Here is a 288358-nt window from a genome sequence, read left to right as displayed (position 1 = left end):
ATTATTGTTGTTATTATTGTTGACATTATTACTATTATCAAAGATAAAGCACAATCCAACACATCCATATCAGATTAAAAGCGTTATTTTTTTTTTCCTCCCTGTTCCCCCTCAGACTGGAATTTGAAGTCACTCAGGAAGTTGATGGGGAGGAAATTTAGGAAGAAAAAAAGAAGTCCTTTGCACTATGCAAAGTTCTGGTTTGCTTGCGGAACTCCCTGCCACAAAATCTAATGGTGGCTGCTGGTGTAAAATGAAGATTAAACAGATGCATGCAAAAGTAAGAGTGGTCTGTTGTTGGCAGAGGAGATTCTTGAGAGAGAATAAAGTTCTGGAATTCCATAGTGGAACCTTGGAATACCATAGGGACCCCTTCTCCAGGGGATGGGCCCGTATCCGAGCGCACTCGGGATACTCCTCGGCGGGAGGGGGGTCGGGGGCTTCTTGTAGTGGGGGATTCGATTATTAGAAACATAGAGAGGGGGGTTTGCGACGGATGTGAGGACCGCATGGTGACTTGCCTGCCTGGTGCGAAGGTTGCGGACATCACTTCTCGTCTAGACAGGCTGGTAGACAGTGCTGGGGGAGAGGTAGCGGCTGTGGTGCATGTCGGCACCAACGACGTGGGCAAGTGTAGCTGGGAGGTCCTGGAGGCCAAATTTAGGCTTTTAGGCAGGAAGCTGAAAGCCAGGACCTCAAAGGTAGCGTTCTCTGAAGTGCTACCTGTTCCACGCGCAGGGCCAGCTAGGCAGGCGGAGATCAGGGGTCTCAATGCGTGGATGAGACGGTGGTGTAGGGAGGAGGGGTTTCGATTCGTTAGGCACTGGGGAACGTTTTGGGACAAGCGGGGCCTGTACAAGAGGGACGGGCTCCATTTGAACCAGAATGGAACCAGACTGCTGGCGCATAACATTAAAAAGGTGGCAGAGCAGCTTTTAAACTGATCCCTGGGGGAAGGCCGACAGGAGCCGAGGGGCATCCGGTTCGGGACTCCTCATCCCTATGGGATGAGGATGGGGAGGTTAGAGAACAACAAGACAAAGGCAGGGTAGGAGAAGAAATTGGGAAAGGTAGGGAGATGGGATGTGATAGACAGTTTGGCACAATGAGAGGATGCGGGGACAAAGGAGCGAATAAGCAGCCCATCCTGGGGCATTCCGTGTATAAATGCTTTTATGCGAATGCCCGAAGTCTACGAGCAAAGGTGGGAGAACTGGAATGTCTGGTGACAAGGGAAAATATTGACATAGTGGGCATAACGGAAACCTGGTGGAATGCGGAGAATCAGTGGGATACCGCAATCCCGGGCTATAAACTCTACAGGAGGGACAGGCAGGGGCGTGTTGGAGGTGGGGTGGCCCTTTATGTTAAGGAAGGGATAGAATCCAGCAAAGTAGAGATTGAAGGTGGGTCCGACTCCACCGTAGAATCTCTGTGGGTTAAATTACCAGGCTTGAGCAGCGATGTAATACTGGGGGTGTGCTATCGTCCTCCAGACCAGAAATCTGATGGGGACCTTGAAATGAGGAAACAGATCAGGGAGGTGACAAGGAAGGACAGGGTTGTAATCATGGGGGACTTCAATTATCCTCATATTGACTGGGTCAATTTGTGTTCTGGTCACGATAAGGAAACTGGATTTCTTGACGTGCTAAATGACTGTGGCTTAGATCAGCTAGTCACGGAGCCCACCAGAGGACAGGTGACTCTGGATTTAATTTTGTGCGGTACGCAGGACCTGGTTAGAGATGTAAACGTTACTGAGCCATTGGGGAACAGTGATCATGCTGCGATCCGTTTTGACGTGCACGTTGGGGGAAGAATACCAGGCAAATCTCTAACAAAAACCCTTGACTTCCGACGGGCGGACTTCCCTCAAATGAGGAGGCTGGTTAGAAGGAGGTTGAAAGGGAGGGTAAAAAGAGTCCAGTCTCTCCAGAGTGCATGGAGGCTGCTTAAAACAACAGTAATAGAGGCCCAGCAGAGGTGTATACCGCAAAGAAAGAAGGGTTCCACTAAATCCAGGAGAGTGCCCGCATGGCTAACCAGCCAAGTTAGAGAGGCTGTGAAGGGCAAGGAAGCTTCCTTCCGTAAATGGAAGTCTTGCCCTAATGAAGAGAATAAAAAGGAACATAAACTGTGGCAAAAGAAATGTAAGAAGGTGATAGGGGAGGCCAAGCGAGACTATGAGGAACGCATGGCCAGCAACATTAAGGGGAATAATAAAAGCTTCTTCAAATATGTTAGAAGCAGGAAACCCGCCAGAGAAGCGGTTGGCCCTCTGGATGGTGAGGGAGGGAAAGGGGAGATAAAAGGAGACTTAGAGATGGCAGAGAAATTAAATGAGTTCTTTGCATCTGTCTTCACGGCAGAAGACCTCGGGCAGATACCGCTGCCCGAACAGCCCCTCCTAACCGAGGAGTTAAGTCAGATAGAGGTTAAAAGAGAAGATGTTTCAGACCTCATTGATAAATTAAAGATCAATAAGTCACCGGGCCCTGATGGCATACACCCAAGGGTTATTAAGGAATTGAAGAATGAAGTTGCAGATCTCTTGACTAAGGTATGCAACTTGTCCCTCAAAATGGCCACGGTGCCAGAAGATTGGAGGATAGCAAATGTCACGCCTATTTTTAAAAAGGGAAAGAGGGGGGACCCGGGAAACTATAGGCCGGTCAGCCTAACATCCATACCGGGTAAGATGGTGGAATGCCTCATCAAAGATAGGATCTCAAAACACATAGATGAACAGGCCTTGCTGAGGGAGAGTCAGCATGGCTTCTGTAAGGGTAAGTCTTGCCTCACAAACCTTATAGAATTCTTTGAAAAGGTCAACAGGCATGTGGATGCGGGAGAACCTGTGGACATTATATATCTGGACTTTCAGAAGGCGTTTGACACGGTCCCTCACCAAAGGCTACTGAAAAAACTCCACAGTCAGGGAATTAGAGGACAGGTCCTCTCGTGGATTGAGAACTGGTTGGAGGCCAGGAAGCAGAGAGTGGGTGTCAATGGGCAATTTTCACAGTGGAGAGAGGTGAAAAGCGGTGTGCCCCAAGGATCTGTCCTGGGACCGGTGCTTTTCAACCTCTTCATAAATGACCTGGAGACAGGGTTGAGCAGTGAAGTGGCTAAGTTTGCAGATGACACCAAACTTTTCCGAGTGGTAAAGATCAGAAGTGATTGTGAGGAGCTCCAGAAGGATCTCTCCAGACTGGCAGAATGGGCAGCAAAATGGCAGATGCGCTTCAATGTCAGTAAGTGTAAAGTCATGCACATTGGGGCAAAAAATCAAAACTTTAGATATAGGCTGATGGGTTCTGAGCTGTCTGTGACAGATCAGGAGAGAGATCTTGGGGTGGTGGTGGACAGGTCGATGAAAGTGTCGACCCAATGTGCGGCGGCAGTGAAGAAGGCCAATTCTATGCTTGGGATCATTAGGAAGGGTATTGAGAACAAAACGGTTAGTATTATAATGCCGTTGTACAAATCTATGGTAAGGCCACACCTGGAGTATTGTGTCCAGTTCTGGTCGCCGCATCTCAAAAAAGACATAGTGGAAATGGAAAAGGTGCAAAAGAGAGCGACTAAGATGATTACGGGGCTGGGGCACCTTCCTTATGAGGAAAGGCTACGGCGTTTGGGCCTCTTCAGCCTAGAAAAGAGACGCTTGAGGGGGGACATGATTGAGACATACAAAATTATGCAGGGGATGGACAGAGTGGATAGGGAGATGCTCTTTACACTCTCACATAATACCAGAACCAGGGGACATCCACTAAAATTGAGTGTTGGGCGGGTTAGGACAGACAAAAGAAAATATTTCTTTACTCAGCGCGTGGTCGGTCTGTGGAACTCCTTGCCACAGGATGTGGTGCTGGCGTCTAGCCTAGACGCCTTTAAAAGGGGATTGGACGAGTTTCTGGAGGAAAAATCCATTATGGGGTACAAGCCATGATGTGTATGCGCAACCTCCTGATTTTAGGAATGGGTTAAGTCAGAATGCCAGATGTAGGGGAGAGCACCAGGATGAGGTCTCTTGTTATCTGGTGTGCTCCCTGGGGCATTTGGTGGGCCGCTGTGAGATACAGGAAGCTGGACTAGATGGGCCTATGGCCTGATCCAGTGGGGCTGTTCTTATGTTCTTATGTTCTTATGTTCTTAACCTCCATATTCTGGGGCTACAATCCTAAACACACTTTCCTGGGAGTAAGTTCCATTGCACACAATGGGACTTCCTTTTGAGTAGACAAGCATAGGATTGTGCTCTGGGGCAGTGTACTCTTGGATACAGGGGGCAAGGAACAAGGGAGGCGCTGTTGCCTTGATGCCCTGTTTGTGGGTTCCCTAGAAGCATTCTGTTGGCCACAGTGGAAAGGATGCTAGGCTGGAAGGTCTTTGGTCTGATCTAGCAAGCCTCTTCTTATATTCCTATTAAAAGATTAGACAGGTTTCTGGAGGAAAATAAAAAGATCTTTCACTGGTTATTAGCCATTACACTTAAACAGAACCTCCATTTTCAGAAGCAGTCTACCTCTAAATACTTGTTGCCTAGGGGTGAAGCAACAGGGGACAGGCTCTTGCCTTCCTGCCCTGTTTGTGAGTTTGCCTTCATGTCCTGCTTGTGAACTTTCCCGCAGTTGTCAGTTGTGGCTGACAACTGTGGAAAACAGGATGTTGCAGTAGATGGAGGCTCAGTTTGATGGACCGGAGCTCAAACATTCACACACCCACAAGGGCCACCATCCAGTCTCAATGCAGTAGGAAAAACCCCTTCCTGACCTCATACACGGAGGAAAAGTCAGTCAGCAAGTACAGTTTGACTGGGGTGTAATTTCACCCCACCTACACCCAGGATCCTGTCATTGTGTGTGTGGCAGGAATGAATTTGCTTGCCAGGCATCTCATTTGATTTGGAATTACAAAGTTGTCTTTGTTCTCTCATCTGCGGCTGGGGTTCCCAATCGGAGGCCTTCCAGCTGCATAGAACACGGCACCCGTTCCCGAACACCGAAGGGTGCTGTGCAACTCCAACACTTGCTACCCAACCAAGACCAAAATAACAACTGTGATGGTTGGTGTTGTCATCATTGTTACTCTGGGCTATTATACATCTCTAAAGAGGAGTTCTGTGTGACCCAAAGGCTTGCTGCCTAACCCACCCCACATGAGCCAGTGGCATAGCTAGAGGGGGTGCAAAGCACAAGTTTTGCAGGGACCCCTTCGGAATGGCTTCTGGGCAGTGGGGGCAAACGGAGGTGTACACCTGGAATGACTCCGAAGGGGAGGGGCCATTGTATGCCATGCTGAGGCTCCCTGCAAAACTTTGCACCCCCTGTAGGTACTCCACTGGGTTCAACTAAGGCTGCAATCCTATATGCACTTGGCAGTAATTTCCATTCCTAGGTCTGACTTCTGAGTAAACATGCTCAGGATTGTGCTGCCAGGTTGCCATTTGTTTTTCTTCCAGATACGTTGGACCCTTCTGGGGTGTGTGTGTGGGGGGGAGTAACCCCTGCATGTAGGTGAGTGGGGCTCCATTTGTTTAAATCAATATATTAACCAGAGACAGAGAGGCACAGTCAGGGAGGAAATCATGTCAGTGGAGCATCACCTGTTGGATCTCTGACTGCTGAACTGCCTAAGTAAAAGCACTGCCAGGCCAGGGGTAGAGTGCTGCATGCACTTGGGGCTGGATCTGTTAGACTTCCGAGTGTGGTGCTGTCTATAGAAAGAAGTGGATAGCTTCACATAATGGGAACTGCCCCTGTTGGATTTCTGTCTGCCGTTCTGCTGTTTAAAGCCCTGCCATGGGGATGGGGGGGGGAGAGGGAGGATAGGGAAGCTGCAGCAGCCAAGGAAAGACTTTCCCACCTCCGAGGCTTTGTCATCACTCAGGAATGACTCAGAGCCAGTCTCCGGATGCCTGTCGAGCTCCTTAAAAGGAGAAGGAGGCGGCATTTGCACTGGCACTGCTTCCCTTTTTGCTGCCCTTTTGGGTCCTTTTCATTCCCAGGGCTGCGGAAGGAAGTGGTGTCGCTGAGTGGCAGCCCTTTCCCCCCTCCAATCTCTAACCACTAGTCCACCCACCCTGGTCGCTTTTCCCAGCTAAAAATGTGTGGTGGGTGGGGAGGCAGGGGAGGCAGAACCTCCCCACCGGAGTCCTCTGACAAGCACCACCACCGTTTGAGGTGTGCAAGCACTCACAACCCCATGCACTGCACACCTCGAAGAACTTGCACACACGGGTGTCCGTGCTTTTTGAAGGACTCCCGTGGGGAGGCTCTGCCTCACCTGCCTTCCCACCCACCACACATCCCTGCTCAAAAGAGTCCCCAAGACTCCTGACAGTGGCTTAGAGGTGGGCACTACAGAAGATCAACCTGCCCCAGGGCTCGGTGCTGGCCAGGTGCCTCATGGTGGCGGCGGTGGTGGTGGGGGCTTTGGTCTGATCAAGAACATCCGGTATCCTTGGAGGGCGTCATCAGCAGCACTTTGTTAGTCAGGAGAGCAAAATGGTATCCCCATAGACAGGAGCAGTCTGAGTCCCAGATGATGCTGGTGGCAAACAGTGTTTCCGGGGCTGTTGCTTGCCCTGTTTGTGGACATCCAAGCAGGAAACACAATGTTAACTTGTTGAGCCCTCCTCCCAGCCAAGGCAATTCTTTTATCAATGGCTAGCAACTATGGAAGCTGAAACAGGACCCATTATATTGATGTCAGGCTACCCTTGAATACCAGCTGGAAAACCAGTTTTTCCCCCCCAATTAATTTCATTTTGCCAGCTAATTGGTGCGCATGTAAGCCTTCTCTTGATATCTTACAATAGAGCCCCACGAGTCCAAACAAGATCACACCAACCAATCAGTGGGAAAGGTTTGAAGGTTTCCCAATCTGAAGCAATATGCAATTATGTGGCTCTTTGTAGATGATCTCTCCGCCTAACCTACCTCACAAGGTTGTTGTAAGGATAAAAGGAGGTGGAAGGGAGAGCCATACATATCACCTTGAGCTTCTTGGAAGGAAAGGCAATATATAAATGTGCAAAATAAATAAACAAGGACCAGATTTAGAATCATCATCTGGGATAAAGAATTACACTTTTCTAAAAGAAATTTGCACCATCCTTCCAACTCAGAATACCCAAACCTTCATTGGCATCCTTCAGTCTCGGGAGACTATGGTACCGCGCTCTGAAAAGTGGTTCTAGAACAGTGTCTAGTGTGGCTGAAGAGGCCAATTCGGGAGTGACAATCCCTTCCACACTGGGAGCAAGTGCAGTCTGTCCCTGGTGTGTCTCCCTGGCTGTGGGCCTTCCTTCTTTGCCTCTTTGCCTCAGTCTGTTGGGCAAGTGCCTCTTCAAACTGGGAGAGGCCATGCTGCACAGCCTGCCTCCAAGCGGGATGCTCAGAGGCCAAGATTTCCCATCTGTTGAGGTCCATTCCTAAGGCCTTCAGATCCCTCTTGCAGATATCTTTGTATCACAGCTGTGGTCTACCTGTAGGGCGCTTTCCCTGCACGAGTTCTCCATAGAGGAGATCCTTTGGGATCCGGCCATCACCCATTCTCACGACATGACCAAGCCAACGGAGGCGTCTCTGTTTCAGCAGTGTATACATGCTGGGGATTCCAGCTTGTTCCAGGACTGCGTTTGTGTTGTTTGGAACTTTGTCCTGCCAGGTGATGCCGAGGATGCATCGCAGGCAGTGCATGTGGAAAGTGTTCGGTTTCCTCTCCTGTTGTGAGCGAAGAGTCCATGACTCGCTGCAGTACAGAGGTGTACTCAAGACGCAAGCTCTGTAGACCTGGATCTTGGTATGTTCCATCAGCTTCTTGTTGGACCATATATGTTGGAGTCCTCTCTGGTCCTGGTTGTGGGGGAGGGGGTTGAGGGGAGGGCCCTGTGTCCCTGGATTGGCTGCCTCTGGCTCCCCTCTGTTTCGGAGGTAGCTCTGGACCCAAACCAGTGCAGTCCTAAGCAGGTTTACTCTAAGTACTCTAAGCAGGTGAGTACTATTGAGTTCAATGGGAGTTACTCTCTAAGCAGTGTACTTGCAGTGAAAGCCTTGGTAACAAATCACAGGTTGTATGGCGTTAATAAGGCTCTTCCTTTGGCGAGAAGCAATTGTATAAACAAGTCCTTCTCTGGTGAAAGGGGGCGGAGAAAGTGGGATCAGGGCCAAGGCAGCATTTATCCCCTTAGCTGGCAAGCGGCCATTGTCTTCCCCTGTGCAGCCGGTTCTGTGGCCTGGTTGCTTTGTGGCAGCAGTGCCGGGGGCTACGGCACGCTACCGGATTTCCGGTTGGGTGGGGGTAGGGTGACTAGGGAACGTGTGAGGCTCAGGGCGGGGGCCCCAGAAAAACAAGATATGTTTGGTAGCCAAAGGCAACTGGCCAACCTTCGTCTGGGCCCCAGCGCTTGTTATTCACCAGGGCATTATGACTGGCACTAGATCCATATTCACCAAGCCAGATGGGTGATTTGCTCTGAGTCAGCAGCGCCAAAACGAGATCAACACTGCTGGAGCAATTTTGCATTGGCTGTGGTATACGCCAGATGAATAAACGGCAAATCCAGGATGATCAATGAACATACACTGGCCCAAAACCCCCTTTTTAAAATAAAGGGCTCTTCTTTCCACCTCCATTCACGTTGGTGTGTGACTCTCTCTCTCTCTCTCTCTCTCTGAGTTTAAAAGGATATTCAAGTTCATTCATAAGGAGAGCCCAACTGGCTCATGCCAGAGATGGATTTAGCACGTGATCCTGTTTCCAGCAGCAGCCATCCAGATGCCCCAACAGGAAGCCCCAGAATGGGGCACATGGTCAAATTCTCCCCGCTTGCTGTTGTTCCGGTGCACCCACAGCTGCTGAGAGGGGGTTCAGGTTTAGGTCTATCAACCAGAGACATTCAGGTTTAATGTCCACAAGTAGCAACTCAGTTGTTTTGAATGTGATTATTAGAATCATAGTATTGGAAGGGACCTACAAGTTCATCTAGTCCAACCCTCTGCCTGTAGCAGGAAATCTTTTTAGAGGATCTCCAGCAGATTCCTGCACATTATTGATTTTGGTTCTTGGGATCTGAAGATTGCACACCCTTCTGGGTGGTGTTCTGGGAACAGAATGCTGGTCTGGAAGTGCTTACACCCCCTCCCCCCAAATAAAATAGCATTATTTTAACAAGATATTCCCTAAGGGCAAAATACAATCAAATAAATAAAAAAGGATATGCCAGGGTCAGGGAATCAGAAAATAGGGTCAATGAGCAAATAGTTGGTTCATAGGGATAGTTGAATGTTGTGGTTTAGGTTGCACTCTTAAATTCAGTCTTGAGTTTAAAAGCAAGGGCCTAATCCTATCCAATTTTCTAGTACTGATGCAGCTGCAATGCAGCTCTGAAATAAAGGAACAAATGTTCCCTTGAGCAGGACTCTGTGAGTATTCCCCCTACACAGGATGCCATTGGCATAGCTGCATCAGCACTGGGAAGTCAGATAGGATTGAGCCCTGTATGAATTAATACATACAGCAAGAGCTGTTTCCAATTTAATATGCAGAGGATTGGCCTGCTGGCTTACTGTAGCTTGCAGGGGGCGGAAATATTTGGAGAGAGTGGGGGGTGCCTGATTCTCCTATACCACTTCCCAGGAATCATCCCCATAAATGCAGAGGGTCTGTCAAATCATCAGTGGTAGTAATGCTCACTCAGAACTTCCTGGACAAAATGCTGAGTAATGTTCCTTAAGGATTCCAGGAAGGCCGTTTTTTCAGGGCAAGCCTTGACAGGTTCCCGCATGAGAGAGTTGCTGGTTGGCTGCCAAGCAGTGCTGTTCTGACATGCTGGGGGCTTTCGCAGCCCTGACTCGCTCCCTTCCTTTCCAATTTGGTACATGTTTCCTCAGTGGGATGACTTCTCAGTGAATATGCAGCATAGTGCTAGACTGTTTGATATTTAAGATCATTAGAGCCCTGCTGGATCAAACCCAGTGCGTCCACCTAGGCTAGCATTCTGTTTCCAAGGGGAACAGCTTGATGTCCCAATGAGAAGCCCACAAGCAAGGGCACAAGGAGGAGATTGTCTAGCCCAGGGGTGCTCACACTTTTTTGGCTCGAGAGCTACTTTGAAACCCAGCAAGGCCCGGAGATCTACCAGAGTTTTTTTTTACAATGTTCGCGCCATCATAACATATAACATTTATGTGTACAATGTATGTTGGTGTACCTTGAGCCCCACTGAGTATAACAGGACTTACTCCTGAGTAGACATGCCTAGGATTAGGCTGTGAGGCTGCAATCCTAGCCACACTTACCTGGGAGTAAGCCCCATTGAGTGCAATGGGCCTTACTCCCGGCGTTTCCTCCCAGCGGCACCTGAAGGGGGGGTCGGCACTCCGCGATCTACTCATTTTGCCTCGCAATCTACCGGTAGATCGCGATCCACCTATTGAGCACCCCTGGTCTAGCCCCTCCCCTCCCCAGCAGTTGATACTCAGGTAGACTGTCTCTGAGCCTGGAGGTGTGTTTAGAGATTTTGTCTCCCTGAATTTAATCAAAACATCAGACAAGCCTGCTGGATCAAACCAAAACCAGAGTCCTTTTTTCCACACACTGGCCAGCCAGATGTTCCCTGGAAGCCCATTAGCAAGCAAGGCATCAGCCCCCCCTCCCCGTTGTCTGCCCCCTTCCCCAGCAACAGGTGTTTAGAGGCATACTGCCCCTGAATATGCAGGATCCATTTAGCACGAATGGCTGTTAAACTTCTCTTCCAAAGGGGAAAAAAAACAATCTGACTTTCTCCAGTGAATGTGGCAAGACTGGCTTGTTTTTGATGTTATTAAAATTTGCTTGTGAAGTTAATCCAAGGAGACTGGGAGGCCCTGAGCCAGCCCCAGGGAAGAACAACTTGGTGTGGGAGAGGCAGCAAAAGCTGGAGCCACAGACCTGCTGACTGCTCTTCTTTGGTCAACAGACTGCCGAGATGAGGTCTGAAACCATTTCCATGCCCCCTTTGAAGATTAAAAGGCAAGCAGCCTCATCTACAATGCTAAACCTGTTTATTTCATCCTTAGAAAGGTCCTAAATGTTGTTAATGGAGATTCAAGGCAGCATGGCAATCTAGAGGCTGCCACATAAACCATGGCTCTGTGGCAACTTAAAATGAGCCAGAGAAACTTTGCAAGAATCCAAGTGCTGTAACAAAATATGCTACATGTAGGTCTGTGCTGTGGTCACCTTTAAGTTTTGCCCACTCCAGTTCCATGTGGAAGAAAGAAAGGGACTTAAGAATTTTTATGCAAATAAAGGAAATGTTTACAAATGTACTTGATGTGCATATTTAATGTACTGGATGTGCGCGTTACTTGATGTGATGTGCAATGCACCAGAGAAACATCCCTTTGGGACCTTTCCTGAAAAGTAACTTTTCCTTCTTGGTAAAGAAGAATGGGATCTTTAGGCTACTTGGGTGTTAACCCTACTTAATTCAGTGGGACTTGCTTTGAGTAAACGTGGCTAGGGTGGGAGTACGAAAGACGACATCAAGAAGTGCATTTTGCAAAGCTGCTCTCCTGCAAGCAGGAGCCTCACCAACATTTCATCCTACCCTGACTGCCTGTTTGGGCACATTTGCTAAACAGTCTGCAGATAAAATGGTTCATTGCCTGCAATGACTTAGATCAGGGTTCTCCAAACCTTTTGGTCAGGGGGCCACATGAAATATCTGGCATCATGCTGAGAGCTGGAAAAAAATTTAAATATCAGATTTAAATAAATAAATTAGAGATGGAACTTAGATGAATAAATGAATGAGTGGGCTCATTCACTCAAACTCTCTGGCCCTCAGAACACCCTCCAGATGCAATCAGAGCATAGCTCTGGTCATGTTCAGTCAAGTGGGCCAGAGGCTTTTAGGGGACAAGAGGCTGGTCATGGGCCAGATAGAGGCTCGCTGCGGGCCGCATCTGGCCCCCTGGGCCGGGGTTTGGAGACCCCTGACTTAGATGAATGCAGAGATGAATGCAGAGGCTCCCAGAGCACTCTCTTGTCAGGTTTTAATGGATACTTTCCTGCTCCTCAACTGAGGGGGGACATGTTTGAGACATATATAACACTATGCAGGGGATGGATAGAGTAGACAGAGGAATGTTCTTTTCCTTCCCACACACCAGAATCAGGAGACATCCACTAAAATTGAGTGTCAGAAGAAATTAGAAGAGTTAGAACAGAACAGACCAAACTCAAACCTAACTCAGAAGAGTTAGAACAGACAAAAAAATTTCTTTACTATGCATTGATGGCAGACCCAAGAGGGCGTTCACAGTCACACTGCCTCTGCAAGGGGGAATGTGTCCCTATTGATTCTTGTAGGCTTATCAGGGACCTTCAAAACTATTGATCGTGGTAGCTTTCAGGGATCCTTGAGGGGAATGGAGATGGGTGGGAGACAGCATCTGTAGAGGGCTCTGCTCCTTCCTGGAAGGAAGATCCAAGAGATCAGTGCTCGCCACTGTGTGGCCTTTAGCAGATCAGGTGCTGCAAGGCTCTGTCCTTTGCCCCTGCTTTTTGGCATCTATATGAAGCAAGTGAGTGAAGTCATTCAGAGTTTGGGCTGACATATTATCAGTACCCTGATAACCTGTCATTCTCAACAGCTCCTAAGGAGGCAGTGAACCCCTTTAACCATTGTCAGCTGGTAAGGCTCAGCTAGAGAAGGTTAAGCTAGAATTCTTCTCTCTGACATGCCAGTTTTCTAGAGGCGAAGAATTTGGATCCCCCTCTAGGTGAAACAGTTCCCTGCACCTAGAAAGCAAGCAGGTCAAGGAGAGGGCTAGGCTAACATTCCTCTCCTTGCTTGCTGGTTTTCTATGTTCAAGGCAATGATACCCAGAATCTCCCAACTGCAGATATAATTCTGTGGGGAAATTTGGACCAGCGGGATCTCCTTGCTTCCATGTGTTCAAAATGAAGCAAGAGCAGCTGCCTGGGGGTGCTATTGTTTGCCTGTTCTAATCTGGCACCCAGCCTGCCTGGAGGTGCCGTCCTGACTAGGCCCAGCTGGAGCGCCTGTGTGCCCAACATGCCAGGTGACTGAGCATAGTGGAATTTTATCAGTGGCTACAAAGTTTCTTTTGAGCCCCTTCCCTTTTCCATTAGATCATAATTTCATACAATCTTTGGATAATCATTTCGATGAATTACAGTATATAAAACTACGTAGACTTACACAAAATATGCATGCTAATCTTCACACAATATATGCAAACATTTTCTGAGATTCCAGGAAATTTCCACCTCTCTTCCTTTGGCTCTTGTGCCCCCTTTTCACCCTGTGCCCAGGTACAGTATACCCTCTGCATCCTGCTCTCATGGGCCCTGGTGAGATCAGAAAATGGAAATTTCTGGGGACCCTCCTTTGGCTCCCCTTTTTGACCCCAGTCCCAGGTACAATTTACTCCCTGCACCCGCTTCACATGAGCAAGTGAGGCAAGGGTGACTCAGGCAGCCAGGAAATGCTCTTATCATAGGGACATGGCAGAAGTGAGAGGCACCATGGAGCAGGTGCTCTGGACACAGTTTACAGCCACTCCCCGGAGGAGCTGTGCAAATACCTTTTAGAGTTCAAAAGAGCAAGTTCTGCTCTTCTCTCCCAGGCACATGTGCAGCCCACAAGCACAAACATGGTGCTTGCAGCTGTAGCAGAGCCCTGCAGCTTCACACGCACGTGGGTAGGTCTCTGTTGAAGGGTAAACATGGGGCTGAAGTGATGCCAACTCTCCCCTTGGCAGGGCTCTTCTGTACTTCACAGCTGCGAGCTGAACAGAAAACCCAGGCACAGTTTCCCTCTCCCCCGCTAAGAATGGAGCGGTAATGGTAGATAAGGCATTACCTGTTGGATTGTTGCCTGTTGCACACTGTTCAAGGACAGGTAGACATCCAAGGAAAGGAATGGAGTTTTGGCAGCTGAGCTGGGAGGGGCCAGAATTCAGTGACAGAGCACCAGCTTTGTACAACAGCCGATCCCAGTTTCAATCCCTGGAATATCTGCAGATCGCCAGACTGGGAAAGTTTCTTCTGTATCTGAGACAGCACAGAGTCATTGGCAATGTTGAGCTAGGTACACCAAGGGCCTGACACTTGTTCATGCCATGTTTTGTTGGCATGGTAGAACATATGCTTTGCATGTACAAAGTTTCTGGTCCAAATCCTGACATTGCTAGGTGTGCCCTTCTGCTTTTAGCCAGGAAGGACATTGCTCAATGTAAAAAAAAACTGTACCCGCTTTTGCATGCAGAAGCATCCAGGTTTCATCTAGCATCTCCAGCTAGAAAGATCTCGGGTGAGTAGGCGATATGGAAAAGACCTGTAACTAGGGTGTGGGACTCAGAATGGGAAGGCCAGAATGAAGTCCACTCAATGACCTCAGGCCAGCCACTCTCTCTCTCTCACTAAACCAACCTACCTCACAAGTACGTATTCATATTGGATTATGATATTAATTTTTGTGAGGATTTTATATGCTAGATATTGGAAAGATCCCAATGAAAGATGAATTAATAGAGAAAATAATGGATGAGGTGGAAATGGACAGATTTTTAGAGAGATTTTTAGATCAACAGTGAAACCGATATAGACTGAGTGATGAAAATTATTTTGTTTGGTTGAAAATAAAGTTGTAGAAGTATAAGATAGAGCATTTAGATGAATGTATTATATCTATGATATATTGTATATTATATGGTATGATAGATAAATGATAAATGATATTAAGAGGCTAACGTAGAAGAGGAACTGGGTTAGGAAATATGTAATGATTTATTAGTTATCCCCTGGGGGCTGGGGATAAGAATAGGCCCTCAGTTTGGCTGTACTTGTCGTAAGAGGCGACTAAACAGCCACCGGGTAGATGGGACTCGTCAGCCTGGGAAGGCAGCTCATCTGAGAGAAGGAAAACTCTGATCCCAAACCTCCACTGCCTTGTGGCTACATCCAGTTATGGAAAAGGCTTCAGGAGTCAACCTCGAGGCAAAATCTGGAGCCGGAGTCCCTGAGGCAGTTCGTGGCTGAACATAGTCACGTTCTGGCAACTCCTGCAACGCCGCTGGAACCAACCGTATTGGCCTCTGCCTTTCCATTGGACCATTTCAGCGACGTGGAGAGGGGGGATTTGCTGCATGGGTAACAGCCTATCCTCCATACCTACTTTACCCAGGCTTCACGCACTAGAGAGGACACTCTGTTCCAGAGCCACCATTCAGAGCATGACACCATAGTCTTCCGAGACTGAAGGATGCCAACAAGATTAGTTATCGTGATGTATGATATCTTGCACCCTCTAATATTGTGTCTTGCATTATGTGTTATGTGTGTTTGTTATTTTGTTTTTGGAAAAATTAAAAAAAAATTAATCAAAAAAAAAAAAAGATGAGGGAGCCTGGCTTTGTATTCATCATTACGCGGGGACGTGTTGCATAATGAACCAGCCCCAGCCTGAGGTCTGGAATGAGCTTCCGCAAACAGTTGGCTGCTTTCGCTCACTGCCTGTTTGTGATTCAGCTCTGCTGCCGTAAGACAAAAACAACTCTCAGGGAAGAGAGGCTGAGAAGCTGGCAGCAGGCCCACAGTTCACCAGGGCTCTCGCAGCAGGAAGACCCCCCAGTGTTTCTTGCTCCCATTTGCCTGACTAGTATTGGGGTCCGTTTTAAGACCTTGCTGGAGGGTGCAGGGCCCAGCTGGATTGGGCCCATCTAGACTCCCTGCTTTCCACTCTCACATTTCAGTCCTAGTGTTGACACTTTGATCCCTCCAAGCTTTTGTCACCATCAATCTGTTTGTCTTTAAGGAGCCACAGGACTCCTTTTTGTACAGGACATTGGGTGCATGTCTCACCACACTTCCTAGGGACGTACATACCCAAGGGAAACAAGGCACTGGTGCAAACCCACCAACAGATCCATGCCCTTTGCACAAGACATCTCTGCAGCTTCCCATAGAGGGGGGCTTGTCCAGCCTTCACAGTGAAAGGAATGACGCAGTCAGAGCTGGCCACCCTCCAATCTTTCCCAGCCTCCTGCTCTGGGACCATCCGTCTCCCTCTGAACCCCATTCTCCTGCACTAACATTGCAGCCATGGCTGCTTGTTAGCTGACGTCAGCTGAGAGGGAGCCAGAGCTGTCCATCTCCCCAAGAACAGCTTGGACGTCACTGCCAGGCAGGCCAGCCTCTCCTTCTCATGTTACAGGTGGCCACGGGGGTCAGATCAACACAGTCCTCCTTGACCAGCCTCATGAAAAAAGCAACCATTATTTCCTCTGTTCCTCAAACCCATAATATTAGGGTGAGAATTTGCTGTCAGCACATGTAGCAAAGTTTGTTTCCTTTCTCATGGAAACAGAGAGCTCCCCCTGGGACCCTTCAAATCCCTCTTGCGCTTGCTGACTTGGCTGGTGGGGCTTCCCCTGGTCAAGCTGATTTGGAACATAAACAGTGATTCAGACACTTTCCCAGCGGGCCAAGAGGACACGCTCTGTGGGTCACTGTGGGAAACTGGCTGGCTCCCGTCTTGACCTTCCTTGCAGAGCCAAACAGTGGTAGACTCATTCTGCGCTGTGTGCTGGTTGCAGAGCAGGGTGTCATTCAAGAGGACTTTCAAGGAAAGGGGAAAGCTCAGGGGGGCGGGTAGAGGGAAGACCACAAAAAATGGAAGCTAGTAGACCAGGGATGTGCAGGCAGGGTGACAGAGCTGGACCCAACAAGTAAAAAGAAAAAGTACGTTGCCTTTCCTCACCACTCCTTTCTTCTCCAGCATAGTCAAAACACACACACACACACACACACACACACACACACACACACACACAGAGAGAGAGAGAGAGAGAGAGAGAGAGAGAGAGAGATACAACAGGAATGGGCAACTTGACTTACAAGACTCAGACTCAAGTCACCAAACACATGTTTTCCTAGACTCTTGAGGACTTGAGTCACGTATTTTTTGAAACCTAAAGTGATCTGGGACTTGGAAGTTTTTCTTGGGAATCAGTGGCTGCTGGGGTGTGTAAGGAACCAATCAGGACTTTCTGCTCTGCTGCACTAATTCAAAGAACAGCAGAGCAGAGCTTTTGTTTACAGATGGGATAGGAACATCAGGGCAGTGTCAAATGTGATGGGCACACACGCAAAAGCACAAGCACACACCACCAGTAGCTCCGTTTTCTTCTGCAGAGCTGCACCGGACTCGTTTGTCAAAAAGACTCTGACTCAAGTCAAACAGAATCCCAAAAAGGTTCTGGCCGAGTCCAAAGGCCAGACCATTAAGACTCGTGCATGAGTTAACTCAAAGGGAGGGACTCGGAACATGACTCAAGTCTCACCGTGGTGAATTGGCACATCTCTGCAATACAGTACAATATGATTCATTGCAATCATGGCTGACCTCCAGTGAAAAATAGGCAGGGTGCCTGTGTCAGCAGTTGCTGGGGAGGCAGCAGGCAGAACTGCCTCAGAGCCCAATCCTATGTGTGTCTACTCAAAAGTAAGTCCCATTATAGTCAATGGGGCTTACTCCCAGGTCAATGTGGATAGGATTGCACCCTCAGCCAGTTAGGCTGCAATCATGACTGGCTTCCAATGAAAAAAAAAGGCGGGACAGGTAGCTTCCAGTGAAAAACAGGCAGGGTGCCTGCATCAGCAGTTGCTGGGGAGAGAGCTGGTAGAGTTGCTTCAGTTCTCTGATGTGCATGCATGCACCTATTTCTTTTTCACATTTTTATACTGCCCTTCCTCCAAGAAGCTCAGGGTGGTGTCCTTCCCTCCTTTTGTCCTCACTACAAGGTGAGGCTGAGAGATGGTGACTGGCCCAAGGTCACCCAGGAAGCTTCATGGTTGAGCAGGGATTTTATTTTATCACACTTTCTTTTTCAAAGTCAACCTGATTGCCAGCTTAATATACAGCCTGCAGCAATGTGGCGAAGGGAGAGATGATTCCCTGTGGAATGAGAAAAGCAGTGCTGCAAGGGCAACTGTGTGCCTCTCTTTATATTTTGATTCATTTATGTTTCTATCTCTATCCCACTGTTTGATCCAGTACCCTAAAAGTGGTTTACAATTCTAAATTGTTAAAATACTATTTTGTATGTATTTTCATCTGTTTGTGAATGTCGGAGGGTATGCCAATGGGTTGGTTAGGACGTCTGGAACCTACGGTAGTTGTGTCCATGGCCGGCCCATCCATGAGGCCAACTGCAGCACTTGCTTCAGGCAGCAAATTGGTTGGGGGGGGGTACCCATCCCTGTTGGCCTATTTGGCTCCTCTTTCTACTCCCTGGCTTGGAAAAGGTAGAGGGAGAAGGAAAAGGTAGAGAGGAGGGAATGGGGAGGGAGTGGGAAGCTAAACACTGTAGGGTGGAAGAAAACAGAGGCTGGCAGATCATCAGGTAAGGGGGGGTAGTATTTATTTATTTTCTATATTTTTATACCACCCTTCCTCCAAGGAGCTCGGGGTTGGGTACATGGTTCCTTCCCACTTTTTGTCCTCACAACAACCCTGTGAGGTAGGTGCGGTTAAGAAAGAGAGGAGCTTCATGGCTGAGCACGGATTGGTTTAAGCCCAACTCCAGAACCATCACACCATTTGGCACGCTGCTTCAGGTTTTAGTCTTGAACCGGCTCTGGTTGTGTCTGTAAGATCACTAGAGTCTCCAGCAATTGTCTGCGGTCTGGGATCTCACACACCCAACAGCCCCCTTTGTAATGAAGATATCACAATGTGCCACAAGCACAGGATCTAGATCTGAACTCCGACCAAAGCACTCACCATCCAAGTAACTTTGGAGGGCCTCTAGCAAATGGCATGCAAGGCAGAAAACTGACAAGACTACCTAGTTTGACACATGCAACCCAGTAAGATTTCCCAGGCAACATCCCTCCTCCTTTCTCAATACAGTATCCACTTGATCTGTAAGCTGAAAGGAAAATAATTAGTCCACAGAGTCTTTTGGGGGAACAAGATTCACCTACTACACAGGTGAAACACATTCCACCTGTTCTGAGTGTGGTTGGCAGCATTTTCGAGGCCATGGTCATTAACAATAAAGCACACCCCACAACCACTTATTTGCGCACAGACATACTGTATTTACAGCGCAACCCAAACAGTAACATGCCTATTGCCATACCTTTTAAAAACAATTATTATGAGAATATTCAATCACACAAGCAGTTCACATAGCAGCAGAACATGTTTTGATGGCTGGTCCGCGTCAGCCGCTAGTCCCAATTGGCTCTAAAGTGCATTTGGGGACACAAAGGGCAGTGTGGCAATTACGAGACTGAGCTGTGAACCTGGAAGGCCTGGTTTCACACCTCGACTCCGCAGTGAACACACTTGGCAGCAGACTGAGGCAAGCCACTCTCTCTGGTTTTCAATTATGATGGTGGTGCTAATGACCAGCATTGCAGGGCTGTTGTAAGGATTAAGGGCATAAGGAAAGCCCTGATGGGGCACACCCAAGATCTGTGAAGTCCAGCATCCTGTTTCCCGCAGTGGCCAGAACCAGATGCCTCTCGATTTGAAGGTGACATTCTTGGTTATTGTGGTTGGCGATTGTCCCATCCACCACAAATATTGGGCAAGTGTGCAAAGTACAGTAGAGTTTTTGAAAGTGGCTCTTCTCTCGTTGCTTTGCAGACTGTTTTTGGTTGAAAAGTAGTACATAAAGATTATAATTTAATAATAACAACAACAATGACAACAATGGAAGAGAAATAATTAAAAATAATAATGAGAGAATGAATAATGAGATGATAATAAAAAATAAAAAATAAATTCCTAGGCAACAATATTCAGAGGCTGGTCAGGATTACTCACTGATGAAGGGAAGGTGCTTTGAGTGTGCTTAGCAGCTAAGGTTGCCAACTGACCAGGGAAAAGAAAATCAAAGCTGGTCTACCCTTGGGGATCTGCAAGAACCTGCTGGCAGAGCTTCTCAGGGCATGGAGATCAATCTTAGGTTCACTGCTGCCTATCAAATGGCTGTTAAAGTCACATGAGCAGGGGCTGATTTAAAAGTTGGCAACCTCTTTAGAGTGCTTGTATTACTGCCTTGGCAGAGTTCCGGATGGAGAATGTTTAATGCCATGTGCTTCTTGTGCAAGTAGGGGAAGTTTAGGGCAGCCTGTATAGAGCTGCATTGCTTTTTGGACAGTACTGGCTTTAAGCCAATTGGGCCCCACCTCTAAGGGGAACCCGCACTCGGGTAATCTAGTCTTGTCAAATACACACGACACCATATTGCAACAGACACCTAACACCACACTGCAGGCTTTATAAAGAACAGCAACCATTTTAGTTTTCTTCTTAAAATTCTTAAAAAGTCAACTTTTTATGCTGTTTAGATTTTGATTTCTTTTTAACTGTACTTTTCCCTAGTACTGGGGCTCCACAAAAAAATGTTTCCAACTGGATCCCGCAGCTCTGTGGGGTTGACCCTGCCTTTGGAGGTTTGAGGACATGTGTTAGTAGGGCAGCCAAGTCTCCAGGACAGTCCTGGGGGTCTCTAGAAATTGGCATCTGTCTCCACACAACTACTGAATGCAATCCTGGAGATTTTAACAGGGTCACCCTAGCTGAATGGCATGGCATTGTGATGGGAACAAAAATCTCTGGGAATAGCTTCAGTCAGAGTTGGCAACCCTAAATAGTGGAGACTTCTTGGCTCTTTGGAGTCAGCTCCAGGAAATATTTTGAAGGAAGAGGCATCATTTGGCTCTATCTCAGCAAGCCTGGTCCTGTAAGGTGCTGAGTTGGGCATTGAACTTCTGGGAGTGGTTCAGAGAAGCCAAGCTGAGCACCTTGGAGAGCTTAAGTCATCGGTACCTGGGCACGCTGCACAGTCCTTACCAAGCAAGCACGCAGGTAGACAGCCAGCCAGTGTGCATGAACAGAGAGGCACCAGCACTGCACATTGGGGCATTTCACATACTTCAGTATATCAGTAGGCTGATATATAACAGGGGAGGGAGGACTCGCAAAGTGATGTTTGGCTCAAGAACAGGGCAGAAGTTACAAGCATGTCCAGCTTTTTGTTTGTGAAATGTTGAGAGGGTGTCTTGGGGTCATCAGATCAAACAACCATCTAAAAGTGTTAATATGGACATAAAGGGGAATAAGGAATAGTCATGCATAACGAGAGACAGAAGAGATTACTGAGAGTATTGCAGCCCCTTACTGTAAATGGTCTTGAGGCCATTTTGCAGCAAAAGATGGGACTGAAATGTTATACTAAAAAACAGGGTGGAAGACAAATCTAATGGGTTATTTCCTTGCCATAAAGCAGCATGGGGAGATGCAGCCCCAATCCACCTGCAAGAGTTTGTTTATATAAAGCAGGGGTGCCCAAACCCTGGGGCTGCATGCGGCCCTCGAGGCCTCTCAATGTGGCCCTTAGGGAGCCCCCAGTCTCCAATGAGCCTTTGGCCCTCCGGAGATTTGTTGGAGCCTGCACTGGCCCGACGCAACTGCTGTCAGCGTGAGGGTGACTGTTTGACCTCTCTCGTGAGCTGTGGGACGAGGGCTTCCTCCACTGCTTGCTGTTTCACATCTGTGATGCAGTAGCAGCAGCAAAGGAAAGGCCAGCCTTGCTTTGTGCAAGGCCTTTTATAGGCCTTGAGCTATTGCAAGACCTTCATTCATTCATATAAGTTCATCTTTAATATATTCATTTATGTAAACTTATGTAAATTTATTCAAATTTTAAATGTAAATTAATTCTTTTTTCCCCCGGCCCCCAACACAGTGTCAGAGAGATGATGTGGCCCTCCCGCCAAAAACTTTGGACACCCCTGATATAAAGAAATGTGTAAGCTCAAAAGGGAACCTGAATGGGATAGTGGTTCTGGTGTTGCTTAAACCTGAAAGATTCAGGTTCAAATCCCCACTCAGCCATTAAGCTTCTTGGGTGACTTTGGGCCAGTCACTCTCTCTCAGACAGGGTTGTTGTGAGGACAGAAGGAGGGAAAGAACCATGTACACACTGAGCTCCTTGAAGGAAGGGAGGTACAAAAATGTGGGGAAAAAAAGAATAAATAACATAAATTAGACTGCTTGTGTTTGGGAAGCTAAAATATGCAACTACAGGTGGGGCCTCAGTAACCATGGGGGATCTGTTCTTGGACACCCCACCCCCACTGTTTATACAGAAAACCATAGATAGGAAATCTGCAGTTTCTGCCCCTTTAAACCCTCTATAGGTTACCAGATCTGCACTCCAGTCGCCTCTGGAGGACATCGCAAAGGCCACACGCATTGAGGCTGGGGGACTCATTGAGCCAGATCTGCGGATATAAAATCCGCGGATAAACACGCTCCACCTATATCTGTGTTTGCCAGTGAGGCAAACAGGAGGGTGAATCAGACAATGGCTTCACCCTCTTTTCCAACAGGCTTAAAGGGTAGAGCCTATGAAGAGAATGTGGGGCATCTTTCCTTCTCAGTAGGGACCAGAAGTAACCCATCCAGGTTGACTTGATTAACTTCCTTGCCTCAGGCATTCCTTCTGCCTTGGTCACTCCAAGTGGGCAGAATGTCCTGAGACAACCAAATTGTGTGTTTCCCTCGTGCAAGGAATTCTCAGTGGGCATGTCTGTGAGTCACAGTTGCTGCCAAGCCAGATCTCCTGGCTCTCAGTCTCGAGACCCAATTTTATAAATAGTAACAGTGAATTCCTTCGCGGCAATCATGGGTTTAATTGGTGTGAGGCAGGTGCTTATCTCAAGTTTGTGAGAAAGCAATGCGTATGGAATCTGACAAAGTGTTCTCACCGGATGAGAAGCTGCTGACCACAGCCCTTGATCTGGGTGGTCAACTTCTAATAGCTGAGTGCCTGTGAGAACTTTGCCATCACCTACGTCTCAGCTCTAGGAAGCACAGTAGAACTTACTGCCACAAGATGGCTTGAAAGCAGAACTGGGCTTTGTTTTCTCTTTGATAATTAGGGCCAAATCATATCCAACTTTCCAGCGCTGGTGCAGTTGTGCCAATGGGTTATATGCTGCATCCTGTGGGGGTGGGGGGGGAGGTAGCCACAGAGGGCTCCTCCAGGTAAGGGAATGTTTGTTCCCTTTCCTCACAGCTGCACTGCGGCTGCACCAGCACTGGAAAGTTGAATAGGATTGGGCCCTTAGACAAGTTTGCAGAGAAGGAGGACAGGTCTATTATGATAGCTAAATAGAACCTCCATAGTCAGAGGCAGTTTACCAGTCACCAGGGGAAAGGTTGTTGCCATCATGGCCTGCTTTTGGGCTTCCCAAAACATCTGGCTGTCCACTTTTGGAAACTGTGAGATCTGATCCAGCAGGGCTCTCATTCTCCTATTGAAAGGGGGTTAGGAAAATGTGCAGAGAAGGAGTGGTTTATCAACATTAACAGCCATGATGGCTAAGAGGAACCTCCATGGCAAAGGCAGTCTACCTTTGAGTACAAATTAGTTGGATGTGTGTTCTGATCCAGCGAATTCTTAAGAAGCATTATGTGTGTTGATGCCCCCCTGGGCTGCATGTTTTTAAGGGCAGGAGTTGCAAAGAACCAGGCCAGGCTCACTTTGTCCTGAATTCCAGAACTAGGAGGGGGGAGGGCTAAAGTGAGCCACTTTGCAAATGTTTAAACATGCCAGCCTCCCCAGCCAGCCTTCAGGTTTAGAGGCATTCAGTCCCACTTAATACAGCAGAAATATCCTCAGAAGCAGCACCCATTCATTGTAGGGTTGGGTTAACTCCATGAAGGGTTAGTGTGATGTAATCAAAGTGTCAACAGAATCATCCTGCAAGTGAGTTACAACAACAATATCCACCATGGCCGGCCTGTCCATTAGGTGGACACTGAGGTGGACACCAACATTAGGTGTTGCCTCAGGCAACAGTGGTGGGTGGTGCCCACTTGTCCACTCCTCTTCCTCCTGCTCCCTAAATTGGAAAAGGAAGAAGGGAACAGAGTAGAAGCATGTGGATGGGGAGGAGTGTGGTGGGCTCAAAATGTTCTAACCCACCACTCTCCTTGCATGAGACCTCCTGTTCTGTCTCCCCTCTCCCTTTTCCACTTTAGAGGAGAAGCAGAGACTGACACATCATCAGGTAAGTGGAGAACAGAGCCCATGAGAGAAGGGTGCAGTGAGGAATTTGTACCTGGGCTCAGGGTCAAGAAGAGAGCTCTGGAGCCCAAGCAGGGGGTTCCAAAACTTCCTGGGATCTTACATTTTCCTATCTCACCGAAATTTGCTGTCCACATGGGATGCTGAGGGCGTATGCCACAAGGCATATGTGCTGGGTCAAAGAATGCATACGTAACACTCCTTAACACAGTCTCAAATCTGGGAGGAAACTGGCCTGCTAGAGGATCTCTTTGGCTTTTGGACCTGCTTACCATGAAGGAGTGTATCAGAGCTCAGGGACACAGCTTCAGGACTAGAGCAGCTGCAGAAGTAAGTTTTGGTGCACACAGGACACTTTCCATTCCAGAATGAGCCTAAATATGATGTTGCTAATTTTCTGCTATAATTTTCTATATTTAAAATATTTCAGAGAGACTTAGGAGTGTTTTGGTTTTCGATATTACAGTATCTTTTTGCCATTGTGCTCAGTAGGTAGACCTGGGCTCCACATGGGGATACCCACTAGACCTGGGCTCCAAAGACTTTTCCAACAGTTACCACTCTCCTTCTGTTCTGTTTTGCCCCTCCTCTCTCCCTGTGGGAAGGGGCCTAGAATAAACTTTGTACACCCTGATAAAATTCCTCTTGGAGGCGCTGGTGGGGAACAATCAGCACCTCAGAGTTGTATCGTGGTCTCCATCTGAAACATCACAAAGGGTCTTGGAGCTCAAGGCTCAGAAAGTGTGAAGCGGCCTCTGCTAAGGGTAAAATGTCTTGCACCTTAATTCTTCATCCCTTGGAGCATCCAATTAACACTAACTGCATGTGTAAAACAACAATCAAAGATCAAACGCCACAGTCAAAAGTGTTGTCATTTCAGCCATTGTCACAAACATCCATTCTTTCTCAAGGCACCAGTTCCCACACTGAGCCAAACTCTTGACTGCACAAGTGGCAGCAGCATTTGAGTTGGCCCGAGGAGAGATGTACCTGCATGCTGGAGTCAGCACTCAGTTCCCCAGTCTGTAAAATGGTTATAATAATGCCATGGCATACAGGGCAATTGTTGGGAACACCGAATAGGATCAGAGCACAGTGCACCTTACCATGGCGTTTAGTAGAGCAAAATGGGCTATAAATTGCTGCCACGTAACATTGATTTCATGCTATAGAACATGGAATTGCCAAGGTCTCTGCCCTCAAGCACTTACAATGAATCAGAATCTAAGGATTTTTTTCACTTGCGAAAAGGGATGTGGGAGCCAGGCTCTCTCTCTCGCTCTCTCTCTCTCTCTCTCTCACATGAGATTAGCTAAGACACAACATGATGAGATGACCTGCTTCTTCACAACTCTCCTTCCATAGATTAGGCTGCTGATTTGCTGCGAACAAACAACCAAAAAAGCCCTGGGGAGAGGATGGGCAAAAGAGATACAGAGCGATGACAGGGCAAAATAAAAGGCTGATCTAGAATGCTTATGTCAGGGCTTGATAAAATCCAGAGATGATGCCTTGGATGGCCGCCAGCATTCTGGAACTCCCTAGAGGGGCCACGTCACCCACACAGGGATGAAGAAGGCCTCTCAAGATGGACGCACTGTGCCCTCCGCCTCCATCTCCTGCCTCCAGTACGCGCCATGCTGATGACACATGTGTGTGTAGGGCTGGCTTTAAGCCAGTTGTACTAATTTCTCCCATTTTGGTCCCATGACTAAGGAGGCTCAACGCTAGGGCAAAAAAAAAAAATTAATATTTTTACAAAATCATTTCACAGTCATTAAAACAGGTGATGCTCTAACTATTTACTTTTCAAAGGCAATCTACACATTTTGTTCTCTTACTTGTGGGCTTACCTGTATGCAATTTGATATGAAAATGTGCTTAGATCCATTAATTCACGTGCATTTTTAAGTGCATATTATAAATATTATATTTATTTATTATAAAATAAATGTGCATATTATACATTTAATTTATATCTCTAAGAATTCTATAGACATTGGCTGTTAACCTGGGACCTCGCAAAAAATGTTTCCAGTGGGACCCTGCAGCTCCTAAGGCAGGCGCTGTGTGTGTGTGTGTGTGTGTGTGTGGGTGGGTGGGTGGGTGTGGGAGAGAGAGAGAGAGAGAAATGAGTGAGCAGAAACCTGTCAATTTTCAGGCAATATCAAAAGGGGCAGTAGGAACTTGTGCCCCCCAAGTAGATACAGGAAGGACAAATAGCTGGTGCACTTTCCTTCAAATGGTGACAGGGGAAACTTCATCAGTTGAATTTTTGCCCAGCACATCCCACTGAGGAAAAAAAATAGTACCCCAAATAGCAGTAGACACTATGGAGTCAGCATGGACGCCAAACATCCTAGCTGCCCTCTTTCCCCCTTAGAGGTGCAGCTTTAAATCATCAAGGGGGACATGGATCTCTGTCACATCTCCCCAAAGGAGTCAGACCCCAGCCTCAAGGAGCCAGAATATTATCAGGCCCATTGTCTGCACTCTCATTGTCTCAGCAGCAGAGACAATGCTAAGGCAGCCCCGACCTTGACACGGGGTGGCTGGGGACGGGGTGGGGGAGATATACACACTGCTCTTAGTTTTCTTTCCTGCAGCTCTCCCTAGCAGGATGTACAGGCTCGCCAAAATTTCACTGCGGGAAAATAGGGGGATTTTTGCATACAGAACTCTCTCTTATCCCAGACAGAGGTTCACCACCTGCCCTCTCCCCGTCTGTTACACATTGTTGCAATCTCAACTCCGCCTGCCCTGCATTGAACAATTTCCTTTTTTCAAACCCTTGTTTTTACGGAGAGTTTAATCTCATGGCACATCTGGTTGTAGTACGGCTGCAGCTGTTTATAGAGGTGGTTTGGGGAGGGGGGCAAATTGCAAGGAAGCTTAGCTGTGGCCTGATATTCTACATCTAGGAGTCCTGGGCAAGATTCGTGCGTCGTGTGTGAGGCGTCATTGGTTCAAGTCCCGCACAAGCCTAATCCCCCTGGGTCAGCAGGACTGCACAGTTTCATAGAGGATATCAATACAGGTATGCTCCACTTAATGATGGGGATACAGCCTCCAATTCCTGTTGTTATGTGATCAGGTCATTAAGTGAACATTCAGTCCAATATATTGCTTTTGTTGTGTAAACAGACACTCTCTGCCAGGCACTTGCTGGCTGCACAGGCCACTGGAGATTAAGAGCCTCTCTGTTGTGTAAACAGACACTCTGCTGCAGGCTATGGGAAACGCAATTGCCTCATTAAGAGCATCTTTATTGTGCTTTGACCACCGTCATATATGCAGTCAGTCATTAAGCAAAGCATTGTTAAACCTGTATCCTCTTTAAGTGCAGTTGCCAAGGACAGCCTGGGACCTTTTGCATGTGCTTCACCATTTAGCTGTAGATGTTCCCATACAGGGTAAATGCTTCCCTGCCAGCGGAGGTCTCACAGATGAAAGCATCCATGCTTTAGAATCAAACCCTCTCACCTTTGGCTATTCCGAGTCCTTTTTTTGTTCAGTCCTGGAAATAGGAACTGAGTGATTTTTGCCTGCTTCTGAGTATGGCTGGGGGGGGGGGGAGAGAGAGAGAGACAAGCCACCCTGCACTTCTACACCCAAGCAGTTTCCAGTGCTAAGTATAACCATGTGTTTTTGTCTCCTTTCCTTCTAACAGTCGCATTTGGGAACCGTCTGGACCTCTCATCTTGTGACCAGCTGTGATACATGGTTTGGGAGGCCCATCAATGCATCAGCCAAGAGAAAGTGCATGACCCACGCAGGGCTCTCCCGACCCACCACCCACATCTACCGTCTCGCCAGTCAATCCCCAGCACCGGCTGAGTCAGTGTGTCTCGCCAATGTTGAATTTTATTTCTGAGCCAGGTCTGGAGTGGTCTTGGAACGGCGCTCCAACACTGCACACAGAGCTTGGTTTTATTGGGAAGAGGAGTGGCTTTGGGGCTCCCAATCCCTCCTGTTGCTTCCTGCTAGCTCTTCTGTAACCAGAGCATGGCAGAGGGAGAAAGAGCAGAGCTTATCTGCACATAAGATGAGCTCCAGAGCCAGCCTTAGGAGCTGCAGGGCCCAATTGGAAACAGGTTTTGCAGAGCACCAGGTGCACAGCCAAGGTCTGTAGAAGCTTAAGAGATATAAGTAAAATTTATTATAGACTTTATATCTCTAGTAGAATGGAAAACTATCAAATTGTGCTCTGGAACAGTTCATGTGAGTTAATGGAAAAAATGGATCTAAGCCAGTGTTTCTCAATGAGTGGTATGGCTACCATCAGTGGTACTTGTGGTAGTATTTGTGAGACCCCCAGACTTCTGCTGACCAGCAGTGAGATGATCAACGTGATGCTACAAACGAGAACTTGGCTCGGTGGGCAGAGCTCCAAAGCACATTTTCACTTTTCACACACTCTAAAAAGCCCTCCTCCTGTCTACCCTGAGCACCTTACTGGTTTGTCATGTCGCATGTCGCATCTGTCATGTCGCATCTGGCCTCTCAAGCCAGAAGTAACTGGCAATGACATCATCACCAGTTACTTCCAGTGGTACTTCCAATAGGTGGATCATGCAAAGTGGTATGTCAGGGGACAGATGTCAAGAAATGCCAGTCTAAGCACAATTTAATATAAAATTGCATACCAGACTAAATTACCCAAGTGTGGGGCCCCCTTAGGTGTGGGGCCCAATTGGAGGCAACTGGTCCAATGGATTTAAAGCCAGCCTTGATGAGCTGTACTGATTCAAGCCAAAAATTCATCCTGTCTGGCATCCTGTGTTTCACCAGGTACCCAGTGGAAAACCTACAAGCAAGGCATGAAGTCTTCACTGTATGTTTCCAGCAACTGGAATTCAAAGGTAGACTGCCTCTAAACCTGGAGGTTCCATTTAATTATCATGACTCATAGCTGTCAAGAGCTCTCTCCTTCTGTATACATTTGTCTTGTAAAGACATCTAAGCCTGTGATCCTTATGCCATCGTGACAGCAGGTTCCATTAATGTGTTGTGCAAACACATTTATCTGTTCTGCACTTGCTGGGCCCCTCACTTTCATTGGGCGATCCAGACTTTATGAAAGTACTAGAGAAACTTTCCTTTCTCACTCCTTTTTATTCCACACGATGCATAACTGTGTAGCCGCCTGTCACGTGTACCCTGCTTTGTTGCTCTTTTTTTGTACCTTTTCCAGCTCTGCAAATCAATGTCCTTTTTTTGAGATGGGACAAACAGAACCGCCATGTTCCATAGGCAAAAATAAACCCCGAACCTTTGAACTTATGGAGCCGAAAGCAATAACATGCAGGCAGAATTCAGCGCACAAAAAACAGATCCGGACACCTACATGTTCATGCAGGCCACATCCTGATTACTAAAGCACCCAGTAATGACTGGTATGTGTGAATGAGAACAGCACAAATCTCTGCCACCACGGATCAAATGTCATAGGCGTCCCCCTCCCTTTCAGTGGAACCACTTTACATGTTTGCTATCCATGATAAAGAAGAACACAGAGATCTAGTAGGGAGCAAACAAGCATTAATATAGGAATGGCTAAACCTGTCAATCTCCTCCTGTGACAAACCAGAAACTGACATGTTGATTTCAGCATAAACATGCACGGACTCCAGGCCACTTCAGTTTCATCCAAAGGTGTCATAGTATTCTGTTGTTTTTGCTGCTACAAGCAAACATGGCAACCCCCTCTGGAACTTGTGTCGATCCAGTGTTCTGATGGCACGACTCATGCAGTCTTGGAAGGAGGTTGAGCTGTTTGCATAATCTGATCAGCGGACAAGTTGTCCAAACATTCCTAAGAAGGCATACATGACAGTTTAAAGGACTAATTACCTCTGTTAATTAAATGAATAACAAGGAAATAATTTGTCAAAGCCCCATAAAAGCAAACACACTGCACTTATATTCCAATTGCATTTATATTTCATATTATTGGCATTATTTAATAATAATTAAATTTTTGTACTGGATGAGACTTACTTCTGGGCACACCTATGTAGGAGCTGGTTGTGACAGCCCAATCCTATGTATGTTTACTAAGAAGTAAACCCCATTGGGTTTACTCATTACCCCATTACCCCATTGGGGTCAATGGGGTTTACTCCCAGGTAAATGAGTACAGGATTGCAGCCAGAGTGACTTAACATGAGAAGTTTGTATCGTACCTTTTGTTGCTCTGCACAAATTTATGATCATTATTTAGAGACCATTGGTACGCCTCCAAAGAATGGCTAATATGGGCCCTCCCATATTTTAGCCTCTCAACAACCCTGTGAAGTAGGTTAGGTCGAGAGAGAATAATTGCCCCCCAACGTTACCTGCAGAGCTTCCCACCTTACAGCATTTCTGGCTAAAGGCTGGAGTGGCAGGGTCCTGCAACAAACAGTAGCATGTTAATAGTATGTTGAGGAGGGGGTGTCTTTCTGGTGAATGTGGGTGTGCAGACTACATGCTCCACTCTGTCCAAAATGCATGTCTAACATGGAGGGGTTGAGGGGTGCTCAGCCTACAAAGAGGCTGAGTATCGTGGCCAAGTCTGGAGGAAAGTCCTGCCAGGCACTCATGTTCAAGTGGGCACACGTTCCACACCCCCACTGTCTGCATCTGACCAGGGGCTTCTCCACCCTTTGCCCCAGGCTGACTTGCTTCCAGTTCCCTTATGTGTCTCCTCTTTGGGTCTGAGCTGTCAGGCTCTGCTGTGGCTACCAGCTGCCTCACCCCTTGCGCCTGATGAGTCCTCGGTTAACCCCCACCCTGTCTGATTGCAGTGCGGCCTTCAGACATTCGAAGCTGAAAAAGCCTTGGAACAACACAAGCAAAACTCCCTTAATTGCAGCCCTCCGTCTGCCAGAAAGGGTGTCTCTCCTTGCAGACTTGCCGGGCCCTCTGGAAAGCAGCGACTAGAGCCCCCTTGATGGGCTCCCACCACACACCACCCCTCCCCACTCCTGGCTCTCCTCCAGACTTGGCACCAGTGCAGAAGGGAGGGATTGCGACGGCTGGCTATAAACAGAACAGCTCACACAGTCTCAGCTTGTCTAAACTCTTTGCCCCGGGCGCTGAGCCAGCAGGCCCACAGACAGACAGAGAGGTGGTTAGGAGGGAGACTGACATCATGTGTGCTTGTGCGGCAGGCAGACAGGCTTGTGGGAACCTTCCATGCTGCTGCATCCAAAACAATGGCTCACACTTTGCAGATTCACAATGGAAGAACTTGGTCTCCTGAAGCAGAGAGCTTGATCCTCCGGAGGAATGTCTAATTCTGGAAAGTAAAGTGAGCCACACTTTGTTCTGTCTTCCACATGCTCACATGGACTTCTTGGTTCTTTATTACATTTAGGACTTTCCCTTAATCCAAGAAATCCAAATCAATTAACTGCGTGAGTTTTCATTGGTGGCTTGGAGCACAATCCTATGCATGTCTCCTTCGAAGTAGTGTGAATAGGACTGCAGCCTTATACCACAATCCTAAGCATGTTTCCTTGAAAGTAAATCCCATTATTTCCCAAAGGGCTTACGCCCATTGCATAGAATTTCACCCTTACTCAATTACATCTGAAAAATGTTGGCTAAGAATAAAGCAATATTCAAGAAAAAGAAGCATGACTTGTTTTTTGATGATTTGCTCACGTGTCACAGCAGGCACCATCTTAGAAGAGGCATTCTCTCCTTGGTCAGAGAAAAGAGGGACTATCTCATAAGTGGTGGCATCTGCCACGCATTGGTGCTGCAGAATAACGCATGCATATATCACAGCAAGAAGTATTCCTTCCCATATGTGAAATAAGAGGGAATGCCTCTTCTAAGATGAAACTGCCCTCTGTTCATGGGCTATGGCTGTGTTTCTGGGTTGCACCAGACTAAAATGGTTGTGATTAGGACACTGATTAGGACAATTCCCTAGGAATTGTGATTTTCTAAGGCAATTAGAACATTCCTGGAGGACAAAACTATTGAGGCCACTAGTCATGATGCCTGTTATGCAACCTGCAGGTTGCTTCTGATTATGAGTTGCAGGGAAGCAACGGTGGTATCCCTTCCTCTCTTGCTTGAGGTCTTCCTAGGGATATCTGGTTGACAACTGTAGGAAACAGGATGCTGAGCTAGATAGAGCCTTGGTCTGATTGACCTGGGCAGTCTTATATCATGCATGTAATTGTCACAGCAGCTGCCATCTGAAAAGAGGCATTCCCTCTTGCGTGACAGACACTGTGAAGGTGGAATGGAAGGTGAAAGTGAGGTGAAATGGACAGTATCAGCAGTGGATTGCAAGGTGTTTGGGTGGGAGGGGAAGATTTGTGGTGCACTTCCCCCCAAATCTGTGGCCACCTCCCTCCAGCCTGCTGCTGTCACACAGTGCAATGATCCACTTCATACTCACCCAAGCGAGATACAGTTCATCTTTGTTCCCTAGTGCAGGACTTCCAGCTGTATTTACAGAGGCAGCATATGCAAAGCAGCCCTGTACATAAAACCAGAAGTCTTGCGCTTCTGGGCTTGCCAGAACTGCACAAGAAGCAGGGTAAGGGGCTTTTCATTCTCAGAGAAGGAGAAATGCCTCTTCCAAGGTGGCCTTAGCTCAGCGTTTTTCAACCGCTGTGCCTCAGGTGTGCCACGAGATCAGAGCAGACAGGCAGCAGCCACGCACATGGGGGAAGCGGCTGCTTTGAGCCTTACAGAAGAAGGAAAGCGCAGCAGAAGGAAAGGAGCAGGCAGCCAGGCAGTGAACGGGCTGGTCACGCTGCTTTGCACCTCCTGCTGTCGCTTGCTCCTGCTCCTGAGCCAGACTAAGGCTTCGACCTGATCCTGATTTACCTGGGAGTAAGCCCCATTGACTATTATGGGGCTTACTTCTGAGTAGACACGCCTAGGATTGGGTATTAAGTCCTTGCCTCCTCTGCGTGCTGATTGGGTGACCAGAGAAGCTTGGAGGGTGGAGTGAGTGAGAAGGAGGGAGTCAGGAGCAGGCAAGCAGGTACGAAGCGAGTGAGTCTCCTGAGCCCAGCAGCCTAAGAACTGGCTGGCTCAAAGGGTCCTGAATGGTCCCCTTTCCTTGCCACAGTTTGCCTGCAACTCCCCAAAACGACCCTCCCTGCATTGCCTTTTAGGGGAGGGGCATTGGGCCCCAATCCTCTCCATACTTACCTGGGAGTAAGCCCCATTGACTATAATGGGGCTTACTTCTGAGTAGACATGCCTAGGATTAGGCTTTTGGTCACACTTTTTTCCCCTGAAATACAGGAGCAGGCAATTGGCACTTCTCCCCACCCCACCCCCTCCCACAGGCACATCCCCCCCCCAAATCTCATAATTGCAGTCAGCACCTCTCTTACTGTCCCTCCCTTCACTCCACCGCACCTTCCAAAGGTTCAGAATCACTTGCTTCAAGTTCTCTCTTCCCCCCACTCCAGCTGAATCCTGTAGTTGTTTCACTCATGTCTCTTCATTGCCCCTCACCCCACAGCTCTCCTATGTGCTCCGTCTGACCTCTCTTTGCCAGCACTTTCTCGCGTAACACTGTAATAACATTTTTCATCCTTTTCACAATCACATATCCTTTCCTCTCCAAGCTTCTTGTGAGTTTCTTTGTCATGTAACAATATAATTGTATGAATTATATTAACAATTAATTGTAATGTTGTGATTTAATGTAAGTAAAAAACTGGTAGTGTGCCTAGACAATTTTAGTGCCTTGTTGGTGTGCCCTGAGCTGCAAAAGGTTGAAAATGGCTGCCTTAGCTGTCCACTTCAGAGAAGACATCTTCCAAGCTAGTAATTGAGCACCCACAATTTATGCAAATTCTTTCACCAAAATAATTTTTTTTTTAAAGAAACTGTTGTTAGATTAATCAGGGCATCATTCTAGCTTAATTGATTGATAAATGAAGCATGTGTTTTATTTATGTAACAGATTTCTATCCCACCTTTTCTGTACACGCAGCGCACTGCAGAAGCACACTTTTTAAGAACATTAGTCACAATAACAGGATACAATGTATAGTGTTTGTTATGTGGAATATACACTGTACACACACAGCAGTAGCAACGTTTGTGACCCCCTACAGGCTAACACAACAGTGAAAGAAATTCTTTCTGCCCCAAGGATCTTACAATCTAAAGCAAGAAGAAGCTGCAAGAGAAGGGGGGCATTACCTAAGAGCCCCCCAAATCCTTAAGCCATGACTACTGGGCACATGACTACTGGGCACAACTAGGCCACATCAAACATTCTGATTTCAGTTATGATAGCTTCTTCTGATGCTCCAGAGGGATGGTGGGGGGAGCCCTTCTCACCCCAAAGGGAAACAGCTCATAGGTCCTTCACCAACAGAGCTGCTGAAATCACCTGTCTGTCAGGTGCTGTGAGGTATGTGCAATTACCTGTCCCCTAGGGACATGATGTCAACCCAGGACAGATGTCCCTCCTGAGAATAGCACTGTGGCATGAGCAAGGCTTCAAGGAATGTGTCCCGGGACATTGTGTTAGAGCAACACAAACTTCAGGAAGACACCAAGGGAGGCGGCCCCACTTGCATGACAGAGACTTGGCACTCTTTCTGAAGCGCAGGTGGGGCACACCTGCAAGGAATTGTGGCCGATGGATGGATCTCTCAAGAGGTGTCAAGGCCTGGCTGAGTTACGAAAGAGGAAGTGGATGGGTATGTGGATGGAAAACAATAACAAATAAGAACATGAGAACATAAGAAGAGCCCCACTGGATCAGGCCATAGGCCCATCTAGTCCAGCTTCCTGTATCTCATAGCAGCCCACCAAATGCCCCAGGGAACACACCAGATAACAAGATACCTGCATCCTGATGCCCTCCCTTGCATTGTGGCCTGATTTAAAATCAGGAGGTTGCACATACACATCATGGCTTGTAACCCATAATGGATTTTTCCTCCAGAAACTTGTCCAATCCCCTTTTAAAGGCATCCAGGCCAGATGCCGTCACCACATCCTGAGGCAAGGAGTTCCACAGACCGACCACACGCTGAGTAAAGAAATATTTTCTTTTATCTGTCCTAACCCTCCCAACACTCAATTTTAGTGGATGTCCCCTGGTTCTGGTGTTATGTGAGAGTGTAAAGAGCATCTCTCTATCCACTTTATCCTTCCCATGCATAATCATGTCCTGCCTCAGGCGTCTCTTTTCTAGGCTGAGGAGGCCCAAATGCCGTAGCCTTTCCTCATAAGGAAGCGCCCCAGCCCAGTAATCATCCTAGTCACTCTCTTTTACACCTTTTCCATTTCCACTATGTCCTTTTTGAGATGTGGTGACCAGAACTGGACACAATACTCTAAGGCCACACCTGGAGTATTGTGTCCAGTTCTGGTGGCCACATCTCCAAAAGGACATAGTGGAAATGGAAAAGGTGCAAAAGAGAGCGACTAGGATGATTACTGGGCTGGGGCACCTTCCTTATGAGGAAAGGCTACGGCGTTTGGGCCTCTTCAGCCTAGAAAAGAGACACCCAAGGGGGGACATGATTCTCAATCTCAATTCTCAAAAGGTTCTCAGTACCTTTTCTAATGATCCCAAGCATAGAATTGGCCTTCTTTACTGCTGCTGCACATTGGGTCGACACTTTCATCGACCTGTCCACCACCACCCCAAGATCTCTTTCCTGATCTGTCACAGACAGCTCAGAACCCATCAGCCTATATGTGAAGTTTTGATTTTTTGACAAATGGTGAGCGTGAACTGGCAGGCAGAGAAGGGAGAGGAAAACAGGGATGGCAGCATTGGAGAAAAATACTCCCCATGCAAAATGCAGCAAACTAGCACACTCAATCAAATATACCATTCTGGCCAGCATGCTCAGGAGCAAAGTTTTGAATTACAAATGGCCAAAGGAAGCTGAGTCCAGTTCAGGGCTGATTTCAGAAAATAGGCATACCTGGGCAAGTGCCTGGGACCCATGACCCTCAGAGAGCCCTGGGACCCATGGCCAAACTCATGGCCACCTCCTCATTGGCTGCCATGGGAGTCACAATTGTCATACACCTCCTCCTTACCATCACCAAGTCTACCTGTTGACCCTCCTGGTGAGGGGGCTGCAAACTTGGAAGGAGAAAAGCAAGGAAGAGGCAAGTAGGGCAGGGGATCAGAGGGGCAGGGGCACATTCACTTCCTGCCCACATGCACAGGGCTCTCCTCTTGCTGGCACCAGCCCTGGTTCCATTTGACTGGAGCTGTACGGTTCTCGTGAGAATGAAGCAGAGCTGGGTGCTGGAGCAGACCAAAGTCCAGTACTCTTGTTTCCCCACACCCTGTTTCCCAGGGTGCTTCTGGAAAAGACTGGAATCCCAGACTCTGCAACTGCCTCTGCTTGTTCACTCACTTTTCACAGGGCAGCTACATGATGTTGTCAGCAAATTATCTTTCCCCAGTGATTTCCCGGAGCTTTATCAATTTCTCCTTAGATTATAAAAACATTTGACAATTTTGGCAGGGGAGGGGACAGTGCACTGTCCTCAGCAGTGGCCCCCTGTGCCCCCCCACATGGCCTGACTACCTTGCTTGCACATGTGCCCCCATGGATTGGGGGGGACAGGTGGGTGGGCAAGCGAGCAAGCAGGTGGGGGGCCAGTAAGCACTGTGGATGCAGAGGGGGAGAGAGGCACCCTCTTCTCCTTTACCTACCAGATCTCAGCGCACAGCCTCTCTCCTCTATGTGGCTTCTGTCTGAAATGAACCGGAGCAGCATGTGCTTCCCAGCAGGGGCTACACCTGTTCCTTTCAAACAGAAGCCATGCAAAGGAGAAAGGCTGCAAGCAGCGCCCCCGTAAGTAGGTGAACCACAGGTGAGCAGGTGGCAGGCAAGTGGGTGTCCCTGTGCCTAGGAAGGGGGAGAAGGGAGCCCCCATCCCCTTAACCCTTTGCTTACCAGGACAAAGTGCTCAGCCTCTCCTCCTCCCTGCTTCTGCTTGAAATGAACAGGAGCAGCACCTGCTGGGAAGCAAGAGCTGCTCCTGATCATTTCAAACAGAAGCCATAGGGAGGGAGAAGCTGCGTGCCAAAGGCAGCTTTGTAAGCACCAAGTGGGGGGGGGGAGGAAGAAGTGGTCTATTTATCTTATTTTTCACCTTTTCTACCACCCTTCCTCCAAGGAGCTCAGGGTGGTCTACATAATTCCTCTCTTTCTTTTGTCCTCACAACAACCCTGTGAGGTAGGTGAGAGAGTGACTGACTTAAGGTCACCCAGGAAGCTTCCTGACTGAGCAGGGATTTGAACCTGGATCTTCCAGGTCTGCGTCCAAAACCATTACGCCATCTTGGCTCCTTTGTTTTGGAGTCTGCTTTTACTCCCCCTTCTCCTGCCTCTCTCCAGCAGCACTGGAGTGCAGGGGAGGGGGACTGCCACTGCTGTTGTCTTCTTCTAAGTTGCTTTCAGCAAATTGGAAGAGGAGTGGCACCCCCAGTGGAGTAGCAGGCTGGAGAAGATGGCAGACAGGCAGGTGAAGGGATTTGTCCTTTCAAGGCCCCCTGCACCTCCAGAAGTGTCTTCTGAACTCATAGACCTCACTGGGCAGGATGCTCTAAGCAAGTCCCAGGCTTTTCAGGCCTTTACAGGCCGAACGGAGCAACAATGGTTTAAAGTGGAAAGCAATGCAGAGAGCTTCCAGGAAAGTGAATCTACGGCTATAGGAGACTCCCAGTCTTTGCCGCAGCTCACTCCTCCTCACTCAGGAGGAGAGAACTGTGGAGGGCCCCAGGCCCAGGCTCGGGAGGCTTTGCTAGGCCCCGACACAGAAAGCAACGGTGAAGAGGCTTCTGCGGTTCTGCAAGGTTGCACGGCAGGGGAGCAACTTCTGAACCAACGGGGGGGACCCCCCGAATTGCAGAAAAAAGACTGTGTGGGCCGGCAGGCTCCGTCCAAGCGCGGCAGGAGGCTTCCATGTCCCGCCAAACAGACGGTCGGCTAGAAAGGAGGAAGGGAACCAGACCAAAATTGTCCTACGGCAAGCATGAGGGCTATAGCGATTCCAAGATGGCCGTGAGGAACAGGAGGCACAAGGCCCTGGTGGTAATACCGGTAAAGAACAGGGATCGCTCCCCTTTGAAAGAGGCAGGCTTAGAAATGAGCTCTCCTGAACTGGAATGGCAAGGGAGGAAAAACCTCTACCAGGGGCACAAGATGTACCAAGGGAAGAAAGAGGGGGAAAGGGAAACTGAGGAAAGGAATACTGTGGGACTGGCCGAGTTTCCACAGCCGCCGGAACCCCCACGCGCACCGCAAGATACCCCTGAGCCGGCAGTGACTATCGACAGACCTCCCGCGAGCGAACTGGAACACACTGAACTGACAACGGGGAGTCAGAAGACTTCGAGACAACGGATCAGGCGGACAGACCCGTACCTAATCCCAGGGACAAGGAGAGACAGGCCTCATAAATGACCTGGAGACAGGGGTGAGCAGTGAGGTTGCAAAGTTTGCAGACGACACCAAACTTTTCCGAGTGGTGAAGATCAGAAGTGACTGTGAGGAGCTCCAGAAGGATCTCTCCAGACTGGCAGAATGGGCAGCAAAATGGCAGATGCGCTTCAATGTCAGTAAGTGTAAAGTCATGCACATTGGGGCAAAAAATCAAAACTTTAGATATAGGCTGATGGGTTCTGAGCTGTCTGTGACAGATCAGGAGAGAGATCTTGGGGTGGTGGTGGACAGGTCGATGAAAGTGTCGACCCAATGTGCGGCGGCAGTGAAGAAGGCCAATTCTATGCTTGGGATCATTAGGAAGGGTATTGAGAACAAAACGGTTAGTATTATAATGCCGTTGAACAAATCGATGGTAAGGCCACACCTGGAGTATTGTGTCCAGTTCTGGTCGCCGCATCTCAAAAAAGACATAGTGGAAATGGAAAAGGTGCAAAAGAGAGCGACTAAGATGAATACGGGGCTGGGGCACCTTCCTTATGAGGAATGGCTACGGTGTTTGGGCCTCTTCAACCTAGAAAAGAGACGCCTGAGGGGGGCATGATTGAGACATACAAAATTATGCAGGGGATGGACAATCTGGCCTGGACGTCTTTAAAAGGGGATTGGACAAGTTTCTGGAGGAAAAATCCATTACGGGTTACAAGCCATGATGTGTATGTGTAACCTCCTGATTTTAGAAATGGGCTATGTCAGAAGGCCAGATGCAAGGGAGGGCACCAGGATGAGGTCTCTTGTTATCTGGTGTGCTCCCTGGGGCATTTGGTGGGCGGCTGTGAGATACAGGAAGCTGGACTAGATGGGCCTATGGCCTGATCCAGTGGGGCTGTTCTTATGTTCTTATAAGAGACTGATCGGATGGAGGCATCAGCTCAAAGGGCCGCTTGAAGAGATACACGTGTAGCTGCTGACCGTTTGACGATAATGGCCTAGTGAGGATCTGGGCCTACGTGGTAGCTCATTTGAGCTGCCCAACCGGTCCTGTGACTAAGGACTTCAACAAATATGGACAACAAAAGTCTTTCCAGTTTCTCACAAAAGCAGAGGATCTCCTGGTGGGGGTTCTGAGAGAATCGCCACCTGTCTTGCCGGCCGATGCTAGCTGGATGAAGGCCATGACTCTGGCCATGATGGGGAAGATTTTGTTGATGCGTAGACTTACGAAGACAAAAACCCTGTACCTGGAGTGGATGAAGGAAGATGGACTCATCAAACTGTTCCAAGGTGTTTTGAGACACTGGGAGGACAGACAAAAGGCACAAGCCTCATTGGGGGATGCTGCTAACTTACCAGCACCGCCCTTCTGGAAGGATGCCACGGATGAGAGCTCTCTCATGCCGATGAATGACTTTGTGGACTGGTTGGCTAAGCTCATCACATACCTGAAACAAAGGAGGAAACTGAGACAAGAGGAGGAACAACAGGACTGGGAGACCAGGTCCAGATCGATAGGCAGTAAGAAGAAACCTGGAGGCGCGACCAGACGCAAGGCCGACAACGAGAACGTTAACGACAGCGACGGAGATGACGGCGACGGAGATGAGCGGAGGAGCCCTTTCAGCACCCAGGGGACCGCCTCCACAGAGGTGTCACTGCAAATGGGTGAGGAAGGTCGTAAGGAAAGCGATTGACCCCAGCAAAGGGAAAGGGGGCCAAAAGCGGCCCTCACACGATATTGCACTGGGAGATGGGACAGAGAATCTAGAATGAGTAGTGTCAGTGCAACTTCAGATCTGGAGTCCCTGCCCCCTCTTCCCCTCGACTGGGTGTCAGAGGCCGAGATGAGGGAAGAAGAGGAGATGGAACAGGGAAAGGAATTGGAACTGGGAAAGGAGAAAGGAGGAGAAGGGGAAGAGATGGAACTGGAAAGGGTGGAGGAAGGGAAGAAGGTGGTGGAAAGGGTGGAGGAGGCAGAGAGGGAGAGGGTGGAGGAGGTGGAAAAGGGGCTGAACCAAACATCCAAAGGGCAGCATACTTTGGTCATCTCTGTTTTACCTTTGACCTCCGAGGAAGCAGGAAGTAAACCCGAGGAATTTAGTCGCATTCCAGAGACAGAGAAAGATGTTTCAGAGACACTGAAGGACAGAGATCCGTTGGTGAGGCCAACACATGCGTCTGAGAGCAGACAACCCGCTATGGACAAGGACAATGTCAGAGCTGAGACCGCAGGGAAGTCAGCTTAGACTACGGACTTGGGAGCCAGGAGAAAGCAACCTTGCCCTGAAGGCTCTGCTAACAGACTGAGTGATGCCGTGAGTAACTCTGATGCACCACATGTTAGGAATCATTCTTTTCCTGGCCCCAGCGACAGAGAGGGAAGAGAAGCCCTCGAAAAGACAACAGACCAGCACAAGAGACCTGAAGGCTCGGGAGGTATCTCCTATGCAAAGGCCACATCCGGAGATATTTCTTATGCGAGGGTTGCATCTGGAGGGGCAGGCATGGGTATGGGACGTGGGAACGCCTCAAACAGAGGGGCCCACTGGGTCCCTGAGATGGAATTGTTTGAGGATGATACGTTTTGGGGAAGTTTTTACGAATCCATGCCCGAGGAAAAAGATCCACAGCAGCGTTTTGTAGTCCAAACGCAATATAAAGGGCAGGAGGCGGAGCAGAAACTGTCTAGGGATTATGTAGAAATAGAGTTCTTGGAAAGATATTTGAATTTCCCAAAAGAAGAAATCCTGGTGATTATCATCCCACCAGGAATGAAGGAGACAGACCTTTGTTTCGTCTCCAAAAGGGCCTATCAGCACTTCTGGGAGCTCTGTAGAGCTGCTTCGAAGTTTAACGCACACTTTCTGCAAGAGTACAACGTCATCCCACTCTTCAGAGGAGAAACAAAGGTCTTAACGGTGTTCTTTAGAACCACTGTTATCCTGGTGGAGGATCTCAACTGCTGGCTAAACAGGTGCAGAGTGTTAATGTCACCAGAAAAGGAAAATAGATAACTGAGGGTATTGGATGGGGGAGTTTAGGGTGATTATTTTGCTGGAGAGGGATCCGTGTATGGGCCAAATCAGGCACCTCCCAGATATTTCTTCTTGGGAGCAGACAGAGGCACCACCAGGTATAGCGGCCAGCCCCCGGCATACTTTCAATGCGGAGCCTTTGACCACATTAAGAAAAATTGCTTATCGCAGCTGTGCTCTAAATGTGGGGTCAGGGGACATAGGACCAGCATGTGTTGTAAAGAGGTGACCTGCAGTCTGTTCCTCGAGTCTGGACACGTTTACAGATACTGCCCGGAATCCAAGTTCAACAAACGATACCCGGAGGTTTTACGAAGGGACATGGAGAGAGTGGCAGCGGTGAGGATAAAGGATGACCTGATGCGACAGGGATGGGAGGAGGGGGAGGAAGACAGAGAGCCCTTGGGAAGGGAGGAAAGGAGGGAGTCAGCAGCTGAGGGCTTGGGAGGAGCGAACGAAAGAGAGTTGGATGCCCAGAGACAAAAACGGTGGGAAACCGCAAATAGGAAGAAGAGAGGGGGTATGAGATCTAGAACGCAGCACCAAGAAACTCTGTCCCAGGCTCCCACGGGGACCAACAGGTTCCGGGTACTCCAGGTGCAAAGAGGAGGAAGAGACAGAGGCGATGGAGGGAGAAGAGGGTCGACACGAAGGATCCGAGGAATGGAGGAACAGGTGGACAAAAGAAGACCAGGAAAAGGCAGAATGAGAAAGACCATTGCCAATCCCCCAGGGAGACGGGGACCCGGGAGGAAGACCCTAAGCCTCAAAGACCAAGAAATCAGGAAAGAAAGAAGGTGAGAAGGTGACTCCCCACCTCCAGAGGATGCGAAACAGAAGATTCTCACAGACCTGTGGAAGGAGCGGGAGAGTAAATATAAGCATCTGATTGAAACCAATAAATTCCTAAAGGTGTGGCAGGAGAAACCGAGAAAGAAACCCTCCACCGAAAATTTGTTTGAGATCAAGAAGCTGGAAGTGGAAATAACGATCACCAATGCACAGCTGGCATGGCTGGAAGAGGAGACCACAAGGCTGGAGGAGGAGATAGAGAGGGGAACGGCATCCAAAAGACAGGTAGCCCGAAGGGAATCGCAGGGAGGAGAAGTGGCACCGGGAAAGGAAACCAATGCGATTGTGCAGAAAGAGAAGAGCCCCCCGCCCCGTCCTCCTGATCCGCAGACAAAGGGGGTGGACCAAACTGACTTTCCAGACCAGGAAGCAGAAGGCCGCGCTTCAGCTGAAGGTAGGGCTATGCCTCAGGACCTGAACCCTGAGGAGGTAGAATTAATGGAGGTTCAAAGATCCGACCCGTCTGACGCACACCACATGGTTCGACAGATGGAAACGGCACAGAGATAAGCAAACTGGACACATCAGACATCGCCAAAACCATAACAGTCAAATATTTGATTTGAGTAGGATTTTTAGTAGTAATTTTTCATTGGAATTCTGTTATTTTATTATATTTTATATCAATGGCTCAGTTAAAATTTAAAATATTAACATGGAACGTGAGGGGTCTGAGAAAACAAAAGAGGAGAGAGGAAATTCTTGACGCCGTGAATCATCTGAACCACGACCCCGTGATCCTGCAGGAGCTACATTTTAAGGGTGAAGAGAACAGGAGCAATGCTCAGAGGTTCTGGACGTGGGGTCCATCCATTTGGTCCTATAAGACCAAGGGGACGGGAGGAGTGGCTATTCTAGTGCGAAACCAAGATGACCTGCAAATTCAGAGGTCAGTGGAAGTAGTCCCAGGCCACCTGGTCGTCCTCGATTTTAACATCATCGGGATACAGAGGGACGGGAAGGAATATCAGAAGCGCTATAGACTTGGTGCAATCTACGCCCCAATCCAGGCTGGACCTAGGAAAGAACTGTGGGCCAAACTCAAGGATTACACAATCACCAACAGGTCCCTCATAGTCGCCAGAGACTTCAATAACAGGTCGAGAATAGAAGACAGGCATAATCTGAGAGATATGACGGGACACCCAGCTAAAGATTATCCTCTGACCCCGGAAGAAAGGAAACTAAACGCCTTTTTGCTTAATTTAGATTTAGAAGATAAAACGCTTTTAATTGATAATGGGTTAGATTTTTTTCCTTTAAGTTGCAGGAAGGTTTACATGAGTAATTTTCCACAGATGGCAGGCAGACATTTTACTTACTATCACCCGATGGTGGCCAGCAGAATAGACAGAGTGTGGGCGGAGAAGGACTGGACGGTGCAATCTTGCAGGATAGGACTGACCCCTTGGTCAGATCATGGGTACCTTTCCATACAGTTGTACGGCGATCGCCTGACCCTTCGTGGCAAACCAAGGTGGAGACTGCACCCCTCTATGCTGCGTGAGCAGGAATATAAAGAATTAATAGAGATGTGTATTATCACTTGGAGAGAATTAACTGAGGTCAGAAGGAATGACCTGATCAGATGGTAGGAGGAGCTAAAGAGGAAAATTAAGCAGAAGTGCATCGCGATGTCATCGCACGTGTACAGGAAAGAACTTGCCCAGTACCACAGAGGCCTTTTTGGCTTTCTGAAGGCCCATCAGAGGATCAACAAAGGACTGGCATGGAATAAGGAGAAATTAGAGAGGGATGGGAAGATTATCCAAGAATATCACCAGAGGAGGAGAGAGGCCAGAATACAAAAGCAGAAATACAGATCAGAGGGGCCAATTGTGGAGCAGGAAGACTGGGAGAAGAAATGAAGGGGGGGGGGAAGGATGATCAGGAACTTTGAAGGGCTTCAAAAGTTGGGAGGAGAGGAGATAAAATGCTCAGCCGATGAGATGTTGAGCATCATGAATAATCACTACCAGGAAATGTACGCTGAGAAAAAGATAGAAGAGCAAACCATGACTGACTTTTTGATGAAAATGCCTAGGGATGCCTATGACTCACCCAGTAAGGAAGAAGCCGAGGAGTTGACTAAACCCATAACAGAAGATGAAGTGCTGGAGGTGATAAGAAAGGTAAGAGATGGCACTGCTCCGGGTCCCGATGGACTAAATTACATCTTTTATACGTTGTTTCAGAAAGAACTGGCGAACCCCTAGCCCTGGCTTTTAATAGAGCCTTACGGGAGGAGGACACATTTAGAGATAGTTTTTATGGAGGAATCTAACCTTCCTCCTAATAACCTAACCTAACCTAATAAAGAGGGGGACCCTACTCTGCCTAAAAACTGGAGGCCCATTACTCTGACAAACATCGACGATAGGATTTTAGCAAAGATTTTGAATGACAGACTTTCCAAAATAGCCCCTAAGTTGATTATGAGGACCCAGACTAGTGCTGCCCCGGGGAGGAAGATGACCGATTCCTTAGTTCTGGTTAGAGAGATCTTTCAGATGATGGAGAAAGGAGAGTGGAAAGGGATACTTCTACAAATGGACCAATCTAAGGCCTTTGACAGAATAAATCTAAGGCCTTTGACAGAAAGTATCTCTGGCAAATGCTGATGGCAAAGGGTATCCCAGAGGTTTTCATAAACTATATATAAACTCTGCATGAGCAGGCATCAGTTATGCCACAGGTAAACGGATGAAAAGGAAAAATCATACCCATAGAATCAGGGATACGCCAAGGATGTCCATTGAGCCCGCTCCTCTATGTTTTGGCGTTAGATCCGTTGCTGGCCATACTCCAGGCAGAGCCCAGAATAAAGGGAATCGGCATGGGTGGGGAAGGAAATAGTGCAGAGACTGGGAATGCCATAAAAACGGTAGCCCACGCAGTTGATGTGTATGTTATGGTTAGAGACGTGGGTGAGATGGAGACATTGAAGGGAATAATAGATGAATACAGCAGGGCCTTGGGAGCGGTGATAAACGAGGATAAAACCAAATGCTATTCTCTTGGGTTGAGGGGGAAAAACATAGAGGTGAGGGGCATGGGGGCTGTTTTTGAAACGGATGAAAGGAAACAAGAGGTTCAAAAGGTAGAATCTGTAAAAATTTTAGGTATAATTTTTGGACTGAAACAAAGTGGGTGGGAAGAGAACTGGAAACTGTGGGCCTCTAAGGTGGAGGAAAAACTGAAGAGGTGGAAAAAATGGAACTTGAACCTATACCAGAGGGCACGTTACGTCAACATGTATTGTATTCCAATGGCGTCCAATTTGGCAGTGATCTGTCCCCTGCCGAAACAGGTGGTGGACAAGGCTAACCATCAGGTTTTTGTTTTCTTGTGGGGCACTGCCTTCTTCCCTCTTGCCCGAGCGATGGCATACAAGAAAGTGAAAGAAGGAGGACTCGGGGTTTGGGCCCTGGGACCTTTGTTCTTGGTGACTTTTGTCTCCTATAACTTTGGCAACTGGGCGAAATGGAGGCAGAGGCCGCAGGAAGGGGGAGCCTTTGCATCTGTGTGGGCCCAATTCAGAGACACTTGGGAAAAGACGACCTGGGGACAGAAATGGTGGGCGAAAGAAGAGACGGGATATGTACTCACTCAGGTGATAAAACGATCTTTGCCAGAGTACATGAGGGAGGTGGTGACTCTGATGAAGGAGATGGGGCTCTCGGCTAAGCCGTATAAAACCAGCAGGCTGGAAAAGAAACAGCTCAAGCGTTACGTGTACGAAATGACGGTACAGGAGTTTATCATGAGACCTCACGAAGAGAAACAGCAAAGTAAGACGCACCTTTCCGCGTACCTCTTGCAGGAGAAGGTGGCGCACACTGCCTTTAGCAAGAAGAGAATCCCCTTTAGTTTATAGGAAAAGGTGGAGGGCTTTCCATCAGGTCCTCAGGGTGGGAGCGACAAACCCATGGTTGCAAGAAGATCAGAAGAGGTGCAAGAGGCCAACCTGTTCAGGGTCGGGACCCTCTAGATCGGTAGGCGCCCTGCCGCTGAAAGAAACGGTAGCCCATTTTGTCCAAGAGTGTATGCCGGCGAAGGAGTTGTGGAGGGGTGTAGCGAGGGCCTTTAAGTGGCCTGAACTGGCCCAACAGGTCTGGGACATTATCGTCTCTGGGAAGGAGCCGGTGGGAGGTATGAGGGGACCCAAGATGACGAGTAATGCTGGACAACGGAGGGGAGGAGACGATAGGTGGGAGGTGCCGTGGTCTACGGTAAGATTGATAAATCTGTATGTCCTTTTTGCGCTGGGCATCCAAAGGGGCAAAGAAATAAAGGAGAAAAAGTCCACCAACATGCAGGAATGGGTCCGCTTTGTGGTCTTCAGAGTATACGGCGTCGTGGGTTACAAAAGAGTGAGAACCGGTAGAGACAGGTGGAAAAAATAGTGGGAGTGGTTAGATGGGGTGAATCCACCTATAACGTGATGTATCTGTGTTCTGGTTAAACAGTTGATGTAATGTGACTGTAGTTGAAAATGTAAAATGTGATTTCTTTCCTTTGTATTATTTATTGTAGTATGAAACTTTTAGAATAAAAATCTATATCCCCCCCCCCCCAAATCTATATTTTCCTCCAAGGACTGTTCCAGGTTGCTTTATGGCAAGGCTGGCCCTGATCAGGCTTCACTTTTCACATGCATGATTTATTTGGTGCAGTGACACTGTGGGCAAGTGAGCCTTATTGACTCTTCTCTGTCTTCCATATCTGGACCCATCTTAACAGTTACCATTAGGTGCGGTTTCAGTGGAATGTTTATTTTTTCCATTGATTTTTAAAATCAGTGTTATAATGGTTTTTCACCAACACGGAACAAAAATTAGTGCAGTATTTTTATACTCTGGTAAGTGCAAAGGTGATATTGAGCTAATTAAACATTTGGCGTCTTTTGAAGTAAGAGGAAATGATAGGATTAGGAAAACAAGTAGTTAAAAGGGTGGAAGGGGTAGGAGAAAAGTATTCCAGGAAATGATTAATAGAGAGCATTCTTTTTTATAATTGTTTCTGGGCTGGGAGAAGCAGGAACCATATTAACAAAGGGCAGGACTCACTGATTGAAGGCTGCAATTCTGAAAATGTGAGCACACTTTCTGTGCATGTGCAGGGACAAAACTACTGCTTGGGGGGGAGAGTGTGGGGAGCAGAGAGGTCTATAATGCTGTCACACCCAGGTTGACAAACTTAGCACTTTGCACCCTCTCTAGCTACGCCACTGCTTCTGGGAGCCGCAGTTTTGGGGCAATTGGGTGCAGGGACAAGGGGGAGGATCCACTGAAACTCTACTGTACTGTACTGTGCAGTACTGCTTACTGTACTGGCCTCACAAATGTCTCAGCATGGACGATTCCATGCTGCGGTGTCAGTAGGAAAGCGAGGTGCCGGCTACAGCTGCAGGCGATCCACTCACCACCCTTGCACAGGGTCTCAGAAAGACATCTTAACCAGACCCACCTTGCTCTCATCCAGCCAGGATGTGCTTATGTTGTTATAAAAGGACAAGTCATGCCCCTTGCCACAGCCCTGGCTTAATGCAGTCTCTGCACACGGTGTTGACATTTCTAAAATTCTTGCTGCACACCTACTCAGGATTTGTGGGATTTGCTACTTTGCACCTCCTTTACTAGAGGGGGAGAGAACGTGGGTGATCCAGTGAAAGTCCCATCCATTGTGGCGAAAGAAGGAAAACGTTGTTTTTGTTGTTGCTGTGGATGATGATTTTGGGTTGGTTGATCAGTATCTGGGCAAACCCGGTTCTGTCGTGCCCCAGGCACAAAATCTGCCCTGTCACCTGGGAGGGGCCGAGGCCTCCCTGCTTGCTAATCCAGCTCGGCCGAAACCAGGCAGCCACTGGCTGACTCAGCAGTGTTGGCAGAAGAAGCAGGCAGGGCAAGGAGTGCTGGAAATGGACTTCCGCTGCACTTGCATTTGCGAGGCTGGCCTGCGTGGAAAGGCTGGTTGGATCGGGAAGGGTGGCAGGCACGTGCCTGAGCATCTGTCAGAGCAAAAACGCGTGCATGCAGATGCTCCCACTGACCTGGTAAACACCAGGAACTGTCCCTGTTTTCTGCTGCTTGTGCCTGATAAATCACTGACTCTGATTTTGCCCTGGGCAGGGTGCCTTGTTGACATTTTTGGTGCCAGCTTCTGGGATTCTTAGTGTCCTCCTCAACCTCTAGATCAGCAATTTGCAACTGGTAGGCCATGGCACATTGGTGTGCCACAAAAGGTCCACAGGTGTGCCGCAGGAGTTTGGATCACAGTGCTTTGAAAATGACTGAAAAGCTCTTTGGGGTTCTGTGGCTCTGTAGTAACATATTGTCCTTCTTCCTTTGCTGGCAGAGCTACAGAAACAGAGTCACAGAACCCAGAAGAGTCTCCAGGAAGTTGGCACTGCCATCACAAGAGGCAAAGACCATAGAGAAAACCATAGAGGTCAGTGTGCCGTGAGAAGGAAAACATTGAAAATCACTGCCCTAGATGTCAGATCTCCAAGTGGAGAAAGGAAATGTTTTCTATCTAGAGGGCAGACACAAAAATGTATTTGCTTGTCCATTAAGATCATCATTAGACATTAATGGCACATTAAGACAGGTGCATATGCCAACCTCAGTTGAGGTTTGGTTGACAAGCACATGGGACGGGCCTTCTTGATGGCAGACCTCAGGCTCTGCAACTTCCTCTCCTGGAAGGTTTGTACAGCCCCATCTCTTCTAGCCTTCAGGTGCTCACTACATACCCATTTGTTCTGCAGGGCCTTTGGGATACGCTGAGATGAGCCTCTCTGCTATGATGGTTTTTCTGATTTCTTTGCTCAGTGTGTAATTAATCTGTGGAACTCCTTGCCACAGGATATGGCGATGCCACCTGGTCTAGATGTCTTTAAAAGGGATTAGACCAATTTATGGAAGAAAAGTCCAGCACAGTTTACAAGCCGTGATAAATAAATGCAGCCTCCTGGTTCTAGAAGTAGGCTATATCTGACTGCCAGACATAAGGGAGTGGCAACAGGATGCAGGCATTTTGTTGTCTTGTGTGGCTCCCTGAGGCATCTGATGGGCCAACTTGAAGCACAGGAAGTTGGCCAAGATTTGGCGGGGCTCTTTTATGCTGTCTCAGATGCTTTTCCCTGGCCTTGCTGATTTTATTGTTTTTCTGATTGTCGCAGCTCTGTTCTTTCATCACAATTACTTTGAACAAGTAGAGAAATGGCATACAGCTCCGCAATGTACCTGCATGAGTACTGAGACACCAGAAGGCGGGCACCTCCTGCCATTCCACATAATGCAACTGTGAAGACAGATTTGGAACCAGGGATGATATCTTAGTTTAGGACAAGCAAAAGAAAGGGACCCTCTTGGCTTTTAAATTAATGGAGGGTGCAAGTAGTGGTTGCAAAGTGAACAGGTGCAGCCCAGCAAAGGTGACAGTAAGCCAGCCTGTGACAATGTAAAGCAGGGGACGGGGTGGCTCAGGCAGTGATCCCTGGTGTGGAATAGGAGCACTGCAAAACATCTCCCTGTTTTCATGTGTGAACTGATAAAGGACACAGTGTGTTATGTGCCCACCCAGGAATGGAACGTTCCGACCGACCTCTGGTCCTCCACGCTGCTCTTATCATGTATGCCTACCCTGATCAGCAAAACCACAATTTTTTTTTCCCCAAGGAGTGATCTGGCTGTTAGCCACAGGGCACTGCTCCCGAGCATGAGGCTTGCACACCGGCTGCAGGACAGCTGCGCGCAAAGAGAAAGGCAGAATCAAGAGTGCCACCTGCGGTGATCATCTCATGTCATAATTCTCAAGGCCTGTTTGTTTTGGAGGTTACCATCTTAAAGGACCGCGATATCTTTCTTATGCAGGAGGTGCCTGTATTTTAATTGCTTCACTTACATCAAGCCCCTGGATATGTGCAGGTGGTTATATCCACCACAGATGCAACCGTGTTGGAGCCTGGTTGGAGCTGGCCCCCTCATCTGGCGTTGATTTTTCTCATCCGCCCCCCCCCCCGGTCATCACTTCGCAACTGGTGCTCAGTCAAGGGTCCAGGAAATGGGAGAGGGAGAGGAAGGTCACCCACATGACACCTCTGAAAAGTAGACAGAGCTGCCTGTGGAATCACATGCCCCGACCATCAAGGGCAATGCAGACACAACCATTCCTGGCCCAAAGCAACAACCTGTGGGTCCTTTCAGACTGCAGGCTGCACTCAGAGTGATTATGGTTCCTTTTTGTTGCCATTCTTGTCACCTCTAGGCATAACTTCTGCCCTGTGTTCTACCTGAAGGCTGCCTTGGAAGAGAATTTAGAAGCTACAATTGGTGCAAAACACAGCTGCTGCTGCTTTGCTGGCTGCAGCTTTGCTGGCTGCAGCAGTGCTCCCCTGACCAGGGCCAGCCCATCCATGCAGCTGATGGGGGAAGTAGATTGGCAGGGGGTGCCCACCTCTGCTTGCCAGCTTGCTTCCTCCTCCTTCCTGTTTTGGAAAAGGGGGACCCTCTAGCCACCACTCTCCTCTCCTCACATTCCACCCTGTCCCACTCTTCCTTTTCCAGGATTCCAAGCCCACCAATGCTTTTCTCCTCCACATGTTCTCTTTCGCTTTATCCCCTTTTCTTTTCCAAAGCAGGGAGTGAGAGGAGCGGAAGCTGGCACATCACCAGGGGAAGCAGCATTCAGCACATCGCTTCAGGGGTTGACTGGCAGGTCTTGGGCCCTGCACGCAGCGTCAATTTGACGTCAGCCACGTTGGTTGCCAGTTAGCTGCCAGGCTCCGTTTAAAGTGCTGTGGTTTTTGGTGTTTTTATTTATTTATTTATTTTTTAAGCCTTAAGGCAGCCATTTTCAACCATTGTGCCATGGCACACTGGTGTGCTGTGAATGGTCTGCAGGTGTGCCGTGGAAGTTTGGGGAAGGGTCATGTATTAGTAGGGCCATTGGGGAATGTGAGCCCCCCACCAACAGCATGGTGTGCCTTGTCTACTGTCAATAAACTGATGGTGCGCCTTGACAATTTTAGAACCTTATTGTTGCAAGGTGCAAAAACCAAGATGTTACAAGGGATCCTAGATGTTACAAGAGATCTCAGATGTTGCACTGTAATCCCAGGTACCAAAGCAAACTCAGTAGATAAAAGTGATCAAATCCAGGCCTTTATTGTAAATCCATCAGCAAAAGATTGTAAATCCATCCACGTCTCCAGACTGTGTGCATCAGGAATGGGGAGAAGAGAAACCCCAAAGGAAACTGCTTGCACCAGAAGTGGGGAGAAGAGAAGCCCCAAAGGAGACTGTGAGCATAGGAAGTGTGAAGAAGAGAAGCATGTAACGCCTCCTTTAGCTGACTTTTATTACAATCTGGGGTTCCCTCCTTGAAACACATTTGGAGACAATTCATTGATGGGTTCAAAACATCCGTTGTTTTATAATAGGCCATCTTATACATCCATCATATACAATATACTCCCAGCAGTTAGCCAATGGCACTGCACACAAACCTGACCTCATCCATAACCATCGGATGATGTACTGTGGCCTTCGTAAGGCAACATACTTGCTATTGACGTCACGGTGTGTGTGTTCATCTGAAAACCACTGCGAAATGATTTTCTGTGGGAATCTGACCTTTGCAATGTGTTAATCTGGAAGTGCTTTGATGTCATGTCTCTTTAAACTCTAGAATGCAGTTAGTCCACTAAAACTCAGTTAAAATATTACTATTTGTTAGTCGCACTTATGTGTACCCCAAAACTGATTTCAAAATGAAAAACAAGAAAATATAAAAAAGCTAAGCTTACTAGTGTTCTTCTATGAGAGCTGGTGTAAATATTTGCTTTCTAGCATGTGTGTGCACAGCTTAGTGCTCTAAAAGTCTTCAAACTGGACGTTAAAGCAATGTTAAAACTTCAAGCCGAATTCAAACTGCTAGATTTTTTTTTCTGTGCTCTGAAGACAAAGACTTCATTCAAATGTATCAACATTGTTCTAAGAGAACATCTTGTGGCAGGCTGCCCAATCCCAGCCAAATGCTTGTGAGACTCAAGTTGAACTTGCTTGGACATTCAGAGAGAGAGATCAAAAACCATGCTGTTTACATTTCAGGTAAGCATACTATACCATAACTAACAGTCCTTGATACCTTCCAACATTATCAGTGTGCCATAAGACAAAAAAAGGTTGAAAATCACTGCCTTAAGGGATCGAGGATCAGGTTCCCTTAGGGGCTGCCTGCTGTCATATGAACCTGCCCAAATGTTGAGATCTGCATTTGAGCTTTTGCTCCCTGAACTTCCTCTAGCTGGAAGGAACCCATTGGGCAGATTGCAGAGGCAAGACCTTGTTAGGGGTGCCACCCGACTTGTGGAACTCCATTTTCAGGGAGATCCTTTGTCCAGCTTTAAACAGCTGCTGAAGATGTTTTTATAGCATCAGTTTTTCTTCTTCAGCTAAGATTGTGAGTTTTATTCTACTGTTTTAAAACTGTGTTTTTTTTGTGTATCGTTGCTTTATTCTCTCTGTTTTTAATATTTGGTTAACCACCTTGTATTATTTGAAGAAAGAGGGGATATAAATGCTTAATGTAGACAAATAGTAGCTTCTCATGCAGACCCAGATCCTTTGTGAGCTGAGAAGGAGAACTTTGCACAATCACTGCCCTGGTGCCCTTCTGTGCCTCCTCACCAGTTTGCTTGGACAGGACAAGCTCAGACCTTTGGACAATCAGCTTTAGGGTTTAACCTGCCCTGACCTGTGCAACAAGACCTCTTCAGAGCTGGGCACAAGTCCCGAAGATAAAGGCCCACCTCCTGCCTGAGCCCCGGAACAGATCCAATCTGGTTTCAGTGCCTCTGCACTTTTTATTACACAATGTCATTGTTTCGTTTTTGCATAAGCTGCTTTCATTTTGCATAACCCGCTTCTCTGAAAACCGGGAAATGGCATAAGCAGGCTTTGATAGAAATAAGACAATTCCTGAATTTTCTGCAGGAGAACATTCCAGGGCGTCACGCCTGCACTTTCAGAGATCAGCACCCCTGGCCCCAAAACTTGGATTTGAGCCCTGTAGCAGCTCAAAGGGCCAAACAACACAAAACATGGAATGTGTCATTGTGTAATTACAGGCTATTGTTTAGCCATGTGTAAGGGCTGCAGGAGTGCACAATCTGGATCAGGGCTGCAGAGCGCAGGTATAAACTTTTGATCCCTGTGCTGCTTTCCTCCAGAAATCGCCACTAGGCAACAGGCTTTTAACCCTGAAATTGCTGCTTGCTTTTGCTTCCCATGTTTGCTTTCTGTGTGCATTTCAGAAAAGGAGAGTTACAACAAAGTTACAAAAGCTGCTACTCTCGGTCTCTTGGTGAGGCTTTCACTCACCAAGCAATGGGATGGAGGATGGGAAACTCCGGCACAGAGGCAGGAATGGGCAAAGTTGCTGATAAATGACATCAATCCAGGGCTTTAGCCTAAGAGATGTTGTCGTGCCCTGGAAACAGTGGGGAAATGCATGAAATAAAAAAGAGAGATTCTGCAGAGCATGTACTGAGTGCTTTCTCCTTGTCACTGACTAAGCACAACCAGCCTCAAACATCAAGGATTTTGGGGTGATTCAGTAGTTCCTTTCTGAAAGGAGCAGGGTGACTAACTAGGAAATAAATGAAACAGAATACATCATTGATAAAAAGTTATAGCTGGGCTATAAAAGCCCCTCCCCTTCGCTGGGGCAGTTGAATGCCAGCATGGCGAATAAATCTTACAATGTCAGGAGTTTGTCAGTCTTGGATTTGGACAAAGGGAATGATCCAGCCCCCAGTATCTCTCTGTTGAGCTCAGGGGGCTTGTCTCCTGGGTTCTGGCTCGATCCAGGGAGATGAGGGGGGCATCTATGGGGTTTACGAAGGGATCAAGTGACCTTGAAAGGTTGTAAGAGCCAGTCGGGGTTTCTGATATGGGCAAAGTTCCAAGATGATAAGATGAAAGAAGATATGAAAGGCAGGCATTTAGTGGGCCGAAGCCCCAGAGAGACTCCAGGCTGGACTGAGCTCCTTCCCTAGGAAGAAAGGATGTTTTATAGAATCACACAATGTTAGAGTTGGGAGATGGCCTTGGAGGTCATCCAGTCAACCCCCCTCCCCCACACTCAGTGCAGAATCCCTAACAGATGACTGTCTGGCCTCTGCTTGAGAGCCACCAGCAAGGGAGACCCCCACAACTTCAAGACTGACTCAGCAGTGGCGCAATCCAGAACGCCACCCAAGGGTCCACGCCCTCTGCAAGGTTATAGCCCCCCTCCCACCAAAATAAAAAAAAAACGCAGCTGCTTCTTCAGGTGCAGAACTTCTGGTTTGATTTAAAGGGACCTTGGGAAGGAAGGGGCTCCTATGTGGTGCCTGTAAATCAAACCAAAGTCCTACGTGTTTGAAGAAGGCCCTTGCCTGGAGCAAGGTCAGGAGACGGATTGATCCACTTTCTCCTTGCTTTTAGCTGATCAGGGCCAGTGTTCCCCCTAAGCTACGTGGCCTCGTAGCTAGAACTGAACTTCCTTCAGGTGGTCTGGAGCTTAGGGACTGAATGCTCCGGAGCTGCTCCCATGCAGCCGTGTTAGGGCTTGGTGCACCCACTGTGATTAAAAAAAAATTTTTTTTAAACAAATTTTACTGTTTGCATCTCCAAGAGACTGGAGGGAGGTGGTAGCAGTGGCAGACTTGGGCTGAAGGGCAGGCCTAATCTGCTGCTCTCTCCCCCTCTCCCCATTTTTAAGAAAGTAAGAACACAAGAAGAACCTTGCTAGATCAGGCCAAAGTCCCGACTAGTTCAGCTTCCTGTATCTCACAGTGGCCCCACCAGATGCCTCGAGGAGCACACAAGACAACAAGATACCTGCATCCTGTTGCCACTCCCTTGCATCTGGCATTCTGGGATGACCTACTTCTCATGGCTAATAATACGCGATACAATTTCCCTCCATAAATCTGCCCCATCCCCTCTTAAAGACATCTTGGTCAGATGCCATCACCACATCCTGTGGCAAGGAGTTCCACAGGTTAATTACACAATGGGTAAAGAAATATTTTCTGTTCTAATTCTCCCAATACTTATAAATATTTACAAATATAGAAATAAATTCTATAAATAAATGAAATAATACTCAGTTTTGGTGGCTGTCCTCTGGTTCTGGTGTTGTGCGAGAGGCGAAAGGCACAAGCTCAATGGAGGAGTCCTGCTCAAAGCCTTGGCTGTTGGTCTGTGGTGTCCCACTCACTGCTTCTCCCATGCTTTTTAACATCTACGCGTGAAGCTACTATGGGAGATCATCTGTAGATTTGGGGAATCAACACTCTGTTGGGCCTTTTGGGGCGTGGCTCCCTGATTGTGGCTCTTACGTTGCCCACATTTAAATGGACAGTGAAAACTTTTCTGATTTGTTTAGTCTATCCTTAAACTGCATTTTTTACCTGTTATGGTTTTTTTGTTATCCCAATTACTGTATTTTATTTGCCGATTGCATTGAAATGGTAAGCCACCTTGATTATCTCTTAAATGGCATAGAAAGGCGGCCCATAACTGTTTTAATAAAAATAGAGGGCCTTAAAATTATTGTGCTTTTATGGCTGCTGTATACTTACACTGTTTTAAATCTTGCACTCGTCATCTCGAGCGTACGCCTCCACTGAAACTCAAGAAATGAATTTCAAAATAAATCCTGACAAGGGCCTCTCTCCCTGAGGCTGATTTGTTTTGCTTTCGCTTGGAGCATGTGGCTGGGCTCACTTTCTCGAGACATCCTGCCCTAATAACTCTTCAGGTTGCTTCACTCTGCGTGCAACCTGCAGTGTGAAGGGACCCACAGGCAGTGGGGCCAGGGATGTGGGTGTGTCTGTGTTGTCCTTGATAGTTTGGGAATGTGATTCCACAGGCAGCTCTGTCTGCTTTACAAAGGTGTCATGTGGGTGACTTTCCTCTCCCTCTCCCATTTCCTGAACCCATGACTGGGCACCAGTTGCTGAGTGTTGATGGGGCTGCAAATGAGAAAAATTGCTGCCAAATGCAGGGGCCAGCTCCAAGCCTTCATCTGCAGTGCTTGGCTGCCGGTAAATTTCCAGAAGAGAAATAGCTCCATCAGAAAGGAAAAGGTGGAGGGAGCAATCAGGGAAATATGTGGCTTGGCCTCCCTGCCCAACAAGGGGAAGGGCTGCACTCAAAAGAGGTGGGCGTCCATCAGCTGCCCCAGGATACCTCCTGGGGCCATCTACACCCAAAGAGGAGTGGAACACAATATGTGGGTCTCTGGCCACTTTCCATCTTTGGCTGCCAAAAGTGTGGGTGTGGAGCTGGGGGGGGGAGGTTTCCAGGGAAATGGACAATGTGCTGTGGTGGTGGCACATGATGGGCTTAACACCCAGCCCCAAATCAAAGTATAAAAGAGCAGGGCATCCTTGGACAGGAGGGAGAAGAACACATGAAGATTATGCCCTTGCTTTGCTCTCTTTTAGGCAGAAATCAAAATGGTATTTCTTTTCCAGCAATCTTATGATGTATATATTAAATTGTTTTAGCGGGTTGAGAGTTGGACTTAGATCTGGAAGATCCAGGTTCAAACCCCACTCAGTAATGAAGCTTCCTGGGTGACCTTGGGCCAGTCACTATCTCTCAGCTTCACCTACCTCACAGGGCTGTTGTGAGGACACAAGCAGGGAAGGAGCATCCACCACTGAGCGCCTTGGTGGATGCACAGTGTAAACATGTGAAAAATAAACGAAGCATACCATACCCACTGTTATTGTGCAGCTTTAGTCTGTGCGCTGTCACTCTTCCAACACAGAGCATGTGCCAGCAACCTGTGCCCACCAGGTCAAAATGGGGATGGGTCCCTGTACAGATTCCGCTGGGAGGCACAAAACTTCACTGGAGAAGAAATTCTGCGCTCAGCCTCCTCTCTTCCGTGGGCTCTCCATAGACCTGTGCTGGGTCGATCCTGCAGCGCTCCAGCTAATTGTCCCCTTGTTTCCCTTCTGGCTGCAGAGCACACATGTGCAGAGCAAGTGTGCCAAGGTGGAAAGGCTAGTTGCAAATCCTCTGTGGTTACACTGACCATGGCAGCCATGTCATTAGCAATGGATGGGGAAGAAGCGTCATTCTCACTTCCTTCCCTAAGATGGATCTGCACCCGGCAGTTTCCATGCTGTACCTGCAGGGTGGTTCTTTTATCCAGTACACATCTGATTGGGTAGGCCGCACCTACTTCTGGGGGTCCTCCCATGTGTCGCAAGAGGCACTTCCAGTGTGCTGGTTGCCCTCCAGATAAAAGTTGGCGCTTCACTAAGCTTGATTCCAGGCTGAATTTGATCATCCTTTTGCCTGTGAATGAGTCACTGGGGTCAGGCTTTTCAGCACCAAGTATTGTGTGTGTGTGTGATTTCTAAATTCTTCCTATTGGACATCATCCTTCCTCGTTATGTCATGTTGAACATGTATTTGGTAAAGATTATTTCGATTGGGTTTTGTGCTCCTGCAATGAGCAACCCCCTCTTTCTCTCCTTTTCACTCTTTGCTTTTTCTTGCAAGCTTCCATCCCTCTGTAAAGGGGGACCACATGCTGTTCACAGGGCACACTTGTGTCAGCACAATAAGAAAAAGAAAATGCTTTACAGGGAAGACAGCCGTATGAACCACGAGTGGTGATCCACGTGGGGTGGGAAGCCTGTCTCCATGTGCTCTGACTGAGGTCTATCCACACACCCCCAGCATGCAGCTTGTGGATTCTGTGCTCCAATATAACATTTTACATTTAACGTGTTCAGACTGTCCTATGGTAGGAAGGAGATTTAGAAGTACCTTTCAATATTTTTATCCGGCTCTTTTACTTCATAGTCACTCAGAGTGGCTTATGAGAAGAAATGGCAATACATTAAAACAGTGGTTCCCAAACTTCATAGTACCAGGACCCACTTTTTAAACATGACACACTGTTGCAGGGGTGGCGAAACGTGCTTAATGTAAGAGCCACATACAAAGAACTTCAGGTGTTTGAGAGCCACAGTATTTAGGAAGCATTTAAAGCCTAAAAATATTTACTCACCATCAACCAGTGGACCCCTGGTTTATACCCGGTAACTAATTATAAAGCTTGAAAATTTCTTATTTACCTTTTATATTCATTGTGTTGCAAAAAGTTGCTCAGCCAACATGTTTCCGAGAGCCACGCATTATATGTCAAAGAGCTGCAAGTGGCTCACAAGCCACAGTTTGACCACCCCTGCTCAATGTAGGACTCACCTATGTTTACAAGACTAAAAAAAAAGCTGCACTTAACAAGCCACTCAAGCCTCAGTTTTTATTCTTTTACTGTTGGGGGGGGGGGGGAACACACACCAGGGACTGTCTTCTGGAGCATTTGTTGAGCTCCATGTATATCAAATCATGATCGTTCTTGTGCTCCCCTTCACCTGGCCTTGCATTCCCCTTAGCCTGACTGTCAATAAGAGCCAAGGTATGCCTGCCTACTCATGAGTAAACACCCACGTGTGGCTCAGTTTCACTTTCCATAGGGCTCAATACATTTTTCCTTGTCCACTTGGAGAGGGGGACATTTTTCTCAAGTGTTCTTTGAGGCCTGCGTTCATCGGATCAGGACCATTCTGGTGCTGTTGCATTCGTCTCAGCCTCCCCTGCGAAGTGGACTGAGGTCCATTTGCCTACTCATGAGTGCAGCTCAGTTTCACTTTCCATAGGACTCCATACATTTTCCTTGTCAACTATTGGCTTTCAGTTTCCTCATCCACCATCAATCAGGCCCTGATCCACTGGTGGGTCCTGATCCACCAGTTTGGGAACCATTGCTATATAGGATTGCAGCCTTTGTGTATGTCTTTGTTTTCATTTATACTGCAGTGTTGTTTGTACAGTTTTTATACTTTTGCAGCAACTGTTACCCTGCACGTGCCTGATCTCGGAAGCTAAGCAGGGTCAGGCCTGGTTAGTACTTGGATGGGAGACTGCCTGGGAATACTGGGTGCTGTAGGCTTATACCATAGTCTTTCGAGACTGAAGGTTGCCAACCTATGTTATACTTTTGTCTTACTTTCAGTATTAGTATTATTAGTCACTCTAGGCCATTTTCTAGGAAAGGCAGGCTATTAATGCCAAACTAAAATAAGCATTAGTAGACTCCTGCCTGCTTCAAGCCATGGGGATGGTGAGGCAGACTACCAGGGCATACTGGTGATTCAATCCCATGCAGAAGCCAACACAGCTGGGCCAAGCCAAGGGACTCTGCTCAGCCAGCTGGGTGCTCCACGCCTGCAGTGGTGGTGGCACTGACTGCCTTTTCCATAACCCACCTCTTGCCCCATGCATGAGGGCCCAGTGTGGCCGCCTGCTCAGACAGCTACCTGGCTAGCAACCTCCCAGGCCCCTTTCCCCTGGCTGGCTGTGCTACCCGGCTGCACTTCCCAGCCTCTGACAACAGCAGCACAGCAGGAGGCGGCAGGGCGGGGATAAGTATAGCTCCAGAGGAGCTAAAAATAACTCCTCCAGGAACAAGACAGAGGGCTATTTATAGGCGCTGCCCTGAACTTTGTTCCGCCTGCAATCACTTTCCAATATGCTGGCAGGGATTGTGGAGCTCTGGTGCCCATAAGCAGGGGGCAAAGGCAGGATTCCCACTTCTCCCCCACCCCAACCTGGCATAGGGCAGAGGTGGGAGAGAAAAAAGGACAGGCCTTCCATTTCTTTTGAGATCTTTTCTGTGCAGCGCATTTGGCATGTGGTGGGCATGTGGAAGTAGGTCAAGGTCTCTCTCTTCCGTCCTGAACTGATCTTTTGATGGCCTCAAGGTCTGCTGCGCAGGAGGCAGCTGTCAAAAACAGGAGGAGGAAAGGTCAGTGTCCTGCAAAGGGGTGACTGAGTAGTATGGGGGAACTCAGCACATGCTCAGAGTTGCTCTCTTGACCTGGAGAACATTCATGGTTGCTGTTGGCTGTTCTGGCAAGGCAGCTCATATTTAAAATAAAAAAAGCAAATAATAAACGTAGGTTGGAAAGCAATGTATGAATTTTAAAAATTAAAAAATGAACAAGAAGAGAGGAAAGAAGCCCAGACTAATACACAAGAGAATGCCTGCTGCTGATCCCAAGATTGGGCTGTTTCTCCTTTTCTCACCAGGTGTATATGATTACCATGAAGGCCATGTTTTGCTCCCAGCCGTCTGCATGGACCAATAGAATTGGAAGGATTGTCACCATTTTTTGAAATGGCTTCTCTGCCTCTCACAGCTGCACAGCAAGGCAGCAATTCAGCCTGGAACTTGGGATGGAGAATGAATATAGGTATCTATTTATGATGCTGATGACAGAGGCAAGGCAGGGAAAAAGATGGCAGCCCAAGAGGAGGGCAAGTCTGATCAATGGTATAGCTAAGGGGAGCAGGGGGATACATTGCCCCGGGTATCATGAGGGGGTGTCTTAGAGGCCTCTGAACGGCACTTCTGGTTTTCGCTAAGTGTCTTTTGGAGGCCTCTTAAGATGTCATATGGGGAGGTGTTAACATTTGGGGGGATATTGGGTATGGGGGGGTGTTAAAATTTTTATGCCCCTGGGTGCCAGATGTGCTCAGCTGGATGTTCTAGGGGGGTATGGGGGGGTTAAAAAATTTTTATGTCCCTGGTGCCTTAGCCTCTATCCATTTCTGCAAAACCAGTGCAGGAGAGAGCTGCTCAGGGTTTGGGGGGGGGGGCTGGCATTAGTTGCAAACACAGATGCAAAGGCAGCCCTATTGCAAGGAGCATGTGTTGTAAATTGGCTTGTAAATTGGTTCCAGAACAGAGCACTGGTCCCAACAGAGCCTTGTTGTGAAGTCAGGATGAGAATGGCCTGTCCATGGACACAGGAGAAAGAATGTTCTAGGCTGGAACAGCTTCTGCCATCCCAGCGCTGCAGGGATGGAAGAAGTTGTATTGGATGGAATATTACCTTTTTGTTTTGCTTTTGATGTTCTGGCACCCTTTCAGCAATTAGGACTATAGAAATATTTCTTTACCCAGCATATATTTAATCTGTGGGACTCCTTGCCACAGGGTGTGGTGATGGCACCTGGCCTAGATTCCTTTAAAAGGGGAGTGGAGAGATTTATGGAGGAAAAGTCCATCACAGGTTACGAACCATGATGGCTAAATGCAACCTCCGGTTCTAGTTGCTGGTGATCTCTGACATGCTAGATGCAATGGAGTGGCAACAGGGTGCAGGTATATTGTTGTCTTTAGTGGTCCCTGAGGCATCCGGTGAACCACTAAGAGATACAATAAGCTGGAGTAGATCGGCCTTTGGCCTGATCTGGTAGGGCTCTTCTGATGTTCTTATGACTGAAATAGGCAAATCATCTCATTGAAACATGCAGCTGTTTGGGGGAAGAGGAGGGCCACCTTGTCTTGCAGAGCCTACATTTTTGCATATGTCACAAGACATTGGGACCACATTTATGACTACAAATGTCTTGATTTTTTTTTTTAAACCTAGAATGATCAGAAACCTCTTTGTATCCATCTCTCTGGTTCCTTTCCAGCCTTGCTGACACATCTAAGCTGTTTTCAATAAGGGCACCGACGTGCAGAAACACAGTAGCATAGCTAGAGGGGGGAACAGTAAATATGGCAGGTTGCTGTCACTGCCGGGATTGGCTCCGACAGCAAGTGGGAGGGGCCGCTTACATGGCACTTCCCGTTTTGCCCCCTCCCAGCTATGCCACTGCATAAACAGCAGCACCCACTCACCCGAATCAGCCTCAAAGTGCTGGAACAACAAATCACCCTGGTTTAGGAATGCAGTCACGAGCATTTGCTTACGTCTGTGCAAAATTTCCAGCTCAAAGACTACAGACAGACAGACCAAAAATAAAAAATAAAAAAAATAATCAGAATTATTCCAGGAATGTCAAGGAAACTCCCATTCCCCAGGCTCTCTGGCCATAACATGGGTTCTGATCCAGCTGCTTCAATCTTTTCCCCAAATTTCTTATGACTCGTCTGTGTTCCAGGAAACGGCGCAGTGTTTTGCTGGCTTCTGGCTTCCAGCCCAGCTCTGACACGTGCCACGAGGGACGACAGGCCATGAACAGCTCAGACCTGTGCCTCCAAAGTGGTATTTTTGAGATTTATTTCCTCCAGTGGAACCGAGAGGCTGCCAAGATGGGATTCAAAATGAGACTCCAAGACCGTTTTTGTCTCCAAGACGAGACAGCCTCTCTTAGCAAGTCCAGGATGGCTGTCAGGATTAAATGTGGGTTGGAAGAATTTGTCTGAGGCTGCAATCCTGTACACGCTTACCTGGGAGTAGGACCGCTGACCTCAATTGGACTTACTTCTGAGTAGATATGCATAGGATTGAGCTACTTCTGCATAGGATCGAGCTAGTTATTTTTCACATTTTTATCCTGCCCTTCCTCCAGGGCCTTCTCAACATGGCTCCTTCCTAACAACATCCCTGTAAGGCAGGTGAAGATGAGAGAAAGTGACTGGCCTAAGGTCACCCAGGAAGCTTCCTGGCTGAACAGGGATTTGAACCTGGATCTTCCAGGTCTAACTCCCAAACCACTACACTATTCAGGCTCTGAAGGAGTTCGCTATGTTCTATAAAAGGAAATCAGACACTGCCCTGATTCCACCTGATGCTCTTTTTATGGTCCCCATAAATGCTGCTTCTCTCACTGTGGCACTAATCAATTTAAAGAATCTCCCTGACAGCAGCCCTAGTGAGATGGTCACACTGTCATGGATAGTGGAAGTGTGGAGATTCCCAAGGGTGCAATTTTGTGCTCTGCCCCCTCCACCCCCTGCAAAGGATATACAGTACTGCCCTTGGTTGTCTGCCTGTTCAAGTGTTTGTCTGCAGTGACAATCCCTGACGCTTGGGAGAGCTTCTCCCTATGACTGCAGTCCTGGACCATTATAGGGCTGCAATCACAGAGAGAAGCATTCAGTGCTACTGACTGCAGACAAACACCTGAACGTGCAGAGTTGAGGGGCGGGGTAAGTGTGCACATCATCACTGGGGCAGGGCTAAGCTGGCATGCTCCTGGGAAGCCCTCACATACCCAAATGGGACTCATCTGTTTACCTGTCCATGGTTGCAGAGCACAAGGGGGGGGGAATCTCACTGGTACAAATAAAGCTACAAGTAGGAGAGTCAAAATATTAAAAAACAATTCTAACAGTAATGTCTAGGTAAACCTTTAGGTGGCCTCAGGCAAGTCGCTCTCTTTCAGCCTCAGTTTTTCCATCTTCAATATGGGGATAACAATATTGTAATTACTGATCTCACAGGGTTGTTGTAAAGAAAACATTAAGATTACACGTGTGAAGTCCTTTGCACACTTGGACAGCTATTTAGCTGGCATAAGGAGCCTCAAGGGGCATGTCAGGCTGTGAAAAGGGGGATAAGATCTTGGTGTGCTGCCGAGATCTTCCCCTGGCCACCCTGATTTGGCGCATTCCTTTTCCCCAATCCTTCCCAGAAGGTACCTGTGATAATCCTTCCCCAACTCTCAGGTCCCTGTAAGAATAGAAGCCCCTTCTACTAAGACTCTGGTGGCTTACCTGGCAGGCAAATGGCTTCCACTCAAGTCGGTTCTCCACCAGGGTGAGTGGAATCCTAGTAACGTCTCAAATCCAACGATTGAGTCCAAAAAAGTACACGTCAACAAACACAGCTTTGTCCCTCTTTCCATCCCAGTTCAGAGAATAACAAAAGCTCCAGCAAAAGTGAGTTTTTATTCATCATGTTATTAATTCACTTTTTTTTTTCCTTAAACAGCAATTCCACAAAATATTAAACACTGTGCAAGAACTTGGTCTATGGCACACTGGAAAAAAACTGGAGAAATTACAAAATAATAATAAAAAAAAGTAGTGAGAGAAAATATGATCAAGCCTACATTACAGACATGGATTTTACTTTCCTAAAATACAATCTTTACAAACCTTGATTTTGCTTTTGGCAACAATATCAGAATTTGGCAAGTAAGAACATAAACCAGAGAGAGAGAGAGAGAGAGAGAGAGAGAGAGAGAGAGAGAGAGAGAGAGAGAGGAAAATAGCAAATTATCCTGATGTTTCTTTTAGTGGTTTTTTTTAAAATGAAATACCTGCATTTTCAACCTGGTTAAATTTAAAAAAAAATCAGCTTTTAAAATTAACTCTTTTAAAGAGAGCTTGGCAGAGAGAGAGAGAGAGAGAGAGAGAGAGAGAGAGAGAGAGAGAGAGAGAGAGAGAGAGGTGGCACCTGTGATGGGTCAGATCCTGTATAAGGCCTGGATCTTCTTGGAACACCCTGCAAGTATGAATAATGGGGTACTTGGGCAAGGAAGGAGCCTGGCACAGCTTGCTGGGGAAGGGAAACACCTGTCTTGCTTGTGGCTGCCCGGAAGAGGGGCACTGGCCCTTCTCCCTTTACAAAAGAACAGAGCAATAGAGAACTTTGAAGGATGGACAGAGCTCAGCCAGTCAAGTGGCTGGATCCCAAAGAGGAAAGGGGGCAGGCAGGACTCCTGTCCATTCACACTGACGTAGGTGAGTGTATCCTTGCAGGTGAGACTTCTCTCACCCTTGTGTGACAAGCTGCCCCTCTGCTCAAATCCTCCCTTAACTTCAGCGACTCCACAAGCCAGGTGAGTTGTTTTGAGGCTGAGACCAGAAAGGGGTCAATGGGGAGCCGTCGTGACCAGTGGCAGCCTGAGTGGTTTCTCAAGCCAAGTGAAGGTGAAAGTGCCAAAGTGAGAAGACCCCAATCAGAGGTGGAGCAAACAAGTGTGGGGATTCTCTTGTTTGGAGGTGCGGTCTGTGGTTTGGAGGTGCGGCTTGTTTGGGGGTGCGGTCTGAGGACATTTAGAGAGGATGAGTGGGAGGGAGGAAGGGAGGCAGACTGACTCATTCCTCTCTCCCTTCAGCCTTCCAAACAAGCATTTGGAAAACAAGTGAAGCTCCTACAAGCTGGGGGAACTCCAGGCCATAACAGGAGCATGCTGACATCCACGCAGACCCATGGCTAGAGGCCCAGAAGGCCTGTTAGGGAAGCCCCTTTCTCTTGGGATGCAAGCAGACCAGCCCCTCTGTACCTTTCCCCCCTTGCAAAGCACTTTACAAAAGTCCAGGAAGGGACAGCTCTCCGTTCTTTGCTCTTTTCCAGACAAATGCACAAAGTACAAGCGGTTAGTGTTAAAATCTGCACTTACTGTATATTTAGGCTATACAAAAACATCTACAAGTTACAGTCACTCAATTCATATAAGGAGAATTAAAAAACATATATTGAGACAGAAAGGTGAGGACTTGGGGGAGGGCCTTCTGCTCCCCCATCATCCCTCCTGACAGGGCCAGCCCAAAACCTCCAGCTGCCTGAAGCCGTGTCTCAAATGCTCCACCCCTTGGCTGTAGAGAAGCCACCCCTCCTCCCAGTAGAGAAGCTACAGGGCGGGAGGTGGTAAGTTTTGCAAGTGCTGCAAGGTGTCATATAACCAATGGTGAGTGTGTTGCAGCACCTGCAATACTCACAGTGCTGCCACCCCCCTGTAGCTACACTACTGCACTCCTCCCACTCCCTGGATTCAGAGAGGGGAACAGAGTAGAGGAGAAGGTGGCTGAAGCATCCCCCCTCTGCCTTCCTTTCTTGAAGTGCCTGCTTCTGCTGAAGTGCAGCCTCCCCTAGCCCATCAGAGGGGCTGGGGCCAATTCACACAGCCCATCAGGGGTCTGTCACAAGGACAGGCAGAGTGCAGGCTGCCAGAGCCTCCTGAAGAAGTGGCGACTCTGCAAGTTTGGCAAAGCGGTTGGGGGGGCGGGGCAGGCTTTTGCCAGGGTGTCAAGAAGCACCTTTAGGCTGTGTCGTGCTACATTAGTAAGAACTGGCCTCTCTTGCCTCTTTCTCTTCCAGTGTCCATTTGCACAGCTTTGCCAAGGAAGGGCAACACAAAACAGCCTTGCTGAATTATTTGGCACGTATTCCTGTCCATCTCTCCTTCCCCCTGATCCTGCCCACATCCTCAGGGCCCTCACCCACCTCCACTGCCCCCTCCAAAGACCACTACTGTCCCCTCCTGCTCTGGCTGCCCTCAAAAGGGCAGGCATCCTGATCTAGAGGCAGGGCAGCAGCTTTCTGAGCCTCCTCACACAGGCCAAACACAGCCCTGATCTACTGCAGCTCTCCAAGCAAAGTAGGGTGGCAGGCAGTGCCTGGGCCTGTACTGCTACAAGGGCTCAGCCAGGGGTGAGGAATGCCATGTAACATACCACTGTAGAGAGTCGGAGATGGGGGTGGGGAGAGCAATCTGCAAAGCAGCCATTGGGGGGGCTCAGCTTCCACATCCTTCCCTTGGGTCCAGAACTGAGCCGACGTGACCCCAGAGCAAGAAGCCTCCCCGCTTGGCAGCCTGGAGTTCATGGACTGTCCAGTTCTCATGTGGTAGCACCATGCATGGCAGAGGAGGGGTTAAGGCTGGAAGAAGAGAAAGTGCCAAGCTTTGGAGGAAAGAAGACCAACACCCAGGGAGCCCCTTTCCTCCCCTCCAACGGGAGCAAGAACAGGTTGTGTTTACTGGTTTCAAGGGGAGAGTCTTGCCCTGGAGAATGCTCAGCAGGCCCATAGAGGCCTTTGCTAGATCAATGTGGGTTGGTAACTGTCCGTCCTGGTTCTTCAAATCACATGTGTTTTAAAGGCTGATGGCAAGAGACAGAAAAGCGAATGGACACTGATGAATGAAAAGCAGTGCTTGCTGATCCCCCTGCATGAGAAGTCAAGGGAGGCTAATGGGGCAGGACGTAGGAAAGGGAAGGCTCGGGTGGGCTGATTCAGTCCCATGCAAACCTCCCGATGGGGGACAAGGAGCCACAGCTGCCAAGGGGGGTGCGAGAAAAAAAGCCCCCCCTATCAAACTGAGCCAATAGAGAAGACCTGAGTGGCAGCTCATAGAGGGTGATTTTGCCGATCCGACTAGATCGCAATTTGTTTGGCACTTCCAACCAAGGTTGACCTTGCTGGGGAGGCAGGCGGGGATTGCCTCTCTCACTGAGCAGCCTTTGCCTGCTGGAACAGGACACAGGGACCCCACCCCGACTTAGACCTAATGGATGGATTTGTCAGTTCTCCTTTCTGGGACCTCCCCCCAAAATCCCCAGGCAAAGACTGTGGCACATGGGCCAAGGGATCTGTCTGTCAGCTGTCCCTTGCAAAGCCAGAATTAGACTGCAAACTATACCTCAATATGCCCTTCTATGGAGAATGATGCAGAGAGTGACCCAGGGCCTCCCCTGTCCCCTTACTTGGAGTGCAAATCAGACCAAATATCCCATTTATGTCTAGGGTCATGCTTCACCAGCGATGAAGAGAGGGACAATCTTAGGCACAGTCCCACTCCCAGTTTGGGAACACTTTCAGAAATCAGTGGCACTCTTAACAAGAAGCACCTGGAGCTTTCAAATGGTTAGTGACCATTGGACATCTTTCGGCCTGCCAACTGGAAGGTTCTGCCCAAACCCACCCCCTTTTGGGGGCTTCTTGGGACAGAATGGGACCTCCAGTGCTTGGGCCAATGCAACACTCACTTGGAATCCTTCCCTCGTGTAAGAAAGGGATGGGACGGTTCGTTCTAGTGAAGGCGGGTGAACCTTCAGCGTGAGTGAGTTGACACCCGTCCACAGAGTGGAAGAACTGTGCTTCCAGCTGCTCCGCAAGGGAAGTGGGAATGCAACTTCCTGGCCAGCTTCACACACTTCTTGCCAGTCACAGAAGGGACCTTTCACTATGGTGAAGGGCTCTTGCAGTGGGCTAGTAGATTGGGCGGCCCATCAGGCCCAGGAAGGTAAGTTGAAATGGGAGTTGGTTGGAAGAGAATGAATGGCACTGGCAACCAGTTACAGGGGGGAGTGGAAGCTGCAGGTTGGTTTGGAAAGCAAGAAGATTGAAACACCAGAAAATGGAGAGGAATGGTCTTAAAATATATGATGACGGAAAAGAAAGGGAAGGAAGGTCTTTCTTGAGCCTTTGTCTCCCAAAAGAGACTCCTCTCTCCCATGGTCCTACAGAACAGGTAGCTGGGCACCCCCCTCCCGCTTCTGCCCCCACCTCAGCAATGGCACAACTACTTTTGCTTCTGCTGTTCACAGATCCTGCATGGTTACATGATGCCTCCAAAGTATGGGACATGTTTGGGGATGGACGGGCACGTCATGGTTTTCTTCTTAGACCTCAGAATACGGATATTCTAAGCACATTGTCCCTCTTTCCCACCGGGCTGCCACCCTGGCATTAATTTTGAATTCACTCATTTGCAAACATTAATTTTATGCAATAAAACATACCCGCTGCCCCAGTTTTGTATCTCTGGATAAAGACGGGTCAATGTGAAATCAGTTGCTCTGAGTTCAGGGCAACTTCAGCTGTTGTGCCTCACACACACACACACACACACACCCTATTCTGACTGCTCACTTTGTTTTTAAAATGTGACTGCCTCTTAGGAGCAGAGCCAACCTTGGATTGATAAATGCTATAGATTTTGGAAGATAACTTTTGCTGGAATCCGACTAGGCCTCGGTGCTGAGCTTTTGCCCGCTGGGTGGTTTGAAAGTTTGGCGTGGCTTGGCTTTCAATTAAATGCAGGCCAGTTCCTTGCCTGAGAGAGTGCAGACAAACATTCAAGGGGGGCAGGCTATAGGATGGTGCACGGCTTCTTGTCCTTGAAGGGGTTCTCGGAGGCTGGGACACCAACCAGCAGTGGGTCGTTCCTGGCTTGCTGCTCGCAGTAATTCATGAGCTCGGATGACGCTTTGGAGACCTGAATTTGGAAGGAGAACATGGGGAAGGAGTTAGCAAGCTGCATGTGCGTGCACGCGCAGACAGGGGGGAAAGGAATGATGCACTTTTATGCTGTAATGCAATGCAGAGTTTACTTGTGGAACTCACTGCTACAAGATGTGGTGATGAGCATAAACTATGACGGCTTTAAAGGGGGATGAGAAAAACTCAAGGAAAAGGAGAGATTTATCAATTGCTATCAAACACAATAGATGAAGACCTTCCACCTTCAGAGACAGCATGCCTTTGAATACTAGTTGCTGGAGAGCCAACAACAGGCGAGAGCTTTTGCCACCTTCCTTGTGGTCTTCTGGAACATCTGCCTGGCCACCACTGGAAAGAAGATACTGGTGTAGTTGACTTTCCTTGGTGATATCCAGCAGGGCTCTTCTGAGGTCGCCTTGTAAATTGCTTTCAACTTTTTTATTCCAAAATGAGCATTTTGAAAAGTTCTGTTTATTTAAGGCTCAAACCAACTCTAGCCTGATCACAGGCAAAAGGAGAACCACAAGAGGAGAGCGGAAGTGCTGAAGGATTTGTACAAAGAGAAAAGCCACGTTTAAATGCCGGGACTCGGTGATTAATAAGGATCCCTCTGTGCCAGCCGTCTCTCCTCTTTGAGAGCGCTGTGAAAAAGAAAGCGGGCCCCAAAGTGCAGCAGTCCTCAGTGGCTAAAAACGGAGCCCCAGAAGCCACAGTAAAGGGTTTGGTGGAAGAAACAGCTCTGGACTCTGCATTTATCTTAGCTCAAAGATCTATTCTGGGAAGAAACCCCCTCCTCCCCAGACAGCCTGAAACCAAGATGTGGGGGCGGACAGGAAGATCCAGGCACACATTTTGACAAATTACAAGATGATGGGTGTGCCAGGCTAGACTGGTGGGGAACAGCCTTGGAGATGGTGCTGCTCCTGCTGAAATACGCTTGGTTGTTCACTTCAGAGAAGGGCCGATAGATGTTGGGCCCTGAGTGCCCTTCCCAGTGTGCTCCCTGCCACTGTTGGAGGCATAGCAGTGTCACCACATGTCTGCAGCAGATAAGATCATCCTGAGGGTACAACATCGCTATTTACTTCTTGGTATGTGTACAAGAGGAAGGATCAGACTTTCAAAGCGGGTCCATCTAGTTGAGCAACCTCATTCACATAATGGCCAACCAGGTGTTCTGTGAAGCTCACCAGCGTGATCTGAACCCCATCCTGTTGTTTTTCCCCTAGCAACTGGTATTCAGAGGTTGCATTTCAGTATGGATGCCAAAGCTGGAGGGCCTCAGAAGGCCTCCCAGATGCTACCGGAAGTGTCTTCTGGTTCACCCGGTGACTTCTGGTTGCATCCAGGAGGTCCTCTGAGGCCTTCCAGCCACATATTTCATTATCCGCGAATTTGGTATCCACAGGGATCCTGGATCAGATCCCTTGTGGGTACCAAGGACTCACTGTTGTAGAATATGGACGTTCCATTGACTTATGGTGTCTCCTTGCTTCTGATGGACTTTGCCTCCTCCCCCACGAATTTGAACCATGCCTTCTAAAGCCATCCAAACCTTTTTGAAAATGAAAAAAGCCTCAAGCACTGTAACCTCCCTCATAAGAAAGGTGCCCTGTGGAACTTCCCACTCATTCTGGTTGCCTGCTTCTGTGGTTTTTTTTCCGTTCTCATACATCCCTTTTGATATATTGTGACCAGAATTGTGCACAGTATCCCAAATGAAAAAGCTGCTTCTGTGGCTTTTTCAGCTCTTACGTCTCTTTTGAAATGTTGTGACCAGAATTGCGCACAGTATCCCAAATGTGGCTTCAACACAGGCAGATGTGATCGTGCAGTTCCTTGGCCTAAGCTGAGGAAGAGCACAGAGAAACCCAAGTTACAATGTCAGTCATTTTTCAGCAAACTGATTGTAGCTGATGAAAGACTTCATTTCCAGTGCGGCAGGCAAATATCCGTTTCCGCACTGCTGCCTTTGCCCACACGGGTTTCCGAAACAAACACAAAAACCTGCCAAACCAATTTGAGCAAAGGCAGAATTGGGATGCACATAGATGCCACTGTACTTCAATCCTCTGGGGGGGAAAAGTCCCATTTCTCTGTCCTTGGTCCAAACTTCTCCAATCTACTTGGAAGAAGAGGGTGGACTGTCCATGCGAAAAATAAGAAGAATAACTTTCTTCACCCATGCTGGACCCTATGCAACCCATGAGCCCCACAACTTCCTTGCAAGTGCTCACCTTTATCCTCTCAATCCCGGCCTCAATGCGCAGCTGCTCAACCAGCTTCCGGGCCTGAGCTATGTTGTTAGTGGTCGACATTGTCTGCCATCGGTTCTAGACCCAGCTGGCACCTAGAATGCTGAGGCAAAAAAGGAGGAGAAAACTTCAGTCGGTTTCTTTCTTCCACAAAGCGGCTACACTGAGTTCAGGGCAACGCACTCTGTGTGCGACCAGAGTCATGCCCTTCTTTATTATGCACCAGTGACGATATGGGGCAGGATACTGTCAGTGGCAGCTCCCACCACACACCTTCTTGCTTACTGTCATCCTGGTAGCTGGTAAAGGTGTTCCCCTCTGGCTAATAACATTATTGCTTAGCAGGAGTATTAAGCACTGTGAGTGCATTTCACATGAATAATCTTGAAATTGTCCTAAGGTGTGGATTATTCTCTCTGCTGCAGCTGAGACTGAGAGGGAGTGGCCCACCTAAGGCCACCCAGCAAATTCATGGCAGAGCTGAGATTGATCTCTGGGAGGGGAGAAGTGGGTAGGCATATTTTAAAGGCACTAAATAGATTTGTGTTTAATTAGATGTACCTCAGTGCAAATTTATTCAACAGATTCATTCACTGACTTAAACTCATACTACTAATTAGCTAATATTTCTTTTAATAAGTCTTAATTTCAACAGGATCACGAACGCGAAGCACACTCTAAAGGCACCAACCAGATGAATGCTCCTGTGTTGAACAGCAACCCTTCCCCCATTGAGAAAAGCCTTTGCCTGCTTCCAAGTGCAGCTGGCCTGCCTCAGTTCTGCCTGGTTCAGCCACCATTTTCACTTCATGACCCCCACACCTTCATACTCCATAGCACCACTAGGTTGCCCAATAGGAAAATGGGCAACACAATAAGCTAAGTCAGTGTTTCTCAAACTGTGGGTTGGGACCCATTAGGTGGGTCACGGCCAGTTTCAGGTGGGTTCCCATTCATTTCAATATTTTATTTTTAATATATTACAAGTTGATGCTACCATGGTATGTGACTGCATTTGGGGAAATGTTACAGACTTGTACTTTGAACAAGCTACTATGTATATGCTTTTAACAATGATACTAAATGGGTCTTACTTGTGGGTAAATGAGGGTAGGATTTCAGTCTAATATTGTTAAAAAATGTCCTGCTTGATGATGTCACTTCCAGTCATGACATCACTTCCGGTGGGTCCTGACAGATTCTCGTTCTAAATGTGTGAGAACCACTGACCTAAGTAATACACCAAAGCTCTTTAGAACAGTGGTGTCAAACATAAGGCCCGTGGAAGCTCTTCATCCAGCCTACATGTGCTGCCTTTGCTGAGGCTTTGGGAAGTACAGATGGAAGAAGGCCTCGGAAGACAAGAAATGCTATGGAAGAAGATGCAGACCAAGTGGAGAGAGAGAGAGAGAGAGAGAGAGAGAGAGAGAGAGAGATGCTGCTGATGTGCTGGGAGAGCCCAATTGTCATGCAAGTCGCCCTTTCAACAGCACACGTCTGCCAAGGTGTCACTTTGCACTTTGAATAGGTGGCCAATGTCATTTGTGCTATCTCATATCTTGAATTTATGATCTAACTTGCATATTTTCTCTTCTGTCGTTTGCAGCCAATGAGTTCCTATGTGAGCACATAGTGCTAATTTCTGGCCATCATCTGGTTAATGACATCACATCCTGCTTAATTATGACACTTCTGGCCTCCAGCAGGCGACATTAATGCTATTCAGCCCACTGTATAAAATGAGTTTGGAACCCCTACTTTAGAATATGGGCTAGAATGACCTAATGGACACTCCACTGGGATGTGGTCACATTTGCTCACTGGTGACATCCTCCCACCACGGCCAGAAGACCCAGGCTGGATCTGTCCTCCTCAGGACTAGCCAATGAGGAAGCATGAGGCTCAACTGCCCAACAGCTCTTAAAGAGGAGGAATGAGTTGCAGTTTGCATGCTTTTGACCTTGAGGAGCAGGGTGATCAGGCTCAAAGGGGTAAATGGAGGTGAGAGGCTGCAGCTGCAATCCTAGGCACAGCTTCCTGGAAGTCAGGCCTATTGAACACAATGGGATTTACTTCTATGAGCAGACACGCATAGGATTGCACTGTGCATCTTCCATTGACCTAAGGATATGTTTTAGAAGAGCAGGGACACCATGGTTAGAAACTGTTTTCATTTCTTTTGTACCTGCCTTTGACCACAACTCTGTTTTCCCTATTTTGTGCTTTCCCCCCCTTCAATAAACCTTTGTGATATTTGAAAACCACATTGCCTGTCTGGCAGAAGACATGAGTTGAGCTATTCTTCTGTGCTCTCTGATTGACTGCTTGGGACAAATACTAAAAGGGGCTTGGAATCCATGGAGGGGGCAGGAGAGCAAGGGGCAAGCAAGTCAGTTGGCACCCCTTTCTTGTCTCCAGCAACAAGCTTTGGTACTGAGGCATGCCTAGGGTGATGGGAAACCTGCAGGCTGGAGGTAAGGCTTAAAGTGGAGCCGCAATCCCATCTCGACCTTCAGGGTCAGGCTAGAATACATTGATGGTAGCCAGGTCAGGTTGCTGCGTCATGCCCATGTCTCTCCTTGAAGAACTTCAGAGCATATGGGAAGCGTGATGCATGGGGCATGTGCCTGTCTCCCCACTGTCACAATACTGTAGCTACCAACACGACTATTATTAGTATTATTATTATTATAACCATTTATTATGACAAGGAGTCTTGTGGCACCTTAAAGACTAACAAATGCATTGTAGCAGAAGCATTAACACCTGTAATTGTGACTTTCCTATAGATCACGCAGCTTCTGGTATAATAAATATGTGTTGCTTTTGAAACTGCCAACCTGGAAGTTGTTGTTATAATAAATGCTAAGGATTTTTGCAGTAGAAAAGACAGCTCAAATATGCCCAAAATAAAGAGATAGATAAAATAAATCTGTTGGCCTGAAGATTTTATTGTTCACATTTTTATACTGCCTTTCGTCCAGGGAGCTCAGGGTGGTGTATAATTGGGACCTCGGTATGCACAGAGGATCCATTCCCAGACCTTCCGTGGATACCAAAACCTGCAAATAAGCAAATACACAGGTCTGAGCCACAGGACCTCCAGATACAACAGGAGATGTTCTCCAGTTGCCATCCAGAGGTGTTCTGAGACCCTCAGAGGCTATGTGCAGCCTCTGCAGGCCTCAGAAAAGCTCCTGCACATGACCAGAGAACACCTCTGATTGCATCTGGAAGCTCAGGTCCACCTATCCACTGTGGGTTTGGAACCTGCAGTGAGTTGAATCTGCAGGTCCTGAATCTGAGTATATACAAGCTGAATCTGTACATGATTTCTCTCCTCTTTTTGTCCTCACAACAACCCTATGAGGTAGGTGAGACTGAGAAGTAGTGCCTGGCCCAAGGTCATTCAGGAAACTTCATGGCTGGGTAGGGTTTTGAACCTGGATCTTCCCAACTCTTGAACCTCACCATCCTGTCTCTCCTTAACTGGAGTGGCTGACGACAGAGCCTTCCACATGCAAAGCAGATGCTCTAGCACCAAGCCGTGGGCCTTTAGGGTAATGGTAGAAGCGCAAAGTAGGAGATATTTAGCTGCTTTCTACAAAGCCAGATGATTGGACCACCTATTCCCTCCCCCCACCCCTTGCTGAGGTTTACTCAGACTGGTGGCAGTTCTCCAGCGCCCTTCCCAAGCTGACATCCTTTTCACTGGGAGGGGCTGAGCCTGGGGCCTTCTGCATGCAAAGCAGGTGTTCTACCCAAAAGTCAGGGCCCTGCTCTTACGCAGATGCCCTTGAAAAGGGCTGGGGGGGGAGGGAACTCTGCCAACCAAAGGGCAAGGACTTTGATGCAAAATTTGCTGGAAAATTTGCTGGAAGCCCTGCAATAAATCTTGCACAAGGAACCAGGGCACCATGGAATGCAAAATTTGCTGGAAGCCCTGCAATAAATCTTGCACAAGGAACCAGGGCACCATGGAATGGGTGAGAAGAGCACACAAGGGCAGGGAAGTGACACTCTTTTGCAAGAAGACCAAGGGATGGGGGAAAAAAGGAAAAAAAAGGCAGCAACCACCCTTGGAGAGAGGCATCGCTTGTGTGTGCCCATGTGCATTTGGTGGGCGGTTGCAACTTGCACTCAGCTGCCCAGAATGGCTCCAATGGCGAGTAGGAGGGGCAGATTACACGGCATGCTGCAGCACCTGCAGTACTTACCGCACTGGCGCCCCCTGTGGCTATACCACTGCACTGCATAAATACCGTTTTTGACTGAGAGGAACACTATAGCTGGGAAGGAACAGCAGCTGCAGGGACAATGGGACAGAATACGCCCTATCCCATTGCAATTTAAGTCTCAGCTTTCTCTAGGCATTGCTGGTATGGTTCCAAGCTGTTCGTAAAACATCAGGAGAGCCAGAAACTTGCTGTGCGGTTTCAAAATGCAATCCTCCCCGTCCCCCCGCCCACTGTGTTAAAACAGTGGAACAAAGAGAAAAATCCCTTGTTTTTCCACTTTCCAACGGCCGAGTCCAAGTGCACGCCTGTTTTGTCATGTAAGATGAAAGACTGCCAGTTCTTTAGTCTCTTCCATGTCCCTGAAAATGACATGGAAAACAGGCCTTGAAATTTGAGATACGGCACGTGCACAGAGATGCAGCCTGGGATCCTGGAAGCATGTGTGTGGATTGGGCTGCAGAAGTGATGATTCGGTTTCATGCCAAGAAGCAAAGACCAGCCCTTTGTCCCCAATTTGCAATGCTCTGGATCAACTGGCCACCTACACTTTGCAGCAAGTTGTTGCTCCCACGGGTCATGCAGCTTCCCTACTTTCTGCCCTGAAATGGCAACCAGAGCTGTTGCCCAATGAGGAAAAGTGACTCAACCCTGGCCTGAAGGAAAATGGCTGGTGAGAGAGAGAGAGAGAGAGAGAGAGAGAGAGAGAGAGAGAGAGAGAGCGAGAGCTGGGTTTTGTGTTCTGCAATAACAGGTTATTGGCATAGACCAGGGGTGTCCAAACATTTTGGCAGGAGGGGCACATCATCTCTCTGACACTGTGTCGGGGGCCAGGAAAAAAAAAGAATTAATCTACCTTTCAAATCTGAATAAATTTACATAAGTTTACATAAATGAATATATTAGGGATGGAACTCATATGAATGAATGATGGTCTTGCATTAGCCTATGGCCTATAGAAGGCCTTGCACAAAGCAAGACCAGCCTTTCCTTCACTGCCGTTGCTGCATCACAGATGTGAAACAACAAGCAGTGGAGGGAACCCTAGTCCCACAGCTCACGCAAGAGGTCAAACAGTCACCCTCATGCTGAGAGCAGTTGCATCGGGCCAGTGTGGGCTCTAGCAAGTCTTTGGAGGGCCAGAGGCTCATTGGAGACCGGGGGCTCCCCGCGGGCCAGATTGGGAGTCCCCGAGGGCCACAAGTGGGCCCTGGGTAGGGCACACCTGGCATAGACCAAAAAGAGAGAGCAGTTGAAAGTGGGGATGTAAAGCTGCAATTAATGCATGCAGTCACAGAATGTGGCTCAGAAATTCCAGAAATACATTCCAAAGAGGAACCTCTGCTGAGGACAGGGAGGATAGCAGACAAGGCATCACATACTGCCAGTATTCAGATGCTACCTCTATCTCCCCCCGCCTTCTCTGAGACTGTCAGCACCAAGGAACCAAAGAAGAGCCCTGCTAAACTGGACCAAAGGCTCACCTAGTTCAGAATCCTTATTCCCAAAGTGGCCAACCAGGTATCTCTTCTGGAAGTTCATAACCTCAGGCATGGAGGCTGCTCTTTCCCAGTAGCAGGTACTCTGAGGTATCCTGTCCCTGAACCCATGTTCAGGGACATAAATGGAGGGATGCTCCATTTAGAGGTCAAAGCTAATGACCAGTGACAAACTTTTTCTCCTCCATGAGCATGTTTCATCCCCTTTTGATGCCGTCTAGTGGTTAGCAACACATACACTGAAAGCCCAGGCAGATGTGTGTGCTGATCAAGATCAGACAGGAAGCAGAAAGTCCCCTGCTCCACAGTGCCCTTACAGCTGAAGGGGTGTGCATGTGTTCTGCACTCCAATCCTCCATGTGACCTACAAACCCCAGCCAATGTCCTCTGAGCAAATGAAAGAAACTGTTTTCCCTCTGCCAATCTCTAGGTGCAGGTTGTGTACCAACAGGCTGGAAGCTGGACTGGCAAAGATCGACAGACATTTCAACACTAGCCTTTACAGGCTGTTCAGGAATGGACAGGCTATACCAAGTGCTCCAAAGTACTGCCACTGCAATCTTTAATAAGCCCTGGCACCCTCTCTTTGGTCTTGGCTCCTAGACTGGGGTCTCCATACCTCCCCTTTCTAGGAAAAGGCCTTTTAAGTCCTTTTAAGGTAGTGAACATTGGGTGAAGCCAAGTCAGAACAGTCTCCTGGAACACCAAGTACCTGGAGAGTTAGCAGGGAAGGCTACATTTTAAAGCCACGAAAACACATGCATGCCACAGTGCTGGAAAGGTTGGCTGCTGTTTTGGAGTATTTTGTCCAGGATCCCCAGCTGCACATGGCTGGTGACTGACACGCAGTGTGACTCTGGTCAATGTGACTGTTGCAGTTAGTTTATTGTACTGTTTATTGCAGTGATTCCTAAACTGTGCACCTTGGGCATCGTGGTGAACCACACACTTATCGAGTTCACCCTTGGGCACCATGGTGAACTCACAGGAGTGTGCTGTGGGATGTCCCTGGAGACCTCTTCATACCAGCTCTCCTGGGCATCACCATGTTGAATTGAGCAAAATCTCCAGCAATTCAAGATGGCGGTGCCTGAGAGAGCCTAGCACGGCCGCAACAGGGCACTGTGACTACAGGGTGCCATGAGGCTCCTTCAGAGCGTAGGAGAGAACAAGGGAAAGGATTGTGCAGAAAAGCCCATGCCCACCTCACTGGATGCCCCGGGCACAGCCCCTCACTAGCCTGTCATTTCCGATGGTCCCCCATTTCCAAGTTGCTTTTGGAAACTACTTCTGGCTTCCTAATTAGGCATCTGGCTTGCCAATGGTGGAAATGGATGCTGGACAAGATGGACCCATCTTGGTCTCATCCAGCAGGGCTCTTTTTAATAAAGGTGGATACATTTTAATAAAATTGGTATGAATGAGCTCATTTTAAAAAATTTAGAGGAGAAGTCTATCAATGGATATTAGCCATCGTGGCGCAATGGAACCTCCAAATTCAGGGGCAGTGTATCAGCTGCTGTGGGGCAGGGATACTGCCTTCACAACTGGTTTGTGGGGTCCATAGTTGCAACTGGTTTGCTGCTGTGTGAAGATGATGCTGGACCAGATGCTGTTGCAGTAGATGCTGCCCCTGCACATGGAGGGTCCAGGTGGCAAACATGATCAACAGATGTCGACGGGTCTTCTCCCTCTTGAATGTGTTGAATTCCCACCAGGTCTTGTGGTGACAGTTTACTGCGGAAGAGGGAGGATCTGTTGAAGTGCAAGTACACAGCTTTCTGCCAGCTGTCCTCGTGAGAACCACATGAAGCTCCAGTCGGGCAACCTCCTTTCCTTTGGGTTCCAGCCGCTTCCTTCCTGTGTCATGCGAGGCTGCACCTGACCCAACATGTTTTCCCTTTTGTGACTCAGCACTTTCAGGGAGCTGAAAGTGAAAACCGGCCCACTTTGCATCAGAAGAGGAGGAAGCAGAACAAAATGCATCTCAGAACCACACACTCATCTGAGAATTAAGTTCCAGAAACCCTGAGGAAGGGGCTGAACCCTGAAAAATGACGCTAGCAAATCCCTGATTTGGCTGCTGTTTATCAAGGAAAATCAAAGCGTGCCAAGGCCAGTGACACACTTAATGTCACGTGTCTTTTGGCCTTAATTCACCTCCATCAGGCAGGGACCAGGAAATCAGTCTTTAGTAAACAGGATCAGCTGAAGTACAGTACACGAAACTCCTGTATCTTTAAGGGTTGGGTAGCTGCAGGAATTTCAGCTGGGAGACACACTGCTGCAACTGCCTCTTGGACACAATCTTGGAGGTGCAGGAGATGTCCCTGTTGTTCTCCTTCACGAATCCCTCCCCCCCACCACACTCCTGTTTGCAAAGCAATCCGCTGCAATTAATGCTATTTGCATCCAGAATTGGGATTTGAAGCACATTTCCCTGGCAGCAAGCCTCACTGCAGTCAGTGGTGATAATTTGGCACTACACAGGGTGAGCTGCAGCCCTTGCAGTGGGAAGTCCCTGCAGGACAGCCAAGGAAGCCTCTGGGAGGGAGAAAAGTGGGCTCCACTGCAGCCTGCCTCGGTTCTTCTTTCCAGTGGGTAGGTGGAGGGCAATTTGTGGTTGGACAAAGGGTCCTTTGAACCTTCCCAGCTTCCTGTTTGTGGAATGGGGCTGGTGAGTCAGCCAGAGCCAGTTTGGCGAGTTGAGCTGGGCAGCTGCGCTTGAGCTGACTTGAAGGCATTTGTGCCAAAGGGCCAGAAAATGCACCCGGCTGAACAGAAACCGGTAGGAGGTTAGGAATGTAGAAAAGACAAGCAAGAACGTGGTCTGCTGCATGGACTGTGGAGCAGAGAGTCCAACTAGTCCACGAGGCCGGGGTTAGGGTGGCCACACAATGCACCGTGTAAGTGGCCCCTCTCACCATCACAGCCATTCGGTGAGCGCCTGTGCATTGCTGTCACCGCCCCAATGGCTCTGATGGCAAGTGGAAGGGACTGCTGACACAGTGTGCTGTGGTGCCTACAATACTTACTGTACCCCCTCTGACTATGCTACTGTTCTCTTCCTCCCTCTTGTGACACTGTCTGAGCAAGTGGGACCTCAAGGCAAGGAGAGGTTCTGGAGGCAAGGAAAAGATCCCCCAGGCTGTATATTGTTGAGCAAATCCTTCCAGGTGGAGCTCTCTTTGCTGCTTTTCATGGCTTTTGGTCAAAAGTTGGGTGCTGCACTTGTCACTTCACGTTGTCCCAACGGGCAAGGTTGCTGCGGCTCTCACTTCTGGATAAGGAAGCACCTGATGGAAAAGTGGACCGGCAAGATCCTTGTGCTGCTCACAACCTTCTTCCCCAAACAGTTCCCTGGGGCAGCATAACCTGGGTTTGGTTTCCCCCAAACAAGAGTACATTTACAATGTTGTATTTGATTAATAAATATATAATGCTTAGCGCAAGACTTAACATCTGTGTAAGGGATGTGGGGAGGCCTTGCTGAAAAACCCTTCCAGACACCTCTGGGAGGCCTTCTAAGGCCCAGGGAGCGCAGCCTACCCACGCCTCAGAACACCACCCAGATGCAATTGGAAGATGCTTCCAGTCACATCCTGGAGGTCCTTGTTACCCTTCAGATGCGGGGTCGGCACCCACGCTGAGTCAAATCTGTGGGTGCTGAACCCATGGATGAGAAGGGGCCCCTGTAGCAGAAAGATGCCCCCATTCTCAGCAGCACCTGTGGATACCGCCCACCCAACTCTTTGAGAGATCCAGCATCTTGAATTCCTATAAATCAGATTTGGATGGGATGAGAGTTCAAGGGGGCTACATTGTCTTCCCTGTGAGGAAACGCATTTGGGGTTTTTTAGTTTAGAAAAAGACAGCACGGGGAGGGGTAAGTATGAGATGCTGATAAAATTATGCATTCCGAGAAGAGAGTTACAGATCTAATGCTGTGGATTAGAAAATCATTTGCTCTTCTATGGAAGGGAGATAAAAATAGGTGAAGAGCCTTTTAAGACCCAATTAAGGACTTTATTGTCGAAGGCTTGGCATCTGGGACACTTCCTCACTAGGCAAGCTGTGCTGACTCATGCTTTCTCACAGCTGAGCAAGCTTGGCTGCTGCTCTTGTGTCCCTGAATTGTATGTGACTCACCCAACAACTGAAGTAATCCATTTATAAAAAAAGCTGAGACTGTACACTCTGTAAGCTACTACCTTGGCAAGGGGAGGAGATGCCCATTATTGGCAAGAAAATAGTGTTACGAGCAGAACACTCTCGGATCTCCTACCATACAGGAAGCAATAAGCAGGGATGCCAAAATAGGAGTGGTCTGTTCTATACGAAGAGCCCTGGTGGATCGGACCAAGCAAGGTCCATGACCAGCACTGTGCTTCTCACAGTAGCTGGCCGGTCCACAATGGGAAGCCCACAAACTGGGCATGAAGACAATGAAAGCCAGAATGGTGTAGCGCTTTGGGGGCTGAACTTAGACCTGGAAGATTCAGGTTCAAAACCCCACTCAGCTTCCTGGGTGACCTTGAGCCAGTCACTGTCTCTCAGCCTCACCTATCTCACAGGTCTGTTGTGAGGACAAAAGGAAGGAAGGAACTATGTATGCCATCCTGAGCTCTGTGGAGGAAGGGTGGTATAACAATGTGAAATGTCAAGAGCAGCTTGGGGAAGGCTGAAAATTTGATTGGAAGACGGCGCTTTGCTGGAGTTCTTGACCATTTTCTTGCTGAAAAGCAATGTGGAGAGGGCAATTTGGAACAGAAAAATGACTTATGAGGAAAGGGTAGGAGCCCTCACTCCTGCTTTTCTTCCACTCCCAGTGGCAAACCCTCGAGGCGGCTTTTCATGTAAAAGTCACAAATACACCCATCTGAGCAAGGCTCCTCTCATTTGACCTTATGAACACGATGTGGGAGAAAAGGGTTAGATTTGCTTCCAGGAGGGTCTGCATCAGGATTGCCTCATCATTTGTCCAAACTTTCCTGGGGATGACACAGCTGTTTTTCCACAAGAAAACAGATGCAGGAGAAAATGGATGCAGTTTTCATTTCAATGCCACATGGAAAAGGGGACTCTGGTTTGGTGGAAGTCCTTTGATTCTAAATAAATGATGAAACCAGGGGACCTGTGGGCCCTCTGACTGGCCCCAGCTCTGGATTCCTAGAGATGGAAAATAAGCAATATAGCCTTGTGTCTCTCTGGAGTTATCACCACATTCTCGGACTTGGCCAATAGTAAGAATTCTACAGTCCACAAAGCATTGCAAATAGTGTGAGATGTGCCCCCAAAACAGTATGAGCTTACCTTCCTTTGTGCTGCCAAACAACATCTGCTGCTTTGGCAATGGAGATTGATCTGTGACCACATGTATGTTGAATTGTAGTGTCTCACTGATGTCAACTCAATAGCCAGGCCATTTGGTCTTGCAAAAAGGTCTTGCATTTATTGATATGTGATGGCACTTATTAAATGCATAGAGATGTTTAGATTAACTTTTGCTTTGGTTTTTAATGTACGAGGTGCTCAGAAAACATTGGCCACTACCAAAAACAGGAATGCTGTTGGTTACAGAAGCAAATGCACACCCTTCACTATCTGAGCTCTTAATTTGGATGTTCTGAGTTAGACAATAAGGATTACCATGGAGAATGAGATTGGTGTAGTCCCCATTCCCCTGCCAGCACAGTTGCCAAATTCCTGTTACTGGCATGTTTGGGAATACGGCTGAAAACGTGGTGATAGCGAAAGCCAAGAGATATGCAAAGCTATTGCCTAGTAACTACCACTACAGGCCTGGACCTTGTAAAAAATCATAGTGAACCTTTGCATACAGTGGTATAGTTGCAGGAGGGATGGAGTGGCAAGTATTGCAGATGCTGCAACGCACCATGTCAGCAGCCCCTCCCATTCGCCATCAGAGCCATTCCAGGCTACACTACTGGAAGGGAAAGAGGGTCAGGATCTGCTGGAGGCTTCTACATTCCAGGCTTGCTTCTTGCTAAGTGGGGGCTACCATTCCTTTCTGCTGGCTTTATAAGGAAGTTTACATCTGAGCAACTAAAGGGGGGGGGAATGACCCGTGGGTTTCTTGTTTGCTATACTTTAATTTTTTTTAATCCTTCTTTTTGGCTGATGCTTTTAAAACGCACGCGGAGTGACAAAAGAGTCAAAGACTAAACACGTGTGAGAAAGTGTGATTATCCAGCCAGTTTCCAAATTCCCAGGGCACATCAAATGTGCAACAGTTCTTCGGGCAAAGCTATGCACATTCAGTAAACAATATTTTTGAATCAGCTTAGTCTCCTTCAGCCTTCTCATGAACAACTGGATTTGTTCAACAAGCTCAGCTCAGCTTGGAGACAGCAGCTTTTCACAATCAGCAAACTTATATAGATTTAGTCAGTGGTGTCGCTGGGGGGCAGAGGCAGGTACCATACCAGGAGGGGGTGCCATATGAGGCCCAGCTATGGTCTCCCTTCGCAGCTTTGCAATCTGCCTGCCGCTCCTGTCCTCCTCATGCCTTTGTGACATGGAGAAGACACTTGGCCCAGCTAGAAGCTGTTTTTCACTTCAATCTTTCTGAGTGCCTTCTTCATGTTCTTGTGAGCACAGAGAAAGGGAAAGGGAGGATGGGGTATGGCCATACTTGAGTGCTGCCAATCTTGCCCCTCTCTCCCCATTCCGCCCCTCTACCCACCCAGAAACATGCCTATTCTTCCCCCTCCCTCCCTTATCTCTTCCACTGCTCACCTCCACTGCTGAATGATCTGGTGCAGACAAATGGTGGCTTTGCAGCTGGCCTGAGTGCGCGGCTGCCATTGGCAGCCTTGTTGTGCTTGTAGGTGGCTTTGGTGAGTGCAACATCACACAATGCTCACCGGGATCCAGGCACGTACGCCAGGATCCTGGTACTTCCTCCGGGGCAATGCACCTTCTTCTGCTGGTGGACACCTTTAGTTAGGGTTGGGCTGCTGATTTGGCCTCAAGTGCCATCCTTGCAATAATTGGGAGTCACTACTAACATTACATTTTCACATGTACATGAGACAGACAATGATCTACAAAGGCATGCACCCAGGGCATGAAGCTGTTTATGCTGAAGCAGGATGAATGCAACAGCAAGGATTGCCAGCTCTGACTGAAGCTCTTCCTGGATAATTTATTTTTTTCATCATAATGTCATGTTGCAAATCCTTGGAGGCCCTGTTAAAATCTCCAGGATTGCTTTCAGCAGTCAACTGGAGACGGTTGCTGTGCAAGCAAGCAAACCTAGCTGTACAATTGCTCTCACCACCCCAACAAACATGAAATTTAGGCTGCAATCCTGGTCATGCTTTCATGGGATTAAGCAACACTGAACACGACAGGACTTACTGAGTGGACATGAACTGGATTGTGCTGTTAGTGCACATGTGTGTGTGGGTCTAGGGCTGCTTAGTACTGCTCCTTTAACCTTGCTTGGGGATGGGGGTGGTTCTGCCTGTGGTCTTGCGTTAACACCCCCCCCCCCATTGTTTCTGCAGCAGACACACTGGTGATTTTATTTTATTTATTTATTTCTGGGGTGGGAAAAGAAAGGATTCAATAGCTCATTGAGCTCATTGAGCTGTTAAGCTCCAGTTGCAGGAAATGTAAAAGGCAAAATGGTGCCGGCTTTGTTCTTCCCAGACAAGCCAAAAACTCCATCACACACACACACACACACACACACACACACACCCCAACGCACACAGTCTCTCTCTCTGTTCCTAAAGCATGAGGTCATCTTTGAAAGGAAAAACAAAAAGGCCCAGAAAAGCACTGGATGCTTGGGGAGCTGGGCCTGCTGGCTCCGGAGTCCTTCCTGAGGCTCCAGCAAATGTTTCTGTTTCTGGTCTATGAGTCTTTTTTGTGCTGCTTTGGTGGCACCAGGTGTAGTCACCAGAGATTTAATGAGGTGGTGGTGGGGAGATATGGGAAATTCTGCTTGCAAGCCATAGTTCCTATCCCTAATCAAAATGCACTGCAGAAAGGAAGGTCCAGGTAGGAGCTCCCAGACAAATTCCAACATATTTCCCGCTTGGCTCACAAAAAAAATTCAAATAATTTAACATTTCCGTGTCTCCTACATCTGGTCTTTGCTTTTATGACTAACCGGTAAATGACCACCAAAAAGAGAATAGGTTGGTGGTGTAAGCTGGGTTGGCTGTGTTGCCCCACATTCACAACTCATGATGTTTTGCACCCACTGTGGTGATTTTTACTCCTTTCCTTAGCTTGATGAGTGTAGGTTGCTAAATATGCAAATAGATGTGAGGTGAATGGTGGTTAGTGCAACTGGCCACTGCTGTCACAAATGCCCTGCTGCCACAAATGCCACTGCAGTGTCCCGTCATAGACTGAGTCCCTAAGGAGAGACACACGCAGGACAAGGAGGGATACAGAAGGGCTGAAAGGGAGGAAGGGAAGGAAACAGAAGAGAGCAAGGTGGGGGGGGAGAAAGAACAGGAAGAGAATGAAACCGAAGAGAGAAAGAGGAGAGCCAGACAGAGGCTGAAAGGAGAGAAAGAAGCCAGAGAGAGATGGAGGAAAGTGAGATGGAAGGTGATAGTAGACAAAAGAGTAAGAAACAGACGGGAGAGCAAGACAGAGGGAGAGAGGTGATGATGGAGCAAAAGAGAGATGGAAGAGAGTGAGAGAAGTGGCATAGCTACAAGGGGTAATGGCGTAGTAAGTACTGTATTGCAGATGCCACAACGCGCCATGTAAGCTGCCCCTCCCACTTGCCGTCGAAGCCAATCTGGGCAGTGACGGCAACACAGCAACAAGCTATATCTATATCCATTTAAGCAACCTGGGAAGGGAGCCCAGGCTGTCAAGGCACGACAAAGCTCCGTAGGGAAGAGAGCCTCACCAGGGCAACCAGAGTGTGAATCCCAGAATAAAAAACAAACAAGCAGTGGCCTCTCTCTGCCAATGTGGGATGGCAGCCTTTTGTTCACCCTCCTTATACCTATATTCTTGCTTGTTATTTTATCAGTGCTCTTTTAATTATTTGGACGGTTTTTTAAAAATTTGTTTTTTGTCATAAGCCTGCCTTGAGTCTCAGGAAAAGGGTGGGATATACATATTTGAACTATACAAGGAGATGATGAATAATGCATTGTTTGTGGTGTCTGGAAAAGCTCCTAAGGGGAGACTGTGATGAGGCCTTCAGGAATGCTTTGCCCCTTTAACACCTGAACATCACAGCACTTGTGAAGCCACAGGAAGGTCATCTTTAAATGCTACACCCTTTCAAGCATTTTTGAGCTCTGCAGAGCTATACAGAGTTGACTTGAGTAGGCATATCACAATGGCTACCATCCCTACCGTTAAAAAAGCACCCCCACTGCCAACACCACTTAGGGGTCCATGGCTGTAATGTTCCAGGCTCCTGTAAAAAATGCAGGTGGCTTGCAACAGTGTAACACACAGACATTACAAATGCAATCTTGACACAACAGACCTTGTGTCTGGAGAAGGGAAGCTGCAGTGGATGTACAATGACAGGAAGGAGCTAAGCTGGAAGGGGGAGGGAATGACATCATGCCTGGGCAGCAAACAATGCAGTGCAACGGGCAAGGAGCTGGGGAGGGGTGCAGTGATAGTGGCTGCCTGCTGATGTCAGCTGGTGAGTGGTGGCAACATTCTTCCCCTGAAGATTTTGATCAGCTGCCCAGCAGGTGAGATCACACAAGTGTGTCATCAGTTTGAGTGGATTGCCTCATGTGCCCCAGCTTGTGGGAAGCCCCTAAATTCCTGGCAGGGCAAGAGAAGGATCAGCAGATGGGGAGGCGACTCTGTGGGGAGGGCAAGGGGCACACAAAAGAGATCAATGTTGGATAATTTTGATTTCCTAAATTCTGCCTGGGGGCTGATCAGCAGGCTCTGCTCACCCTCAGGACAGGAAGAGAGTGACAGGGAGTCTTTCTTCCTCCATGGCCTCTGCCATCCATTTAGAAAGCAGCAGTGGCTGATGTCATCATTCTTAAAAGAAATGCTCCAAAAGTGAGCTGGCAGAGGTTGGGTCTCCCCCCCCCTTTCTGAAGCCTCTAATATTCTGACTACTACCAAAACTACACAAACTAGGCAGCCCCGGGGGAAGCCCTTTCTTTCAGGAATTGGCCAGTGGGATAACTAGAGGGGGTGCAAAGCACTAAGTTTGCAAGGAACCTCAGTGAGGTGTGCAAGTGGCCCTTCCCCTCCCCTTAGGAGCTATTCCTGGAGGTGGGAGCAAAACGGAAGCATTTGCCTTCTGCCCATGCACTCCATCCTGCATTCACCTCTGTTTTGCTCTCACTGCCCAGAATGGTTTTGAAAGGACAGGCCACTTGTATGCCATGGTGAGGCTCCTTGCAAAACTTAGTGCTTTGCAACCCCTCTAGCTATGCCACTGCCATTGGCACCCTCCCAGCCAGCAGCAGTGGCTGGCTCTATGAACCCCAGCCTCAGAGCACAGGCCACCTCCAATACCCATGGCGAGGTGTGGGGTGCTATTTTGTATTATTTATGGTTTATGTTTACACTGCCTTTCCTCCAAGGAGCTCAGGGTGGTGTACCTGGTTCCTCCCCTGCTTTTGTCCTCACAATAAATCTGCGAGGTAGGTGAGGCTGAGAAATAGTGACTGACCGAAGGTCACCCAGGAAGCTTTGTTGCTGAGAGGGGTTTGAACCTGTATCTTCCAGATCTCAGTCCAACTCCCAAACCACAGTACACAATCCATTTGAACCTCACAGAGAGAAAGTGCCCAGACCTCCAACCAGAAGGGAGGGAAAGTTCTCTGCTCCAGCAGGAGTTAAGCTCTATGGGACTTTGTTCTGCACTGTTCATCTTCACGTGTCTCTGTTAGCACAAGGAGTCATCTCCACTTGGCTGAATGGAGTGGATGGATGCAACTACACAGGTACTCTTGGAACCAGTTCCAGGATGGGAAAGGCTGAGAGTGTCAACTGAAACACTGCATCAGTAGCTCAGACGCAGCAGTGGAGGCCCTGGTGGCTGCTGAGCAACCGCCAAGCCTTGTCTTCCCTGGAACAATAGAGGGTGAAGGACCAATATATGGACCAGAATGGCAATGGGTCTTGCTTCCCCTTGCATCAGTGGTGGTGAGTGTAGGAGGCTACCTGGATTAATGGGACGCTAGAACTGATCTTGCACATCCAATTATAGCTGGAAACTTCAAAGACACTGTGGGGGGGGGGGCTGCCAGATGCCCTGACCCCTGACCTACCATAAAGCAGGGACCCAATGTCCAAGGCAGGGAGGCTTCCCTGCCCTTGAGGAGGGCAAGGAAGGTTGACTCACCCCAACCAGGCAGGGGAAGCTGGCAAGGCAAACAGGTAACACTGAAGGAAACAAGCCAGGAACAGGAAAAGCCTTTTTTGCCCCACCAGGAGGAAGGGGAGGGGCCAAAGGGGCAGGCTTGCTCCATAAAAACAGGGAAGCCAGGGATGAGAGGCAGGCAGTGTGAAGCAGGGAGCTATGAGGTGAATAGCTCCTGCTCCTAAGCTAGGTTTGGCAGCTCTGCTAGGGAGGAGGACAAGGGTGCTGGAACCCCCTCTCCCTCAAGCCAATCTGAGGCCTCCCTGGGGCTGAAACAAGCCTGCCCTAGGCCCCTTCAGGGGAGGAACCGTATGGAGGGCCCTCAGTATCTGTGGGGATCTGTTCCAGGACCCCCTGAAGATACTAAATTCCACGGATAATTAAACCTGTGGTTGGAGGGCTTCAGAGGATCTCCTGGATGCAAGTAGAAGTTGCCAGTGTGAACCAGAAGTGACTTTTGGTCACATACAGGAGGCTTTCTGAGACCTTCCAGCACTGGGCTTGGTGTCCGCGGATACTGAAATCTCCAAATGCCAAGCCTGTGGATAAAGGGGCCCACCGTATACAAAAGGGACACCAGAACTCATCAGAAGCCAAACCATTCTGCGTGTACATGGCAGAGCCTAGCTTTGGAGCTCAAGGGTCCCAGGCAGTTAGGTAGCAGCAGTATAGAACGCAATGAGCAGCAACACCTTCTTAGTCCTAGTATGGCTGTGACCTGATTTGTAACCCTCTGAATCTCTTGCCTCTCACGGGTGCTGATGCTCAGGTGCACTGGAAAAGTAGGCCAGAGAGTTACACAAAACTCCTGCTGCTTCATTTTAATCCCTTGGGACAGTTACAAAATGGAGAGACTTGAGACAACCTGTGAATTCCCCTTCTTGGTGGTCTCCATGGCAGGGTCAGTCCTTGGCATATGGGAAGCACCCCCTTCTCAGGCAGGCAGGTCAGGTTACAAAGTCTTCCTGAGGGTAGGGATTCCCTTGATTTCCCAGACTGAACTTGCCTCTAAGCACAGTAAATTGGATTTTTTCTTGGTCAGCTTACCTGACCCCCAAAACTATCCTGTCTGCCCATCCCCTGGGTTTCAGACCCTTCTTTTAAACAAGCTGTGAGGGAAAGGATTGAGGTCTGAGCTCCCCTGACTGCCGTCCATATTGGGGCAGAAAATGGGATTATTTCTCGCCCCCCTCAGCAGCCAGACAGCACATACTCCCCTCCAGTGTGTAGGAGCCTGGCTGCAGGGCAATTCTAGGCCATTCTGCCTGAGCTCCCTTGACTGCCATCCTGTTTGGGGCAGCAAATGGGGTTGCTTCTCACCCCCCAAGCAACCGGACAGCTATAGGATCATGTGCCTCTCCAAAGTGGGGGAGAGCATAGGAGCATGGCTTTTGGTGATTCTTGGCAGTAGCTGACAGCTTGAGCCCTTTTCTGCCAAAACTGCAGACTGCACCACAGCGGTAGGCTACTGCCCAGAAGTTGTGTGGGGAAAAAGTAGAATTAATCTCCTGATTCCTGCTCAGATGGCAGTGCTGACAAACACCATACAGCAGGCAAGGTGCTGCCGAGGACGCTATGAGGGCACGGCGGAGCAACGATGCAGTCCTGCAGAAGCCCTGGTCTCTGGATAAGGCGCTTTTTGATTCAGGCAATGTGTGCAAGATTGCAAGCCCCTCTAGCGAGGCATCTAAGGTTGTCAGGTAGCAGGCAGCAAAGAAGGCAATCAACAACACCTTCTTATTCCTAGTACAGCTGTGACCTGATTTGTAACATCCCAACCCTCTGGAACCTCTTGCCTCTCACGGGGGCTGATGCTCAGGTGCACTGGAAAAATAGGCCAGAGAGTTACACAAAACTCCTGCCACTTCATTTAATCCCTCGGGACAGTTACAAAACCAGGCAAGCTAGTGCTGCGCTGAAGCAACTGCAGGAGCAGCTGGACACCTGAACTGGTGTCAGCACCACTCCCTAGGCTGTGTGTCCCAACACTGTTGCCACAGTGGCAGTTGCCATTCTTTGCAGTGTAGTTCAGGCAGGGCAGATGCCTGTTCGCTGCAAATCCAACAGGTGAACTCCTGGAACAGTACAAAAAATGTCTTCTCCGACAACTAATAAAAAGGTTTTGCTGGAATGCGCCCCCAATTAATGGCTCAGGTTTTAAAGTACAATTGTTTATTATATATTTATAAAAACTGCAGGTGGAATGTGCCGGCTTAGAAGAGACACTTCCCCTCATTTCACACCCAGGAGGGAGTGACTGTTCTAAGGTGATAGTTGTCACATATGGAAGAGGCTTTCCTTCATCACTCTCATACAGCACAGAATGCCTCTGACAGCCTAAGCCCAGGCAGGTCTACTCAGAAGTAGGTCCCATTGTGTTTATATAGAATTGCAGCCGGACAGCCTAATCCTGAGCTGCCTGGAGTGCGGGGCTGCTGTGGCGCCAAAAAATGGCTGCCGTGGCATCCTCAGCACAACTGGGCAGTCACCAGTGACTCCTCAGGAGAAGGGGACTTTCATCCCCTTCCCTTGGGTAAGGCAAGTAAACCTTTGGGTTGCTGCAGAATCAAGAGACATCTACCTCTCTGCCGCCCCGTGGTTTGGGTGACCGCCAAGCAGTGGAGCACTAGCCCAGCGCTGAGGTAGCACTGGTGTTGGACTGGCGCTGTGGGCCATGAACGTGCTTTACGGCACATTTGCAACACAGGATTGGGCTCTGTAAAATGTATACATCTTCTAAAAAAAAAAGAAGTATGCTTGAAAAAAAAATTCAAATATGCAAGTGTTTGCAGATTTAATGGACTGGTAACACAAGCCAAATGTACTCAGTGTTAAGTCCCACTGATTTCTGTTGGACTTACTTCTTAGTGATTAGGATTGCAACCTAAACCTTTAGTGATTAATCTACTAACTGCAGCCCAACCCTATGCAGATCTAATTAATTTGTACTTACTTCCAGGTAAGTGTGCATAGAATTGCAGTCACAGATTCCTGGAATTGGAACCCTGTAAGAAGTGTTGAAAAATACTAGGCATAACCTTCATCTTCTTTGCTCAGCTTCAGAGTATTTGTGCTTTGATCTTGAACATTTCCTAAGCACAGATGGTCTTGATTTCAAAAGCACTTGATTTCAGAAACAAAGTTCACTGCCCTGAGTTATGGAAATGAGGTTTCAATGAAGAACCTGGATATGCTGCTCGCAGAACTTCTGCCTTGTGGCAGCCCATCTGTTAATGAGTGGGTGGTGTTCTCAGGGCCAAAAGGCGCCTAGCCCAGCAGAAGCCCTCCAGTGTCCACTCATCCCAACGCCTGCAGAATTCAGATCTGGAAGGAATCTGAGGTTCTGGGATGGGGCCTCCTTGCATTTAAACAAGGGACCTGCATCCCTGGTGATCTCTCAAGGGCAAAGAGAAGAAGCAAACACACGTGCACACGTGTGCGTGCTACTAAAACTTTTCCTAATCATACAATTGCCTCTATTTACTAAACAATGACTCTGGAGTTAATCCTTTCCCTTTTTAAACTGTTACTGCAACTGCTGTTTTAGCCTGTCGTGCTCCACACTTGATCTGCTACTTCCTGCTGGTTATGGTTTTTCACACTATTTCCAGCACATTTCCAGCATGTTTACAATACCTAGCACCAGTGCTGGAGCTCACTGCTGAGGCGATGGTCCTTTAGGACTGGGCCCTTGAGTTCCCTAGAGTCTCAGCTTCAGTCACCACCTGTGAGCCAATTTGCTAGCCTCTACAACAGGGGTGTCCAAAGTTTTTGGCAGGAGGGCCACATCGTCTCTCTGACACTGAGTCGGGGGCCGGGGAAAAAAAGAATTAATTTACATTTAAAATTTGAATTTTACATAAGTTTGCATAAATGAATATATTAAACTTGCCTGAATATTAAACTTGCCTGAATGAATGAAGGTCTTGAAATAGCTCAACGCCTATAAAAGGCCTTGCACAAAGCAAGGCTGGCCCTTCCTTTGCTGCCGCTACTGCATCACAGATGTGAAACAACAAGCATTGGAGGGAGCCCTCATCCCACAGCTCACGGAGGAGGTCAAACAGTCGCCCTCATGCTGAGAGCAGTTGCGTCGGGCCAGTGTGGGCTCCAACAAATCTCCGGAGGGCCAGAGGCTCATTGGAGACTGGGGACTCCCTGAGGGCCGCATTGAGAGGCCTTAAGGGCTGCAAGTGGCCCCAGGGCCGGGGTTTGGGCACCCCTGCTCTACAACACAAAGACCCAGCTCTTGCTGCTCATGCTTTAGTTCATGCTTTTGAAGCTTCTAGACTGGATCGTCATATGCTGTGTGTGGGGTTGCCCTTGAAGACAGTTCAGAAACTTCAGCTATTGCCTGACTGCTAACAGCCATGAGCTGGCCTTATTATACCTACCTACATTGGCCGGCAGGTCATTTCATACAAGCTTCTGGTTTTGACCCACCAATACAGGAAACATCTCTTTCGCATTACAACTCCCACCCCCAATTAAGATCTACCAATGAGGCCTTGCTGAAAATGCCAATTGATATGGAGACCAGCTTGATAGGGCCTTTTCATGTTGCAGCTCCAGAATGCTAGAATTCTCCTTCCTCAGGAGACTTGAATGGCTCCCTCCCTGTTAGCTTCCTGGAAGCAGCTGAAGACCTTCCTTGGCTGCAGTGCTTTTTTGAAACTGACAGCACAATCCTATGCATGTCTAAGTCTCACTGAGCTCAATGGACTTATTCCCAGGTAAGTGTGCATAGGACTGCCTAGGTCTGCTAGCACCTTGCGGATCCGCCCTGCCATTTGCCAGTTTTGATGCTATTGTACTTTTTTGCACTTTGATTTGCAATGATCAAAACCCAAAAGTATAATTCAAGTAAAACTGGAAAACAAGAACGTGTTTTATATGGGATATGACTTTGAAAATTTATCCTGAAAAGCAGCATGAAAATGTCATCAACCGAATAAAATCTGAGTTTTCCTGTATCATTTCACTGCCGCAGTTGCAGAGGGGACTCCTTCTCATGGAAACCCTGCTCCTTGCCATAAAATGAGTCTTCCACATGACATCAGAACAAGGCTCAAGGGCTTAGTCAGCAGGCAGATTCCTACCTGTTTGCTTGACTGTGTACGGCAGGCCATCACTTTTCAGAATCGGGTTTTATGTTGCTGAGAAGCCCTGCGGGTGATGCGCTTACAAGAAATTGCCATTAAAATGCTCTTGACTGCGTCTTGTACCAACATTTTGTCTGCTTCCTTGCAAGCTGAAAAGGATGCCAAGTCTTTGAAGCAGTTGCGCACAGCAGACCTGAACCTACTTCCAAATACAGAAGGGGTGGGCTGCAGCTCCAAACTGCACAGTGTATTTCCCAAACATGAAAAGGACAACTAAAATGGGGACAAGCACGGAATTTGCTTCTGTGAAAAGCCCTCAAACTTTGCGCCCCCCCCCCCAAACCAGTGCAGTGCCACTGCACTTAATATTTCATAACTCTGGGCTTTGTACAGAAATGTATCAGATCGATGCTCCTGAGTTCTTCCAAGGCCTTTTGAGCCCACAGTTCATCATTATTTTTAATTCTGTGTGTGTGCAATCCTCAGTTAGCAAAGTGAGGCCCAGTCTACAAAGATGTCAGTCATAATAAATCTGTTTGGTTTCTAAGGCACCTCTACAGCAACTCTGTTACAACAGCCTAACAACAAACCCCCCTCCACCTCCCAAAATGTGGTACCTGAGATACTACAGAACTCACTGGGGCACAGCTTAGAGCAGTCTGCTGCCCACAAGGGCTGAGTAGCACACAAAAACAAACCTTGTCACCTCTAAAGTGCCATGGTCCCTTTTGCCATGATGGAATGAAGAATTTTATGCATCCTGGTCCCTTGGCCCACATACAATGCAGAAAGTGATCCAAAGTTCTCCTGAGAGTGCTCACCTTAGTTCACAGCCACCATTGCTGCCCCTTCTATATAATTTTTGTTCCCCCCGCCTAGCCCATCAATTTGGGCAGGGCAACCCTTACCGTTACCCTGTTTTAGGGCACAGCTCAGAACCTGGCAAATTTCAAAAATCTGGAAGGCACTGATTTACTTACGGAAAAACTTAGAAGCTTTTGCTACTGCAGATAATGTTATGGGGTTGAAAGTGTGATGACAACAACGCTAAAACTAGTCCAGGAGGGGCAGGGAAGAGCCATATCAGAAGGCAGCCAAATCCATAGTCTTTTTTGAAGTGGGGAATGAAGGGATTTATAAACAGGAATTTCACTTTTAGGAATAAGTATTTCCAAATTATTTTAATGCTTCAGATTACAGGTATAACCTAATTATGCACGGATTTTTCACCTGTGGTTTTATCCCAATGCGATGAGAAGGGCCCTTTAAATGAATGGAAAAAAGTGTTTAACAATACCCTCATTAATGCCAGAGAGGATAGCCAGCTGACAATCCATCAATCATTCTCTCTCCAGGCACTTAGAATAGCTTCACTCCAAGCAAGCGACCCCTCCCTTCCCCCTGAGCACATAAAAGAAAAATAATCACTTTGCATTCTTTCCCAGGGCTGTGTTCTGGGTAAAGGGAGGGGTTGCTTGCTAGGAGTAAAACCTTTCTAAACTCCTGGAGAGAGACTGATGGATTATCTGCCTAATGCCTCTGCCTAATGATTACGGGGCTGGGGCACCTTCCTTATGAGGAAAGGCTACGGCGTTTGGGCCTCTTCAGCCTAGAAAAGAGACGCTTGAGGGGGGACATGATTGAGACATACAAAATTATGCAGGGGATGGACAGAGTGGATAGGGAGATGCTCTTTACACTCTCACATAATACCAGAACCAGGGGACATCCACTAAAATTGAGTGTTGGGCGGGTTAGGACAGACAAAAGAAAATATTTCTTTACTCAGCGCGTGGTCGGTCTGTGGAACTCCTTGCCACAGGATGTGGTGCTGGTGTCTAGCCTAGACGCCTTTAAAAGGGGATTGGACGAGTTTCTGGAGGAAAAATCCATTATGGGGTACAAGCCATGATGTGTATGCGCAACCTCCTGATTTTAGGAATGGGTTAAGTCAGAATGCCAGATGTAGGGGAGAGCACCAGGATGACGTCTCTTGTTATCTGGTGTGCTCCCTGGGGCATTTGGTGGGCCGCTGTGAGATACAGGAAGCTGTTCTTATGTTCTTATGTCTTACATCACAAAGGTCAGCAAGGCAGTTTGTACATCGCCTAGCAAAGGGACATTGTTTTTTTTAAATGGATTTGCTTTAATGCAATTTTTGCCATCCATGTGAGTTCAAGAACAAGAACCCTTGCAAATAAGGAACTCAACCTGTATAGTTTTGCATCTTTTACATTCATGAAAATGACATGTACACAGAGCGGGGATGACAAATGATTGAAACATGCAGATGAAGTGCCTTAAGCTCAAGCACATATGAGCTTCCTTTTCTCTGTGCAAACCATACTGGGAGCTAATTAATGGTAAATATCTCTAGGAAACGGCTAGTAACCCTGAATGTTTTAAATGGAACCTCCATGACCAGCAACAGCTTACCTCTGGATACCATATTCTATAAGGTAAGATCAAGGAAACATGATTGTTTCCATGCTCTGCCAGTGGGCTCCCCATTGGGGTGCCCAGACAGCCACTGTGGAAAACAAGATGCCAGACAAGACAAACCTTTAGGGTCTGATCTGGCAGGGCTCCACTCATACCCTTATGAAGCTGCCTGAAGCACATGATCTCTGTTCAGGGCAAATGCTAAAGAATGGCTGAGCTGCTAGAAGACAACCCAGCAAGAAGTCTTGAACTCTTGCCCACTTAGCTCGCTTGGCTAAGAAGAGTCTCTCTTTTCCGGCAAGTCTGCAGAGTTCATCCCCCCTGCTTCTGAGCCAGACTCTTCCCAGTCAGCTCCTTTGCAGGCAGAGAAAGCTACTGGCATTGCTGCTTACAGGATAGCTCCTCCTTTTACGCACGTCCAGATCTCAGTTGTGATGTTGGAAGCCCAGCAAAATGGCTAATCCTTGCCAGCAATGCAGGCAGTTTAATGTGCCCACAAAGGTTGGCTTTTCTCCAAGTTTGGCTGGAGTACCTTCTCAGCTGGGTTTTCTGGGAGAAGCATTTCCGCATTATCCACGTGGGCTTCTTGAGGCAGTTTCTTGACCCAGATCTTACAGGCTGGTGCAGGGCTGCTAAAGAATCAGTCTATGTTTGCTGACTGCCCTCAAAAAATAGGTGGCCTCAACACACACTAGACACAGAGTGTCTGAGCTGAGCCGAGAGTGTTACAATAGCATTCAGCCCCTTCCCCCCACATCCTTGGAATGGACAATTTGGGATCTCAGAAAAGGCAACACGCCTGCACTTATCACTCCTGTCCTTGTCAGTGCTGGCCTCTGCCCACATCCAAAGTTGATCACACACACCTCTTGGGAGTTATTCAACAGAAAAAAATAGAGGTCCCTCTGCCTACACACACCACACTTCATGGGGTCTCTTTACCTAACTTTCTAAGGTGGGCAGCCAAGGCAGAGTTCAAGTGAGTATGGATGTGTCCCTGAAGAGTTATAGGTGCCTGGCCTGTGTGGTGATGGAATCTGGCCTAGATGCCTTTAAAAGGAGATTGGACAAGTTTCTGGAGGAAAAATCCATTATGGGTTACAAGCCATGATGTGTATGTGCAACCTCCTGATTTTAGAAATGGGCTATGTCAGAATGCCAATGCAAGGGAGGGCACCAGGATGAGGTCTCTTGTTATCTGGTGTGCTCCCTGGGGCATTTGGTGGGCCGCTGTGAGATCCAGGAAGCTGGACTAGATGGGCCTATGGCCTGATCCAGTGGGGCTGTTCTTATGTTAACAAGTCCAGTTCCTAGGGGTGGTATGGTCTGGGGCTGTGAGGCATATTCTGGAAAGGGTGTTAAATCTTCTTTGAAGCAGGAGGCTCAGAAGATAATAGTGTTGATGGGTTTCTGGAGACAACACATCCCACACCTTGCCCAGATACTGCGACCTATCTATAATATAACTAGGAAAAAGGCGCAGTTTGAATGGGGAGAACAGCAGCAAGTTGCTTTGACTGCTGCTAAGGCTGCAGTGGCAGCTGCAATGTCACTGGGCCCATTTGTGAAGGGACTTCCCTTTGAGCAGCAGGTGTCTGCTATCAGGAAGTGGCCATATGGAGCTTGTGGCAGAAGGGACAAACAGGGAAGAAGGTGCAGTTGGGTTTCTGGTTAAAGAAACTACCCATGGCAGCAAAGAGATACAGGTGCTGGGAGATGTTGTAGACCCAGATTACCAAGGAGAACTGAAAGTTATCCTCTACAATGGGAGCAAGGACAATTTCACACGTCAGGCTGGGCAGCGGATTGCACAGTTGATCTGTGAGAAGTGCAGTATGGCAGTCATCCAGGGAGTGGATTGCCCAGGGAAGCCCACTGTTAGAGGAGATCAGGGGTTTGGCTCTACAGATCAGGAGATGTGTAGTGGCCAGAAGGTTTGGGTAGTGTATCCCCATCAGCCAGATCGAACTGGGGAGATCATCAGTCAGGGACCAGGAGCTACATACTGGGTAGCAGTAACAGGCAAGGACTCTCCTGTGTGCCTTGACAAAGGGAAATTAAAGTGAAGGGAATGAAATTATGCAGGTGATGCTCCACTTGTGAGTTTGTTTGCAGGACTGAAAGGAAATCATCTGTGGAAGAACAGTGACGGACCAAATCAAGAGGAATCACTGGAACACCAAGGGGTGGATTGTAATGGAAGATCAGAAGATCATCAAGTGGATGATGTGGTGTTGACAGCTATTCCATGTTTTGACAGCTGTTGACAGCTCTGGGAAGGGCAGGGCTGACTCCACAGCTGTAATCAATCAAGGCCAATGGAGACTCTGATGGACACCTCAGCTTCATTTGACCTTGCTGGGACTTTGAATGGACAAAGACTGAAGAGATGGCTCACCTGAGCCTAATTTGGACTAACAAGGGGCTAACAAGGTAGCTCACAGGTGAGCTGCATTTTGGATTATGAGACATCCAAGGATAAAAGGCAGCTTCAGAATGAGACAGAGCTACCCTGACGCAGAGGGAAATGCTACCTGACCCATACCTATGGGAGAAGGGGACTGCCAGGACTCTGCTGGAGGACACAGAAGAGATGACTGCTAAGACTCTGCTGGAGAGGACACTGCTGGAGAGGAGGGACTCTGCTTCAGAAGACTGGACTGTGCTTTGGAGACTGGAGTGGACTTGGACTGGAGGCTTTGCACCTTTACCCACTGAGTTAAGTGGAGTTTTGGGGAGGGAAAGCCTCTGGACAAGAGGACTTGCAGGAGTGTATGTGTTTGTAGCAATAAATTCTTGTTAATTGCTCAACTGATAAGGAGTTCTGGTCATTTCTTTGCACACCACAGCTGTTCTTGGAAAAGGAGGGTGTTAATTAGCTGAAAGGATCCTACCCATCCCCTGGTCCCACCCATCTCCCTGGGCTGGTCCACCCACCTAGGTCCTGGGTAGGTCAGCATGAACTTACCTGGCTGTGTCAGTGTCCTTGCACAGGCCCAGCCGACTCATAAGGAGGCACAAGCATGCCTTGCAGCACATTTGCAACACACCTGGGATGGTGCAAGGGACTTGCACCAGTCCAACAAGCACCAGGTATTGTGCTCTCAAAGTGTTTCCAACAGTCTATCATTACTACCATTGTAATACAAAAAACATAAAGCAGAAGAATAACACCACCTCAGTAAGAACCACCAGTTCAGGTTAAAAGCAGTTTAAAAAGATGTATTTTTAAAAAGCAGTGAAGGCACTACTGCAAGGAAGCCAAATGTGCTTCCCATTTGACTAACAGCAATAAAATGCAACAGAAGCCAGATCTTCACTAGGCAGCTGAATGGCATAGAACAGGTACCCAGGAGCAGCGCAGGGGGGGGGGGGAGGATGGACTTAGCCAGTGACATGCAGTGAGGTCCAAGGCTGGGGAGGCAAAGCATGTGAAGTTCCTGGGTGACATCACTCTGCAAGGCATTCTGCAGGCTACCCAGAAGCCCCAGCACCTGTGCAATCACAGAAGAGGCTGAACTCTCTCTGCCATAGCTCAGTCTTTTGGAGAGCCTCTGAGATACTAGAGCTCGAGGCGGTGACAGCTCAGCCCCCCCCCCTGATCCTGCAACCACTCAAAAACTGGGTGGAGCACATGTGCAATCACAGGGGAGGCTGAGCTGAAAGGCTCTGCTCCCCTGACCCATGTCCCTGACTTCAGGCAGCATGCCACTGCAGAACAGGCCCATGAGAGGTATACACAATCTCCTGGTCTTAGAAGTTGGCTACCACTGAATGCCAGATGCAAGAGAGTGGCAACAGGATGCAGGTATCTTGTCTTGTATGCTCCCAACAGCATTTGGTGGGCCACTATGAAATACTGAAAACTGGACAAGATGGGCCTTTGGCCTGATTCAGCAGGGCTCTTCTTATGCATCTTCCTATGTCCTATGCCTGATCTCTGTGGTTGTGAACCACCACAACCTGAAGTTGTGGTGTCTAGAAGCAACTGTTACCCTGCACATGCCCGATCTCATCTGATCTTGGAAGCTAAGCAGGGTCAGGCCTGGTTACTACTTGGATGGGCGACTGCCTGGGAATACTGGGTGCTGTAGACTTATACCATAGTCTTTCGAGACTGAAGGTTGCCAACCATTATTTGGTATCTAGAACAGGGCCTTGGTGAGAGCTTCCTTGCTCAGCTTTGGCCCAATCCTATGGTCTCTTCCACTGTCATAACTGCAGCAGCAATACCACAGAAGGTGTGCGCACTGTGGTGGCTGTTAGGCTTTGGAACTCCCTCCTACAGGAGTTTCAGAATGCCCCCTCACTTCCTGCCTTCAAGAAGGTTTTAAAAACCAACCTGTTGCAGAGTGCTGAGGGTGAAAGTGAGTAGGAGTATTTTTCTGTTGTTTTGCGAAAATGTTTGTTTTTATATTGATTTTGTTTTATTGGTTGTAGGTTGGCTTGCACTTTAGTTGCATCTACATATTGTGACTTCATCTTGTTTAATATGTTTTTAAATTTTGAAAGCTGTCTTATGGTTATATGAAAGCCAGAACTGACATGCAATGCATAAACAAACCTTGGAAGATGGAACAGGCAGGTTTACACGGGAGGCTCTGATGAGTTGATGCATTCCTGTTCGCCACCCAGTAGCTGTGTTTTGAACCAGGTGGTCTTCAAAAGCAACGTACAGCGTATGGCAGTCTAACCTGGGCCAGACCAGACCACTTGTACCTGCAATAGCTGTTTACCCAGGGATACCCACAAGGGATGGGATTTCCATCAAGTCTTCTGGGGTGGGACACAGCATCCCAGCACTATATGCAACCAGCGCTATGTGCAAGCAGTACTATGCTTAGGAAAGCCAGCATGCCTCCCCTCCCACTCGCTGCATTAGCTGCCACGGCTGCTGCAGTTTCACTATTAAGTCAGGAGAACCAAACAGGTTGCCTTTTGGCTTACAACAGAGACAAGCCAGCCAATTCTAATATCTCAGCCTTGGAATTTGCTCCAGAGAGTCTGAGGGAGAAGGCATCACACTGAGAGCAAAGTCTCTGAAGAACAATTTGTGCTGCCTACTGTCTCATCCACCAGTCAGGCTGTCTTGAGAGGGAGATAAAAGGTACAGTGTATAGCTCGCAGGCTCCCAGAAACCTCCCTTGACTCAGCAGAGGAACAGAAAGTGCTGAGTAGTGAGTCATGTCCAAACAGGGACTATGGAAGGCTGGAAGACAGTCAGCCCACAAGCCTAGATCCCCTCTAGAGTTCCATTGCTGTACTGCAGCGGAAAAGAGAAGAGACAAGAGTTGGTTCTCCCCTCCCCTCCCGTGTTGGTCTGTCCTCCCCTATCTCAAAGATCAAACCAAGTTACCTATTTACGAAAGCAAGTTCTAAATTATGCAGGGAGGCCCGGTGGCAGCAGTTTACCTGTTGACAAAGCCCCTGCTCAGCATAGCCACTGAATATTTTTTTTAAAATTGCTATACCCATCAGAAAACATTGTCAGTATCATTTTGTGGTAACGGAGAGGAGGGCATACTCCCAACTTTTGCGCACTTCTAGAGGAAAAGGCCTTCAGGAGCAGGCACTGTCTGTGACAGGTAAACTGCACAAAATAGCCATCTGCATGGGTGCAACAGGAGGGGGGCTTCTCCACTTTGGGAAAGAGGGACTGACAGCTTTGTCTCGCTTTAAGCATGCTTCCCCCTCCCTTTGTAGTTTGAAGCCTGTGGGAGCAAAGTCACAGTGGTGCGCACTTCGGAGCAGGGATGCTGCAGGGAAATGCCACTTCCTCTGTGGCTCTGAATTGGCCCCTGCAAAAGAGCTCTGCCTGTACAAGAGTCATCAGGGCACTGTTCACAAGCACTTGGCCCCCAAGTTGTCATTCTTTGTGCAATCAAGGCACAAAAGGCCCGAGACCTTTTCGGAATGCTCAAGATTGCTCAGTGAACAGTGCTTGGTGCCCTCAGTCTGTGATGGAGGGACTGAGGCATTCCACCATGGAATGCCTAGGGGACGGCTTGCAACAAAGCGCAGCCCAGCCATTCTCCAAACTAGGCAACAGCCGGAGCTTTTTAAAGCTGGGCCCACCAAATTGAAATTCACTCCTATGCGCTTAGAGAAAACTAACCCCCTTAAACAGATACACTCCATATACTGCCCCATTGCTTTCTGCACTCTCCTTCCTGGCTGGGAGGAGGTCTAGCCAAACTTGAGGAAAGTGGTATCAGGCAGCCTCTCTGACACAAAGTACTTTGGATTCCCAAGAGTTTTCTTTCTATCCTTGATTTTCTTTTAGTGGTGCCTGGCTAGGAAATGTCTGATTTAGAAGAATCCTGAGAAGAATGAAAAGGTACTGAAGAGAGAGACGGAAGAGATGCCTGTTGAGGAGTGAGCTAGTAACAAAACCTGCTAGCTAAATCTTCCTGCTTTAAGATCCTCTGTTTCACGTGAGGGCATCCAGACGCCAATGCCCAGAGACTCTTCATAAGTGCCCTTTTGAAAAATGAATCCATGTCTGCTTGGAGGAGAACAGAAGGGTGCTATGTAAGGAGATATCCATGGGTGGGAAGAAAAAGATCAGGAGAAAGCCTTCAGTCATTAAGAAACCTGCCTTTGGGGAGAAGGATCTAAGGATGCCCACAGTCTCCGACAACTGCCACACCCAACAGGTCCTGGATGAACCAAGAGTAATAAGGGGGCATGATGTGGGAAGCCACAAACAATGTTCTGGAAACCACAAACATAAGGGGAAAGATTCCCAGACAAAAAAGCTGCTTGGCTGGGGAGGCCTTGTGCAGACTTTACAGACTGAAAGGAAGCTCAGCCTTCCGGACAAGCAAAGGCACCAGACGTGATTGCAAAGCCACGGATAAGACGGCCAGACACACCAGCTCAAGTGGGAGGCAAAAGGCAGGCAGACTTCCCCATCTTTGCTGCCTGTGCAGGATCCCTTGGGTAACCCTGTTTCAGGACATGGTGCATTTCACAGCATGGGCCCATGTCTCCCAGAGTGGCACACTGTGTGCTGCTGAAAGGCTGTTAAGGAAGGCAAGCCAAGCCATCTGAGACAGGCATGAAGCAAGCTCTCCTGGCTTTGGGGATCATTAAGCAACTGGGAGAACAATGCCATGATTGCTCAACAGTTCTGCCCTCTGCACGCGCTTTACTGAACAGGGACTTCCCCTCACACAGGGGTCAACAGGAGCCGGTCCCTCCCCAGCCAACTTGGAAAGAAGCACTTTCGCTGATGGGGGGGGGGGGCTTCCAGGATGGTTCCAGAGCAAGACAGTTGGTCACAGCAGTTTTGCAGAACGCCTCCAAGAGGGCTGTGGAATGCTGATTCCCTCATTCATGACTGCTGCAAAACCCCAAAGCGCATTTAGGCCACTACTGCTAACCGGGGGAGGGGGGGAGGCAGAGCAAGGTTCAGATTCAGTTTCTAGCACTCTGGAGTTAGAGCCTGGCACTCAAAATCCTGCTCTTGCTCATTTAGGCCATAATCCTACATGCCTTTATAGAGGAGTTAGGTCTCTCATAAGTTCAGTGGGGCTTACTTCTGAGTAGACAAGCTTAGGACTGCACTGTAAGAAGAATATAGGTGAAAGCATATAAGAAACCACATGCACTCCAGTACAGCGATATTACCACAAAGGAGGGAATGAGACAAAGCAGAGGTGTAACAAGGGCAGAGCCTGAGGGGCAGCTGCCACAGGAGCGATATCAAGGAAGGCACAATCTTTTTCCTCTCCCAGCACCGCCTCATCAACTTCTGGGTTCACCATGGCTGCTTGGCTATCTGGCTACCGCCCCAGTTCCTTCTGTGAAAGCTCCCCCTTGAAAGAAGAACAGAAGAACAGGGGGCAGCATCCAGATCACACCATGTGATGTTACTGCCCCAGGCAGTTCTGGTCATGTTCAGTTGAGAGGGCCAGAGGCTTTCAGGGGACCAGAAGGCTGCGGGCTGGAAAAAGGCTTGCTGCGGGCCACATCTGGACCCTGGGCCGGGGTTTGGAGACCCCTGCACTAAGGCACAAAGGATGCACAAGCAGGATGTAGCAGGAATGCTCTCTGGGGCTGCTACCTGCAAGGAAGGGAGATCTGTGTAATGGCCAGGACTAAGACTTTGCTTCTGGGTGCAAAAACAGAAGGTGGGTTTTCCAAGACAAAAGGTGGGTTTCTAACCACAACTTAGGACCATGTGCAATGTGATCTTTGCTTAACAGTGCCAATCTTACTTGCTGGCTGCGACTGCTACTATAATAAAGTTCAGAAAAAAAACAGTAACTGGACAGGGATGCAATCCCCTTCCTTTAGCCATGTTCTTCTTCCTTGGCTCTTAACCAGAAGAATGTAGCTAACCTGAGCAGTCCCAAGTTGTTCAAATCACCAAGTAGCAAAGGGGCAGAATAGACCAAAATAACTTTGAGGCACTTTAATTAGTATTCTCCTTAAATCAACACACCTTACCACTGTTGACTAGTGATATGGGTTACAAATGATGCTTCTCCTCCCACAGCTCTTGACGCAGCTGGTGCAAGAGAAGACAAGCATTCCAACTGCCCACCGCAGCTGCTGGGCCTGTAGCCAGTTCTCACAGGTGTCTCTCACTCACACACAAAGAAAAAGGGACACAGATCAAGCTGCAGGGAAACTGACAAGCCTGAGGAAAGCCTCAGCAATTTAACTCTGGGCTGAAAGTGACTAGAACAGCAGTTGTAAACCTTTTTCATCTCATGGCACAATGACAAGGCCACTAAAATTGTCAAGGCACACCATCAGGTTTTTTACAGTTAACAAGGCTCACCATGCTGCCAGTGGGGGACTCACATCCCCATTGGACCTACTAATAAATGACCTTCCCCCAAATTCCAGTGGCACACCTCTGGACAACTCTGGCACACTGGTGTGCCACAGCACAGTGGTTGAAAATGGTTGGGCTAGATCAGGGGTGTCCAAAGTTTTTGGCAGGAGGGCCACATCAGTTCTCTGACACTGTGTCGGGGGCCGGGGGAAAAAAGAATTAATTTACATTTAAAATTTGAATAAATTTACATAAGTTTACATAAATGAATATATTAAAGATGAACTTATATGAATGAATGAAGTTCTTGCAATAGCTCAAGGCCTATAAAAGGCCTTGCACAAAGCAAGGCTGGCCTTTCCTTTGCTGCTGCTACTGCATCACAGATGTGAAACAGCAAGCAGTGGAGGAAGCCCTCTTCCCACAGCTCACGAGAGAGGTCAAACAGTCACCCTCACGCTGACAGCAGTTGCATCGGGCCAGTGCAGGCTCCAACAAATCTCCGGAGGGCCAAAGGCTCATTGGAGACTGGGGGCTCCCTAAGGGCCGCATTGAGAGGCCTCGAGGGCCGCATGCGGCCCCAGGGCCGGGGTTTGGGCACCCCTGGGCTAGACAAAGAACTCTGCAGTGGTGAAACTGACTAGAATTCCCACCTACATTTCTAAGTAGGAACTGATGTCCCAATGCAAAAAGAGCCATTTCTAAGAGCATGCAACTCTTTGGGAAATATATTTACCTCTCTGCATGGCTATGAACTAACTTTGGCTCAAACTTGAGGCAACCTCTAGTTTGCGATTAAATGGCTGATCTAACTGCATAAGCGCCAGGCAGATGATGCAGGGAGATATTAGACAGGATGCCACACTGAGAAGCTCCAGTTCCCAAATTGCCTCCTTGATAAGGAAGAGCTAAGTGAATGAGCAGCAGTCCTCCAGAGGTGGTCCAGCCAGGCCAAGAGTTGAAATGGAACAATTACTCTGGTACTAGGCATTTCCTTTGTTGTTTAAGGATAGCATCTTGCTTTGAGGAGGCTTCCGTGAGTGCCACCCAACTGCAGGATGCATCACAAGTCCCACTGGCATCGCTATGCTGGTGCGGGAAAGCACTGACATAAGGGGTTAGGATTGCACCCTGAGTTAAATGAAGAAAATTTTATTATCCTGTGCTTTGGGATTTTAATTTTTTAAAAGGGGGTAGACATTTTTTTCCTTTGTATTTTTAGCTGGTGAGGCTTTCTTATCAGCTGGTGATGGTTTCTTATCAAATCGTTTTTAATCATAGTACTATTGCATTTACCTATTTTTTGTTTGCTTAACATGGCTTTGTTTTTAATTTTATTTATTACAAAGGTGCTCAAGGCCTTTTAAAAAATATTGTTCTTAGTCTAGCAAGCCACTTTAAATGCAGGCTGTGAAAAGGCAGAAGGGAAATGTTTTAAAATAAACAAACCAGGTTCGTGGAGTTCAACGATTCAACCGGATCTGTTTTAGCCAGAGCAAAAGAAGAAAAAAGAAGGGCAAATGAAGATGAGGATCTCTTCACCCAAGTTCATGGAAATTCACAGAGATAAGAGAACACCAAAATGACTCTCTCAGGCAACCGTAGCACAGTAGCATGTGCATGAATGAATTATCACAATTCAGCACTTTGAGGAATGCATAAGGGGTCCCTGAGCCCAAAGGCCAGGAAGGAGGCAAGCTCCATTCTGAGAGCATAACTAGGTGGCTATGGACAACATTCTATTGCATGTCCTTTGGTCACAGTCCGCATGTGACCACACAGGAAGTTAGGTGCCTGCAATATCCTGACTTTTGGTGAGAAAAGTGTGCATGATGCTTCGGTTTCCGGTCTGGATACACAACGGCAGCAAAATATCACCTCACTGCATGCTCCAGGTATGCAGATGGTGGGGTTCCTTGCCCACTGCAGTCAAGTGATTGTGGAAAGCTATTTTAACTCTGTCTATTAAACACAATCTACAGCAAAGGAAAGCGGTAAACAAATATTTTACACAAAAATAAAGAAGCGATCTGGTGCAAACTGCTTTAAAGAATTCTCCAAGCCTCTGTAATAACAGCTCATCAGTTCTAGCCCTTTTACAGAACGGGGCATTTAAAGAAAAGGCACTTATGAAAAAGACAGTATGAGGGCTGGATGGACAAAGAGGCCTGGTTTCAAGCTAAGCACTGAAGAGTTAAAAAATCATAGGGCTATTGTGATAGAAGCTTATGTGAGCTCCAGTCCATAAAAGCTTCTACCACAGTAGATGTGGTGACCAATGTGGTGTCACAAGACACTTTGCTGTTCTTGTTGCAACAGACAGACACCACAGCCCCTCTGGAAGATACCAAATAAGACTGGTTTTTCCCTAACCAAACAGGATATGATTCTGTCTCTGAGCATATGCAGAGAGCATTTCCTTTGTTATTGCATACGTACAGCAAGCCCCAATGAGCTGGAATGGGAGGGCAGAGGACCACAGATACTATACAAGACAGAGTCCCAAAACGTGGCTTACAAATTAAGCATTGTTAGAGTGCCACTGATGTACAGCAGCAAGGGGCAAAGCACGTCTGCAAGGCTGAAAGTTCAAGACTGAAAGGCAGGGCTCAAGTATCCCACTGACCGCTGAACAGAGGGGGCCACGGAACCCATGATGGGAATCTAGCTTCTCTTCTTGTCCTCAAGCACAGACACTGCCTGCCAGTTTCTCAGTACTTGCTTTGAACTGTGCTAAAAAGGTCATCCATCACGAGGTCCTCAAAATGACGATTCAACCAGTTTCTAAAAAACGGGTGCATCACATCACACAAAATCTGCTGGCACATGGAAAGCAGCCTTGTGACAGTTCTCTCACTCCCTTATGTGTGACACTCTTGTTTGCTCTGCAGCAATCAGGCCAGGAGAGAAGAGGGTGTCCACAAACAGCTCAAAATAGACTGGCCACCGAGTCCAGGAGCAGAGCCCCCTCATTCTATTCAGCCGCCCACCAGACTTGGAGCACAATCCGGAGGAAGCAAAAATACCCTCAACAGCTAATGACTGTTCTGCAATCGCCTTGCCCATCAAAAGTAATTACTGTCTGCAAAAGAGCCGGCTCTTTATTCCCACATGGGTCACAGGGTACTGTGCCAGGTTGTTTTCTTGCTAGACTTTTTCGGACTTCTCGGTAAAGGCCGATGACTGAAGCATCATGTGAGGATTTGCCAAGCCAGAAGCGCTGCCTACACTGGAGCTGGGGGCGGGAGGGGAAGAGAAAGAGAAAGGCCCGACTTGGCAAGGACAGGAAGCTGTCCTTTGTGTTGCCTTCACAGGAAGTGCAGCAAGCGGCAGTCACGCTGCCTTGGCTGGGGTTCAGGAGTTTAGCTCACTGCTTACATGGGAAGCAGCAGCTTCAAAACCAGGTCCAGATGGAAATAATAAGCAGCAGTCCAATCAAGAAAGAAGTCCTGTGCAAGGGGGATGAGAAACTGTGAGCAATTCATTTTCAAATGAACTGGTTGACCTCTCTAGAGAGGTGCTGAAGTCACCCGTGGAGGAGATGGTGGTAGTGATGCGGATTTTTCTCCTGAGCTGTGTGATCCAAAGATAAGACATCTTGTCACTCTCTCTCAGGTCTTTGTCTGGGGACAATTACAATACTAGTTTTCCCCAAGGGCAGGGTTGACTTTAAGCCAATGAGACCAATTGCTGGGCTCTGCACAATCAGCAGATCAACAATTAGTAGAAATTCTTTTCCTACAGTAAATTCTGTCACCCAGCTATCTGTTATCAATAAATTCACAGGAGTAGAGGCAGTTAAGGTTTGTTTGTAGACTTTATACCCTGCCTTTCCCTTGCAAAGCAAATCCCCAAGACTGCTTACAAAGTGTCCACAAAACACAACAAAACTCTCAGGCCAGTGCTGTGGAACTCCTTGGCACAGGATGTGGTGATGGCGTCTTGCCTAGATGCCTTTAAAAAGGGACTGGACAGATTTACAGAGGAAATGTCCATTGCAGGTTACAAGCCTTGATGGGTATGTGCCACCTCCTGGTTTTAGAGATAGGCTACCTCCGCTAGGTGCAAGGGAATGCTATGTGCAAGGAAGTGGCACCAGAATGCAGGTTTATTGTTGTCTTGTGTGCTCCCTGAGAATCTGGTGCACCACTGTGAAAAACAGGAAGCTGGACTAGATGGGCCTTTGGTCGGATCCAGTTGTGCTCTTCTTATGTTCTTATGGGAGTTAGTGCTAGAGGTTCCATCTGGCCCTGGGCATCTTTTCTTCTTTCCTCTTTCAGGAAATAAAATACTACAGAAAACTTTCAAAATAAAATACACATCAAAATAAAATACACATAAAATCACATGCATCTTCTGAGGTCTCAGAAGCTATACAACTTAGGGAACTGAGAAAGTTGAATGCTCTTCTTTTTGTGGGAAAGTAAGGGGATGTTCTTCATCACTGGCTACTTGACATTTTGGGACAGAGTTCAGGAGAGTGGATGCTGCAGCTTTGATTATCAGGATGAGAGTAGGAGAAGGGAGGGAGGAAGTTATGTAAAGGACACATTTCCTACAGGTACAACAGATGACAGTTTTCTAAAAGTTGCAAGCAGGAGCCCATGAGTTCCATTTGGCCTTGTGGACCCTCAAAACAATCTCTAGCTAAAGTCTGGGTCAGAATGTCTTCTGTTGGACAGCAGTCCACCTTGATGAGCCCTTGCTCAAGCAGGTCACACACAAAGTGATTCAGTATATTCTTGCTATCCACTGATTCCAATCCTGCAGATTCACTTATCTGCTTCTATAACAGTGTAACCCACTTTGCCACGCACATGGGCTCTTGATGCCCATTCGCAGTAGCAAAAAAATTCTAAGTGGCCTATCACACAGCTTGACACAAGCTCCACCAAAGGAAGCTGCAATATTTGTAAATCTGTGTGTGACTCTGCTCCGTAAAGTATGCTCCTATATGCACTGCTCCTATATGCACTGTAGTATGGGAAATGTTCTTTACAAGAATGGTACATGAAAAGGTGTGTTTATGGTGATGGGTAGAGAAACCATATAGTGAAGAGGGTTGCAGGAACCTAACCCCATTTTTCCCATAACATCAATGCTTCAGTAACTGCGGTTTCCATTACCACAGGATCTTTCAGGAATGTAACACCTGCAGTTAACGAGAATTGATTGTATTCCACATCAATGTGATTGCCCTTTTCCAACTGTGACAATCGCATACAGTGTTGGTTGTCTTCTCTAATCTGAACTGTACTTGGTTCATCTATATACTCATGTCCTTCAATACCTGATGAAGCCAAAACACCTCTCTGCATGCTTCTGCCACCAAGATGTACTTTCAGGAGACAGCCACAGCACTCTGCTCATCCAACTAGTTGGCCCACTGCCATGTAGAAACAAATGTCCACTGGTTGATTTGTGGTTAGAGTGGTCTCCAGCCCAATCTGCATCAGGGTGGCCCACTAATCTTGGGTTGTCACTAACTAGCAGCCTCAGTATAAAGTCCAGAGTACATTTCAGGTTATCTGCCTACTCCCTTAATTGCAGTCCAGTCTCTCTTTGTGGATGAACTGGTTTTTCTGCCTATAGCAGCGGCAATGTCTGGTCAGGTGCAGCAGCTTTCCTATCACTGCTCTACACTAGCTATTTTTTTTGGCAATAGTCCACTTTATTTTGTTTTGGAAAGTCAGTTTCCATTAGGGTGGCTACTAGGTTGGCATCTTTTGAGTCCTAGAGACTCCACTTTTGCCTTTGGATGAGAAGGTAACTTCCATCTTCTCCTTCTTTTAATTTGGGTGCCTAAGCAGTAGCTGACATTTTCCAGTTCTTTCACTCCCACTTCCAGATTCAGGTGGTGCACAATGCCGTTACAGTCCTGATCTCTTTCATAGCATATGATCAAACCATCAACATATCCTAAAGGTAAGTCCATTTTCCACCAAGGTGTCTTATGTACAGTGGACCTTCAGTATCCGCAGGGATCTCCTTCCAGGACCCCCCACGTATACTACATTCCAAATATACCAAACACTGCAGTGTGACACTACAATTACTTACCTGGGGACCATGTGCAGCCTCCAGGCCTCCTCAGAAGGCGCTGCCCCCTGCACCTCAGAACACCTCCCGGGCACAACTGGAAGTTGCCAGCATGAGCTGGAGGTGCCTTCCAGTCACATCTGGGAGGCCTTCTGAGGCCCTCCAGCCATGGGCTCAGCATCCACAGATACTGAGTTCACGGATAAGAAGGGCCTATTGTACAAACATTCGTCTGGCTCACTTGAGTGAATCCTTGATGGGTCAGCATCTGGTCAACCTTCTTTTTCCAGGCTCTGGTTACCAGGTTTAGGCCATGCAGCCCCTTCTAAAGTTTACACACAAGATGCATCTTTTTGCTGTTTCTGAAGGCTGTTCCAGGCAGAGCTCTTCTGCTAACTTGCTGTGAAGAAAAGCGGTTTTGATGTCTAGGTGCTTGTCAGTTACACTGAAAAGCATTCACATGCTGATGTATTTCACCACTGGGGCAAAGGTTTCATCATCATCCTCCACAAATTTCTGTGTGCAGCCTTGTACTGCAGCATTCCACTTTCCCTTCTGCACTTTGCTTAACTTTGAACACCCATGTGTAGGCTAATGTCATCTGGGTGGCTGGCAATTTAGTTCGAGTCCATGTTTTGTCCTTGTGCAAAGCACCTGTTACTTCTTGAGCTGCACTTTCTCCACTTGCTTGCCTCAGCTGTGGGCAAGGCTTCAACTTCTTCCGTGATTCTGGTTCATGGTGTAGCGACAATCTTGCAAGGCGTGTGGTGGGTACATCTCTGTTTGGTCGGGATGAACATCTAGGGACTGGAACCGGAGCCTGGTCTGCTTTCTCCACTATGTCCAGCTCTTCTGACTCAGTTTCTCCTTCTTCTCCTGCACTGCTCTCTGGTGATGAGGCTCTGGGCACGTAGTCACTGTAGGCTGGCATGTACACAAACATCTTGTCTGCGCATGTTGTCACTGTAGACCTGCATGTAAACACACACCTCATCTGCCTCTGGAAAGTCATCAATGATGGTGCTTGTCAGCATTCTTGGGATCACTAAAATACAATCCACTGCTAATTGCTACCTTTCCAGTATGCCATTTTGTTCTGGTGTTTATGGAACAGTATGCTTGTGTGTTATGCCCTGCTCTTCTAAGAATGATTTTATGTTGTGTGAGACATACTCACCTGCGCTATTGGTTGAGGCTTCCTCCCAAATTTGTTGCTGACAGCTGCACATTTATTTCTTACTCATTTCATGAGTCTCGCTCTTTCCCTTTAATAGGAAGATCAGGCAGAACTTGCAGTGGTGTCACTAAGGTGCAGGAGGCCAGCGCGTCACCCCCATGATGGACCTCCTTGCATGCAGTGGGCGAGGCAACACCCTGGGCAGCGGATGTGGTGATGTACCACTGCCCTGCCTCACTGGTTTTTAGGGTATAACTTTTGATAGAAAAGAGATATTTCAATGAGGTTTGTTGAATTGCATTCTGCATGGAATTACGCATCGAATGATATATAACGTGATGGTATTATTCAATACTAAGATTTTAAACATTTTGGCCAGTAGTGGTGTCACCCCCCTGTGTGCGTCACTTTGTGGGGCCCACACACTCCTAGTGACCCCACTGAGTACTTGGAATAGTAATTTATGGAAATCATTTTTGAAGTATTTATTCTCTACTTGGATTGTCCCACACAGGTCACTGTGCTCTAGCTCTAGCAGTTGGCTAGTTGTTGTTTGCAGTCTCGGAAGACTATGGTATTGCGCTCTGAATGGTGGTTCTGGAACAGTGTCCTCTCCAGTGCGCGAAGCCTGGGTAAAGTAGATATGAAGGATAGACTGTTTCCCATGCAGCAAATCCCCCCTCTCCACGTCGCTGAAATGGTCCAATGGAAAGGCAGAGGCCAATACGGTTGGTTCCAGCGGCGTCGCAGGAGTTGCCAGAACGTGATTGTGTTCAGCCATGAACTGCCTCAGGGACTCCTGCTCCGGATTTTGCCTCGAGGTTGACTCCTGAAGCCTTTTCCATAAGTGGATGTAGCCAGAAGGCAGTGGAGGTTTGGGATCAGAGTTTTCCTTCTCTCAGATGAACTGCCTTCCCAGGCTAAGGAGTCCCATCTACCCGGTGGCTGTTTAGTCGCCTCTTACGACAAGTATAGCCAAACAGAGGGCCTATTCTTATCCCCAGCCCCCAGGGGAAGTTGGCTAGTACACCTGTCATTTCATTATAGGAAGGAGAATCTGACATTCTTTGCTTAGATGCAGCTTACTCACCTGTTCGTGTATTTTTTGCAGGGCTTTAGACTTCAGACCCCCAAGATTCCAACATGGTGCTGGTATCTCTGTGGCCAAATTTTCTGGGCCATCGGTCAAGTCACTCATTGTTGCTGCCCCCTCACCGGAACCTGGTGAGTTTGGCTTGTTTACCTGCTAAATCTAATTTCATCTAAACACTTTTGATGCTCAAATGCTTGTGCAATTAATCCATTGTCTTTAGTTATGGTGCATTTCCCACTGTGGCAACTAATTGTGTGTCTTTCTTTGTCTAATGCAGACATACTAATCATATTGCCATCAAGACCTGGTGTATGCAGCCCATTATTTGCTGTGACATCAAAACGTTGTCCATTCGTGATGCATGTTAACTTTCCACAACCTTTGCCATATATTTCCACACTGGCACCATTTGCTGCAAGAACATTTCTAATTGCATTTTTGTCTGATTCTGGAAAAAAAAAAAAAAGACTTTTACCTCAACAGCCATGGCTTGTACAACCAGAATCAATGATTCACTTTCCATTTTTTGAATTTGGCTCACTCATCTCCCACACTCTTGGTTCTTTTAGCTTAAAAGTACACACTCTGCCTTCATGAGTCGTTCCTGTAAAATCCTGTAGGCCTTGGCCTTCTCTGGTTCCTTTATTTGGTTTGCTGAGAGTTGCCTGTGGCTGATCTGCGTTCCTTTCTCAAGTGGCCTCTGGCTCCACATGTACAGCAGGTCAGTTCCTGTCTTTTGTGATATAGTAATTACTGGCTGCTTTCTGGCTGTGAAACTGAACTGGAGCTCTGTGACTTTCCTTTTCCTGTCCATTCTGTTTGTAAACTAGACATCACTTCTCTATAAGTATTTCTCTGAATTGAATGTTGATTCGCACAACAAGCCAAGCAGAAAGCCAATCTTTAGATCAGGGTTGTCAAACTCATTTCATATAGAGAGCCAAACAGCATTCATGATGCCAGCTGAAGGCTGAAAGTGATGTCGTTAGGCAGGATGTTATGTCATCGAACAGGTCATGACCAAAAATAAGCACTTTTTCTCACTTGGGAACTCATTAGCTGCAAATGACAGAAGAGAAAATATACACATCTTGATCATATTCAAGGTATGGAAGAGTTCAATTTTCAAGTGTGCTGCCCTTTCAGCAGTAACACCTCAGCATGGCTCAGCAGCTGAGGGCCTGAGGGTCGGATAAAAAGCTTCCACGGGCCACATCCGGCCCCCGGGCCTTACGTTTGACACCCCTGCTTTAGATTGTCATCAACTGCAAAGCCAGTTAATTTTATCAAAAATCGAAGTCAGTTTTGTTAAAATGTTAAAAAGTGATCTTTTGTCCTCAGCTTCAAATTGCAGAGATCCCTAAATCAAACTGAAGCTTCCTTGATGTTGACTAGCTGTTCATCAGTAAAGGTCTTAATTATGATATTTTAAGCTTTGGCATCTGATTTATCCCATTTAGAAATCTGGTCATTCCTTGTGGCTGGCTGACTTTCAGTCAATGTGTTAATACTCCACTGTTCTGCAAAATCAGCCCTTTTCCTGTACTTCCAATCAGTGTTCACTTTAAGCTGTGCGGCTGCATGGCTGCATAGCTCAAAGATCTGTGCAGCCTAGAGTTCCTGGAAGTCACGTGATGATATATGACATCATCGCTGTGAGTGTGGAAATGCCACAGGGTAAGCCATACCCTGTGGCATATATGCCACTGCCATAAATGGCTCCATGTGCTGGCCTGAACCTAGTTAGGATTGGGCCACTAGCATTACGAAAGTGTGGGGAGTGAAGAACAAAAGACAAAAAGCAGAAGTTCCTCCAAGTAAACCAGGGTTCCTTACTGTGGTGCAATCAGCAGACAAGTCTTTTTCTGTAGTAATATTGCCTGCTATCAATACATACAAGAATAGCCTTGGGATTGGAGCAAGGGCTGTTCTAGTTTGGAATCAACACAGCAGCCAGCCACCAGATGCCTCTGGGCCCATAAGCAGGGCTTGAATACAGCAGTCTTCCCCTGTCTGCCACGCAGCAACAGGTCTTTGAGGGCTTACAGAGAACTTAAGAGGAGGCCTGCTGTATCAGGCCAAGGATCATCTAGTCCAGCTTCCTGTATCTCACAGTGGTCCACCAGATGAGGAGTACACAAGACAAGAAGATACCTGCATCCTGTTGCCACTTCCTTGCACCTGGCCTTCTGAGGTAGCCCACAACTATGCACTGTGTGAGGAAGGGCTTTCTTTTGTCCATCCTGAACCCTCCTCCCCATCAGTTTCACTGGATGACCTCTGAGATCTGGTATTAACAAAGATAGAGTCTCACACCGTGTATCATTTTATAAACCTTCCTGATGTCACCCTTCCCTCTGGTTTCCTTAAATTAAGAAGTCTCAGAGGCTGTAGCATTTCTTCTAGAGAAGGAGCTCTAGGCCCATGAACATTTTGATGGCCCTTTCTGCACCTTTCCCAGTACAATTAATACCCTTTCTGCAACACTCACATTGTCTAGCTCCAGTTGAGCCTGACTTTAAAAAATGCCCAAGATCAGCGTCATCTCCCCCAAAGAATCTTAAACTCTGTTTCAAGGAAGCAAAGTTCCATGTTCTGGAACTCAGCCTGTGTTTCATTGCCACCAGTGCAAATTGTTGCAAATGATAAAGTGCTGCAGGTGGATGGTTAAGGGATGGGGGCTGCTTGTCTCACCTGTGCTCCTCCTCCCTCCTTCCACATCCCCTTTCATCTTGTCATTACACTTTGCCCCCACTTCTTCCTTCTTCCAGCCATGGAAGCCTTAAAGAACTCACAACGCAAGTGGAAATAAGCCTAGCGTGCAGGTTGCTTTAGAGCTGATCTGGGTTTAATCCAGGCAGTGCTGAGCCACAGTAATGTGCTGCTGTGCTCCCTTCAGGTCTTCTTCTAGCCTTAAAGCTGCTTGTCTTGAAGGCAAGAAGTAAGAGTGCTAGCCACACAAGCACAAGCCCCCAGGGTGGAACCACAACACAATTCCATGGGGTTAGCCTGTGGCTGCTCTCCTCCATCACTTGGGTACCTTTCCAGGGGAGCAGCCAATGGCAAGAGTGAGACTTCTGAGAGCTGAGATACAGTGAAGCTGCAGAGCACCATGAGAAATGCAAACTCAACAAGGGAAAGGACTCCTGCCCATAGGAGACCAGAGACACAGGGGGATGAGACAGACACACACACACACACCATCACAGACCTTACTGGCACTCTCAGCCTGAAACGGAACTGGTTTTCTGCTCTAACATCCAGAGCAAAGTCAATGCATGGATGAGGCTTCCACCACAGAGATGCTAAGAGATAAGTCAATGCCACTTTGCACCTAAGAAGATTCATGGCCAGAGCCATAACCAGGTGCAGAGACTAAGGGGTAACTGCCCCGCCAAGGGGAGAGTATGACTGCCTGTCAGGTTCCAGCCTAGTTATGGAGAAAGTGCTGGAGGCTTTGCACCTCTCTTCTCCTGTGGAGGCTCCCCTTCAAGGGAGCAAAGCTGCTACACTGAGTGCCCCTCTTCCGTGTTGAACTCGGAAGTGACTGCCTTGCATTGCACTGCATGGCAGTCACATTGGGTTCAACCCAGAGGAGGAGGCTGTGCTGATTCTGCGCCCCCCATTTCTTCTCCTGTGGAGAATCCCCCAAGGGAAGGAACAGGGGGTGTGAAGCTGCTGCAGTGAGTGCCCCTCCTCCAGCAATAACCCAGAACTGACATCATGTGACACTATATCATGCAACATCACTGTCCTGGTGCCAGGGCAGTGCGCTACGCCTCTGATCATGGCCTTTCAATTTTAAGCTGGAAGTCCAGGTTGTGTAGTGACATTCCAGAGCTTACCTCTCCCTAGTGCAGACTTTTTGGACACAGAACACAGTGAATGCTTTAATTTCTGGCAGGGACCCCAAGAGCTCTGTCTCTGAAATATTTTTTCCAGAGGAGCTCTTGATCACACATATGAAGGAGAAAGCACAGAAGCAACAACAGCGATAGGTGAAAAAAATATAGTAATATTAAGGTATAGCCAAATATAATACATACCTTTTCTTCTGCTGTTCTGGGACAGTTATCTGAAAGAAAAAGAAAAGAAAGACTATTTTTGTGAATGGAATAACCTCTCACAGAATCCATTGTTTTGACTATACACACAGCCTCAACCATCAGAGATGACAAATACTGACACAATCAATGCCGGCGTTTGGGATGACAGAAGTAGACTGCTCCTGAACATGGAGGGAGCTTCAATTCTCCCCTCTTACAGAAGCAGAATTTAGATCAAGGAGCAGGATAGAAGTGGAGTCTCAAACATTCTCATCCACAGCCACTGCCTGCCATCTCAGCTTAGCCCCAAACTAAGCACTGGTGCAATGGAGGTCCCAAGAAGTCAAATTCATGGCAAAGAGCCTGGGACTACTGAATATTAAAATAATTAGCACTGATTCCATTGTTCTCAAAGTGATTCATGTACACAGTCTTGCTGTCCAAACAGCAACTATGAAAACAGGTGTGCAAAACAAGAGTCCATAACTATGCGCTGGGATAGTGAGGGCCTAGTACTGCCATTGCTGCCCACCATCACCTGATAAACCAGCCAGGGCCTATTGAGGAGGCTTACCAGGAGACAGTGGAGAACAGATGGCAGCAGCAGGTGTAACTCCTCCTTGGCACCACCACCACTTGAACTATAATAGCTGCCACTCATTCATTGCCCGGTTAGCATTGCCAGTCAGGCATCATTTCCCAGATGGATACTAAAGAGGAACAGGCAGAGAACAGTTAAAAGTCCTCTGCTGGTGCCCCTGACATTGAGGATGGTGGTATGGTGGAAGAGGCGTAATTAGGGTGGAGCCTGAGGGCCACCTGTCCTGGACGATAAGCCAAGGGGGGCACATGACTGCACCTCTGGCTCTGCTCTAGTTATGCAAGGCAGTCACTTCCGGATTCTCCCTGGAGGAGGTGGCAATGGCGGCTTCGCATTCCCTCTTCCTTCTCCTGTGGAGGCTCCCCTTAAAGGCACAAAGTTGCCACAGCGAGTGCCCCCTCCAACGGAGAGAATCCAGAAGTGACATCTGTGTCCCAGGCGCTGGGGCAGTACATTACGCCTCTGCATAGAGAGGCACACCTGTCTGCTGCATGGTGCCTGGGCACCCGGGGGGGGGGTAGCTGGCATGGGTATTCTTCAAAGCATGGGGGACATATCATTTGGGGAGGGGGCTCCTTGCAGGTCTTTTGTCATGGGGTTCCCAAAGATCAAAGATCCCCCCTCAATAATATGCTAGGCAATTCACTTCCTGCAGCATCAACAGGGGTGGCTCAAGTCCCTGGTCTCGCTCCTAGCCAAGAATCATCATAGATGCTGCACATCATGTGCCTAGGGCAGGGTTTCTCAAACTGTGGGTCGGGACCCACTTGGTGGGTCGCGACCTGAGGTCAGGTGGGTCGCGGAAAGATGCGGGTGGCCACCTTGGAAACTGGCAAATTAGGCAGTCCGGCGCCATCTTGGAAGCTGGAACTGCCTTTGCCTCAGCTTGCCTGTGTGTACTCAAAGCTCCTCCCAGGAGCAAAAGGGCGGCTTGCACAGGTGCACAGAAGTGAGTGTGGTTGCTGAGTGTCTCAGGGAGCCTTGCTGGATTATCCTGAGGTGGGCTGCAGCCTCTCCCTGCAAAAGGGGCGCTTGTTTCTTTTTTGTTTTGCTTTCTCTTTCACCCCACTTGCATCCAGCCCAGTTCTGCCCTTCCCACCCCCCTCCAGGCACTTAAACCTCAGCAGATCCCTGAAATGCGGGAGGTTTAAATAGGTTTAAATATGTGTCAAGGTTTAAATGGGTTTTTTTTCCTTATACTTTGCTATTGGAAAATGTCTGAGAAATAACCCAATAAAAGCTAATAAAACACCATGAGATACTCTCCCTTTAATACAGTGAGCAAGTGGGATGCTTGGTAGCAATGGGGGGCGTGCGGTGAAAATTGAAACAAGCTTCGGAGCTGGACTATTTTCTCTTGTCATTTGCAGTTTATGAACTACTGGGTGAGAACAGTGATGTCACTTTCTGCTTGATGATGTCACTTCTGGCCATGACATCACTTCCAGGTTGATGACATCACTTCCAGTGGGTCCCAGACAGATTGTCATTCTGCAAAGTGGGTCCTGGTCTAAAAGTTGTGAGAACCACCGGCCTAGGGTGCTCTGCATACAGACTGTCATGCTGCGTTCCTTACAATGACCCTTTTAGGTTGACCAGAATAGTCATCCTTAAATTGCATTGGGGAGGGTGCTGGGAACAAGGGACTTGCTGAGGCCAGCTACCACTGAGTTGCAACACAATCCTATATATGCTTACTCAGAAGTAAGTTTCACCATGTTCAATTGGGCTTACTCCCAGGTAATTGTGTATAGGATTGCAGCCTTAATAGCTGAGATGCTGTTTGAGCTGGGAAATGCCCAATTCGGAACAGAATCTTTCTGGCAGTCTGATTTTTTTTTGGGGGGGTGCAATTGGCCAATACACCCAATGAGAACAAAGAAATTATGACCCAAAAAGGCTTGCAATAGCTGAGCCAAGGCTGAGATAAGATGATCCGGGGCAGGAAGGCACATGACAGGAGAGAGCCAGAGAGCCAGACGCCACTCCAACCCCAGTGGCGCTTCTGGAGAAGCCGACTTTGTGTTCCGCATGCTTCTCATTCCTCTGCATGGCTGTCATTGGCCCGCTCACATTCCTGAGGCTCCAAAGCTTCACAACGAAAGGAGAAAGAATGTATTTATGTATCCACTGAGGGGAGGAGGGAGAGGAGAGCAAGGAAATGAGCTCAGCCAGCCTTGTAAGGCAGTGGCTTGGAGGTGGGTGGGTTCTGACCTCACATGGCCCCCCCCCCCACAAATCAAAGGACCACACTCTTGGAGTATAGCACACCTGACCAGCTGATGTTCTTGCAGGCACAACAGCAGCTGCTGCCCTGAACCCTGCTGATGTTTTCAAAGTGCTGTTGAAAAATCTTGCCCTAACAATTTGAATTACTTTGGGGGGGGGGGAGGAAAAGGTGGTCAAGGCCAGCATTAGGAGCTGCAGGGTCCACTGGAGACCATTTTTGTGGGGCCCCAGGTTCATAACCAAGGTCTGTAAAATCTTAGGGTTATAAATAAAATGTATTATTGACTTTGTATCTCTATGGCAAAATGGAACGTTATCAAAATGTGTGCTTAAAAAGCACATGTGAGTTAATGGATCTAACCACATATAAAATTGCATACTAGAGTAGATTGCACTAGCACAGGGTCCCCTTAGGCATGGAGCCCAACTGGGAGAAACTGGACCAATAAAGAGAGGTGGCGAACTTGGCAGGCATTTTTTATCAGCCCTTCCTGGAGATGCTTCTAGGGACAGAACTCGAATCCTGAGTTATGGGCCCTCCCCCATGTCTTTTACCGTTTAATACCTCAAAACACATTTCTCTGGAATTTCCAATTTTCTGGTGCATTTTCTGGTGATTCTTATTACAGCTTGAAATAGACTGGGAAGGTGTTTGTAAAACACCTCTGTAAAAACAGAGGGGTGGAGAACTTGAAAGAGAGCTGTCATTGTTGAAAGACCAGGAGGGACTGCCTGATGACATCAGAGCCGCCAAGGTAACTATGGTCTCCACAGTGACACCAAGCATTATTATTATTATTATTAACAGCATTTATATACCGCTTTTCAACAAAAAGTTCACAAAGCGGTTTGCACTGTCTGACTGTGCAAAACTTTTCACAGATCTTATCTTGATGTCGTCCTCACATAACCCTGTAAGTATCATTCTTCCCACAATGCAGCAGGCAGGACTGAGAGGGAGCAACCTGTCTCTGGATACCTAGTGAGTTCATGGCAGCCAGGGAAGCCCTAATTTGCAGCTCAATCTCTTAACCACTATGTGACACCAACTATGCTCTATTCTGAGATTGCCACTCAGTGGTCTTTCCTGGACCTGCTACAGGATGTTCCAACGGGTCTCCTTGGATCTGCAAGACATTTTGGGCCACAGAGATCCACCCTTTCCTCCCCCGTTCCTCCTCCTGCCTGCCCCCCACACCAGGTTACAGGGAGTTGGCGGTGGCAGCAGGCCTCCTACACAGATGCAGTTTTCAGACTGGCTGCCAGAGGCACACTGTACACACTGCCATGCACCCATTTATAGATGTTCCACCATCGTAAAGCCCAACAGGGAGTGGGCTGCTAGACACTATTCCACCCCAGTTTTTTGGAGCATGATTAGAGACATACCTTCCCTTTGCACTTGCCACATTTATTACAACCAAATGCCCATCAGTTTCTTTCTTATTCAGAAAGAAAAGCAGGTTATAAATAGAAAAAAAAACAACAGCCATTTTCAACCACTGTGCCGTGGCACACTGGTGTGCTGCGAGTGGTCCACAGGTGTGCCACAGGAATTTGGGGGAAGGTCATTTATTAATAGGGCCAATGGGAGATGTGAGCCCCCGCTGCCAGCATGGTGTGTCTTGTCAATTGTCCAAAACCTGGTGGTGCGCATTGACAATTTTAGTGCCTTGTCAGTGTACCATGAGATGAAAAAATTGAAAATCACTGGTATAGAAGTACAAAGTCACTTTACCTCCTGCTCCTGTGCTGCTCAATCAACACAGTGAGAGCAGTTATTTTAACTCTGCACATGATTGAAGTTTTTCTTCCTTGTTTCACCTCTTCCTCAGATGAGATACGGGATGGGGCTGGATATAAATCTGAGTAATTAATACACATTTCAATGGCTTGTAAAAGTACTGGAAAAACACAGAAATGTGTAGAGGACAAATATGCAGCCCTGGAAAATCACAACCCCTCAATTCACCTGGGACAGAGCAAATGGTAGCAGCATGGAATGTTGGAACAGAACCACAGGAATTCCAGACCTTGTGATAGTCAATGAGCTAGGAAAAGGGGGATTTCTCAGGGTAGAACTTGTGAATGTAACCATCTGGCACGCAAAACCACCTTGTACAAATTGTGCCCTAGAGGCATTCCAACATTATCACACTGCTCTGACACAAGGATAACAAATCCATGTATTGCTATTTCCATTCTTGCTAAGAGCAACAACCACCAGAAAAGAATCCAACCAGCATGGAGACTTTTCCTTTTAAAAAGGGCACTTGAAATTTTTTTTCTCTCTCATTTGTTTGCCTTTCCTTTTATCTCCTGCATCTGTCCTCCTTCAGACTCACCACATGCTGGTGAGATAAGAGCATAAGACACCTCCTCTTAGAGGAGCCACAGTGGGTCCATCTAGTTGAGCATTTTGTTTCCAGCAAGGGACACCCAAATGCCCCAAGGTGAAGCTTACAAGCAGGGCGTCAAGGCAGCAGCCCTCCCCTGTTGTCTGTCCCTATTAGCATTTGGTATTCAGAGGTAGACTGCCTCTGAACCTGAAGGTTCTATTTAGCTCTCATTCCTAATGGTGACTGGTGCACCTTTTCTCTGTGAACATGCAAAATCCCCATTAAAGAGGTCATCATTACATCTTACAACAGTTCAAATCAGTTTGCAGTGTTCATCTCTTTTCCTCCTCCTCCTGCCTCCTTAGAATTTCCTAGGCTAGACATGGGGGGAGGTGAGCATGTTTGCACATGTGCATGCTGGTGTCATGGAGCCGAACAGAAAGGAAAGACCCATGGGTGACTTTTCTAACCACAGTACGGTCATGATGGGAGAATCCTAGCAAGGTTTTCCTTTAAAGGCCAGAGCCCACCTTTTATCTCTGCCCTGCAATCTTCCAACTTCCAAAGCTCCCATGTCTGTGTGTATGTGTGTGGGGTGTTTTTTTTTTTCACCTGTGGTAGGTGAACATTTTCTCAGTGACCATGTCTCTCAACTGGGAAAAGCTGCCACTGTTGGATTTCTAAGCTTAAAGGGACACAAAACAGAATCTTCCCTGTTTATTGTATTATACATTTATCTCACTTGACCTGAAAGGAGATTAGAGAAGCAAACTTGGCTACTCCCCTCAATTTTATTTTCACAACAACCCTGTGAGATAAAGCAGGTTGGGGGGGGGGGGAGAGAGAGAAGCATCCAACCCTGGGCACACCCAGGTGATACTGGTTGCTAAGAGAACTTTTTACAAGTTTCACTTTTTACGTTGGTTGCAGCCTTAACTAGATTGACACCTTTAACCTAGATTGATCCATTTTAAAATTACCTGGCCTGATCTCAGCCACACATGCACTGGTCACATTCAGACTGGAGTGCTGTGATTTGCTTTATATGGGGCAACCCTGGAAAACTGTTCAGAAACTTCAAATGCTGCCACTTGGATATGCTGGAGGGCGCCCAGCCATAGCAGAACATAACACCAATTCTGGATCAATGGCATGATTCCCAGTTTTCCATGCCCAATTCAAGGTATTGGCTTGAACCTTTATTTTTATTTATGTATTTATTTATATTACACATTCCCACACTTCTCTTTTAAAAACTTTACAAGAGCAGTAATTATATTTAATATATAGCAATTAGACTGCTTCTTGAAATTAAAATCTACACAGAGCGGTTCACAATAAAATCATGATAAGATTGGCAAGATTTTATACGAGATAAAAGCTAGACTACAATGGCCCTTGAGGTAACCTGGTCCTAAGCTACACCAGCACCTTGAATTCAGCCCCCAAACAAAATGGATCCTGGTATGATTTACTATAAGTGTTTCATAGCCACAAGCAATAGAGTGGCTGCATTTTACATCTGAGCCATTTTCAAGAGCAGCCAAGCTCTACAATAGTCAAGCTTGAATTTCAACACAGCATAACTGAAGTTAGGTGTGCCTTTTTTCCAGAAAGGGTCATAAATAGCCAATCGTTCAAAGCTGATAAAAAGATATGGTGGCCACTGTCACCATCCAGGCAATACTGGAGGCAGTGGTGGGTCCAGTGTTACTCCCAAGCTGCACATTCATGTTTTTGGATGACATGTGGTCTGGGCCCAGGTTACCTTAAGGCAGGGGTGCTCAATAGGTGGATCGCGATCTACCGGTAGATCGCGATCTACCGGTAGATCGCGAGGCAAAATGAGTAGATCGCGGAGTGCCGACCCCCCCCCTTCAGGTGCCTCTGGGAGGAAACGCCGGGAGTAAGGCCCATTGTACTCAATGGAGCTTACTCCCAGGTAAGTGTGGCTAGGACTGCAGCCTCACAGCCTAATCCTAGGCATGTCTACTCAGGAGTAAGTCCTGTTATACTCAGTGGGGCTCAAGGTACATCAACATACATTGTACACATAAATGTTATATGTTATGATGGCGCAAACATTGTAAAAAAAGCTCTGGTAGATCTCCGGGCCTTGCTGGGTTTCAAAGTAGCTCTCGAGCCAAAAAAGTGTGAGCACCCCTGCCTTAAGGTAAAGTCTGCCTGAGCTTTGTGATCAACCTCACAGACCCTGTTTTCTGACCTGCCACTGAGACAAGTTTGGCTGGAGAGAACTAGAGGCAGAGCCTTCTCTGTGGTGGCACCATATGTTTAGAACCCTCCATGAGGGTGTTCACAGGGGGTTCCTTTTTTTTTAGAATGGATGGCAAACAGTAGTGTAGCCAGAAGGGGGCAAAATAGTAAGTACCGCAGGTGCTGCAACATGCTGTGTAAGCAACCTCCCACTCACTTTAGAGCCACTCTGGGCAGCAATGGCAGGAGACACCATTTGCTTTGGCAAGTACCTGCACTGCCCAGAATAGCTCCAATGGCAAGTGGGAGGAGCTGCTTACATGCTTAGTACTGCGGTGCCCGCAGTAGTTACCATTCCTCCCCAGCTACACTACTGGTGGCAAAGATTTTTAAAATTTTTACCAGATTTCTACTGAACTGTATTTTTTTTCCAATTAATTGCTACTTTTAATTTTAATTGCTGTTGTTTTACAGTAATTTTAGGGTTTTTTCCTCCTATCCCGGCTACTTTAACTTGCTATTTTATGCTGCTTTGGCAGATTGTTAAACTTGAAAGGCAGGATATAAATTTTGTGAATAAACAAACTGGCTCAAGGATGTCCAGGAAGTATAATGGCTGAGCAGAAACCTGAATCCAGGTGTCCTTCATACAAACCCAATGCACTGTTCAGTGTTGGTACCGGTTGCTAGGACCCTGGTGCAAAGCCCGAGCACTGAGCCTCTGATGGTGTCCTCTGCCTGCCCCCTGATGATGCAGTGAGAACTGCAGTGAGAACTGTCATAGGTATGAGGGTTCAGGGCCTGACCTGCCCAACCCTTGGTCTATTATATCATGCTGACTCTCAGCTCACCCATCTTCAAACATCAGGGAGACATAAGAGAACACATGCCACTCACACAACTGGTAGCTCTGCTCCAGTGTCCAGTGTTCTGCTCCAGCGTCCCCACCCTCCAGAGGCCCCATGGACCCAATCTGCAGATGAGTGAATCCATCCACATATACAGGGGCCACCTGTACCCTTGTTAGCTTTCCCAGGGCTGAAGGCATGGCTGTGCACTCTTTTAGATAACTCAAACTATTAACACGTTGCACAAAGATAACCGGAGTCCTGTATGTGCCAATAAAAAGCCCGATACTATCATCTGTATGAATTATGCACCCTCATTTGGGCTTCTGTATGGGATGAGGCACAGCAAAGAAAGGTTATGGAGATTTCTGTTTAGATACTATGGGCCTCCTTGATCAGTACACCTTTGCCCTCAGGCATCGCTCACAATCTGAGCAGGATTAAGGGCTCCTAACTGCTTTTTTAAAAGCCAGGTAATGCCACACGGTTGTGCCACATGCGGCATCCACTTTTCCACTTGTACAGGGCCCTTGCAGGACCATGCTCTGTGCTTCCACAGCCACTGGTCTTCTGGTGCATTCAGCAATGCTAAATGCATGGGCACCAGGTTTCAAAATCCCAAACAGGATCCTCCATCAATGGCAGAACGTTTTGCAGCTAAGGCTGCAATCCTATGTGCGCTTTAATGGGAGTAAGCCCCACTGAACACTATTTGACTTACTCCCAAGTAGACGTGCCTAGGATTGCACTGTAAGAGAAAAAGTCAAAATGGAGAAATTGTGAGAATTAAATACATGACTGTGGTGCCAGGTAAACTTAATACTGACAGTGGATCCAATTTCTTGTTTACAGCTGTTGGAATACATATCATTGGCACCTACTGATTAAAAAGTATATGTATATAAATAAATTTTTAAAAGACAACGACAAGATATAGACAGTCCGGCTTTTTCTCATGAACTTTATATTGCTTTGAAGGCATAATTACAGCGTTCTTTCAAAATGTGCTGAACAAACAGTGGAGGGAGAGAGAGAGAAAAGAGAGAGACAACCCCCAAACAGCTCGTGGAGCCAGAAACGAAGGTGCCGTCTCCAGCAGCTCTATCAAACAGCAGTCTCAGTTTTGTTTTGTTTGTTTAAACTCTCAAAAACAAGAAGGAAGAGTCTCTTCTCTGAAAGCAGATTCCTGCCATCAGCTGGCACAAAGCAAAGACGACTCACTGCACCTTGAGAACCGTTTCCAAGTTTAGAGTTAACCTGGAAATCAGTTTCCTATAGATGGGGCCGGCTTCAAGCCAAGTGGACAAATTGCTCCCAATTGGGTCCTGTGCTAGGATAAAAATAAAAAATAAAATTAATATTTTTATTAAATCATTTTGCAGTCACTAAAAAAGTGGTGCTGTACCTATTTACTTTTCAAAGGTCATCTACCCATTCTGTCTGTTTATTTGTAGGCTTCCATGTTTGCAGTTTTATATCAAAAAGTGCTTAGATCCATTTGCACCACTAACTCACCTGCACTTTATTAGTGCACATTATGATTGCTTTCCATTTTACCACAGAGAGATTGAAAAGTCTGTAATAAATTTGATTTATAGCGCTAAGATTCTACAGATTTTGGCTGTGAACCTGGGGCCCAACAAAAAAAAAATGTTTCTTGTTGGGCCCTGCAGCTCCTAAGGGCAGTCATGCCTATAGTTAGTGATGTGATGGACAAGAATGTTGGCTGCCTTGCAACCCCACAGAAATTTGCAGAACAAATGCAAGACAGAAGACGGCAGGTAGGGGATCTGACGGACAGGAGGGCACACGGGGGGGGGGGGAGAGCTGGATTCCAAGCCACCAAGGGAGAAAAGGGGCTCATCCTCAGAGACTGGCTTAGCAATCACAGGTGTGAATTCTTAGAAAACAAGGGGCAAAACTACATGATGGGGAGGAATGATTTAAAGCCTCCCCCATGATCCTGATTCATGGGGACCTGATCAACAGCTATTTAACATTGTTTTTAAAAGTGCTTGCTTAAAGTAAATATAGTTTGGCCCTTAGGACACAATTCCTCTATGTGCAAGCCAAAATTCCGTGGACAAATTACTATACTGGACACTGACCTGACTTCAACCTTATTATTACACAGCATCATACATAGGTCTTATTAATACACAGCGCTGTAGATGGGCTTTACCAAGCAACAAGATGCACCTTGCCCCCCAGGAGCAACACTGCGAAGTGCAAAACAGAGAGGGGAAGGGAGAGGGAAGGTAGAAAGGGAAAAAATCTATGTTGGGATATACAGAGGAAAACTTCATTTTGGTAAGAGATGAGGACTATGGGACTGTATCAACAACTTCACAGGGGGATCTGAAGGAAGTTAAGACAGGAGGCATCACACAGGTGTTCTAGCATGTAGTTCCAGGAATAAGGGGCAGTAGGGAGAAAGGGTGGTGGAGCTGGAAGAGTGAAAGTCACAGGCAGGAGTGTAGCAGGATACCGGATCGAAAAGGAAGGGAGGAGCAAGGATAAGGAGGGCGCTGAAACAGGGCCAGCCTTAGGTGCTGTAGGGCCCAATTTCGAAACATTTTTTTTTTTTGCAGAGCCCCAAGTGCACAGCCAAGGTCTGTAGAATCATAGAAATATAAATAAAATTTATTACAGACTTAATATCTCTCTGGGAGAATTGAAAGCAATCAAAACGGACACTTAAAAAGTGCATGTGTGTTAATAGACCAAATGGATCCAAGTACATTTTAATATAAAATTGCATACAAGACTAGTACCCTAGCATGGGCCCCCTTAGGAATGGGGCCCAACAGAGGGCAACTGGTTCTCTGGGCTTAAAGCCAGCCCTGCTTTGAAGGTAAAGACAATGAGCTTGTGCTGGATCTGGGAGCAGACAGGACGCCAGTGAAGGAACCCAAGCGTGGAGGCAGGATCATGCGGCTGATGCAATGAAAGTGGATGATTTTGGCAACAAGGTGCTGGACAAAACTAATTCAGAGTCATATGGTGTTGCCTTGGGGAAAGCAGGACTCCTACATCTCCATTTCAGACCATGGGAATAATGATGATCTGTCTTGTGGAAACACAAGACAACGAGGAGGATGTGTGCGTGCTACAAACAGCTTCGTAAATGCTTAGAAAGTACACCCTCCCTCCTTTTTTGTTTTGCGTCTTGGCCTTTCCGCGAGAAAGCAAGAAGTGGCCTTTGAGGAGGTCTTACAGCAGGGTCCCTCCTTCAAAGAAGGATTCCTTTCAAGCCTTTTTCCCCCTGGTTTTGTACTCGAATGTTCAAGAAGCAAAAATATGAACGAGCGAGCGAGAGAGACCGCCTAGGCAACAGTTACTGTGATGCAGGCGGAAACCACGTCAGCAGGCTTCATCAGATGCTGCTGGGGGAACCCTCCAACGTGCAGCTGCCCACACAGTGAACTCAGCTCTGTGAAGCAGAGGAGGGGGCAGGAGCAAGAGCAGAACTCTCTCTTGCATGAAAAGGACAGAAGTGAATCACACACATGCTCCGACACGCAGACACACATTCGTACACTTGCTGCCACGCTATTTCTGAAGCTAGAAAACACAAGATGGGCTGTCATACTCAAGAACTTATTCGAGTCCACCCTCCTTTTAGGGGAGAGCAGAATACGAACACTCTATGCGTCCTGAAAGAATGACAGTGCAACACACAACACATCAATATCACCCAGTAAAATTCTGGCTTTTTGTAGTATTTGGTCAAGAAGATGAAGTGACAACATCCTGGCATGATTCAACTGCTCAGCCATCATTTCTCGATATGAACAATTGCAAAAAAGCCTTTGGAAAGAATAGGGAACCTGTTCCCCTTGCTGTGGCTACTGGCGCCACTTGAGCATTACTGCACCCAGAGCAGCATGGTGTACAGACAAGAAGGGGGCAATCAAAGGCATAAGACAACAACACTTCTGAAGCCTTAGGGAGACGAGCAGGAATCCTGGCTGCCTGTTTTGCCTGCACTTGAGGAAGAGTCAGTCTACCTCTACTGGATTTGGAGAGATGGCTGTTGAGTTGCACTGAAGGGGTGAGGACAAACTCTTTCTGTACCACGGCTTGAACAGACTGGAGGTCCCTTTGCTGCACAAAAAGGGGGGAAAGTGTCTGGCAGTCCAGCTCCTGTCCAGCCTGCAAAGAACCTGACAGGCAGGACTGCAACTCCTGCAGAGTAACAGTCAAAGGGCATTCCTCCCCAGGCTCTTCAGAAACCGTTCGCCAAGCAGCATTCTGTGCAGATCCACAATTTTCCTACAAAAAACCTATTCCTGCAGTTGCAAGGTTTCAAATCTATTCCCATAAGCTGTAGGGATTCAGCTCTGCCACCAACTTACTTGGGCATTATGATCTCAGACCCCTTGATCACTTCCAACTCAGAAACACCCCACTTTTGCAGAAGAATAAGGAAGAGACAGTGTGTCAGAAGGTGTTTGGAAATAAATACAATATTGCACACAGAGCTTATTCAAAGTTCTCTGCTTCCGACAATTGGCTTCCTGAGCCAATACTGACTTTAAAAGGAGGAGCTACACCCATGTCAAGTTTTGATACCTGGGAGAGAAGAACAGAACAGGCCTTGTTTGAAGTATCACTTCCTACACTTGCACAGTTAGCTAGGAGAAAAGATACAGGATAAGAACAGAGAACAAGTGGATTAGTCACTGAAAAATGAAAGAACGATGAGGAGAAGTTGACAAAGCTGTTAAATGTGAGCATCAAATAAAACAAAAACCCCGTCACAATTGTTCTGGGAACCTTTCCTCCCCTACCTAACCCATGCTGTGAAAGGGTTCTGGTGTTGGTACTCACACTTCTGCAAGATGAGTGAAAAATAGGGGAGAATCAGGAATGTTGACCACAGCATGACAATATCTTGACAGTAGCACAAGCAGTCATCTCTCTCTCTCTCTCTCTCACACACACACACACACACACAGGTCCCCACATTTACACGTGTGGGATCCAGGCATGTGGAACAGCATGCAAAGACACAATACCAGCTACTGAACTATGGCCCCTCTCCAGAAATACCGATAATTAATGTCATACATGGGTGATGGCTGTCAAGATAAAAGAAAGAAAGCAGGAAGTAAACAGTTATGCTCTGCTCTGGAAGCCCTTCCTAATTGACCTCTGCGGTTGGTCAATGGGAAGAGAAATGTGCTTAAATGCTGAGAAAATATTCAACTCTACCGCCATATTGGGACAAGCTCCAGTTTCCTTGTGGATAAAGTCATGGGAAGAAAAGGTTTCCCTTCTGCCCTGTGCACCCCTTTCACAGGCAGGATTTTCCCTGCCTGATTCTGGAAGCACATTTATAGGTCTCTGGCATGTCATAAGTACAGTGTGGCAATCCAGGAAGACAACCTGACCTGGGAATTGAATGGGGCATTTCTGCAAACTTCAGGCCTGAAAGGACATCTTTGAAAGGAGCCTGATGTAGTTTCTTGTGCATTTCACATTTTAAAAATAGGAAATAAAATCTGTGGTACGTAACATTCTATTTTTTCTGTGCCTTCAGAAGTTGCAGAAATGTTATCTCCACTTCAAACCAGAGAATCTGAGAGCCCTCAGGAAAGCCATACTCCAGGAAACCCTCAAGTTGACACTATCCTGAGACAGACACCAAAGCAGAGCAAGCAGCATCTCTTGGTTTCTGAGATTAGCATCTCAGGCAAAAACTCCAAGTGCATCATCCAAGGAAACAGGCCTCAAGGAAAGCAAAAACAGGAGTGTCGTTCCAGTAGCCCCAGGAACCACTGGCTGTGGCAGACTCACCAGGGGCAGGGAGGGCGTGAGAAGGAGAGTGAAAGGATTCTGCCTGGACTGTGATTGCACTCCTGGCGCCCTCCTATTAACACCCAGAAGCCGGTGGTAGATGTACCACCAGCAGTACACAAGGTCAATAAGGGCAGAGGATATGCTGAAGCCCCTCCAATAGGGCCAAAATCTCAGGCGTTTGCCTTGATTCCACCTGCGAAAATACCTAGTTTGTTCCTTTGAAATGGAAAGTGACTGAGCCATGAGAAGCAGCTCTTCAACCCTGTCTTATCCCACCCCAAAAGAGCAATGCAATGCACAAGAGAAGGTCAGCGGCTGCCAGCTTCAAAGTGGCTGCCAGGCCAGGAGCATGATCCGACTCATCTGGCCCCAGAGAAGTGCCAGCTCCAGCCTGTTCCCAGCAGACAGAGAGCGGCTGAAAGGCAAGGTGTGTTGCAAGAGAGGAGACAGCTTTCTTAGACAGCCAGGTCTTCTCAGCACCTGAGCCAAGAGTTCCTAAATAAAGGGGGGGGGGCATGCCTGCCTGCTGAAGATCTGACTGGCCCCGCTGGCTCCCAGAAAATGCAAGATGGAGCACACCCTTTCCCTCGCCGGCCCCCTTTCTTCCCTGGGCTATCATGCAACTGGCACTGGGGCCAAGTGAAGCAAAGTTCACCCCCCCAACTGAAAGGAAAAAAGATTCCCTTCAGCATGCCCAGCATTCCTCTGCAAGCTGCAGCTGTTCTAAAGCAAACAGGAATCTTCCTACCACCAAGAGCCAGCCAGGAAAACAGGAAAAATCAGCTGAACCTGTCAGATGCTTGGAGAGGGGGGAGAGGAGCCTGGAAAGAAATAACATGGCATTCCTTTCGTTTTGGAAACACTTCCGGTTCAATCGATCCTACAGATTGCTGCAGGTTGTCCAGCCCACCGAGTCCAAGGGCTAAAGGCTGCCCCGGGACATTGGTGCCATGAGATTGTTCTGAGAATTAAGCTTTGGTTTAATCAACTACCTGCATGCCGAGAATACAGTACGACTGACCTTGCCAGATGCCCGGATGAGCAAGGCATGAAGGCAGCAGACCTCCCGCTCTGCTGTTGCAAGCCGGCAAGGGGTAGAGGTTGCATTCAGTGCTTGTGACGAAGAGGCATCAATAAGCCTCTCCTCCTGTGAATATACCTACCCCTCCTCTTAAATGAAAGGAGGCCAGAATATCATTTTCTAACCTGCAGAAACCACCAGGGCCTTCCCTGATGTTCCACGGCTGCCTTTTCTCCTCTGTACGAGTGACAAAGAACAGGCTTCAGAAGCCACAATTGCCAACTCGTGGATGGCTGTAGATCAAACCAAAACCAGTAGAAAATAACAGAAATTAATCACTTTGCCCTGCCTTTTGCCCCCCCCAGCTAAATTGCCATGGTGTGAACATACATGAAACTGAATAATTGAATCAGAGTTGGAAGGTACCTAAAAGGTCATCTAGTCCAACCCCCTGCCTGTAGCAGGAAATTCTCTTGGAGCATCTTCAGCACGTGGCTGTCAAGCTTCTGCCTGAAGATTTCCAGAGAGGGAGAGGCAACCACTTCCCTTGATAATCTGCTCCCACTGCCAAACCACCCTTACTGTTAAACTCCTGGCCCCCCTATTGCACTACAGACTCCTCCAACGATGAGCAATTGCTCTCTAGGATTTGAGGCAGAGAGCAACCCTTATGCAGCCCTGCTACTACCCAAGACTGTTTGAACTGGAGAGACTGCAAGAGATTCAATGTGGGACCTTCAAAATGCAAAACACAAGTTTTACCATAAGGACACTTTGGAAGCTTCCACACCATCTTCTGCTTTTATCACAGCTGGTAAAGAGAGATTCATCTTCCTGCTGTCTATGCAGCACTAGCGAGGTCAAGCCCTTCCTAAGAGCTCCAAATAATAAGAGACCTCAGCATGGTGGGATGCCAAAAGCAGGCTCCCTCACTCAGGAGCCTGTAATTACAGGTAGCAAACAGCCTGACTTGAGGAACCTCTCCCAGCAAGCCATATTTTCTGTCTCCTGCCCTGGCAGTGGGTCATGATGCAGCTTGTTAGGAAGCAGACACTCCACTCTACCCAAGTGTGAACATAAAATATGGGGTGAGCCAGGTTCGAAGCCTGAGCCTCAGAGTCTTGCATCAACTCACAGAAGTTCGCAGAGTGATCCTGCAAATGGGCATGGTCAATCCTGCAGCCCCAGCCAATCTTCAATGTGGTGATATTAAAATGATGTGGTGATGGTGGTACAGATCAATGAGGAACTGGCTGCATGCAGTGCTTGCAGAATCTGAGTCTTACTGCAAAGAATTACTGTACATGTATTAGAGAGGGTCCCAGAACAAAGGATCTTGGCCACCATAGCAAGTTAGGCCTTTCCCTCTGCCCGCGACTTTGGAGAGGCCTTTCCCTTTGCCTAAGGCTTTGGAGAGCCATTGTCAGAGGAGACAATACTGAGTTGAAGCCATTTCACAAACTGTGGGTTGTGACCCATTGCTCATTGTTCCACCACAAAGCACTTTTGGGAACCTCAGGAGGCCGTTTCTGGGTTGTGTCAGGCCCATGACCCACTCCATTGGCCTCTGTGGGCCCCAGAACGCTTCACGGATGCATTGGTGGCTGTCTGGGGGGGGGCAGGTTTGGCAGTGGCGGAACATGCTGAATCCAAACCCCCCTTCCCTGGTCAGAATTGTGTGCACAGATTCCCTGGGGCTTCCGGCACCTATAGAGCTGGCACAGATTTGGGTAGACCCATACTTACTGCTAGTGTTGCTAATGTCCCCCTACCCCAAGGAGACCTCCAGCAGGCAAAACTCCCCAGTGGGATACATCGGAGGCTGAGTCACTGCTGCTGCATCACCGCACAGGGACTTAGGTTGGATCAGGCCATAAGAAAAACCTTGGTGTTTGTGACTTCCTATCCAAGCTGAGCTTTACTGTTTATTTAAAAAGCCAGGATGAATTTCACCCATTCTGCCCCCCACTTACAAGGTCCTTTCGAGGGTGCTGCGTGATCCAAGGGGGTTTGTTTGCCTTTGGCTGCCTGGTTTTCTCCAAGAGCATATGAGTCAGAACTTGTGGGCCACAAGTGGAAGCTGACAGAAGCATCCTCTCTCCTGTTTGTGTAAGGGGCGGGGGGGGGGGGAGGAATTAGCAAGCCTGTGGAACAAAGACAGCTGGAGGGGGGGGGAGATCTCCATCTTATCAGGTTCTTCATCAGTTCTGCCAATAAACTGCCTGGTAAATGTCACTGGTTTTTAAAAGGGGGAAGAGATTGGCTGCAGTAAGCAGTTTCAGGCCAGTTCCTTAACTCTTGTGCCATCAAGCAAATGGCAATATACAGAAAGGTTATCGGTCAGGGAAGTTGCAAGGTGATCTGTTTGAGGAAGCATGGTCTTCTTTTTGCTCCCATTATCCATTCTAAAATTAGCCCTAAACTTTTCAGTCTCTTGTGGCCTTCACACTCTTAAAAGGAATCTCACGGTTCCATTCTTTTGGTGCTCTGCACTGGCGGAGTGAGCACTCCACTGGCACAGAGTGTCACAAACATGCCGAAAAGCAAGTTGCAACAGCATGTCTTTAGGAAGTGCTAGTGGGAAGGCCTGCACTGTCCCACTGGCGCCAGTGCAGGAACCAGTGCATGCTGGGGGGGCAGGTAATGGCTTCTCCGAGCAGCGCAGAGTTGGGGGAAGGGTGGCAGGAGGGTGGGGAGGGGGCAGAATGGGGCGGGGGGCAGGAACAGTGGCAGCGATGCACGCCGCATCGTATCCCCCTTCAAGGCCGGGATCTGCCAACACAGATCCACTCAGAACTGCGCCAGTGATTTAGCACCAGAAAGTGACTGATGCAGTCTTAGAAGCACATGTCTTGCTGTGACACATGGGCATTGGTTCAATACAAAGTATGCTTTTTCCTCTAGAATCACTTTGTCCTCATCTGCGAGTGCATGTATATTTACAGGATAAAACTCAACCAACCACAATTTCCTTAATTAGATGCCAGTTCTACTTACATAACCTGTAAAAGAAACAGAATCTACATAAATCTGTGAACAGTCTAGGGTTCCCCCCTCCATCCATGGCACTACACACTGCCCTTTGTGGTTGAAAAGATGAGAGGGCGGGGTGCAGAGAGAGCAAGATGACAGCCTGTATCCCCCTAGGAAAGATACGTACTTCCCTCATGGGTGCTTGCATCAGAAGACCTACTGCTCTGGAACATATATGGACCAAATGTGGCAGGGATTGGATTCCCTCCGTCCTTTAGAAAAACAAAGCTTTCTGACCTTGTTTGAGGGAGAGGAAGTGTACAGCTTGTCTATTTCTGGCACAACACACGTTCTGAGTGCTGGAGGAGACAGCACAGTGACGAAGAATGGAAGTCACTGCTTTTTGCTGCCCGAGGAGATTGGGGACCCATCTGGAACACAGAGCAAAACACAATGGCAGGCTACTACCACATGCTGCGGTTTCCCCAGCGTCACATTTTGTGTGACGAACCAAAGTTCAGAGGATGAAAGGAGGCATGCGGGAGAAGCTGCTGTCAGCGTCTTTGAGGAGCCCTCTTAGAACATCCTTCTCTGTGGGGAAAATGCTCAGTGCTTGAGCAGGATACAAACTGCTGGTTCTTGGCCCACAGGAACAATTAAAAAAAAAAAAAAAAGACGCGCAGCATGAAGGTTGAAAGGGCTGGAGAGACAAGAGAAGACTGAAAGTGCAGAGTTGGAGACATCAACCCATCAAGTACCCAGGGCCTGCTCTAAGCCAATTGTACCAATTGCTGCCAATCGGGCCTCACGCCTAAGGCTGTGCTTGCCCTGCTAGGGCCATCTGCTCTAGTGTCATCACATACACACAACAACACATTGCAACCTATGCAATTGAATATTAAAATGCGCTTTGATCCACTTTACATCCATTAACTTACATGCACAATCTAAGTGCACATTTTGATTGCTTTCCACTCCGCCACAGAGATATAGTCTATAATAAATTGTATTGCTATCTCTTAAGATTCTACAGATCTTGGCTGTGAACCTGGGAACCTGCAAAAATGTTTCCAACTGGGCCCTGTGGCTCCTAAGGCACCATCAAAGAACATCCATGCTGCTCACACAATCTTTCAAAACCTGCTGGTTATAGCAGAATGGTCTTGCAGCCCGGACACTGCCAAGTTTTCAAAGAGTCCTGTAGAGGCACAGCCCAGTGAGAGATCAGACACTAGTTTCACTCACTAAGGCAGGCTTTTATGCTGCATGCCAGCCTTCCACCAATTAGCCACTACTAGCTGTTCCATTATCCTATGCCAGGGGTGCCCAAACCCCGGCCCGGGGGCCACTTGCAGCCCTCAAGGCCTCTCAATGCGGCCCTCAGGGAGCCTCCAGTCTCCAATGAGCCTCTGGCCCTCCTAAGATTTGTTGAAGCCCACACTGGCCCAATGCAACTTCTCTCAGCATGAGGGAGACTGTTTGCCCTCTCGTGTGAGCTGTGGGATGAGGGCTCCTTCCACTGCTTGCTGTTTCGCATCTGTGATGCAGCAGTAGCAGTGAAGGCTGTTCTTGCTTTGTGCCAGGTCTTTTATAGGCCTTGAGCTATTGCAAGACCTTCATTCATTCATATAAGTTCATCTTTAATATATTCATTTATGTAAACTTATGTAAATTTATTCAAATTTTAAATGTAAAGTGATTCTTTTTTTGCCCCGGCCCACGACACAGTGTCAGAGAACTGATGTGGCCCTCCTGCCAAAAACTTTGGACACCCCTGTCCTATGCCATAGGGGAACCCCCTCCAGCTCAATTCAGCATTGGCTCAGTGCGAATGAGCTTTCCTAGAGAACTCTTGAAAAGAACTTATCTGTTATTCAAGAGCACTCTTCCAAGCAGTAATAGTGGAGAAGCATTGTTAAGTTTGTGCTTCGGTAGCTTTAGTTAAGTTTTATTACTGTCAAAAAGCACTTCTGATTCATCAAACACCCAACTGCTATGAACAGAACATGTTTGTATCCCTATAAGAACTTCCACAGTCCATCTCCCTCTGTTACCTCCTCCCCACATGAAACACAGCTGTCTTGCTTCTCCTAGATATTCCAAGCTTGTCTGGCCAAGAGCGGCCAACTCCTTCTCTCCCTCCGGCCCACACTCAGTTCTCCAACTAACACAAAGGTTCCCAAAGTGTGTGTCAAGGTACCCAGGGGTGTCAAAAGGAACTCAGTGGGGTGCTGCAGGACCCCAAGACCCAGCAGTGAGACCAAACAGCGGCAAGAGGCTCAGTGCGCTAGGCAAAGCTGCAGCATGCAAAAACCATGCACTGGGAAAAGCCCACCCACCTGCCCTGACCCTCCTACTGTTTTTTGAGGTTAGATTTTGGCCTCTGAACCTGGAAGTGAGTGGCGGTGACATCACCCTCCTGCCACAGGAGCAGCACGTGAACTGATGAAAATGCCTAATACCAAGTCAGACTCTCACAGCACAATCCTATGCATGTCTATTTAGATGTACCTGTAAATCCTATTGCATTCGGTTGGGCTTAGGATCCAATCTTATCCAACTTTCCAGTGCCAACACTGACACAATGCAGGCCCAAGGTAAGGGAACAAATGTTTGCTTACCTTGGGGAGGCCTCTGTGACTGCCCCCCCAACTCAGGATACAGTGCACACCTCATTGGCACGGCTGCATCAGTACTGAAATGTTGAATAGGACTGGGCCCTTACGCTCAGGATAGTGCATAGGATTACAGCCTCAGTCTATTATACTAATCTCTGTTTTAGGAATGCTAACATACTTGGTCTTCCATAGGTTTAGGGACAGAGCAAGGCTGTAAAAGGACAGAGGACCAAAGAAAGGGAAGAAGCAGGCATTTCTCACTTGCTGCTATTTTCAAATCTTTGCACTTCTGCCAGGGATCTAATTTCTGCCCATTTGATGCTGATGAAGGGAAGAGAACGGCACCAGCCAGGCGAGGAGATGAAAAGATCAAACAGTTTCTTTCGGCAGTCTCTCTCTCTCACATACACACACGATCCTCTGGCAATCCAGCATTACTGGGTGTGCTCAGCACGGACAGTACAGACATACTGTATGTGTGTGTGTAAGGTTTGTTTGCACTGGAAAAAATCAGATAAGTGCTGGGTGAATGCAGAGTTCTCAGGGCAGGCAAGGAGGAACAAAACAGGCCTTCCAAAACCAGCACTAGAGGGTCAAAAAAGGGTCTGCTAGAGTCTTCCAGCCTCTGCCCTGCAGACAGCACCAGGCTCTCCACCCCTCCACACACCCTGTACCCCCTCCCCAGCAGAAAAGAGCAAGGGCTGGAAGTGGAGCAGGGTCTAGTTCAACTCCACCTCCTGCTGAGTTGATACAGCCAAATGCTGCTTGAGACTGAATGAGCAAAGTTCCCCTGATGGGGGAGAAGCAGGTTCTGTTCAGCCCTTAGCAAAACCCCTTGCCTGGCACTGGAGACAAAGTAGAGAAGGGGGATAAATCTGGAGACACAATGCACCCATAGCTCTGCTAGGTGATATCCAAATCTCAGATGCTGCATCAATACAGCAGTCCTACTGGATTAGATGCAGATGGGCCAAGCTAGTCCAGCACCCCTGCTTTCCAGTGTGGCCTACAAGGGGCCTCTGGAAAACCCTCAAACATGGCATGAAAACAACAGCCACCCTCTCTTATGCCTTCCCTAACACAACTGGTATTCAGAGAGTACTGCCACTAAGGCTACAATCCTATACGCATTTTCCTAGGAGTAAACCCTATTGGACATAGGGAGACTTACTTCTGAATAGTCACACATAGGATTGTGCTGCAAATCTAATAGTTCCATTTAATTATTCTACCAGTCATTTACAGGCCCATCCACCCCCAGGAGTTTATGCAGACCCCTTTTACAACTGTCTAGGCAAGTGCTTATTACCATCATACATTGTGGTAGCTGATTTCAGATATTGCACTGTGTGAAAAAGCTCTGTCTCTTAAGAACATAAGAAAAGAAGAGCCCCGCTGGATCAGTCAAAGGCCCATCTAGTCCAGCTTCCTGCATCTCACAGTGGCCCACCAAATGCCCAAGGGAGCACACAAGACAACAGACACAACCCGTGTCCCGGTGCCCTCCCCTGCATCTGGCAATCAGAGGCAGCCTGCCTCTAAAACCAAGAGCTTGCACATATCTACTATGACTTGTAACCCTTGTTCGTCCTCAGTCTCCTGACAATCAGTTTGACTGGGCAACTCTGAATTCTGATACTGTATTATGAGAGAGGTCTAAACTATGCATCATTTCATGAGCCACTGGTCACAGAAACCCCCTTAAGTTGCCTTTTCTCTAATCAAAAACTTTCCAAATGCTTTGGCCTTTCCTTGCAGCAAAGGTGCTCCAGTCCCGTCCCCCCACCCAATCATTTTGGTTGCCCTTTTCTAGCTTATCACATTCGTGGCCCCCACCCACGAGCACCTGTTTTCTTCCCATTTTGAGTCAAAAGATGTGCGATTCCGGTGTGCAGATTTGTAGGCGGCTGATTGTGTAGAGATAGAGAAGCAAAAGGGCAGCTGAAAGGTTGCAGCAAAGCACCTTTTCACACATTCAGGAAGAAAACAAAACTGTGCAGCAGCAGGAGATACAAACAGCCCTTTCCTCCGAGCAAGCAAGAGCTGTTCAGCAACTCTGCTCTGTCTGCCTGAGCCAGAGGTCAGGGCCCACTGTGTGATCAGGAAGGGTGTCAGAGTGCTTGGGTCATCAAGAAATGCTTTGGTACTTTTGCACACAAAACCACACAGAGAAAGCATCTAACCCCAAAAAATCATACCAGGCAACTGGTGCTGTCTCCTCATTCTGTACAGATTTCTCCTCTTTGTGGCTTCTGTGGTGGTGTGATGAACATATAAAGCTGCCTTTAAGCCATTTCTGCCCATGGCATATACGCAACAGGTGTGTACACCTGTGGGCTGGGCAAAAATGGGTTAACCAAGTCAGACCCACGGCTTTGGATGCAATTCACAAGGCCAGAGTGCTCTGTGGTAAGATGACTGCTTGGGCTTTATGGAGCAGCAGGAGTGAGGAACAGGGAGGCGCAAGCAAGGAGGTGAAGCCTGGAGATGCATTCCCAGTGTTCGCAAATCCAGCATCTGTCGATTTGACTCACCACGGATGCTGTGGATACCGGGAGGAAAGCCTGGTTTGCTCACAAAGGGCTGCATGTGAATCAACACATGCTGCTTCCCACAGCAATGTCAGGGGGTCAGGACCCCTTACAAGGCCAGAACAGAAGAACCTGAGTGCATCACTAAAGAAGCAGTATTGGCATGAGACCTTCACCTAAAACTTTGTTGATACACCTGGAGACTTTTCACTTGTTATGTGCTGCAACAGTTTTACTGGAAAGCTGTTCTGAGCATGATTTGCCACAGAAAAGCCTAAATGCACACATATGACTGAAGTGGGTATGGGGAATCTGGAGGCCCACCTTCTCCTATGTGAATTTGGATCCTCTGCAGAGGTCCTACTATGAAAGCCTGCCCCTTTCACAGATGAAGCAGGTGGCAATGGGAGACTGAGCCTTTGATGTGGTAGTGCCCCCAGCTGTGGAACACCCTCCCTGGAAGGACCCACTTGGCGCCTCTCCTTCTGTCTGCCAGGCAGCAGCTGAAGGCGAGCTTAATTTTCCATTATTAGGGCTGGATTTTTACCATTGCCAGTTTCTAAGTGGCTTTGATTGGAGCAGTTTGCCTTTTTGTTTGTTGCTATTGGTTCAATTTAAATGTGTGAGCAGCCTTGAGCGCATTGGGTGAGAAGGCAGGAGAAAAAGGTTTTACACGATGATTAAAAAAAAAAAAATAGGGATAATCAGCTGCCCAGACACTGTGGGAGGAGATCAAACTGCTTGCAGAACCACACAATTCTAGACATTGCTAGCCCTAGAAATTAAGTCTGTGCAGCATTAAAAAATAAAATAAAAAGGAACTAGCCTCTGCTGATGGTTTTTGACTTTAATGTTTCTAAGAAATGCTTTCTTCCACTGCACTGACCACAAACCAGGGGGAGGGGGGGATGCGAGAAGGTGGCTGTTAGGGAAACCTTCAAGGAAGCTGGAAGGAACGCAATGTCCTGAAATAGCTCTATGCTGGAAAAGGAGCTGCTCCCGATGAACTTAATTGAACTCAGAGCACTGCAAAGCCACTTGCAGCCTGCCAGGGAGAGATTCAGTTGGGGACAATGAAGGCTCTACTTAGCAGTGGTGTTGCTAGAGGGGGTGCAAAGCACTAAGGTTTGTAGGTGCCTGAATGTGCCATGCAAGCGGCAAATGCAAGCAGCGGTGAGGCTCCCTGCAAAACTCAGTGCTTTGCACCCCCTCTAGCTAAGCCCCTGCTACCTGGGCAGGAGTGCTGAAGGGGTCATCCTACCTCCATGCCCAGAACATATGGAATCCAAACTGCAGTTCCAGGCATTTCCCCTGATTCTTGTCAGGTACCCATCCACTTGGCCCTTGCCCCCCCAGCAGCCCCTCCCTGCAGCTGGCAAAGCACCCCTCTGAATCAGAACTGGCCAAATCGTGTCATCCTCCTCCTCCAAGAAGGGAACGCTCCCTGCAGAAGGGCAAGGCCAAAAAAAAAGGGTGATTCCTCCAGCCAAAAGTAGCCAGCAAAACAAAAATATAATAAAATCACTGGGGCTCTTCCCACCCCCACCCCACCCACCCGCCCCATCGTGTCGCCCCTCCAGACCTTGAGAGAATGAAATAGCACTTTTGTGTAATGAGCAAACTCCAACACCAACCGCCGCCGCTCTGAATCAGATGGTATTTTGGGCTTCCAAGTTAAACCCACACCCAAAACGCTATGGCAACCACCCCTTCTGGCAGTGCCAAGCTCCATTTTTAGCAAGGAGCCATGAGACATAAGTGCCAAGGGGTGGGGGGGGGGGGAAAGAGCTGGGATGGAACATAACACAACACGCCTGGGGGGGGAGTGGAGAAATGGATTTTCAACCATTTCTGGAAGTTAAAAAACATCAGAAGCACAAACAGATTCCTCTGGCGAGGGCGGAGAAAAAAAGGACAGAATTCCACCTCCTTACGAACCGAGTCAGGCGCCCACTCTGTATGAGGGGGAACTTGTAAATGGCAGAGAAACCCCATCTCAGACATGGGGATGAAGGCTAAACATAGCAGATAAAAAGGGCACACCTTGCTCCTCATCAATACACTGGGCTAGAGATGGGGTACCTTTGCCACCCTGCCAGTGCAATCCTCGGAATGTCTACTCAGAAGTCCCTTTGACTTCAAGGGGAATGACTCCAAAGTAGCTGCGAATTGGATTGCAGCCCAAGCCCTTCCCCAAACGGGCACAGAAGAGCAAACAGCTGGGACATTCCCTGTCACATCTGGCTACCTGAAAACTTTCAGTAACTTTGAACAGAATAGGGGCCCCTAATGGTTTCCCTCTTCTGTTGGGCAGCTTGCAGCACAGACACAGACCCAGGCAACCACCCTCCCTGATGCCAATAATTTCATAAGAGGGATGGCTGAAATGCATCTACGTTTAACTACGAGAGGTGAAAGGCAGTATACAAGTAGCTAATCCTGATGTAACAACCACCACAGGAAGAACAGTGATAAAAAAAAATCAACCAGGACAAACTGTGTGCAGCCCACACAGCGCAAGCTTTCCCAAGATGCCTTGTCACTTGCATAGCCTGGAGAAAAGGCATTTGAAGGGGGATTCCATATGACAAAACAAACATCTTAACCTATGGAATCAATTGAGAATGGAGAATTACAGCACCGAAGGAACTGGCGAGCCAGACAAATTGCACCTTCCCGCCCACTCATCTCTGGACATGGTCATGACTCCTGCACTGAGCTCAGAGTTCAACCCAGAGGAAGCAGGGGGCAGTCAGGGCAGAAGAACCAAGCCCTGGACCAGGCCTCACCCTCAACATGGGCTTGAGACCACAGGGCAAGTGACTTCCAAGTCATTTCTTGCAATGGTCCACTTTAGATTCTTTTCACCATGTGGACTCTGAGGATAAGATCCTACGGAGTAGATCTACCAGCACTCCTGATCCTTGCCCTTCTTAGCTAATTAATGGACCAATCCTATGCTTCCCCTCCCAATGCAGCTGGGCCCAAACAGCTACATTGCATCCAGTGTGTATGTGTGTGTGTGTGTGTGTGTGTGTGTGTTAGCAATTTTGCCAGAGTAAGCAGATGAGAGAAAAGAGGTAGAGAGGCCGCAGAAGAGAGGGATAGGATCTGGCGCATTCCATTGCCACTGGATCCACTCTCCCTCAGCCTCTCCACTCCCTGTTATGTCCCCCTTCCTGCCCAGTTCCCCCTCCTCCCTGCCCCTGTTTTGCCCTCTCCCCAACCACTCCGTCATCCACTTGCCCACTCCACTCCACTTGCCTGCCATCTTATCTCGATTGTCAGGTGGCTGGTGATCCATTGGCGAGGTGGGAAGACTCTGGCCTTCCCAGCCTGCTACCCTGAGTGCCTTTTACGGCCAGAGCTGATTGCAAGCAGAATTCCCGCTTCCACCTAGCCCCAATAAGTTTGGGTCATAAAGCTGCCGGCATGAGTAAGGTGAGTGGAGATGGTAATTAATGCCTCTCTGTGGGAGAGCAAAATGTCATCAGGCTGAAGGAAGTGGTGATGATGTTGCTCCTCCAGACCCCTGGAGCCCCCTAGACCCCCATGTAAGATGACTACCAGCCAGTCTCTAATCTCTTTTTGGGAAGGTGACTGAGCTCATGGTGGTGATTCAGCTCCAAAGAGTCTTGGATGAAGCGAATTATTCCAGACCCATCTCAATCTGGCTTCTGCTATGGGTTTGGGACTGAAAACTGCCTTGAGTAAGATGATTGATGATGAGCACCAGTAACTAGAATGGGGGTTCTGTTGGATCTCGCAGGAGGTTTCAATGCTGTTGACCACTGGACAGATACCTCAGTATCCTTCTGACTGCCTCACAAGACAGGGACTGGTCTTATCTTGTGGGGAAGATCCAGAAGGTGCTGCTAAGAGACTGTTACTTGGCCCTCTGACCAGTGACTTCTGAGGTCACTCAGGATTCAGTCTTGTCCCCTATGTTGTTTAACAGCTACATGAAATCAATGGGGGAGGTTGTCCAGAGGTTTGGACTCAGGAGTCACCAGTATGCTGCCTCCTCTCTGTCATCTGAACTCAGGGAGTTGTGAACTGGGATCTGAAGGCAGCAATTGGCTGGATGCAGACAACCAAGCTGAAGTTCAGTGCAGACAAAAGAAAAGTGCTGTAGGTCAGTAAGGGAGCTGATCCTCAGGGGATTAAACCTGTTCTTGATGGGGTGGGCATTCCCTCTGTAAGGGTGGATGCACAGTTTGGAGGTGCTCCTGGATCTGTCCCTGCTATTGAGAGGCAAGTGGTGAAGGCAGTTAGGAGTCCAGGAGTCTCCAGTCCCTGGAGAAAGCAGCTGTGATCACTGATCACAGTGATTCATGCCTTGGCTACCTCTTGTTTAGACCAGGGGTCTCCAAACCCCGGCCCAGGGGCCAGACGCAGCCCGTGGCGAGCCTCAATCCGGCCCATGGCCAGCCTCTTGTCTGCTGAAAGCCCCTGGCCCACCTGGCCAAACATGACTGGAACTGTGCTCTGGTTGCATCTGGAGGGTGCTCTAAGGGCCAGAGAGGTTGAATGGATGAGCCCATTCATTTTTTTATTCACTCATCTAAGTTCCATCTCTAATTTATTTATATAAAAAAAATTTTCGGCCCTCAAAACCGTGCCAGACATTTGATGTGGCCCTCTAGCCAAAAAGTTTGGAGACCCCTGGTTTAGACTATTTAATGGATGCAATGATGACAAAAGTGACAAAAACTAGGGCTTTGCAGAACCACTGCTCTCACTTTTGGTGCAAAGGCAACAGCTTGATTACAAAACATTTCCTGATGAAGAAAAGAGCAGGAGCATAAAAGGGTCTTTGAAGGGTGGGCAGGCAAGTGAGAGTTTTCATGAGTGCTGTGGCCTGACGGACTGGAGAAAGCCACAGCAAGGCCTCCATTGCTGCCAAAGGTCAAGCCAGCCAGCATGTGGGAGGAACAGAGCAGAGCAAGGAAAGGCCAGGCTCAGTCACGCGCCTTCACCACTTCATGGCAGCTGGAGATCTGGTGGTGATGCTAAAGAGGAGACACTTGCAAAGGAAACCGGGTGGGACTGGGGGCTATTTAATAACTGCTCTGGAAGAGGAGGACCAGCCTGCTTCCTTTACATAAGGATGCCTAAGAATGAAGATTCTTAGGTATGAAGGTACCTTAGGAATGAAGGTACAAGCAGACACCCATGGGCACACATGATGTATGGGCGGAATGGAATTTTGCTGCTACCCTTAGGTTTGTAAGGCTGCCTAGAAGCCAGGCATTCAAGGTAAGGAGTCCAACCTTGTGCCGAAAGATGGCCCAGTGGCGCTCTCTTTTCCTCTCTAGCCAAGACAGGGGCTAGAAGTAAGGTGGGGGAAGTAACAGGCAAATACTTGTATAAACTGTAGATGAGAAACACTCATAGGAGAGAATGCCTCTTCTTGGAAAGCTGTCCTTTCACAAATATACATGTCACCATGCAATGACAGAGGACAACTGGTGCCATCTTAAAAGAGGCATTCCCCCTTCTCTCTTCTAAAATGACACCAACTGTGACATATACATGCATAGACAAAAAGTATGATTTTATTTAGCACATTTTTAAAAGTAAAGGCATGCCCTGGTATCCATGTGGGTTCTGTTGCAGAACCCTCCATGAAACTGATACTGGGGATGCCCCCCACCCACTGAAGGAAAGGGGGAATCCATGGATATTGGGCACCCCTGTATATAGATTTAAGTAACTATAACTGAATAACTTATATACTACCATATATTCCGCCCCCCCCCCCCCGATCACTGGAAGGGGCCCTGCTCTGTATGCTGCTGTTAGTCGAAGTTGAAGGGGTGGCAGTATGAAGCAAGGCCTTTTCCGTGGTGGTACCACAGCTATGGGAACCCCCCCCCCCCCTTAAGAGCTAAGCTCAGGAGCATTCCAGTGGGGCTGAAGACATTTTTATTTCAGTGAGCATTTTAGGGTGGGGGACATGAGCTGAGTTATCTTTATTGTATTACAGTTTTAATGCTGCTTTTTGCTGTCTTATCTTGGACTTATCCTGTCTTATCTTGCTCTTAGTGGTTTATATTGTTAATCTACATGCTGCCCTATGCTGCTATGATGATTGATGGACTGGGCACTGATGTTTTTGAAATTTTACTGGTTAATTGTTATTTATTGCTTATTAAGAAGTGCTTGGTGGTATTTTAAGATTATTGGTGTTTTCTTGATTGAGAATTTTGTTAGCTGCTTTCAGCTCTGGAAATCTGGGACATAAATCTTTTAAATAAATAAACAAGCTAGACTTAAAGTCATATAATCAACTCACATTTGTTGACAAGATGTCGGCTCTAGAAATTAGAAATTTGTAATCCCACATACAAGAAAATTGAAATATCCAGTGAAAAAAGAAGCAACTTTGCAATCATGTAGATCAGGGGTTCCCAAACCAAGGCCCGGGGGCCACTTGCGGCCCTCGGGGACTCCCAATCTGGCCCCTGGGAGCCCCCAGTCTCCGATGAGTCTCTGGCCCTCTGGAGACTTGCTGGAGCCCATGCTGGCCCAATGCAACTGATCTCAGCATGATGGTGACCGTTTGCCCTCTCGTGTGAGCTGTGGGATGAGGGCTCCCTCCACTGCTTGCAGTTTCACGTCTGTGATGCAACAGCAAAGGAAAGGCTGGCCTTGCTTTGTGCAAGGCCTTTTATAGGCCTTGAGCTATTGCAAGACCTTCATTCATTTATATAAGTTCCATCTCTTATATTCATTTTTGTAAATGTATGTAAAGTTATTCAAATTTGAAATGCAAATTAATTCTTTTTTTCCTGGCCCCCAACACAGTGTCAAGGGAGATAATATGCCCTCCTGCCAAAATGTTTGCCAAATGACACCCCTGATGTAGATAAACAGAAGCCTAGAGGGGAGATGTAAAAAAAAAAACCCAACATCAGCAAGTGGTTAGCTGTGCCATGAGGCTTGAACACAGGATTTGGCCCGCAATTTACTGGATGAACATATTAAACAGCCTTCTATTGACTCAGACTACTGGTCCATTTAATTCAGCATTACCTACAGGGATTAGTCTTTCCCAGCCCTTACCGAAAGTTGCTGCCAAGAATTGAATCTGGGGCCTTCTGCATGCCAAACAGGTGCTCTACCAGTGAACTACCGCCCTTTCCTGAGGTACCCTTAGGCAGATCAGTGCCTCTCTGCCTCAGCTCACTTACTGTCTAATAGGGGCAACAGTGACCAGCACTGCAAGGCTGTTGAGGAGCGCACTGAACAACAATGTGCAAAGTACTTCACAACAGAAGCTCTGGGTAGAAATCCATTCAGTGCAAAAACACAAACCCACCCACGCCCCAGGATGAACTCTGGTTTATGTTTAGCTAGGCAACTCCATGCACAAAGCAAGACACATTTCATTCCCCCCCCCCCCAAGGAGAAGTGCAAGGCACGGGAGAGGTCACAGCTGAAAAGAGGTGTGCACTGGTAAAGTCCTGTCAGCGATTATCCTGGCAAAGATCTCGTCTTGTTTATTCGCCTTTCACATCCTGCAGGGCAACTGGGCTGGTTCCCATTCCTGAAGAAGCCACATGCCTAATAAGCAAAGCAAATCTTGTTTACAGGAAGTTTCCCAGCTGTGAAATGCCAGGAGAAATTAGGCTCTGCACCTTGCAAAGCCATGGGTTGGGCTGACTTGGTGGAGGAAGGGTGTGACCCACTGAATTGCACGGGGCCCACCGCAGCAAGAGAGAACTGCAGCAGCCAAAGCTATGGGCCCAGGAGCACTGTCCCTCCCTCCCAGAAACACACTTGAGCAGTATTCAGTTATCATGGGTGGCAAACAGGCAGCTCTTGGGAGCAGAGCAAAAGAGACTCTTTGACAGCCTGCAAAAGTCAGCGACAATGCAATGCGCAGGGCCTGCTTCACCCATCCCACTGCAACATCATCGGAGGGCTGAGGTGACTTGGGAATGGGTGCAAGAAGACCTGTGCTGCTTTGCTTGCTGACTTCTAGTTTGGTAAGCACACTTCAGCATCCTGAGAAGCCAGGCAGTGCTAAGCAGGGAGTAAGCAGCCTGTTCTGGGTCAAGGTCCATGGTGAGAATTCATTCAGCCAGAGTCCGCATGGCAAATGTGCAGGGGCATTCACTGCCAGGCAGTGAGACTGTGGTGTGACACAACAAACAGTGGCAGAAGGCTCCTGCATGGTTTCCACACACATGAAAAAGCTCGCCTGCTCACCTTGAGCCTCTTACCGCTATTTGAAGGTCACAGTCTCTGAACCTGGAAATAACTGGGGATGATGTCAATGCCAGTTGCTTCTAAGAGCTGCACATTACCTTAGCAGTGCGCGCACAGGGCAGGGTGTGTGTGTGTGTGTCACAACCAGAGAACTTCGGGAAGCGCTGCATTAAGTCCCACAATTACCCTTCTGTTGTTCCAGCGAGAATACTTTCATGAGAACCCCTTCCTCCTAATCATTTAGGATCAGGACCTCTAGAGGACCCTAGGTACATAATCATCTGTTTTCTGCTGAGCTTGATCATTGGTCCATCTAGCTTGGTATTGTCAACACTGACTGACATAGGAATTTTCCTCGGCCCTACCCTAGAGACAGATTGAACTTGAGACCTTCTTCATGCAAAGCAGGTGCTATAACCACTGAGCTATGGCCCTTTCCTCTATAGCAGGGGTGCCCAAACCCCAGCCCCGGGGCTACTTGCGGCCCTCGAGGCCTCTCAATGCGGCCCTCAGGGAGCCCCCCAGTCTCCAATGAGCCTCTGGCCCTCCGGAGATTTGTTGGAGCCCCCACTGGCCCAACGCAGCTGCTCTTAGCGTGAGGGCAACTGTTTGACCTCTTGTGTGAGCTGTGGGATGAGGGCTCCTGCCACTGCTTGCAGTTTCACATCTGTGATGCAGCAGAGGCAGCAAAGGAAAGACCAGCCTTGCTTTGTATAAGGCCCTTTATAGGCCTTGAGCTATCACATGACCTTCATTCATTCATATAAGTAAATCTTTAATATAGTCATTTATGTAAACTTACGTAAATTTATTCAAATTTTACATATAAATTAATTCTTTTTTCCCCTGGCCCCTGACACAGTGTCAAAGAGCTGATGTGGCCCTCCTGCCAAAAACTTTGGACAACCCTGCTCTGTAGTCCTGCTTGTCCTCTGGGGTTAAGTGATTGAGGGCCCAATCCTATCCAACATTCCAGCTCCGGTGCAGCTGCAATGCAGCCCCAAGACAAGGGAACAAATGTTCCCATACCTTGAGGAGGCCTCTGTGACTGTCTCCCCACCACAGGATGCAGTGCATGCCCTTCGGCATGGCTGCACCTGCACTGGAAAACTGGATAGGATTGGGCCCTAAGAGTGCAATCCTAAAGAGTTCTTTGGCCAGTGCAAGTTCCTTGCACAGCTGTGGAAGTGTTTCAAATGTGCCATAAGGCAGTTCCGGGGAGAGTCGGTTGGGCTGGTGTGAGAACACGCATCAGCCCACAGCGACCACATCCAGTCTCCACACCTGCCTGGACCAAGTAAGGCCCCTAAGGCAGGCCAGTGGGCGGACCAAGCACAGGAGGGAGGTGGGACTAGCCTCTTGCACTTATGCCGGATCCTAACCCCCCTCTGAGCAGCTCAGCATTACAATGGACTGCTCAGATCTGCACCAGCGATTTCACAAGTAGCCCCATTGCAGTGGCTGGGGCATTACTCAGGGTAAGGGGACATAAGTTCCCTTACTCTGAGTTGAGCTCCTTCCACCTTCTAAACTGCGCTGGATGTGGGGCAGGCCAGGATTGGGCTGTAAACCCTTCAGGTCTCCCCCCCCCCCAAATGAAATAAAATACAGTTGGCAAAAACTAGAGATCTTTCTCTGTAGCAGCACCCAGAAAATGCCCCTCTTGCCCTTCTGTTGTTCTCCTGCCCTTATTTAGCAAAAGCATTTTGATGTTTTGGTATTGTTAGTTAGCTGTGCTTGCTGTTAAAAGTTATTATGATTTTCAATTCTTTCTTGTCATTGTCTTGTCAATGTGCCATTTCGACTGGGATATTAAATGGAACTTGTAAGCCATTGTAGATGCCAAAAGGCTCATATTGCAACACTGGAAAGGCAAATCTCAACCTTCCAAGCAGCCAGAGAAGATATGATTTCCCTCTCGACATGCCACATACCAAAAGTAAAGATGACAAGACACTTGTCAGACCTTTTAGAAATCACCCACAGGTACTTATGCATGAACACTGGAGTGGCGACTGACCTCCATCTAAAAGTCAAAGCTGTTCAGGGCTCCCAGAAGAGCTGCTGTGTTCCTGTAGCACTAAAAGGCTACCTGCTTTATTTTGGCAAAATGAAAAGATGCCACTTTAAAGTTCGGCCACAACTCAAAGTGCCACAAGGCTCTTAACTGTCTGATTTCCCAAAGACTGCAAAGTTCTAAAACCATTCCCCCCTCCCCCAAACCTGATGTTAACTATTGCATCTTGACAATTTCTTGCAACGTCTTCAGGGGCTCACAGATGTTTTGCAGGTTGTTTGCTCAAACCACATCTTCGAAAGTCACATGATGCAACAGAGAGACATTTATGGTATCTTAGCTTGGAGAGTGGCAAATCCCCCCCCCTTTGTTGAGGGATGGGAGCTGGAACTGAACAAGGTTAGCCAAGAATCTGCATGGCAGGTGCTTAGCTAAGCAGGGCGTAGGCAAGGCAGAATGAATTCTTCCAGCCAGTCTAGACTGCGGTGATCAGGCTCCAGGAGTGTGGAATCCGTGGGCCAGAAACAACATAAGAAAGGCTCCTTGAGGAATGGTACAGGCTACGGCTGCCACCTCCAGGCCAACCTACTATTTGCAAACACTATGCAGAGCTCTTGGAAATACAGAGCATCTGGTTTCCTTGGAAACTTGGGCACATCCTCTCAAGGCCTCTCAGTTGCCCTTTCCAAGAAATGTGCTTTGCCACTAAAGACTTTATACTTCTGTAAATAGATTCCAAAAGTAGGTTGATTAGTTTCAAGCTGCAGCAAAGAAGGGAGACTTGAGAACTGCTTCCTTCTTTCTGAGTGTCCCTGAAGTGTAAAACCAGCCAGCCAATTAGGCCTGCTTCCAGTTCCAACTTCTTTGGAAGCACAGCTGCTTAGCAGGGCTTCCTTGCCCGATTCTGATCATCTTGCTCTTACATGTCATCTTGTTTGGAAATGCAAGAAAGGAAGCTTTAGCGCAAACATCAGGAAGGAGCTTCAAAATGTACAAGCAGCTCCACAATGGAGAAAAGTTCCAAAGGAGAGACTGTAGCGCAGTGAAGGAGTGCATGCCTAAAGTCCAACATTCAACTCCTAATATGAGGGTCGGCACAAAATATGAGGGTCGACCCTCCTAATATGAGGGTCGGTACGCCACCTCTTTTTTTATTCCAGATCTGGCACTGCATAATGTTGTGAGTTTGCCTGGGTGGTCACTAGATGCGTTTAGTTTCACCATAGGGAGTGGCAGTGTGATATGTCACATGAGTGCAGCGCACAAGCAGTTCAAAATGGTGGGTGTTTCAGATAACTCCTATAAAACAAAGGGTCGTGATTGAATTGTATTGACAATGCCAGTGGGCACAAAACTTTCTGTCGTCAATGACGGCCCTCACAGCTGGTTTTCTGAAACTGCATCACAAAGTTCATGTGTTGCGATGCAGCAGCCCTCTTTGGATGAGCGTGTCAATTCAACTCTTGTTGTCCTCTGTCACTACTGTCACGGACAGCTGCTTCGAGGCTTGTTTCTTTCTCTGCTCTCAAAGCGCTTCACCCAATGTCTGATGGTACTGATGTCAAGGGTATTGCCACCATACACATTTTGCAGTCGAGTATGGATCTCAATTGGACTGATTTCTTCTGCAGTGAGGAGCTCAATCACTGCCCTTTGTTTTATACAAGTACAGGAAACATCACCTGTTTGAACTGCTTAGAAAGAAGGGGTAAAAATGCTTTTAAATCAATAATCAATGCAATCAAAAATAATTCAATTCCTGGAAGCATCTGCAGATACAGCAAGGAAAGACTTCCACCTGCGATCTGGAGAGCTGCTATAGGTCTGTGATAATGAACCAACGATCTGACTCAGGAGAAGACAGCTGCATACATTCATAAGTGAAGGGCATTTTGTTCTGTCCTGCCTTTGGGAGTGAGCCCTCTGCACTATCTATTTTGGGTTTTGCTATTTAAAATTATTTCATGGTCACTGACTTAACTGTATACAGAGTCCTCCCGTATCCGCTGATCCTGTGTTCGTGGATCCCCCCCCCCCCCGTGGCCCATTACCTTTGATTGTGCTGACTGCATTCCTTTGAAGTAACAGGAAGCAGGAAGTGAATGTTCACTTTTTGACTCCCTTCTAGGTTGCTTGCCTGTTCATCTGGCTATAAGCTTTTTGTAATCAATATAAAGGTAAGTGGCAATGGGGGCTGTGGGGGGGCATGAAGATAGTGACCCCCTTATCCATGGTTTTCTGTATCCAGGGGGCAGAAACATATCCCCCCATGGGTACTGGGGGATGCCTGTAAGCTCTGACAGCACAGCATTTACGTTAAAAAAATCTTTTAATTGTAATTTTATTTTTATGGGCGTTTGTTGCTTTGAAAATTTAGCAATTGAAAAGTGGAAAACAAGACAGATCTGGGCCCTGTCATGCATGCCTTGATCGCAACTTCAATTCAGTTCCTGGAATAAGCTCTGCAAGGTTCTTTTGAAAAGTGCCTGGAAACTGCATCTGAAGAAGGCCACAGCTCAGTACATTCAGCTGTGCTGCTGTTGATCTACAATGGCCACCATTGCATTTCTAAGCCCAGTTCAAGGAGCTGGTGAAAGACTGAAATGGTTTGTGCCCAGCATCCAGGATATTTAAAGGTGCACCTGGTCCTGCAAGATCCTGCTCACCTGCTCAAGGGAGACACTGCTTCACATCTCATCACCAGCAGAAATGCACTTGGCTGACACATGCAACAGGGTCTGCTTGGTCATGGTGCCCAGATTCTGGAACTCCCTCCCTTAGGAGGCGTGCTGAGCCTTCCTCCTTCTTAACCTTTCAAAGGCTAATAAATACCTTTTATGTTTAGACGAGCCTTAAAAAAAATAAGATTAATAATGTGTTGCCTCAAGTTGATTTTATGGCTTTGTGAATTTATGTTACTGGTGCCTGCTTTGATCATGCTGAGTTGTGTTTTGTTTTAAACATCTTTTCATATGAAAGTAACACCACTCTGGGGGCCTTTAGACAGAAAAGTAGCACATGCACTTAAATAAATATACATGAACAAACTTGGTTCAAAGAGACATGAATAATCAAATAGCAGCAGCTACTAAAGATCAGCTCCCTCTCCTTTGCAATTCTCAGATGAATACAGTACAGCAAATCTCTTGCACTTTCATCTGGTTAGGGGACGGACAAAATGAAAAAATGGGTGAATGTCAAAGCCTGGCCTTGCAAATTTATTGTGGTTGGTGAAAAACATAAATAACTATATAACACATGCAAATGTGTGTGAAACCAATATAAACAGAAATTAAAGAAAAATAAACATACAAATTTGTGGATGAAATCAAATGAAAGCACGTGGATGAAATCTGAAACATGGTTATAACCAAAAATGGTTGAAAGAGCCAAGCAATGAAAGCTTCTTTCCGAGCCCAATTCAAGGTGTTGATGATGACCTTTAAAGCCCTATTCGGCATAGGACCAGGATACCTCAAGGACTGTCTTCCCCTATATATTCCTGCACGTTCCCTGCGGTCATCAGAGAAGGCCCTTCTTAGGGTACCTCCGCCATCTGAAGCCAGGGGCGTGGTAGTGAGGTGTATGGCCTTCTTGGCTGAGGCACCACAGCTTCCAGAACACCTGAGGGCAACTTGAACTGTATATGGTATCCGGTGGGATTTGAAGACCCACCTGTTTGGCCTGGTCTTTGGGGAGGGAGGTACTTCTTAGGGGCTCCTTATATACTTTTATGCTGCTGACATTTTAATCAGCTCTTTTATTGTTACCTTTTAAATTGATTTAATGGTTTTTATGGTTTTATTATTAACAATTTATTTTAATGTTTTATCTTTATGTGTTCTCTGTTGTACATCGATTTGGGTGCATAGAAAAGCAGTATATAAATCTAATAAATAAGTCAAGTGGAGGAAAATCAAGGTATTGCTGTACTTGTCCCACGGAAGACCTTTCTGCATCCACTTTGCTTGGGACCAAAAGCTACCTGTCCCAGGAAAAATATGATTTGGAACAATCACTGGTTGGACAACAGGAATTCCTTGCTAAATCTCTGGTTGGATTTACTCCGCAGCACCACAGCGCCATCTGTTGTTCGGCTGTTGCAGCTCACACAATTGGCTTCACAACCTAGCGTGGAGGAAAGGCAATGCTTGTGAAGACTTTCCAGCCACTCTGTGTGCTTTGGATACACAAAAGGTAGCTTTGTACTTCTCCCAATCAACTTCCTCCTGAGTTAAGAGCTGGTTGCAGGTACTCAGTTTCAGAAGAGGACACAAAAACATTTTCACCTTGTTTTTTTTAAAAAAAAACCTAGAAAACTTAACAATTAAAGCAATTTTGTGTGCGTATTTTGCGTTTTGCTAAATAAAACACTGCAGAATGGTTTGCAAAGGGCCTTCCAGACTTAGAAAGCAGTGATATCAGCGTTCAGTCAAAACATTATAGCCTTTGAGATGGTCACACCTAGAATCCAGGGACACAGCCCTGTATGTGGTTTTATCCTTGCGCGGCGCTTTGAAGTTTATGAAAAGGGGTATAAAACAAATTGAATAAGAAGGGCATCAGGAGGGGTGATTTTGGTTGGGAATCAGGAAGGAATTCATAACAGTAAGAGCAGTTCAATGGCAGAGCCAATTACCGAGGGAAGTAGTAGGTTCTCCCTTGCTAGAGGTTTCCAAGTAGAGGCTCAAAGGCAGAGGCCTTGGGAGATACTCTAGAGAGGATTTTCCTGCTTCTAGATGGGGGTTGGATTAGATGGTGTTGAAGGTCCCTTCCAACTTTATGATTCTAACAGCCCTATCCCCCACCACTAGTGGTGATGCAGCTGTGCCAAGTGGAGTAGCCACAACCCTCTGGTTAAACATAGCCAATTAACCCATTTTTTCCTGGCCCACAGGTGTACTCATTTGGTCCCTGTTGAGTATATGCAACACTGGGCAGAAACAGCTTAGGAGGGGTGGGTTGCATTCAAAAACGAAATACTGCATTTTGGTGTTAAAGACATTCACTGCCATTCACCTCGGCCAACACAAGTCCCTTACACCAGCCCAGGAGGGTTGCAAACGTGCTGTAAAGCACGTTTGCGCCTCCTCAAGAGTAAGCCGCACCGGTGAACAGAGGGCAGGCGGGTAGGGAGCAGGAGGTGGGGCTGAGATCCAGCACTTATACTGGATCCCTACCGCTGCTCCCAGGGAGTTCAGAGCAGCTTCAAGCCGCTCCGCTCTCCTCAGAATTGTACCACCTCGGGAGGTGGCGCAAGTCTGAGACCACCAATGGGGCAAAGGTGCCTTACCCGGAGTTAAGGAGAAAAGTTTCCCCTTGCCTCTGGCTGAGTCGCTTTGGGCCCTTATCCTGCACTGTATACCGTGCAAGCCTCTTGGCTTGCTGTTCCAGCACAGGGTAGGACTGCACCCTAAGATATTTTCCAGAAATGAAAATAGATTAATTTTTCATTTAGAAATAATGCTGTGGCTGCATCTGCTGACATATCACCTACCTAGTACATTTTAAAAGTGATTATAATTTATAAACATAATTTATTAAAATATGCCCTTGGATTAAAATTAAATACCAGTTTGCTATTTTAAACAAGAAATTTTGGGAAAAAATATCACCCCCCCAAAGGAAAAAAAAGAACCCCCCCCAAACAATCAAGCATGACAGTGCGGAATCCTTGGTCTACTCAAAAGCAAAGCTAAGAAGAGGAGGGTGCCACCAATTCCTGCAGTGAGCAGTCTTATATGTGGTTTTCCTATGTATGAAAATGCCACAGGATAGACCTTTTGCCTCCAGACCTCACTACTGCCAGTGTTTTTCCTCCTTTACACCCCTGTGCAAATCTCCCAACTGAGCATAACCCTTCCTGCAACTTGTGAAGTTGGCTCTAGTCCACAAAGCTTCTGCAACAATTCAACTGTTGGTCTTTCAGGTGCCAAAGGACCCTCAGGTGTGTTTTGCTGCCAGCTCCCTCTCCAGAATCTGGCTAGAAGAGAAAGCTTATGCAATTGGAAAAATTGTTCTGGTCAGGTGTGCACACGTACGTGAAGTACAGAACAGTAGAAACTATTACTGTGATTAGCAAGCATTAAATTATGTGTAGAAACCACATTCCAGTTTGATAACAAAGGAAAATGTATTACAACTGGAAAGTTAGTCCTAAGGTAGGGAGATTTGCCATTATATAATGAAACCATCATCATCACCACCACCACCACCATCACCATCACCTTCTTAGCAAATTACTGGGCAATTAGGAGGCAGCATCCCAGAGAGGCAAAGTGCCCTGTTAGGTAAGAACTATCACAGGATGTGCATTCCATCAGCATCTGCGCAAAGGATGTCTATTAGTCAGCCTGGGAAGGAGCTACTTCAGGTAGATAGGTAAAGACTGAAATCACCTTTAATGTGCCTTTACAGATATACCTTTAATTGGTCCTGGCCATTGTTTCAATATGTTCTGTACTTACAAAATGAGAGTCTCACCCAATAGGAGGAAGAATGCCTTGGGGAAACTGTCACCCAGAATCACTGAATGGTCCTAAGGGAAGTTGCACAATGTCACCAACATGAGGTGGGCAGGAGAAGTAACATCTAGATCAGACCAAAGTGGCTTTAGCACAGAATCCTGTTTCCAACAGTGGTCAATCAGTCAGTCAACAGTCAACAAAACCTTTATTTGGCATAAAAGTGGTCAATCAAATGCCCGTAGGAAGCCCAAATACCAAAGGGGGCAGCCCTTTTCCAACCTTTCTCCCCAGCAACTGGAATTTCTTTGTTTTAAATATTTATCCTGCTTTTTTGACTTGCATTTTAACTTAAAAAAAATCCAAACAATGATAAACACACATTTAAAAACAAGTTGTAGACAAAAAAAACCTGACCCTGCTTCTACGTGGAGGGTTCAGCACAGGGTCACCCCATCCTCCTCCACTTTGTTCCCACTCCAGTGGAGAATGTTCACTTCCTTACTGGAGATGATTCTCAACGGAAAAGCAGGCTATAAATGTCAATCAGGATTTGTTCTGGGTGGAACACAGGTCCAAAAGCGGCCTCCAAGGAACCTACGGGAGGGATTAGATCCAGTGGCAATGGTGTGAACCCCTCTAGCAGCAGCCTCCCCACCCCCATTCAGGACTTGCACCAGCTAAACAGCTGGCACAGATCTGAGGAGACCCATTGCAGAGTTTAATTTAAATCCCCTTCTGAAGTCTCCCCCTCCCCCCAGCACATGCCTTTTTGGCAGGACTGCATCAGTGGGGGAGAAGACAAGATTGGGCTGTAAGTTTTAAGGGCAGCAAATACCAGTTTACAAGGGGGGCAGAATACACAGAAGGTCAGGACAAAGACAGCTCTGAGGCTGGGCTAGACTCAGCACAGGAGGGTTCCAGCAGAGGTGTGAAGCAGACTAAAGGTGTAATTACCTGCTGAGGAAGGCAGAGTGGTTAGCTCTGCCCCCAACCCCTGAAACCTGCTGTCATGTAAGGAGCACTCATTTGATGCTGCAGCCAGATTTTTTTTTGGGGGGGGCAGCGGGAGGGAATGTGGTTCCCTTGCATGCTCCTCAGGCAAGTCTTCTAAGCGGAGGGTCAAGTTTTGCCCTCTGGCTACAGATGCTGAATCCAAATCCAAGGGTCACCCTTGCTTTCCATTTCCTGGAAAAAGAGGACATCTGGTCACCCTGCTGCCAACTTAACCTCGCATAGGGACAGTTCATGCAAGATGGCCTCTCCAGATGATCTCAGTGGACAAGCAGAACCCTACAAAACAAGATGGCTGTTTTTGTGGCTAAGGAGACTCGGAACATAATCCTAAGATTGAGCTGGGCTGACGCTGGTCCCTTACACTGCCCCAGGAGTATCGCAAATGTACCAGAAGGCATGTTTGTGCCTCCTTCAGAGTCAGCCAGGCTGGCACACGGATATGTGCCAGCCCACGGAAGCCAAACCCAGCCTCTGCGCCAACATGGATGGGTAAATTTGTACGTACTAGCAGCAGGCCACCAGCACAGGAGTTTGGGGAGACCTTGGAGAGGGCATTCTGGGGCGTTCCAGGCCTGGGAGGGGTGTGATACCAGAATCCAGCACTTAGGCCGTATCCTAACTCCCATCCTGGGCAGTCCAGCCTAATGCCAGGCTGCTCGGATCTGCATCACTTCTTGGTGGCACAGATCCGAGTAGTCCCATTCAGCCCACTGTGTGTTAGGCGGGATAAGGGGAATTAATTCCCCTTACCCCGAGCTGTGCCACAGCCAGCCCCAGCCCTGCCCTGAATGCAGCGCAGGTCTGTCAGCCTGCCTGCTCCAGGGCTGGTTAGGATTGAGCTGCCCAGTCCCAATCCCACCAAGGGGTGCGCGCTCCATTAGTACCTTCACACTGACACAAAAGCGCCATATAGTGCTTTGTGACAGTATGAAGGCTGCGCGCACTGGTGGGAAGGGCAGAGTCTTCCTGTGCGCACCAGCAGCTAGAGCTACGCCCATGGCAGGGGGAAGTTAGGGAGGGTGAAGAGAGGATGCAAGGAGGCAGCAGTGGGCAGATCAGGTCTGGGAGAGGGGTAGGATAGGTGGCACCAGTGCATGCCATATACTATCCCCCTTCCCAGGCCTGATCTATCAACACTTATCCAATGTGGACTTGCGCCAGTTATCTAGTTGACCAAGTTGACCTGTTAGCTTGGACTTACTCTGGGGCAAGGGGATGAATGTCCCCCTTACCTTGAGGAGATCTCCAGCCTACAAAATTCCTCTGTGGCACACAGCAGAAGCCAGGTTGGTGCCACTGCATTGGTGCGGGGCCACTTAGGTAAGATTGGGCTGTAACAGCACAATCCTATACATGTCTACTCAGAAATAAGGCTCACTGCATTTAAAGAGGCTTACTCTCCAGAAAGCGTGTACAGGATTGCAGCCATACAGTGATAACAATTCCATGGCCAAAAGAGCTGCAAAACGTTGAAAGCTTCACCCACAACAGAATCAATGCCTTTGACAGCTGTGCTGTCTCCGCTTGCGTCCCCTTTCTCCATAACAATGTTGTTGTAATAATATTTTGACGGAGTGGAAATGAAAAGGCTAGAAGAGGTCACTGCAAATAAACAAACTGCTTGTTTACACCTTGCTCTGCATTTCACGCCTAAGCACATTTGATTTGGGAACTCGGAGGGGAAAAAAATCAACATAACTCACTTGCTCTGAATGTTCAAGAGGGTGTCTGCTATTGAAAAATTAATGAGAGGACATTATTCTAGAAAGCGAACCCACACCCAAAGAGGCAGCACACAACCCAATTTTTGCACAAACCTAACCACGGGTATAAAGAATCAGGCTGAAGCAAAAACAAAAAGTCACACTGGGGGAGATAGATCGTCTAAGCCTAGAAGACTGTTGTCATACCCAAAAGAGACTGAGTGTTGGAAGAGTTAGAACAGACAAGAGAAAGTATTTCTTTACTCAGTGTGTGGTCGGTCTGTGGAACTCCTTGCCACAGGATGTGGTGATGGCGACTGGCCTGGGCGCTTTTAAAAGGGGATTGGACAAGTTTCTGGAGGAAAAATCCATTACAGAGTAGAAGCAATGATGGGTATGCGCAACCTCCTGATTTTAGAAATGGGTTATGTCAGAATGCCAGATGCAAGGGAGGGCACCAGGATGAGGTCTCTTGTTATCAGGTGTGCTCCCTGGGGCATTTGGTGGGCCACTGTGAGATCCAGGAAGCTGGACTAGATGGGCCTATGGCCTGATCCAGTGGGGCTGTTCTTATGTTCTTAACTACAATTCCCAGGAGGCCTTGCAGGTCTTGTTGTCTGGTGTGCTCCCTGGGCATTTGGTGGGCCACTGTGAGATACAGGAAGCTGGACTAGATGGGCCTATGGCCTGATCCAGTGGGGCTGTTCTTATGTTCTTATGAGATGGAGCGAGACCCCCAAGAGTCAAATTGGGGTAACGGGTGGCCTAGACAGCAGGAACAGGTGCATGCCTGGCAAGAGCAGAATTTACACTCCACTTATACATAGAAAAGCTTCCAGGAAGCCCACAAACAAGGCATAAAAGCAACAGCCTTCCCCTGTTGTTTGTCCTTGGCATTTCACAGATACGACTGCCTCGGGACATGGAGGTTCCATTTAGTTATCAAGGCTCACAGCTGCTGTTATGATCAGTCCTCCTTCCCGAGCATGCCTAACCCCTTTTAAGTCATGACCCCTGGAGTAGCTTTGCCTTGTTTTTTGGGCTGTGATGTTTGCTGGAAAGTTAGGCCAGTGACACGGACAGATGCCAGACGCAGAAAGAAACCCTGCCCATCCTTTGCATACGTACAAGGTCATCCCGCACTCACCACCTCTCCCGTTCATGTTCTTTTGCACCCAGACAGCTTTCATGGTCGGTTTCTGCTTTGTCACATAGTTCAACTAATTGTTCCACTTCCCGTGCACTAAACCGCATTCTGTAATCTGAAACACTGTGACACTGTGCAGCCTAGAACAAGCATGCATCAAACCCAGACAGCATGAAGACCAGAACTTTCTCTCCCAGCAAGCAGTTCAGTTAGCATTAAAAAGAAGATTGTCTGTGGGGTCACTGCCCTCTTTTTGAATTCCTTTGAGCTTTGCACTGAAATTATCAGAGGCTCAACCTCTTGTATTTCAGGGCCTTTTTGGCTCCACTGCTGACATTTTTTCCCATCCATCTCCATGCACATACATATAGCTGTCTGCCAAATGAAGAAGATCCTTCATATAGCTAATGATGTGAACTTTGGCCCATGGAAACTCCTGCCACAATCAGCTTCTCAAGACTCCACGTAGTGCTTCCAAGACTTCGGACTGGTTGGGGATAGTTTCGTTTTGCAGTATGAAGTTCACGTGACTTGTCGTGCAAAAAAATAAATGCACAAAGCCATCCAGGGTCTCAAACAACAGAGGCAGGATGGAAGCATTGGAAGGGCAACAGAAGCGGGCCCCGTGACTGCTACCAGCTCATGGATTTTTCCACATGGAAATTTCCTGCCTGGAGCCTGGAAAATGGAGAGGGAGATCTTCCGGCACTTTCACGCATGATTAGCAGCGGGAGAAAAAAAGCGACAAAAAATTCCAACAGGGCATCAACCTTGGACACTCCAGAGAATGATTTCAACACTCTGTTCTGCCACTTGAACAAACTTGTCCTGGAAAGGGGGGGAGGGTTGATTAGCTAAATAAATGTCATAGATGCACCTCAATCTCTCAGTTGGACAGACTGCACAGAGCTGCTCAAAATTACCTCAACAAACACTGAGCAACCCCAGCCTTTTTAGTCACATTTCCATCTACAGGCAACACTTTGCTAGGGTCAGGGAGACCATGCTTTATTTCATTTCAATTGACCACATTCTCTTCTTACCTGGTTCTCCAATAAGGAAAGCGTGATGTGTTTTGGTGGGGCTTTCCAGCTAAGGAACTAAAGGTGTCCAGGTTGGGGGGGGGGAGGAATATGATGGTTTTATCAATGTATACAGTGGGGCCCTCCTTATCTGTGGGCTGGGTGTTCATGGATTTGAGTATCCACAGATGATGATAGGCCTCCAGGATGATAGGCCTCCTGGAGCCCACAGATGATCCTCAAAAGGCCTCCTAGATGTGACTGGAAGGCACTTCCAGTTTGCACTGGCCACTTCCAGTCACATCCAGTGGTGTTCTGAGGTGTAGGAAGGTCACACATGGAACTGCTTTCCGTTCTCATCCAGGAGGCCTTCTGAGGAGGCCATGTGCAACCTCCAGGGGGCTGGGTGCACCCCTCAGGTAAGCTGTTGCCATGCCAGGTCCCTCAACATATTCAATTATCTGTAGAATCCATTTTCCTCAGGAGGTCATGGAATGGACCCACCACAGATACCAAGGTCCCACAGTATAGAGTGTGTAACTAAGGAAGACTCACTCTCTCTTCCCCTCTCTCTCCCTCTCCCCCACTAAAACTTAAGGCCACTCAGGAGAATCAAGGTAGCCAAATGAGACACAATCCTTGACATAATGCATACAGTAATTTATGCAGCTCACCGTCTCCAGGTATAGTGATGGCCACTGGCTCAGATGGCCTTAAAAGAAGGTTAGACAAATTCATGAAGGAGAAGGAGGAGAAGTCTTAAGGCTGGCTATGAGTCATAATGGCCTTATGAAACTGCCACGTTCAACGATACGCTGCCTCTGAACTCCAGATACTGGAGGGGCAACCGTGCAAGCAGAATATTGCCTTCAGGCTCGGTACTGCAGGAAAGAGGATGGATCCACAGGGGTCTGATCTAGAAGGGCTCTTGATGATGTCTCCCTACTTACTACTCTGGTCTGCAGAAATGCTTGACACTTCAGCATCTAAAAACAAAGGAGGGAGGAGGCACCACACACGGGCACTTTCGAGAAAAAAAAATCAAAAGTGCCTGAAGTGAGGAAGGGCCTGGCAGGAGCCGTGGTTTCTTTGCAAAACAGACTCTTCCCACATTGCCCTCTGCAGAGGTCAATCGTGCACCAGCTTTCCAGTAGCATCAGCCTGGCTGCCTCATCTGCACCAAGTCTCAGTAAAGCAATGAGAGCCCTAATCAATGCAAAGTCATATTTTTATACACATCCAGACAGGGTGCAAAGTTCCTCCATTAAGTGCCAAGATGAAAAGAAACCTGATTAATAAGGAAACGGAAGCAGTCAAATTAATGTGAATCTGCACACTAGGCTCCATCTTCCAGCTCCTTCAGTTACTTCCTGCCTTCCAGTAAGGCATCATTGCTCAACCGTTTTTCAGTCATCCGGTTTACTGCAGGGCAAGCAAAGACAGAGAAAGGACTGGAGGTGGAGCCATTCCAAGAATCCAGCTAAGCTGAAATTCAAGCCAGCTAGTTTCCCACTGAGTTGAAAAAAAAAGTCCATACAAAAATATTGTTTTGCAAAGAGTCAGTTGCTTGCTTCTTCTCTACTGAACTAATAAACTAGAGAGCCAGGATGGTATTGTGGTACTGGAGTTGTGAAACTGGACTTGCACTTGGAAGATTCAGATTCAAACCTCTGCTCAGCCATGAAGCTTCCTGGGCAACCGGGGCCAGTCGCTGTCTATCAGCCTCACCTACCACAAGGTTGTTGTGGTGAAGACAAAAAGGAAGGAAGGAACAAAGAGCCACCCTGAGCTCCCTGGAGGATGGGTGGTATGAAAAAGTGAAAATTAAATAAATTGATAAAATATAACTAACATGGCACACCCTGCATGTGCTTAATCTTGTCTGATCTTGGAAGCTAAGCAGGATCAGGCCTGGTTAGTACTTGGATGGGAGACTGCCTGGGAATACTGGGTGCTGTAGGCTTATACCACAGTCTCTCGAGACTGAAGGTTGCCAACCATCAGTTTTTCACCTCAAATTCAGGTGGGTGAAGGAGCATAAAAATCTGTCTTATATTGACCCAGTCCATTACTCCACTTCGGTCAGTACTGTCATGGAAGCAGATCCCAGTGTTTCAGACAGGAGCTCATTCTCTGCCATACCTGGGGATGCTGAGGATTGAACTCCGGACCTTAGGCGTGCAGAAGAAGTGCTTTACCTCTGAGCCAAGACCCTCTCACCTCCCTCTTTTCCAACTGCACAAAAGAGGGGAATGCCACACATCAGGGGACTGGCCACCCAGGGGCTATAACGCCAGTGCTAGACAGAAAACAGGCTGGATCTAGGAGTGATGGAGAATATTACTTAGGACAGAGAAGGAAATCCACAAGGACACTGGAAGAGCCCTGTGGACCCAGTTAAGTTACTCCAGCATCCTCATCCACAATGGCTACCGAGATACGTGTGCAAAGCCCACAAGCAAGGCATTAAGGCAGGGATTTTACCCACTGTATGTCCCCCTTCAACTGGAATTCAGAGGTAGATACCTCTGAACTTGGAGGCTCTTTGCTAACAGCCGTGACTGACCTATGCACAAAAGAATATGACAAAGCCTTGCCGGAGCAAACTAAAAATTCAGAAGATCTACATTTATGGCAACAGCCGCAGCCAGATACCCAAATGGGAGGTTCACATTCAGCACATGAAGGCAACAGCCCATTCCTGCTGTTGCCCTTTTGCAAATGGAATTCAGAGATAGACTGCCCCTGAAGATGGTGCTCCATTTAATTAGTGGGTGTAATCGCCACTGACAGACCCTCTCACTGACCTCCACGAATTTGTCTAATCCCCTATTAAGGCCATCTAAGCCAGAAGTCAGTATTGCATCCTTGGCAGGCAGTTCCATAAATTAAGTGTGCACTGGGTGTGAAGAAGTCCTCCCTTGGGCCTGTCCTAAATCCGCTGCCTGTCAAAAGAGAATGATGTTGATTCTCCCATCTCTCTCCTCCCCAGGCTTCAGGACTTCATTTCCTGTAATGATTGGCCATATGGTCTTTGGAAAAGCCAGCCCTGGATCCATTTATCCTCCCTGCGGGATTTTAAACTAGCCCAGTGCCCCAGCTAAGCTGGCAGGGACAGATGGTTAGAATTTCCTTTATGGCTTGAAACAGGAGATGGGGCGGGGGGGGAGAGCAATGTTTGGGTCTTGTTTGGTACCCTGAACACTTGCTGGAGCAGCACCTCCACCTTCGGTCATGTAGGCTGGCTATTACTACCTGGAAGGCAAAGGGGATGCTCCAACAGCTGACCAAGTAAAACGTACACAGCCACCTCCATTGCAAAAAACAGTTTTCAGGATAAAGATGAGTCACTGCCCCAAGGAGCTTACAATAAACTATGAGAGCTAAAGGGAATCTCCAGTGGCAGAGGACATCAGAATAGCAGCTGCTGGGGTCATGTGACAGGGAAAAGGATGTTGCCTTCTGACCATAATTATGAGCTTCCCATTGGGACATGTGGCTGATCCCTGCTGGAATAAGGGTGCTAGACTAGATGGAACTATCTTGATCATACCCAGCAGGACTCTTCTTAGAATAGCCCTGACCCAATAATCAAGTGCTTTCATTCAAGCTCCAGTGCTGCCCAAGGGGAGCAGGAGGCTTTAGTGTAAGGAGGGGGTAGACACAGCTCAGTGGTAGAAGACCTGATTTGCATGCAAAAAGGTAAATCCTGAGCAGCATCTCCAGGTAGAACAGGGGAAAACCATCATGTTAAGAATCTGGCAAGTAGCTGCCAATCAGTGGAGACAATGATCTGACTCAATGGAAAATCCACATGCCTGGAAAGATCTAGGGAAAAAAAGGAAAAAAAAAACCTATCAAGTAGAATGTCTCAAGTACCCAGAAAAGAATGGAGTGATTTCTTGTTTCAAAAACAAGTTATGCCAGATGAATCTCACTGCCTTCTCCAATACACTGATAGCCTGGTAAGACAGTGAGTACAATGTGAACACAGTTACCTAGAGTTCAAGTTCAGCAAAGCATTTGACAATGTCTCCCATGATAGCCTTGTGGATAAAATGGTAAGATGTGGGTTACATGCTGCTACTGCTAAGCAACCATTCCCAAAGAGTACTGTTAAGCAGCTCCACATCAGTGGCATCACTAGGTGTTGCCCAGTGCGGAGGGGACAAAACGAGGCAGGTGGACGGTGGGAAAGGCCAAAGACAGGATATAAATCTAGCCCATTCCTGGAGCCCAGGTCTACCAGGCTGCCTGATGCACAGCCCGGGTCTATCCACGGGGTGGGGGCGGACCTTACTTTCCATCTGCAGGGCCAGGTCTACTCATCAGGGTGGCAGACCTTCCCCTCCGTTAGTGTCACTCCCCCCTGCTTCCCATCATTTTTGTAAATCATATTCTCAGCCAAGCTAAAGTAGCCATTTAAGGCCATCAGTACTATGGCCAGGAATTTTACACTCAGGCACACCAGGGGGAAAAAACGACCAAGTGCCTTCAAGTTCAAGAGCCAGTGCTGTCAGCCCTTCAAAATATGTGCTCAGATGCTTCCGGAGTTCAGTTTGGGGTGACAAATGCCAAGCTCCAGATATGACTGGCCGCAATCTTCCCGACTGTAACTGTATATTCGACTCTCTGACTCCGAGCTCATCTGCCAAGGGGTGCTAAAAAGAGCCAAACTCAATTCTTGTGCCAGAACAAGTAAGAAGCAAGGGAGGGTTTTGGATGTCAGGTCAACAAGTTGGACTGAAAATAAGACAGCCAGTACTGTATTATCAAGCCCCAATATAAATTTATATGGGGCAGCCACACATGGGACATGACGCACAGTTCCAACTGTGCCATCTCAACAAAAAGTCTATAAAGCCAGGCGGGATGCAGAAAAGATCAAACAACAACAATCAGGGGGGCAGACAGCCTTAGAAGGGGAGACCAAAGTTTTTGAGGCTCTTTAAAAAAAAATGACGAAAGGAGGACATGATAGACTTTTATAAAAATTATGCATGTTTGTGGGGAAGAAGTGGATGACGTTTTTCTCCCAGCCATAATAAACTAGCATTTGGGAATTGGGATCAGTAGATTCAAAGACCATACACTGAGCCAGGATGGTGTAGAGGTTTGGGAGTTGGACTTCGACCTGGAAGATTCAGGTTCAAATCCCTGCTCAGCCATGAGGTTTACAGAGTGACCTGGGGCCAGTCACTCTCTCTCAGCCTCACCTACCTCACAGGGTTGTTGTGAGGATAAAAGAAGGGAAGGAACGATGTAAACCACCCTGAGCTCCTCAGAGGAAGGGTGGTATAAAAATGTGATAACGTGAATAAAATATACCGCACTGCCACAAGATGTCATGATGGCTCAGACAGTTTTAAAACAGGTCAGACAAGTTCATTCAAGACAGGTTTACCAATGACTAGAGAAAATAGCAATAATGAAATGAAATACATAATGCTCCTTTCTGCACTTTTCATATATGTAAAAAAAAAAATCTGCCTCCCAAAAAACCTGGTTTTTTTTGGTTTTTATTTACTATTGAAGAGAGGTGCACGAGTAAAGGCTGTGGCTTCATCAGCCAGCACAATACCACACACATCACCTAGTTAGTATATTTTTGAAACGATTATAATGTAAATTTTGGATAAAATAAATATCTTCTGCACTTCTACCTTTGGCAAACACTGAAATCTGTAAAAAAATAAAACTGTTTTCTCCCCACCCCTAACTATTTGTCATGATGGCTACATGGAACCTCCAAGTTCAGGGCCGTATACTGCTGAAGCCAAAGACAAATTCTATGATGACCTGGCCACCACTGTCAAGAAAATCCCTGTAAAAGAGCCATTGTTCATCCTCGGCGATTTCAATGCTAGAGTTGGTGCTGATAACAGTTCATGGCCCACTTGCTTAGGTCAGTTTGGCACTGGGAGGATGAACGAAAATGGCCAACGCCTGCTAGAGTTTTGCTGTCATCACGGTCTCTGTGTCAGCAACACATTCTTCAACACAAAGCCCCAACATAGAGTCTCTTGGAGACATCCAAGATCAAAGCACTGGCACCAGCTCGACCTGATCCTCACCAGACGCTCCAGCCTTCCCAGCATCAAGATCACACGCAGTTATCATGGTGCTGCCTGCGACACTGACCACTCCCTGGTGTGCAGCAGAGTGAAACTGCAAACAAAGCGACTGTATCACACGAAAAAGGAAGGAAGACCTCGCATTGATACCAGCAAGACCCGGGATCAGAGAAAAGTGGAGGAATTTGCACAAGCGCTTGAGGAATCTCTTCCAGGCCCGGCCGACGCAAACGCATCCAACAGATGGGAACATTTCAAGAATACCGTTTACAACACCGCCTTGTCCATATTTGGCAAGAAGACCAACAAGGCGGCAGACTGGTTTGAAGCCCACTCTGAGGAGTTGACACCAGTCATTGAGGAAAAGAGGAGAGCTCAAGCAGCATACAAGGCCTGTCCCAGTGAGCGCAACCTGCAGGTCCTCCGAACTGCTCGCAGCAAAGTCCAACAGACTGCCAGGAGATGTGCTAACGACTACTGGCTCCAGCTCTGTTCCGAGATACAGATAGCAGCTGACACGGGCAACATCAAGGGGATGTATGATGGTATCAAGCAGGCCCTAGGTCCAACACAGAAGAAAATTGCCCCTCTGAAGTCTGCCACAGGCGAGGTCATCCAGGATCGGGCGCAGCAGATGGAACGCTGGGTGCAGCACTACTCTGAGCTATATTCCAGAGAAAATGTAGTCACCGAAGAAGCACTGAACAACATTGCGTGCCTGCCTGTGCTGGAAGAGCTTGACAGTGAACCAACCCTAGAAGAACTTCACGTGGCCCTGGACTCCCTTGCCTTTGGCAAGGCACCTGGAAAAGACAGCATCCCTGCTGAAGTCCTAAAATGCTGCAAAGAGATCATAGTCACTGAGCTGCATGAAATCCTCTGTCTCTGCTGGAGAGAAGGTGGAGTACCTCAAGACATGAGGGATGCAAACATCATCACGCTGTACAAGAACAAAGGTGACAGGGGTGACTGCAACAACTACCGCGGCATCTCTCTCCTTAGCGTTGTAGGAAAGCTGTTTGCCCGAGTTGTACTAAAGAGGCTCCAGGTACTTGCAGAGAGCGTCTATCCAGAATCGCAGTGTGGATTCCGAGCCAACAGGTCCACCACTGATATGGTATTCTCCCTTAGACAACTGCAGGAGAAATGCAGGGAACAACGACAGCCACTCTTTATAGCCTTCATAGATCTCACAAAGGCTTTCGACCTGGTCAGCAGAGACGGCCTCTTCAAGATTCTCCCCAAGATTGGATGTCCACCCAGGCTCCTCAGCATCATCAGATCTTTCCACAAGGACATGAAGGGCACTGTTGTCTTCGATGGCTCCACATCAGACCCTTTTGACATCCGAAGCGGAGTGAAGCAGGGCTGTGTTCTTGCACCAACCTTGTTTGGGATTTTCTTCGCTGTCCTGCTGAAGCAGGCCTTTGGAACTGCAACAGAAGGCATCTATCTCCGGACCAGATCAGACGGAAAGCTCTTCAACCTCTCCAGACTGAGAGCAAAATCCAAAGTCCAGCTGAAATGTCTGCGTGACTTCCTCTTTGCCGACGATGCAGCTGTCACTACCCACTCTGCCAACGATCTCCAGCAGCTCATGGATCGTTTTAGCAAGGCCTGCCAAGATTTTGGACTGACAATCAGCCTGAAGAAAACACAGGTCATGGTTCAGGATGTGGACTCACCTCCCTGCATTACAATCTCTGAGCATGAACTGGAGGTTGTCCATGACTTTGTGTACCTTGGCTCAACGATCTCCGACACACATTCTCTCGATACCGAGCTAAACAAGCGCATCGGTAAAGCAGCTACCACGTTTTCCAGACTCACAAAGAGAGTCTGGTCCAACAAGAAGCTGACGGAACATACCAAGATCCAGGTCTACAGAGCTTGCGTCCTGAGTACACTTCTGTACTGCAGCGAGTCATGGACTCTTCGCTCACAACAGGAGAGGAAACTGAGCGCTTTCCACATGCGCTGCCTCCGACGCATCCTCGGCATCACCTGGCAGGACAAAGTTCCAAACAACACAGTCCTGGAACGTGCTGGAATCCCTAGCATGTATTCACTGCTGAAACAGAGACGCCTGCGTTGGCTTGGTCATGTCGTGAGAATGGATGATGGCCGGATCCCAAAGGATCTCCTCTATGGAGAACTCGTGCAAGGAAAGCGCCCTACAGGTAGACCACAGCTGCGATACAAGGACATCTGCAAGAGGGATCTGAAGGCCTTAGGGATGGACCTCAACAAGTGGGAAACCCTGGCCTCTGAGCGGCCCGCTTGGAGGCAGGCTGTGCAGCATGGCCTTTCCCAGTTTGAAGAGACACTTTGCCAACAGTCTGAGGCTAAGAGGCAAAGAAGGAAGGCCCATAGCCAGGGAGACAGACCAGGGACAGACTGCACTTGCTCCCGGTGTGGAAGGGATTGTCACTCCCGGATTGGCCTTTTCAGCCACACTAGACGCTGTGCCAGAACCACCTTTCAGAGCGCGATACCATAGTCTTTCGAGACTGAAGGTTGCCAATACAATACTGCTGATGACAAATGCCAGCCTACCAACTGATATTGCCTTCATGCCCAGCTTATGGGCTTCCCAGAGGCATCCAGCTGGTCGCTGTCGGGAACACAAGGCTGCACCAGATGAACCCTCAGCCCAATCCAGTTAGGCGTTCCTCATGTACTTCTGAGAGGACTCTGAAATCAAGCCAACAAGTGTGAAGCCACACTCCATGGTGTTCCACTTCAAATGCTTCACCTTTAACGTATGGAAGTGATAGGACTCTCCAACGCCACAGCACAAAACAAAGCTTAGCAGGAAGGCTCTGTTTCTAGGGTTAGCACCACGCTGGAGTTGTTCTAGATTACTCATTTTCCAAGCATATTACTACTGCTGAACATTTTAACATCAAAAGTGTCACACTGAGCATTGCATCACAGTGTTACAGTGAACATTTTAATGTTAGCACAATGTCACCAGTGCACTTGGGGCTGTTCAGAGCATGCAGCAGACACAGTCGCTGCCAGGCCAGGAAAGGGTGGAAAAAACAATGTCAAAATGACAAGGTAGCGGAGTGTGGTAGCAGAAGGGCAGGGAAGGGGAGGAGATTGTTTTGTTTAAAAAAACCGTTCTTGGAATGGGGGCTAGAAGGAGGGAAGGACGTGCACTGTAGGGTAGCAGAAGGCCCTCTGGAATGATGCTTTCTTTCTGCAAGGATGGACTTCCTGGAACTGACCACCTAGGGATGGCCCCATCCTTCTTGAAAGTTGTTTCAGGCACATTCAGGCTCAGCTTGACTACAAGGCCATTTCTATCAACCATCAGGTTCCATCCACAAAGCAATGACCATAGTTGTGCACAAAAGAGGCCAGCATTGTAGCTCTCCACCCCCTGGGCAATGAACAACCAAAGTCTGAAAGTGGGTCAACAACTATAATTCCTGAGCTCAATTAACAACATGTGTGATGGCTCTTGGATTTCTTCACTTGCCCTTTTGAGCCACAGGCCAACCAGTAGAGGAAGAAAAATAACATTCAGGAGTGAAAGAGTAAGCAGCACTTGTACTGATCGAGAATAACCTCTGCTTGGTTTCATTTCTTATCTGTCCCTTTCCTGACAAGTCCAGTCAGTGTTTTCCTTTGACAGGAATGAGCTCTTTTGCTTAGGGGCTGCAGAATGCCGCAAGGGGGCCAGCGTGTTCCAGAACAACCAGAAAAAGAACTGAGGGTGACCTCAAGGCTCCATTGAGACACACACACGGGCAGTGCGTTCCAGCAAACTGTGAAAAAACATCAGCCATTGATTTGTGCCACTGCAGGGAAGGGGAAGAGAGAAAGGGCAGAGGGACTTGCCAGGTTGGATTTGGCTGCTCCCCACTGCCCAGACAGGGCTGGCTTTAAGGCAACTGAATCAATTCCTCCCAACTGGGCTCTGTGCCTCGGGGGCCCCAAACTAGGGCAATCTAATTTAGTCTTGTCAAATACACACAACAACACATTACAACAGACATTTTAAAATTGTTCTAAAGAAAAAATAAAACTCATGTTTTTACTAAACAAATTGTTTTGTAACTATTTTCAAACGTAACGAACGCATTTGGTTTGCTGTAGGCTTACAAATTTGCAATTTTATATTAAAATGTGCTTAGATCCATTTGGTCCATTAACTCGCATGCACTTTTTAAGCGCATACTTTGATTGCCTTCCATTTTACCATAGAGATATAAAGTCTCTAATAAATTTTATTTCAATCTCTAAGATTCTACAGACCGTGGCTGTGAACCTGGGGCTCTGCCAAAAAAATGATTCCAACTGAGGCCTGTTGCTCCTAAAGCTGGCCCTGTCCAAATGACAAAAAGGTCTGCAGCTGAACAAGAGCCACAGTCCCAGGTTGCTGGTAAGCTCTGCCTTCCCCCTCATTCCACCCAATATCAAGAATCACCCGATTGACCTTTCTGGATGAAGAACCTTCTGCTTAGATAAGTTCAGAGATAAACAAGGAGATGTGGGCAGCCCGGCCCCTTTGGAAATGGGATGCACCCAGTGGAATGAGGTCACACAAACCCCCTCTGCTTGCGACTTGCTGGTAACATGAGACATCTTGCGTCTTACAGGCGGGTGGGCAGAGAGTTCACAGCCCCAGTGCTCAATCAGTCCCAGAGGTTTCAGTGAAGGAAAGAGACCCACCTCTGCTGCCAATTCAGTTCAAGCCAGGGGGACTGGTTTGTGTGAAGGAGCCAGGCTAGACTCATTTGGGATTTCCTTGGACCTCCGTTCCTATCAGCTATATAAACAGCAAAATTATGCAGAAGCTGCAAAAGTGGTAGTCTGGAACGCAGAAGAGGAAAGATGCACATCAGCCTCTCTGGCACAAAGGCAACTTCCAGAAAATGCGTTCATAACACACCCATACCACAAACCTCAATTTTGGAGTATGAATCCTTTCTGCATAAAAGCTTTTTTGCAAGAATGCTTTGCAGTTAATATCTTCCCCCTCCCCCCACTGCTCTTAACACTCATAGCTTGTTACAGAACAACATTATGTAAAAACATGTCACAGGGTTGCCAAGGGCCATTTGCCCACTGAGTATTCTGGGCTGAGGGCACATTCCTGGGCTGCTTCTTACAGAAGTCCAGCCATCTGGCTGTGGTCATTAAGAGGGTATCAAGTTCATGCTAACAGCACTTTATAATCAAAGTCTGCAAAGTAGCTAAGGTCTTCTTGTACTTCCTAGAAGCCACCTCATTGCAAAGTAACAGGTGCATGAGTTGGGCATCCAGGGTCAAAGGGACAAGCTCAGACCAGGCCTCTCCTGAGAGCCTTCAGAACACAGGCTCATCCTGCAGGAACGTGGCAGGTACCCTGTTGCATACAGTTCCAACAAATGACAAGTACAAAGGACATTACAAAAGACTTAATTAGCTGAGTCAGGCAGGGAGCAGCACATGATGTCATCTGCAGTGATGCTGTCATGACACAAGGTAGGTTCACGCTGCCAAGAAGTGTGTCAGTCTGGGTCACCTGCCAACTCTCTTTTGGGCCACAAGGTCATGGGCCCGACTAGGAGTCAGCAGGGCTTGCCCAATTCTGACTGCCACTGGGTTATGGCCCCATCTTCTTCTGCTGTGGTTCCTGGACTTCACTAGCATCAGACCCTCCATCTTCCTTCATCCTGATGTCCCTTGGCAGCAGAGGCATGCAGAGAAATCACATATTTTCATTTTTTCCACCAAGCCTTCCTACCAAGATTGGCCCTTCGAGGCAGCTGAGAAATTCAGGTTCGCAACACAAAACCGCACATTAAAAACCAAATTAAAACCTGATACAGTTTTGGAATTTAGATTTCCTGAAGGCTCCTTTCACTGAGACAGGACAATTCTTTTCTCTCCCCTTCTGGCTTGTTGCGTATTTTCAATTTTTCTTTATTATTGTTTTTATTAACATTGTTTTTTTATTTGGCTCCTCTTTTGGTTTGTTATGGTATTTTAAATATTTATTTATTACTTATAGTATATTCTCTTTTTATTTTCTTGCTGTGCTTTCTTTTCTTAAAAGATATTTTATTGCAATGTTCATGTTTATTTGATGCCTTAAGCTGTCTTAAGCACACTCTAAAGGGACAAATTGAGGGAAGGCATTTAAAAGAAAAATACACAAAATAAAATAAAACCCAAGTCAAAATATACAGATCAGCTGCAATAAACTGAAGTTAAAATAATCCAGCAAGTCTATGTTATTGATTTACATTATTTATACTCCGCCTCATCAAGAAACATTTTGAGACGTTTCACACTTCATGAAAGCAACAAAGCATTCAAAAGAACAACCCAGAAGCAAGACCAATGACAGAATATGAAGACTCCTTACAGAAGGTACCAGGCACATGGACTGAGGGAGGTCAATCCCCAGGCCTCCATGCAGGGCTGGAAAAGTCTCTGCTTGAAATCCTGGAAAGCTGCTGTCTACCAGATAAGGCTGAGATAGGCAGCCCAAGGGTTCAGTACACGGCAGCTTTTTATGTTCTGGTCAACCCTACGACTACTACTACAGACGAGATTGCCCTGTTTTCCAGAATGCGGAATCTGGGCAGGTCCCCCTCAGGAATACTCAGGGATCCAGGCAGTTGGCTGTAAGCAATGTCCCTCCCCACTGCAAAAAGTGGGCAAAGTTTCCAGAACAATGACAACAAACAAGGGAAGAAACAGTGTCATTTTACATAGTCAGTGATAGTCAGGGAGCACTGGTAGCCCTGTCTTCCTGAGACAGCTTTCCCAAGGCATCATGGGATCTCAGCTGCATGACAGGTCCCATGTGTCACCCAGTGGTATCATGAACCAGTGGCATCGATCTCTTTGCAGTGAGCAAGGAGACAGAGAGAGAACACAATTTCTGCACATCCTGTCCCCCCATCCCCATGGGATCAACATTCCATTAACTGGCACTCACCCTAATTAAAAAGGTACAGGACTCAGAATAATATCATGAGGCAGGTTTACAAAACTGACAGTATCCGCTTGCTGTCTGACACAAGTGGCTTAAAAGTGATAAAAGTTTACATATTGACTGCAAATGGTCCACCAAATCTTTGGCCTACCTGCAGATGGCAACTGAAGACCTCCCTGATAAAATTCACAGGGCTGCATTAAAGGGCAATTAAGGGCTGTTACTTAACAGGGATGACAAGTTTTGGAGCTACCAACAGAAATGCATAGCAATGCTTCATATAACAGTTTCTTTTGTTTGCCTCATTATCAATCCTAATAACCAGTAGGGTGCAGCAGCTGGAGCACTAGACTTTGGCCAGAAAGAACTGGGTGCAAACCCCACTCAGAGACAAAGCCGCCTGACCAGTTGCTCTTGGTCACTGTCTTGGGCCATCCCAACCTACCTCACAAGGCTGTTGCAGGAGTCAAAGGTGGGGCAGGGGACAGAGACCATGTATGTCACCCTGAGTACCGTGGAAGAAAGGTGGGATTAGAAAAAAAAAAACATTTTGAGAGAAAGAGATAAGTTACAATTCACCCCAACTGACAGGTGGAAAACTGAGGGTGAGAGCTCAAGCTATATCCAGGAAGTCTAGGCTTACACAGGAAACTGAATCCAGGCCCCTCCAGGTCCAGTATAATGATGGGCAGTCCAATCCTAACTGGCCCAGCGCTGGTGAGACAAGTATGCGCAATCTCACAAACATGCTGTAAGGCACACTGCAGAAGTGAGGAGGCTCGCGGCGCCAGCATTCGCTTCCATACTGCCACAATGTGACATCGTGTGAACATGCCTGTGGCAGTCTGCCTATGCCAGCACCAAAAGCCTGAGCACCAGAGCAGGTAGGCTCACCATGGGCCAAGCAGGGACAGGACAGAATGGAGGTGGGGAGGGAGGCAGGAAAGGCAAAGGTGGCTATTGCTATACTCTATCCCCCTTCCCGGGCCTGATTTCTCAACATGGGGCTGCTTGGACATGCCATCAATTTTGTTGGTGCAAGCTCAAGTAGCCCCATTGCAGCTGCTGGGGCTTACCCCAGGGGAAAGGAAGATCCCCTTCCTTTGGAGAGACGTCCAGCAGCCTCTATTCCCATGCTGGATACAGTGGAGGCCATTTTGGCACCGCTGCATCACAGCACAGGAATCTCGATGGGGTTCTGCTGGAAGTCTCATGCTTTTTAAGAAAGGACGTGGCATACCTATTACTTCTGCTGCCACCACTTCCTGGTGCCAAGGAAACAGCCTTCAAACAGGCAGAACTTTCGGTCAACCAAATTCAGACTTATCTATATTGCCTGGAACTTTAGAGAGCCATTGCCAGTCAAAGAGGTCCTTCCCAGTTATTCTTTGAGATTCAGGGGGTCAGTGACTCAGACACATTCTCCATGCAAAACATACCCGTTGCCACTGAGCAACAGTTCTGCCCCACCCACTCCCACTCCAGAAAGTTCTTTACAGTGGCTCCAGAGCTACATATGTTTATTATTTAAAACAAGGTTAGATAGCAAGTCCTCTGGAACTGAAGCAATGCAAGGGAGGGAAGGAAGATGACTTTTGAAAGTACACCTGGTAACAGAGAATACAGGTGCAGCCTATTTATCCACAGATTTTTTATCTTCGGATTTGTCTCGAATGGGGTTGGGGAACAGAAAGTCACACACACCTTTGCCTCCTTTGCCCTGCACTGGTGTTTCCCTCCATTTCCAGGCACCCCAAAACACTGCAAAAAGGCTCTGCCTCGCCCAGGCAGGGAAAAAGCCCTGGAAGAGGTTCCCCTTGCAAAGGAACAGTAACACTCCTGGAGCCCCTGAGCCAGCAAAGAGGCTGAAGAGGGGAAGGGTGGGTCAAAAATCTCTGTAGCCAGAACACGTGTAGCAAGGTGGAGCTCACTCTTGCTCGCTCTTAAGCTTGCTCTCTCACTCACACAGGGACAAGAGTGGTAGTAACAGAGGGGATTGCTTTAAAAAACCCAGGGAGTTTGTCAAATCCCCCCCCATTGAGATGGTGCAGGCAATCACCGACACAAGCAACCCCCCCCCCCCATGGTGCAGGCTATCACGGACACAAGCAAGCCTTCCCACCAAGCAAAGCATGAGATAGCGCCTACAATCCTCTCCACACTTTCCTGGGAGTAAGACCCATTGACTACAATGGGGCTTACTTCTGAGTAGAAATGCACAGGGCTGGACTCTTAAAAGATCAACATCCCATGTGAAAGAAGCTGGACAGCAGGCAACAGGAGGCCTGAGTACGGAGGGGAGGGGATTGATAACAGCTGCCTTAGTTTCCTTCCATCTGGAAGTGTCAGGCTGCAGTGTATTTCCGTAACTCTAAGGGATTTAGCACAACGTGTTTTTTGTTAATCACAGATGTGACTAACTAACACAGATAACTAGGCTCCACCTATATTGACAACTAACTTGGGACACACTCAAGTTGCTGCTGTTGCTAGAAACTGCACATGTTGCATGGATCCAGGCTGCCCTCTTGTGGTACATTCCTTGCCACCTAGCTCCAAGTACAGCACATGGTCACAAACACCTGAGAACTATGTATTAATAGAGGTTCTTCTAAAAATAGCCTCCACCTGAGCAAGCCAGTGCAAACCTCCATAGATCCAGTGACATTTGGATTTCCTCAAAATCAGATAGTCTATGAATAAGCACTCTTCCCAGCGATCAGAGGAATGGCAAAAGTTTTGGAGGACAGAAGCTAAGTTTGCCTCTCGACTAAACCAAGGGGCATCATCATCATCATCAAGGTATGTTATCTGCATTTTATCATTCCTCACCTTGATCCTTTCTGGTGCAAAATCCTGTTGCTGATAAAAAGTAACCACATCAACTTGAGACACATTTTCAACAGAAAGTTAAGCTTTCTATGCTAAAGGTGATTCAGAGAGCAATGAATTGATCCAGCAGCTTGTTTCATGAGAGAATTATAAGGGAAGATATTTGGGTAACTGCTGGTATTTACTGAAACAGCCCCCATGCCCAGCCCTGAGGCTTATCCACAGACTTTGGTTTTTTCTGTTTGTATGTACATTACTAGCTATCAAGTGCTCCACCTTACAAGAATTATTGGAGAAAAGAAGATTAATAAGCAGGTGGGATGGAAAAAAAAGAGGTTCTTCTGGAGAATGAGGAACTTTCCCCAGTAGTCTTCCTCCCCAAAAATATATACACAGCAGTACAGTTTGGGGGGCCTAATTTGGTAGTCTATTACATGTACATCCCACCCTTTCTTCAAAGAGCACATCATGGTGGACATGGTTTACTGAAACTCAAGACGCACATGGGATTCCCAGTCAGTTTTCTATCCTGCAGTGACCAGACCAAGCTTGCTCAGTTTCACCCTTAATTTCAGATGTTGAAGTCCTTTTTCATACATTTGGGTTCCTGCACTTTCTTCTTTGTTGTGGTTTTGGGGTGCCCTCCCTTTTTGTTTTTGCATGCTGTCGTTTGGTGATACGGAAGAGTGGCAATTGCTCACTTTTGAGGATATGGTTGGAATTGGGGTTCATCCGATAGATCTTTTTTAATCAAGATGGTGGTAAGCAAGGAGAGCAGTGATTGGCAAGAATGGGATGTTTTGAAGGGAAAAAATGTATCTGTATTGAACAATGTGGTTGCCCACTTGCATTGCAAGACAGAGAGAATTCCTAGAGGGTAGAGGATCAAAAAGCACCCTGGTTTATTTACCGTGATCAGGAGTTGTTGTTGTTTGACCAGTTTAATAAGGAACTGGACACATCAGACATTTTGGAAAGTTTGCAACCCTGGACACTTTTCTGGAAATAAGTCCCATTAAATACAATGCGACTTACCTACAGACATGCCTACAACACACTGTCAAAATATGACACCATGTTAACTAACAACTTGAAAATATCCTGTGTGATATGGATGTTTATTATAAGGATTTGGGCAGCCCAGTCCTCAGCTGACTGGTGTGCTGGGCTGCAGTGGTACCAAAATGACTGCCGCGGCATCCTCGGTGCACCACGCCTCAGGTGCATTTGTCCCCTTTCCCCAGGTAAGGTAAAACAGCCTGCAATGGAGCTACTCAACTCTGCACTGGCCATTTAGCCATGTTGGGCTGGGAGGCCCGTCCCCCTCCCCCCACCTGGAACACCTCCCCCACGCCCCTACTTACCTCTCCAACGCCTGGTGCTCACTCAAAGTTCCAGGCTGCAATCACCTGTCCTCCGCCTGGCGCCCGTGCTGGCCAGACAGTAAGGGCCGCGAGTGTGCCTTACGGCATGTTTGACATTGCACACCAGCGCTGATCCAGTGCGCAACGTTCAGGATTGGGCCCTTATCTTAGTCTCTTAGAATCTAGAAATTTAAGAGGTGGAACTTGGGATATGCAAATGAGACAGTGTACCTGGCTGAAAAATAATACATCACAACCAAGAAATATGGTCTGATTGCAGGAATTGTCCCCCAGTTCATCCCTATATTCTATGGAAGAAAAGGCAAGAGAATTCCTCTGATATTTCAGAGAAGAGTGACAGATATCTTTTAGCACCACTTTCTCCCAAGGTGTTCTACTTGCAAGAGGAAGAATCCAGTTCAGACTGGTCAACAAAGGAAGCAACATTGAGAGTTAATTTGTCCATTTGAATGAAGAGGATATGGCTGCTCTGAATAAAAATTTGTCTTTTGTTGCATCCCAGTACAAAGTATTAAGGACTTGGGTTGACATTTTCAAATTAACTAGGTTACTGAAACTGAGAAAAGCACTTGGGGATTCTAATGAGGCACTTACAACTCCTTTCGCCCCAAGTCCTGATATTTTCCTGCCACACATAATCACAGTGTTCAAATGTTTGAGAAAGGGCATTGAGGAACATTCAATCTGTGGAACAAAACACTAACAAAAGCTGGCACAATCCTATTAATAGAAATTGGTTGTCGATGCCCTGTCTAGGAATTCAAGTATCATCAAACCAGCAGACAACCATGGTGTGATTGTAATGATGGACAAGGTAGACTGTTGTCAATAAGTCCATTCGCAATGAAGTGTTCTATAAAGCTACTAAAGAAATCTATTTCAATATCAAAATAAACATTCAGGAAGCCATTACCTAGATTACAGGTTATCCGCTGGGGTTCCGTTCCAGAACCCCTAGTGAATAAAAAAAAGTCTGTGGATAAAAAAGTGGAAAAAATAGATTTAAAGACCCACTTACAGATTTCTTGCCCCTCCGCTGCTAATAAGGTCATGTCTTGCCATTCACAGGGGTTTAATTCTGGGACTCCCTGCTGATAATATAAAATGTGTTAAATAAAACAATTTTTAAAAAATAAAATGTGTCCCTTTACAACTGTGGTTTAAAAACAGTTTTTCTTACTGTTGTAGAGAGGCAGTCAGCAATTAGAAATGCAAAGGACCCCCTGCCTTTGCCTGGCTCAGCTGAAGAATGGAATGATCACTTGCATGACTGTCTCTCGACAACAGTAAGAAAAGCAGTTTTTTAAACTGTGATTTTAAAGAGATGCATTTTTCCCCTTCTCCAGGGATCAGTACATTCCTTCTCAACTGCAGTGGCCACTCATGTTAAGTCAAACTCATGTACAAAAAAATTTGTTTATAACAAGGTTGGACCTGTATAGTGATACCTCTGCACCTTTTTTCCTAGAGCTCCTGTAAAACATTTTGTCCCCAAAACAGGTTTCCTCCCCCAGGTAGACTGCTTATTTCAGTTCCAAGATACCAAGCATCTCATACAACATAGAGACGGGAAGCTTACTGATATTAACCCTGGCTTGGCAACCATGGGTTTTAATTTTTTTGAACCGTGGGCCCTTCAGATTTGCAGGGGATTGGTTCTGGAACCCCGCACAGATGACAAAATCTGCAAAATAGTGTGGATGCTCAAGTCTGTGGTTGACATGTTTAGAAAACTGTAAATTTGTGCAAATTGTGTAAATTGCTTATCTCACGTAAATTGCCTAAACTTGTGTTAAGTGCCTAAACTTAATGAACGAGGCAAGTGCTGTGAAATGGCAGGGTCTGAGGCAAACAAGCAGTGTGGCAGAGAGACCTGTGATATGGCATGAGGCTACAGCAGGGTATGCGAAATTATTTTTTTAAATACGTTGTCATTCTGTAGATTGTTAAATCCATGACTGTGGAGCTCACGGATATGGTGGGTCCACTGTAAGAGACCAGATCAACAGTAAAATCTATAAACTGATATTTCTGATAAGCCAACACATCTGTTGGATCTTTTGGCTCTCATTGTAGAGAAAAATTATTTCTATCTGATCAACAGAAATGAAATATAGGTGTTGATGTTATAAGCTGCTTTTGGCTTTCTCACTGGAGTTAACCCATTTTTGCTTGGTCCATAGATGTACACATTTGGTCCTTGTTGCATACATGCAAAGTTGGGAGAAATGACTTTAAAAAAAAGAAAAGACTGGATAGAACATTTAAAAATAAATAATAAATAAAAAGGGGTTGAAATGGGTGGTCCAGTTGAACCCAGTATTGCCAATTTGTATACAGCAAAGCTGGAATAGGCTCTAATTTTGAATTGCATCATAAATCCATTTATCAAACATCTTCTATACCATAGACTAGTAGTTTCCAAACTGGTGGGTCACGACCCACTGGGGAAGTGGAAAAGGACCATTCCCCTTTAACGAGAATGGCCCAGAAATAGGCTGCAACACAATCAGGACAATCATGCTGCTGCTGGGGAGGCATTTTTTCACTTACCTGGGAATCACTGTGGCTCTCTGGTGGGTCTGGGGGGGGGGTCTGCGGCCCTCCTGGCACCTCCAATCTGCTGTAAAAAAGAAAAATCCACTTCCTGTTTCACAACAAAAACAGGAAGTGGTTTTTTCTTTTCTTTTTTCAGCAGTTTAGGGCTGCCAGGAGGATTGCAGAGGGGGTTGCAAGCTCCCCAGTACCTCTGGAAAGCCACTGTGACCCCCCAGGTAAGTTTTAAAAACACTTCCCACCCTGGCAGCAGCACAATCATCCTAATCATGTTGCTGTCCCCTCCCCTTCAAATACTTGCAAATACTTACAGGGTTCCCAAAGTCCAAGGAGGACATTGAGAACCACTGTCATAGTCATATAAAGATGCATTCATTTTGCTCCCAGGGAGTTCCTTAGGGCCCAATCCCATACAACTTTCCAGCACTGATGCAGCTGCAGTGCTGCCCTGAGGCAAGGGAACCAGCATTCTCTTACAATGAGGAGGGCTCTGTGACTGACCCCCGACCCAACAACAGGATGCAGCATGCACGCTGTTGGTACAGCTGCATCAGTGCTGGAAAGCTGGATAGGATTGTGCCCCTAGTTAGGTCAACACAATTAGTTTTCAGATTAAAATGTACCTGACCTTTTGACTTGACTCATACTCCATTTTTGGATATTATTATGTTTACTTAGCAGATTAATGTCACATAATACTGTATTCTAAATATATGGATAGGAATTTTATACTTCATAAAAATGCCTTGGATTATTCAGGACAACTTGTCTTTTAGACGGTTTGTTTAAAAAAGGAAATGTAAAGTGATATACTGTATTTTGTAGGTCACTTCAATAGAAAGGATTTCCTGTGTGAGTTATACAGCTGAGATTTTGTGCTGATCAGCTCACTAGCTCTACCTTATTGACAGATAAATTCCGGGGGGGCGGGCAACACCGTCATTGCACTACACCAGCCATTTTCAACCACTGTGCCGTGGCACACTGGTGTGCTGCAAATGGTCCCCAGGTGTGCCACAGGAATTTGGGAGAGGGTCATTTGTCAATAGGATCATTGGGGGATGTGAGCCCCCACTGATAGCACAGTGCGCCTTGTCAATTGTCAAAAAGCTGATGGTGTGCCCTGACCATTTTAGTGCCTTGCCAGTGTGCTGCAAGATGAAAAAGGTTGAAAATCACTGCACTACACTGATCTCTTGCATTTAGTCATTTAGGAGAGGGGCCACGATAAAAATGCTGCTGTGTACAGCAGCCCCTAAATATTTCATCTGCACATTTGCTTGCAGATGTTCACCAACATTTGCTTGGTTCAGTGGTGTAGCTAGAGGAGTTGCAAAGCACTTAAGTTTTGCAGGGAGCCTCACCTTGGCATGCAAGTGGCCCCTCCCCCTTAGAGCCATTCTGGGCCACAAGAACAAAATGCAAGCAACACCACTGACTTGGTTAAAGCACACTATTAGCTACACCACTGGTTTGGTTAAAGCACATATTTTATCAAGTGCATAACCTCCTGAGACTAAAGAATGCTGGACTGCATGGTCCTCACTGTCAGGTACATTGTTGGAATAGTAAGCATTGAGCAACCAAAGCTAATTCTGTTTCTTATAGTGTAGCTGGCAACCTTCAGTCTCGAAAGACTATGGTATCGCGCTCTGAAAGGTGGTTCTGGAACAGCGATCCGGCCATCATCCATATTCTTATAGTGTAGCAATATGGAAAATAACCCATAGAGGGAGCTGGTTCATACCATATATTCCCTAAGACTATTCTAAGCCACACCTTAACTATAGTTCTGTTATTGCTGAACTAGGGCCTGAATGTAAGCCTTCTGTAGATCTTGCTCTTTAATAGAAGTATTTGTCTTCTGAAGCTTGGTGACTGAAAGCAAGCCTTGCTACTTGGAACCCCTTCTAACTAGGCAAAGAAGTCCCTTTTCAAGCAGTGCTCCTCTTACACTTAGCAGGGAGAGAGTAACTGTCTCTCTTCACTCCAGTAAGGTGTCTCTTCTAGTGGCTGTTTGATGGTGCTCTACATTTTTTTTTTAATTGTGAGCCATTTGGGGACAGGGAACTATTATTTGATCTGACTGTGAACTGTTTTGTTGTTGAAAAACAGGATATAAATATTCATAATAGTAGAAATATATAGTATTTCCTTTCTGACATTCCCTTAAGCCACTTCTGCCCAACACTGCATATACGCAACAGGGATCAAATGTGTACACCTGTGGACTGGGCAGAAATGGGTTAATGTATCTTTCAGTTTCCAATATGGGCAGTTCTATTCTTCTCTTTCCTCTCCCCAATCTGGCCCAATCCCATTTTAGAGAAAAATGTGTCTGTTTTCTTCTTGTCTGGAACTTTAAGCCTCTCCAGCAGTGCCTGCCTTGAGCTCCAGAGGTCAACAGATCTCCTTGCCTGTGGTATTAGTGCTAATTTGGTTGGACACTGTGCACTGTTGACTGTCCAGGACAGTATTATTCAAACTGTGAGGCGCGGCTCTTTAGGGAGGTGCCAGGAACTGAAAGGAGAGGCGCGGGATGTCCTCTCGCAGCGATACAGTCACACCCCTGGGCAGAATAGGAGCCCGTCTTCTGCCCCTCTCTGTGCTTTTTTTTTAAAGCAGAAGAAATGGGAGTTGCTCAGCTGTGAGAGTGGCTGCTGCCGCCCTGCCCTCTTCTGAGCATGCTCAGCTTGCAGTCCTTAACCCTCGCTGATCCTTGTCTGGTTGGTTCCTAGTTCCCAGCCTGGGATCGCTTCTCATCAAAGTGAAATCTGTCTTTTCAACCCCCTCCCTCTTCCACTCCCCCCTTTTCGATCTCCAAACCTTCCCGCTTTCCTCCCCCTGCCCAAATAAAACACTTCCTATTTTACCAGTCACCAGGGGTCTTAAAGTTGTTTCCATGCAGTTGGCAAAGGGGGGGGGGGGAGAGAGAGACAAGCACACACTTTACTTGGCCAGGAGCAGAAAAAGGGTACTGTTTTTAAAGTGATTTATTAATCTTGTTTTGACTGAAAAGGAAAGGCTGTATTTTTAAAGTGATGAGTCTTGCTATTTGAAGGGAATACTTATCAGCCATTGATGAAGTGATTGCCAGCCCAATCCTATCCACACTTTCCTGGGAATAAGCCCCATTGACTCTAATGGGACTTACTTCTGAGTAGACATGCATAGGCTTGAGCTGTGCATCTCCTAGTACAGGAGACAAATCAGCTTCCTAACCAAACCCTTATCAGCTCTGATATATTTTCATGGTCTATTTTTGTTTTCCCCACCAGCTGCTGGAAAAATTTAATTTCATTAAATTAATGACTGGTTCAATCCTATCCAAGGAGAATGGGAGAAATGACTAGTTGGATTGGGGTCCACAGGGGTGTGTGTGTGTGTAATGTTGGTCAGACTGGTTGTTCACAACGTTCATTTGATAAAACAATTCTATTGGTATGCTTATAAAGTTTTAAAAAATGAGTCCTCCTGGACCAGACAAAATCTACCTACTCCAGCATCCTGTCTCTAACAGTGATCAGCAGCTGATCATTTATAAAGCATGTATATTGCTATGTATTAATAATATATTTTTAAGATCTGCATTTAATTAATGATATGATTAATATAATTAATATTAATATAGTTAAAATACATTTAATATTTAATTATATTAACATAAATATAATATTATATTTAATATATTATAATATTATATTTAATATATTAAATATATTATATTGTATAATATATATTAGTTAATATTTCTGGCCACTTCCTGTTTAATGATGTCACTTCCAAACCTCAGGAACATGATGGGGAGTCCTGGCCAACAACCACAGGGGTCCAGGGAGCCACTGGTTGGAAAAGTTTGAGTACCACTGGTCCAGGAATACACACTTGCTTTTTTAACCCTTGGAGTTCTAGGGCTACAAATGGAACACTCGCAGTAAAATAACAGCGAGACACACATATGCAGTCTCTTTAACCAGGGCTCTTCTGCCTCCTGGCTTATATTTTTTGTTTTGAATTTTTGAAACTCTACCAACCTGTTCAGAACAGTCTCTGTTTAAGGGACCTCCCTTATGTCTGCGGCTGGTCCCATTTTGGCTACATCTGTCTCCAAACACTAGAGTTCAGCATGAGAGAAGCAGTTTGTACGCCATTAGAGATTAGATGGATAGTACAGAAACACTGGCGCATCGCCGAGGACATCTTGGGGTGTGGGATGTCTTTGTATAAAGAATAACCCAATGGCTAATTTAGCTTATATGCTGGATCATTCAGATATTCTCTATATAGCAGTGGTTCTCAAACTGGTGGGTTGCGACCCACCGGTTCATGTCACTCTTCCCCCATCCCTTTAAGGGGCGGGGGAAGGGGAAGGGGAGAGAGGCAGCAACACGATCCCCAGGATCATGTTGCCAAGGGGGGCAAGGGGGCTGCTTGTGACTTACTTTACATGATGCTGGGCTGCAGCAGGCTGCAGGAGGTGCAGGCAGCCCTGCACAGCGATCCCGGATGCTTGGAACCTGCAAAAGAAGCGGGCGCAAAGCACCTCCTGCAAAATGGAAGTGCTTTGCGCCCGCTTCTTTTGCAGGTTCCAAGTGTCGGGGAGGGCTGTGCAGGGCTCCCCGCACCTCCTGCAGCCTGCTGCAGCCCAGCATCATGTAAAGTAAATCACAAGCACCCCCTCGCCCCCCCTTAGCGACGCGAACCTGGGGATTGCATCACTGCCCTAGCCCCTCCCACGCAAGAACTTACTGAGGGAGTAAAGCTCCCTCAAAGTTTAAGAAACTCTGCTATATAGCATCTCAAACCAAGAGGTATAGGAGGGCACTTCCAACATGGAGACAGTCCAGGCATCCCAGGCGAAACATTCCTTAATTCAGTGGTTGAGAAAATTTACACATCAAGGTACTGTACTAACTGCAATTCCACTCATGTAATAGCATAAATTCCGTCCCCCTGTTTGTGTCTGTAAGTAGAACAAGCCACAAGAGCTCTAAAGCTTTGCATAAAACTTTTGGAACGCAAGAAAAAAATCTGATAAAGTTCTGGACACATCATTAATAGCACTTTTTTTTTTAAGGATTCAAACATGCACCCACTGAAGCCACAGGTGTTTGTGGTTTTGCTTTGGATCAAATTGGCACTGATGCCCAGAAAGGTCAAGATCCAGTGATGGTGCCTTCCTCTGAATGCCTCTTAAATAACTACCTTGCAATCTCTTTCACCATCACAACTTCAAGATAAATGGGATTTGAAGCACGGCCAAGACAAGGAAACAAGTGGCAATTCAGGCAGCTGGCAGATCTCACTTAGCCCAGCCCACAGGCTGTAGAAGGGTGATCTAGGACAAGCAAGGGAGCTTTTGCTCATGTCTTTCATTTGATAATATATGTATTTCCCTCTTGAAGAACCACCCTGATTGCTTCTAAGCCGAAGACATGCTTCTTTGCCTCTCAGGAAGGATGAGCAATGCTGTGCAATGGGTTCAGCAGCCACCCGGAGTGCCCCTCTGGCAGGATTCTTTAAGGTAACATGATGTGGCATTTACAAATCCTAGGCTTAGCTCTCCCTGATTAGCAGTAAATTGGGCAAAGAGACATTCTGCAAAGAAGAGGGTGGCGGAGACACAGCATCTATGAAGAAACAAGCATTTCCAGGGTGACGGTTTGCCAGCATTCACAGGATTACCTTCACTGAATGCCAAGCAAGCAGTGAATGAACCATGGAAAACAGAATCATTTCTCTCTTCCCAAAGAAGTCAGGGGTCTAAACTGAAAACATTACTGACAGCACAGAAGCTGAGCAAGAAGATAAAAAAATAAGTACATTTGATGCAATTTGATTTGCAGCTCCTTACAGAATAATTTAGGGGGGGGGGAATCTTAGGGTCTTAACTAGAGCACAATGCCTCAGTTCTTAACTATTCCCAGTTTATACTCGCAATGTATTATTACTGAATAAAATGGTCAAGCACCTCCAATCCTCTTGCACAGAGCTGAGGTCTTGCACGTGTCTTAGTACATGGAAGAAAACATCCTTTAAAAACTATGCCTCCAGTGCCCCTTCCCTGGGTGAGAGTGTCTGGATTCTCAGCACGTGAGATATTTAGGGCATACTGAAGATGCGTGGACCACTACCACAGGGATAGGAGGGGTGAGGGCAACAGGCAAGGCAAAAATCACCCTATCAAAGTCCTCTTAAAAACCGAAGCAGCTGCTGCTGTCAGTGCACACCCGCTCCAGCTACTTCCCGTGTCAGAACTCAGTCTTCAGGTTCAGTGCTGCAGCTTCTCGATCTCGCTACCATGCCCCCATCTCCTTCTTCCAGAGGAGGAGGAAGGGGCACAGCAGCCAGATTGATAAGCTGCCGCTGTGGCCTTCTCTTCATGTTTGCAGAGCAAAAGGCCACCTCCTTCTCCAAGAGAACTCGGAAGTGACATCACAACATCACGACGTTGCCAAATTGGGCACTGTGGCCCCTGGCAACATCACTGCATGCACATTCCCCTCCGCTAGGTTATGATATGTGTTAATATGTTTTTATTTGTTTTAAATTATGTTTTTAATCTGTTTTAACCTGTTGTAAGCCGCCTTGAGTCCCTTCGGGGAGAAAGGTAAAAATAAAGTTATTATTATTATTAGGCTGGAAAAACTGCCAAGCCACCTATGACCCCCAAACAGTGATGTCGCTCACAGTCTCAGAACACAGAGCAGCTCTATTGCATCCACTATCTGGCACATAAAAATCAACTACTCCCGATGATGGTCACAGAGAGGTTTGGCTTGCTTTTGAACTTCCTTCCTCAGAGCAAGTTAGTTAAAAAACCCTAACACCACCACTGCCATAAGTCTCATCATCCCTCAGGGTCTCAGCACTACCCATTGCAGATGTCACCAGTTTTGGCCAGCCTCTCAAGGCCTCGATGCCCACTGTCCTGAAGCAGGATGCCCAGGGATCTAGAGTCATCCCAGCAGTGGCCAGGGGTGCCACCTCACCAGGGAAGGACATACGCAGCACTTGCTCAGGCTTACCTGCAAGGTGACAGGCTGGCAAAATACCCTCTTTTCAGTACCAGGAGCGCTGCTCTCTCAACCAATGTGGCTGAAGTTTTGTTTCCTATGATGAAAGAAAGGGGTGGGGAGGAGAAAAATAGAAACTGTTAGAAAAAATCCCTGCTTTCATCAGACTTCAGCAATCAATTGCATGTTCAGAGAAACAAAAGGGAGGGGAGGGACATTTCAGAGAAACGGAGCACCATCCACTCATTGTTTGTCCAGCTTTCAATGGCTATGGCTGTTCTATGCTTTTCTTTGGAAAAATATGCACACGGGGCCACGTCACTGTAGGGTCCACTGTGGTCATCTGGCATTCAAAGCAGAACTAGCTTATTATTTCTAATATGTATGTTCTGCCTCTCAACCGTAGTTCCTGAAGCAGCTGACAAAAAAGCTAGGAAACTGTACAAGGAATCAAAGCAATGAAACCGAAGCAGAAGCCAGAGAAGTAAAAGGCCAGAGAAACAATTTAAAAACAGCAGCAGCAAACACCAGAAGCTTAACATGCATTTGATCAATAAGATCACACTCCGAAACTCCAACACTCCACTGACAAATAGCAGCACATCTACCAGGCACCCAGGAGCCATCAAGGAAAGCACTGAGCAGGGGAAAGCATGGCACAGTCATGGCGCCATAACCAAAAAGGCCCTGACTTGGGTTAGTACCCATTTCACTTCTGACGAGGTGGGGGGCGCTTGAAAATAGTGCACAGTTTTACTTTTGAGACTGAAGCCTGCACGGTTTGAACGTTAGCCAGAGCGAGGGTGCTAAGATGAGGACACCCCTTCCAGAGTCTCTGCCTTTGGAATGACAAAGTCTCCCAACCTTCCAGGACCCCTGCAGCCTCCCGCTCATCTGTTCACGCCTGCCGCGGAACTTCCTCTGCTCTTACTATCTGTCCACTTTTCAAAATGGAGTGCACGGTTTTGCCATGCCATTCTTTACCCCTCCTCCCCTTCCAATTGGCCTGGAAGGAAAGGAGGGGCAAAACAACACAGGGGCAGTGCACACTGATTGACCACTGCTGAGTGGGAAGCAGTCATTTACCTGGCTACTCTTGCTGCCTGCTGAGTTCATGAGGATGGGTCCCATGTAGCAGGCTGGCGGGGGTGGGGGTAGAACCCATTCCCAGCTCTTGACAAACTGAAGACTGCTGTGCTAGGATACTCCCAGCAAGTACAAGGAGAAGACAAGTTAGCCAAAGCATTCCAAATCAAGGATCAGTTCCTTGTGAATGCAGTTACTGGCTCTGTACTTTTCACTAAGGTCACCATGAGACAGCAGGCTCCCCTAGAAAGGCTCAGACCCTCTGCCTGGACAAGCCCGAGTACCTTCCCAGTGCCTTCCAGCATCAGCCCTACATCAGGATGGGGCAGAGTGCCATGGCAGCCTCCCTTCTCATGGCCCCAGGAAGGGAGAGAGCCATTCACTGAGCAACGTGGTCTCTTTGCCTGCCACCTTGCTCCAGCCAGGTTCCATCCTGAAGTCCCACCAACACCACCTCCCTGTATACCCCACAGCCAGGTCCCATGTCTGGAGGGGCCCTGCACTAGGTCGGCGAGCAGAGCAACTGTAGCTGCAGCAAGCACTTCACTCTGTAGCTGACACTCCAGCAAGGAATCTTCTGTGCCAAGGTATCATGAGAAGAGCATAGTGAGTGGAGCATTGCTGCTGGACAGCCCTCCCTCCCTCCCTCCCAACCCTGGGTCCAACTGGCTTGAAATCCCCCCTCCAAAGCATTCGGTGGCAACACCGCTGCCACTCATCCTAGTGAGTGGGGGAAAGGTGCAAAAATACTTTGCGTTGGGCCCTGCAGCTCCTAAGGTTGACCCTCCCCACACCCAAAGAGGCTGGCCAGCCCCAAAGCCAAATGAGCCCAGTTGAACTGCCAGATAAGTCCAGTTGAACACTGTTTGTTCTGCCAAAGGAATTTTCAAGAACATCACAGCAAGAGAAGACAGGATGCTCTTGGAGGCTGCAGTGTCAAAGCACAGAGGCAACCAGGAGGCGGGAGCTGTGCGTCAAACGATTCGTAATGGCTGGCTTAGTTCATGATTTTTCACCCCAGCACCTCCGCTAGCCAAGAGCACCTTCCAGTCAAGCACACTTACCCAAATGCACAGCAAGCGTCTCTCTCTCTCTCTCCCCTCCCCGACAGAAGCCACAGCATTTGCAAGCATGTATGTGCAAACAGAGCTTAAAAACTACACCCTGATGAACTGTGTTCCCCATTTTCCAAATTCAGCCAGACGGCAAAATCAAATTCAATCCCAGGGTGAAGGGAAGGAGAGAATAAATTCCTAAAAGAAGAATTCTGAGTCCTAAGTTGAGAGAGGCAGAATAGCTAATGCACAGAGCAAAGCAGTATCTCGTCCACCCCCTTGGGCAAATCCATGGGTTGCCAGCTTTTAATCAGCCCCTTGTGCAAAGATGGTGAAGTTGATGATCAGGTGATATCCAACCCTGCACACAAATTCAATAAAGTCGAATTGATAATGCGGCCAGACAGAATGCTCATTTTCCCAAAAGAAATATTATTCATTTTATTGATTTTTTTTTAAAATCCCACCTTTCCTTGTTAGCAGACTTGTGCCTACTTAAAACAAATTTAAATCACCATACAAAAGAAAATGTATTACACACTAAAATTGGAAAACTAAAAGCAAGAATAAAGTGGTTGCAACTGACAGAACTGAGTGAACTGGAAAGACCTGGATTCAAGTCTAGATAATGTCATCTAGTCCAACACACCGCTTGTAGCAGGAAATGCTCCTAGAGTAGCAATCTTCAACCACTGTGCAGTGGCACACTGATGTGCCACAGATGGTCCGCAAGGGTGCCATGGAAGGTTAGGGAGGTCATTTATTAGTAGGGCAATTGGGGGATTTGAGCCCCTACAAGCAGCATGGTGTGCCTTGTCAATGGTCAAGAAACAGATGGTCTTCCTTGACAATTTTAGTGTTTATCTGTGTGCCATGAGATGAAAAAGGTTGAAAATCTCTGTCCTAGAGCACCTCCAGCTCTAGAATGGAGACCTGGGGGTTTCCTGACACTCTAAACACAGAGGGAATGAAACAGAGAGAAACCGTGAGATGATCAAAACATCCTAACTCTCCTTCACAGAAAGCAAGAGGTCACTTTGGCTGGAGCTGAAACTGCACACTGGCTCCAGAGTGACAAGGAAAGTTGCCCAGGCAGTGAAGTAGGAATCAAGCAGGAAAGTGGATAGGCTGGGTGGCAAAAGTAAGGGAATAGAGAAACCTGGAGGAAGGGCATGTAGAGAAAGCGAGGCCAGAGGCAAACACAACAAGGCACTCAGGACAGGAAGGGTCAGGAAACAAGTTCAGAAACCAGGAAAAGGATGCTGGACATATGTTGAAAAAAGGAAGGTCTGGGGGAACAAGGGGCCCTATGGATGCACTTCAAAGCTTGGGTTGCCAACATTTTCCACAATAGGGCTCCTGTGCCTTTAGAAACTTCACAACTGACAAAACAGTCAGTAGCGTAGCATTCCCCATAGCTGTGCTTCTAGGTTGGAAACACTGCCACCATTTGAGGCTTGCCTGATGTATGAGGGACTTTCTAAGAGGTGGGGAGTGCCAACCAACCCTATAAGAGCCTACAAGCTGCAGGTGGATCTCCTGCAGGTCCCCTCCCCCACCCCAACACTGATCCTGTGCCTTTAACTTCAGCCTGACCCAAAGAAATAAATCAGGAAATGCTTTTCCCCAGAGGCCACTAAAGTGATGAGAAAAGAACAATCCCCCCCCCCCACCACATACACACCTCTTGTCAAGCTACCCTCAAAAGTCCAGGAGATAAGCCAATGGCCACACTGTTTGCTAGCTTGTCCATTGCTCATAGCTAGAGGTGGGTGAAAACATTTATTTCTTTGCGGATTTCAGTGTTTTCCCAAATTAAAGTGCAGAAAGCTAAGTTTTGAGTTTTTATTCAACACTGACACTATAATTATAAATTATAATAACTTTAAAAGTGTAGTAGGTAGGTGACATAGGTGATATAGTGCCAGCAGATGCATCCACAGTCATTACCCACACACCCTTCCATTAAATAAAGAATAAAAACTAAATCAAGCAGTTTTATTTTTTCACAGATTTTTTAAAACAAAATGAGAAGTGCAGAAAGGTGTTCTGTGTTTTTTATTATCTTAATATTGTTTTCACCCACCGATACTCATAGCCATTCCTGCTCAAAGGGTTGCCTCCTTGCCAAAAGAAGATTGATAGGAGAATCTTCTTTTGGCAAGGAGGCAACCCTTTGAGCAGGAATGGCTATGAGTATCTGACTGTGTTTATCTGACTGTGTCTGATAGGACACACTGGGGTGAGAAATGAACACACATACAGGTCTGACAAGTCCAGTTGCTCCCTGCCCACTGTCTGGGCTTAGAAACTACACACTTATCCTCATATTATGGAGATGCAAGGATGTGAATTAGGCAGCCAAATCTGCTCCAGGAGAAAGGCAGCTAAGCAATCCAGGAGCCAGGCTGGGCCAGAGTCACTCTAACCAGATTCACTCTGTGAGGCTCACAAGACTGGCATTTGGAGCAGGGGGGCTGGAATTGGACATGCCTCTCAGTGACAGGACCACTGTGCCCTGGACAACTGCATCCTGGTCAAGCGCATCCCAGTATAGTATACTTGCATCCCTTCTTTTTGCATCCTGGACATTTATGTCCCAAAATATGTATATTTATATTAGATGTGCTATTTTATTTTAAAATGAAAATAAAGAGTTAGGGTTAGAGTTGGGATAAAAGGCTTAGCATATATAACACGAGGTTTGAAGCAAATAATTGGGATGCCAAAAAAACCCCAGAGGCAAATGTCCAAGGACACCAATGACAGGGACACATTTTACCAGGATGCTAATACCACCTTTCTCTTCCCCTCCATCTGTCTGGTTGGAACAGCAGCTCAGTCTGCTGATAAGCACGGGGTTAGTGTTTCCAAGAAGGACTGGCGTGGTGGAGAAATTTGGCCCACCTCTGAACTCCTTCAGAGGTGGGCCAAATTTCTCCACCATGCCAGTGCTTCTTGGAAACTCCTTCTCTGAACTCTTTCAGAGGTCCATTGGTAACCTCTTTCCCCTTCCCAGCAGGTTATTAAAATGGAGAACCTCCTCCCTCCCACCAAGTGCCCAGATGAGTGAGTGAGCAAACAATAACCGTTCCCAGAGTTTTGATATCCCTTATGTTCCCAGCCCCTTCCTTCTAGGGATGCTGGGTGATATTTCAGAGGTCCGCCCCTTGTGAGCATGGAACCCAGGTTAGTCAGAACAAGGGCCACCCTGATCTTTAGAAACGCCACGTGTCGTCATCCCAAGCCTTGTGCAAATCAACAGCACCTCTCCAAATCCCCCCTGGCCAAGAGCCTTCAACTGATGCAGCTTAAGTGTACCTTTATTTATGGTTCTGGAGCCTGTCTTCATGGCAACTGTTCAGGAAAAACACAGGCGCTGCAAGATCACAGTCGCTTCTGCGTCCCTTTTTGATTACTAAAAGCAAAATGTTCAACCGCCTCCTTGAGAGGCGGCCAGAAATACACAAAGCAGCAGTGCATTTCAAAATGGGGGGGGGGGAGACAAGGAGATCAAAATAATCATTAGTAATTGTGGCAAGAAGAGTACAGGATGTTTACTCTTGCTTGCTGCCACTCTTTTCCGTATTTCCACCGCAGGGGGCAAAAGTTGCTCAGAAAGAAATATCAAAAGGATCACATCCCACGTAAGTGGAAGCTTTTGCTCACAAGGGCATGGAGGGAGGCCTGCTTCAAACATCAAGGGAAACAAGATAAATATGGCTGCCACCCATCTGCACCCTCAACCTGTGTTAAGAGTAGAGTGATTAATATCCAGGTGATTAAAAACCTATCAGGTTTCTTGTATAGCAATTCATGCCATTTCCTGAACACGCACACATTAACTGGGCATGGGGGATTCACATTAATTCAAATTAATTCCCTACGTTATCAAGCAGCTTCTGTCTTCCTTGAAGATCTTGTTTGAGGCTATGGTGGGTCCACCTCTGCCTCTAGCAATGATGCACCAGGACCAAGAAAAGGCAGATAGAGATAAAAACAAATCTGAACCTTGGGCTAGTCGGCTTCCCCACCATCATGCTCAGCTGCTCAAACATCCATTCCTAACAATGTTTCTGATTCAAAATCCCTTTGAGAACCAAACAGGAGTTGGGGGTGAACCTCTGCATAGGAGAACAAGCTGCCCCTCAGCCATTTTCTTGCCTGAGATGGCAGGTGCAAAGGATATGGAGTAGGAAGAGGCTTTGAGGGTTAACGCCCAGATCCAGGGTAACCTTTGCAAGCAACCTTCCTCGTGATTTTTGACACATCTCACAGGGATGATTGACAGCAAGGGAGACACAAAAAGAGAGAAACTACAGGGACCATGAAAACTGGATTAAGTTTCACAATCCCCAAAGGGGAAAAAAAAAAGCAAGTAGGAGCATCAGGCATTGATCAAAGCTGGGGGAAAAGCAGCTTTGCAGAGATGATGACGCTGTGGCGGATGTCTGCCCACCCCTTAATAAGATAAGCCTGCAACATCAGATTACAGACTAAGAAAGCTAATATCGAGAAAGAAGATTAGCAATAGATCTGGGCAAATCTAATTGTGCAAAATAGGCAGAATATTCCCCCCAAATGCAGGACATCAGGTCTGAGAGTAAGTGGCAGATCACAAGCCATTTCTCCTCTCAGCAAAATGTTGCTTTCTCTGAACTCTGCACTTACAAGGGAAGTTTTTATTTAGCAAAGGCCAGCCGCTCCAGAGAAACCTTAGAATGTACATGAATTCCCAGTCCACAGAGGTACAAGCATTTCCTATCTAACCTCCTACAAAAAAGTGAGAGACAGCTGCATTTTTAAAAAATTCATTCAGTTGGTTTGCAGGCGCAGCAGAGCAGGGAGGGAGGGAGGTACGAGAAGCAGCCGTGTGAAAAACACAATGTGGAGCTTGACCGTGGCATTGGGGAAGGTAAAGGGAAAGCAGCTGCCACACTGGAATGGCGACAGGCAAACTGGATCACTGTCAAAGTCAGAAAGGTGGGGAGTCATACGTTTAAAAAGAGAAGAAGCACACACTGAAAAGTGGAGTGCGGGGAAAACACTTGTACAGCCATACCTTCACTTTTGTCTCATTAGGGACCCAGAGCATGGATGACAGTAAAAAAATGAATGAATGTCAAAAGGACAGCCTTACTCAGTGTGAAAATTTATTTTGGCCGGTGAAAAACATAAACACCACATGTTATTAACACATGTTAATACATAAATAACACACGTGCAAATGTGTGTAACATATAATACATGATAATGCACACAAAACCTACATAAAAGAAATAAAATTAAGGTGCGTTCTGTACTGAATGTCAGTGCTGTGTTCTCTAAAATGACAGCCACTGGCACGCAACATCTGAAGAGAGCATCAATGGCTGGACAGATATTAGAACTCAGGTTTCCAAAAGCCAACATCCATACACTAAGCCCAAGAACTGCCACTTTTATGCTAAAGCTCCTCGGGACAATTTCTACCATGCGATTTAACTCCAAGCAGGTGGACTTTTTAGTGAGGTGGGACTTTGGCGGTTGTTTACGCCTCCAGAGGCTCCGGCCCCCTTCCTCCTGCTTCTCAAAGGAGCTTAGATCTACACAACACAATCCGCTGTTGCTGCTCCCGCTCCTGAATAATCACAGACTGGCACAACGCTTCCTGCTTGCTGGCTGGGGCAGGAAAAGGCTTGCCTCTCTGTCAGCCTCCTGCACCGCTTATGCCCTACGGAGCCAGTCGAAAATAATTACTTCTCCGCAGCAACTTCTCCAAACAGGTGCGCCCCGTGCACAGCCTGGCCAGGCTCCAGTTCACCTGCTTAGGAATTCTGCAGGCATCCAGCCGCAGCAGCCAGCAAGGGAAAAGAGCTGCTGCTCAAGCTGGACTTCCAGAGGAAAAAAGGACAACCCTTCTGGCTACCTCCAGAACCAGGGCTGTGAATGGATGAGGGGCACAGCCTCGCGTGTGTGTCCCGCACTGTTTCAGTCTACACAGTTTAAAGTCATTGCTTTTTTATCTTGGTTGGGTTCTGCTTTTGCATTATCATTGCTGATATTAACGGGGGGATCACTTCTTGCCTTTTATTGCCTGCTTGCTACTACTGTGCATTTTAATTACTGACACTTTTTTCCTGTTAGACTGCATTTTAATTGTATTGCTGTGAGATGCCTTGAGCATCCCGATGACAGGAGAAAAAAAACAAGGGTGGTTGTGGACAGCCTGCACTAGCAGGGGGTAGGACTAAATGATTTTGTAGGTCATAAGAACATAAGAACAGCCCCACTGGATCAGGCTATAGGCCCATCTAATCCAGCTTCCTGTATCTCACAGCGGCCCACCAAATGCCCCAGGGATATGTTGTTGTTGGCAACCTTCAGTCTCGAAAGACTATGGTATCGCGCTCATAACAGGAGACCTGCATTCTGGTGCCCTCCCTTGCATCTGACACCTCTTCCAACTCTCGCATCTGACAGGTCTCTTCCAACTCTTAGGATTCTATGAAATGTTTTAAAATAAACTCACAAGGCTGCAACAACTTTAGGTCAAGGTCATTTATTTTCTGTATGGCCACAGCCATGCCATATATCGGTTACTACTCAGAGCTGATTCAATGCCATCTACACACTGAACTGCACAAATCCACTAGATTAGACCCATTGAACTCCCCCAAAAATCCTTAGGGCAAATTGTCTCTCCTTCCCATGCACAGCAGCGCAAATGCACAGCACTAAGAGTGCAGGAGAAACTATGGGAATTGATTTTCAACCACTGTGCCACAGCATATTGGTGTGCCGTGAAAGGTGTGCAGGTGTGACACGGAAGTTTGGGGGAAGATTATATATTAGTAGCGCCACTGAGGAATGTGAGCCCCTGGTCAGCACTGTGATGTGTCTTGTAAATTGCCCAAAAACTGATGGTGCCCCTTGGCCATTTTAGCACCTTCTCAGTGCGCCGCAAGATAAAAAGGGTTGAAAATTGCTGGCCTAGTGAGTACGTAGCTTTGAGCATACCTACAAGGGTTTGGATCTGATGAGGCTGTCCTGCTAGTTTTTATTGCAGAGGACAATAAAGTTCCTATCCTTTATGGTGCTAAGCTTTCCTCTGCTAAGGTAGATGCAGACCATCAACATGCCCCATGGGCTCAAGAAGAACCTTTCAAGGCAGAGACAAAACTCAAAGATCATCATGGGCCTCTCACAATTGCCTAGCTGTATCTCAAGTTCTTCCATTCCTATTTCCCTTCTATTTTTCACCATTTTAAAGTTAGGTGGAAAAGGAAAAAAATATGTTTTTAACCAAGCACAGCTATCAAAACATTACAGTGTAAACAGAACAGCTCAGCGCCACCGGATCCTGAGCCCCATGTCAGGCCACACGGCCAGCTCAAGAGCCACCGCAGAATCAAGTAGACCCATCTTACTTACTGTCCCTTACTCGGGGGGACAAAAGTCCAAGTGGTGGCAGCTGCCTGGGACACGCAGGATACTGCGGCAGCCAATTTCGCACTCCGGGCAGTTTAGGATTGGGCTGTAACTTCCCAGAATCAGGGCACTTCTACAAATATCCTCTAATGCCCAGCTTCCATTTCGGTAACTGAAAACTCTGTAAAGTCATTTAACAACTAGAAGATGCCACTGCATCCAGAACTAGTGTACTGAGATGAAGGGCAGCTCTTTTCAAAAATTCCACAAATGGAATGAGGGCAGTTCTCTAGGCTAGTTGGTCACGAAAGCTGTACAACGAGACTGACCCAATATGAAGGGAGAGCTTCCTTTGCACTTTCCTCTCCAGCTTGGAATGGAACACACACACGCGCGTGCGCGCGCACACACGCACACACCCCAATCTGAATGCCCACTAGCATCCCCTTTGACATCGGGGAGCAACAGCACTTGGAGCCCTGGCTTTTACCTCTGCCTCTGCATTATGGGAGGAAGGCTTGGATTGCCCCTGCAGTTGTGGTGTGTTCTGGAAGCCCTCCAGAGATTAGTGCAACTGCTAGGATGATCCCCACCCGCCAAAAGAGAGCAGAAGATTGTCGCCAATCTTGCAAGGAGGTACAGTAAGAAGCAAAGGTCTAAGCTACAATCCAATTCACATTCACCAGCGGTTAAGCTTCACAGATGGACCTAGTTCTAAGTAAGTTCTATGGATTGTACTTAAGGGAAGAGACCTGGTGATTACACATCCTGGCTTGGCTATCTAGACCAGTTAAAATTTATGGAACCTCATCCAGAGGGGGGAGGTTCCACCAAGAGCTCTGGGCATGGACAGGTTCCAGTGGAAAAGAGCTTGCCAACATTTTGTTCTAGATGCACTTTGGATTCCTTATTGTAAACCAGTTGGGGGGGGGGGAGAGAGGGAGAGAGAGAAAGAGAGAGACTCATCTTTGGAAGACTGCCCTGTCTCCAACAGAACAGCTTTTTCTCAAAGAACACATTTACTCTAGTGAAATCCCAGAGAGCATTCTATTAAACAGGTTAAGCAGGGAATAGATACTTTCTGAATGCAACAAAGGTTCAGTGACAAGAGTGAAATTCGGTAACATTAACTATGGTCCCTAAATACTTGCGCGTTCCACTCGCTTTATGAGAAAAGAATAGGCAAAAGGATCTCTTATTAAGCCAACTGACATCACACCATTCTGTGAACTAACCTGTTGGTTCAGGGGGTTTTTTTTCTTTTTTTTTAACCCATGCTACATCTCAGGTTGAAGACCTACAATAAATCCCTCAATTGTCTGCAGTATACAGATTTATTCCACTTTCCCTTCTGGCCAAAATTCATCTAGAAAGTTTGAAAATCCATTTCAAAACACTGTTTGAAAAGAGGCACCTGAGGGGGGGACATGATTGAGTCATACAAAATTATGCAGGGGATGAACAGTGTGGATAGAGAGATGCTCTTTACACCAGAACCAGGGGACATCCACTAAAATTGAGTGTTGGGAGAGTTAGGACAGACAAAAGAAAATATTTCTTTACTCAGCGTGTGGTTGGTCTGTGGAACTCCTTGCCACAGGATGTGGTGATGGCGTCTGGCCTGGATGCCTTTAAAAGGGGACTGGACAAGTTTCTGGAGGAAAAATCCATTACGGGTTACAAGCCATGATGTGTATGTGCAACCTCCTGATTTTAGAAATGGGCTATGCCAGATGCAAGGGAGGGCACCAGGATGCAGGTCTCTTGTTATCAGGTGTGCTCCCTGGGGCATTTGGTGGTGCCGCTGTGAGATACAGGAAGCTGGACTAGATGGGCCTATGGCCTGATCCAGTGGGGCTGTTCTTACTTGGGGAGGGGGAGAGTGGAGGCAATAAGCTGGGGGGGCGGTGCAGTAAGTATAGCAGGTGCTGCATTGTGCCACGTATGGAGCTGTAAAGAAGGCGAGGATGATCAAGGAGGGAGGAAGAGAATGAGAAGTGGACAGCAAGTAAGGAAGAGGAGAGAGTAAGAGAGGGACTGGGGGGGGCAGCAGCAGAGCTACAGGGGGTGCAGTAAGTATTGCAGGCAAAATGTAAGCGGCCCCTACCACTCACCATCAGAGCCATTCAAGGTGGTGATGGCAATGCGCAGGCACTAGTACTTACCGTACCACCGACCCCCTCTGGCTATGCTCCCAAGCTGAAGACTGCAAACCCTTCTTCAAACCACTTTAAAACTCTTAAGCACGATGGTGTCCCTCCCTGCTCTGCTCTGCACAGCCCACAACCAACTGCAGGCTTGAGGGGGTACCTCCTATATGGGTGGGGAGGCCCTCTTCTGCTTACCTGAACAACTGCGCTGTTTGCAGGTGGCAAACTGTATGCGAAGCTACAAAGAGACTTGGCAGCAGCCAATATGGCGGCTGCTAGAGCACTGCTGTTATTTCGAAGCTGGCTCCGTTGCAGAAACCTTAGCACTGCAGTAGGCAGCCGCCTGCCACCTTTGCTCCTCACCAAGGCTCTTCACCAGTACTCCTCACCAGTAATGTCACCTGAAACGGATATTGAAGGGGAATGGACGCAGTGGGTACCTGATGGCTAGCATGCTGACTGTTGCTTCTGCTGCTGGTGAAAGGTAATCCACCACCCACAATGCACACCTGCTGAAAAGGTAAGGAGGAGGTCCCACCCAGCCAGGGGGGGACAATACCTATGGCTGGGCTCAATCCTCTCCAAAGGCAGATGTCACAAAGGGAGGAGTCCATCAGTGCTTGACCCTCAGCATTTGAGAGCCAGGATGGTATAGAATGGGAATCGAACTTGCACCTGTAAGATATAGGTTCAAATCTCTGCTCAGCCACAAAGTGGGTAACTTTCGGTCAGTCACTATCTCTCAGCCTCGCCTACCTCACAGGGTTGTTGTGAGGACAAAAGGAGGGAAAGAACCATGGACCATCCTAAGCTGCTTGGAGGAAGGGTGGCATAAAAATGTGAAAATAAATAAGTTTGTCCCAAATTATCAGGTACCAATGTCAGTCCTGCTAGTACCAACACGATAAAAAGACAATACTCAAAATTCCTTAAAAATTTAAGCTCGTTATAATCTGAATTTTGTTAACATAATTTTGTTGACATAACAAAATGGCAGATTTCAAAAGTTAATGAATCTATGCATGGAAACAAACAGCACTCTTGTCAGCCAACACAATAGTTTCTCATCCGCCACCCATCAAACCTTCCTGAAAGGGGAGACATTGTAGGAAGCCCCAGTCACACAACTGCCGAGAGCTGATTTCATGAGAACACGTACAAAGAGGCTTTTGACGAACCCCAAACTGAGCTTGGTTTCAAACATACAGCAGCACAGATGGAAGCACAAACATGGAAGATAAAAACCCATGTGCTTTAAAAGGAGTTATGCCTGGAGAGAGCAACATGCGGAAATAGACAAACCGCCTTCAGGGTATAAACCATCCAAAGAGAGATTTGCTCTACAGATGTCATATCATCTAAAAACAAAGCAGAAATGGCTTTTGCTCCTCCTAATGGAAGCAAGAGGGCTACCATACCCTCTTTCCCTGCTCTAGATGTCAGAAAGACCAGAGCAAATAAAAAAACTCCAAAGAATTTCTGCCCACTGGCAAGTACTCCACTATTTGCTTAGGATGAAAGGACCACTTTGGGCGCATTCACTTAAAAATAAAATAAAATGCAAGAATTGTATTTCTTTTGAAGTGCTGTTAGGCGATCCCATCTCCCACCATTTTTTGCTTCTCCAGCTCAAATGAGAGAGAACCCTAAATTATCAAAAGGAGCCAAATGTTCATCAACATTTTGGAGCAAAAGAAAGGAATTCAGGAGGGTTGCTAAATAGTCTCCGCAGGAAACTGCTTTCAGCTATGTGACAATATCAAAAAGCCAATTCAGAGAAAGGGCATTGCTTCCTATCCTCACTCTGAATAAGCAAAAAGGTTTGCTTCATTTTACAGAACCCCATCTAACTTATCACCAAATTGGAGGAGGCATTTCACAGAGACTAAGGGTTTTTGCTAAATGCACTCTTCCCCATTTCAGCTCAGTGCTATTAAGTTGCTCAGTGCCATGCAGCCAACATGTAGTGCCCAAAAGACAACATGCCTCTCTCTGTTAAGTGGATAACACAAAGCACAACTTTTTCTGTTGTACATACTTTGCCTACCCTAAACCTGTATAATAAAGCTGAAATAATTAAGCTGAAAAGCAAAAACCTTAACTCAATTTTTCTGGTTAACATCTCAATGCACAAAGTTGTTCCAGTTACCTTTTCAAACAGAAAAAGCCAAGGAGTTTGTAAAAAGGGCATAAATTATTAGAATTTTCTCACACCGCTTGCAACCTGTTCTCACCCACAAATATTTTGATGATGATTCCCTCAGATGCATTTTGTAATAAAGTGGAATTTTTTCCAAAATACTACAGAAATCAGCTCACACGCTGCTCCATCAAACAACTTCAATCAGGTACTTCATTTCTGAACAGCAGGCAGATTGTGTTATTGCTCTCACACAACCAAGAGTAGAAAAGAATGTAAATCCCAAGGCTCTCTGAGCAAAGTCACTTTTGGCAGCACTATACGATCAGGCCTGGAGTCAGCGAAAGAATGACCAAGACATCGTAACCACAAAATCACTTGCTCTCACTGTAATGATGTGTATATGCAACCTCCTGGATTTAGAAGTAAGCTACATCTGAATGCCAGATGCAAGGAAGTGGCAACAGGATGCAGATCTCTTGTGTGCTCCCAAAGGCATCTGGGGGGCCACTGTGAGATACAGGAAGCTGGACTAGATGGGCCTTCGGCCTGATCCAGTTGGACTCTTCTTATATTCTTGTGTCCCTAATTAGTTAACAACACCCCCCACATACTCTCATTGCCTGTAGTGATTGAAAGTCAGTTAAAACAGGGGTGCAGAATTGACTTTCCTCATCCCTTCAAATCTTTTCTTGAAGGGTAATGTCTCCATTCTACACTGCTCTATTGATAATGGAAATAGGCAAAGCTGATCAAGCTCATGAAAAATGCAAGTTCTGAAAAATGCAAGTTAATACAGCCTCTCCAGAAACATGCACTTAAGAGCACATGAACAAACGTATGTTGCACAAAACCATCCTGTTGGGTAATCCAAGGTTAATTTCTTAAGAGTTCGCCCATTTATGCTGCATATACAGTAGTGTGTAAGGACCTGGCATGAAGACACACCCATGAGGGGAGGGGAACATACAGCAGAGTGTCAGATTTACTCTTGATTAAAATCTTGATTAAGGTCCAGTGAATCCTTGCGGGCAGGGTCTCTGAGAGGAATTTTATCAGGGGGTACAAAGTTGCTTTTGGGCCTTATAGCAGTACTGGCGAGTCCAGGTGAGATCAGAAAATGCAAGATCCCAGGAAATTTCTGGGCCTCCCTTTGGATCCTGGGCTGGTACAAATTACCCCCTTTACCCCCCTCTTCTAGGCCCTGCTTGTGGGGCCTTCCAGGGCAGGACATCCCTCCACTCTGAAATCCACTTCCCTAGTGGGCCACTTCACAATCTGAGAATTTCAGGCTCAGAGTACAAACCTTCTAATTCTCTCTGCTTTTCAGCTGCATTAATCTGTGCTGTTGCCTTCCATCTTTATTGTTCTCACTCACTTGTGTTGAAAGACAAACAACTACCTGATTGTTCTTATTTGAGAATGGATGATGGCCGGATCCCAAAGGATCTCCTCTATGGAGAACTCGTGCAAGGAAAGCGCCCTACAGGTAGACCACAGCTGCGATACAAGGACATCTGCAAGACGGATCTGAAGGCCTTAGGAGTGGACCTCAACAAGCGGGAAACCTTGGCCTCTGAGCGGCCCGCTTGGAGGCAGGCTGTGCAGCATGGCTTTTCCCAGTTTGAAGAGACACTTGGCCAACAGTCTGAGGCTAAGAGGCAAAGAAGGAAGGCCCATAGCCAGGGAGACAGACCAGGGACAGACTGCACTTGCTCCCAGTGTGGAAGGGATTGTCACTCCCGAATTGGCCTTTTCAGCCACACTAGACGCTGTTCCAGAACCACCATTCAGAGCGCGATACCAGAGTCTTTTGAGACTGAAGGTTGCCTACTTCTTCTTAGTTAACTTTGTGGATATGTCATGGTGGGCTGATGCAGCTGAGTTTTCTGCTCACTTGGCCATTGGGATTATGGCATTCATTTTTCCTGATTTTAAACCTTCTAAACTGCCTTAAGCCTTTTCTGAAATGAAAAGGTGGAATATAAATGCACAGAATTTATAAACAACGTCTTTTATAATTATACCAGGTAATTATAATTAGCTAATGAATCCTGGAATACAGGGAAGACTCCTGCCCACCCCCCACCCCCAATAACCCCCACCCCCTGGAACAAACAGTGAAATCCTATACATGTTTACTCAGAAATTAGTCCCATTCTAGACAATGGGGCTTACTCCCACGTAAGCATGCATAGGATTGCGGTCAAAGATATTTACAAGCTTCAGAAGGCTTTGTCTGCAGTTCCTTGACAAATTTCAAGACTTGCTTACCCTGATCACTGTGTACAGGAAAAAATGCTAATCTGTTGCTGGAATTCCCCTTCAGTTGCCTTAATATTTCTGGACAGTACATTAAAAGGCTCCATTGATAAGGTTGCTGACATACTGCATTCTGCTTGGTGACAAAGGTGATGAGAACAGATGGAAAGAACTACAAAGAGCAAGGAAGGATGGAGGACTACTCAGCATGTCCCCTAAATTCTCCAGCCCAATAGTCAGACCTGTATTTGTCAATATGCCACAGGCAATGCAAAGCACATCAAAGCAGATGTATGATTGCTGATTTTCATAACTGCACAATCAGGAACCCAAAGAAACTTTTCTGAACCCCCAATGAATTGATAGATGGCTGACTTTAAAGCTTTAGTACATTCTCAGTAGAAAAAGTAATTACTGGAGAAGAGATTGTTGGGTGTGATCTGTCATCAGAGATTCAGTTACCAGAGGGCACTGACGTACCTGTGTGGGGGGGGGGGTCAACAGGCGCAAAATGCCCCAGGCACTATGTGGGGGTGCCGCCATGCCATCATTCACTCCCCCTGTAGCCACGATCCCATGACAATCTGAGGGCCAGCCTCTTCTTCCCCTTTTTAAAAAAGGGGGAAGAAAAGAGCAGCCATTTAGAGTGGCACCCACTTTTTCACTCATAAGAGGAAAAAGGCGGGTGCCGTTCTGAAGGTGCTAGAAGTAACTGTGGCAATGCAATTACTTCCAGGTCAGGCAAGGACAGCACTTATGTTCCTGGCTCTAAGGAACGCCAGCACAGAGGGGGCAATTTCTATGGTGGCAATTCCTTCTCCAGACAGTCTTTACATCTTCACGGCTTTCTTTAAGATGCCAGACAGACTCCTTGCCTGCCTGCCCAAACTTTTAATACCAATTAAAAGCTACTGGCTAGAATAGCTTTTTGCTATGCTTCTATTACCTGCATTCTATCTCATAACGTATTCAGTTTTATTTTTACTACTTTATATGGGTTTTAGGATTGTAACTGAAATCCATTAATGGGTTGGCTCAATCAATTAAGAACCTTTTAAAAGTGACTAATGGCACAATCCTATGGGTCGCTAGTGCTGGCACAAACGTGCTGCAATACATGTTTGCAACTACTCAGGGGTAGGCAGCACCAGCAGGAAGACCTGTGTTGTCCCACCGGTACTGGTGAGTTCAGTGCCAAGCGGGGCAAGAGGAAGACAGAAAGGTGGTGGCAGGGAGAGGGCAGTGGGGGGGGGGGTTGGATCAGGCCTGGGAGGGGGGTAGGATCAGTGGAGAAAGCCTCCACCATATCCTAATCCAGTGGTTCCCAAACTTATCCTCGGAGTTTGGGAACCACGTAAGTCTTGGCAGCGGCAGGGGGGATGACACCAATGCAATCCTCAGAATCGCATTGCTGCTGGGACTGGGGACAAATTGTTTTTTACTTACCTAAGCCAGTGCCATCCTCTGAGGGGTGAGTCCTGTGGATCCTTCTACAGGGCTCCACAAGCCTCAGAATGATTAAAAATAGCAATTGGAGCCCATTTCAGTTTCACAATCAAAAACCAGAAGTTGCTATGTTTAGTCATTCTGAGGCTATGGGGGGGCCCACATAGCCCCCCCCCCCAGGAACTGGCACTGGCTTAAGTAAGTTAAAAAAACCATTCTGCTCCCTGCCGTGGCGCAATCCTGACGCTGACACCGCCCTGCCCTGCCCTGCCCTTAAGGGGCCAGAAACAAGTGCTTCCCTGGCTGGTGGGTCACAGCCCCTCAGTTTGGGAACTATGATACTAATACCTTTCCCAAGCCTGGAATCCCTATACAGGGCTTCTTCGACTTGCGACAGTGATTTTGCCAGCACAGATCTGAGTAGGGCTCTACAAAGGGTAAAGGAACAAGCGTTCCCTTACACTGAGGAGACCTCCAGCCTGCTCAATTTGCTAGATACAGCTTGGGCCATGCAGCCCCACTACTCCAGAGCTGGATAGGATTGAACTGTTAAAGAGATACCAGATTAATCAAGCAACATATTTTTAAAGCATTAATTATTTTAAATGCAAGTTTTTATAAAAACTGAAGGTTGCAAGCACCATGTTGGAAGAGGCATTCCCTCCTCTCTTATACAATCGGGCATGCCTCTTCTAGCGTAAACCTTTGCTGGCGCTGCAGGATGATAGCCACTTATATTCAGCAGACACCATCTTCCAAGAGGCATTCTTTCTTTCATACTCAGGAAACATAACCACCATGTCAAAACAAGGAAAGAACTGGTTTTTCCCCCCTTTAACATTATAATTTTAGTAGATGCAAATGCATGCAAACTTCAACACTGATGAATTAAACAAAGGTTAAGCAAGTACGATTTCTGTATCACTCCCATACATTTTATGGAAAAAAAGACAGTCAAAAATTGCTGAAACAAGTACAAGTGGGTACAAGAGGGACCAACAACAGGAAATTCGGTTTTTCACAAAGTGGGATAGAGAGTTGCATCTCCTGACATTTCTCCTGCTCAACCATGGCTCAAGGTGCAGAAACCTCTGCTCTTCAGTTTTGAATCTAAGCCCTCTTGCAGAGCAGAGCATTTCCAAAGAGAGGAAGCCAAGTCTACATGTCACAGAGTTCCAACACTCAGATGACCTCAGTTCCTTCCCTGAGTTTTCAGGGCATTCCCTGAGTGAAACTTCCCTGAGTTTCACAGATGCTGCACACTGGTCCACATCAAGACCATGCTTGAAATTCAGACAGCATGCTCTCCTCTGGCAGAGAAAGCCAGGATCAACTGGAATCCCTTCTTTGCAGTATCACTCTCACCTTTCATCACTACATCAGTGACAATGGGCGCTACCTTCGCACATCGACTTTGATGGGAATCTCTCTAGGTCAGGCCTTCACAAGAAACTCAATCACCACATAACTTACCTCTTGGGATTGTAACAGAAATACAAAAAAAATGTTTTTTTTTTGTTGGAAGAATTCCCTCACCAACAAGTTACCCCCTTCCCATCAAGAGCGCTAAAGCCATCATCTAGTCTCAGAGGATGAAGAGACCCCCAGCCCACAGCCACTGTTTCCCTGCTTCTCTCACAAAACCAACATTAATTTTGCAATGATCTATTCCCCATCTCCTTCATCCCCATGAGAACTCCATGCAGAGAGAACTACAATTTTCATTTTATAAATGCAAAATAGAAGAGATTTACATCCTGTAGGTAATCTACAGGGAGTGGACTTTTATTCAAAACCCGTCTCCTAGACCACATTTAAATTGATTTTAAATCCTACAGAATGCCAGAAAGTGTGTTATTTCTTGAACCTGGAGAACAAGCTTCAGGTTTAAAAGCAAAACAAAACAAAAAAAATCAATCTCCAACTCCTAGCTTGCTAAGAATGACTTCCTGCCCTTTGATATATCAAGGAGTCAATATTTCAAGACAATATTTTGAAGCCAAGTGCTAAACACATCCTCGAAAGAGAAACAATAGATCCTAAAAGAAATAGACTATATTTAGCTCAACTTCCTATGAAAAACTATAAAACTACTAACAGAACTTCTGGGGTTGGGAGAGAAGAGCCATTGTCCATGGTACTCTAATACTATGGATTGCATAAGAAAAACTCATCTATTTTTATGGTGTTTTTCATACTACCTTAGAATTCTATCAAATTATAGAGTCAAACACCCCCAAGTTGGTTGCTGCAAGACTGCCGACATGAAAAAATATTAGTCCAGTGGTTCCCAAACTGGTGGGTCATGGCCCACCATGGGAACCGGAAGCAGGGCATTCCCCCTTAAGGTGAGCGGCCCTGTTCCGATGGAAGCAACAATGGTGCAGAGATCACAGCACTGCCGCTGCCAAGGGGTTTTTTTTACTCACCTGGAGGGCAGCACTGGCCTCCTTTCAGGGAAAACAGAAATTAGCTTTAGATTGGAGATAAGGGTTTTGTAAACAAACTGCAGAGGGGATGGGGGGGGCTGTGAGCCTCCAGGACACTGCAGGAGGCCAACACTACCTCCCAGGTGAGTAAAAAAGCCCCTTGGCAGCAGCACACTGAACTCTCTACAGCACTGTCACTGCCACCCTCCCCGCCCACGCCAACACTTACCTTGTTCCCAACTCCCCTGTAGGAGTTTGAGAACCACTATATTAGTCTATTTGCACCCCAAATAAGCTAACAGTGGTTCTCAAATGTTTTAGCACCGGGACCCACTTTTTAGAAAGACAAGCCGTTGGAACCCACCAGAAGTGATATCGTTAACCTGGACATGATGACATGGCCAGAAGTACATCATGAAGCTGGAAAATCTTTTAGCACTCCCCATATGACAACATCAAATTAAATAAGTAGTAAATTAAAAGATCACAATAAGTTTAAAAGAATTTAAAATAAAGAACCCTCTTAGCCCTCCCAAGCAGATCTGTTTTAAAAAAAAACTCCCCTAACGTCCCAAAGGCTGCAATTCCTTACTCAGAAGTCCCGTTAAGTATCATTGTTAAAAGCATATACATAGTAGCCTGTTAAAACTACAGATCTGTAACTTTTCCTCAGATGCAGTCACATACTATGGTAGTATCAAGTCTAATATATTAAAAATAAAAAACACATTGAAATGAATGGGGACCCACCTGAAATTGGCGCACGACTCAACTAGCGGGTCCCAATCCAAAGTTTAAAAAACACTGAGTTAACACACAAAATCTTTTACTAGAAACACACATTACTTCATGAACCTAACCGACTTCAGCAGTTCTGACCTTCCTTTCTTACCATCCTTTACCAATGTACCGCAGAACATATAAATGGCACAGTAATCAATACGTTTTTGGTGCCTCCAATGGCCGTCTAAATGCAATCTCCAATTTGGAATCCCAAATGGAACTGTTGCACACACAACTCTAACCCTACAGTGAACTATTCACCTCACATTTTAACATCATTTTCTTAATCCCTTTTGTTGAATTATAATCCCACATATCCACAAGAACCCGATCCCAACTGCCTCCGAAAAGACCCTCTAAACCTCCGGTACTTCTTCCTAACTCCAAATATTAGAACTTTCTTTCTATACCATTTGCAGATCTCTTTGTCCTTCCTTTCTCAGAGGCAAGTCACTGAATCTCTCTCTGCAGCAAAAATGTCTAAATAACTCATTTCCAAAAAGCCGCTTCATGCATTATACGCTCCCAACTGTGTCTTATCCACCACCTGGGCACAGCTGGGAAAGCTCCCACTAGCATCACACATGTGGCTAGAACAAAGACATGCACAACATTTAAGAGTACATGTAAAACATTCCAATCTCTCAGAAGCAACATCAAGAGTCCGACTGATACTAAGGCTGCAAATCCCATACACCATCACCAGGAGTAAGTCCCTCTGAACTCAAGGGGGCTTGCTTCTGAATTGACACGCATAGGATTGCATTGTAAATGGTGCACCCAACAAAAGAACTAACTCTGAACTGTCAATAGACACCAGAAATTACATTTTTCATTATTCATCACGAGCCACTTGGAATACCTAGGAGAAAAACTGAAATATAAATCTTCTAAATAAAGATGCCTGACCAATACAGATGGGATATTTTCCCTTTATTACACCCCACGCCTATCAGCAAGGAGGATGGGTAGTTCATCAAGGAAAGCAAACCATCCACACCCCACCAGCTTCAACCTTAACAGCAGCAATCCACATTATGGCACAGATATGAATTTGATTGACATCCTAAGCCCCCACTCCCCCCCCACACACACAGTCTCCTCTTTCAGATATTCTTCTCAGCCCTCACTCACCAACTATTCTCACACATATACAAGGATGATGCTTCTTCCCACACAGCCTCCCCACCACTGCACAACTGATACTACAGGTTGAGCTGCTAATTTTTGTTACTTAGTCTCCCTTCTGCAAGCCTGCTTCACATCCTCTACTCTGTACTCCTCGGTATAACCTTGTCAGTGTACATGGCACCTTACTGAGAATCACAGGACAAGACTCTTTCCCCAAGGAGCCTACAATTACCCCAAGTACAATTACTTCACTTCTGCAATTAAGTCTTACCTACTTCTGCATCTTGTCCTAATGCACAGAAGGATTAGCCAGACAGATGTCCCACTGGGAAGCTTGGAGGCAGTAGTTCCATTCTTAGCTACCTATTTGACTGATGCGAATAGATCCCTCCTCCTCCATTCATACATTAAATCCATGTTCTTATAAGAACTAACCTGCAAGATCAGGCCAAAAGCCTTATTTAGTTCACCATTCAGTCTCCCACAGAGGCCAACCAACAGCTTCCAAGAAGCAGAGCATGAAGGCAACAAATCTCTCCATTTTTCTTTTTACCCCCCCCCCCCCATAGTATTCAGAAGGAGATTACCTCTGTACATGGAAGTTCCATTTAGGAATGGTAGCTCATAGCCACTAATAAACCTCTCTACCTCTATGAATTTGTCTCTAACCCCTTTTTAACCCATTTTTGCCCAGCCCACAGGTGTACACATTTGGTCCCTGTTGCATATATGCAACACTGGGCAAAAATGGCTTAAATCCAGATGATTCCATCTTGTCTATCAGTGTGCAGTCAGATGCTTCCAAGAACCCACAAGCAAAGCTTGGGCGATAGTCCTCCTCCTTTGTACGTTTCCAGCATCTAGTACTCAAAGGTATACTGCCTCTGGAGATGGAAGATCCATTTAGTTATCCTCACCAAGGAAATAAGAAGAGTCCTGCTGGATCAGACTAAGGTGACTCCATGTAGCTGAGCATACCATTTTCAACAGTGGGTCAACCAGATGCCCTACTAGATGTGTGGTGGGTGGGGAGGCAGGTGAAGCAGAGCCTCCCCACTGGAGTCCTTCGAAAAGCACCGCCACCGTGGGTGCTTGGGTGCCTCACATGGTGGCGGTGCTTTTTGAAGGACTCCAGTGAGGAGGCCCTGCCTCACCTGCCTCCTATGGGGAGGCTCTGCCTCACCTGCCTCCCCACCCCCTGCACTGCCCTACTAACAGGGCAGCCTGTTGCTTGCCCACCAGCAAGTGCTACTCAGAGATAGACTGTCACTGATCACAGTGGTTCAACTTACATATAGGGGTTAGCTGTGAACAGACATCCTCTACAACTTAACCCTTTAAAAGGCAACAGCTCCCATTCCCCAAGTTCACCAGCACCTGAGATGGAGATTCCATAGCCAGAGACAGGCTACCTGTCTCCCTCTGACAGTTGCTACTCACCACTCCCCCCCCCACTCTCCTCTGCAGCACAAGCCACCCCAGGCCAAGTGGTGACCAGCATCCCATAGGCACCTTGTGGCAGGGTGTTCCACAGTCCAGTTGTTACAAGAGCCACGCCTCCAAAAATCACCAGCCCCGCCCCTCTGTGCCCCTTCAAGCCCATCCCTTTTCTCCCTCGGCTTGGTGGAACGTCCTTTGATGGGGGGGGTGTTATCCAGTCCCACCACAGAGCTGTCTCAGCTTCCCCCCCCCCCGCTGCCGCATTGGTCTCTCCCTCACCCCGCTTGAAGGACAACCACGTGACGCTGAGGGGGTGGAAGACCGTTGGCGGTCCCTCTCCTCCTCCCCCCCCCGTGCCTCTTACCCTCCACCTCCTCCTCCCTCCTGTCCAGCCGCCTCCTCAGAACGTCTTCCCTGCTACCCACCGCGCAACCGAACCCGCTGCCAAGCCCCGAACCGGGCAGGGCAGCCCCACTCCGTCAGGGACCGACCGACAGTCCCTGTCGGCCAATCAGCTCGAGGCACCCCCGATAGAGAGGCGGACCCAGACCTCAACAGTCTTATTAGGTTGCGCACGGACCCCCGTATTCGAAAGGAGGGAGAGGAGGCGGGGAAAGCAGCCAATCAGGGCGGGAGAAAGAGAGGGGCGGGGCCAAACATGCAAATAGAAGGTCTTGACTATGCATAAGCAGGTTTGTATTATTCATGAGCCCCTCCAGGCGGGGAAGCCGCAGGAGGGGCTTTAACCCTTTCTTGCCCGGCCCACATTTGGTCCCTGTTGCGTTTATGCAACGTTGGGCAGAAAGGGTCAATAAAAATCATGATCAAATTATTATCAATGCAATTATTGGTTGCATCAATAGATTTTTTAAATCTATAAATTACATATAGAACTCTATATAATCTCCCAATTTATTTGTGTATATATGCAACACACATACACAATTATATATATGCGTGTGTGGGTGCATACACAAATAATTGTGTGTATATATATATACACACATACACAAATTTGTGTGTGTGTGTATATATATATATATATATATATATATACACACAAATTTGTGTGTCAATTATATATATACGTGTGTTCACAAAGTGGTTTACAGAGAAAAATCAAATTATATATATATCAAATTATATATAAAAATCAAATTATATATATATATATATAATTTGATTTTTCTCTGTAAACCACTTTGTGAACTTTTAGTTGAAAAGTGGTATATAAATACTGTTAATAATAATAATTAATATTTATTTATTTATTTGTGTGTGTGTGTATGTATATATATATATACACACACACACACACACACACACACACACACACACAAATAAATTGGGAGAAAGTTAGATAGATATAATCTCCCAGTTTATTTGTTTATACACACAACACACACACATATATTCCCTATTTAGAATATGTGCACATATTTTATACATATAGGCTGCAATCCTAACCACACTTTCCTGAGAGTAAGCCCCATTGAACAAAATAGGACTTACTTCTGAGTAGACCTGGTTAGGACTGTGCCCATAATGTAAAAATGTATACATATTTTACAATAAATACACATATATGCATGCACATCAATGTATCCCTATCAACACTAAACACCAATGTATCTCTATATAAAAGCATTATTAGAATAGAATAATAATTGCAAAATTATTAACATAATTGCATCACAAAATTGCATCACATTTATATCCTGCCTTCTCTGCAAAGAATGTGTTCAAGGCAGCTAACAGTTTAGTACAATACAGTGGCTGTAAAAGCGCATTGAAAACAGCCACTTATAATTAGAATTAATTACACCTTATAATATTGATGGAATATGTATCATGGCTGTATGATGTCACTGTATAACAACAATATCATATTTACATGATATAATGTTATTACTGTCTACCTGTCCCTAATGCATATGCAGAAATGCTCAATGCCATATTTGCCCTTCCCTCGGGTTTACAATCTAATCTAATCCCAGCAGCCTGTGAAGACAAAACCTGCATGAAGTGACTAATTAAATGAGGTAACATCACTTTGAAAATGTGAAATGAAGTCAGTGCAATGAAACTCCACCCCAAGCTCATTCAGGAGGCAATCATTTGTAATCAAACATTCCCCCCTCCCCATTTTCATTGCATTTTGCTGCTCTCTCAGTCAGTTCCTGCTACCTGCAGATTTGCTTATCCACAGGCAGCAGGACGCTTACCCCACACCATTCACAGGGATTGAATCCATGTGTCTCAATGTATCCATGGTCTCAATTGCTTTCTGAAGGTCTCTGCTGACCTTCAGAAAGCAGCAGAGCACTTCAAAATGGCACCAACGACTGGCTTCCCACAGTCATTTTAAAGGGCCCCATGCTAATCATGGGTGCCACTTTGAAGGTCTCCACTGCTTTGTGTGCTGGTCTCCACAAGATCCTCTCTTCTCTGCTTGCAAGTAAAATACTCCTCCCCCTAACATCTATAATCGCTAAGATCCTAATCCCTAATATCATTTATAGATTTGCCATGCACTGAGGTTTTCAGGAACCTAACCCCAGCGGATAACAAGAACTAACTATATGTACTTTTGTGACATAGATAACATCTTAAAGCAGTAGCTCTCAAACTGTGGGTCAGGACCCACTAGGTGGGTCACAAGCCCATTTCAGTTGGGTCCCCATTCATTTCAATATTTTATTTTTAATATATTAGACTTGATGCTGCCATGGTATGTGAATGCATTTGGGGAAATATTACAGACCTGTACTTTTAACAAGCGACTATGTATATTTTTTTTAACAATGATAGTGAATGGGACTTACTTCTAAGTAAGTGCGGGTAGGATTGCAGCCTAGGATTGTTAAAAATTTTCCTGCTTGATGATGTCACTTCTGGGTCCTGACAGATTGTCATTCTAAAAAGTGGGTCCAGGTGCTAAATGTGTGAGAACCACTGTCTTAAGGGATTGCGCTAGTTCAGTCATATACCATTTCAGGTGCTTTTGGTGCCACTGCTTGCAGTTTAGAGCCCTTGCCCAGATCCTGCCCTAGGGGAGGATGTGCCCACCTCTGCTCTTCCCACTCTCCAATGTTCTGGCTTCGCACTCTCCTCCTTTCCATATTCCCTCTCTTCCCCCTCTTCCTTTTCCAAACCAGGAAGTTGAAGGAGAGCAGCGGAAAGAAAAAGGTGGATGGAGATAGGCACCCACCATCACCAATCTGCTGTCTGTGCAACTTCAGTTGTCCCTATGGATGGGCCAAACCTGGGAGCCCTGCCACATTTTATACCTGATCTACTGCCCTTCATTTGTTTTTACTCTGGTCTGCCTCACTGAAATCACTAGAAAGAGCTCCTTTCTTTATATAGTGTGAGATGCCAACATTGTTTCATAAGGTTATTAAAAGCACTGCAAGAACTGAGAAGCTGCAACTTCAAACAGGGACTTTTGCAAGAACTTCAGTAAGAAAATCTACTGCAGAACCAATAACAAAAGAGGTGCAGGAGTTACGATTTCCCAAAAAAGATGCTCTGAGTCCTTTGCTAAGGACACTAAGCATCTTTTTTGGGAAATTGTAACTCCTGCACGAGCACCTGTTTTCAACCCCCTCTCCTTGAGCATTGCATAAAGAGAATCTGTTCTTGTGATTACTGTTCTGAATGCTGAATGATCTGAACAGGATCATGACCAGGGTTGCCTGCCAAAAATGACTTTGTTCCTTCAGCTTTTTGCTATTTTCTCAGGTATACAGGCAGAAAACCTTTAATTAGAAGCACATTAATATAACTAAACAGAGCCAGCAAAAAAAAAAAAAGAGATCGGTTTTGGGATGCATCTGACCTGGCAACCCTGGTTGCTCGCCAAGGCTGAAGGCAGCAGCTACATGGGTATTAAGGCCAGTGGTTCTTGAAAACTAGTTTGGGGTGGTGCTCCTGAGGTAAGCTGTGAAGATGTAGCGGTGGGGGTAAGGATACATTATTGTGATCTGCATTCGTCATCACTAGTCATGCTGGTTGCTTGCTCTGATGCCTCCCTATTCCAAGCAGTCTGTCCTGTGGCAGCCCTGGTCCATGAAGGCTTCTCCTGCTTTGGCTCCTCTACTAAATCAAAGCTCTTCCCCTGAGCAGAAAGCAAGCCTGTGGGAGGGCTTCAACCCAAGGACTAAACATCATTGGGCTTGGCCCATGATCGCTTTCTGCCTGCACAAACTGGGCCCAGCGGACTGATGTATACAGAAGCGAAAGAAATTAACACTTTTTTCTAAAAGCAAATTGACTCCCCTTTGCCCTGACATGACAGATACAGCAGCTGCTTTTGAAAACCTGTGCTTTAAAAAAATCTGCACAGCTAGACGTCAGCTTGCAGAAGAGCCAGCTGTCCACAGCAGTGGGCCAGCAGCAGGAGTGTGGTCCAGAATAGTCACAGTCGTGTTCCAGAGTGGTGAACAAGGGAGCAGAGTAGGAATGGGCAGAGTTAAAATTCAAGACAGCCATTCAGGGGCTGGGGGGGGGCAATCAGGCAGTGTTCTCAGACCTCAGTTCCTCAGCTTGGGGCCAAGGCATTGAGGCTGGGGTTTTATAAGCCTTGGTGGAAAGGAATTGGCTCTTGGGGGTCCACTGACCACATGCTCAGGCATGTTTGTACTGCAGGTTACATATCAACCCTGAAGCATGAAGCTCAGTTTGATAGTTGAGCAGGGCAGGGCTAGTCCATCCATGAGGCCAATTAAAGTGGTCACCTAAGGCACAGACTGGTAGAGGGTGCCCACTTCCATCCAACCACTTACCTTCATGGATCCTCCCACCCCCATCCCCTGAATTGTAGAAGGGAGAGGGGAAAAGAAATGTGGAGAAAAGAGATAGGCTAGAACAGTGGTTCTCAGCATGGGCCACATGGAAAAGAAACATTAGGGAGCCACATTAAGGCTAAAATCCTATATGCACTTTCCTGAGAGTAAGCCCAATTGAACACAATTGAACTTACTTCTGAATAGGGTTATGCTGTAAGTTTCTGAAGGGACCATCCAATCTTATGGGGACCATAGAGGTAAATGAGGCTCAGAATGGGGCCATGAGCAAAAATAAAAGGTTGCAAAACTGTGGGCTAGATTGTCAGCGGAGCAGAAGTTGGCACATTATCAGGTAAGGGGTGGCAGCATTTGGCACACCACCACAGATGGCATGAGATCTTGGGCCATTCTGCAGGTTGGCAGTGGGACCAAAGCACTAGTAGTACAGGAAAGTGGGTGTTAGAGCTTGACGGCTGGAAGCCCCAGCGCAAGCCTTAAAGCTGCCCTGAGACACAAAAATATTGAGGATGTTTTTCCTGACAAGGGAAAGTTATGCTTCCGATGCCAAATATTGTATGCACAGGAGCAGTCAAAGAGGGAGAAACTACACAGTGACAGACACAGGTGAGGGAATGGACAAGGCAAGGAAGCACAGGGGAAGGAAGGTTAAGGGGACCTGGGCCTGAAAATCCAGCAGGTCTTCCAATCTGGGTTGCAAGCCCCTTCCCATGGGGAACGCATGGAGGTAACATTGTACAACTTGCGTGACGTAGTTTATGCATACTTGTTTTTCTGTCTCTGTAAAGGGAGGGGTGTCCAGAACTTGTACTGTTTCCTGGAGCCAGTCAGAAGAATAGAACAAGCACTGGCTCTGGATTGCTGTCCCAGGTCCTCTTCTAAGGGGAGAGGAAGCTTTTGCAGGAAACTCTAGAATTTGTTGATGAGAGATGAGAAACAGGCACCTCCCTCCTAATGTGATGTGCCCTCTCGATAACTACAAGTACCTTGATTCCTGATGGCTTTCCCTGTGTGCAGGCAGGAGGTACCATTAAGTGACAAACACCTTTAGGATGCTGTTCCCTTACCTTACCTCACCTCACCTCTTGGATCAGCTCTGTGATACGCTCTAGAGATCCATTTCATTTGCTTCCATAAGTTCTGGGGCCTGGAAATCAGTTCAGTTCAGCTCAGTAAGACCTTTGTTGGCATAAAATACAGAGAAAGAACAAAACAAAACAGAAATATACAAAGACAACACAACATAAGCATAAACATCAGTCACTACCCAGAGTCCCAGGGCTCTGCCTGGCTATTACCCCAGATAAAAAGGAAGCGACATTATCCAGCGTCTCAGAATCAGGTGTAGAAAGGAGAGACTGAAGCATGATTGAGTCCTCCCAGCCCTGCATCCTAGCTAACAATGGGCCTAGATATTTCTTGCGTGACGCATCATGTAGCAGGCAGTAAAAAAAGGTATGCATTAAAGTCTCAACGCAATCCCTACCACACTTGCATTTCCTCTCTGAGTAGGGGATACTGCTGAACCTGCCAGTTAATAAGGCAGATGGAAGAGCGTTACACCTTGCCAGTGTGAAAGCTCTCCGGGCCTGTGGGCACACCAGGTGGTAAAAGAAGGAGGCCGGTTTCCCAAAACTGACTGGAATATGGAGATGGAGTGGAGAACATGTGGTTCTGGCGGCACTAAACAGCTCTTGTTGTTCGATATCAAGAATTCTTCCTTTAACGATTCTGTAAGCTGCATCACAGCCAATCATACCTAATTCTGCAGTGTCCAGCCCTATTGACTTAATTTTAGTTAGAAGATCAGTGATCTCTATAGGCAGGACTGGATCCAATAATAATTGGTGCATTAGACCAGAGGAGGTAGGGTTAAATAAAATCCTAAACCAAAATTTCAGAAGTCTTAACCATGCAGTAGTCCTTAATCGAATTAACCCTACCTCGAGACACAGAACTGAGTAGGGAACGCACCTGGGTAAGCCCAAAATCTTCCATAAAAAGGAGGCTTGGATGCGTTCTAGTGGTTGGTTGATAACCTTATACCAGACAGGAGAGCCATAAAGAACCTGGGAAAGAACCTTTCCCTTAAACACCTCCAGAGCGGCCGGAACATAACTATTGCCGCAGGTGAAAAAGAAACGGGAAATGGCTGAGGAAGCTAGTTTGGATGCGTTCTGCACTGCCTTGAGATGAAAAGTCCAAGTGAGCCTGTAATGGAAGTTGATACCCAGGTACTTGAAATTCTTAACCTGTTCCATTTTGTTGCCATTACAAGACCACTTAAAAGCCTTCCATCTGTTAGCAAATATCATTATCTTAGATTTAGCATAATTGATCTGCAATTTGTTGGTCAAAAAATACTCTGTGGCGCGCCTGAGCAGACGTTTCAGGCCATTCCTAGTACGAGATATCAGTACTGCATCATCCGCGTACAGAAGTAGTGGCACTTGGCTTGCGTCAAGCTTTGGACAATGGCCATCTACTTCCTTCAGGGAAGGGGCAAGATCATTTAGAAATAGATTGAAAAGCATGGGGGCCAAGACACAGCCCTGTTTGACCCCTTTGTTAGTGATGATGGAGTGAGTTAGATTCCCCCTCCAGGAGCATCTAACCCTGCAGGAGGTATTTAAATGGAGGGACCTAATCAGCAGCAGTAATCTTTTATCAATCCCCATGTCCTCCAACTTGGCCCAAAGAAGCTCCCTATCCACAGAATCAAAGGTACCTTTCAAATCAAGGAAGGCTACATAAAGACGAGCCTTGCATATCCTAACCTGTTTATAGGCCAAATGAGACAGGATCAGGCAATTATCCAAAGTTGATTTGCCCCGACAGAAGCCAGATTGCTTGGGGCCTAAGATGCCTTGCGAAGTAACCCAGAGAGTAAGTTTATTGCATAGATATTTAGCATAGATCTTACCTATTACAGAAAGCAAACTGACAGGCTGAAAGTTTCATGTTATGGTAGGGTCACCCTTTTTATGAATTGGCACGACTGTTGCTGTAAGCCAAGCATTGGGCAATAGGCCAGAGCTGTCAATCATTGTAAAAATGTGGGCAAGTAACTGGGCCCACCATTCTGGGTCACCTTTTAAAAGCTCGGGTGGTATTTCATCTGGACCTGCGGCCTTCCCTGGCTTCAACTGCATAATTAGCTCTTTAATTTCACACAGGAGTCACAGGAGGCCAGATAGGCAGATCCACAGAGGTGAAGTCAGGGTAGGTGTCTGGGGATTTGCTCTTATCATAAAAAAGGTCTGTAAAGTGATGAACCCATGTATACGAAGGAATAATAGCAGGGTCGTATGTTTCTGATCTACATGAACCCGCTACAACTGCCCAAAATTGCTTATTATTTTTGTGTTGAATCGCTTGATGCAGCTTGTTCCATTGAGTTAAAACAAACTTTTTCTTTTTCTCTGTCAATAAAACTCTGAGTTGTTTTTTTGAGAATGGAGTGTTTAACTAAACAACTGGGGTCAATGTACTTTCTAAAATCTAAATAAGAAGCCCTGATACACACCTTAAGATCCCTACATTCACTGTCAAACCAATCCTTTTTGTCAAAAGCACTGCATGTTTTAACTGACATGGGCCTGGTACTCAGGACCTTAAAAATGTATCCAATAAAACCTTCAAAGGATTTGATTTGAACAGAGGGATCAGAGTCCTGTTGAATGGCCGATAAAAAATCTCTGCTTGCTGGTTCCGTACTTAAACGATGGAAGTTTGAGGAAAGGGCACTGTTAGCCACAATTTTATACCTACACTCTAGATTTGGCTCTACCTCAGCTTGTGATGGAACACTCCCAGAATGAAGGTCAAGGACCAAGATTAAACGTAAATGGTCACTATAGGTTACGTCCCCAATGTCAAAATCTTTCACAAGATGCTTCATTTTAGTGGAAACCAAAATGTAATCCACAACGCTGGCGCCACGAGAGGATATAAAAGTAAATTCATCAGCATTGGGGAACTCTTTTAGACCATTAAGCCAAATCATGTTAGTGGTAATGGAAAACGTAGCAAGGGCCATACCGTTGGCATTATAGTATGCATCTTTGGACCACCTGCTTAGTGCACAAATGGGGGGGAGGGAGCTGTCATCATCCACATCCCAGGCTCTGCGGAAGATGAGTTCCCCACCCTCGCATTTAAATCACCCAGCAAAAGAATTTCAGCATAGGGGTGGGCCCTTTTAAGCTCATTCATACATGTCAATAGATCATTCCAGAGCTGGGTCCTTTGTAAGCTGTTAAGGTCCTGGAAATCCTTTCAGCAGCACCTCTCCTTCTGCCTCTGGCACCTCAATGGCCCTGATTATGGTTCCTGCCTCCTGTTGCCAGTCAGATACCACACCCAAGATCATTACTGAACATACATGCCAAACGGTTCTGTCTGGCAAATAAATGCAAAGCAGACAAGTGTAACGGGATGCCGAGAAGATAAAGGACATCAATAAAGCCTCCCGTTTTTCATAACAGAGAAGGAATCGCGGAATGCCATGTTAGAAGTTTGTACTGGCCCAGAGATATGAAACTTGGGCACTGAAGGGAAATAGTGAAGGACACAGTTAACCCCTCTGACAAACGAAAGAGACCAAGCCAAGTCAGTAGATCAAGAAGCTCAGATCCTGGAAATGCTCAGAGCACAAAGGTAAATCTGAACTGCAGCTTTACTGCTTGAGTCCTAGTGGTTGTTGTCAGAGTCCATGACGAGGTATGGAGGGGGCCATAAAGCATAAAGTTTGCATGCAGAAGGCCCCAGGTTCAAATCTGCTAGTATCATACATAGAGGGTGGCTGAGGACGGGCTTCCGGCCCCGGGTGCCAGGCTGCAGGGGGTGTCCAAGAAGGTGCCCCAAGATGGCAGCAGCGGTGGGGTGACCTTTACTGGAGCCATGATTTGGCTAGCTCTCATTGCAGCTGCTTGCAAGAGAAGCATGTTTATTGGTATGATTATATATATGAAGTTACAAAGTTACATTTAAATAGAGGGGGGTCCTGTATCCGTGGATCTTGTATTCGCAGATTCACTTATCCACGCATCAGGTCCATGGCTCCCCACACATGCCCTTCGCATGTGCCCCTCTGGAGATGAGGGGAGCTCCACTCCAGAGTGTCATCCAAACCCTGCAGACAACCCTCCAGAGGGTAGGGGACAGCGTTCACCCGTATCCACGGTTTCAGTTAACCGTGCGGGGGTGTGTGTGTGTTTCAGGAGGTCTGGTCTAGAGGGTAGAGCCTCCGTCTGCCTGAAGATAACATCCACAAGGTCGCCAGTTCGAGGCCACCGGCACCGTGCGACCTTGAAGTAGCTGACAAGCTGAAGCCAAGCGATTCCATCTGCTCTGAGCATGGGAGGATGGAGGCCAGAATGTGAAGCCAGATCGGAATGAAACACCTTGAATGTAGTGGTTCTTGAAAGAAAGAACCTTCTTTCAAATTGTAAAAATCCCTATTTAATAAGGGATTTAAATAAAGCCTGCCTATGTAAACCGCCTTGAATAAAGTCTTGAATAAAGACCAAGAAAGGCGGTATATAAATACCTGTTGTTATTATTATTATTATTATTATTATTATTATATAAATTTATGGACGCTGGGTGCCAATTGACCCTGCAGTGGATAAGCTATGGCCTTCATGATCTACTTGTGCACTTCCCACTAGGGCATCTGTCTGGCCCATGCTGGAAACAAGACACAGAACATTCTGGGCCCACCTTGGTCTGATGCTGCAGTGGAGCTCATATGTTTTCATATCAAAATCAAAACTATTCATATCGGAATGGCCTGTCAACAGCTGTTGGCCATGTTAGCTAAGTAGAGCTCCATGTTCAGAGGCAGTCTATCCGCTAGGGCCTGGGAGATTGCTGGAGGGGGGGGGCTTGTGATGCACTGCTTGTGAGTTTCCCAGAGGCATCTAGTTGGCCTCTGTGGGAAAGAGAATGCAGGACTAGATGGTTTCCAGACGGCCCCTGCAGCCAGGCTCCTCCGACATTTGTGAGGAGTGCAAGATTGGAAAGAGGCTCCCTGGCCTCCAACAGTTTATGTTCTACTGTACTGCCTGCTGGAGAAACTATCCAGATCATAATCCCTCCCCATTTCTAAAAGGTGACCCAACAGCAAGTCCAGCTTTGGTTTTAGATGCTGTGCACCCCCTGGTGGCCAATTCTATCTGACGCATCCACTGCAAAACTCTCCTCTATGGAAACTGTGCAAGCACCACCACACACATATGCGTAGAGCCATTCCTTCTGGGCTATTAGGCTGCAGAAGAAGACGCTGAGGCAATTCTCTTCCAATATGAATGCTATATGGTGGGTGAGCAAAAGAGAGGCTGGTTTCCATCCTAGAAAACAGGTAAATGTCCAGGAGACCATCTTGGTGCATCTGGTTTGTGTCAATTCTTACTGAGAATTCTGAACTTTGTGTCCCTTAGACACTTCTGGTGCTCTCTCTCTCTTACTATGTGTGTGTGTAGGTTTTACAATTACAGTAACAAGATCCAGAGAAGTACCCAGACACATATCTAACAGCCCGGGTGCCTGGGACAGTGATGTCACAACATCATGGGACATTGTGATGTCACTTCCTGGAGGAAACACTGGTGGCGGCTGCTTTGTGATCTGGCTGCAGACCCTCATTCTTTGTCCTGTGGGGGCTCTCTGTTGAAGGGGCAGCCCCTTCAAGGAGAGCCTCCACAGGAAGGAACCGGGGCAGCATCCAAATAGTAAAGCAGCAGCCACCAGCATCTGTTCCTTCTCTGGATAACCCAGGAAGGTGGTGGCAGAGGAAAAAATTGCAGCCCCCTTGGCACAGCACCCAGGGCAGGTGCTCCTCAGGCTCCGCCCTTGTCATGCCTCAAAGTAGCTGAATAAGGGCCCAATCCAGAGCCCGGTGCGTCGGCTTACCGCCAATACACATTGTTGCAAACATGCTGTAAGACACATTTGCGAACCTCACTGCAGGCCCAGTGCTGGAGCTAGCCCAGTGCGAGTCAGCGTTGAGTTCGTGTTCCGCCACCCAGCACTCACTCAGACTGCCAGCTAGCAGAGAGGTGAGTGGGAGCATGGGGGGAGGTAGGGGGAGGTGTTCCAGGGTGGGGTGGAGGTGGGGGAGGGTGCAGAGAGAGCAGGGAGGAGGCACAGTGGGGGAGGAAGCAGGGGTGGGAGGGGCAGGTCCGGCAAAGCTCAGCTCCTCTGGATCCTGAGTCCTGTGTTGGCCCGCTTGGCCTGGCACAGGACTCCTTGATTCTGTACCGACTCAAGAGACACCACAAAAGTGAGTAGTCCCATTGCAGGGCTACTTCCCTTACCTGCAGGAAGAGGACAAGTGTCATGGACTTCCCTGCACTCGTTGGATGCCACAGTGGCCTTTTTGGCACCGCGGCAGCTTTGCGCGCCGGGCAGCTCAGAATCGGGCCGTTAGTCAGTCGGAATAAAAACAAGGAGTCTTGTGTCACCTTAAAGACTAACAAATTTATTTCAATATAAGATTTTGTGGACTGCAGTTCATTTCATCAAATGCATGAAGTGAAATCCTAAAGTGACAGGGCAGGTGTGTCCACTCAGGTATATGCTCCTGGTATAGCTTTTTTTTTTTTTTAGCAGCAGCTGAGTGAATTGCAAGAGGAAATGGAATAAGGTTGTTCTGAATACAAGCTTAAAATATACAAGATAATCACGGTGACAATTCAGAATCAGTGATTACTTCCTCGTGGCAATGCTAAATTAATTTGCTCTGGAATGTAATTTTTTTTTTTTAATAAACCACCATCGTGATTCAGGCATCCCTCTGGGATGGTGTTAGGTCACATTATACATTCTAACTCAGTTTTTTCCCCACCTGATCTCCTTCTGATTTTCTTCTCTCAAATATCTGTCACTTTAAGGTCTGCAGCCAAACGCCCTGGAAGAACTGAAACTGACATTGGTCTCTTGGTCTCTGGATGTTGCCATTTCTGATACATCATGCCAAAGCGTATCATGATAAAAGTCTAGCCATGTTAGGTAGAGGAGAATTGAATACAGATAAGTTGGCCTAAACATTGCTGTGGAGTGTTCCAGGAAATAAGTCTGGAGTGGAATTTCAATGAGCATTTGCAAAAAATGTCCTCCAGTCTGTACATGTCAGGAATGGATACCATCTCTCAAGGAAACTTGAGAGGTTATCTCAGTCTTGACTCATTTTCACACTGTACTGTTTTCTTAGCCATTGTTGGGATATCCTTTTTGATCCCTGATTGAAAGGGGTCTCTTTTTTTTCAGGATAGAGAGATTTGAAATTTTGCTATTATGGGTGCCTCTTGTGCTTAAATGAGCAACTGTGTTTTCAGGATCACCAGATTATTTAGCCTTCACTGTGAAGAGAATCTAACTCTGCCCTCTTGCTTTGTATATTAAAGAATATCAGTGGATTACCAGAGTTCTTATAAAAAAATTTAAAAAAACAAAACAACCCTGAAGACTTAAGTCAGCCATGCACATGCTGGGCACAGAGAGGTTCCCAGATTCAGTTTCCAATGAAACAATCTAAAGGGAGTGTAACATCCATGGCGGGAGGCGGCCCCGCCCCTGGGGTTGCTACCGAGCGTGGGGGGCTTACCCAGTCGCTGAAGGTGGGTCGGCGGTGGAATAGAGGACTGGAAGCAGATACAGTTGATCTACACAGCCGGTTTACTAGTGTCAGCCTGTTACTTCACAGACCACCGTACATTACACAGAGTTGTACCATCATGGTCCTATGGACTCGTGCACCGACCCTTCCCGTCCCCTTTCAGTCACTGGCCAAGCTCTCTGACTGTTGTCTCTTGGCCAGGGGTCGGGGTTAGCAAGGGCTGCAGCACTCTTGGTTGGGGTCAGACTGACTGGCCTGGGGGGGGGAACCCTTTGTGCTTTGCTCCCTATCAGCTGGCCATCATTGAGTATAGTTGGTGGCAGGTCCTTGCCTCGGTGACTCTGGCTCTCCAAGAGTTGCCCTCAGGTCCCAGGCAGGTTCCAGGTCAGGGAGTTCTCCTCTCTGGCCTCCTCCCTCCAGGGCTGAAGCAAGCCCAATCCCTCTGGGGGCCTCAATCTTCCCCCCTTGTGCAGGAGAGACCCTCCCCTTTGGCCTTCCTCCCCTCTGGCCTTCCCAGTCTCCTTATGAAGCTAGCCCTAGCTTTGTCCATCCCCAGCCCTTCTGGCCACGTGACTGTTTGCTGCTCCCAGCTGGTACTCGGCCCTACTCCCAGGTAGGTGTTCTGCCTGGGACCCCAGTCCTGATAGTACTTGGGGCTTACTCCCAAGGAGGACCCTACCCTTAAGGAGACCCCTGCTCCTAAGGAACTCCTGGCCACCAGGCATGGGTCCAGGTGACAGGGAGATAGTTCTCTCTCTCAGGGCGCAATCCTAACCCCTTATGTCAGTGCTTTCCAGCGCTGACATTTCCAGGGCAATGCAGCTCTGAGGTAAGGGAACAATCATTCCCTTACTCTGAGGAGGCCTCCATGAGTGGCACCCAACTGCAGGATGCAGCACATGTCCCATTGGCACCACCCTGCCAGTGCTGGAAAGCACTGACCTAAGGGGTTAGGATTGCACCCTCAGTCTGACAGTCACTGCCATTTAGAGGAGAAAATTCTGTGCAAAATAGATTCAGTTTCGTATTATTATTAACAGTATGCATCCGAAGGACAGTAAGAGTCAGTGCAAAGAACATGTATGTTGTTGTTGCATATAACTATCTGCATGAGGGATTCCTTAGAAGTCCTATATGGTCTGCATGGAACATGAAGGATTTTTGCAGAACCTCATGTGAGTGCCCCCAAATAAAGAAAAATCTGTGCAATGCAGTGGCAGAATGGAAAAACTGTAACTATCTTCTGCTATAGATTATATTACATTCAATTAAATTAGACTGAATGATCTGGGACTGTAGAGCATGTGCTTTTGCATGCAGGAGTCCCAAATTCAATCCGTTGCAGCAAGTTTAGGCAGGGCTGGAAAAGACACCTGGAGACCCACTGCTGGTCTGTGTCAATATTTAGGGCCAAATTACACATGCTGGTGAGTACAGTTGTCCCCCCATATCCACAGGGATATGTTCCTGCTGCTATAACAGATATCCAAAACAGTGGATAGCAGTGAAATCTATACTAACTGTTGCTCTGCACAAGTCCTCCGAACTGCTTTATCTTTGTGCTTGGAAGGAAAGGGCTAACAAGCCCCAATAAGCAGGTATGAAGAGGAAGCAGTTTGGAGGGCTGCAAATGGGCAAACAAGACAAAAACAGATGAGATTTGCACAACTGGGGGGGGGGATTTGTGAACTGCAGATACCTGAAACGGCGTAAAACAAGTCAGCAGATATAGAGGTTACTGAATGTACATGATCGCAATTGCAACTGTGGTGGGAGCCTAAATGTTATATTCTTCTATCCCCTGCTACAGTTTTGAGCTATTGCCCATGACATCCCCCCCCCCACACACACACTGTTTCTTTAAAGTGGAAGGGCAACCACACACATTTATTGATGCACACCGTTTGGCCCTGAGCAAGATGAGCTAAGAGTCTTCCTCATTATAATGCAGCTTTATATGTACTGGGGAAAACTTCTTGTTTCAAGAATCAGCTGGACTGTCACTACCAAATGAGTTTTTTTTTAATTTTGTTGTGTTTTGCCCACCGTGCACTGGCGTCGCTAGGAGGGTGCGGGGGTGGTGGTGTGTGGGCCACACCAGGTGACGTGCCAGGGGGTGATGCACCCTGGGGGGAGGACATGCTAACATTGCAGCTTTAGGAGCTACCACATCGTGCCATACACCGTTGGATGTGGAATGGCCAGTGGAATGCAATGCAATAAACAGAATTGAAATAGCTCCTTTCCTTCAAAAGTTATGGCCAAAACACCGGAAGGAAAAATGCATGGAGCCCTATGGAAAGTGAAAGTGAGCCTTATCGCATATTTACTTGTGAGCAGGCGTACTTGCCATAGTCCATAGGAAAGGGCAGGCTGAGAGGAATCCAAGGACATCTGCATGGTCCTGATCCAATGAATGCAGGCCCCAAAACCCCTGAGAAGGAAGTCCCTCCCTCCAGTAGTCTATTGAGCTCTATGGAAAGCAAACTCAGTCACGTGGTCACATTTACCCATGAGTAGGCAGGTGTGCCTTGCCTTTTGGTCAGGCTAGGCAAAGGGGAATGTGAGGCCACCAGAAGGGTCCAGATCTGATGGAGCTGCAGTGAAAAAAATGCTCCAGAAGGCAGCCTCCCCTCCCCCACTAAGAAGGACAAAGAAAAGAGGCTTCAACCGGTGTCGTACCCTGCCCCGAAGGGCAGCACCAGTTGGTAGACAGGGGTGGGTCTGTCCAGTACAGCTGAGATCAAATAAGCAAGACACTGAGAGGTGGAAGGCTATGAAGGTTGTTTATTGTTTCAGCAAGACATGTCTGTGGCCTCTGGGAGACTTAGCTCAAATCCAGAAGGCCCTTTTCAGAGGCATAGGACACTTTTTATATAATTCTCAGCTCTTTGTCTGAAATCTAGACTTCCTATTCACTGAAAATCTGCATCATAGATGGGGCAAACTCTTAACAGGCTGTAGATAACCTTAGAGACACCTGATAGGTGTGTTTCAGGTTACAGGTTTCCATAAAAGGTAAAATTAGGCATTTCAACATATTGAATTACAAAGTTTTCCAAAACCAGTAAGGGGTATTACAATTCCATTTATCCAGTGTTGACCCAGTGTTGAACCTTATTCATATCCATCATTCCAATTATACAGATTGTTTGACAGGTAACATCATTAAAAGAGAACAGTATAACACAAACACAGGTGTGAAGGCCGACTTCATAAGATATTTTCCTGGCAGAGCTGACTCATCCCTCATTAGGATGGCCTGGTACTGTTATCTCTGCATACCTTTCCCTTGTGTTAATCCAAACAGACTGAGGCTTCCCGTTGTTTATTAAGACTTTTCTAAAATCAAGCAACTTTGGTTCCTTATAGTTCCTTATGACCTGCTTCTAATAACTACTATATCTCCAATGTGGGTTACAATTTGGGGCAAGACTATCTTGTCCTAGCTTTGTCTATATGTGCCTCTTTCTCGTTCAGTTGCAATTCAAACAAAGAGCCTTCAAAGGCAGAAGTTTCCCTGGTACTTTCCACTTCTCCCTTTCATCTTCTTGCCCCCTCCTTACTTTCAAAGACGGAGTAGCCTTGTCTCACTTTGACTCGTTCAAGGATGCTTGCTTTTCTAATGAAAATGTGTGCTGTCTTCTAAAGTTCATCTCTTGCAGGTGTCTGTGGTTAGCTAGCTAGACCAGGGGTGCTCACACTTTTTTGGCTGGAGAGCTACTTTGAAACCCAGCAAGGCCTGGAGATCTACCAGAGTTTTTTTTCAAAGTTTGCGCCATCATAACATATAACATTTATGTGTACAATGTATGTTGGTGTACCTTGCATAACCGCATGAGCCAATATTGCACAATACAACATAATTAACTATAAACATTTTTTGTAATTACTTGAGTTTACTTTGATGACTTGCACTGAAGTGAATCAGCCAAGGATGCACAGTCAGACAGTAGCTGCTGACAGCCAGCCTCAAGCACTCTTCCAAATGTTCATCAGTCATGGTGGAATGGTACTTGGACTTAATGATCTTCCTGTAGGAAAAGGCTGACTCACATAAATAAGTAGAGCCCGTCCTGCCTCAGGTGCTCTTATATCCCTGAGGGCCCTATTGCCTTCAAGTGGCTGCAGCTGTGCAGCACACTCTGCTGGATGCCCAGGCCTTACCCTTAAAGGGGCCACTGCTGACACCACATCTACCTCCTCACCAGATCTTACTCGATTCCAATACAAGTGGGGGGGGGGAGCAGATCTCTATACAGACCAGTGCAAAAACAGGGGAAAGGTGTGGGGGAGGGAAGAACTCTGTATAGACATCAAAGCAAGACCAGTGCAAAACCCCTTGCACACAGAACCAACAGATGGAAGTTGGGGGGGGGGGCAGATCTCCATACATACCAGTGCAAAAGCAGGGGAAAGGTGTGTGTGGGGGGGAGGGGAAGATCTCTGTATAGACATCACAGCAAGACCAGTGCAAAACCCCTTGCACACAGAACCAACAGATGGAAGTGGGGGGGGGCAGATCTCCATACATACCAGTGCAAAAACAGGGGAAAGGTACGTCAGCCCCAGTAGAGTCAATGGGGCTCACTCCCTGGGATGTGTGGATGGGAGAGAAGCCTGCTAGTGGCTCCTCTCCCAGGGAGGAGCCTGCCAGGTGCTCACTTCCTGGGCTCCCTGGGCTCACTCCCTAGGCTCCCTGGGCTCGCTCCCTGGGCTCCCTGGGCTCGCTCCCTGGACTCTCCCTGGGCTCGCTCCCTGGGCTCACAAGCCTGCCAGGGGCTCACTCCTAGGGATGCGTGGACTGGAGAGAAGCCTGCGATCGACTCATTTCGCCTCGAGATCGACTGGTAGCTCGAGATCAACATATTGGGCACCCCTGAGCTAGACGCTTTGTTAGTTTGCCAAGAAACTTTGCCAACTAATAGGACTACCTTGACATTTAGCAGGGCTGTCAATTCAGCAGAGCAGTTAGTTTTTAATTTTTTTTTAAGCTTTCCCCTAAGTTCATGCTTTCCCTGTCTTCTTCTTTCCTTATCCCCCCCCTTCTCTGTTACACTGTATTGATGGTTGCTACAGGTTTGGTCTTGGGAGGGGGGATCTGAGACAGGTAAGCAGGCATCACTGGTAAGGGGAAAGTTTTCTATTTTGCATTTGCAAATCCAGGTGGGTCTTTATCTTGATATGCCTGAAATAGAAGAATTTTAAACTGGGCACTGGGGTGGGCTGGAAATCTCACTGATTCTTTTTTTGGGGGGAGGGTTATTGCAGGCAGGCTACAGACTAAGCTCCATTGACCACTATGGGACTTACTTCTGAGTAGACATGCATAGAATTGGGCACACAGGCTGCAATTCTACCCACACTTTCCTGAGAGTAAGCTCCATTGACCACTATGGAACTTACTTCAGAGTAGATTCACTTGGTGGAACAGGACTGGCTCCCCCTTATTTAATTATTTCTTTTATTTTAATTTAATTGTTTATAATTATTTATTTTAATTTGCTTGATGATGTCACTTCTGGCCATGACATCACTTCCAATGGGTCCTGGACAGATTGTCATTCTAAAAAGTGGGTCCCGGTGCTAAAAGTTTGAGAACTGCTGTAATACAATGTTAGTAAGTTGACACGGGGTTGTGTGTGTGACTCTACAAGTTTTCAAAATCACTAAAATCAGTATTTGGAGGAATAATACCATCATGTTATATATCAATCAATGCGTAATTTCATGCAGAATGCAATGAAACAAACCACACTGAAACATCTGTGTTCTATCGAAAGGTACAGCCAAAAAACCAGTGGGGGTGGGGTGATGGTACATCACCAGGCCCACCACGTGGGGCGTTGCCCCGCCCACTGCATGGGGTGACACGCAGGCCTCCCACACCAGGTGAATCCTAGTGACGCCACTGTGTTGTTTTTCTTTCAGTTGGATTCAGTCAGTCTGCCTATATTTGTGGGATACTTGATGTGCAAATAGCGTTGCATCTTCTTAGTGAGCACATGTGGATGGCAGACGTTGCTGCAGTCCATACTGATGCCAGAGAACAGGAATGAAGGGCAGATGTCACCCTTTATCAAATCAAAATCTTTGGGCCGCAGGAAATTTGCATGTGTTCCAAGTTACAGTGACTCTGTTTAAGAGACCTGTGTAACTCTACACATGTATGCTCTGAGATTGGCAAGCACCTCCTCCCCTCTGTTTAGTGTGCATGGTGCATCACAGCAAGGCTGGATGTCATTGCCAGTGGGGAAGCCTTCACAACGTAAACACCCAGCTTTGTGGGTGGTGGGAAGTGCATTTTTTTCAGCCAAGAAGAAAGGCTTTGGTGCGTACATGGTGACACACCCAACATGGGTCTGCGTCCTCTTTTCATCATTTCACCCCCTCCCCACCATCTTCCCTGTCCCCAAAGCATCCAGCTTCCAAACGCCAAGGGAGCAGATGGTTTCCACGGCAACCTTCTGAATGACGCATTTTGAGATTTACCAACCAAAGGCCCAAGGGGGGTTCACCATTTCTGATTCAGGGTAGAGAATGTGACAAAGAAAGGGGAGCGAAAAGCTGCCGGGGAGAAACAGACCTGGGACAGATGCACACACACATGTCACAGAAACACAGCACAACTATGGATGAAGTTTACACAATGCAGACATCCAGCTGCATAAGCACATGCAGTCTTTCACGCACACAAACACACACCCCCTTCATGTGCACATGAATCACAGGCAAGCATTGATAAATGTGTTCATTCCTAATCCTGCCTTTCAATATTAATCAGCCCTCAAGGCAGCTGATGAGGACAAGAATAGAATATTAGAACAACCTAGAAACAAATCATAAAAATATAAGAAGTGTAACACATAAGGACAAAAACAGACAACACAAACTGGCACAGCTCTCTCTCTCTCTCTCTCTCTCTCACTCACACACACACACACACACACACACACACACTGGTGTCAGAGACATAGGTGCTTCCCATCGGCTACGTCTCTCACAAGGAAAGCCACAACATTTGATGTGCTCCAGAGAGAGAGCGAGAGAGAGAGAGAGAGAGAGAGAGAGAGAGAGAGAGAGAGAGACTTGTTTTAAAGAGGCTCCATGGCTGAGCATGTTGCATGCGCAGGGACTTGTGTTTCATCATGAGCAATGGGATATTCATAAGAATCTCAGGGAACAAAGCTGGAAATGAGACTCTCCCTATGTCCTTGGGATGCCACTGCTGATTGGAAGAGACAGTCCTGGGCTAGATGGGCCTGTGGTCTGATTTAATGGACAGCAACTTAATGTATTCATGAGTGAAATCTATCACTCAGGACCCCTACTCTCAGCCAGTGGGACCTCTTAACTCAGGGATGTCAAACTCATTTCATACAGAGGGCCAAAGGTAGCATTCATTAAGAAGATGATGGCCAGAAATAAGCACTTCGTTCTCACATAAAAACTCATTAGCTGCAAATTACAGAAGGGAAAAAATGGGCAAATCTTGTTTATATTTTCAAGATATGAGAGAGCCCAATTATCAAGCTGGGAGAGCCCAATCATAACAGGGGCCAGATAAATTGCTTCCAGGGGCCGCAGTTGGCCTGCAGGTCTTGTGCTTGACACCCCTGACTTAAACCAATAGCAGGGTATCTGGATGGAGAAGGTCTCAGTATGAATCCCTGGCATCTTCAAGTAGGCAGCTCAGGCTGCAATCCTGTACATTTTCCTGGGAGTAAGTCCCACTGAACAAAATGGGACTTACTACTGAGTAGACATATATCTGATTGTTCTGTAAGTCAGCTGGGCCAGGAAAGTCCACTCTCTGTCTGCTCTCCAGGAGAACTGCAGCCAGCCAGAGGGAGTAGACTTTTCTGTGTGTGGTGGACCAAGGGTCAACTCAACAGAAGACTCAACAGAAACCTGTGCTCTGTTGACACCTGGTCAACAGGAGACACATGGTGACTCAACAAAAGGCACCTATCTATGGCTGAGGAGGACCCAGAGATGAGAAAGACCCATTATTGCCAGAGCACTTGACTCCACATTACATGCAAAGGCATGTATTGAAAAATCTCAGTGGTCTTTTCTTTTTCAACAAGAAAAATCGCTTCTAGAGGCGGGTATTTCATATGGAAAAGCAGCTGGCATGCTTGACCCTTTCCCACCTGCCACTTCTTTCAACCACTTCCTGCTCCCTTATTGCTGATTATCACTGTGAGCTACCTGTTGTTGCAGTATGACTCAGCAGCTAGGAAAAGGCCAGCAAGTGGAACCCCGTGGTATTCCAGTTTCTTCTGGTCCTTGTTTTGGTTGCATTAAAAAAAAATCATTTAATAGCTGGGCTATATCTTCATGATATAAAGGTATATATATCTACCACCGGGTAGATGGGACTTGTTAGCCTGGGAAGACAGCTCATCTGAGAGAAGGAAAACTCTGATCCCAAACCTCCACTGCCTTCTGGCTACATCCACTTATGGAAAAGGCTTCAGGAGTCAACCTCGAGGCAAAATCCGGAGCCGGAGTCCCTGAGGCAGTTCATGGCTGAACACAGTCACCTGTGTTCAGCCATTGTGCAGCGTTGTGTTCACCTGTGTGCAGCGTTCTGGCAACTCCTGCGACGCCGCTGGAACCAACTGTATTGGCTTCTGCCTTTCCATTGGACCATTTCAGCGACGTGGAGAGGGGGGATTCGCTTCATGGGTAACAGCCTATCCTCCTTACCTACTTTACTCAGGCTTCGCGCACTGGAGAGGACACTCTGTTCCAGAACCACCAGTCAGAGCGCAATACCATAGTCTTCTGAGACTGAAGGATGCCAACACAGCTATCTTCATGATGCTCTGCTCAGCCGTTGCATAACTTCACCTGAAGTAGCATGCTCCATTCTGGGTGTTGCAGATCAAGGAGGATGTAGACAAACTGGAGAGGATTCATGGGGAGATCTATGATGATGATCAGAGGGCCCTGAAGAGAAGTCTTTGAGGTGGGACCACAGCTACATGCTCAACCACAATCCTGCAGTCAAGCCCTGACTGTAACTACAGTTTGAGGATCTTGGGTAAAATGACTGGGAAAGACTCTGCCAGAGATCATAGAGATCAATAATGTAGGGGGGTGGGGGGTGGCGGCAAAACATAAGTACTGCAGACACCACAACATGCCATGTAAGTGGCCCTTCTCCCATTGGAGCCATTCTGGGCAGTGACGGCAACACACAGTAGACAATTTGGTTCAGTGAGCACTTCTGCATTGCCATTGCTACCCGCAATGGCTCCGTCAGTGAGTGGGAGGGACTACTTACACAGTGCACTGCAGTACTTATTGTTTTGCCCCCCCTTTGGCTATGCTGCTGCTTGAGATATCTATGCCCTGCAGATAGAGAGCTGCTGCCCATCAGAGCAGACGTGGGTCTAGACATGGGTTAACAGAAGGCAGCTCTGGTACAGGGCAGGTCAGTTATTGGCAGACCACCTATTTTGCATGCAGAAAGTTGCGGGTTCAAGCCCAAGCATTTTCAATTTAAATGATCTCAGGGACCCTCAGACCATGGGGGACTGTTGCAGTCAGAGTAGGTATTAATATTAATTCCGTGTAAGGTGGTTTCAGGTGACCATGAAATGCATGAAGGACACATGCAAGAGCCAGCCAGCAGCAGCAATGGAGGAAGGTCTAAGATTCTAGCCATTTTCAAACATTGCGAAGGATCTCAGAGACAGAACCGTCGAAGGAGGAGCTGTGGTTTGAAACTGTAGGAGAGGCAGGTCAGCTATGCAACAGGTTTCTTCAGAGCATCTCCATCCTTGGGAGAGGCTAGTGGAGATGGCTGGGAAATACAGAATTTTTTTTGGGAAATATAGATTTTTATTTAAAAAGTTTCATACTACAATAATACAAAGGAAAGAAATCACATTTTACATTTTCAACTACAGTCACGTTACATCAACTGTTTAACTAGAACACAGATACATCATGTTATAGGTGGATTTACCCCATCTAACCACTCCCACCATTTTTTCCACCTGTCTCTACCGGTTCTCACCCTTTCATAAGCCGCGACGCCGTATACTCTGGAGACCACAAAGCGGACCCATCCCTGCATGTTGGTGGACTTTTTCTCCTTTATTTCTTTGCTCCTTTGGATGCCCAGCGCAAAAAGGACATACTGATTTATCAATCTTACCGTAGACCATGGCACCTCCCACCTCTCGTCTCCTCCCCTCCGTTGTCCCGCATTACTCGTCCTCTTGGGTCCCCTCATACCTCCCGTCGGCTCCTTCCCAGAGACGATAATCTCCCAGGCCTGTTGGGCCAGTTCGGGCCACTTAAAGGCCCTTGCTACACCCCTCCACAACTACTTCGCCGGCATACACTCTTGGACAAAATGGGCTACTGTTTCTATTAGCGGCAGAGCGCCTATTGATCTAGAGGGTCCCAACCCCGAACAGGTCAGTCTCTTGAAGCTCTTCTGATCTTCTTGCAATCATGGGTTTGCCGCTCCCACCCTGAAGACCTGATGGAAAGCCCTCCACCTTAATTCCCATAAACTAAAGGAGATTCTCTTCTCGCTAAAGGCACTGTGCGCCACCTTCTCCTGCAAGAGGTACACGGAAAGGTGCGTCTTACTTTGCTGTTTCTCTTGGTGAGGCCTCATGATAAACTCCTGTACCGTCGTTTCATACACGTAATGCTTGAGTTGTTTCCCTTCCAGCCCGCTGGTTTTATATGGCTTGGCTGAGAGCCCCATCTCCTTCAGCAGAGTCACCGCCTCCCTCATGTACTCCGGCAAAGATCGTTTTATCGCCCGAGTGAGTACGTATCCCATCTCGTCTTTCGCCCACTATTTTTGTCCCCAGGTCATCTTTTCCCAAGTGTCTCCGAATTGGGCCCACGCAGATGCAAAGGCTCCCCCTTCCTGCAGCCTCTGCCTCCATTTCACCCAGTTGCCAAAGTTATAGGAGACAAAGGTCGCCAAGAACAAAGGTCCCAGGGCCCAAACCCCTAGTCCTCCTTCTTTCACTTTCTTATATGCCATCGCTCAGGCAAGAAGGAAGAAGGCAGTGCCCCACAAGAAAACAAAAACCTGATGGGTAACCTTGTCCACCACCTGTTTTGTCGGGGGACAGATCACTGCCAAACTGGACACCATTGGAACGCAATACACGTTGATGTAACGTGCCCTCTGGTACAGGTTCAAGTTCCATTTTTGATGGCTGGGGCCTGGATTAAATGCTCAGGTGGACCTCTTCCCATTCTGCTGAACTGAAGAATCACACCAACCAGGGGAAGGGGATCGGATAAATCCAGTTTTATTCATCCATCCATTCATTCAAGGAAGACTAGTTCTAGAATAAAGGCTACATTGTACCATTGGTTTGTTTCCATTTTATTATTACATTATTAGTATTATCATATTATTACTATTATTATTTTTTTCTCTTTAAAAAGCCAGTTATGCACAGTAGCTAATATTGTCATGCTGGCATTGAGAGGAGATCGAATAAGGACGGTTTTTATTTACAATGCAAAGGTTGCCTTCGTAAGGAGTTTTAGAAGCACCATTCATTAATTCAAGACATGTGATCTTAGCTGGGAAGATGACAAGGTCTCCCGTGTCCTCACTCCAGGTTGGATATTATAGAGAATGTGTCAATCACAGCAAATAAATACATTAATTGCAGTTTCTACTCTGTGTAACTGACCCGCCTCACCGCTTCGAGGCTGCTCGGCTATCAGGAGCAACAAACTTTTGTGTGAAAGGGTGGTGTCAATTCTGGTATTGCAGAGCATGATTGGGGTCCAGGCCCAAAGCTCTTTCTACACCCCCCCCAACAGCTATTAAGGTGGCTGAAGGAGAACCAAGGAACAGGTGGATTCCACTTCAAAAGAGTGAATCAGTTAAACGAATGACTCACAAGTGTCGGCGGAAGAAAAATGCTTTTGCTGTCCCAACCTGCTTGTGCTGGTCAGCTCCAGATCGAGCAAAGTATGTCACAGAGCGTGTGCAGACAGGTCCGTGGGAGGAAGGATTGGGCCCTGCACACTCTGTGCAGAGTTCATCCACATCCTGTGCTGAGTAGAGTGGAATCCAGTCATCGAGCCAACTCCAGTGCTTTATAAATATGACAGGTACAAATTGTGCCAATTGATCATATTTTATACATGCTGATGTTGCTTCTGTCTGTGACAAGGTGGGACAAAGAGTTACTTCCTGCCTTCCCCTGCCAGAAAAACCCTCCCCCCCCCACTTCCCCTTGGCCACAGCAGGTATGGCTCTCACACTTCCAAGCCTGCCTCTGCAACCCAAAGGGCTAGGTACTAAAAAAAAAAAATCAATCAACCAAAGCTAAGATAATCAGGATGCTGCATCCAATAGTCTTGTACCATGCCCAGGCATCACCACTAGGGTGGGGGGGGACCACTCACCCAGGAAACTGCTTTACCCACCCATTCTATAGTTTCCCTACTAACTGACAGATGTCCAGGGCAGGCTGCAACTCCTAGGCCTGCTGTTCATCTGAGCTAGCACACAGGTAGAGGTCCCTCCCACAGCTCACAAGCATCAGGGCTCCCCTCTTTCCGCAATCATTTGCTCAGTCCATTCTGCCTCCCTTCCAGCCCATCCAAATGGTTTCCTCCAAGGGCTGGGATGCTAACTAAGGGGCAAACCCTTTCGGTGCAAACTACTTGGGAAAAAGGGAGCAAAAGAAGGAGCAGAGCAGAGTTTGAGGAAAGTCTCAGCAGCCATAGCTGCAGTTTGAACTCTGCTGATCATGCTTGACTTTTTTTAGGGTGGGAGCCCCCATCCCTTCCAAGAAATTCTGGGTCTCCGGAGGTTGGAGCAGAGAAGGACTGAGGGAGAAATGAGTGCCTTATTAACAGGGCAACCTAGGAATTGCAGACCAACTATGGAGTAAAAGAGCATGATCGTGTGTCTAGGCAGGTACATGCGTCTAGGCAGGTGTGTCTCCTTGCAATGCATGTTTGATAAGGCTGCCACGTGCAGGTGGCAATTGTAAACATACTTACTGGGGCTGAAGCCCCAATGGACACAGTGGAACTGACTTCCAAGTAAACATGCATAGAGATGTGCTCTTTATCAATCAGATGATTCGATTTAACCCAATTAAACAATGGGGTGGTCCAAAATGGCGCCCTAGTTGAAACGCTCAGTGGATTTTGATACAAGGTTCATTATTTTTAATACGAGTACTTAAAACAGCTGCAGATGGCAAGTGAGAGGCCTTTCCCTCCTGTGGGTAAGTAAGAGAACAGGGAGAATAAAGCTTCAGAAACATGGCCAGCTGGCCCTGCTGGGTGATACAGGTATGAGGCATAGTAGGTGCTCTCTTAGAAGAGGCATTCCCTCTTGGGTGGGAGAGAGGAGAAATGGCATTTCTGAGTTGGTGCCTCCATCTGCATCGCAGCAAGCATCGTCCGCTCTGAGCAGTTAAGCTGTTTCTCCTAATATTCAACAGAAACCAGCCTTCCTGTAAGCAGCGGCATAGCTACAGGGGGGGTTGACGCAGTAAGTACTGCAGGTGCCTCAATGCACTTTGTAAGCAGCCCCTCCCACTCACTGCTTGCAGCCATTTGCCATTGTTGCTCAGAAAGGCTCTGATGGCAAGTGGGTGGTGCCTGCTTACATGGTTGTTGCAACGTGGCCACCCCCCCGTCACTATGCTACTGCCTGTAAATTACATCCATGAAATCTAGTCCTGCCCTCTGGCCATCAGAGAATAGCAGAGAGAGAGAGAGAGAGAGAGAGAGAGAGAGAGAGAGAGAGAGAGAGAGAGAGAGTTACCTTATGAAAATTAGGTCTGCCCTGTCCTGTGTCCCACTGCCTGACATCTGTCCCCCTCCCAACTGTCCCATTGTGCTCAGATCAGGCAGCTCCACCAGGAGCTGTGGGCATTGTGCTTTGGACAGCAAGAGGGGGCAACGTCCTCATTTACTGGGTGAGTGAGTAGTATCTGAGAGGGGCATCCATATTTTCCAGGTCCTGGGGCTCAGGACACATCCACAGTACTAGATACTAAATAAGGAAAGAGACAAACAAAAAAAACCTGAGCCTTTGTTTGTCAATATATGGCCCACCTTTCCTCCAAAAAGAGCAAAGAGGCTCATTAGGAGTGGGCTGTTTTGTCTTAACAAAGGACTGCTCAATGTCCTCTTTGCAAAAATATCATCACTGACCCCCCACATTTACCCAAGCTGGAAACCAGTAGGAAAAAGAAGCCAGTGAACCCAAATATTTACCTCTTCCCAGCAAACAGCCAAGATTACTCCACCACAATTTTGTTAAATGGCAAGAAAACCAAACTAATTCTTCTCCCAAACTCTTCCCAGAGGGAAAAAAATTTGAGTACACTTTGTGTGACGTGACTCCATCTAAACTCTTCTTCTGGGCCCATTTTCTGTAGATTGTGTGAATGGGTCTAGGTAAAACAAAACAAAAACACACAGCTTCCCGAAATCCATGATGTGACAGACAGGATGAAAGCACAGTACAGATGAAGGAGGCAAAGGGAATATGTGGCTAAGTGACAGATGAAAGGCACAGATGCCCCCCCCCCCAAGTCGGAGTCTTTGGCACACTCTTGCCTGCACGTTCCATGAGGACTGCGTACTTGTGCTGGATTCTTCTTTTTTTTTAAATGACAGGTCCTAAATTGTGCACCATGTAGAATTCTGTCTGAAAGGAACCGCAAAAGTCTAAATCCAACCCCTCTCCCCTCCCCAGGGGCTTAAGCTTCCCAGACTAATATGCACTCAGACCAACCGAGAAAATAGTGTGAAGGGCTTGTTCTAACCTCCCATTCTCATCGAGACTACATAGCAAGAAGAACCAAGACTTTAAAATTTCTGCCTCTCCCTGTGCAAAAAATCTCTCCCTCCAGTTCTCTCCATCAGAGGGTCTCCTTCTACCCTCACCAACACTCTCTTTCACCATAGTCCTCTCTTTCTTAGGTCATTTCAAACCACTTCCGCTTAATCTCCTACTATAGCCGGGGCATGTTTGGAGTAGGAGGAGGAAGCCCCCCCATTACCCTGCCCTGAGAACTTTGGCCCCTGAGGAAGGCTCAGATCCCAGAATGGATTTGGAGTGCACCAGAAAGGTGCTTTACACGACTCTCCCCCCAACTGGAGTGCTGACCTAGGGAGATTGGCCTTCAGCCCGGTCTGCCTCGTAGGGTTGCTGTGAGGGATAACATGGGAGAATATGCCAGCTGAAGGTTCCAGAAGAGGAAGGAGGAATACACATGTGATTTATTATCTTCTCAATGGGTCACCTGCCATTATGACTCCCAAAGGCTGCCCTAGGTGCTCGTTCTGGGATGGTGCTTGGGTTCCAGAGGCAGAGGCATTCTGTTGATCTAGTATGGAATCATTTACCTCCCCTATTTATCTCCCTTATTCTTTTAAACACCATGGGCTTCTGAATTTATACCTCACCTTGAGCCCTACAGATAGAGCAGGATATACATTCAAACAATTGCATCAAAGCACTGTCCTTTCTAACCAAGGATTGGCTCAGAGTTGTTCCATTTTGCCTTCTCCTCTTCTGCCTCCGCAAAAAAAAAACAAACCAAAATACACATATAAATAAAAATAAATAAGCACTAGTTCCTTTCTTGACATCCTCAAACTTAATACTCACGTTCTCCCTCGCTGGCTGGCTAGGAATGTGTGTTGTATTTTTTCCATTTTTAGATTGCTTTAAAAAGAAAACCACTAAATTAAAAAAGAAAAACCAAACTCAATAAAATATCTGAAATGTCTTCACAAGTTGCAATGTTCAAAGTCTGGCATCTCACCCACGAGAACAGAGGGAGCAGAAGAGGCAACTTTTGATGGTCTTTCTGTATCAGATCAAGGGGTTCAAACCTTCCCTTGCTCTTCTGCTCCTGCCTGGGAGGCCTCGGGGTGCAGAAAGGGAAGATTCTCTGTTTTCAGAGGTGGACACCAAAGTTCTTCCCAATCACGTTTCATGAGCTCGGGCAACCAGAAGGCACCTGTCCCCTGCCTTTCCTTGGTGGCGCAAGGGGTTGGACCCCACCCAGAATTCTTCTCTACATTCAACTCTGCAGGGCCCAGCTCTGTGACGATTCCACTAGCTGGTGACCACTAGAAGTTCCTCCAAGTTTGTTGTGCTACAGGCATCACCTGAGAAAGTTCCCAGTAGGGTTGCAGTGACCGAAGGGTTTTCCAATGCTGTGTTGCTTTTTGAACATCTTTTAAAGCAAGAAATATTAACTGGGGATGGGAGGGGGTAGCCATTTGGGATTTGTGCATTTCTCTCTTTGTGCAGCCCATAGGCAGGAGGTCAGGGGGCTGGAAGCACCACCCCCTGGAAGGAACAGAGTTTGCCCCACGTGTGGCTCGGTCTGTGAATCCCTGTGTGTTGAAAACATCTCTCAGTTCCCAGCTTCTGGAACTCAACATGGAGATTCGGTCCTCTAAGAGTGTGCATGTATGCGGGGAGGGGGCACAGAGGGCAGGCTCCTCAGTTCAGCCTGCATGCCAGGTTGCAAGAGCGGCACTGCCCCCTCCCAATGGTGCCACTGCCTCCCTGCCCACCACATGCCAGGACTTCCATGTTCTGTTGTGACCTCCACCGGGAGAATGAAAAAAGGAATAAGCAGGGGAGGTGGAACAGAGTTTTGTCTCCACCTGCAAGGAGGACCCAGCAGTCTGGCCCCACCTAAGTGATACTGTGTTGCCCACTTGCCTGATGGAGGGAGCCAAGATGAAAAGTCAGTGGCGCTGGAATCGGAGGCCTGACAGCATCCCTACTGATCTTGTAGCAGCACTAAGATGCCAAGAGGGAGAAAGAGAAGTGAGGAGGAATTGGTGAAAACATTACCGAGGATGTCAACAATGAAGGCGAGGAGGAAGATGGAGGAGGTGTCTCACATCAGGCTGCACTTGCCCTTGATTTTGTCTGCCCTCTTCTGCTTGTTGGACCGCTTGCCATCAATGTTGAGGCTCATGTTCCTTCTCTTCTCCAGGTTCAGGAGCTCCTGGAAGAGCTCCTTGACATTGTAGTTCATCTTGGCGGAGGTCTCCATGAAGGCACACTTCCACTCCTTGGCCACGGCCTCGCCCTCTTTGGTCTCCACCTCCCGCTGGGTTTCGTCACACTTGTTGCCCACCAGCATGATGGGGATGCTCTCCACGCTGCCTTTGATCTGCACAATCTGCTGGTAGATGGGCTTCAGCTCCTCCAGGGATTGCTTGCTGGTGATGGAGAAGACCAAGATGAAGGCGTGGCCTTTGGAGATGGACAGGCGCTGCATGGCGGGGAACTGGTGGCTGCCGGTGGTGTCGGTGATCTGCAGGGTGCAAACGCTCTTGTCGCAGCTGATGACTTGCCGGTAGGTGTCCTCAATGGTGGGGATGTATGTGTCGCGGAATGTGCCTTTCACAAAACGCAGCACCAATGAGCTCTTGCCCACCCCTCCAGCACCAAAGACCACCACCCGGTAGTCATTGCTTTGTTCTGGCATCTTGAACGAGATCAGAGGGGGGCAGCTACTGCACCTGGGAAGGAGAAAAAGACAGAGGGTAGTCAAGGCTGAGGCAAAGGGACCAACACTGAGGGGTCCCCTCATCATGAGAGGAGAATTTGGGAGTCACCCAGTGAAATTGATGGGCACAAGATACAGGACAGACAACAGAAAACACTTCTTCACGCAATGTGTCTTAACCTGTGGAACATGCTGCCTCGTGGTGCGGTTGTCTCTGGTTTAGACTGCTTTAAAAGGGGTTTAGACAAATGACTAGAGGAGGCAAAATTTTTGCCTATTTTTCTTTAGGTTTTGAACATTTCTAACACCCCAGAAGCTCCAGTGCAGGTTCAGCAGTCTTAGAGCTGCTGGAAAATCCTCTTGTAGCATTCTTTGTTTGAAACTTCATTATCCCCCAGCCATGTGTGGATTGGGGCCCTTCTTCCTGTCTGAAATAGCTACCCTTCCTCCAGGATTGGCAGGCTTCTGCCACTAGGCAGCCAAACCTGTCTGTCTAAAGGGGTGGGATGGAGTGACCTGGTGGGTTCCATGTCTCCAATCAGGTAGCCTGATGGCATAATCAGACCTAGATTTTTTTAAGCTGGAGGGCAGGGGACTCAGGTGTGCTCTTCTAACAGCTGGCTGTGGGCACCCCTAGTGCTAAAAGACAGCAGGTACCTACTTACTCTCCAGTGAGTGCAGGCACTGGGAATTCCTGGGATAATGTACCAGTAAGCAGCTAGTGATAGGAACTGCAATCCTAGCTAGCACATCAGGGGACTGATGTTTATTTTGCTCTGTTTGCTTGGCTCATTCCAAGCCAGTTTGCAAATGTCACCTGTTAGCAACAGAATGCGTAGTGGGGGCAGAAGCTTGCGGGCTTTGTTATTGAGCTGCTCTCAGCCACCATCTGCTGGATCAGGGATGTGTAGAGGGGAGGGCAGGTGAGGCAGAACTGCCCCATTGTTGTCTGTGGAAAAGCACTGCAGCTGCCCTGCCTGCTTACTTAATGTGACTTCTTAATGCGAGCCTGCACTGAAGTCCTGAAAATGGAATGGCATATTTTAATCCTATGGTTAAACATGTTTAAAAAATACATAGAGAAAGAAACTCTGAGAGAAACTGAGGCAAAGGCAGACACTGAGAAACAGAACAAATTAACTGGTTCAGGAGATAGACTTAGGGCACAATCCTAACTAGGTCTACTCAGAAGTAAGTCCTATTTTGTTCAATGAGGCTTACTCTCCGGAAAGTGTGGTTAGGATCGCAAGCTTAGACCTGGAAGATCCAAGTTCAAATCCCCACTCAGCCATGAAGCCTCCTGGGTGACCTTGGGCCAGTCACTCTCCCTCAGCCTCACCGACCTTGCAGGGTTGTTGCGAGGATGAGAGAAAGCTTGTAAAAGCCACACAATGCACACCGCCCTCCTTGGAAATGTGAAAAATGAACGAAATGAAATGAATGACACCGATCGGTTTCCAGGATGCTGAATGAATCCTGCACCCCGTCCCAAGTTTAGGGGCGATTTTAGCCAAGGCCCATTCAGTTCTGAACAGAAAGGTCATGAGTTAATTGCTGCAAAGTGGACAATTTCTCTCTCTCTCTCTCTCTCTCTCTCTCTCTCTCACACACACACACACACACACACACACAGAGACAAAGAGAGAGACTTGTGTATGCAAGCTGGGGGGGGGCAGAGGCAAAAGACAGAACCACAGGTCCTTCTGCTGACACCAGCACACCACTGCTGTAATCGCAAAGGGAGCATCTGGGGTGGGGAAAGAGATTTTAGATTTCCTTGCTAAAGAAGCAACACTGACTAATCAAGAGAGGTGGGGACAAAGACAAACTGGCACATCAGCTGTTTTCTCTTTGAAGCTGACTATGATGAAAACAAAGGCAAGGAGTTTGAAAGAGAACAGAGAAGCATTTTTCATTCATTAACAGTTTCTTTTTTTCCCTCCTGGGGGCAGGAGAAGAGAAAGAGAATTTGCTGGAGGTGGTTGGTAATTTAAGTGAAGAAGGAAAGCCTTGGCAACAGGGAGAAAACCCGCATTGCAGGAACTGAGCGCAATTTTTAGTCCTTCATGACAGAGTAATGTAGGCACTCCAGCTTCAATCTGGGCGCCACAGAGCTGAGCAACAGCTGCTGGAACTCATTGCCACAGGAGGCAGATCCACCAACTCTCACTCACTGTGGTCAATTCAACCTGCGACACCAAGGCTGAGCTCTCATTCAGCCACTTCTGAAATCCTTGGGCTCTGGCTGATTTCAGATAGTGCCACAGGAAACACATCTCAGGTGTGATGGGCGGTCGCTTGTGAATGCTTGGAGAGCGCAAGCGTTGGCAGCCAGGTTGACGGCTGCGCTATGAAGGGAAACATCTGGAGAAATGGAGGGTTCTATGAGTGTCTCTCATGGAATAACACTTGTAAAAGCCACACTAATGGTCAGTCTGTCTATGCAAACCACCTTAAGTCTATGAGAAAGGTGGTATAATGGATGGAGGATAGTTAAGCGTGAAAGGCTTCGTCCCTCCCACCTATTCCAAATGCTGGCCTATGTTGTCCTGTAGTGAAATTTAGATGCAACCCACAACAGAACATGGTTGATCACAGTCTGAAAGTGTATAAACCCACCTCCCCACACATTGCACTGCCTTCCTACCCACTCCACTGCCATTTTCTTCACCCTCTCTGCTCTCTGGGAAAACTAACAAGATTTCAGGAAGCCTTATCACTTATTAGATGTAGCAGGGTTGCACAGATGAAGTTCTTGGGGAAGTTCTCGGTTTCACCAATGCCTCCTTGGTGGTGGTGGTGTTTTAATTCAATTGTTATGCAAATCAACCTCATCAATTACATCAAAGGGCATGAAGGCGGTGGCCCTGCTGCCCACAGTCATAGAAAAGGAGGAAGAATTAGGCCCCAATCCTATCCAACTTTCCAGCACCAATGAAGCCCCGAGGTAAGAGAATAAATGTTCCTATACCGAGAGAAGGCCCCAGTGACTGCCCCACCACTGGATGCAGCGCACACCCCATTGGCACAGCTGCACCAACACAGGAAAATGGGATAGGATTGGGCCCTTAGGCATTAGACCACCCCTGCTAAAAGGTGCCGAAGAGACGTCACCCTCAACAGGAAGGAGACGCTGAAATGTGAAAGTCGTTCTGAAAGGTGTCCAACTCCATGGCAAAAATGATGGGCGGCACTTCTGACAGAACAGATCAGTTCACACCAAATGCAGGAAGGCTGGGATGTGATTGCACATCCAGTGCCCTGCAGAGCTATCAATCCATAACAACACATGCATTTAAAGCGGCATTTCTGCCTTTCACATAGACACATTGGCAGCAGAAGGAAAGTTAAACCGCACATAGATGCAATGGGCTTAAGAGGAAAACAACTGGGATGATGGTAACAGATTCTGTTTGGAACGAAAGGGTGGAGGGCGTAAAAGCTTTGCATCTTGCCAAGCGGTTTTGGAACACAGTTCTTAGCATCGACACACACCCCTGCACCTTGGGGTGTCAGCTGGCTCTTCCTGGGCTGGCCCGACTGTGCTAAATGGCTCTGGGCCAGAGCTGGATCTTTGCTTGAGCAACAATCAGCCTCAGAGCCTAGTTCGTGCAGCTTCCCAGTCATGCTTTCTGCTCCTTCAGCCTCCTCCCCAGCAACCCCACCTGCCTTCTAACCCCCTGACACTCTCATATCATGCCCAACGTCTTCAGGCTGAGTCAGCTCAGTACGCCAAGGTCCCCTCGCCTGGAGCATTTTTCAGTCAGAGGCAGGCCGTGAATGAAGATGCCTTCCTTCCACCCCCGTGCCACTGCAGCAAGTAGCTGGCTTGCACCCACAAGCAGCGGGGGAAAAGGAGCAGCTCCCAATCAAACAGCACAGACTATGAAGACATTTCCAGATCTCCAAGGGAAAAGGGGGGAACTTGGAATGTGTTTAATATAGGAAGAGACAACGTTGTCCAATACCATCAGTTGGTTCATCTAAGCTGTGATTGTCACCTGGGACCAGCAGTTGGTTGTTTAGGGTGTCAGCAGAGAATGATCTCTCCCAACCTGGCTTCCTGAGATTCTTTTTTAAACAGAGAGGTTGTTGAACTGACCCTGGACTTCCTACATGCCAAACAGGTGCTCTTCCCCTAGTCTCTCCTGAGTGCATTTTCAAATGTAATACAGTGGGCCCTTGGTATCCGTTCCAGAATCCCCTGTGCATACCAAATTCCACAGATATCAGCAGGGGGCCCACACCGGCAAACTGGAAGTGCCTTTCAGAGGTACCTGGAAGGTCTTCTGTTTATCCACAGGAAGCTGCCTTGTTGAGTCTGACCTCTGGTCCATCCAGCAAAGGACTGTTGATTCTGACCACCGGCGGCTCAGTGGCTGCCCAAAACCACTGGGGGGGGGGGGTGTCTGAGAGAGGCCTTTCCCAGCTCTACTACCTAAATTCTTTTTAAGTTGGAGATGAATCTGGTGCTTTTTGCTCGCAAAAAAAGTTTTGCTCGCAAGGGGTGTGCTGTAACATTGCACTAAGGGCCTGCTGTTTGCTGGACCTCAGCAGGAATTTAAATGAATTTAACTGGACATTTTAGGTACAGAGTCCTAATTTGTGGTCACTCATCATGGACCTTTGTACGACAGTTCTGGGCAGCAAAAGCCAGGAAAGGATTTCTCCGCCCCCAGTAATCCTCTTGTTTTTCTGTAGCAGCGCCAGATACAACATGAGTGTTGCATCGACAGCTCACAAGTTGTCTGACAGGTGGCTGTGAGATCTGTCCTAAACTTCCTACCATTTTGCCTGAATTTTGCAGGCTAAAAAATTGCCAACTCAGGGCCCAATCCTATCCAATTTTCCAGTGCTGGCGCTGTTGTGCCAGCAGAGTGTGCACTGCATCCTGTGGTGGAGGGGCAGTCACTGGGGCCTTCTTAAGGTATGGGAACATGCGTCAGTGGTGTCACTAGGATTCGTGTCACCCGGTGCCGGAGGCCTGTGTGTCACCCCATGTAGTGGGCAAGGCAGTGCCCCAGGTGGGCGTGGTGATGTACCATCACCCCGCCCCCACTGGTTTTTTGGCTGTACCTTTTGTTAGAACACAGATATTTCAATGTGGTTTGCTTCATTGCATTCTGCATGAAATTACACATTGATTGATATATAACATGATGGTCTTATTCCTCAAATTCTAATTTTAGTAATTTTGAAAACTTGTAGAGTCTCACACACACACCCCATGTCAACTTACTAACAACTTATTGCAGCAGTTCTCAAACTTTTAGCACTGGGACCCACTTTTTAGAATGACAATCTGTCCAGGACCTATTGGAAGTGATGTCATGGCCAGGAGTGACATCATCAAGCAAATTAAAATAAATAATTATAAATAATTAAATTAAAATAAAATAATTACATAAGGGGGAGCCAGTCCTGTTCCACCAAGTGAATCTGCTCTGAAGTAAGTCCCATTGTGGTCAGTGGGGCTTACTCTCAGGAAAGTGTGGGTAGGATTGCAGCCTGTGAGCCCAATCCTATGCATGTCTACTTTGCAGTAAGTCCCACAGTGGTCAATGGGGCTTACTTTGTAGTCTGCCTGCAATAACAACCCTCAAAAAGAATCAGTAAGATTTCCAGCCCTCCCAGTGCCCAATTTAAAGTTCTTCTATTTCAGGCACATCAGAATACTGACCCACCTGGCTTTGCAAGTGCAAAATAGAAAATTTTCCCCTTACCATTCAAGCCTCTTTTTTGTTCTTTTTTTTTGGGGGGGGGGGGGAAGCTGCCTTCTGTTGCACTCCAGCTCATCGGCTCAGGACCCTTCTGGTGTCCTCACATTCCCCTTTGCCTGGCCTGACTACCAGCCAAGGCACGTCTGCCTACTCGCGAGTAAATGCAACTGTGAGGCGGCTTTGCTTTCCATAAGGCTCCATAGACTGGGAGGGAGGCAGCTGGGAGGGAGAGGCCTCCTTCTCTGGTGTTTTTGGGGACTGCACTCATTGGATGAGGACCATTCCAACGTCCTTGGAGCCTCTCAGCCTGCCTCGACCCTACTCACGAGTAAACGTGGCCACGAGGCTTGGTTTTGGGCTCAGTCTCGCAGCTGGGAAGGGGGAGATTTTCTGGTGTTTTGGGGGGGGCTGCATTCATTGCATCGGGACCGTTCAGGTGTCGTTGGATTCCTCTCAGCCTGCCCTTTCCGTCGGACTATGGCAAGTACACCTACTCGCGAGTAAACGTGTGATATGGCTCACTTTCACTTTCCATAGGGCTCCATGCATTTTTTCCTTCCGGTTTTTTTGGCCATAACTTTTGAACGAAAGAAGCGATTTCAATTCTGGTTTTTGCATTGCACTCCGCTGGCCATTCCATATCCAACGGTGTATGGCATGACGTGGTAGCTCCTAACCCCGCAATGTTAGCGCATCCTCCCCCAAGGGCGCGTCACCCCCCAGCGCATCACCTGGTGCGGCCCGCACCCGTCACACCCCCCTAGCGACGCCAGTGACATGCATTCCCTTTCCATGGGGCTGCACTGTGGCCACACCGGAGCTGGAAAGTTGGATAGGATTGGGCCCTTAACTGTTAATTGAATTTTGCAGATTAAACAATTGTCGATGGTTGTTTTCCATTGAGGTTCCTGAGCAACAGCACTGCCAACTAGGACAGGCCAAGCCCTGTATGCTGAGCTTTATTCATACCTGCTAAAGGAAAAGAACTACACTTGCCAACCTGTCAGGAGCACCACTGTGGCTTCATTCATATTGCCCGGTCTTGGACTGGCTCCAATACACAGCAATGATCGTCAGCGCCCAAGCAGGCCAAGTGGCAAAAGGTCACTGAGCCAGTTCCCTCCCTTGGCTTCCTCACCAAGAGACACAGGCTGAGAGAGCCCAGCAAGGCTTCATCCCTCCTAGAGACTGAAGAATGGCTCTTTTCCCATTGCAGAGTCTCTGGATCTCTCTTGTCACAGGTGCCCCTGGCTCTGCTGGAATTAAACCAAAGTTGTTTCGCTCTCCATCTCACATAGTAAATGGCTTCATCATGGAAACAATCTATGAATACCTAAAAGACCACATCTCCTCCCATACAGTCCTGCCTATCCACAGAGGCGTCATTAGGGTTTACATCACCCAGTGTGAGAGCTCATTGCGACACCCCCATGATGGACTTCCTCCAGTACCAGACCATACAAACTAAATGACAATATCATATGCACAGCCCAAATGCAGTGGCATCATGAGGGTTAGTGTAACCCCCATTCACTATTTATTTACTGAAATATTTAACAATACAAAAATGGTTGGCAACCTTCAGTCTCGAAAGACTATGGTATAAGCCTACAGCACCTGGTATTCCCAGGTGGTCTCCCATCCAAATACTAACCAGGCCTGACCCTGCTTAGCTTCCAAGATCAGACAAGATCACTCAAGTGATCCATACATCATCACCCAACAAATCACTAACCAACAAAAAACTAGTGGCCAACTTGATGACATTTACACAATGAAACTGGTATTAGCTCTGATCCCGGGAAATGAGAGCTGACTCATTCTAATACCTTATTGGTTCCCCTGCTGTATCGTAACAGCACCTCACTGGCTCTCGGAACAATCAGTCTCATTGGACAGTTTTGAGTTATGAAAATCCACTTTTTGTTACATAAGGCAGTTGTGTTTTCATTTTCTGGTTATTTGGCTATAACGTTTCATAGAATACAGATATTGCAATGTGGTTTGTTTCAGTGCATTTTGCATTAAATGACCCATCAACTGATATAAGTCATATATCATCACATCATCAAAAATACCAAGATTTTCACAATTTCGGCCACTAGTGGTGTCACCCTCCTGAGGATGTCATCTGATGTGGTCTGTGCACCCCTGCACTCCCTAGTAACGTAACTGCCTATCCACTTAGATAACCAGGAGAAGCCTTGATCCAGATCCCAGAGGGGAATAAAACCTCCTCCCTGTTGACAGCCTGGTATCTGTTGCTCAACTCCAGGGGCACAGAATGTCTTCCAATCCTCCTGTGCCTCTATGCCACCCACACATCCACACCTTTCAAGGAAACTTCCTCTTCTTCAGCAGGCACCTCTTCCTTCTGCCCCCCCCCGTCTTCTTTAGTCTTATCCAGCAGGGCTCTCGCCTTAGTGGATTTGGCCAATTGTGTTCATTTGGGCCCTGGGGAGGGGTCCACATTGGGGGAGGAAGCAGAGCACCTGCCGCCACCACCTCACTCTGAAGTTGATGGTCTGGCATGGAATCTTCCATGTTCAAGCATCACTAAGAGAGAGTGGCAAGTGGAGCGTTGCTACTGGGTGGCCTTCCCGCCCGCCCCTGGGTCTGATAGGCTTGAAATTGCCCCCCCCCCAGAAGCAGTTGGCAGTGATGTCATCATGTCACCGCCACCTACTTCTGAGCGACGCTTTGAACGGGACATCATCAGCCCCAGGTTTGCCATTGGCTGCTAAACCAGCACTGTTTTCCAGGAGCTCTTTGTCCTCCCTAAGGAGTCTCAGCACAGAGAGGTGTGCCTCATGCCGTTTCACCTTCTTTTCCAGCAGGGAGACTGGCTTGTGCTTGCAAAAGGTGTAGTCTGTATCCTTTTCCAGCCGGAAAGCAAACACGGCCCATATACCCAGCAGGTCATCAATGTACTTCCATTGCCAACAGCATCACCCCCCATACACACCTCTGCTAAACTCCCACACCAGACTCCCTTGATCCTGTTAGCAAGCTCTGTGCATGATCTCACAGCTGTGGTCGGCCTCCTAAGACAGCCAACTCAGAGTGAGCAATGCCCAGCTAAGGAAGGTGCCTCCTCCCCTATTTTTACCATTTTTTCTCCCTTTCTCCCCTTTTTAATCTGATCAATGACTCACCCCACAAGCCACCCACAAACACTACAACCAGCCAGGAGCTTCTTCATTCCACCCCACAAGCTTCACACACCAGAGCCGAGCAATCTCACAAACCCACCTTCTCTTCCCGAGCCAAGCTCCCTTGATCCTATGAGCTGCCCGTCTGCAAGCTCTGTTCATAAGAACATAAGAACAGCCCCACTGGATCAGGCCATAGGCCCATCTAGTCCAGCTTCCTGTATCTCACAGTGACCCACCAAATGCTCCGGGGAGCACACCAGATAACAAGAGACCTCATCCTGGTGCCCTCCCTTGCATCTGGCATTCTGACATAACCCATTTCATGAGCTCACAGCTATGGTGTGCCTTCTAAGAGAAAACTTCCTTGCAGGTCTGTTGCACTAGCACTGAACAGCCATGGATGGAGAGATGAGAGCATGCCTGATGGCTCTGTCTCCTTCCTGGACCCTCTAAGGCAGTGGTATTCAAACTGGGGTGTTGCGACGTCCCAGCCTGTGGGTCCTGGCCTCTGCCCCCTTAAGGGGCGGGGGCAGCCAGGAGACGAGGGAAGGCAGTGGCACGATCCTGGATTGCACCGCTCAGGGGGGCTGCAGGGGCTTGGGTGCACTTGCTCAAGCCTCCTGCAGCCTCCCAGGGGTGCGGGGAGCCCTGCACAACCTTTGGCAGGGCTCCCCAGGTCAGGAAAAGTGAAAGTGGAGCGATCGCACCCCGCTCCGCAAAACCGGAAGTGGAGCACGATCGCTCCACTTTCCCTTCTGATGGGGCTGCAGGGACTGGGTCCGCTTCCACTTTTGCAGAGGCAGAGCAGATTGCTCCACTCTCCCTTTCCCTGACCTGGGGTGCCCTGGAGGCGCTCGTGCAGGGCTCCCCACACACAGGGACAGCTGCTGCAGGGACTGGTGAGTGCATCCCAGTCCCTGCAGCCCCCTGAGCTGAGCCCACTGCCCCTGCTGCCTCCCCCCCGCCCCCGCAAAGACTTACTGCGGGTTTCAAACTCCCAGAGACTTTGAAAACTGCAGCTCTAAGGCCTTGATCTGAAGCATAGTCAGGGCTTGCCTTCTTCTACCAAGTGGGCCAGATGCATGGAAGACTGCCAACGTCACCAGACCCAAAATTCATCACTGCTGCTCCCATTGTCCAGGCAATGATAAGGGAGGGTCTTGAGCTGTGATGGGGTCCTGATAGAGGGTACTAAGTTCCCTGCAACTGGAGACACCTCAGATGAGATATCCTTTGGGGCGGTCTCCGAGTTTGGCATTCCCCGGTCCCCATCTGTGCTGGAGACGTTGAGTAAAGAGGGATTTTCTTTGTCCCAAATCTTCTGCCATTCACTTTCTTTGAATGGTAAGCAAGAAAGTGGGGTAGGGGGGTGGGGAGAAAAAGCGAAGCAGGATGTTGAAACCCCAAAGTTTGAGGTTAGTAGAATTCCTAAGGATGAGTGCAAGGGGAGCTCTGCAGGCTTACAGTCCAATCCCAAAGGTGTCCTGACACCGGAATGAACGTTCTGGCAGTGAAACACACTTTTTGGCTGTTGTGAAAAGCAGCACAATGAAGAGCAAGCACTGCTGCTGCTGGAAGTGGTGAGCAGCCAGATCCATGCAGTGAAAAACACCAGATGCCCGCTTCACCAAGTAAGACTGTGCAGGACAGAGGCAGGGAAGGTGTGGAACAGGGTGGATGGGGGCATGGAGGAGGGCAGATCAGGCCAGGGAAGAGGTAGGACCAGCATCGTCCACTGAATCCTCACCCTGTTCCTGAGCTCAGTCCGCTTTCATGGGTCCATGTGGTCTTGCACCAGCAATATTGCTGGCGCAGCTCCAAGTTGACCCACTAGGCTGGCAGGGGCCTTCCCCTGAATAAGGAAACAAATGTTTCCTTGCCCCAAAGAGGTCTCCAGAGGCCAAAACATCCCCACATAATGAAGGAGATGCCATACTGGCACCAGACAACACCATGCAGGAAGTCAGATAGTATTGGGCTTGTTTAGTTGATAAGCCTCACTAGGTGCAAGACATTGAGCTCAGGATGCACTCAGGGCTCCCGGGTCAAAGAATAAATGTCTTGGAAAATCTCAAAACCAGCAGCTACTTGGATTTGTCTCTCAAACTAATAAGAACAAACAGGAATCTTTTGTGAGTTCGAGAACAGAAGCCAAAAGAAATATTAGCAAGAAGCTGGAGCTTAATTCAAGGTGGTGAACTAGGTAAAAAAAAACAAAGGCATCCACAGAAACCCAGCTGGGTTGTATATTTGCTCTAAGTTGCTTTCCCAGACCTTCTGGGCAGGTTGAAATGAGCCCTTTGTCTTTCCCCTTCCCTGATTCATACAACAACCCTGTGAAGTAAGCGAGACAGTAATGTATCCAGGAGCAGTACAGGTCATTTGGACTCATACCCAAACCTGGCAGTCTCTCCTCCACTGTGCTTGGTCTTTATGTTGTTGGCTTTACTTGACGGACTTGCAGAAACCAGGTGAAGATGCCTTTGGCTGGGAGAGCTCCAAAACAGGACAGCCTGTGAGAGAAGCCTCTATCTGGATGCTTTGCATTTCCCAGTATCAGTGGGGTTAAGAGATTGAGATGGGAAACTGGGGACTGGCAGCAGGAAGAATGGCCAAATGCCACGTCTTTGAAGCAGACTCCACAGAAGCTGTTGTGCTGGTGGGGCTGGGATGGCCATATGGCCGCCTTGCAGTTGCATCCCAAAATAGAACGCGCTGATCCTATTATGGGAAGTCCACCTGGGGCGGTGGAAGAGAGGCAGTGACCATCTCCAAACAAGGCCAGGCTGCAGGGGGAGAGATCCTGAGCAGGGGACGGGACTGGTTAGAGACCTAGTATAGCTGCATCTCAGGATTCAGCACCCGGGCTGGAGGGTCTGTAGGACCAACTCCAGGAGCTTCCCATGGAGGTTAGCTAGCTGCAGTGGGAACCGGCATCCATGACAGTTCTGGGAAGAGGGAATCATAATCGAACTACCAAAATTGTGGAAGAGAAAACACAAGAGAGAAAGTTGGAGAGGGAGACACAATTATAACAAGAGATGGTGAACACTCATACAGTACAATCCTAGGCAAGTCTACTCAGAGGTAAGTTCATTGTAACTGCCTTCTCTAGTTCAAAGCATGAAAGTAGCAGGTTCTCTACCCAAGACCATGGACAGTCACTTCCAGGCAGAGCAGATGGATCAACAGTAGCATCCACTGTTCATACAAGTTCCATAACTGCAGGGCACCAACCCAGCGGCAACCCTAGCTATGCCAACCCAGTGGCATAGCTAGAGGGAGTGCAAGGCACTAAGTTTCGCAGGTACATGAACGTGCCATGCAAGGGGCCCCTCCCCTTCGGAGCCATTCTGGGCGGTGGAAGCAAAACAGAGGCGTACCGACAGATTTCTGGAAGAAAAGTTCATCACAGATTACAGCCATGATGGATGTACACAATCACCTGGTCTTAGAAGTTGGTTTCTCCAGAATGCCAGATTCGAGGGAATGACAACAGGTTGCAGGTATTTTGTTGTATGCTCCAAGAGTCATAGGATAGGCCACTATGAGGTGCAAGAAGATGAACTAGATGCGACTTTGGCCTGATCCAGCAAGGCTCTTCTTATGTTCTTTTTCCATTCAACTTTCCTGCTATGAACCAACCCTTCTGCCAATCAGTTCTAGCCATAAGCAAACTGGTTCTAACATGGAACTGCAACTCATGATGGGTGAACTATACAGCTTTAGGGACACATCCAGGGTTAGCTTAACTAGATACTATAAGGAGGGCCGGTGGCGTATATGGCTCCATTTTGCACCCCCTGCCGGGAATGGCTCTGAAGGGAGGGGCTGCTTGCCCGCCCCGCTAAGCCTCCCCGCTGGACTGGCTGCTCCGCCCCCCTCCAGCTACACCACTAAGGAAGGCACTTGCATAAAGGCAGCCAGTTTTTGTGTGCATCAATGCGCACAAAATCCTTATTTCTTCCTTACCCACAGACACCCCCCAACGAGGATGGAGAAATACTATCCAGATCTTGTGTGTGTGTGATTGTAACTAACAGCTCCCCTGAGAGACAAACTCTGAACTACTACCTCCCAGGTGGCTCAAAAGACCCAACACGAGACAAAACAGCAGGGTGCGATGCGACGCAACAGGCGCTACGACTCAATGAACCAAATTACACCTCTGGCAGATTGCATTACTACACAAGCAAGCGTTTACGCTCTTTGGAGCCCTGGACAAGATCTTGGAGAACATTCAGAAATGCGCCCATTAATTATTGAAAAGAGTTTAATCTGGGTTGCGAAAGTTCAGGAGAGACTCGACACACGTCCCAAAGGCCAGCTTTTGAGAAGCGAGAATCTCTAGGTTGCTTGTTAAAGTACTTTTCCCCCTTGGGGGACTTGTTGACATAACTTAGTATTAGCACCTGGGGCAATAGGAAGGAAGGAAGAGGTAAAAATGAGAAGCAAACATTTTCTTCCTGCGACAGAAGAAAGGGAGGTGTCGCTCATTACATTTTCCACGCTTGCACACCACGATCAATTAACATCCACACTGTGTTTAAAAAAAGATTCGTTTAAGAGGTCTAAGACAGGGAGGGGTGTAAACACAAGGCCCATGGGTCACGTGGAGCCTGCGGGAGCTCTTTATCCGGCCCGTGTGATAGTGGGGCTCTCCCAGCAGTGCTCTCAGCTGCGCTGTCACTGCTGAAAGGGCAGACAGCAGGGTAATTGAGCTCTCCCATGTCTTGAAAATATGATCAAGATTTGCACAGTTTCTCTTATGACAGTTGCAACTAATGAGAGGAGAAAAAAAAGTGCTTTTTTGGGTTATCACCCGCTTAACGAAGCCACTTCCTGCTTAATGACATCACTGCCGGCCCTCAGCAGGCATCATGAATGCGGAATGTATGAAACGAGTTTGACACTCTTGGTCTAAAACCTCCCGGCACCTGGGATAGCCTTGCCAAATGCCACCCCCTTTACCCAGCAGCATGGCAGCTGCCTCTGCTGCTTGCTCCTCCTCCTCTTCCCACTTCCTTGACTTGAAAAATAAAGAAGGGAATAGGGCCGAAGAGAAATAGGGAGGAAAGTGGTTGTACGATGCCCAACTCTCCCTCTTCCACTTTGTTCTCCTCTCCTTTTTTCAAGTCCAAGGGGCCAGAGGAGCGTTCAAGTAGAGATGAGTAGCAGACAGTAACTGAACCCTGCCATTCCACCGCCTTAGGCCTCACTCTGCCTCACTGATAGGTTGGCCCTCAGCAGATATATTTTATAGATTAAATAACATCAATCGCACAGCAATCCTTAACTACTTCTCTCTATCATCTCTAATTATTACCTGATCATTAAGAAAAGCTACCCTTTGGTAGCCAAGTCACCAACCAGGCAAGCCTCCCAGCACTGCCTTCCACCAGCCTCCTAATCTAAGGAGGGGACTAGTGATAGTGGGAACTAAACTACCCATCACCAGTCCCAGAACAGATCACCATGAATCCAGCCACTGCATCACGCACACTTACCTTAGAGAAAAGGTCACCTTCAAAAGCACAGTCGTTGGCAAAACATTTTTACCAAGCAGAACAGCAACTTCGAGTCCACCCGTGTTCTCAAATACACGAATGCTACATGCCGTATTCAGCATGTTAGCAAAACAAGTCAGAAGTCAGCAAGAATGGGGGGGGGGGAACTCAAGCAGACTTGCTCAGCATTTTAATCTCTCTTATTTAGAGATATTCGTTACTGAAAAAGCACCAAAGCCTGGAGTAAGGAAAATAAGAGAAAATTGCTACGCACACAAAAGACTCTAATACCCCACGGTCTGAGTCTTGAGGATGGCACTTAGTGTCTTACACTATGCATGTGCAAGAAGTAGGTCCCATTAAGTTCAATGGGACTTATGGTCAGGTAAGTGGATACAGGATTGCAACCTTAGTCTGCTTGTAGTTCTTTAATTCTTTAGCATGAGTTACTCTGTTAAGCATTCCACCACGCTAACAATCTCCAAACTCTCACCACCTTTGCCTGTATTTAAATCACAATCAGGTTACAAATGAAAGCGGAAGCCCCAAAATTTAGCGTTACAATTTTTAATGTTCTCTGTTTGGCCAATCCCTTGTTACAGTGGTTCTCAAACTCCAAGGGGGTTTGAGCCCCGCTGTAAATCCGTGCGGGGGTGGGGGGGAAGGCAGCGATGTGATCCCCAGGATCACCCAATGAAATAAATGGGCAGCACATTCAGAACAGACCGAAAGAAGTCCTCCATCACACAACATACAATTCATGTGGCAGTGAGTTCCATACAAGCTGTAGTGGTGGCTTTAAAAAGGGACTACTAGACAAATTCACAGAGGAAGAAGTCTACCTAAAGAGATTAGACATGATGGCTGTATGGTCTTCATGATCTAAGTCAGTCAAAAGACTCTAATACCCACAAAAGACTAATACGCACACAAAAGACTCTAATACCCCACGGTCTGAGTCTTGAGGATGGCACTTAGTGTCTTACACTATGCATGTGCAAGAAGTAGGTCCCATTAAGTTCAATGGGACTTATGGTCAGGTAAGTGGATACAGGATTGCAACCTTAGTCTGCTTGTAGTTCTTTAATTCTTTAGCATGAGTTACTCTGTTAAGCATTCCACCACGCTAACAATCTCCAAACTCTCACCACCTTTGCCTGTATTTAAATCACAATCAGGTTACAAATGAAAGCGGAAGCCCCAAAATTTAGCGTTACAATTTTTAATGTTCTCTGTTTGGCCAATCCCTTGTTACAGGGCAGCACATTCAGAACAGACCGAAAGAAGTCCTTCATCACACAACATACAATTCATGTGGCAGTGAGTTCCATACAAGCTGTAGTGGTGGCTTTAAAAAGGGACTACTAGACAAATTCACAGAGGAAGAAGTCTACCTAAAGAGATTAGACATGATGGCTGTATGGTCTTCATGATCTAAGTCAGTCTGTCCCTGAATACAGTTGCTGAGGACTGACAGACAACAAAGGAAAGCTGTTGCCTTCCTTCCCTGCTGAGGGGTCCTACTGGAGCAGTCCAGCTTGCTGCTGTGAGAAAAAGGATGCTGGATTAGATGGCCCAGTCCTGAAGATCTGATCCTGCAGCCAAGCTCTTCTTCCCAGGTACTCTAGGACTGGAAGCCTGTCCCTGGCACATCACCCAATATGCTTTGCACTGAGTCAAAGCCAATCAAAGCCACTGCCTTCCACCGTGACTGGCATCTGGTCCTGACCTGCTTTTTTCAGTTTTATTTTATTGATTGTTCAAGTAAATGAAGCATTTCACTGAACATACATTCAGCACCCAATCCTATGCGTGTTGACTCAGAAGTAAGTTCCACTACAGTCAATGGATCTTACTCCCAGGTAAGTGTGGACACAACTGCAGTCTCAGTCATGCTGCTTCCAGTATAGACCATTAACGCATACGATAGTTGCCCCATGGTGAAAACCATCCACTCTGCCTATTCCTGCCCTCAGTTTCTGTTTACTCAACCAGTGACTGTTCGTAAGGGATTTTTCCAAAGTCCAATTACAGAGAGCCTCCCAGATTGCCTTCATTTGTGAATTTGTTGAGACTCCCCCTCCTGCCCAGGTATAACTGGACATGCCCAAAACATACATCTGTGCATCACACACATTGACAGCAGATGCACAGGATTTCTGATGCACACACGTGTTCTTTGCTTCTCTCACACAGTACTTAATGGACATGAAACTTGTTGCCACAAGGCTATTTTTTTTTAAAGATGGTTTTAAAAGGAGTCTTAATCAAAATCACAGAGGAGAAGGAGCAGGAGCAGGTCTATCCCCATCAATGAACAGACTATCAGAATTGAACCTTCCTGTTCAGAGGTAGTATACCTCTGAGTACCAGTTAAAGGGGGGGGGGAGAGGGAGAGGGAGAGAGAGAGAGAGAGAGAGAGAGAGAGAGAGAGAGAGAATGGGGAAGGGCTGTTGCCTTCAAACTGCTTGTAGGCTTCCCAGCGAGGCATCTGGGAAGTTGGCTACTGTTGGCAACAAGATGCTCGACCATGGCTGTCTGACCCAGCAGGTCTCTTTTGACAATCTAAACACGGTCGGTTCTTATAAAGGATTGCACAAACTCATGGAGATGAGCACTACTGAGGGCTGTTAGCCAAGGCAGCTACTACATATGGAACGTCCACAGTCAGTGGCAGTCACCCTCTGCGTAACACCTGGCGGAGAACAAGCCACAAAGGAGGGCTGTTGCCATCACGCCCTGCTTGTAGGCTTCCTAAAAGAATTGGGCTGGCCACTGTGGCAAGCAGAGTGCTGGCTGGACTGACCTCTCCAGGTCTGATGTGTTCTGCTTCGATCCACACACACATGAACAGATGTGCAGCAATGCTCCTCTATGGGGGCATCAAGGCCTTTTCCCTCCTCCTCCTCTTCCTCCTCCTGGAACAAAGACACCTTGATTGTCAGGCTACCTATTGAATCTAATTCCGCTAATAGCAGCTTAGTTGCTCATTAGCTTGCCAACCCTCTGATTAGGAAATTTCGTAGTGTGCAGAGGAAAGCAGGGAAGGAGAGGCAGTAATGGTGCGGGGGAGAGGCAGGTTACGGAGGCTCCTTTTTGGAATGAGCAGCGGAGCCTCCTGTGCCATCATCAATGGCACACAGCAGTAGCAGCAGCAGCCCCCCCTTCCCTGCATCACACACGTCATCCCTCCCCCCCACCAAAGAAACAGGAGAGAGCTAGAGAGAGGATGCTCCTCGCATCCCTGGATCCCAGAAACATCTCCAGTGCACATGACTATGCCCCTCTCCCTGGAAAGGTGCATCATGATGCTTGTGGGCATCAGGTGGGGGGGGGGGTCATTGGAGCCCCTGGCTGCAAAAAGAGCCCCTTCCTCTTTCCACCCTGGGTCAGAGCCTGGATGGGTGGAAGGAAGGAAGGAAGGAAGGAAGGCTGAAGGAAGGATGGATGGATGGATTGAAGGATGGAAAGAAGGAAAGAAAGAAGGATGGATGGAAAGAAGGAAGGATGGATGGATAGAAGGAAGGATGGCTGGCTGGCTGGCTGGCTGGAGAGGGGTCCACCGGCTGCCCTGCGCAGCCCTGGCCAGGCACACCCCTCTGCCCCCTCCCGGGAGGGCTCCCCACCTGCCCTGCAGCAACAGCCGCCCGCCCGCCCGCCCGCCTCTCTGCGCACAGACGCGTTCTCCCGCGCAAGACAGACACGTGTCCGGCGGCTGCACGGTGGAGCGGAGGCGCCCTGCCCGCCCCCCGCTCCTCACCTGGCTGCGGCGAGGCAGAGGACGCCGCCGAGGCTGGCTGGCTGGCCGGCCGGCCGGCTCCCCGCAGGACTCGGGGCTCAGCCTGGCACCGAGCGACGCCGAGCAGCCATCCGGGCGGGCGGGCGAGAGAGCGAGTGACCCACCGCCAGCCAGCCGCTGCGGCTGCGGCTGCTCCTGCGTCGGGCAGAGAGGGGAGGGCGCGTCACGTGTGAACGTCGCTGACACGAGGCTGGACGCGGGGGAGGCGGGGGAGGAGGCGAGAGCCGCTCGCGAGGCGCTGCTCCTGCCACGCAGCCCTGTCCGTGCGCCTCTGGGTGGCTCTCCTCCCCCCGCCTCTCTCCCTATCATTCCTCCTTCCCTGCTCTTTCCCTCTCCCCCTTTCCTCCACCTGCCCCTTTCCGCTTATTCCTTCCCTCTGTTTATTTGTCATTCATTGATTCAAATCATCCATTCATTTGGCTGCATATGGCAAGTTGTGAACTTTTGTTGTTGCTGCTGTGCAAAAAAAATGGCACATTCATACTCATCACAGCCATCTTCACCAGCATTTTTTTTTTTTCTCCTGAAGGCTTCCTGGTGACCATCCTTGCAAATCAGGTCTCCTTTATGCCCATTTCACAGATGGGAACAGCTGAGGGCAAAGGGTTACGACCTAGGCCAAAGCCACCCAATGAAGCTATGGCAGAAGCAGAAAGACTTGCTGCAGGCTTTCTCTCCATCCAAAACCAGTGTAGGTGGACCCCACGCACTAAACTTGCTCTGAGCTTTTGGTTTTAATGTGGCGGAGGGTGGGTGGGTTTCACACAACTTTCCCCCTCCCCAAGTCCTGAAATCTCATTTCAGATTTCATTTTGTTACTCCACTTTGTGGTCTGATTTGTTTTGTTGGATCATTTCAATAATTTCCTTCATTCTGGGTCCAATAGGGCAGTGGTTCTCACACATTTAGCACCAGGACCCACTTTTTAGAATGAGAATCTGTCAGGACCCACCAGAAGTGATATCATGACCAGAAGTGACATCATCAAGCAGGAACATTTGTAACAATCCTAGGCTGCAATCCTACCCACACCCAGGAGTAAGTCCCATTTACTATCATTGTCAAAAGAATATACACAGTAGCTTGTTCAAAGTACAGGTCTGTCACATTTCCCCAAATGCAGTCGCATTAGCATCAAGTCTAATAGATAAAAATAAAATATTGACATGAATGGGGACCCATCTGAAATTGGCTCTTGACCAACCTGTGGGTCCCGACCCACAGTTTGAGAAACACTGCAATAAGGTGTGTGTGTGTGTGTGTGTGTGTGTGTGTGTGTGTGTGTGTGTGTGTGTGTGTGTGTTTTGTTTCAATTTTAATTCATTTTTTAAATGGTTTCCCATGGCTTTCAATGAGAAATGTACCATTCACTGTAACTTTTACTTTTCAGAAATGAATGAAAGTTCCAGGGAGGGAAGTTTCGTGAAGGGGAGTGGCGTCACTAGGGGGTGCGGGCCACACTGGGTGACACACGCGGGTGGGGTGAAGTGAATGAAATTTGCAGAGAGGAAAGTTTCTTGAGGAGCAGTGGCATCACTGGCTGATATGCAAGGAGGGTGGGTGGGTGGCACCACTAGCCACCAAAATGTTTTAAATGTTGGCATTTTTGAATAATATTAGTTTAGTTATTTGATTTTTCTCTGTAAACCGCTTTGTGAACTTTTAGTTGAAAAGTGGTATATAAATACTGTTAATCATCATCATCATATTATATATAAATTGTTGCAGAATTTCATGCAGAATGCAATGAAACAAACCTAATTTTTCTGATCTAATCTAATCTAATTAAATCTGTATACGGGAGCTTTAAGTGTTGAGTCAAAGCAAAACTAAAACTGCAACCCTATACACACACACACTAAAATATTTCTATTCCATCAAAAGTTATAGCCCCCCCCCCCCAAAAAAAAAACCCAGCAGGGTTGGAGCGATGGTACATCACCATACCTGCCACCTGAGGTGTGGCTGTGCTCACTGCATGGGAGGAGGTCCATCATAGGGGTGTCACGCTGACCTCCTGTACCGGGTGATGTGAACCCTAGTGATGCCACTGATGAGGGGCCTAACATTGTGAAATTTCATCCAATTAAATACTGGAGTTTTCATTTTAGGGGCAATTGAACATTAATAATTTTAAACCATTTGTGCTGGTTGTGTCGCTTTTTGGGGGGCAGCCAGTGTGCCTGACACAAGAAATGTAGCAACACCCCTAACGATTTTCCCTGCAAAGTTCCAAGGCTTCGGGCACAATCCTAACCCCTTATGTCAGTGCTTTCCAGCACTGACAGAAGGGTAATACAGCTCCGAGGTAAGGGAACAAACATTCCCTTACTTTGAGGAGGCCTCTGTGAGTGACACCCAACTGCAGGATGCAGCACACATCCATTGCCACCGCTATGCCAGTACTGGAATGCACTGACATTAGGGGTTAGAATTGCGCCCTTCAGGAGTTAACCTCCCCCAAAATATTCAAATCTCTCTATTTTATTTTGTTTTCTTCCCAATTCAAGTCACAGGAAAATAGACCCCAAGAACAGTCCCAGAAGAAAAAATGCAGAAGTTCCTAAGAAAATCTCATATTTCTGTATACAGGAGTTTTGTTAAGTCAAAGCAAAACTAAGGCTGCAATCCTATACACACTTGCTTGGGAGTAAGTTCCATTGAACTCAGGGAGGCTCACTTCTGAGTAGACATGCATGGGATCATGCTGTAAGACCAGCACAGAGATGGAGAATGACTTGGAATGGTTAGATTTAACTAGGAATTGGGAGAATGGGTTTGGGTCCTGGAATCAAACAAGCAGAGAAAAATTAATTGAATTGCACTCATGAGAAGAGGCCATTTGATGGGGAAGAAGAGATAATTTAGAAACCATGGAACGGAATAGGAATTTTATTGATTTAAAGAGTACACCAATAGCAACTGGAAATGATCACTGCAAGAGAGAATTCACACAGGACAAAGAAAATAGTCCAAGGACTATATCTTTTCACATTTTCTGCAGATTGTCTCCCCAGTGCATTCTTGGAGAGCATCAGCTGCCATAAATTAAAAAAAAAAGTTCTTATTCTCTAGTCCAGTGGTTCTCACACATTTAGCACTGGGACCCACTTTTTAGAATGAGAATCTGTCAGGATCTACTGGAAGTGATGTCATGACCAGAAGTGACATCATCAAGCAGGAACATTTTTAACAATCCTAGGCTGCAATCCTACCCACACTTACCCAGGAGTAAGTCCCATTTACTATAATTGTTAAAAGAATATACACAGTAGCATGTTGAAAGTACAGGTCAGTAACATTTCCCCAAATGCAGTCACATACCATGGTAGCATCAAATCGAATATATTAAAAATAAAATATTGAAATGAATCGGGACCCACCTGAAATTGGCTGACAACCCACCTGGTGGGTCCTGACCCATGGTTTGAGAAGCACTGCTCTAGTTTAAACAGAGGGAGCGTGTCCACTGTTTCCGCTAAGGTGTACATGCTAAGGTGACATGGCTGCACACTGAGCTCCACACAGTGCAGAGCTTAGCAGTGTGGAAGTTCAGCAATGAAGTGACGATGTTATCATTGCTACACTGAACATCTGTGGAAGGATCCATGCACCAAGCAGACCCCTTATGCAAGAACAAAGTGCTTATTTCTGACCAGCATCTGCTTAGTGATGTCACTTCCTGCTTAATGATGTCACTTCTGGCCCTTAGCAGGCGCTGTGAATGCTATTGGGTCCATTATATGAGTGTGACACCCCTGCCTTAGAGGAAATGCAGGTTGTGTAACAAATTTAAAACCCAATCCCCCCGCCCGCCCGCCCGCCCGCCCGCCCACACACACACACACACACACACACACAGAAATCTAGGTAGTGCAGTGCAGCCCTGGCTGGGAGACCCAGTTGTTGCTGATAAAATGCAAATTATAGTTACTCTTATTTAATTGCTATCACTTGCAGGCAGTGCTTTTTTTGTAAAAAAAAAAAAAGGTGCAAGAACTCACAACTTGTTAATCTTTTATTTATTTATTTATTTATTTATTTATTTATTTATTTATTTATAAACCAATTTTTATTGGAGAAATAAAATCTTTTTTATGTGCTTCCCCCCTAAAGATGAACTTACTTCTGAGTAGACATGCATAGGATTGGCCTGTCAATCTCTACATCCCCTTCCCCCTAGCTACTTTTTCTACACATGGGGGGAAAATACTGTACAGGTGCACTTGTAGCTCGTAGTATGTAGTGTGGCACTACTTCGAGGAGAGGAAGCAGTGAATGGATTCCGAAAAATGGCTTGCATGAGTTCCATGTAGTAAAATTACTCTAAGCAACTGTGGGAGTAAGAACAAAAAAGTAGACTTAAGTAGACTTACTTCTGAGTAGACATGCATAGGCTTGGGCTCTCAGGCTGCAAGGCTATGCACCCTTTCCCCGGAGCAAGCCCCATTGAGCACAATGAGACTTACTTCTGAGTAGACACGCCTAGGCTCGTGCTGCAGATTGGCACGGGGGCTGCACCAGCCAGCTTCCTTCCCCTCCTCCTCCGCCAAGCCAGTACCTGGGCATTCCATGGGTGCTGCAGCCCGTCTCCCTGGCTGGCTGGCTGGCTGGCTGGCTGGCTATCCATCCTTCTCCTCGGCATCGGCGCATGTCCCCCGTGCCCTCCACCGGCTTGGAAGCTGCACAGGGAAGCGGAGCGCGGGGGGAGGGGAGGCGGGCTGGGCTCAGGCGAGAGCTTGGGGATGGGGCAGGAGGGGGTCGTTGTATGGTCAGGCAGGGGCCAGGCACCCGCCCACCCTGCACCCCCCAGCAAATGCCTCTGTTTTGCTCCCCCCCGGAATGCCTCCGAAGGGGAGGGGCCCCTGCAAAAAGGTGCCGGAACTCTGTCCTCCCGCGTTCCATTAGAAAAAAAGCCCTGCTTGCAGGCAAGGGGTTGGGGGCTGGTGGTGTGACATGAGATGCTTGAGGAGAGTTTAAACTCTTGGTTTGTTTCAGATGCTAACCAGGAGGTAGATGGAATTGGAGACCTGGCCTGTTGCCATCTGGGTCAACTCTAGGTTCAGTACAAATCAGTGTGTTGGCTGCATCTTGTTTAATGGCATTAAGTTTGACCATTTCTAAGAAGAAAAAAAGGGGAAAAATCAGAATGAAGCATCAGACTCCATAAAAGGGAGTCTGATGCTTCATTTTTCTAGCTCAGCATGGTCTAAACTGCCTGGCAGTGGCCCTCCAGGGTTTCAAGCACAGAAGGGTCTTTCCTGCTGCTTGTTTAGAGATGCTGCCACAGCCTGTGGCCTTCTGCATGTAAAGCAGGGGCTTTACCTGCCCCTAGTTATGACCCCCCTCCCCTGCTAAGGTGTATAATGGGGGGGGGGCTTGTGGCATCAGGAGCTATATATTGGCCAATGGAATGTCCTCTTAGTTCCTATAGGACCTTGGTGGATGAGGAACATATGAAGCTGTCCTTGCTGGATGAGACGCTTGCTGCATCTAGGCTGGTATTGTCTCCAGGACCTCAGGAAGGGCCTTTTCCAGCCCAGCCTGGACTGAGCCTGGGACCTTCTGTGCACCAAGCAGCTGCTCTGCTGCTCTGTGTTTTCTGCCTGCTTTTTCTTGACAGTTTTAAATGTTTGCTGCTGTTAATTCAGAGTTGGACTTGCAAGAAAGGCTTTGAAAGAGGAATTGCCTGGGTGTGGCATTTTCAGGGCACCATTTTCATGCCTCTGACCCCAAAGCAGTGGGCCTGCGGTATCCCCAGGGGATTTATTCCAGAACACTCCGCAGATACCAAATTTTGTGGATAATTCAATCCGCTGCTGGAGCGCCTCAGAGAACTTCTTGAACATGACCAGAAGTGGCTTCCAGTTGTGCCTGGGAGATTGTCTGAGGCTCTCCTGTGTAGGCTTGGCATCCAGAGATACTGAAATCCATGGATGCTGAGTACGCGTATAAGGAGGACCCATTGTACAGTATGTTGGGTGAGAACTGTCTCCTTGCATGGCAAATCGAGGTGCCATTTATTTATGCCTAGTTCTTATAGTTCACATTTTAATGGAAGTAGGCATGTGTGGAAGCTGCTCTGGGGAAGGTGTGTTTTTGTGGTAAACCCACACAACCAGCCAGTGACGCTGAGAGGTGGACGAGAAAGGGCCGCACTTTTTGAGCATTAGTGGCACATGGCAAGGTTGAGCCTGATGTCAGCACCCCCACTTCCCCAACACCGGTCTCCTGTTCTGCCCCCAAGTATCTGCCTTGGTACGAAACGCCTCCTTCAACTGACCTGTTGACCTGACCAAGCTGGCAGCTCCATCTGTGGGATTACCCATTTATCAGATTAAAGGAATGAGTTTAAGGCTCCTCTGTCCTACATCTGCTGTCGAAGTTGCCAGGCATAGAAGTGGTGTCCATTTGTTGCAGCCAGAACCATAAAGAGGCTCCTTGTGGCACTTAGAAGACCATCAGCTTCATTGTGGCACAAGTTTCATGGGTCTGAGTGCACCTCAACTGACAGATCTATCACACACAGAAGAGAGAGAGAGAAAAACCCACTTTGGAGCAGTGTATGAGCACAAGTATCTATCTTTGGCCATATGGAGGCCACTGTTATAATTTCTCTCCCTTCATGCGCATATTTTTGCTGAAGATAATATTTAACACATCTCTGGTGCACGAAAGCACCTGCCTCAATAACTCTGTTGGCCAACGGAAAATATGCCACTGTTTTTTTTCTACATACAAATATTGTACTGTTTCTCTCAGTCTCCTCCCCTGTGTCTGGCTAAACGCTCAGAAGCCAACCACCATTAGGGTCTTATTCAGATAAGCTTTACAACAGCCAAGTTGCCACGGATTCTCCAGACTTTAAGAACTTTGCAGTCTTAAAGGAAGATAAAAGATGCTGGTTGTTGCATTCTCAGTTTTAAACAAGGCCGTTAAAGGGTGCAGTTTGAATGAACCCAAATGTTAGAACCTCTTTTAGACTGCTTTTGTTTACGTTTTTGTGTAAATGTCTTGTGTGGTTCCAGTGGTGTAGCTAAGGATGCTGGAGCCCAGGGTTGAGCCCAAATTATGCCCTGGAAGTGATGCAGCACCCACATTTAAAAAAAACAAAACAAAAAATGTAAAAAAAAAACACAAAACAAAAACTGCTGTCTTCCCCCAACTGCTCACTACCTTTTGCTCTGCTGTGAAAAAGGAAAAAAAAAGAAAAAAGAAAAAAGAACAAACCTGAATCTTTCCAGGGACTACTTAAGAGCTGCATGTCCTGATCTGCATTGTATTGTCTCTGCCCATACCCTGGTCATTGACACAAGTGGGAATTGCAAACACCCCATATTTAAGGAGCAGTGTTCAAAATGGCACTCAGGTTTGAGAGTCTCTGTGGCTCAGAATGCAATAAGGGATAACTAGGCAGTTTCTAGGTTTTAGTAGTTCAATTCTGTACCTTTCAAGTTAGGACTAACAGCAAACTGGATCTCCTGTTGCTCTAAGTAGGACCCATAAGACAGTGGGGGAACAGCTGTGGGTAGTGAAGGCTGGGGCAAGACTTGGTTTACCCGAGACCTTGGTGCATTGCCGTCCATCTGAATAGACAGCCTCAGGTTAGTGACCTCTGCCAGCATTTGTGGCAGCTTGATATGTTCATGAGTAAAACCTACAGCTTCTTTTCGCCAGGCAGACCATCGCTCTGTGGTAGAGTACACGCCTTGCACACTGAAGGTCTTGGCCTGAATCCCCAGCATCTTCGATAACAAGGCTGGCAAAAGCCTCTGTCTGCCAGCACATTTGGAAAGCCGCCACAAGTCATAGTAGACAGTACTGGCTAGAGGGGCTAAAGGTCTGACTCAATGTAAAGCAGCTTTAATGTTCACAAGGGAGACAAGCCTTGCCTGCCCCAAGGCACACATCGTTCTCCTCTCTTTGTGGAATCCCATGATAGGTGTGAATGAACAAGGCAAGTCTGGATCAAAGCATCTCCCAAACAGGAAGTTCCAGAGGCTTGATTCAGGAGGATAAAGCAAAACATATTCAAACAAATATTGGCGCATGGACAGTCCTAGCCTAGGTAATCCAGCCTGGGATAACTTCCTGACCCCACTTCGATAAACATTCTGGGCACTACAGCAAACCTCATCTGCTGGGTCTCAACCCTAGAAATCAGACTTCCGCATCTGTGGTTCAACTGCAAAAGTGAAGTTGTAACTTTTAAGGCCAGCCTTAGTTTCATCCCTATACTATACATCCCCTCCCTCTGCTCATTACAATTTCCTCTACCTCTTGGGAACACAACCATAACCCCTAGAACAGTGATCTTCAACCTTTTTTGTGCAACCATCCCAAAAAACCAAGTATGTGACTGGGGACCCACCGCCGATTATCCCCCTTCTCAGGACCCATTCTGTCCACCCCTACCCAACCCCATTTCCCACTACCACTTGTGTCTTTACACCCCTATGAAGTAACAGCCTGAGCAGGGCAAGCCTTGAGAGCTGTGGGGCAAGACAGTGAGAAGAGGCTGTGCAGGACTATAGCAAGATAAGAACATAAGGAGCACACAGGACAACAGACACAACCTGTGTCCTGGTGGCCTCCCCTGCATCTGGCAATCAGAGGCAGTCTACCTCGAAAACCAGGAGCTTACACATACCCCATGGCTTGTACCCCATGATGAACTCAGTTTTGAGAAGACAGGACCATTATTGGACTGGATCCGCCCTCTCTTGCACAGGCTTTGAAAGCTTGCTGCGACCCCCCCCCCCATGAGGCTTTGCAACTCACAGTGGGGCTGCAACCCCCGGCTGAAGACCACTGCCCGAGAAGATACTGTCCTCTTAGCAGAGACAGGCATCAGTGAGTGCTGCAGTGCTCTGGAGCCTCTTCGGGCTGGGGTTGCCATACCTCTTTTGAGAATTCCCCCCTGCGTGGCTGGAGAGAGGATGACTCACCCAGCAAATTAATATCTTTGCTTGTTATTAATAGAGTTGCCACTGCCAAGAAGTAGCATGGACAGCAAGTGGGAGAGGCGGCACCCATGCAGGCCATCAGCACCGATTCCCACTGAGAAACCACTCTGGACAAGGAGCCCTGCTGACCCACTCGTGGCTGGCAGGCATCACTGATCAGTCAGGCTGATCAAAGGCGGCAGGAGGACTGGGAAGGTGTCTGTGAGAAGCAGGCAGGGTGGCTTGTTTGTAGAAGTGCCTCCCTCCCTGTGCGGTATAATTAGTTGTGCTGAACGCCAAGGTTTCTTTCCAGCACTAGATCAGAGGCATCTCATTCCAGGGTGTCCTCTGTTCCATTTGCAAGCCAAGTCTAGCCAGTGTCATGGATTCAAATTCCCAAAAATGGAAATGTCCACTGAATGCCCACCTACATGGGATTGTGTACAAAAATGTTTAATACATAAAGAGATCTTTACAGTACTTTAAATGCTTCTTTAAAGAGCTTTGCAGTAAAGATTGGGGGGGGGGGCAGATGCTTTCAGAAGCCAGAGGCACACACACACCACGTGATGCTGAGGTGGCACAAAGCCCTGCACCAAGTGTGCTATACTCCTAAACTGTACAGCTTGGAGCCTGGGTATCAGAGAGAAGGTCTACATCTGCATAATCCACTCAACCCCTCAGTTCATTGGCGAAGGCCCTTTTACAAGTGCTGCTGCCTATTAAGGTGCAAGGGGCAGTGGTAAGAAACAAGGCCTTCTCAGTAGTGGCACCAACCCTATGGAACTTCCTTCCCCTTGATTTACAAACTTAGGGCCCAATCCTACCCAACTTTTCAGCACCGGTGCAGCCGAAATGCAGCCCCGAGGTAAGGGAACAAACATTATTTTGAGGAGGCCTCTGTGACCTCCTTTGCACCACCGGATGCAGTGCACACCCTATTGGCACAGCTGCACTGGCACTGGAAAATTGGATAGGATTGGGCCCTGAGAGATTTCCTTAGAGACTTTCCAGTGGGGCTTGAAGATATTTCTCCTTAGACAAGCCTTCTGAGTTCTTGGTCCTTTTAAAACTACTAGAACATCTGGCTTTTACAGGTTGGTCCCTTTTATAAAGTGTGCACTGCTGCCCTTGCATTGCTTTAAAAAAATTGTGTTCTTACTGTAATTTTTAAAAGGTTTTTAATGTTTTTTAATTTATTATATTGTAATTTTTAACCGTTTTTATTATCTTTGTACTTTGAACTGGTGTAACCCGCCTTGGGTCCCCTTAGGGGGAGAAAGGTGGGATTAAAATATGGTAAATAGGACCTTCCAAGGTGCATCAGCCCACACTCGCTGCTCCTCCTTCTCTCCCCAACAGCCACTGGGAGAATCTTGTGGCTCCACAATGACAGAGGGCTCCTGGAGGATGCTCCCGTTTGCAGACATGGATCTCGGGTACAACACCAGCACAAATTGCTTGGCCAACTTGTGCCACTGCTGCTGTCTCTGCTGGAGTCCAGGGGTCAGCCCAAATAGTTTGGCAAGGGTTTTTTTTTTTCCCAGTGCCCCCCCCCCCAATCATACAGCTGCACAGAGCATATCTTCTACTGGCAGACACACATAGATATAGGGAGAAAAAAATATCGTCAACAGCAGATCCAAATGGCTGTGAAATGCAAGCAGTCTAAGCCTGGGATAATTCCATGCAAAGCTCAAAAGAATACAAGATAAGGACAATGGCTATTGGCAAGAAGACAACCTTCCTAGCTTAGTTATACTAATTTAACACCTGTCATGAAAGAGTAAATCTGTGGTCTCTGTTGAGTTTGAAATGAATAAACTTGGTACACCAGAACAGCGGAGAAAGATTGCGGCATCGCCCTTTGCTCCGGTTGGAAAATGGTTCCTTTAGCACTGAGAAATACCATGAATCTCTTGCTTGACCGTTCTCCTTTGTGTTTATCTTATATTCATTTGAGTTTTGTATACAAATGTCACAGGCTGGCTGAACATCTTGCATATCAGGGCATTGTCTAGCATTCCCACTATTGGAAGGTGACCTGAAGGGATTCAGCTTACCCATATTTGCAACTTTTGCTCTTGGTGATCAACAGAAGCAACCCCCCCCCCCCCCCAAAAACACAAAACAAAAACCTCCATGAAGATCCTTTTCAAAAGCATTTTATTTAACTACTGCTGGCTATTTCCAGTATAATGGAGATTACCTTAAAGTCTTCCAACTAAGTGTGTCAAAAGTCTACCCTGCCCAAAGAGAAATGCAATAAATAAACACAGACAGACAGACATTTATGATTTCCCAGGTTAAAGTTAAAGTATGTTGGAAAGGAGATGGTTTTATTTAAAAACCAAAGCCAACAGGTCTAGCTCCAAAAGGACCCATACAGAGAGTTCCCTCAGGAACTGAGCTGCAATATTCCCCATTCTCCATGAAGCAGCCAGCAAGTCAGTCTTGCATTTGAATCCTGACAATAACACCATGGTTTGTGCCTACAGCAAATTGTTCCTGGCCAGTTCTGTCCACTGATGATATTCTTTGCCAATACTTGGATTAGAATTTTCCTCCTCATAGGCCCCACCTTAACGAAGAGGAAGATCTTCAGGGAAAGGAACAGATGGTGGCAGAGAAATACTGAAAATCTCAAGCCACTATGAAGGGCAGCCAGTAGTTTTTAGCGCATTCCACAAAGGAGCAGTTCTACTCCCAGGCAGACCTGTTGCCTTACATCTTGGTTGGGTCACTTCTACTCACTCACTGGACCTTTAGGTCTGATGGGACAGATTGTACCCTACAATTTATGCAGCTGAGGGGGAGAAGCAGATTCATAACTAGTCCCCACTTCTGGAAAAAAGCAGCCAGAGAACCTCAAGCAGACGCCAAGAGAACAACTGCATTAACAAAATGCAATTACTTGAATAAAAGCTCTCCCTTGACCCCATTTGAGGACCACCTCCACTTGTTGCTATCTATATGCTCCTCTTTCTTCTCTCCTTTCTCCCCTCCCCCCCCATTTCTGAAGACTGCGATATAGATTCCTTCAGCTCCATTGCACAGCTGGAAAACAGGCACAAAGATCTTATCCAAAGAAATGTGCAATAGAGTCCTGGCAGAAAAGAAATATTTTGAGTGCAAATAAGTCGATTGTCATGGATGGCTAATCAGAAGCCAGGATGTCATCAGGAAAACACTACCCCAGGTGAGTGAGTTCAAGGAAGAGACCTGGCCTCAGGCTGCAGTCCCTTGAAGTCCATCTACCTCTACTTCAACATAGAGCCAACAGCAGAAGGAATGGCTTTAAGTCTTCCAGGCTGTGACCTAGGGCAGCCTTTTAGGGAGAGCAGGTCAAGCAGGCCAAGGATTGGACAGAAGGAAGGAAATCAAGTAAAACCACAGAGGGCTGAGATTTTGGAGCTGTAACGTTAAGAAGCTGAGGATGATTGGGGGGAAGAATGAAGAAGTAGACAGCAAGTAAGGAAGAGGGAGAGAGCAAGAGAGGGACTGGGGGCAGTAGCGCAGCTACAGGGGGCATGGTAAGTATTGCAGGTGCCACAACATGCCATGTAAGCAGCCCACCTGCAGTCAGAGCCATTCTGGGCAGCGATTCTGTCATTGCCCAGAATGACTTCCACGGCAAGTGGGAGGGGCTGCTTATATGGCATGTTGTGAGGCCTGCAATACTTATTGCATCCCCCTGTAGCTAGGCTGCTGCTGGGGGGAAGCCCACAGAGGTTCACCCCTTCTCTCCTAGTTTAATTCCAGTCTAAGTGACTGGGAGGTTCTTGTTTTTCAAATTTTGAGCGGGGGGGGGGCCTCCCATGGCAGTTGCCCACCAGCTGGTTCCTTCTGCCATGACAAGATGGGGAGAAAATGAGGCTCCGGGGTCACAGGATTGCTGTCCACTAACAATGTTCTTCTTCAGGCCAATACCTGAAATAAAAGAAGGTTTTGCATGATCGCTCCTCTACTCCAGGCACTGGTAGTTCCTCTCATTCTCTCCAAGTAATAAAAAGCACAAATGAAGCCATGGGCAGTAGAGCACTGAGGGTCAACGGGCCCGGTTCGGAGAGAGGCAAAGTCTCCCTCTCAAGGCAGGGTGAAAAACCTTCATCACTCCAGGCTGTGAGAACCAAGGAGGCCCTGCTTGCCAGGTCTATGCCTTTTACCTGTCAGGATCATAGCTACTCCCCCAACCTTGCATTTTTTACACAACTTTTATCCAATACTTCGGCATCATGCCTGTCTCTTAAAGTGCTTAACGTAACTGGGCAAGGTGGGTCAGATGGTCAAACACAGATCAAACAGGAAATGAGCGTATTCTGGGAGCCAATTCCTTCCGGAATGGCACTGTCCACAGCAATGCAGCAAGCAGCTTCTCTTCCAGGAAAGACAGCAGTGGGGCAAGAAAGCAGGCCTGCTTTGGAAAGCAGTGGGGAGAGAACAGGAAACACTTTCCCGGAGAACCAAGGGGGGAGAGCATACAGTGGGCCCTCCTTATCCGCTGACTCGGCATCCATGGATTTGAGTATCTGCAGATGCTGAGCCCATGGCTGGGCCTTAGAGGACCTCCTGGATGTAACTGGAAGGCACTTCTGGTTCATAACCGGTCACTTCTGGGAGGCCTTCTGAGGAGGCTGGGAGCAACTTCTGGAGAGCCAGGCATGGCCTCCAAGTAAGTTATTGCGACACCCTCAGTGGAGTCAATTATCTGTGGAATTCTGTATCCGCGAGGGGTGTTTTTGAACAGATCCCCCACGGATACCAAGAACGCCCCATGGATCCCCGCACCAAGGATCCTCCACGGATACCAAGGACTACAATACGGATCTGGGATACAGCACACAAGACAGATACTCCGGAGAGCTTGTTGGTCATCATGCAGATTTCAGAGACCAAGCTGCTGGAGGCTGAGCTGATCCCACAGAAATTCTCTTTTTAAAATGGGAACAAGTCATCGCTTAAAGACAGTACAAGCTTACGGGGTACACCAAACTACGCATCAAGCAAGACGAAGGCTCCAGCATTGTTTTACTTGGCCTTTCTCAAATTCTCTCTAGCCTGACAAGAATGATCAGCTCTGGTCAAAACTAAAGGCAGAATACACACATTTTGCCCAGAAAGATGCACATGCCAGCTGGTGGTAATGCTGGGGACAGACTTACGCAGGGAAGGAGAGAGGGAATGCTTCAAGGACCCATTTTACCAGATTGAGAACTTGCTGTCACTTGAAAGCTTACGCCACTCAGTTACTCAATGGATTAACGGCGGATGAGATCACTGCTCAGATTCTACATCTCACATTAACGTGGCCATTTAAATGGCTAAATAAATAAACAAACAATGGCCAGAGCAGCATTCTAGCAACGCCCCCCTCCACATTTACAACTCAATTTGATCTGCTCAGCCTATTTTTGCTGCAAAGATCTTTTCATCTCAAGCTATACACACGTTGCCCACTCCTATTCCTCCAAACAACAATATGAATTATCATCTCAGGCTTTCCATAGCAATTAAAAGCATTGGGAGCCAGAAGCTGTCACAACCAGATGGTGCAAATGCCAGCGGCTGAGGGGGAGTCATTTGCCAGCCCCCTTGTCCATACGGTTCCTTGCAAGGTCTGCATCAACAAAGAACTCAGGAGGGTGCTCTTAGTACTCAGCTACGGTTGCTCTATTTGCTTGGAAAGGGTTTGTGATGGAAGCTCAGCTGTCTGCCAGCACGCCAGGCCGTGCCTTACCAAAAGAGGAAGATGTTTATATTATTCTGAAGATCTGATGTACCCAAATAGAAAGCAAAGAAGGTCAGTATTTTGGACAAGTCTGATGAATAAAGTCCCAGGGCAGTTTTGCAGGTGCTTTCAGAGGATGGTGCAAACTTCAGCAAGGGCAGCTTCTTCAACGTCCGAGTCAAATAATCTTGGAAAAGACAGGATGAATTCTGGCTCCAAGGCTAACTGACCCGTAGTCTCAAAGTGAGCCTCAGGAAACAGCACAGTTTTTGCTTGACAGGACAATGGGCAACCTGTCTGATCTCAAACCTTTCCTGGGCATAAGCAAGTGGGCACCTCTAAAAGATCCACCCTTTGGAAAGAAAAAAAATAAAATCCTTCTGCAGCCACCCAGGAATCAGCCATCAGCCTAAATACCAAAAAATTCATGGCATGCAGACAGCAAGCTAAACACGGGCCACTGAAACACTGCAAATTTCCAATGGCTACAATGAACAGAGGAATCAGACTCTGAAGGGAAGCTGTGCACAACATAGTGGAGCAAAGTTCCTACAGACCTCACTAAAAAGAAAAGGATCGTCCACATGGATGGGGGCAGGGGGAGGGTTTGAGCTCTCCCATTTCTTTCATTTCATGGCATTGATGATGAACAGATGCTATTGATTGTTGCCTGGAAATAAGACCTCTGCCAGGAAAGAAGGGCGACAGCCACGTGGCAAGGGATCACATACAGCAGAAGCATTCAAAGGCTGCTCATCTTCACAGCACAGAGTGCCCGAGATCTTTGGCAGTCTGGGAGACTTCAGAGAATCACCCAGCTGGCATGCGGCCTTCAGATCTACCAGCCCCACCTGCTGGGCTTACGTGGCCTTTTTCCCCAGGTGCTGTCCACAGTCCGGAATGTCAGAATGAAAGGAACTGATGCAATCAGTTGGGCTGTGAGTAATTCCCTGAGGGCATTTAAAAATCTGGGCACACCTTCACCATTGCCAACAGCAGCAGGAGTGACGAGGATGAGACGGTGCTGTGCACAGAAACTTCACACCTGCATGTGTGCAAGGGCTCCTCCTCGGCTCGCCACGGAGATTCTTCCTTTGGCATCTTCTGGAACGGAATCTCATGTTCCACTCTGGTCACGAGGAAGCAGATGCCATAGCAACGTCTCTTTCACCACTTGAAAAAGACAAGCCCTGCCAGGACTGTGTATCCCAGGACCAGGAAGAGGACTTTGAGGAGACGGTCGTTTTTGTCTTCCAGTTCCTTGGCCAGGATCTCAAAGAAGGTGACAAACAGGAAGGTCCCCCCTGCAAAGCCCTGCAAGAGCACTGAAGCGATGTTGCTGGCCACATTCTGGGCACTCTCTATGCCCACACCAATCCCAATCCCCAGCGGGATCATCAAGCTGACCGTGACAGCAAGCTTAGCAGCATCCTTCATGGTCAGGGCACTCTTGGCCATATTGATGCCAAGGGCCACTGCCACAAGAGTCTCATGAATGGCCACACCCAGAAAGAGGCTGATCACCTTGTCTCCTTCCTCCTGCAGGCCCAGGGCCAGGCCCTCAAAGATGGAGTGTGCGGACAAGGCAAAGACCAAGCTGAACAGGCGCAGGGGGCTGGAGTGGGACAGCTCGTGGACGTTCAAGCCGTGGCTGTGGGTGTGGTGGCTGTGCTCAGGGTGGTGGTTGCGCCCCCAGGAAGACTCAATGAAGGGGCTCTCGTATTCTGAGTCGCTGCCAACATCCGAGCCAGCGTTGAAGGTCTCCAGGTCAATGAAGGGAGGCTTCTCCTTGCGGAAAGTAAGGATCAACTGCTCCACAAACACTGTCAGGAAAAAGCCCATCAGCATGATGGTTTCAGCTAAAGGGTAATCCGTAGTCACACCCCCTAGTTTCAGAACTTCCTGGAGCTGCAAAGAGAAAAAGGAGAGAGGGGGAGGTTAAAATTGGGATACTTTTACAGAGCCAGATTCTCAACTTTCAATTGCTTTCAAAACGTTTCTGGCCCTCATTTAAAACAAAAACAAAACCCAAAGAATACTTATATTCTGAGTTTTTTTTTAAAACAAAGTTCGCATATCAAAAAAGAATAAAAATGATTTTTGCACATGAGTTGTCTGCCTCTGCTGAAAGTCTGCTATGGACATAAGAAGCCTGCCTTATATGAGAGCAGGTCCACCTGGCTCTCACTGCCTGACAGTGGCTCTCCAGGGTTTCAGGCAGAGAAGTTATCCCAGCCCAATAACTGGAGATGCTGCTAGGGACCAGCACACACAAAACACGTCATCCACCACTTATCTTCAGCCCCTGAAAAAGGTTTCAGTATCCTGAACATCACACATTCTCTCCTCCTGTTGCAATTCCTAGTCCCAGTTGCATTATTCCTCCTGTCTCAACCGTCATACCACACCTGCCTGTCTGCACCTCTGATGGCCCCTCGTCCTTGCAATAATAGCCTGATATCCAGTCTGGCACAGACAATATGATAGGCAGATATTTACAAATCAGAATTACAAATGTATGAACAGCTTGGTTTAAACTGCATCATTTATACACCCAAATCTTACAAATGCCTCTTGATGGCTATCAAACAACCACTTCATAAGCCTGTGACATGTACAGACTTAGAAAAGCGAGTGCAATTTTGTCTCCAAAAGAAGAGTAGAAGGGTCAGAAACAGTCCATCGTAACCATTAGCAGGGACAACATCTTCCTGGGGGCCAAATCCTATCCAACTTTCCAGTGCCAATGCAACCATGCCAATAGGGTGTGTGCTGGAATAATCAAGGCGGGACATGCCAAAGGTTTTTGCTTTCACATCCGCTTTGCCACAACCTCCCACACTGCTTGCTTCCCAGGAAGTGGTATTTAGAGACAGCCTGCTTCTCAATTTGAAGACTCAATTGAGCCCTTATGCTTAGTGGCCACAGTTGGCTTTCCCTTCATTAGGCTTTTGCCAAAACTCCCTTTAAGAGTTTAGCTAGATCAGACCAAAGAATCCTGTTTCGAACATGGCCAGCCAAACGCTTCCAGGAACCTCCTACCGACAAAAATTTAAAAGTTTTATATGCCGCCTTTCTTCTTAAACACTAACAGCCCAATCCTAGGCTGCCCTACACTGCCAGCGGTGCAGCCTCAGCACCAGCAGTCAGTGTCGCAAACAAGCCATAAAGCATATTTGCACAACCCAACAAGTAATCAGCACTGGTGGAGAAGCCCGTGCTGCCCTACTGACAGTGCTGCAGGAGCCCCACCTGCCAGTGGAGAGCAGCACGGGGAAGTGGGGAGGGTGAAGGAAGGGTGGTGTTTTTGGGCAGGGGGAGGGAGAGTAGAATGGGGGAGGAACTGGCGGAGACCTCCTCCACTTAATAGTATCCCCTGTTTTGGGCTCAAAAGCCCGACACAAGGCCTCTTGAGTCTGCACCAGCAATTTAGCTGGTGCTAACTCGAGAAGCCCTATTGAGCAGGATGGGGCGTTACTCAGGGTAAGGAGACAAATGTCCCCTTCCCCTGAGGAGACCCCCACTCTGCTAGGATGCAGTACAGGATCCGACTGTAGCCATTTGGAGCTTCTGTTCTTGGATAGGCTGAAGAGAATTGGACCCTAAAATGGTGGCACACACACAAGGTGGCACACAAACAAAAAAACATGATACAAAACCAGAGACACAAAAACATTAAAATGCAGTACATATGCAGTACATACCAAAGACAGCAGAATAAAAAAGGGGGAAGGGACAACTTACATGCAGAAGTATACTGTCTTTGAACTTAGAAATTCCACTCTTGGTCAGAACAAACACAGATATAAGGGAAACCAAACCCAGACCGACCTCTGACTGTGTGAACTCATTCCAAGTCTACTTTACTCTGTTGAACATGCTCAGGGAGTATATGACCAGGTAGCCTCACAACCTCTCACATACCTTTTCTCGCACCGCAGGTAGGAGGGCATTGAAGCAGGTGGCCAAGAAGACGCCCCCTCCGAAGGCGTTGCAGAGGGCAATGACCCTCCTAGAATGGTGGGCTTTCTCATAGTCAGCCTCGATGACCTTGACTGGCAAGAGGGACCCACCAAGCATCAGCACAAAGACCCCCAGGAGGCACAGCACTTTGGCAACCAGCACCTTCATCTTGGCTCTGTGGAAGACGACTGGGACTCTGGGTTAGTCTTTTGGTCAGTGGTATTCCATTTGGATACAGGGACGCCAACCATCAGGAGCACTGAATCTTCTTGCCATGATGTGCTGGGGAGAATTTATTCACAAGCAAAGAAAGAAAACACATTTGTTTCAACATCCTTCCTGAAAACATCTATGTATGTCTGCCCCACTTCAGCGAGTAGGCAGATATACCATGATGAGCAGAGAAAGAAGGAGGGAGGGAGGGAAGGGGATATTTTTCTCAAGAGAGGCCAAAAAATGCAACAGGGTACTATTTATGCGCTGCATTACAATGAATCACAGAGAACACTCCAAAAGACTAACCAAGCTCACCTGTGGGTGTGTGACCCACTCTTAGATGGTGGTGAATTTGCAAAGATAGAGAAATGTTCCCTATTAACCCCAAAACGGGGGCATCAATGCCTCTCAAGTGGGACAGCACTTCTCAGTTCCTACTTAACAACCCCTCCCTGCTCCTATTAACACTTTTTGAATAGCCCAGTTAATATTAATTGTAGGCTAAAAACATAATACATTATGTATCCCGTGTGTCATCAGCAGGCAGGGGTGCTATTTTCTTAATACTGTGATCCTTAGCCTATTTGTTCAGACGCAAGACCCACATGGTAAGCGTGGATAGGACTGCGGCCCCCACAATTTCTTTCGGGTGGGGGTGATTCTTCTTCTAGCACCTTTTCATCTTCCAAAGTGATTGCCGTGTTAGGCTGTTGCAGTAAAAAACATCAAGACTTATTTATTGCATGTCTTGAAATCTGTTAGCCTGCAAAGTGCCACAAAACTCCTTTGTTGTCTTTACCCTCTGCATGTTGTTGTTTTACCTTTACCAAACCCACACTGACTGCCTCGCACAGAGCTCCTTCTGGCTCTGATTAAGGCTTGAGAAACACCTTTACTTTTTACTATACGAGTAGTTGTGGTCATTATTTTGCTATTTCCAGCACCTGCCACAAGCACATTCTGTTAGTTTTGGACACATATTCCTCTGCATTTTTTTTTTGTTCTTCTTATGTACTTATTCCACCCTTTTCCATGCGAATATGTCATCATTATTTCATGTCGTCATGTTACTCTGCAACACTCACCCTCTCCTCCAAACCACAGGCTTCTTTCCCCTTCAACCACCCTTCCCAGCTCCTATTAAGCTCACTGTTAAATTATGTTGATGCTTAATTTTTAATAATTGTAATACTATTTACCAACTGGGAGCTATTTATTGAAAAGCAGTATCTAAATGTTAAAATCAAAATCACTGAAGATAGTTAATGCATCTCTAGTCAGTGGCGTCACGAGGGTTTGCATCACCTGGTACGGGAGGCCAGCACATCACCCCCATGATGGAACTCCTCCCATGCAGCGCGTGGGGCAATGCCCTGGGCAGTGGGAGTGGTCATGCACCATTGCCCTGCCCCCACTGGTTTTGGGGCTATAACTTTCGATAGACTAAAGATATTTCAAAGTGGTTTGTTTCACTGCATTCTGCATGAAATTCCACATCATGGCATTATTTGAAAATACCAAGATTAAATTTGGGCCAGTAGTGTATCATCCCCCCTGTGCACCTCACCCGGTGTGGCCCCACCATCTAGCTATGCCACTGTCTCTAGTGCCATCAGTATGCAACATATCTTTCTTGCACCAACTTTTTCGCAAACTGTGACAACCTACTTTCTTCTGTTCTTCTCCTGCCCTCTTTGTGTTAATGTTATACTGTATTATTTTAGCTCACCACCTCCAAGAGACACATTTCCCCCACAGAATCCATCCCTGCTCTGATTAAGGCTTTTCTGAGTTAATAGTAAATTAAAAAGCTTTCATAATGTCAGCTATTGATCAGCTATTGTTTAGAAGGAAATTACAGGCACAACCTGAGCCTGGGTGCTGCTTTAGGTGTGGTGCAAATGCCACCCCCTCTGCCACAACAAACCACCCTGACCCCTCACTGTACCTCACTGAACTTTAAAGAGGTTTCGTGCAGAAGATAAGCACAGCAAGGGCACAGAAAGTGAGACTGCTGTGCTCTGCCTCATCATGCCCATGCAACTGAGTGGGCAGACAGAGTAAGGAAGAAGGGGTCATCCATGGCACCTTTTATTCCCCTCCTCCCTCCAGCACAGCACTGTTCCAATTTTTTACTTGCCCTCTTTCAAATAGCAGGAAGAGGACTGAAGCAAGGAACAGAGCGGCTCCATCAATGATGGGCTGAAGAAGGGCAGCAGACAGATGGGGACTACTCATCGGTTCGCTGCCTCCATCCATAGTGCTGCTTGACATGAAGCCTTCATGCCACATCACCAGTGGACCAGCCCTGGGCAATTATAACAGTGCTCCAATATGTAGATATGTTCACAGTCCTGTACTCACCGGCTCACGGGATTGGAGCTGGCTGTGGTGAAAGATGATAAGACAAGGCATCCTACATGGCAGTGGCGAAAGACGATGAGACAAGACACTGCCAGGAGGATGAGCCAGGCTGTGACTCATCCTTGGGAACTACAGGCTTCTTGCTGAACAGAGCATCTAAGGGCCTTGCCGGCTGTTTCTTCTCCCGAAACACTTCATGATACCAAGTGATTGGTGCAGCAGGAGCCAGAACACACAGCTTCTGCTGGCTGAAGGCACAGCTCATACAGCTGTACTTTTCCACTCTGAAATTCTGAATGGCTCTATAGATTTGAACCTTTTTCTTTTTTATAACACTGTGAACACTGCACGCAGGACAAACAGTGTTATAACAAGTGTTATAGGAAGAATTAATACAAAACCAATACTCTACACATGTGGAGGACATAATAATATAGAATATTGCAAGTCTGGGAGATGATAATTAGCACTCTTAATGAAAATCTGTAGTCTTTTCAATTCTTTTTGGACCTGAAAGTCAGTCTTTTGAATTATGTAGAGAGATGCATCCTAAGCAAATTCAGGAAGATATGTTATTTCATCTTTTAACTACTGCAAGATGCCAGACATTGGAAAGCCTCGACATTCCCAACTAAAAATGAATGTTTAAAGAAACCATGGGAACCTGCCTGATCAGTTAAACTAACCAAATGAGAAATTGGATAGGGAGGGATAGGGAGAGAGGCACCTGCTCTGCCTCAGATCACATAGGTCTTCTGTGGTGAAATGAACTGTGCTTCTGTTTGAAATGAACAGGAACAGCACTTGTTGGGGAGCACCCTCTGCACTGCTTCTGATTTGAAATGAACAGGAGCAGAGGAGAAAGGCTCCAGGGAGGGAAGGGGTGGGCTCCAGATTGCTTCTCCTGGCCTACTTGGAGTATTAGTAGCACTGGGTAGATGTACAGCACCACACACCCATTTCAGGTCACTTCATGGCAAAGCCAGACCTGTACTTCACTGCATTACAGGAAAACGGAAGGAAGGACACCAGTGTAAACAGAATTGTGATTCCCCTGCTAACTGGGCAAAGGGGCTGCCTTCCAAAGTGGTGGCCTGCTCATGCTTAGTATCAGGAGAACAGTCGCCATCCATTCCAGCACTGTTCTAGTGGCTGTTTGCTGGCATCAGTGGTGCAGCTAGAGGGGGTGCAAAGAACTAAGTTTTGCACTTGGCGTACAAGCGGCCCCTCCCCCTCCCCCTTGGAGCCATTCTGGGCAGGGGGAGCAAAACGGAGGCGTGCACCTGCATGACGCCTGCAAAACTTAGTGCTTTGCACCCCCTCTAGCTCAGTGATTTTCAGCCTTTTTTGTATCATGGCACACTGACAAGGTACTAAAATAGTCAAGGCACACCACCGGTTTTTGGACAATTGACAAGGCACACCATGCTGTTGGTGGAGGGGGCTCACTTCCCCCAATGGCCCTACTAATAAATGACCCTCCCTCAAACTCCCATAGCACACCTGCAGACTATTCGCGCACACCAGTGTGCCACAGTACAGTGGTTGAAAATAGCTGCTCTAGCTACACTGGCTGGTGTTTTCCTTGTGCTTCATTTTATTAAACTGTGAGCCTCTTCAGCAGGAAGAAACATCTGGTTTATTCTGTGATGGAAACTACTTTGTGAACTTGCTGAAAAGAAAGTGTTGACATCATCAGGCACTTTTAAAATGCAAGTTTTGCTCAGTGCATTTTGGATTTTGAGAACGTGATCATTCTAAACGCCTATTTGTCTCTGTAGTTCCATACAACATTAAAAATTCTTAAATAAATTAAAAATAAATTAAAAATAAAATAAAAAATACCTGTTTTTATTTTCATTTTTATTTCTATTTCCAACTTTTTTGAGTTTGCATCTGTTATTGTTTGGTGTTTCAAAATAAAATTATAATCATATAAATAATAATATAATTATATTATTATATATAATAATAATTATATTAATAATAAAAATAATAAGTCTTTTTCTCATTTATTAACTTCTTGATTTTCACAACCACCACCACCTCCACTACAAGCACCACTGGTGGTGGTGGTACTAGCACTACTACTAGTAGCAGCAGCGGCAGTGGAGTAGTGCACTACTACCACTATTAGCAGCACCACCACTAGTAGTAGTAGCGTTGCTGCTGGTGGTACTACTATTACTACTACTACTAGTAGCAATAGTGGAGCAGTGCACTACTACCACTATTAGTAGCAACACCACTACTAGTAGTAGTGGTGGTGGTGGTACTAGCACTACTACTAGCAGCAGCAGAGTAGTGCACTACTACCAGTAGTAGTAGCACCACCACCACTAGTAGCAGTAGTGGAGCAGTGCACTACTACCACTATTAGTAGCACCACCACTAGTAGTAGTGGTGGTGGTGGTGGTGGTGGTACTAGCAGCAGTAGCAGCAGTGGAGTAGTGCACTACTACCAGTAGTAGTAGTAACACCACCACCACTAGTGGTAGTAGTAGTGATGGTGTTTGCTACTAGTACTAGTACTCCTCCTCCCTCCCCTCTGAACACTTCACTGAACCTGCGCTGCTAGATACTGCACAGCCGGGACAAGAACTAGCTCCGCCCACAAGGTCAGGCCCCGCCCACTCACCCCCAGCAGCGTTACCCCTTCGCCATATTAGGCCCCTCTCCACAGTGACCCCCCCCCCGCCCCGACGACGACCTCACCTCACTTACCGCTCTCCTGCTCTTCCTCACCCCTCCCGGGCTCGTCCTCTAGGCCCGCCCTTCCTTAGCAACCGCTTCGCCCCGTCTCCGCCGTCGCTTCCTCGCCGCTCATTGGCCGGGGGTGACGCCATGGCACCGCTCATTGGGCGGCCTCCTCCGGCCCCGCCTCTCATTTCAGGGGCTCGCGCTTCCTCGCGAGCGCTATCGCTTCCCCTCGCAAATTGGTGCATCCAATAAGGGCGTCCGCCGCCTTCGGAGGGGAGGTGTTCGTCGGGCAAAGACGCCCGATATGGGACAACAGCCACGGAAAGAAAGGTTCCGGGATCAGGTGGGCGAAGGAGGGTAAACAGGGAAGGTGTAAGTCGCAGGGAAGCTGGAGCAAGAAAAGGAAGGGACTCGGTCTTGTGGCCTTTGCATGACTCTGAAGCCCTGAACTGCTTAGAAACAATGTCTTCCTTTTCCACATGTGGATACACCCTTCCTCAAGAATCTCAGGGCTCTGTGCATAGTTCCTCCCCTCCTTCTGTCCTCACAACAACCCTGTGAGGTAGGCTCGCTGAGAAAGAGTGGTTTCGAACACTCACAGGTTGAACTTGGGTCATCAAGGGGTGTGCAGCCCCATCCACAGCAAGGGGGCTCCTTCATTCTCCTGCCCTGGAGAGCCTCACAGAGCAACCCTACGCACCCTTTCCTGAGAAGAAGCCCCCACTGAAGACAACAGACTTTCTTTTGAGTAGACAGGCACAGGATTGTGCTCTCAGTGTCTCCTTAAGTAACCTGGAGGGCTGTCACGTACAGCACAGGTTTGTTCTCTGCTGCCCCAGGGAGTAGGACTCTAGACCAGTGGTACAGGTACCACCAGTGGTACTTGAGGTGGTGTCTGGTGGTACTTGCAGGACCCCTGCCACCTGGCAGCAAGACCAGGAACAGGACGTAACAAACAGTGATGGGAGGACTCTAGACCAGTGTTTCTCAGCCAGTGGTACGGGTGACACCAGTGGTACTTGAGGTTGTGTCTGGTGGTACTCACAGGACCCCTAGACACCTGCCACCCAGTACCAAGACCAGGAACACTCCACAGGCAGAGCTCCAACGCATGCTTTTCTGTGGTCAAAAAAGCCCTCCTATACAACCTGAGCCTCTTACTGGTGTTTGTCACATTGCATCTGGCCTCCCAATCCAGAAGTAACTGGAGATGATGTCATCAGCAGTTACTTCCAGTGGTACTTTGAATAGGTGGATCATGTGAAGTGGTACAGCAGGGGACAAACATTGAGAAACACTGCTCTAGATCAAATGGATGTGGGCTGTAAGAAGGGAACCAATTTTTTTTTGACTATCAGGAAAAATTTCTTAAAGGTAAAAGCAGTTTGACAGTGAAGCTGATAACCACTGGAAGAGGTGGTCTGTAAGCAGAGGCTCTTTTTGAGGATGCTCTAGAGATTATTTTCCTGTTGGTAAAAGAGCACAGCTTCTAACAGCTGGAGAGAAGAAAGCTCCTCTTGTAATCAAAATGACTTACTATCACCAGGCTGCTTGCTACTAAGAAATAATAATATGATGATGACTGGTATTTAAGTACCACCTTTCTTGATCATTAAAATGGCTCCTTTGACTTTAATTCAAGGTGGTTCACATAGGCAGACTTTCCCTAAACACTTGAGGGTTTTTTTTTTTTTTTTTTTACAATAAACAAAGAAGTTCTATCTTCCAAGAACAAACTACATTTGAGGTGATCTTTTCACAGTCTGGTAACCATTCTGGCTGCATTGCTTCCCAGGCTGACAAACATCTACAGCCAACTTCTTGTCTCTCATCCAAGCAGTTCAGCTTGGCTTGTCAGCTTTCTCGAGGTCTCACCGCTCATGGAAGCTTCTGGTGATCTTGAACTGGTGACCTTCAGATGTTATCTTTGGGTTTAATGATGGCACTACCCTCTAGACCAGGGGTACCCAAACCCCGGCCCAGTGGCCACTTGCAGCCATTGGGGGCTCCCAATCTGGCCCATGGGGAGTCTCGTTTCCAATGAGCCTCTGACACTCTGGAGCCCATGCTGGCTCAACACAACTGCTCTTAGCATGAGGACAACTGTTCAATCTCTCACCTGAGCTGTGGGATAAGGGCTCCCTCCACTACTTGCTGTTTCACATCTGTGATGCAGCAGTGGCAGCGAAGGAAAAGCCAGCCTTGCTATGTGCAAGGCCTTTTATAGGCCTTGAGCTACTGCGAGACCTTCATTCATTCATATAAGTTCAATCTCGAATAAATTCATTTATGTAAATTTATTCAAATTTAATGTAAATTAATTCCTTCTTTCCCATGTGCCAGAGAGATGATGTGGCCCTCCTGCCAAAATGTTTGGACATCCCTGCTCTAGACCATCGGTTTTTTTGACAATTGACAAGGCACACCATGCTGCCAGTGGGGGACTCACATCCTCAACTGGCCCTCCTAATAAATAACCTTCTCCCAAATTCCTGTGGCACACTTGTGGACCACTGTGGCACACCAGTGTGGCATGGCACAGTGGTTGAAAATGGCTGCTCTAGAGCCTCAGTTATCAGCCTAGACCCTCTAGACCCTACCCTCAGTCATCAAATATTTCCACAGCATCTGGTTTAGGACCAGAGGTTCTAACAGCTTTGGACACAAACACAAACCTAGTTTGCTCATCACTCTTGGTCTGAGAATATTAACTGTTGAAAAGAACTCATCTCTCTAGTCTAGAAGTTCAGGTAAAGAAACACTGTCACTGAAGACTGACAGGTTGATAACTGTTGCCTCATGGAACAGTCCTGCCCACAGAATGCTGTGTCACTCCCTTCAGCTGTTGCCACTCTTATTTCTAACTGTGGGTTCTCCCTCACTGAAGGTCTTCAAGCAAAGGCTCAAACAAACACCTTGTAGGGATGCTCTAGAGAGGATTTTCCTGCTGTTAGCAAGGGACTGGACCAGATTGCCTTGAAGCACCCTCAAAACTCATGATTCCAGTCATTTGCAAGTCTACCTGTCTTTTTTGAATGCAGAAGTCAGGACTGAGTGGGGCACAGAAACCCAAATATCCCCAGCCCTGGAACCCACAGACACAGAGAAAACATGATCCAACT

General features: G+C 47.4%; 3 protein-coding genes across 7 annotated transcripts; all 3 read right to left on the bottom strand.

Annotated features, from left to right (window-relative positions):
* Positions 1 to 64178: 64178 nt before the first annotated feature.
* Positions 64179 to 212705, bottom strand: GNG7 (G protein subunit gamma 7). 3 transcript variants are annotated; one of them, XM_066635868.1, is made up of 5 exons: positions 212615 to 212705; positions 188870 to 188954; positions 117289 to 117317; positions 71497 to 71617; positions 64179 to 69254 (listed from the first exon to the last, which is right to left on the bottom strand). In XM_066635868.1, exons 4-5 carry the CDS (start codon positions 71575 to 71577, stop codon positions 69129 to 69131), a joined length of 207 nt encoding a protein of 68 aa, XP_066491965.1. In that variant the 5' UTR covers positions 71578 to 71617; positions 117289 to 117317; positions 188870 to 188954; positions 212615 to 212705; the 3' UTR covers positions 64179 to 69128. The 3 variants fall into 3 exon arrangements, with proteins under 3 accessions (XP_066491965.1, XP_066491964.1, XP_066491966.1); XM_066635867.1 differs by having other exon boundaries at positions 212554 to 212659; XM_066635869.1 differs by lacking the exon at positions 212615 to 212705 and adding an exon at positions 211021 to 211114.
* Positions 212706 to 242521: 29816 nt separating this feature from the next.
* On the bottom strand, positions 242522 to 243118 carry DIRAS1 (DIRAS family GTPase 1). Its single transcript, XM_066636035.1, has one exon. It carries the CDS (start codon positions 243116 to 243118, stop codon positions 242522 to 242524), a length of 597 nt encoding a protein of 198 aa, XP_066492132.1.
* A 29296-nt stretch (positions 243119 to 272414) lies between these two features.
* SLC39A3 (solute carrier family 39 member 3) lies at positions 272415 to 285347 on the bottom strand. Of its 3 annotated transcripts, none has more exons than XM_066636377.1 (3): positions 285252 to 285347; positions 279918 to 280238; positions 272415 to 277901 (listed from the first exon to the last, which is right to left on the bottom strand). In XM_066636377.1, the coding sequence occupies exons 2-3, from the start codon at positions 280122 to 280124 to the stop codon at positions 277161 to 277163; spliced, it is 948 nt and encodes a 315-aa protein (XP_066492474.1). In that variant the 5' UTR covers positions 280125 to 280238; positions 285252 to 285347; the 3' UTR covers positions 272415 to 277160. The 3 variants fall into 3 exon arrangements, with proteins under 3 accessions (XP_066492474.1, XP_066492475.1, XP_066492476.1); XM_066636378.1 differs by having other exon boundaries at positions 285261 to 285347; XM_066636379.1 differs by lacking the exon at positions 285252 to 285347 and adding an exon at positions 284040 to 284195.
* Positions 285348 to 288358: the final 3011 nt, after the last annotated feature.

The sequence above is a fragment of the Tiliqua scincoides genome, chromosome 8 (genome assembly GCF_035046505.1).
Source record: "Tiliqua scincoides isolate rTilSci1 chromosome 8, rTilSci1.hap2, whole genome shotgun sequence".
Lineage (NCBI taxonomy): Eukaryota > Metazoa > Chordata > Lepidosauria > Squamata > Scincidae > Tiliqua > Tiliqua scincoides.
This window is presented reverse-complemented; position numbering and strand designations above follow the sequence as displayed.

Coding starts and splice junctions, on each gene's coding strand:
- SLC39A3 (XM_066636377.1), bottom strand. CDS start 280,124: ATGAAGGTGCTGGTTGCCAAAGTGCTGTGCCTCCTGGGGGTCTTTGTG. Junction 277,902..279,917: donor TACCTGCGGTGCGAGAAAAG/GTATGTGAGAGG, acceptor TTCTCTTTGCAG/CTCCAGGAAGTTCTGAAACT.
- DIRAS1 (XM_066636035.1), bottom strand. CDS start 243,118: ATGCCAGAACAAAGCAATGACTACCGGGTGGTGGTCTTTGGTGCTGGA.
- GNG7 (XM_066635868.1), bottom strand. CDS start 71,577: ATGTCGACCACTAACAACATAGCTCAGGCCCGGAAGCTGGTTGAGCAG. Junction 69,255..71,496: donor CCGGGATTGAGAGGATAAAG/GTGAGCACTTGC, acceptor TTCCAAATTCAG/GTCTCCAAAGCGTCATCCGA.